This window comes from Erpetoichthys calabaricus, chromosome 2 (genome assembly GCF_900747795.2).
Source record: "Erpetoichthys calabaricus chromosome 2, fErpCal1.3, whole genome shotgun sequence".
NCBI lineage: Eukaryota > Metazoa > Chordata > Cladistia > Polypteriformes > Polypteridae > Erpetoichthys > Erpetoichthys calabaricus.
Window position 1 is genome coordinate 185,982,463 of NC_041395.2, and position 282,117 is coordinate 186,264,579.

General features: G+C 38.6%; 3 protein-coding genes and 1 pseudogene across 6 annotated transcripts in view; 2 read left to right on the top strand and 2 right to left on the bottom strand.

Moving 5' to 3' along the window:
• The first annotated feature begins 13,058 nt into the window (after nucleotides 1–13,058).
• LOC114646618 (pro-adrenomedullin-like) lies at nucleotides 13,059–15,271 on the top strand. The gene is made up of 4 exons (XM_028794892.2): nucleotides 13,059–13,192; nucleotides 13,693–13,812; nucleotides 13,933–14,064; nucleotides 14,175–15,271. The coding sequence occupies exons 2-4, from the start codon at nucleotides 13,706–13,708 to the stop codon at nucleotides 14,476–14,478; spliced, it is 543 nt and encodes a 180-aa protein (XP_028650725.1). The 5' UTR covers nucleotides 13,059–13,192; nucleotides 13,693–13,705; the 3' UTR covers nucleotides 14,479–15,271.
• Nucleotides 15,272–55,409: 40,138 nt separating this feature from the next.
• On the bottom strand, nucleotides 55,410–101,894 carry LOC114645492 (uncharacterized; annotated as a pseudogene).
• Nucleotides 101,895–112,360: 10,466 nt separating this feature from the next.
• LOC114646619 (AMP deaminase 3-like) lies at nucleotides 112,361–243,573 on the top strand. Of its 4 annotated transcripts, XM_051922037.1 has the most exons (18): nucleotides 112,406–112,463; nucleotides 119,090–119,133; nucleotides 128,692–128,782; nucleotides 144,127–144,221; nucleotides 175,100–175,322; nucleotides 178,914–179,091; nucleotides 191,052–191,217; nucleotides 199,159–199,381; nucleotides 208,398–208,527; nucleotides 223,524–223,718; nucleotides 223,829–223,960; nucleotides 233,772–233,935; nucleotides 234,297–234,423; nucleotides 235,380–235,543; nucleotides 236,157–236,277; nucleotides 236,777–236,950; nucleotides 238,165–238,275; nucleotides 243,186–243,573. In XM_051922037.1, the coding sequence occupies exons 4-18, from the start codon at nucleotides 144,134–144,136 to the stop codon at nucleotides 243,357–243,359; spliced, it is 2,370 nt and encodes a 789-aa protein (XP_051777997.1). In that variant the 5' UTR covers nucleotides 112,406–112,463; nucleotides 119,090–119,133; nucleotides 128,692–128,782; nucleotides 144,127–144,133; the 3' UTR covers nucleotides 243,360–243,573. The 4 variants fall into 4 exon arrangements, with proteins under 4 accessions (XP_028650727.1, XP_028650726.1, XP_051777997.1 ...); XM_028794894.2 differs by lacking the exon at nucleotides 119,090–119,133 and having other exon boundaries at nucleotides 112,361–112,463; XM_028794893.2 differs by lacking the exons at nucleotides 119,090–119,133; nucleotides 128,692–128,782 and having other exon boundaries at nucleotides 112,381–112,463.
• A 17,038-nt stretch (nucleotides 243,574–260,611) lies between these two features.
• Nucleotides 260,612–282,117, bottom strand: part of rnf141 (ring finger protein 141) — a 69,899-nt gene continuing 48,393 nt past the window's right edge. Inside the window, exons 4-6 of the mRNA XM_051922064.1 lie at nucleotides 277,774–277,955; nucleotides 265,368–265,475; nucleotides 260,612–262,874 (exon numbers count right to left, since the gene is read on the bottom strand). Coding sequence (XP_051778024.1) covers nucleotides 262,724–262,874; nucleotides 265,368–265,475; nucleotides 277,774–277,955 — 441 coding nt within the window. The 3' untranslated portion in view covers nucleotides 260,612–262,723. The remainder of the gene's footprint in view (nucleotides 262,875–265,367; nucleotides 265,476–277,773; nucleotides 277,956–282,117) is intronic.

Below are 282,117 nucleotides of genomic sequence, written 5' to 3' on the forward strand. Positions count from 1 at the left end.
TCTTAGTCTTTTCAGACTACTTGCATACAGCTTTGGCTTGGCAGATTGGATCTCAGCTTTCTGGCTCACAAAGAGAAAAAGATTATCAGTTTTGGTTTCCCAAACAGTGAAAGAGTGGCTCATCATCTTTTAAATATAGAGAGATAAACTGTTTCAGAGATTTTCAGATTTTTTAGAGAGTGTGTTCTGGATTGGCCCTGGGCAGAGTGCCCAGGAATCTTCTGAATGTTTCCTCAGAGTTCCCTTGAGAGAGGCAGAAAGTGTCTTCGGGATGGTACAGCAAATTTTAAGTAAAACTTCTCTTGATTGGATTAAGGTTTCTTCCAGTTACAAAATCACTATCTCCTCAAAAGTGAGCTTTTCTGACTTTCAGAGTTGTCATTCATTGATTTACAGCTCTTTGCTCTACATTAATGTTAAATCTGCTTTCTTAATAGGTCTTGTGTGCCACTAAAGCCTAGGAGAATGGGCAATGCCCACTTTGTCCTACATAGCGCAGTGCAATTTTATATAGGCAGCAAGAAATGACATAATATGTCACAAGACATTCATATGAAGTGACTGTCAATGGGCATAATAACCATAAACAATATGGCCACAGATATATAAAATACATGCCTGTAATAAAAAAATGCAATTAATAATACTGACTAAGAGATATAAAAAGTGAAATCATAAAAAAATATTAACGAGGTGACAATTAGCTAATGCTCACAAATATGGGCAGAAACTAAAATCTGCACGTGAAAAAGACCTGCAGGCACAGTTCATATATTGCCCACTACTGTAAAAGGTCTCCTCATCTAGATCATCACCATTCTCTGGCTAGAAGACAGTTTCTTTTTTTTTCTACTACAGCAAGTGCAATCAGCATCACCAGTAGTGTGGACCCCAATGCTTAAGTTTATTCTAGTGTTTCTCAGCCTTTTTTCTATTGTAGAAAACTGTTTTACTAACCGCAACCGCAGTATATCTCAGACACATGCTCAACTGTCTGAAGGGGCTGGGCTACCAGAAAAGCCAGTAAAAAAGCAGTTCCAAGATCAGCGTTCGCAGACAAGGCATGTACTGAGCACTTTGGTGGCATCTCCCATCTGCTTTGTCCCATTGCCCACCCTTCTTTGTCTCAGAGGCAACTCATATCCCCACTATCCACCAGCCTTGTGAAGCTCACTGGCGACCACACACCTAGGCAGATGGGCTCTACCAGCCATGGTTAAACATCCAAAGTCCTCTAGGTGTTGTGTCTGCAACATTGTAATTGTGGAACTGCTTTTATAGCAGCTTCTCCAGGTAGTTCTGTCTTCCTCAGATGGGTCTGGACTTCCTGTGGAGCTTGTCCCTCTCAAGTTCAGAACCAGGTGTGCTACACTATTATTTCCATGGCACTTGTGGGTAGATCTCACGGAACAACACTGTGCTGCAGCACACTGGCTGAAACATACTGATTTATTCTGTTTTGTTTAAAAGCAGTTTAGTCAGAAGGATACAATGTTCATTCCTGCAGAAACAGCAAGCACTGTAAAAAGCACTGCATCACTTAGTGGAACAGGTGCAAGAACAACATATACAGTTTGGTAACTAGCAGACCATCTTCATGGAGTCTGTCAATAAAACAGTGGCTGAAGAGGCTATAGCACTATCTCAAAGTTCTTCAAACAGGCAAGACAAGTTCCACAAAAGCAGACGGGCATGTTGTGTTTCACCTCATGGTGATCAAGTAAACAATCAGTTATTACCAGTTATTAAAGTGAGACTATGTGCAAATTCAGGTACCATTAATTTTTGGGTTCCAAGATAGCCAACTACAACCTAGACAAGATTCTCCTACCTACTGATAAAATCTTGAAAAAACCATTGGCTTGTTTCAGACTAAATACAGGTTTACATACCCAAAAATGACAGAATCCACAGAACTAACTTAAATCTTTTAATAATAAGGCAGCATTTGTGACTTACTACAACAGGTCAGAGGTGACAGTAGAGCTTCATGGTTAGATTCCAAAAAGACCACGTATCTATCAGCCAAATGTTACTGAATTATTAGATGATAATAAAAACACAAAGCAGATGCTTGCCAAATTTTGGAATGGTAGTTATATAATCTGTACAGAAGCAAATAGCAAATGTATCACCTAATTCTCTCATTTGAAGAGGCTAATTTTTGAATTAAATATATGCATTCATTATATTAAGTAAACTTGATTATACAGTAGTTTTAGCATTGTAAACTTAGACAAGCCCCAAAATGTTTATTTTATGTTTTGAATGAGATGCTAACAATAAGCTCCTGTCAAAGACTTTAAACAAAATAAATTCTCCTATATATAAAAACATTCATATTTCCTTTAAAAGAAAGGCTAAACACACAAGTACACTTCTGTGAATGTAAAAACATCACCTTTAAAATCTTCCACTTTGTAACTAGAAACCACAATTGAACCCATCTAATTAGGTTTATTAAATACTGTGCCTGTACAGTGCTCAGTGGATGCTTTTGAGATATGGGACAAAAATTATAAGACCTAGAGAAAATGTAGTGTGCTGGTGACGCAGACTCATAGAGCTATGAAGTAGCAACATTTCACTTAAAATAAAATACTGCAGCAAACATCACACTTAAAACTGGAAAGTGTAATTTCTGCTCTTTTACCTCCAGATTGGCATCTAGTAAAGTTTAGATTTTAAAATCTAAAATTTTACCATATAAAGCTGCATATGACTTGGACTCTTCTTAATCTTACTGAAAAAAAAATGCTCAAAAGACTGGATCATTAGTCACATTATCTGTATGGAGCTTGCATATTTTTCCCTTTGTCTACAGGAATTTACCCCCTGGGTCTTATGCTTTCTGTCTCATATCCTAGACATGTGAAGATGGTAACTCAGAGAAGATGGGAAACATTTACATCAACAGTGAGGCAATCAGCTTCAGACCTTCACTTGCATTCCATTAATACCATGAAGAATAACCACTTGTTTGTACAATCACAATATTAGGAGCAGTTTTATATGTTTTGCATAGAGTTTTGTATTTTAATGCTATTTATATTACAGTACTATCTAATTGTATTTTAACCACATAAGATGAAAGTTCAATCTAAAGTGCAAAAGTGCAAAATAAAGCGCAATCAAACAGCTTTGAACTTAAGATGTTATAAAAGCTGATATCATTCTTGAAAGTCCAGCTTTATCAGGTCCAGTCATTAGCCATGCCAGATTCCTCTGTGTCTGAAGTGAAAAAGATTTTTCTTTAGGAAAATTTTATTTATCATGAACCTAGAACTGCAATGGCCAATTTGCTTACATATCTTGTGACTCTATGTGACTTTACTGCAAATTAAAATTTCAGACTCCTGTTGTCTCCTACTTTGGTGAAATGGTATAATTTAAAATTTCAATGATATATGGAATACAATTGTAACTCCTCACACACCTTATGAGCAGAAAGTGTGGGATACCTGCTTAACATATCAGACTCAGTATGGCCCCTAGTTTAGGTTTTTGAAACAGTTAGTCAAACAATGAGGGTCTACTGCTATGTTTCAGGATCAGCATTGCACAATGAACATTCAAAAAAGTCCTTTATTCAAAAATTTGAAAGAACAATATTGAAATCTCACTGCAATGCTCACTGCAAAATGATTCACTTTTTTGACTCCAGTTGTCTATACCTGGAAATTCAAAAAATTCAGAGGTATGCTCCGTGAACAATCTGCAGGATAGAAAACTCAGCTTGTAGTGAATAGAAAAAATAGCAAACCACTTGGACTGAAAAATATGACATGAGACTTGCACAAGTCTACAGGCTTATCAGTAACCAACTAAAAGTGTGCTTTCTTTGTAGTTCAATGAGCTCTAAAGGGCAAAGAACAGTCTGATCACAGCTACCTCACCAAAGTGTAAAGCTAAAAATGCAAATCAACTATTACTCATAACTTTAGCAAAGAATCATGAGACTATCATATTTATGGCATATAAGCTGATAAGACACATGCTGTTGTACATGCAGCTATTACATTTGCAGTTTTACCACACAGTATCTGAGGCACAGCCAAAAACATAATCAATGTGAACCACACATTATTTTCACCATAAGTGTGAAAATATTTAAGAAAAGAGACCAAAAAATGACAAGAAAAAGGCAACAAGATTGAAAATATGCACGAGGAACTTTAATAAATCAGTTCTGTTTAATCCTTACCATTGGGGGAAAAATAACAAATAAATAAAATTTAAAAACAAAACTTATGCACATCTTTTACAATTTATTCTCTAAAAAAACTATAGAAGAATAATTATTTAATTAAAATAAAGCTTCAGTATAATGAGAGGCAAAGGACCATCTGCAAAATATTGGTTTGGTGACCTGACCACTGTCTTTTTGGAATTGCCAAATTTTCCATCCATTTGCATGGCTTTGCTAGAATTTCTAGGAATATTCTGAATTCCCTCTTAGATTCCAAAAGTGTGTGTTATGTTAATTGGACATTCTAAATTAGTCCCATATGAGTAAGTGTGTATGCATAAGTGTGACTTGCAAGAGAAATGGCACTTGGTTCAAACTTGGTGCCAGTTTTTTTTTTTTTTTTTGCCTGATGCTTTAGTGATAAGCAAGTTGGGTGGTGTTCAATATAAATGTAAATTCCTAAAAAGACACCAAAAAGAAAACACAGAAGAGCTAGCAACAATGTCTCACACAGGTAAACGCTGTTACAATCTGCACAACATCATGTAAAATTAAAAACACAGTAGTTTGCTTTTCACGTACAACCAATCAAACTGATCTCCCAGTATCTGGTCTGCGACATAAGGTGTTGTCACAGCATTAACACCTCTTTTATTCTAAGGCAGTTAAGCCTGATAATTGGAGTAAAGTAGTAAGCAATAAGAAGAGATATGCCTACATTACTGAGGCCAGGGACCTTTGGACTTTTTGTACATATGAATTGGCGTGAGAATAATACATTTTTAATGAGTTTCAGACCATACTTTCTGTAAGAATGACTGAATAGATAAGAACTTGCACTGTAAACAATAAACAAGTTCTGTAACTGGGGAAATGATAGCAGTTTGGTGTTAGCTATCAGTCACTAGAGAACATTAAGCCTAGTGCCAGCTATAAGTCACTAGAGAATATTAATGTAACAACATTTAGTAAATAGATTGCTATTCACTAAAAAAGTCCAAACTTTGTACAAATTACATATGAAGGTGGAAGAAATTATACACTGAATTTTATTTTGAATATGCTGTCAAATGTATAAGTGACAACAAAATCTGCAAGTGTAAATTGTATTTATTGTTTTTTAAATTGATTTTATTTGCAAGAGGACAGCTCTCATTAAATGTCAATGTCAATGTCAATTTATTTATATAGCACATTTAAACAAACATTGTAATGCTGTGGCCAAAGTGCTTTACAAAAATAGAACAAATTAACATAAAACATAAATAGAAATAAAATATATGAACATAAAATAAAATACATAATAAATAGAAGTAATGTTATATACATAAAAAATAGAAGTAATGTAATATAATCACAAAGAGGAAGCCATCAGTATTACTGAAGGTAACTGAATGCAAGTGACTAGAAATGAGTCTTTAATCTTGTTTTAAACAGTTCAATTGTAGACGACTCCTTTATATGATGAGGTAAAGAGTTCCACAGGCGAGGTGCGACAGCTGCAAAAGACCTGTCCCCCTTGGTTTTACACTTAGTATGAGGGACAACCAGAGACAGCTGACCAGAAGATCTAAGCACTCTAGATGGCTGATGTAAAACACACAGTTCAGATAAATAGGCAGGAGCAAGCCCATGTAAAGATTTAAAAACTAGCAGCAGGATTTTAAAATCAATTCGAAAACTGATAGGCAGCCAGTGTAAAGAAGCTAAAATAGGAGAGACAGAGTCATACTTTCTTGCCCCAACCAGAAAGCGAGCGGCAGCATTTTGTACCAACTGTAACCTGTGTATCGAGGATTTGTTAATCCCAGAATACAGCGAGTTGCAGTAATCGAGGCGAGAAAAAATAAACGCATGAGTAGCTTTCTCAAGATCCCTAAAAGTTAAAAAATGCTTTATCTTACCTAATAGAAGAAGTTGGAAAAAGCAACTCTTGACTACAGAATTTATTTGTTTCTCAAAAGAGAGGTTACTGTCAAAGGTAACCCCAAGATTGCGGACTTGAGGTTTGGAAAAGACAGAGAAAGAGCCGAGAAGACCAAGACCAATTTGGGCTTTAGCTGATGGACCCACTATAAGCACCTCCGTTTTATTTTGATTTAGATCAAGAAAATTATTAGCCATCCAGGATCTTAATTCAGACAGACAGTTGTGGACCAATCAGTATTGTTATCACTGTGTTTCTGACACATAAAAACGGACACAGTACCTTATAAAAAGCATTTTCCCCTTGCTAGTGCCAAGCCCAATTATATTTATTATGATTCAATGTTGCATTGTAATAAAGTGTGAAAAATATCAAGAGGGCAATTACTTTTTAAAGGCACTCCATAATTAAAGAAAAGTTTTACCTCCAATAACACTTGACTAATGCAACAAATCAATATCTGAGATAAAATAGACATTCAGAGATGTTTGGCTTCAATGATGCTTATTCATATTAACAACAACCCTGCAAGCCAACTGTGTGGATGGCATATGTGTCCATTCAGGGTAAGACTATGCATGTGAGTGATGGAATTTGATCCCAGCTCTAATATAGAATTTTCTCAATTAATAATCATTCTAGACAAATGTCCCTGTATTATTTCAAAGTCTGAAACAATTTTTCTCTTTTAATATTTAGGAAAATCCACTTATGATACTAAATAAGAAATGGCTTAATTAATAGATTTGTGAAGTAGAAAAGGTCATCCTTGAACTATAACATGCATAAAAAAAGTCAAATGTTTTGTACAGTTTCTTTAAAATTGACATTTTTTTTTACTGTGTAATACTTTATTCTGTGATTTTTGTACCAAAGGTATTATATTTACAGTATACTCATAGTAGACACTTGTTCAATTCAAGTTTTGCCATGCTACATATATTTGTGTTGTTTTTCTAGGCATCACTAATGTTTTGGAAATGCATATTAAATAACCAGAAAAGATTCTCATTTTTATACTTTAAAGAATAAATGCTGAATTAAGAAAATTTCTTTTGATATTTTTTACTATCTTTGCTTAGGATATAGAACATAGAGTAGTTTAGAGAGATTTGACAGCAACTGATTTTCATATCAGGTGAGGTGTTGTAGCGCAGTAGTAGTAGTAGGAGGAGGAGGAGGAGAAGGAGGAAGACGAAGAGGAGGAAAAGTAAGAGGAGTGTCACATGTACTGAGTACAGTAAAATTCTTATTTGCATATCCAACCAACAAGTAACATTATGCCACTTTTCAAAACTATGATAAACAAAAATTTATTAAAATACTGTATGTTATCTTAATTTAATTTTATAGAAAACAGTTACCTGATGTACTCCTTAAAATGGTTTGTGTATCAGTTGCTCAGGTATTATTCCAGTTCCTAAAGCCTTTTGGTAATGACCCTAAGAAAAACTTAATTGTAGAATTAAAGTGAAAAGTTACAAAATCATAAATTCAACATATATAATTTAATCATCTAAATTCTACTTACCCCTTCTTTATAGATAACGATGATAGGTCTGACCTTATATATTTATCAGATCTAAATAGTACAATTCAGTATACCTGAAAGTTATTAGTTAATATGTAATCATCAAAAGAAAAACAATATTGCATTTCCATAATAGGTTTTTAGGACATCAGAAAATGTTTGACAAGAATAAGCCATTCAGCCCATCAAAGCTTGCCAATCCTATCACCTAATTTCTCCTAAATCACATCACCTAATTCTGACAAGGTTCCTCAAACGGTAATCCTTTGCTCTCTATGTTTTAGCCAATTTTGCACTCATTTACACACTATGTCCTGAGCTCCCATTTCCTTTAGTTTTATGGCTAGCCTCTCATATGGGACTTATCTGAAAATCAAGATAAACAACATCATATGCACCAACATTGATAGTATCCTTTTGTTGCTTCCCCATTATATTCCAAAATATTAATAACAGGTGATCTCCCCTATCTGAACCCATGGCGATTGTTCAATAAAACTACTGAGGGGTATTCCCCATATGTGGATTACTAGTTTAGTAGGATTAAATTGTTAACGATTTAGCATTATCATGTTGAATGTATCGTCATAGCACAAAAATCGTAAACCCTAAAACATTCTGGGGAGCAGGTTTGTTCTATGTAAACAAGAATTAGCACCACACTTAACTAGTCAGAATGGAAATCCATTCAGCTTTGGTCTCGCCATTCATAGATGAACGACTGATTGAAATCTGTGCAGAGAATTTCAAGTCGAGAGAGTTTTGCGTGATTGTCAACATGTCCAAATGATCATTGTTTTGAGAGATAGTGCTTTAGCCGAGAGGGAATTTTATGCATCAGAAATTTATTATCTCTTTATATTAGCAGCCAAACTCAGAGAAGTCATTACTGTGAGGTTTTTGCAAGCATCACTTTTTTATATACGGTTGGTGATGCAGAAAATTTGTCAAAGAGCACTGTTTGTCAGGGAATTCGCCAAGTCTACTTGGCCCTGAAACGCTTCCTCAGAGTTTTTATTGTTTGTCCTGGACACCTGTGTGTGCAGACAACTAAAGAGGCCTTTTATGCCATTGCAGGTAATATATAGGCAAAAGCTTATGTTTCTTTAAAGAACTCATATTCTCATTTCCCAGTATTCCCTAATGTGATTGGAGCATTGGACTGTACTCAGATCCAAATCAACATCCCATCAAATGCAAATGAAAGGGATTACATGAATAGAAAAGGCTCCTTTAGTATTAATGTACAGGTAGTATAACCTATAACATTACAGCTGAAAATAGCCAATCGGCCTGTTGACATAGTGAATAAATTTGTCTAACATGCATGCTATGAATACATTCTCAGATGATCTGTGCTGTATCTTGCATCTTTCAGATCTGGAGGCTAGATGGCCAGGGTCATGACTCCAGAATTTTTAGGGAGTCACACCTGTATTGGACACTTGATCAAGATAATACCCATACATATTTATAAATCATGGTGAAGCATTTATGTTACTCAAAATTGTTACATTTTACACATGTCATCATGATGGGATCCTGGTTGGAGACAGGGGCTACACCTGCAGATTGTGTTTAATGACCCCATTCCCCAACCCCAACCCTGGCCAAAAAACCCGATATAGTAGAGCTCAGTCTAGGAGAAGGGCTATTGAAATTACGTTTGGCCACCTAAAGGAGAGATTTCAATGTCTAAAAAGGCTGAGGGTTTCACCCAACAGAACATGTGACATAATTGTTGCATGCTCTATCTTACACAACATAGCCACCATCAGAAAAGAAGGGCCCCTGAGGTGGTGGTGCAGCCTGATTATGACATGAGGCCACTGCACCTTGACACAATTGTTCAACACAAATGTTATGTTTATTACCCAAGACTGTTTACTTCCTTTCAGACTGCAAAGTGTGTGTGTGTGTGTGGGGGGGGGGGGGTATCTTTGATCTTCACCTTTTGTTTAATATGCCAATTTTACATGTTTAATAAGCCACTTTTTGCCAGCCCTATTTTCAAGTTTTGGCCGCTTTTGCTGTGTTTCTTTTTTACACATTAATTCCTTGAATTCATCATACCCCTCCAATAAAACTCAGACTGGGAAAAAATTGAGCTCTTTCTTTTGCCATCTCTATCCACCAATAAGCGACTTAGCAATCATGTTTTCTAGTCTCGATATATATGAGTTTTTCAAGCAGCACAAGAGTGCACAATCATCTTAAATGATTGAATCCAGCTATGCTAATCTAATCCTCAGGTGCATTTGGAGAACTAACATAACTGGATGAGTTTAAATGTCATTAGCTGATCCAAGATGATGCTTCTGATCTTGGATGATTTAAGTGACATCCAGAGAATACCCCCTGTTCTTGCCATTTGCTGCTAAATTTTTTTCTTCATAATTCTTTACTTTAATTTACCTTGGAATGAGTCTGCCTCAGTTGGACTCAAATGGACTCAAATCCACAACTTAATGCAAACAACTTCATCTGCTGAGCTAATGGAACCTTCCTGACAATGTACTTTTTCTTCACTGTGAATGTGTGATGTCACAGCAGCAATCTGTTCAGTAGAAACTCTGTCATTTTTCCTCTACTTAAAATGTTCTGATACTGACACCTATCTATTATGTAGACAGAAATGACATTACATCGATTGACCAAGTACACTTTTTAACACTGATATAGATAGATAGATAGATAGATAGATAGATAGATAGATAGATAGATAGATAGATAGATAGATAGATAGATAGATAGATAGATAGATAGATATTAGTCTGTCAGATAAATATGTATGATTAAAGAAAGTGTGTTTTGAAATAGTCAGCCTAGGATGTCTGCTCTTGTAGCACCCCTGGGAACACACTCCTCAGGTGGCTGAGACTTGTCAAATGGGGCAGAGAAGCCAACATAAATGAAGCTTGGTGAACAGCACTGAGGTGGGGGGGTTTGGGGTGGGTGGAGAAGGTTTGCAGAAACAGCACTGAGACCAATTCAGGTATGTCTCCTGACTGCTAGCATCCTGATGTAGACCTTGGCTTTGTATTGATTCTAAGAGCTGAGGGAATGAACAAAATGACCCCACAGGAGTTGAGTGAGGGAGAGCCATGTGGCACATAGGAGAGGGAAAAGGATCGAAACAGCTATTCCTCCATCTGTTGCACACCCTGAGATATTACAATATAGATGAATAGAGAAAACAATCATAACTTTTGCTGGTGGACTGAAATTATAACCTTGATTATGGAAATGGCAATGCACAAATGAGAACAATAGGAAAACAAAACAGTATACTGACAAAAACAACAAGAAACACTAGTGAGCATTAATAACAGTCATCTTAAACTCCTTTGGTATCTTATGTGACTTCCTCTTGCTTGACACCTCTACTGCACAAAGCCACTGTGTCTCTGAATCTGCATTTGTAGGAAATGGTCCTGTATTTGCAGTAGTGCCTGAATGAAGTTGCTGGCCAGTGGTAGGGAGAAAGTCGTGTCTCCTAGGAGGTGTAAGCAGAGGGTTTTTGACTGATTACCTTTCTCTAAGGCCAGTAGCATGGAGCTTGTCCCTCACAATCATGTCCTAATGTAAACATAGTATCTTCTGGCTATTTTAGCAGCAGTAAATGTGTCAAATCTGTAACAATCTCTCAGTTGGACAAGTCTGATATACATAGTCTCCGCACTCACTTGATGGGGACCAAATTTTGGGTTGCCATCTGAAACCTAGCTTGTAGTTGGGACACAGTGGAGAGGCATGTGATATGCTTGCAAGAACCATACTAATGACCCCTTTATTTTCTTCATGTGACATTTGAGCCATTATGGAACACACAGAAAACTGATTAAATGTGGTGTTTGTTTTGCTGTGGCTTAAGATTTGAATTAAGGCATTTTTAAAGCTGAACAGATCAGGTATCGATCCACTTGGACCTATAGTAGTTGGATAAAATAGCATTTGATGACGTTTCATGTGTTTGGCAAGATGAAATGCCTCTATTTTGAAGCTTTGTTGCTTTTCAGATAGATAAAACAAAATGTCAACTTTTGGAGAAATTACATGAGTTATAACTATTTTCTTATCGTAGATAATGTTTTGCTTCTTTTTTTTCATCAGTGTACATGGTGTATGGTAAATATAAATAGTTCAAATCCTGTTTTTTGCAAGCAATACTATTTCTAAGGCCTGTAAGTTATTAAAAAAAATTATATTCCTGTATCTTGTTAAAATGATAACTGCCAAAAATACAGTACAGATATATATATATATATATATATATATATATATATATATATATATATATATATATATATATAGTTACCTGCATGGGGTGCTCCAGCCAAACCCGACACAGACAGACACCAGACACAAGTTTAGCATACAACACACAAGTTTATTTATAAGGGTAGTGCTTTCCAAATGTTTCCTTTAGCAACACATTAAACAGCACCACAAGGCAAAAAGCAACACTGTACTTTCTCCTTCTCCTTTTCTTTCTCTCTTTTTCTCCCTTTCTGTATCCTCGCCTCCACTCCTTCTCCGGCAAGCTTCATCCACCTCCTCCCCTTCTCGTGCCCCAAGAGTGTTGTTTGGGAGCACTTCAGGGTAAGTCAGAAACCCGACAAAGTAGGGCGCCGCAGCACCTGGCAGTACCCCTGGAACCCAATATAGCTGTCATGAACTCCTGAACTCCAACTCCCATGAAGTCCTACCTTGCTGCCACCCAGTAATCTGTGGGAGATAATGCCCTGTGCACACTCTCTGCCCTGGTCCTTCCATTATAAGCGTATCCTAGCCAGGTAGAGATCCTGGCCGTCTGCGACAATATATATATTAAAGTATTATACTACTATATTACAGTACTATCCTATACTATAGTATTAGTACCATAAGTATACTGTGAGGAAGGATGTAAGTATTCTTAAATGCTACATGTAACATCCCTTAGAATTATTTCAGGAATTCTTTTGATTTTCATAAGGATGGTTACTTCAAAATGCAATGTGAAATATTTACATAAATTACAGATAGGGATAAACTTTTCTACTACAATTGTAGCTATTTCTGTTATTTTTGATATTTTTATTTATAAACAGTCATACAAGAGATGACAATAAAATTATTAAATGGAAGAAGCAGACACCAAAAGTATGAAGTAAAGATTATGATAAAAAAGCTACATCTGCTGCATAAAGTTAGTTGTTGTTTAAAATCTATGTTGCATTCTGCTAACACAACTTTGAAACAAACAAGTATTTAAAAGAAATCATTTAAATCTAAACAATCCTAGCCATGAGCTTTATGTTTAATATTTTTTTTCCTTTCTTGAAAGATCCTTTGGGATGTCCATGAGGATTTGCCAATCACACAGCCACTCCCACACATTTGCTCTTTATAAAGGCAAATGTTTCAGCCTGGCTGGTCAGTGCATTTTCAACAGGAGACAAACATTATTTAGACATTATTTATTTGGCACTTCTGATCTGGTGGAATAACTTCTCAAGGCATACTTACAGAAGACTTTATTTGTGGATTTCTTGTGTTTCAGGTATGTCTTTTTACATTACAAAACCTAAATTAATGTTCTGTTTTCTTATTAAAGTGATAAACTAGATTTCGAAGTTTAATATTCTTCTACAATACCTGCAGTAATTATTTTTGAGTTTGATCAGTTTTTCACTGTTTTCCTTTCCTACTGAAATACACTTTTAGGATTTTAAATTATTATTAATATTTACAGATTTACAATTGAATAGCTTAGAATGTGATTTGCAGCTGAACAACACACATAAATCCTGAGTGCCTTTTCCAGAGATAACTAAAGTGCACAGTTCTTCACTCTGATATTTAATCAGATAATTGATATTTTCTAAGTTGTCATGTGAATAACATGTAATCTAAGACTAACACTTCAAATAAATGTGTACTTTGTCTTCCCCACATATGTTTTATAGATAGGACAGACTGAAAGAAAATATTTTAGATATGTGACATGTCAGGGGAGTCAAATGACAAAACTGACCTATTGCATTTTTTGTGTTTTTACAGGTCTCCAGTTAAAATGAACATTTTTAAAGAAATTGTTCTTTTCTACTGGTGCCTATTAACCTTCACCTTTCTTAATGCTGAGACAACAAAGCTGGATTTAACCTCAAATGTAAGAAAAAAGTAAGTGTATTGTGCAACCAGATGACTTTTTTTTTTATTAAATTATAACATTTTACCTTCATCTAATGTTTGTTTTGGTGGATGATTTTCTTAGTATTTCGTCTTTAATGTTTATTCCAGATTTAGCATCTGGGCACTAAGCAAAGTGAAAAGGAGCCTGGACAATCTACCTGAATCCAAGACATTAGGGATGAACAAAGAGCAGTTTATCAGACCAGAAGATGTCATAGATTCATTAAGTCCTCGTCACAGGTAAGAACTAGATAAGTAATATTAAGACACCGAAGAAATGTATTGTTTTCTAGAATATAGGTTTTTAGGCTGTGGTTAAGCTGTCTTACTAAGAAATGCGTTTCTTTCAGGAGTGATGTCAACATCCGCGTGAAGAGGTACAAGCACTCCCTCACCCACCAGTCGCTCAGGGTCGGATGTAACCTGGGCACGTGTACGGTGCACGAGTTAGCCAACCGTCTCTACAAGCTAACCAACACAGAGAAGGACAACAACGCCCCCATCGACAAAATCAATCAATACGGCAAAAGAAGGCGCAGGTCGCTGCCTGTAAGGAGAGTTGGCTTTTATTCCCTGGCAGGAAGGCTACAGCCAGTGTGGATAAGAACCAGCGACCAATCGGGTAAACTGAGAGGGGTCCTCAAGCACACATGAACGTCAAAATTTATTGTTTAGAGTTTTCAGTTCGCTGGGCGCACTTGCAGTAGTGTCGTCCCGTGTGATTGATAAAAAGTAACTACAGCATCACGTTTAATGTGGCAACTCCTGTTGAGACTATCCAGTAATGTAAACGGGACACGGAAGGCTCTGGACAGTGTACAATGCAAGCGAGGAAGTATCAGGTCTCACAAAAAAGTCACAGAACGAGAGTGCGCTACTCTCCCCGTGGATTGTGCCAAATCAAATTACCGTCACAGTTTAAAAAAGGAAATACCCTCTTAAAAATTAACTAGATGAAGCCAAGTTCAACCTGTTGGAAGAGGATGGCCTTAAAGGAATTTTCATTTGAAGAAAGTCTGGTTTCAAAGACAATTTTGGAACGTCGTTTATAATATATTGCTAAGCAAACCGTTGTTTTAAAATGACATTTTGGGTGAATGTGGACTATGTACGAGTGAACAACGTTGTCAAAATGTTTCTTTTAAACGAGGTTTGTTAGCCTTGTTGGCATTACTACTTGAACTTAATCTTCAGAAAAAAGTGCAATCCGTGCATTTTCTTGCCAATTGTATATAGTTATATTTTATACATTCTGAAGATAAGAAATATTTTTTATACGTGATATTGTATACGGGCATTCAGTGTATTCTTTTATAAAACGTTTTAAGATTGTATCAGTGAAACTGTTTTTGTACGTGTTAAGACATTACTAATTTATATGTATTTTTTATCGATTTTGCCGAACAACGTAGTTCGGATAAACAATAAACAACAGATCTGTACATAATGTCAATGTTTTTCTTTTCTAAAATTAATTATATGCGCAGACATTCCAGACATCCCTCCAAACGTCGCTTTCCTTTCTGCAGACAGAGCGTCTTAATCAGTGATATAAAGAGATTCTCAATTTAAAGTAAACTGTACAGTAGATTCATTGTGGAGGCGGGTATCAAGACTGGTTATGTCTAAACACAAAAAGTGACAGTTCAGCATCGCTTTATGGTCTGCTCCACTTGTTAAAGGTAATTTCTCTATATGACATCAGGCTTCGTTTGTAACAACTTACTTGTTAACAGTTAACAGTATAGGCGATTCAATTGGTTGTTGGTCGTCTACATTCTAAAATACAACGCTGTGCCATAAACTCTTTGCGTCTGCTTTAACGTATTATTTAACTTGAACGGGTAGTCTCGCGAAGTGCTACACAAACACTAAACAACAAAGTTTACTGAAATAATCGTTTATGTCCGAAGCTCGTTTATCAAATAATTATTTAACCTACGCTCATTGTGGTAGAAAACCACAACTAACACTGGAAAATGTGCCGGCTGATCGCAGGGCTTAATTGTATATGGGTCCTCAATACGGTCTGGAAGGGTCGCCAATGCCCGCAGGTTTTTGTTTCAACCTTGTTTCATCACTACAAGAAAGGCAATGGTGTTAAAGCAATTATTAAAGAACTACCGTATTTTCTTAGCTGTTTAAAAGTTCCAACCCCTATATGCTTCTTTTAGTCTTAAACAATTTAATTCACTCACATTTTATCTCCTTTATATTTTCTTAACCAGCTATTTCATTAATAAATAAAAATAAAAAAAGGATAAAGGAACCAGCATCTCAGCATTTCACCTGGTCGCATGTTTTCATCATGAAGCGTCTTACAATAAAATAATTGAAAAGAAATGAAGAAGAAAAAGTGAAGGAATAATCATTTCTTATCAGCTTCAGTCCACAAGTATTTCGGATGATATTCTTAGAAAACAAAAAGAATAACATGACAGACTTAATCAACAGAATTAAATAACAATCTGTTATCGGCAAGGACGAGCTTCTAATTAAGGAATTGGATTATAACAAAAGTCTACAGCCGTCCAGTGAATAGCCAATTAATCGAAAACGTTTTAATTCTGCACTTCATATTTAATAGAAACTCAGAAAGGAATCTAAATTAGGCTATAAGAAATAAAAAATAAGGTTTACGCCCTACTCCGAATAAGGAATTGAAAAGTGCTTTATTTCGTCATTAGACTGATGGAGGATAACAGCCCGCTCAAGCGGAAAGTAATTTTTTGTCGGAGTTCAATGTTGAGTGTAGAGCTTCACGATTCACTGTCCAAAACATTTTCTAATATACATAAACTATACATTTTCTAGTATATATAAACTATCAGGTGTCTCCAAACGTTCTTGACTGTTTTAGTCTTGTTTGGTGATGCAACGGCGCCACCTTACGGGCGTTTGTTAGATAGCCAGTGCTTTTAATAAACGGTGACAAACTCTTCAGTATCCCTCTACGTAATACAAGAACAGAAGTAAACAGGGTGGATAGGTAGACAAACGCGAACAAAACACGCATTTCAGTACTCTAAGGCTAAACTCGTTAAACACCGATAAATGGTACTCCAGATTTTATATCTTTCAAAAGATTACAAAGCAGAAACGTACGATGTACTAACTTGGATAAAACAAATCGCATATGACAAGCAAAACTGAAGCATTTTTTATGTGGTCAATGTCCTAAAGTTTCCGTTTACGTACTGAATAGAGCTGCTGATCTGTATACGTGCACGGGTCTTGCAGTTCATGCAAGTGGTCTGTATTACTGTTAATATTAATAAAATAATCGTTTTGCTTGTCACATCTTTCATCTTTTTTCATATAGCAAACAAAATAGGCGGCATGGTGTAGCCTCGCAGATCAGGAGACCAGATTCAAATCACGTCAAATGGTGTTTGTATGGCCCTCCCGTGTTTAAACGGTTTTTCTCCGTTTTCTGCCCACAGTTCCTAAAATACGCAGAATAGGTGAATATACTGTAAACCGGCCATTCATGAGTGAGTGTTGGGGTGTGAGCGACCGTGCTCTTCTTTTAAGACAGAATGAAGTCGGAATAGTCCCCGACACCCACGACCCTAAATTGAAAATGGTTGGATAAATTAAACAGCATAATTTCTACACAAAACAGCATAATTTCTACACAGGGCAGCACGGTGGCGCAGTGGTAGCGCTGCTGCCTCGCAGTAAGGAGACCTGGGTTCGCTTCCCGGGTCCTCCCTGTGTGGAGTTTGCATGTTCTCCCCGTGTCTGCGTGGGTTTCCTCCGGGTGCTCCAGTTTCCTCCCACAGTCCAAAGACATGCAGGTTAGGTGCACTGGTGATCCTAAATTGTCCCTAGTGTGTGCTTGGTGTGTATGTGCCCTGTGGTGGGCTGGTGCCCTGCCTGGGATGTGTTCCTGCCTTGCGCCCTGTGTTGGCTGGGATTGGCTCCAGCAGACCCCTGTGTTCGCATATAGCGGGTTGGACAATGACTGACTGACTGACTGAATTTCTACACAGCATGTGCATGGTGTGGATTTGGTTTCTGTTACCAAAGTCAAAGATGGCAAAATTACTCCCAATACATACTACTGTATACACTACTAAACCTAAATAAACAAGTGTAACGTTTACAAATTTCCAACAGTTTCAAGGTGTATTTAATTAACACAATATAAATATATACATCAACCTGTAAATAGGGGCAGCACGGTGGCACAGTGGGTAGCACTGCTGCCTCACAGTTGGGTGATCTGGGTTCGCTTCCCGGGTCCTCCCTGCGTGGAGTTTGCATGTTCTCCCCGTGTCTGCGTGGGTTTCCTCCGGGCGCTCCGGTTTCCTCCCACAGTCCAAAGACATGCAGGTTAGGTGGATTGGCGATTCTAAATTGGCATTAGTGTGTGCTTGGTGTGTGGGTGTGTTTGTGTGTGTCCTGTGGTGGGTTGGCACCCTGCCCGGGATTGGTTCCTGCCTTGTGCCCTGTGTTGGCTGGGATTGGCTCCAGCAGACCCCCGTGATCCTGTGTTCGGATTCAGCGGGTTGGAAAATGGATGGAACCTGTAAATAGATACAAATTTATTTGTCCCCAGGACAAATTTACTATACATGAGTAAGTAAATAAATAAATATACACACACACTTTGGTCTGAACACACACTGGAATGACTATAAAGCAAGAAAATTCAAAAGAAACAACTGTTGTGACTTGGCTGTTACAGTCACAGTGAGGAATTATGCAGACATTTTGCTGTTGGTATAAAGGAGCCCTGCAGTAGTGTTTCTTGACACAGTTTAAACTGAATAATTTGTTGGCTGGAAGTATTCAATGTTAGTGTGTCAAAGAGAGGAATGTGCAGCATTTTTCAAAATGGCACTCAGTTTTGGTTTAATTCTCTCCTTTGCTACTACCTCCAGGGGCTCCAGAGTGTGTCCTATAACAAAGGTTACTCTTTCAATTAGCTTGTTGATCCAATGGGCCTCCCTTGAAGTGAAGTTACCAGAGCCCAACACACCACACCATAGAAAATCTCAGTGGCCATCACAGAGTTGTAGAAGATGTGAAAGTTGTCTCTTCTCACATTAAAGGAACACAGTCTCCTAATGAAAAAGAGCTTGCTCTGCCCATTCTTAACATAACAAATTTGACAAATGAGAGGAGACCATTTAGTCCATGAAGCCCATTTGTTTAGCTAATACCTAAGCTGTCTGAATATCTTATCCAGAGTCCCAGCTCACATGTGCAGGTTGTTTCCCCATACACTAGGTGGCACTGTCCTCTGTGTTCCAAGACAGTCCAAACTGTCATTAATGTTGACCCCATAGTACTTTTAGGAGAAAAGTCAGTAACCATTTTGCTGATGTTAAGATGCAGACAATTCTCGTTACAGCAAGAAATAAACTTTTCCACCTGACTCCTATTCTCTCTCTCCCCCTTTATCAATACACCTCATAAGTGCAGAATTATCTAAGAATATCTGCAAGTGACATGACCTGGTGTTATATTTATAGTCTGAGGTGTACAGAGTAAAGAGAAAAGGAGACAGAACTGTTCCTTGTGGTGATCCAGTGTTGCTCACATCTGTATCAGAAACACAGTCATTGAGTCTCACAGTCCACCGAGGACACTATAGGCTCTCCAGCCCAACTCCACCCCGGCCTGCAGTACGCACCAGCCACTTTGCATCTCTGCCCCTTGCTTTGTGAAGAGGGGGGCTGAACGCACCCCAAGGAGATGCGGTTGCTCTTCCAAAGCCCCCTTTTAAACAGTGATACAATAGGAAACAGATAGTTTTTTTTTTTTACCTCCTCTTTGCTCGAACAGCTGCTGCTGCCATGCCACGTGATCTGCATCTCACGTGGCTCACTTCTGTAATATCAACTGTCCATATATTTAATCTCATTTCGCTTTTACCTTTTCATCAATATCACATTGGATTTTGATTCTGTGCTTGGAATGACATTGTGACAGCGCAACGTATAACTGCCTGTGAGTGAATATCATTTTTTTCTCTGTACAAGAAATGTGTCTGACAATAGCATTCACACAAATGAGAAATTATTTCTCTTGCGAGATTTCACTTTTACCAAACAACAAATCTTTTAATTCTCATAGATACGCCGCTTCATTGGGAAGAAACACTACTTTTTTTTCCCTTGATGCCAACATGAATTAGAGGATCTACAAGTCTCTGACTTAAAGTTTAAATCTGAACAATATATTCGATCCCTTTTCGCTGTTCCGTTATTTCACTGAGTAATAATTTCCGTTTGGTTGTGCTAAAGCGCTCTTTATTATCCTTTTTTTGAGACTTTCAAATTTTTGTACTTCCATTATCTATAACCTGCTCTGCATGTGTACTGCGGCAACGTTTTTCAATTCTTTACGACGTTCTACTTAGTCATCTACTCTTTGTTTTATTTCCGGCCCTGGGCATGGTTAAATCTTTTGGCTCAAAGACTCGTCTTGTGGGACATGAAAGTATCTCTCTGAGAAAATCACATCTTGTCTCCTTCCAACGTTCCAAGATTTTTTTTATATAATAGAGAGATAGAACTAAATAATCTACCAAAAATATTTAGGATCTTCCATGAAGTCATGATTTTAAGTTGCAGATTTGTGAAATTTTGAAATTGCAGCATTATAAATATCTGGCTAAATTCAATTTAATAGAAAAATAGAAATAACTTTTATATACTATAAATAGGGCGGCACGGTGGCGCAGTGGTAGCGCTGCTGCCTCGCAGTTAGGAGACCTGGGTTCGCTTCCCAGGTCCTCCCTGTGTGGAGTTTGCATGTTCTCCCCGTGTCCGCGTGGGTTTCCTCCGGGCGCTCCGGTTTCCTCCCACAGTCCAAAGACATGCAGGTTAGGTGGATTGGTGATTCTAAATTGGCCCTGGTGTGTGGGTGTGTTTGTGTGTGTCCTGCCTTGTGCCCTGTGTTGGCTGGGATTGGCTCCAGCAGACCCCCGTGACCCTGTGTTCGGATTCAGCGGGTTGGAAAATGGATGGATGGATATACTATAAATATTGACAGTATGGGATTGGCTCCAGCAGACCCCAGTGACCCTGTAGTTAGGATGTAGCGGGTTGGATAATGGATGGATGGATAGACAAGAGCTAGTTCACCACCTGTGCAATCTCAATGAGACTGGTTGATTCACAGCTAATTGGAGGATCGTGGACCCAGGATTACACAGGTGGTGAACCAGCAAATGGTGTGCAAATCTGTAGATATCTATGGTATCTGAGGTGAACTTCTCCAGGCTGTTGATTAGGCTGTCCTCCTGGCATTGCAAGCAATCTTTACTTCCATTTGGGAGACAGGCATCATCTCAAATGACTGGAAGACAGAACTTGTTGTCCCTATCTGAAGAGGGAAGGGTGCTGGATTGCAGCAACTACAGGGGGATAACACTGCTCTCGGTGTTGGTTAAGGTCCTTGCTAGGGTCATCCTCAATAGGATCTGTGATCACTTTCTCACCTACCAGCAACTGGAGCAGTCTAGTTTTACTCCTAAGAAATATATCATCGACTGCATCCTGGCATTGAGGTTTCTTGACAGAGTTTCTTTTCAGCCTTTGTCGATTTTTGTAAAGCATTTGACTCAGTTGATCGAACTGCTCTGTGAGACATCCTGAGACTTCACAGAATATCTCCAAAATTGCTGGATGTCATGGCTGGCCTGTACACTGGTACTGTAAGAGTTGTACAGAGAGGAGGAAGAAATTCTGCATTTTTCCAAGTTGATTCTGGGGTTCATCAGGGGTGTGTTCTTGCTCTTACCTGTTTGCATGGACTGGGTTTTGGGCAGGGTTGTAGGGTCCAGCGACTCTGGGGCATCTGTTAGTAAAGAAAGATTAAATTATCTTGACTTTGCTGACAATGCTGTGATCTTTGTGGAGTCAATGGAAGCTCTGATCAAAGCTGTTGAGAGCCTGAGCGAAGAGTCTAAGTGTCTGTGATTGTGAGTGCCCTGGATAAAAACCAAGATTCAGGACTTTAATAACCTCTTGGGCACTGCCATCGGCAGTGTGTTTGTCTGCAGAGAGAGTATCAACTGTGTCGAGAGGTTTACTTACCTTGGCAGAGACATTTATGTCTCTGGTGACTCTTTCTATGAAGTCAGTAGACAGATTGGGCGAGCGTAGAGGGTCATGAGGTCACAAAAGGTCGAAGGTCCAAGTCATTAGAGTCCTGATGATTCCTGTTTTTCTATATTGTTGCAAGACATGGATGTTATCCAGTGACCTGAGACAAAGACTGGACTCCTTTGGTAATGTGTTTCTTTGAGAGAATCTTAGGATACTGCTGGTTTGACCAAGGGGACACTCATGTAATACTTGACTGTGGCAGATAGATGGTCATTTCCGGAAGGTGGGACTAGACCATGTGTCTGCCCAGGGGGTTGCCAACTGAAATCCTGAGGTGTTTTGTTGTATGGCAGGTGCAGCAATACGCTGTACCAGTGCATGCCCCCTAACCTTAACCCTGATAGTCAAGAGCTTTGAAAGTTGTCATTGATTCAGTATGGCTTCATGTACCATCTGAATGTGCATTGTTGCTTGCCATTAAAGCTGCTGCCTAGATGTCACTAAATAAATCCTGTTTTCTTAGTGCTTCATCAACATATAGATAAAGATATTCTTACACCTTTTAAAGCTTTTTTGTTATACTTGCACTGGTGATTCCAATTGCCAGTTAGTTTGGAAACTGTGATTCTAGTCCTATCTAAAGTTAACCAATAGACTTATTTGTAAATAAATAAATTTACATTACCTTTACATTTATTTACTTGGCAGAAACTTTCATCCAAAGCGGCTTCAAAAGAGATAAACATAATCAAGTAACATTAGCCAGGACCTTTTTGTTCAGAAAGTGTAGTACTACAGATAACAAAAGTCGATTGACGCAAGTGAAAAGATACAATAACTACAATCATAGGTTAACACTAGAATTACAGAAACCTACAAAAAAACACATAATCCCGGCCCACCTTAAATCCCTTCACACCTCTCCATCAGCATCTTTTGTTTTGTAAATGTGTCAATCAGCACAAGTAGCAAGCAGCCTGCTGTCCCATCCCTCGCCTTAACAGAGCTCAACTCTCCCAGCTCAAGCCAAGGCTCTTTACCTGCATGTGATGTTCCTGGTGTTGTATAGGGTAAATAATACAGTGTATCATTATTTGGAATACATGCATTTCATGAGTGTTCTGTGTCTACAAAGATTTGGGTAAGTGTAGGATGAAAGGAAATGTGAGGCAAGAAATGCTGAACACAAACCTAAATGCTGTATGGTAGTCTGATAGCGGTCACAGGACATTGAATCTTTGATTGCCAGTACAACGGACAGTTCTGAGCATGCGTCAGCCGTAGCACCAACTGTGGTCATCGCTGCTCTTGTGAAAAGATGGAGATAAATGCCATCAACTCAGAGAGGGAGAGGCAAGTTTGTTGTACCACATGAATGTCACTGACAGAATAAAACTGAATAATAAAAAAACAAGTGCTAACATTTATAAGTAGCCAAAATTTACACCAGGTGTTACAGACTCAAATCAAATGTATGTTTTTATTATATTATAGTAGCAATAATAGCAGCAGCTCAATACACGGAGCGCCAAGACTCGAACCAAATACCTTTACGTTATAAAGGAGCAGTTCTTACCTCTGTACCTTTCAAGAACACATATCAACTTCCTGTCAATTGACATTTGAGCTTGGGTTTTTAACTCATTGACCACAGTATGTAAATTGAATGATTTTTTTTTTCTTTGGTTATGTTCTTGAATAAAAGCACACATGTTAATTTGATATTTGGAATAAAGCCTTTACACATTATACACTTCATGTTATTATGGAAAAAGTTTCTGCTTTAGGCATGTGTTCAGCATTTCTTGCCTCATATTTACCCAGATCTTTATAGACATAGAAGACACATGAAATACATGTATTCTAAATAACGATATACTGTATTATTTACCCTATACAACTGTAGGCACCTCACACACAGATAAGGAGCCTTGGCTTGAGCTGGGATAACTTCTTGCCTGAGCTGAGCTACATTAAGGAGGGGAAGGGATAGCAGACTGCTTGCTGCTTGTGCTGATTGATTTATTTACAAAACAAAAGACGCTGATGGAAAGGTGTGAAGGGATTTAAGGTGGGTCGGGATTACAAGTTTTTTCGTAGGCTTCAGTAATTCTAGTGTTAATCAATAAAACAATTAAACTTAATCTAACAACAAATTAACCAACATAAAATAGCACAGAGCAAAGCTTTTCTCCAATCAATTAGACGGATATTCACAGAACAGAATTGTTGTCAATTGCTTCTTGAATACAATGAGGGAGTCGGCAAAACAAATGGAGGTGGGTAGCACCAACTAGGGACTACACAGTAAAAGAGTTTAGATTGAGACTTGATAACACATAGAGGCAGCATCACCAGATAATGTTCACTGGCAGACCTAAATGGGCGAGGAGTATAAGACTTCACCAGTGTCTCCAAATACTCAGGTCTACTCTGAAGACAAGCATCAGGGATTTGAACTAAATGTATGCTGCTATAGGGAGTATTATTTATTCTGTGAGCCTGTAGCCTTGTTTTTATGTTTCTCCTATATGCATCTGAATTTCCCCATGGGATTAATAAAGTTTACCTAATCAATCTAATCTAATCACATGTGGTACGCCAACAACAACAAGTCATTTTTGTAAAACACACGCACACACAAAGAATGCCTCAATGAAATTCTACAAGCTCTACTTAATTGACAGCCCCCTAACCATGACTCTCTAAAAAGACAAGAAAAAACTCCCAAAAAAGCTTCTATGAAGAAAGGAAGAAATCTTGTTAAGAGAAACTGAAAGAGCTACCCTATTCTAGGTAGGATGGAAATGCAGTGCAAGATAAAAAACAGAAAGCAAGTAGTCATCTTCTCAGAGCTAGATGGCTGTTACAGTTGTCAGTCTTAAATTAAATGAGTACATCAAGAAACAGAGTCTATCACTTATACAACTGTGTTGAGATTAATCTGTAGATCTTTCAGAAGACTTTTACTAGTTTTGGAATCATACTGGATGGACCAAAAAAAACAACTGATCTCTCTCTCTCTCTCTTTCAGGCCATACCTCTTCGGAGCAGTAGTGAGTGGAAGCACAGAGCAGCAGCATCTCCCACAGGTAAGTAGGCCTTTGCAAACACCCAAGTAAGTTCAACTGGAGTAAAGCCAACATTCAATCAGGAGAAATAACAAGCAGTGAGAAATTGAAGTTGATCGTCCAGTGGGTGGTGGAAACTTAAAACAGACAGTCCCTTAGTGATTCAGCAGAATGCAGAAAGCGCCGAAAGCACCGAAGTTACTGCAGAAACAGGTATATCAGCGCTAAATGTAAGTTCCATCTGTTCTCAGCCCTTCGATACGTTTAAATGTTGTGTGTTCTGCAGAATGTACAGTTCAGGTTTTCCGGCCGACAATGTAGACAGCTTCACCTGCCAAAAGTGTTTAGTTAATTTAGAATTGGATGGGAAAATACACAAATTGGAGGACCGCATTAGGAACCTGATAGTGATTAAGCAAACTGAAAATTGGATTGACTCGGTTTGTTTTGACAATTCGGCTACTTCTCATTAGGCTTAGGTCCCTCCAGGTCCCACTGTAGTCAGTGCACGGCCGAAATCAGCAGCACCAGTTCAGCCACAGGGTGAGTGGATAACAGTAAGATGGGGGTCTAAGAAGCCAAAATTTAGTCCCTCTACACCCAGGTCATCAATTCGGACCCAAAACAGATTTTCCACACTCTGCACTGTATCTGTGGATACTGAGAACAACAAAGTGCTCATAATTGGTGATTCCATAGTGCGGAATGTTAGAATTCCAAAATACGTTAAACCAGCAGTTAATGTTAAATGTCTCGCAGGAGCAAAGATTTCATACATAGAGGCTGCATTGGACCGTTTTGCTGACAATGAAGTGTCTACCTTATTGCTGCATGTTGGCACTAAGGATATTTATTTACAGCAATCTGAGGTATTAAAGAGGAACTTCATTTCTCTATGCACCAAAGCTAAACAAAAATGTCGGAATTTAGTTGTATCTGGCCCCTTACCAAGATTATATAGAGGGGATGTGATTTATAGCAGATTGGCTAGAAACCTGGTGTGCAAATAAAATCAAAACCTTTGTGAACAATTGGGATTATTTTTGGGAAAGGCCTGGATTTTTCAAAAGAGATGATCTTCATCCTAATTGGAGGGGATCTTTTGCATTATCCCAAAATATGGCAGCACCATCCAGTCTGCAGTCATGGGATCTTAAATCACAGGCTGTTGTTTATTCCACCTGTTACTTTCCTGAAGCTATTATCCATAATCCCTGTCATGGGGCATCCAGTAAATTTAGTCGTGATGCAGACCTTAAATTACTTGATAACCATAAAATAAGGTGTATAATTAGACTAAGAGATAAAACCAGACAATCCACCAGGGGCACCTGTAATAGAAACAGTTCAAATTAAAACAAAAAATATATCACCAGGTCAGAAAGAAGTATGCAGATTTAAATGCTGCTTATTGAACATTTGCTCCCTTGGAAGTAAAGCCATTTTGGTAAATGATATTATATTAAGTACAAAATCTGTTCTGTGTCTTCTCACTGAAACCTGGCTTATTAAATCTGACACTGTTCCCCTAGGTGAGGCACCACCAGATAGATACACATTCCTTCATAAGTCTAGAGATTCTGGTCGAGGAGGAGGCCTTGGGATAATTCATTGTAACAAATTGCAAATCACTTCTAAAAATGTAGGCGACTTCACATCCTTTGAGGCATTAATTTTAAATATTAAAACAGATTCCAACACAATTGTAGTGCTAGTTTACATACCGCCAGGGCCATATTCATTGTTCATGACTGAATTTGGCAACCTTTTATCTGATTTGGCTATAAATTTTGATCATGTAGTATTGGTGGGGGATTTTAATGATGTGGAAACTGACACTTTTAGCAAATGTTTTACTTATTTGTTAAATTCAGTAGGATTTTTTCAGATTGTCAAAGGTCCAACTCATAATCATAACCACACATTAGATTTAATCATAATTTACAAAGTTGAAATTCAAAATTGAAATATTACTCCATTAAATGAAGTTATTTCCGATCACTACTTAATTACGTTTGATTTGGTTCTGCCCTTACCAATACACTCACAGATTAAAGCAAAGACAGTGCGACATCTAGACTGTAATTCTGCTTCAAAATTTATAGATACTTTGCGTAAGTCAAGTGTAATTGTGGAAAACCATTTAGATCAGTTAATATCGAATGTAAACATGGAAAAAAATTTAGATCAGCTAACATCACATTATAATATGACCTTGAGAGATGCTCTGGACGCAGTGGCCCCCCCTTAAAACAAAAGTGATCAAAGCACATAGAAACTCACCTTGGTTTAATAAAAACACTTAAGCTCTTAAATTTGAGAATAACAAAGCTGCATGTCCTACAAATTGCATGGACAGAGAGTGATAAAAAATATTTAAAAAGCTCTCTTTAAAGCTCTCTCAGATTACTATTCTAAAATAATAGATAACAATAATAAAAATCCTCAGGTACTGTTTAGAACAGTGGCTAAATTAACAAATGGGAATTCAGATCTATAGTGCAAAATACCAACAGATATTAGCAGTACAGATTTTATGAACTTGTAGCAAGGCTACATAACTCGTCAAGTGGGTTGGCTTTCTGGATTGGCCGTCACTGTATTATGTGGCTGGGAGGATGTCTAAGGAAGATCTCTTCCTGAACAACCAAATGCTGGGAGGACCCCGCCCGGTAAGGATTCCAGCTACCAGTTGCTGGTGTCACGTTGCTATGACATCTAAGCAGGCAAAGGATGTTTTGGCAGGAAAACTTTTCTTTTTAAGGGGAATGGTGGATCGAGGAGGGGGAGAAAAAAAGCAGAAGGCAAGGAACACAGCTATCAACGCTTAAAAGAATATTTCATGATCAGACTTCACACAGGGACGTCTGATATTTGTGTGTGGCCACCCCAAAGTTGAAACAATGTGGCGAATCCAAGAGAAGAGGCCAGGGGTTGTGGTATATTGACTTGAGGTTCTCTGGGTGCTCCCATTGAGATTACCAGCCAGGAAGCCATTTTCACCTGAGGACTGTTTTTTTCCCACTTCATCATACAGTAAGAACTGTATAACAGGATTCTTCGCTGTTTCTCAGACTACGTTAAATCTTTCTCATTTTGAGATCTTTTTTCTATATGTGTGTTTCAAACCGGGGATTAAGATTTGGCTGCTGCCGTGAGGGAGGCTGGGGAGGGTGTTTGGGGAAAAGGAATCACTAATGAGCAGTCAGTCACCGGGCATGTAAATGTATCAATATTGGTCTACAATATACTTAACCAGTCCAATTTCCATCTGATTTCTTTTAAGTATTGGGGGGCGCATATAGGGGAGAAGAGGGGCCGAGGACAGAATATTTTAATGCTATTATATCCTTGAAATATATTCCACTTCCCTCTCGGGTGATGAAGTGTAGTAATCTTGCCCTGTATCAGGTGGTTGTTACAAACTTCTTTAATGAGAAAATTGAAAATATAAGATTCCAGATGTCAGCATCACAGTGCAAACCAAATACTAGCTTGGCAGACACTGTCTCACATTGCATTCAACACTTTAGAATTTTAATCCTGTAACTGAGCAGGAAGTCTTGACTTGTTCTCTAGATCCGGTGCCAACAAAACTAGTAAAATGTGCAATGGATGTTCTTGCAGAGCCTATTCTTAACATTATCTATAGTTCATTATTGCATGGCACAGTACCTGATGTGATGCACTAAAAGTGTCAGTCATCAAACCATTACTTAAAAAGTCAGACCAAGATCCACATATACTAAATATTTATAGACCCATTTCAAATTTACCCTTTCTTTCTAAAAAACTTGAAAACATAGTCACCAATCAGCTTCATTCACACCTTACGCATCACAATTTACTTGAGAAATTCCAGTCTGGTTTCCGCACTGGTCATAGTACAGAAACGGCACTAACGTGGGTTGTAAATGATATTCTGATATCCTCCGATGACGGAAACTCCACTGTAATTATATTTTTAGACTTAAACGCAGCGTTTGACACCATTGACCATTCTGTTTTACTACACAGGCTGGAAAATGATGTTGGGCTTAAAGGCACTGTGCTCGCTTGGTTTAGTTCTTATTTATAAAATCAATTCCAATACATACAGAAATGTACCGACAGTACTCCATCATTATACACAGAAGTGAGCAGGGCTCAGTACTGGGACCTTTACATGCTTCCACTGGGATGTATCATTAGAAAACATAATGTTAATTTACACTTTTACGCAGATGACACCCAGTTATTCCTTTCTTTTAGACCAAATGAAGTTTTTCTGATGTTGTCTTTAATTAGTTGTGTTAGTGAATTAAAGGAGTGGATGGATGAAAACTACTTGTCTTTAAACACAGATAAAATAGAAATGTTAATGATTGGAGGGAATGACGCTGATTGCAACAATATTTTGTCCACATTTAACTCAGTTGGAATCACCATTAATTTTACTGAATCAGCCGGCAATCTAGAAGTTATCTTTGATGTCATTTAAAGCCCACATTACAAAGTTGTCTAAATCATGTTTCTTCCATCTTAAAAATGTTGGGAAATTAAGGCATTTTCTAAATAAGCAGTACTCTGAGAAGTTAGTTCATGCATTTATTTCTATTAGGATTGATTACTGCAATGTGGTGTTCAGTGGATGTTCAAACTGTTTTTTATACAGCTTTCAGTTAATCTAAAATTCTACTGTAAGAATTATTACAAGAACAAGAAAATAAGAACACATAACTGTAGTTCTTAAATCCTTACACTGGCTCCCGGTTAAGTTTAGGGCAGATTTCAAAATCCTCCTTTTAACATTTAAAGCCTTAAATGACCAAGGTCCGACTTACTTGTCTGAATTTATCATGACTTACAAACCAGAATGTACACTAAGATCTTAAGATGCCGGTCTGCTTATGATTCCAAGGATTAATAAAAAAAACAGTGGAAGGTCGAGCTTTTAGTTAGAGGGCCCCTAAACTATGGAATGGTCTGCCTGCTACTATAAGAGATGTCCCTTCAGTCTCAGCTTTCAAATCCCGGCTGAAGACTCACTACTTCAGTTTAGCATATCCTGACTAGAGCTGCTGATTAACTGTACAGATTGCATCTCTGTTGTTAGTCATTAATACTAAAACATAAGTAATATGATATTTAGTATTTGTTACTAACCCTTACCTATACTGTTTCTCTTCTCTGTACTCAAATGTGGCACTTGGTCCCACTGCCCACCTGCCAAGTTATTTTGCCCCGAATCATTGGGTAGAGGGGTCCTTTCATCGGATTGGCTGGCCCAGCACTGGCTGAGCTGTGGAATGGCCAGTAGGGGGAGGCAGCTTGATGGCCGAGGTCTCCAGTACTCTGAACAAATCCAAATCGTATTATGTTATATCATCTACTGTTGAATTCTACTCTGTACTTGTAATATTTCTATTGCATTATTATACTGTATTGATGATTACTTGTGTTCTGTTCTGTGTCTTGTATTGTATTAAACCCCTTTTTTGACACCCACTGCATGCCCAATCTACCTGGAAAGGGGTCTCTCTTTGAACTGCCATTGCCCAGGTTTTTTTCATTTTTTTTTCCTACAAGGTTTTTGTTTGGGAGTTTTTCCTTGTCTTCTAATAGAGTCAAGACTGGGGGGCTGTCAAAAGACAGGGCCTGTTAAAGCCCATTGTGGCACTTCTTGTGTGATTTTGTGCTATACAAAAACATCCATCCATCCATTCATTTTCCAACCCGCTGAATCCGAACACAGGGTCACGGGGGTCTGCTGGAGCCAATCCCAGCTAACACAGGGCACAAGGCAGGAAACAATCCTGGGCAGGGTGCCAACCCACCGCAGGACACACACAAACACACCCACACACCAAGCACACACTAGGGCCAATTTAGAATCGCCAATCCACCTAACCTGCATGTCTTTGGACTGTGGGAGGAAACCGGAGCGCCCGGAGGAAACCCACGCAGACACGGGGAGAACATGCAAACTCCACGCAGGGAGGACCCGGGAAGCGAACCCAGGTCCCCAGATAACCCAACTGTGAGGCAGCAGCGCTACCCACTGCGCCACCGTGCCGCCCTATACAAAAACATATTGTATTGTATACTGGTTTTCAGCACATACTGCCAGGAGGACAAGTTGACATGCTCTTAAAAGACCTCAGGGTGTAGAATTTTGCTGGATGGCTTGTGTGAATAAAGACAGTGTGTTAGAAGCATTTGAGCTTACCATTCATTCCATAATGTTATTTTATTTTGAGTACAATAGTCAGCTCCATTATCACTGGCTAGGATAGCCTAATTAAAGGAGAGAAGAAAGTTTGCAAGGCCAGAGGGCTTTCTGAGACATTAGCACCTGTCCACCACAGTGAGAAAGGCTGCAGCACTAATCTCCCAGTCGACCAACTTTCTGTATGGCCTAGTTCCTAAATTTCCTCCCACCTGATGTGTTAGTAGGGGCTGACAACTGTTTTTATGCAGTTACATCAGGGGAAGTGATATGGAATAATTAACTATACACATGACTAAAAAATGTGTTTTTAACCTAGACTTAAATATTGACAGAGTATCTGTGCCCCGAACATTTGCAGGAAGGTTATTCCAGAGCTGGAGGGTATATAATGGAAGACTCTGTCTCCTGCTGTGGTTTTACTTATTCTTGGTACTACTAGGAGACCAGAACCTTGAGAGCAAAGGTGTTGTGGTTGGCAGTAGTAGTAGGTTGCATACATATTCTGTGCCAAGTCCTTTTACCAGCTACACTACCTGGCCAAAAAAAAAGTCGCCACCTGGATTTAACTAAGCAAATAGGTACGAGCCTCCTATTGGATAATTACTGCATGGGCTATTATCTTTCAGCTGCCAACAAGCCAACTGGTGCAATGAGTTGCTTCTCATTTCTTAAACAACCATGTCGAAAGACACATCTCGTGGTCGTGGAAAAGATGTTAGTCTGTTTGAGAAGGGTCAAATCATTGGCATGCATCAAGCAGAGAAAACATCTAAGGAGATTGCAGAAACTACTAAAATTGGGTTAAGAACTGTCCAACGCATTATTAAAAACTGGAAGGACAGTGGGGACCCATCGTCTTCGAGGAAGAAATGTGGCCGTAAAAAAATCCTGAATGATCGTGATTGGCGATCACTTAAATGTTTGGTGAAATCAAATCGAAGTAAAACAACAGTAGAACTCAGGTCTATGTTTAATAGTGAAAGTAAGAGCATTTCCATATGCATAATGCGAAGGGAACTCAAGGGATTGGGACTGAACAGCTGTGTAGCCATAAGAAAACCACTAATCAGTGAGGCAAACCGGAAAAAAAGGCTTCAATTTGCTAGGGAGCATAAAGATTGGACTCTGGAGCAATGGAAGAAGTTCATGGATTGGCCACCACAGAGTCCAGACCTTAACCCCATTGAGAATCTTTGGGATGTGCTGGAGAAGGCTTACCGCAGCGGTCAGACTCTGCCATCATCAATGCAAGATCTTGGTGAAAAATTAATGCAACACTGGATGAAACTAAATCTTGTGACATTGCAGAAGCTTATCGAAACAATGCCACAGCAAATGCGTGCCGTAATCAAAGCTAAAGGCGGTCCAACGAAATATTAGAGTGTGTGACCTTTTTTTTTGGTGGCGACTTTTTTTTTGGCCAGGCAGTGTATATAGATTCAATGAAGATTCTTAGAACATTAGAACCTTAAAATTATCTAGACAAGAACAGGCCATCCAGCCTAACAAAGCTCGCCATTCCTATCCACTTAATTCTTCTAAAATAACATCAGGTCTAGTTTTGAAACTCTATCTGAAGTCCTGCTGTCTACCACACTGCTTGGTAACTTATTACATGTGTCTATGGTTATCTGTGTAAAGAAAAACTTCCTATGTTTGTGCAACATTTATCCTGAAGAAGTTTCCAACTGTGTTCCCATGTTCTTGTTGAACTCATATATATATATATATATGAGTTGCACCCCAAAACACAAGGTTGAGTCTCAGTACTTTAGCAAAACCAACTTTACTCAGCTTGAAACAGGAAGAGCATGGTTATTTATTGTATCGGGATCTGCCACTCTCCTATACACAGACACAGCAGCCAGGCAGGGTTGTGGCTATAGGTTAGTGGTCAAGTAATACTGTTACCTGCATTTACAATGTTCCTTGCATCACCCATCGAGATCTTTTCTGTTTGCTTCGGTGAAGAGCCGCAGCAGAGCTGTGAGCCTGCTGTTGCCCCAGCAACGGATAAACAGTCTTCCACAGACACGGTGATCACACTTCGGGACGCTCTTCGGTGTGTTTTTCAGTTGGGGGAGCTCCCAAGCAATTTTAGAAACTTCACATTTTCTTGAATGAGTGTCGAATTAATAGGAATGTTTCTTGAATGAGCATCACTTAACCACATAAGAACTGCTTTTTCGACGTCTTCAGATGCAGCAGTTTGCATATGTTTGCAACCCGAGATTTTTCTTCTTTCAAGAAAGTTGACAGTGTCAATGGCAAAATTCCAAATTCACTGGCAATGTCTTTTTTCTTTTTGCCAGAATCGAGAGTCACAAAAATTTAAAGTTTTTTTTCTAATATGAACTGTTATTGTTTTTTTCGTGTCTGCTGTTTCTATAGGAGGGTGACAATGAGTTAAATTCCAATGGATGTTTTTCAAAAGTTGACGAGCAATAAGCAAAAGGTATCACTGAAAACCACCAAAACAAAAACAGCAAAAAAACAGTAAGAGGAAAATTCGAAGAACGAGAAAAAATACAATGTTTCTGTTTGGGGATTGTTGTGCACAACTGAGCTGCAACCACAGAACTTACTGCTCTGTGGATGATTCATTCAGACATTTCAAGGTCTTTTTGGCACTTCGTTGTAATGAAAGTATCTGCTGAATGTATTTCATAGTAACGCGATTTCTATAGACTCGTGTCATATGGGGAAACTGTCGGGACCATAAAAATACTTTGTTGTAATGAAAATTTGTAAAGATATTCGTTGTAATGGAATTTTACTTGTGTGTATATATATATATATATATATATATATATATATATATATATTGTCACGCACGCGCGATTAGGGAGCCGCGGAACGACCTAAACTGTTGCGCGAAGACATATACCAGACGGGAATGGCGGAGTACTAACCTTTCTCTATTTATTTCCAAACAGAAAGAAAGACACAACACCGCCATGAACGTCTGAACATGGACTCTCAACACGCCACTTCCGCCTTCCCTCTGTCGCAGCCCAATGACGTCAGCAGTCCCATCATCCATCTCGGTTCCTTCCCAGCAGCGCTTCATCCATTTCCGGTCCCTCCCTCATAAATGTTCCCCCCGTCCGCCATGATGGCGAACGGTGTTATGATAATTGTAACCAAAGTATTATCAACTTGCACTTTTCCCACAGTATACGGGGCCGGAAAACCCCAAACCTTTATCGATTATTTGTGTCTTTTTTACAGTGGCGTAGTCGGCAGGATAGAAAGCTTGTCCGAACATGACAGAAGGACAGGACCTGAACGAAGTGTTGACCGGGATGGCTGCCCAAATTCAGAATCTTCGGATCGCACACGCAGAAACAACGAGGGAGCTTGAAGCAACTAAGGCAAGGCTGACAACGGCAGAAGCGGTAAGACCGGAGCCCTCCAGACCTCCGCCTCCTCCGATGGTACCGTTGTCAGATGCCGACGATATAGAGTCGTACCTCGGCATATTTGAGAGGACCGCCTCTCGCAACCAGTGGCCGCGGGCGGAGTGGGCGTCCATTTTGGCTCCGTACCTGAAGGGTGCTGCGCAGCGGGCCTATTATGATCTCCCTGAGGAGGAGGCCGCAGATTACGACCTCCTAAAACCAGAGATCCTTAGTCGCTACGGCATCACTACGGACCAGCAGGCGAGTGAGTGGCGAACCTGGCAGTTCAACCCCGACCACCCTGCCCGAGCCCAGGCTTTCGAGTTCTGGAGCAAGATGGGGCGTTGGTTAAGACCAGAAGGTCCCCAGGCGCGTAAAGTCGTAGAGCAGGTGGCTTGTGAGGGCTTAGTAAACGCTATGCCAGGATATCTCGCCCAGCAGGTCCGTAGACATCCTTATAAAGACATGAAAGGACTCTTGGAGGTCCTGGAGCGTCAACTTGCGGTTCACCGAGCCGGGGGATCGGAAAAGCCGGCTCGTGGCGCCCGACAGGGACGGTCCAGTCACTCCGAGCCCACACGTCGCGTGGCGGAAGCACCGCTGAAAACCAAGGACAGACCCGGGCCACCGCGCTGTTTCAAGTGCGGGGACCTCGGTCACCTGTTGTCTGCCTGCCCGTTATATCAGCCACTCCAGGAGCCAATGGACTGCACTTGGGCCACCACCGAAAGGTACTGTGCTCTGTCAAACCCTCTGGCTATTCCGAATACGGGAGTGGTTTTAGTAAATGGTCATTCTGTGCTTGCATTGTTTGATTCCGGCAGTAACATTACCATTGTTGCTCGCCGTTATGTTTTACCGCAACAATGGCGATACCAGTACGTTAGTGTAACTTGTGTACATGGGGAGACCAAGTCTTATAAGTCCGCAAAGTGTTTTCTGGCATGGAATGGTGGCTTGTCTCGATTAACAGTCGCAGTGTTACCCGAGCCACCTTTTCCTGTCATTTTGGGACACGACTGGTCCAATAGCAACAGCGGGAAACAATTAACCACTCCTAGGGCTAAGTTGGGTCTTGTTATGGGTACGCGAAGCACCACCCCCGCGGCTCCCAGGCCGTGCACACGGGCAACCGCCGTAAATAACAGTGACCGGGGGGAAGAGTCTCTAGCGTCGGACCCCGACCCGGAAGATGATCCGGGCGAGGGCACGAGTCAAAGAGTCTGCAGAGCTCCCGTATATGCGGACCCAATAGACTCTATGATCAATCAGTTCCGGTCTACCCCCGCGTCATTTAAAAGGGAGCAATGGAATGATGATTCCCTAAAAAACGCCCGGAATGCAATCGTTTCAATAAATGACCATTTGTCTGATGGTTCCTTACCACCGGAGCCCTACTTTGTATTAGAACATGATCTGTTGTATCGAGTTGCGAGTCACGAAGGTGGAGCGCGGAAGTTATTGTTAGTGCCGCGAACCTTCCGGCGGGAGGTTTGCGAACTGGCACACTCCCACCTCCTGGGCGCCCATTTGGGAGCCGAAAAAACGCTGGAAAGAATTAAACAGCGGTTTTATTGGCCAGGAATAAATGAGGAGGTCCGACGTTTCTGTCAATCCTGCCCGGAGTGTCAGATCCGTCAGATTCCTAGGAGGGACCGCGCTCCTTTAGTTCCTATTCCCCTTATTGATGTTCCCTTCGAGAGGATCGGTATTGATCTTGTAGGTCCCCTGGAACCTTCGACCCGTGGCCAAAAATACATATTGGTCATGGTAGATTACGCCACTCGATACCCAGAAGCGGTACCCTTACGGTCCGCTACTTCCAAGAATATCGCACGGGAATTAGTCAGGCTCTTTGCCCGAGTGGGAATACCTAAAGAAGTCCTCACGGACCAAGGTACTCCCTTTACTTCGGATACGTTCAGGGAGGTTGCTAAGTTACTGAAAATCAAACATCTGAGGACGTCGGTTTATCACCCGCAAACCGATGGCTTAGTGGAGCGGTTTAACCAGACACTTAAGCAGATGTTACGTAAGGTAGTCAGCGCGGACGGTCGGAACTGGGACGAGCTTTTGCCCTTCGTGCTCTTTGCTTACCGGGAAGTCCCACAGGCCTCCACGGGTTTCTCCCCCTTTGAACTCTTATATGGACGTCAGCCCCGGGGGCTTTTAGATATATTAAAAGAAGGCTGGGAGGAGGAGGCTCTGCCTGGCTGTAATGTTTTGGAGTACATCGCGCAAATGCGTGATAGAATGAACAAAATCCGACCCATCCTAAAAGATCACATGACCCGTGCTCAAGCAACGCAAGCCCGGTCCTATAATAAAAATGCTGTTCTCCGGGAATTTCACCCCGGAGACCGCGTAATGGTGCTCGTACCCACATCCCATTCCAAATTGCTGGCCCATTGGCAGGGTCCCTATGAGGTTAAGGAGCGGAAAGGGCTGGTGGATTATTTGGTGAAACAACCGAATCGTAGACCGGCCGAGAGAGTGTACCACGTGAACGTGTTAAAGCCGTGGAGAGATAGGGACGAGGCTCCACCCTCCGGTACTGCCCTCTCCCTTTGCGCACGTAAACTCACACTTAACCTCGGACCAGACTTAACCCCATTACAACGGCTGGAGCTGGAACATGCTATCCATGCCGTCCCCGAAGTGGTTAGCGAGGTACCTGGCCGTACTTCCTTGATTGAGCACGATATTGTTACAGACCCGGGGGTGATAGTCAGGGAGAGACCCTATCGCCTCCCGGAAGCAAAGAGGACGGAAGTAGAATTGGAAATCCAAAGGATGCTGGACATGAATATTATTGAGGAAAGCTATAGTCCCTGGTCCAGTCCTATCGTCCTCGTATCTAAGCCAGACGGGTCCTGGAGGTTCTGCAATGACTTCAGGCGTCTGAACCAAGTCTCTAAGTTCGATGCCTACCCTATGCCCCGAGTGGACGAGCTCTTGGAGCGCCTAGGGAGGGCACAATACTTGACTACCTTAGACATGACAAAAGGGTACTGGCAAATTCCCCTAACGGCATCCGCCAGAGAAAAAACAGCATTCAGTACCCCTAGTGGACATTGGCAGTATAAGGTCCTCCCATTCGGGTTGCACGGGGCACCTGCTACGTTCCAGCGTCTGGTGGACAGAGTGCTACGACCCCATCAATCCTATTGTGCCGCCTACTTGGATGACGTAGTCATTTATTCTGGCACCTGGGAGGAACATATACTGCAGGTGTATGCTGTTCTTGCCACACTAGCGAAAGCCGGCCTCCGCATTAACCCCCGTAAGTGTTACTTTGGCTTAAGGGAGGCCAAATATTTAGGCTACCTAGTTGGGCGGGGACAGGTGAAACCCCAATGCTCCAAAATAAAAGACATCTTAGAATGGCCCCGTCCGATGACCAAGAAACAGGTGCAGGCTTTCTTAGGGTTAGCGGGGTATTACCGCCGGTTTGTTCCCCGTTTCTCTGAAAAGGCAGCACCCTTGACTGACCTGACAAAGAAAGGGTCTCCTGTCTATGTGGTATGGAACCAGAAAGCGGAACGGGCATTCAGTGACTTGAAAACGGCCCTGACGTCGGCACCTATATTACACACCCCTAACTTCTCTTTACCTTTTCTTCTCCAGACCGACGCTTCGGACACAGGCCTGGGTGCAGTGTTGAGCCAGAGTGTCGACGGTGCCGAACACCCCGTGTTTTACCTGAGCCGGAAACTGTTGGACCGAGAGACCCGGTACGCGGCGGTTGAGAGGGAAGCCTTGGCCATTAAGTGGGCGGTGACTCATCTGCGGTACTACCTGCTGGGTCGTGAGTTCACTCTGGTAACGGACCATGCCGCCCTGCAGTGGATGGCCCTGCACAAGGAGTCGAACCCTCGTGTCACCAGGTGGTTTTTGGACCTGCAGCCATACAAGTTCACCGTTACTTATCGCCGGGGTCCCCTTCAGGCCAATGCTGATGCCCTCTCCCGGGTTCACGACCTCTCGGTTCGGTCCGCCCGACCCGATGGGTCTGGGCTGAGGGGGGGGTCATGTCACGCACGCGCGATTAGGGAGCCGCGGAACGACCTAAACTGTTGCGCGAAGACATATACCAGACGGGAATGGCGGAGTACTAACCTTTCTCTATTTATTTCCAAACAGAAAGAAAGACACAACACCGCCATGAACGTCTGAACATGGACTCTCAACACGCCACTTCCGCCTTCCCTCTGTCGCAGCCCAATGACGTCAGCAGTCCCATCATCCATCTCGGTTCCTTCCCAGCAGCGCTTCATCCATTTCCGGTCCCTCCCTCATAAATGTTCCCCCCGTCCGCCATGATGGCGAACGGTGTTATGATAATTGTAACCAAAGTATTATCAACTTGCACTTTTCCCACAGTATACGGGGCCGGAAAACCCCAAACCTTTATCGATTATTTGTGTCTTTTTTACAATATATATATATATATATAGGACGATTCGATTACTACGTCCTTCTGGTTGTCATTTCTATAAATACTCACCTCCAGCTTCTGTTGAACATCAAATGTTATGATTTTGATCACCTTTTTTTGCTTATTTTTGTGCAAGATTGCTGAACATTAAAAGGGGGCAATTCCTCAACTCTTTTTTGGGTCTCTTGCGGAAGTGCTGCAGACCACGGCTCCGGAACTGACCAGGCGCACGGGCCCCCACAGGGTTGAGCTTCTAAGCTCCAGTCCCGTGGTCCAGATGTAAACCAGGGGCGCTGCCCTCTCGTGTCCCAAGGGAGGTATTGTTGGTGATATTACTCCCCCGGTCCTCTTCTGAAGACAGCGTCCTGACGGGAAAGATCCCTGGCCGTCTATCATTATATATATTGTCACACACGTGCGAGTAGGGGGACATTGTGTGGACCAAGTAAAGGAAATTCCACGCCAGGCCAGGGGAGGGTGGGGTGCACTAAACCTTCTCCTATTGTCTCTGCAGACCAGCCGCAGGAAAACCTGTCTGAATCAAGAACGTCACTTCCAGTTCCGGCGCCTAGAAGAACGTCACTTCCAGTTCCGGCGCCCAGGCTGATGCCAGAAAAACATCACTTCCAGTCACCCTACATTACTTTCGGTTACCCTACATCACTTCCTGTCTGACCATTTAAAACCGCCATCTTTTCCAACCTTCATCAGTTCTGTCTTGGACTCTGTACTGTCAACAACTCTGTTGAAAGCAAAAGAAAACCTTTGCAGCTAGGAATATTATACAGGTGGCTGCCCCAAACCTTTTTTACGTGTGTCGAGTCTATTCCTTTTTACAGTGGCATAGCTGGCAGGATGATGGCCTCCTGGAGAGATTGGAAGGCAAACCTAAACCTAGGCTCGACACATGCTTATAATCCAACAAAATATCAGATGGGTAAGTACCGCTGCCATGTTGCTGAGTGGGTGTCAGTCGGGGTGTGTTGGGGAAAGCTTGAGTATGCTTTGACCCATCATCCTGCTAAATGTCTGGGGAAAAATAGCCCGGGACCCACAGGCTAGAGCCAAGTGCGTCAGGGAATGCATTGGGTGCTTATTATGGCCTCCAGGGTGTGGGGACTGCCCCTACAAATCCCACAAAGGGCAAGCCCTTTAATAAAGGTGGGAGAAACCCAGGCTGGCAGGTGAGAAACATAATGGCCTGGACATTTAACCCTGCTAAGGCAACTAAGAAACAGGCTGTGGCTTTATGGTTTAAGGTGGTTGGTTGGCTACAACCCCATAAAAAGTCCAGCCACTAAATAGCGGAGCAGGTGGCCTGCACATTATTCCTCAGAAGCCTACCCGGAAAAATCGCCCAGCCGACCTGGGAGTATACAGATATTGTCTCGCTAGCTGAGACAATAGATCACCTCAGGGCAGAAACTGGCTTGGGAGTGTCAGAATGGGACTTATGTGAACCCAGGCGTGCTTGCATCCCTAATATCGAGTCCCGCAGCTATAATGCGAAGCATATTCGAGTGGACCTTGGGACGCGCCGGCAGGCCCTGCGACGCAACAAGGGGGTCTGCGGGGTGATGTGGGAGGAGGCACCGTGTGCTCTCGCTAATCCACTGGACTGTGCACATACGGGAGAAGTGCTAGTCAATGGAATTCAAGTAATTGCTTTATTTGACTCTGGCAGTAACATTTCCATTGTTGCTTGCCATTTAATATTACCGCGACAATGGTGTAAGAATAAGACCCGCATCACCTGTATTCATGGGGATGTCCGGTACTATCGATCCGCCAACTGCTTTATATGTCAGGACGGCGTAATAAAAAGGTTGACGGTGGCAGTGATGAATAATACTAGAAAGAGATTGGGTCAACATAAATAGCGGTATTACAGTCACTTCTTCCCCTCGATCACTGGGTCTAGTCACGGACACAAATTCAGCGCCCTCAACTTCCTCCACGCTGTGTATACAGCCGGCTAAGGAGAGGACTTTGGCCTCTAGTGATGACGAAGAAACGCCCGGGACGTCACAAGCGCTCAGATGGCTCAGGACGAAACCCCGCCCCTTGAGGTTGAATCCGATCCTCTCTCACGCCTGCAGTTTCAATTCAGGCAGACGCCAGCTTCATTTAAAAGGGAGCAATGGAATGACGACTCCCTTAAATTTGCAAAGAATGCAGTCATTCTGATAGATGGCCAACGCACCTCACATCCGATGCCACAGGGTCCTCACTTTGTACACTCTCCTATACACAGACAGAGGTAGTATAACAGATCAATAATGATCTGTTATACCGGGTGGCAGAGCATGAGAGACATATGAGGTCACTCTTGTAAGTACCACGGACTTACCGGCGACAGTTCTGTGAACTAGCACATACCCATCTGCTGGGAGCCCTTTTAGGCCCCGAAAAAACACTCAAGAGAATTAAGCTCTGATTTTTTTGACCCGGGATTAACGAGGAGGTTTGCCGCTTTTGCACAACCTGTCCAGAATGTCAATTGAGGCAAATTCCTAAGAGAGGGACCGTGCTCCTCTAGTCCCCTTACCCTTAATAGATATCCCTTTTGAACATATTGGGGTCAACCTGGTGGGACCCCTAGAGCCCTCAGCCAGAGGTCATAAATATATAATGGTAGATTATGCTACCCGGTTTCCAGAGGCTGTTCCGCTGCGCTCAGCTACTTCAAAAGCTATCACACGAGAATTAGTAGGGGTATTTGCGAGTGTCGGAATCCCTAAAGAAATCCTGACGGATCAAGGGACTCCTTTCACCTCGCAGACGTTCAGGGAGACTGCCAAGCTACTTCAAATAAAGCATTTAAAGACCTCTGTATATTATCCTCAAACCGATGGTCTTGTAGAGAGGTTTAATCAAACTCTCAAACAGATGTTGCGTAAGGTAGTCAATGAGGACGGAAGGAACTGGGATCAGCTCCTCCCCCTCATCCTTTTTGCATATCGGGAAGTCCCACAAGCCTCCACGGGGTTCTCACCTTTTGAATTGCTATATGGACAACAACCCCGGGGCATATTAGACGTTTTAAAGTAAGGATTGGAGGAAGAGGCCCTCCCGTCAACAAATATATTAGAGCAGCATTTCCCAAACTATGGGTCGTGACCCACTGGTGGGTCGCGAGCGAATATTGAGTGGGCCCTGAAACATAAGACGATATTCCGACCGATCGGGCTAACAGCCGGACGTCTTTTGTTTTTGTGACATTCTTTATCGCCTTGTGTTGTGTTCGTTAGCGTACGCCCTTATAATCTTTTTAAAAACAATTATCAACGTTTGAATATAATAATGGAAAAGTGGTTGAAACGGATAGCAAAAACTACATCGCCGCCGCCGGTTGATTGTGATGAAAAGACAGAAGATGTTCTTATAAATGACAAAAGTGGCACTGAGGCTGACTTCCAAGCTCCCTCAACGAGTTTGCATGAATCGAAACGACGGAAAGTTGTAAGAAAATATGACCCTGAATATCTAAAACTAGGATTCACTTGGAATCATGATACGATAGATCCGCGTCCTCAATGCGTGATTTGCTACGAAATATTAGCGAACGAAAGTATGCGCCCAAGTAAGTTGACGCGTCATATAGAAACGAAGCATTCCCATTTTACGAATAAGCCAGTAGATTTTTTTCAAAGAAAATTGTTGGATATGAAATCTTCAAAAAATATTGTTTCACATTTCATTAATATTAATGAAAATGCTGTATATGCCTCGTACCTCATTAGCTTAAGGATCGCCAGAGCAGGAAAGCCTCATACCATTGGCAAAGATTTAGTGTTACCATCGATTAAAGATGCTGTTGGAGCGATGTTTGGAGAAAAAGAAGTAAAGGAAATCGAGCGCATACCACTGTCCAATAATACTGTTGCACGACGAATCGACGAAATGGCTGAATGGGCAGAGGACGAATTAATCCGGAGGGTAGTTTGTAGTAAATATTATACGCTACAACTAGATGAGTCTACTGACGTGCAAGGCCTATCTCAACTACTTGTTTTTGTGCGTTATATATGGCAAAACGACGCGCATGAAGATATCTTGTTCTGCAAGCCAATTAGTCGTGGAACGGCCGAGGAAATTTTCAATGTAATTGATTCCTATATAAAAGAGAAAGGTTTACAGTGGAAGAACTGTTTCGGTATATGCACTGACGGTGCGCGGGCTATGTGCGGGAAAAATAGCAGTGTCGTTACAAGAGTTCTTAAACAAAGCCCCTGTGCTTTGTGGACACACTGTAGCCTTCACAGAGAAGCACTGGTTTCAAAAGCATTACCTAATGATTTCAAAACAGTACTAAATACAGCTGTGAAAATTGTAAATTATATTAAAACAAAACCCTTACAAGCACGTTTATTTCAAAAGCTGTGTGAAGAAATGGGTAGTCTTCATACATCTCTTCTTCTGCATACGGAGGTACGTTGGTTATCCAGGGGGAAAGTACTGACACGATTAGTGGAATTACGCAATGAAGTTACAATTTACTTGGAAGGAAAAACTGAATATATTGAATCTCTACTGGACAAAGAATTCATTCTCAAGCTCACATACTTGGCGGATATTTTTTCGAAATTAAACGAACTCAATTTGTATTTGCAAGGTTCAAACGAATCAGACATTTTTGCAGTCCACGATAGAATTCGGGCGTTTATGAAAAAGCTTATGTTGTGGAGAAGTTGTATTGAGGATGGCAAGTATGATTGTTTTGAAACTCTTGAAACTTTTATTATAGAAAACCAAGTGCAGCCAAAGACGAACGTACTGTCTGCAATTTCCACTCATTTATCATTGTTAAAAAATAACTTTGATGCCTATTTCGGGGAAGAGATGAAAAAGCTTGACTCGTTGAATTGGATTTGTAACCCATTTCAAGACCGCCTACCAAGTAGTATGTCAACAAAAGCAAGTGAAGAACTCATTGATTTATCAGAAGATACGTCACTGAGAAACAGTTTCAATCGCAAGCAGTTAACGAAATTCTGGCTCTCAGTTGCTGGGAACTATCCTTGCCTGTTTGATGAAGCTATACAAGTCCTCCTCCCCTTCAGTACCTCATATCTATGTGAGGCCGGATTTTCGGCTATGATCAGCATTAAAACTAAATACCGAAATAAATTGGACGTATCAAACTCACTGCGATTAAAAGTAACTAAAATTGAAGTTGATGCTAAAGCTGTAATGACAAAAAATAGGAAACAAATACACCCTTCTCATTGAAATAACAGTCCTTGTAGGTATTTAAGTAATAAAAAATTGTAACTTAAAGTTGTTTTTTTTTCTTATTTGAAAAGTCCTTCATTCATATTGGTGACGCTTAAATTTCCATAGTGACTGTTTGTGAGCTAAAGTACAATATATGTTGTCTGTGATGATAACAAATTAATGTCAAATGAAAAAAATACTTTAAACAAAATAAACAGCCCGAACAAATAAGACACCATTAAGTAGTTCCGCGACTCGCTACTAGGGAATCTGAGCATTACCAATATTTTATGCCCCCTTTTTAAGACGGCTAAGAGGTGGGTCCCGAATTTGGCAGTTTTTGTTAGGTGGGTCGGAGCCCAGTCAACTTTGGGAACCACTGTATTAGAGTATATTGCGCAGTTACGCAATAGATTTGAGAAAATTAGACCCATATTGAAAACACACTTGGAAAAGGCGCAAGCAGCTCAGGCCTGATGCTATAACCATGGTACGTCTCTGCGGGAGTTCCGCCCAGGAGATCGTGTCATGGTTTTTGTTCCTACCTCTCATTCCAAATTACTGGCTCATTGGCAAGGCCCTTATGAAATTAAGGAGAGGAAGGGGCTGGTGGATTATTTGGTGAAACAACCGAATCGTCGACCCAGCGAGCAGATTTATCATATCAATCTGCTGAAACCTCCTCCGGACAGCTCCGCTCTCTCTTCACTCATCAATTACACCTTAATTTCAGAGACAATATGACTCGCCCGCAACGTCAGGAGCTCAAAGCAGTTATCCTGTCTGTCCCTGAGGTAGTCAGTGAAAATCCAGGTTGGACCTCCCTGGTTGCGCATGACATTGTGACGAAACCTGGGGTTATAGTCCGAGAATGCCCATACAGAATTCCCAAAGCAAAAAAGGCTGAAGTGGAGTTGGAGATCAGACAAATGCTGGAACTAGGTGTGACTGAGGAAAGTTATAGTCCCTGGTCCAGACCTATCGTTATGGTCAGTAAGCCCAATGGAAGTTGAAGGTTCTGCAATGACTTCCTTCGGCTTAACCAAGTCTCCCAATTTGACGCCTATCTGATGCCGCAAGTGGACGACCTCCTTGAGCGGCTAGGACATGCCAAATTTTTGACTACTTTGGATATGACTAAGGGGTACTGGCAGGTTCCCTTAAAGTACTCCGCTAAGGAAAAGACAGCGTTCAGCACCCCTAGCGGTCACTGGCAGTATCGTGCCCTCCCATTTGGATTACATGGGGCACCTGCGACCTTCCAATGCCTGGTGGATAAAGTGCTCTGTCCTCATAATTCATATAGTGCTGTCTACTTGGATGACGTGGTCATCTATTTCAACACCTGGGAGGCACACATACAGCAGGTTGGAGCTGTATTGCGGACACTGGCAGAAGCTGGGCTTCATATCAACCCGAAAAACTGTTACTTTGGGTTGGTTGAAGCCAAATATTTGGGCTATCTAGTGGGCTGGGTTATGGTGAGACCACAGTATTCTAAAATAGATGCCATTGTGAATTGGCCCCGTCCAATAAACAAGAGGCAAGTTCAAGCCTTCCTCGGCTTAGTGGGTTACTTTCGCCAGTTTGTACCCTGGTTTTCCGAGAGAGCTACACCCTTGACAAACCTTACAAAGAAGGGTCGACCTAATCACATGGTATGGGATGATATATCAGAAGCTGCATTCAGTGACTTGAAAATGGCCCTTATGTCAGCTCCTATATTAAAAGCACCGGACTTTTCCTTACCTTTTATTCTCCAGACGGACGCTTCAGACACAGGTCTTGGAGCCGTGCTGAGCCAAAGCGTCGATGGAGTTGAACACCCCATATGTACCTGAGCCAGAAACTGTTGGATCGGGAAACTAGGTATGCGGCAGTGGAGCGGGAGGCTATTACTCAGATATACTTCCAGGACCGTCGTGAGCTGAAACGGGAGGGTTGGTCCTGACCCTCTCTCCCAATTACACTTTCAATTTAGAGAAACACTGGCTTCCTTTAACACTAGAATTACCAGAGCCTACGAAAAAACTCGTAGATCCGGCCCACCTTAAATCGCTTCTTAAATCCGTTCACACCTCTCCGCCAGCATCCTTTGTCCTCTAAATGTGCTGATAAAAGACAAGCTGCCAGCAGCCGGCTATTCCATCCCCCAAACCCCCCCCGCCCCCCCCCCCCCCCCGACTTACAACGTGAGCGAACTTTTCCCAGCTCATGCCTTGATTGATTATCTGGGAGTGAAGTGGAGTGTTACAGTGGAAATAATAGATCGTTATTTGGAACACACGCATTTCATGCGTGTTCCGTTTCTAAAGTAATCTGTGTAAACACATTGTTAAAACAGAAACTTTTTCATATTTTAGTAATAAATGTTACAAAATGTATTCAGGGAAACAGCCAGATTACTTCAAATTAAGCATCTAAAAACTGTGGCGCATCATCCTCAAACTGACTGACTCGAAGAGCGCTTTAATCATACTTCCAAACAGATGCTTTGCAAGGTGGTCAGAGAGGATGGGAGGAACTGGGACCAGCTCCTCTCCTCATTCTTTTTGCATATTGGGAAGTACCACAAGCCTCCATGGGGTTTTCACGTTTTGAATTACAACAACCCAGAGGCATATTAGATATTTTAAAAGAAGGGTGGAAAGAAGAGGCAGTATTCCAAAATAGATGCCATTTTGAAGTGGCCCCGTCCGCAAACCAAGAAGCAGATCCAAGCCTTTCTTGGATTACTACCGCCGGTTTTGTGCCCTGATTCTCTGAGAGCAGCGCCCTTGACAGACTTACCAAAGAAGAGAGCCCTGAACCATTCAGTATGGTCTGATAAGACAGAAGCTGCATTTAGTGACTTAAAACAGGCCCTTACGTCAGCACCTGTTTTAAGGGCACCTAACTTTTCTCTGCCTTTTATTCTCCAGACGGACACTTCGGACACAGGCCTGGGAGTTGTGCTGAGCCAGAACATCAATGGTGTTGAACACCCCGTTATGTTCCTGAGTCAGAATCTGTTGAAACAAGAAACCAGGGGCCTCATGAATAACGCCATGCGTAGAAGTCACCCTAAAACATGGCATACGGACAAAACCAGAAATGTTTGTACGCACAAAAAAAATCCAGATGCATAAATCTGTGCGTACGCCATCTTCCACGTTCTTCCGCTACATAAATCCCGGTCAGCATGAAAAGTAACGCACATGCACACGCCTGCTGCCCCACCCCAAACTCTTCCCAGAATTATGCCTCTTTGAATATGCAAATCAATATAAATAGCCCTTAAGCGCAGTGTTCTCTGAAAAGACAATGGTAAAAGCACAGGGGAAAATAGAAGAATTTCAGTGTATACCAAGTGGAGGCAAGGAAAAACTTACTATTTCTTGGTTTAGACAGTGGTAAAAACAACAAAAGGAAGTTGATTGAGTGATATAGTGTGTCAGAGATACTCGAAAGTTCAAGTTCACAAAGTTGCACAGTGCCCGAAATAAAAAAGAAGTTGTCAGATATCAAAGTCTCTGTGAAAAGGCGAGTCGTAGCCCACCATATGAGTGTCATAGGAAGCTTATTAGGGTACAGAGAAAAGAAAAAAAAATAGGCACACAGTGGGAAAAAAAAAGCACGGAACTTTAATCTTAAAATTTCCACTTTAATCATGTAGTTTGTTTTGTCATTAAAGTTCCTCTTGAAATTAAAATTAAGAATAATAAAATTTAAAAATAATAAAAATAATTTTAATAAAATTAAAATTCCTCTTCTACGCGGTGGTGTGCTGGGGAGGCAGCATTAGGAAGAGGGACGCCTCACGCCTGGACAAACTGGTGAGGAAGGCAGGCTCTATTGTAGGCATGGAGCTGGACAGTTTGACATCTGTGGCAGAGCGACGGGCGCTCAGTAGGCTCCTATCAATTATGGAGAATCCACTGCATCCACTAAACAGTATCATCTCCAGACAGAGGAGCAGCTTCAGCGACAGACTGCTGTCACTGTCCTGCTCCACTGACAGACTGAGGAGATCATTCCTCCCACAAACTATGCGACTCTTCAGTTCCACCCGGGGGGGTAAACGTTAACATTTAACATTATACACAGTAATTGTCTGTTTTTACCTACATTTTTATTACTCTTTAATTTAATATTGTTTTTTTGTATCAGTATGCTGCTGCCGGAGTATGTGAATTTCCCCTTGGGATTAATAAAGTATCTATCTATCTATCTATCTATCTATCTATCTATCTATCTATCTATCTATCTATCTATCTATCTATCTATCTATCTATCTATCTATCTATCTATCTATCTAAAGTAGAACATCATAAACTTCATCTTAAAATGTTTAATTTACTAGTTAATTAATTTACTAGTACTCTCAAATACCATCGTGACTAAAGTAGCACATTAAATGCTTTGTATTGTATTTGTTCTTCTATGTGCTCTATGTGTGTGAATCACTACGTGATTCTTAAACGGGCTTTCTCTTCCTCTGACAGGACACAGATTCCATTACATTTGTGATATTAGAGCTCTCTGAATAATTTAAATACTGAGATGCATTCTTGTTATCATTTTCATGATGATAGGAATTTAAATCATGTTATTAAACATGAGAACACGGTGACACAGTGATAGTGACAAGCTGGCGCCTCGTTCAGGGGTTGGAGCTAGCGTGAAAATGTGCGTGGCTTTACGCCAAGTTTAGGTTTTATACATCGCGATTTGAGTGTGGAAACAGGAGTACGCAACATTTTTGTGCATACGCACTGTTTATACATGAGGCCCCAGGTATGCGGCGGTGGAATGGGAGGCCTTGGCATTCAAATGGGCGATTACACAGCTGAGGTACTACCTCTTGGGTTGGGAGTTCACCCTTGTCACGGATCATACACCATTACAGTGGATGGCCTTACAGAAGTGAGTCGAACCCATGGGTCACCAGGTGGTTTCTTGACTTACTGCCTTACAAGTCTTTGCTCGTTCATCATCAAGGTTCTCTTCACGGCAAAACCCTGATGCTCTTTCTCATGTTCACGATGGGTCTGGGCTGAGGGGGAGCCTTGTCACACAAGTGTGCATGGGAGGCAGTTAAAGGGTCTAAATGAGAATAATTCCACACCAGACACCTGACCTTTTTTCTCACTTTCCTGCAGACTGTTCACTGGAAATTTTACCTGGCCCTGATGGCGTCACTTCTGGTTCCGGCCCTTCTGATGATGTCACTTCCACCATAGAACCCATGGACGAAGAGCCTTCCGGTTCTGGCCCCTTTGATGATGTGACGTCCGGGCCCAAGCCTATGGAAGAGGACCCTTCCACTTCTGCCTTTGATCACTTCACTTCCCTTTCTGGCCTTTAAAGCTGCCATATTCTAAAAATATAATCAGTTCTGTTTTGGACTCCATTCTGAGCACATCAGTGCTAAACAATTAACCTTTCGCAGCCAGGGAATACTATACGGGTGGCTACCCCAAACCTTTTTATGACTCTTGCATCTGATTTTTGCGGATATATATATATATTTGTAGCAAGAGATCCACAAAGGGATATTTGTAGCCTGAGATCCACAAAGGGATGAAACGAGTCATGTATCTTAAAATAGTTTTTTATTCCTAATCTTTTGACAACCTACTAGGTGTCATCATCAGAGGAAAATGATTAGACATACAGGAATCAAAGGCAAAATATATCAGATGAATTAAGTTATGGGGAGGGGGGTTAATAAGGTGGGGTTCAGAAGGTGTTGGTCATAAAGTCTCTTTTTATTATTTGGATGTTCTTTTTTTAAGCCTGCATTTGCTTGGTTCAAGTCCAAGTATCTGTTAATGGAATTTTCATTAGAGAACCACAAATCTGCCAGCTTTCTGGCATTCTTAGTATTGGCCCTGAATTTCACTTTCACAGTGTCCCAGTTAAACGTGCAGAAATAATGTAACTCCAAGATGCCTGCGATTTAGGTTTCTCACAACATGCGGACAGACTGTTACACAAGAATGGGCCAAACACATCCATGATATAGCCTCCAAGAGCCATAAATCTAAGTGTGACATACACAACAGAAGATGGAGTACACTCACTGGGAATATGCATACTAATGAACTACAATCAGGAATCCGAAAGACAGCTTTCCACCACAGAACAAAATGTTCTTGCAGGGGTTGAATTTTAATCACAAAGATGCCTCCAATATGAACTTCCTAGGCTCCTTGGAACACATCACGCAAACCGAAAAGATACTGGTAGACAATGCACAGGAAATAGGGTGTGCCGCGGCCAGTCGTTTACACACAAAACATCCGACTGTCCATATTTCTAAAAAAGAATAGAAGGGTTTAAGATAGCTATGGAATGACATCAGCATTGTTATTACAGCATTCAACAAAGGAGGCATGACATTCTTAGTGGACAAAGAGCAATATGTCGCTGCAGTAGAGGAAATGCTCTCTGACACCACTACCTACGAGCAATTAACCAACGACCCTACAAAAATCACCCTGAATAAAATCAAACCCACCCTGGGTAAACTCCAAAATAACAACCGTTTAAGCTGACAAGATTACTATAAAATAAAATTGAATGAAGAGATCTGCCCGGAATTCTATGGCCTCCCAAATATCCACAAGGCATTTTTTAAAATTTAGACCTGTGGTCAGCCTAACAGGTGGACCAGCTTACAGTTTATTTAAGAGACATTTTCATGTGTTAAGACATTTAACATTTGATTCAGATTATTCTGTTAACAGTGCTGAGATGGCATTGCAACGCCTAAAGAATATATCCATTGCTGATGATGAGATTGTGGTCTCTTTTGATGTTTTGTCGTCATATACTAAAATCCCAATTCCCAAATCTGGCCACAGAGACTTTTCTGAAAAAACTAAACAACAATCCCACCATAATGACACATACAAAGCTGATCACTAAGGACATAATGTATGTGATAGATGGCCGTGGACCTTGCCCGGTTGGGATGCCCTTTTGAGGACAGGACCGAAAAGAGGGCATATCACCAGCAGTACCCTGAGGACAGCCCCCGTGGTTTACATTGGGGCCATGGGACTGGAGCTTAGAAGCTCAACCCTGCTGGGGCCCGTGGCCACCGACAGGGGGCGCCTGGACAGCTCTGGAGCCATGGCATGAAGTACTTCCGCCACACCCAGAAGTGCTGCTGGAAGTTGATTGAGGAGCGCCTGGAGCACTTCCAGGTGCAGTATAAAAAAGGCTGCCTCACTCCATTCGAGGAGCCGTAGTCAGGAGGCAGTGGATGGAGCTTGTGGGAGAGAAGTGGAGGTGGCCAGAAAAAAAGAAGAAAAGGACAGGACTGAGCATTGTGGCTGGTTGGTGCACTGTGTTGTGTGCTGTAGAGAAGAAACAAAATAAAAGTGTGTGCTTTTGGAAATTGTTGTGTCTCAGTGTTTGTCTGTAGCCGGGCTGATTTTCTATAGCATCTTATATCACTTTGTCAAAAAATCCCACTTCCATTTCAATTGAAAATACTATAAACAGAAAAAAAGGCATGCCAATGGGATCTCCGTTATCAGGACTCTTAGCTGAACTGGTTATGCAGTGATTTGAAAGTGCAGCTCTAAACTTAAACTCTGGATACGCTACATCAATGACACATTTGTCATATTAAAAAATAACCGGCTGAATGAATTTTAAAGCCACATCAACTCAGTATTCCCTACAATCCAATTCACAATGGAAAAAGAAATGAATAAACAGATATTTCCATTAAAAGAGGTAACCAAATGACAAGTGTTTATTGCTGGGAATGTTATGCAGACAAAATGCTACACTTTCCTAGCAACCATCCTTCATTGCATAAACAGAGTTGTGCTAGGACTTTGTGCAAAAGGGTTAACGCCCATTTTAAAACAATGGACACAAAAAAGAATGAAAGACATTATCTTTTTTGTCTATTCACATCAAACAGCTACTCTAAGACATTTATTAAACAATGTCTATATAGGAGGCACCCCAGACATCAGCAAACAGTTGACTCCACACTTACCACACCCTCCCTTATCATTGTGGCATGTCAGAAAGTACAGAATGCGTCTTGTCCAGATCTGGGATCAAGATAGCACACAAACTGGCAAGCACTTTATGGAATATCCTTTTCATTGCCAAAAGTAAAAAAATTAACCACAGAGACAAGAAACACAGTTTACAGTATTCCATGCAATTCATACCCAGTGGTATATGTGGGATAAACATCTTAAACACTTGCAACATTTATACAGTATAAGAAAATTGCAATGCCATAAGAAGGAAGGACCCACATTCTTTGATATTCACACATACTGTATCCATCAGTTCCATCAGTTACACGTTTAACTGGGACACTGTGAAAGTAAAATTCAGGGCCAATGCTAAGAGTGCCGGAGAGCTGGCTGAATCTTGGCTCTCTAATGAAAATGCCATTAACAGACACCTGAACTTGGACACAGCATATGCAGGCTTAAAAAGAAGAACATCCAAATAATAAAAAAAGACTTCATGACCAACACCTTCCGAACCCTACATTATTAATCCCCCCTCCATAACCTAAATCATTTGATATATATTGCCTTTGATTCCTGTGTGTCTAATCATTTTCCACTGATGATGACACCTGTTAGGTTGTCGAAAGCTTAAGAATATAAAACTATTTTATGATATGTGACTTATTTTCTCTGTTTGTGGATCTCTAGCTACAAATATGCAAACTGTATCACAGACCTTTGCTTCCATATATATATATTGTAAAATAAACACAGGGACACTGTCAAAGGTTTGGGGAAATTCCCCATATGCTGCTGCACACAGAGAAATTGACTTCTTTACAGACTGAGTTCAAAAAGGAACTGTCCCAAAAGAAAATGAGGGTGGTATATATAGGTGGATCTAGAGGAAGTGACGTGTAGGAAGAGGCATGATCTGTAGGCTTGAAACCCGGAAGTGACATGTGGGAGGAGGCATGATCTTGAGGGTTGGAACAGGAAGTGATGTTATTGGGTGGTTTCTTCATTTCTGCCAAGAGAAAGGAAAGAAGAGTTAGAAGGCAGTGCCAGCCCCCTGTTTGGCAGGTAACTACATCTATTTGAGCCCGTAAACTGTCTACCAAGCGCACGTGTGTGACACAGCTCCCCCCTCAGCCCAGACCCATCGGGTCGGGTGGCCCTAACTGAGAGGTCATGAACCCGAGAAGAGCATTGGCTTTGGCTTGGAGAGAGCCTTGGTGATAAATGACCGAAAACCTATAAGGCTGAAGATCCAAAAACCACCATGTGACCCATGGGTTTGACTCCTTATGCAACGCCATCCACTGTAGAGCAGCATGGTCAGTAACACAGGTAAACTCATGGCCCAACAGGTTGTATCTCAGCTGTGTAATGGCCAATTTAATCGACAAGGCCTACCGTTCCACTGCCACATACCTGGTTTCCCGATCCAGCAGTTTCCGGCTCAGGAACATCACAGGGTGCTCGACACCATTGATGCTTTGGCTCAGCACGGCGCCAAGACCTGTGTCTGAAGCATCAGCCTGGAGGATGAAAGGTAAAGAAAAGTCAGGAGAAATTAATACAGGTGCTGAGGTCAGAGCCTGCTTTAGGTCACGAAATGCAGAGTCTGCTTCTCATCCCATACTAATATATTGGGAGCCTTCTTCTTTGTCAAATTTGTCAAGGGCACCACTCCCTCAGAAAAACGGGGCATGAACCGACGGTAGTATGCTGTCAAACCAAGAAAGGCTTGGACCTGCCGTTTGGTTTTCGGACAGGGCCAACCAAGGATGGCATCAACTTTGGAACACTGTGGTTGCACTGTACCCCTGCCCACTTGGTACCCTAAATATTTGGCCTCGTTAATCCCGAAAAAACATTTCTTGGGATTGATTCGGTGACCGGCTTTATCAAGTGCGAGAAGCACAGCTTGAACCTGCTCTAGATAGATAGATAGATAGATAGATAGATAGATAGATAGATAGATAGATAGATAGATAGATAGATAGATAGATAGATAGATAGATAGATAGATAGATAGATAGATAGATAGATAGATACTTTATTAATCCCAAGGGGAAATTCACAAATGGTGGCACTATAAGAATTGTGGGGCTATAGGACTTTATCTACCAGATTTTGGAAGGTTGCCGGGGCCCCATGCAATTCAAATGGAAGCACCCGATATTGCCAGTGTCCACTAGGAATACTAAATGCAGTTTTGAGCCTTGCGGATTCCATTAACACTAGAATTACCAGAGTCTACGAAAAAAACTCATAGATCCGGCCCACCTTAAAACCGTTCTCACCTCTCTTTTGTCTTCTAAATGTGCAGATTAAGACGAGCAGCAAGCAGCTGGCTATTCCATCCCCCACCATCGCAAAACGTTCACTAAGTTTTCCCAGCTCATGCCTTGTTTGATTATCTGGGAGTGACTGAACTACTGGAGTTTTAGAGTGGAAATAATAGATCGTTATTTGAAACATACACATTTCATGTGTGTTCCGTTTCTACAGTAGTAGTTTCTGCAGTTATATTTTTAAATGAAAGCGCACTTGTTCTGTTATATTTGTACCTTTCGTGAAAGTGTTTCTTTGATATTTGGACTTCAGGCTTCATACATTATATAGTTTATGCCTACAATTTGTCACTTACTACTAGAATATGAAAAACGTTTCTGTTTTAAAAATGTGTTTACACAGATTACTGTAGAAACGGAACACACATGAAATGCATGTGTTCCAAATAACGATCTATTACTTGTACCCTAAACTCCAATTCACTCCCACATAATCAATCAAGGCATGAGCTGGGAGAAGTTCGTGCACGTTCTAAGACGGTGGGGGGATGGAATAGCCGGCTGTTTTCAGCTTGTCTTTATCTGCACATTTAGAAGACAAAAGACTATGGCGGAGAGGTGCGAACGGATTTAAGAAGCGATTTAAGGTGGGACGGATCTACAAGTTTTTTCGTAGGCTCTGGTAATTCTAGTGTTAAAGGACTTTGCTAATACCCTTTGGTCATGTCAAGTGTAGTCAGATATTTCACACTACCTATCCTCTCGAGAAGGTCGTCCACACGGTGCATAGGGTAAGCGTCGAATTGGGATACTTAATTAAGCCAAAGAAAGTCATTGCAGAACCTTCAGCTCCCATCTGGCTTACTAACCAAGACTATCAGGCTGGACCAGGGACTATTGTTTTCCTAAATCACACCTAGTTCCAACATTCTCTTGATCTCAAGTTCCATTTCTGCTTTTTTTGCTTCCGGGAGGTGATAGGGGCATTCCCTGACTATCATTCCGGGTTCAGTGATAATATCGTGCGCAATCAGCGAGTTCCGGCCAGGTCGTTCACTGACCACCTCCGGGACTGACAGGATGACTGCTTCCAAATCCTGCTTCTGAGCATGCATCAGATTAGGACCGAAGTTAAGAGACAATTTGCGAGCATAATATGAGTGGGGCTGAGAGGAAACAGGGGCAATCTCCCTATCCTTCCAAGGTTTCAGCAAATTAACATGGTAAACCCGCTCGGCTGAACGTCGATTAGGTTGTTTAACCACATAGTCAACCAAGCCCTTACACTCCTTAACTTCGTAAGGGCCTTGCCAATGAGCCAGTATCAGCACAAGCAGCGAGCATCCTGTTGTCCCATCCCCTGTCTTGACGGAGATTAGCTCGTGGGCAAAAGGTTCTCCCAGCTCAAGCCAAGGCTCCTTATTTGCATGTGAAGTTACTGGAGTTCTATAGGTAAATAATACAGTATATTGTTATTTGGAATACATGTATTTCATGTGTGTTCCATGTCTACAAAGATCTGGAAAAGTGTAGGATAAAAGGAAATGCAAGGCAAGTAATGATGAACACATGCCTAAAGCAGAAACTTTTTCCATGTTATATTCCATGATGTGAAGTGTATAATGTGTGAAGACATTAGTCCAAATATCAAATAAACACATGCACTTTTATTCAAGAATATAACCAAAGGAAAAAAAAAACCATTTGATTTCCATGTTGCTGTCAATGAGTTAAAAACTCAAGCTCAAATGTCAATTGACAGGGAGTTTATATGTGTTCTTAATTAAATGGTGCATAGGTAAGAACTGCTGCCTTATAACCCAAAGGTCCTTGGTTGAGACTGGGCACTCCGTGTTTTGAGTAGTGAGCTGCTATTATTATTACTATTATATAATAAAAACATACATTTGATTTGAGTCTGTAACACCTGGTGTAAATTTTGGCTACTTGTAAAAGTTAGCGCTTGTTTTTTTATTATTCAGTTTTATTCTGTCAGTGACGTTCACGTGGTACAACGAACTTGCTTCTCCCTCTCTGAGTTAAGTGCATTTTTCTCCATTCTTTTCACAAGAACAGTGATGACCACAGTGGGTGCTGTGGCTGACACCTGCTCAGAACTATTTGTTGTACCGACAATCAAAGATACAATGTCCCGTGACTGCTATCAGACTGGACAAAGGCAGGACCGTAACAACAGACAGCTTCTTCACAGCACAGTGTGGATGGGAGGAGAAATGGGGTAGGGGCCATTCTGAAGGAACACTATGTCAAGAGTGTTTTGGAGGTGAAAAGAGTGTCAGACAGAGTGATGATTATGAAGCTGGAAATTGAAGGTGTGATGATGAATGTTGTTAGCTCATATGCCCTGCAAGTTGGGTGTGCGATGAATGAGAAAGACGATTTCTGGAATGAGTTGGATGAAATGATTGACAGTGTACCCAAGGGGCAAAACTGGTGATTTGGTACAGATTTCAACAGACATGTTGGTTGAAGGGAACAGACGGAATGAAGAGGTGATGGGTAGGTATGATGTCAAGGAGAAGAACAAAGAAGGTCAGATGATAGTGGATTTTGTGAAAAGGAAGGATATGGCGGTGCTAAATACTTATTTTCAGAAGACGGAGGAACATAAGGTGGAGGAAGATGCACATAGGTAGATTATATCCTAGGCAGGAGGGTCAAACTGAAGGAGATTGAAGACTGTAAAGTGGTGGCAAGGGAGTTAGGCAACATAGGATGGTGGTCTGTAGGATGACAATGGAGATCGAGAAGAGGAGGAGAGTGAGGGCGGAGCCAAGGATCAAATGGTGGAAGTTGAAAAAAGAAGACTACAAGGTTGAGTTCAGGGAGTAGGTAAGATAGGCACTGGGTGGCAGTGAAGAGTTGCCAGATAGCTGGGCAACTATAGCAGAAGTAGTATGGGTGCCAGCAAGAAGGGTGCTTGGTGTGACATCTGGACAGAGGAACAAGGAAAAGGAAACCTGGTGGTGGAATAGGGAAGTACAGGAGAGTATACATAGGAAGAGGTTAGCGAAGAAGAAATGGGATAGTCAGAGAGATGCAGAAAGTAGACAAGAGTACAAGGAGGTAAGGAGTAAGGTAAATAGAGAGGTGTTGAAGGCTAAAGAAAAAGCATATGATGAGTTGTTTTAGAGATTGGACACTAAGGAGGGAGAAAAGGACCTATACCGTTTGGCTAGACAGAGGGACCGGGCTGAGAAAGATGTGCAGGAGGTTAGGGTGACAAAGAATAAAGATAGAAACGTACTCACAAGCGAGGAGAGTGTGTTGAGCAGATGGAAATAGTACTTTGAGAGACTGATGAATGAAGAGAATGAGAGAGAAAGAGAAGGTTCAATGATGTGGAGATAGTAAATCAGGAAGTGCAACGGATTAGCAAGGAGGAAGTAAGGACAGCTATGAAGAGGATAAAGAATGGAAAGGCCATTAATCCAGATGACATACCTGTGGAAGCATAGAGGTGCTTAGCAGTTTTTAACCAGAGGAGATGGCAGTGGAGTTTTTAACCAAATTGTTTAATGGACTCTTGGAAAGTGAAAAGATGCCTGATGAGAGGAGAAGAAGTGTACTGGTACTGATTTTTAAGAATAAGGAGGATGTGCAGAGCTGCAGTAACTACAGGGGAATAAAATTTATGAGCCACAGCATGAAGTCATGGGAAAGAGTAGTGGCAGCTAGGTTAAGAAGGGAGGTGATTAATAGTGAGCAGCAGTATGGTTTCATGCCAGGAAAGAGCACCACAAATGCAATGTTTGCTCTGAGGGTGTTGACAGAGAAGTATAGAGAAGGCCAGCAGAAGTTGCATTGTGTCTTTGCGGACATGGAGAAAGCATATGACAGGGTGCCTCGAGAAGAGTTGTGGTATTGTATGAGGAAGTTGGGAGTGGCAGAGAAGTATGTAAGAGTTGTACAGGATATGTATGAGGGAAGTGTGACAATGGTGAGGTCTGAGGTAGGAGTGATGGATGCATTCAACATGGAGGTGGGATTACATCAGGGGTCGACCCTAAACCTTTTCTTATTTGCAATGGTGGTGGACAGGTTGACTGACGAGATTAGACAGGAATTCCCGTGGACTATGATGTTTGCTGATGACATTGTGATCCGTAGCAAGAGCATGGAGAAGGTTGAGGAGACTCTGGAGAAGGGGATATTTGCTCTAGAGAGGAGAGGAATGAAGGTCAATAGAAAAAAGACAGAATACATGTGCATAAATGAGAGGGAGGTCAGTGGAATGGTGAGGATGCAGAGTTGGCGAAGGTAGATGAGTTTAAATACCTGGGATCAACAGTACAGAGTAACAGGGATTGTGGAAGAGAGGTGAAAAAATAGTGTAGGCAAGGTGGAAATGGTGGAGAAGAGTGTCAGCAGTAATTTGCAACAGATGGGTATCAGGAAGAGTGAAAGGGAAGGTATACAAGACGGTAGTGAGACCAGCTATGTTATATGGGTTGGAGACTGTGGCACTGACCAGAAAGCAGGAGACAGAGTTAAAGATATTAAGATATGCATTGGGTGTGACAAGGATGGACAGGATTAGAAATGAGTACATTAGAGGAACAGCTCAGGTTGGATGGTTTGGAGACAAAGTCAGAGAGGCGAGATTGCGTTGGTTTGGACATGTGCAGAGGAGAGATGCTGGGTATATTGGGAAAAGGATGCTAAGGATAAAGCTGACAAGCAAGAGGAAAAGAGGAAGTCCTAAGAGAAGGTTTATGGATGTGGTGAGAGAGGACATGCAGGCGATGGGTGTAACAGAGCGATCTGCTGTGGCAACCCCTAATGAGAGCAGCCAAAAAAAGAAGAAGAAGATATTTATCTTTGTATTATGTGTTGTCCTTGCATGTTGCACCAATACTATCAATATAAATTCCTAGTACACATTAGTGTACCTAGCCAATAAAGTGAATTCTAATCCTGATTCTGATATCTGTACACCTTAGACTATAAATTTAACAGCAGGTTATGTCACTTGCAAAAATTCTCAGATAATTATGCAATTATGGGGTGTATTAATAAAGGGGATGAGAAAGAGTATGGGAGTCAGGTGCAGAAATTTGTTTCTGGGTGCAAAGAGAATTGTCTGCATCTTAACATCAGCAAAGTCAAGGAAATGATTAATAGACTTTCATAACACCAAAGAGCCTCTATGTTTGGTCACTATTCAAGGAGTGAATGTAGAGGTGGTGTACTCCTACAATTACTTTGGTTGTCTACATAAATGACAGGTTGGACTAATCTTGGAAAAGAGAGGAACTATGTAAGAAAGGACAGAGCAGGCACTTCTTCCTTTTTTCCATTTTTTAAATTATTTTTGATGTATTGTGATGGGTGGCCATAGCCATTACCCTGCTGGGACGCCAGCTGGATGGAAAGACCAGGGGAGTTAGTATCTGCAAGGCACTACCTCCCCTGGGATGTTAGAGGGCAGCCCTCCTGGGCAGCTGTGGCACCACAGATTCCCACAGGGCACGATGGGAGTTGGAGTTTGGCACAGCCCTGTTGAGTTCCATGAGGATTGCCACGGGGAGTTGCAGAGCCCTATTTTGGGCTTTGACCACACTTGGGAGTGATTTCAGTTCTGATTAATAAGCCACCTGGAAAACTCCCAGGACCTGCTTAAAAGGAGCAGCCTCACTCCATTCAGGGGAGCCAGAACTGGGAGGAAGAGGGACGAAGTTTGACTGCAGAGGAGTGGAGGAGGAAAGAAGAGAAGAAGAAGAAGAGGAAGACAACGATGATGATGATGACAGCAGGAACTGTATATTTTGTGTTTGGCATACTGTTTTGTTGAGGGGAGTGAGGGAGATACACTTCCCGTGTGGAAATAAATGTGTGCTGTGCTGAACTCGTGTCTCTGCCTGTCTGTGTCAGGGTTGTGGCAGCTAGAGCACCCCTGGTTTCCACGATATTTATGTACTGTATCTATATATGTATTTGTGAATTTATGAAAGCTGTACATAACTTTGGTCAACTTTTATTGTTTTTAATGTGCTCTATAAATAAAATCTACTTGACTTGACCTAGAAGACTGTTTTCCTTCAATGTATGTTCATTGGCAGTGACCTCCTTCACAGCTTCTAAAATTCTGATTGCCAGTGTAATTTTCTATTCAGTAGTGATGGTAAAATCACTCCAAGAGAGTCCCACTGAATCAACAAACTAATTAAAAGGACAGGCTCAGTTATGGGATGCACCCTGAAGGAAGTAGCAAAGGAGAGAATTAAAACAAAACTGAGTGTCATTATAAACATTGGAGTACATCGTCTCTCTGACACATTGACACCAAGTACGTTCAGCCAACAAATTATTCAGCAAAAGTGTGTCAAGAAATGGTATTGGGACTCTTTTATTTACCAACAGTAATATGCCTGTATAATCCCTCACTGTGACTGAATATTTATTTGAATATTTTTTAAAATATTCCACCTTTTTAGTCATTGTGGTGTATGTTCATCAGTGTGAAAGTTAAAAGCAAGAAATCCACACAAGAATAAAAGAAAAAATAGTTACACATGTAGAATAAAAAGCAAAAAAAAGGGAAAATGTATCTTCTCTAAATTTAGCTTTTCTTGAGAAACTTTAGTTGTTTCTGTACTTAAAAGTTATTTACTTCTTCTTCTATACTTAAAGGTTCTTAACTTCTTATATACTTAAAGATTCTTAGCTTCTTCTTCTGTACACTATAAGTGTACGGTTCTGCACTTAAATAAGTGTTGTTTTATGAATTACTTTACACACTCAAAAAGCCCGTAGGCCCATAAGCACATAGGCATGTGCACAGGCACGGTCACGGTTTAAAACCGTATGCCTCTATACCTTACACAAGACAAGGCTGTCACTAACTGAAGAATAATGTTTACTCAAAGCTGTTAGAAATGGCAAGAATATACCAATACAATTGTACTTATGGGGGTTTTAGGAACCTCCCAGAGATTATGCATTGTCATCTAGTAAAATATTTATGAATCTTATATAACTAGGGAAATGGCTTTTACACTGTGTATGTTGCCATTTATTTTAAATTCATTAAAAATGTGCTTAATTGCATGAAGACAAATTTTGCTTTTAAATGCCACAACAAAAACATCCTGACAGATAAAAAATGTCAACTTTTGTAGCGTAGCATTAGGGAGGGACTGTGTACCTCCAGCTTTTGTGAACTTCATGAAAGATCTTTTCAGGAAGCACTGCTTTAGCCTACTGGAATGATATTTCCCAATGTTCAAGTACTGTGTATTAATGTCTTGAAAGATTTAAAAGAGGATGCTGTGAATGGGTATTAGAGTCATAGTTCAAAGTGGAAATAGAAAGCAGGAAATACATACTGAGGTAGAGAAAGTGAGAGAGAGCTAAGTGCAAGTGCAATTGCCAGTTGAACAGAAGTAAAACTGACTAAAATAAGTTGCAAAGTTTAACAGAGTGCTTGCGTGTGATGTTTTATAAATGTTTGCATAGGCATTCAGTTAGATAGATAGATAGATAGATAGATAGATAGATAGATAGATAGATAGATAGATAGATAGATAGATAGATAGATAGATAGATAGATAGATAGATAGATAGATAGATAGATAGATAGATAGATAGATAGATAGATAGATAGATACTTTATTAATCCCAATGGGAAATTCACAAGTTAATTAGTTAGTAAAGTAGCAGCCTGATTTTAACACACAAAAAAATCCCACTAAAATAAGCGTGGGTTCAATTGCCAGTTTTGTTTCATGCCACTGTTTTTAATCTCTGTGACTGTTACAGTGTACATCTAGCAAAGTGCATTTCCTGTACGAATGCTGTGAGAACAACTTTAAAATAGCACTCTTTTTAACACTATGCAGTGTAATAACCCACAGACTGTGCATTGTAAAGTATACATTCAATGCTCTATGAACTGAGGAAACTTCTGAAAACTCTGAAGCATAAGTTGAAATTCATGAAATAAGTCATCATTATGCAGTACTAGATGAAAATTGTTAGGTACACTTTATTTTTTTTTCTTGTTTTTTAGTGGAAATGGTCCTCCATACTTTGCATATGAGAGCATGTAGAGATATGTGTTGATTTCCATTTGAATTGCATGCTGTCAAAAGTGTTTTATAAAAATTATTAGTAATATTTTGAAAACTTAAGTAGTAGAAAATTAAAAATTTAATAATGTACTTGAATGTTTTAAGTGTCTTATGAAAAATCAAGGTGACAGACAAACCATATTATGATTTAAAGGAGCCATGATCTTTTTCTTGATCATAACACGGACCCATCTTCCACAGGTCCTGCCATAATTTCTTTTTCCAAACTGTTTTGAATGAAAGAGTTGGAGCACTCAGTAATGCACCTTTCTATCCTGCCCACCACAATCTCTGCCTTCTAACAATATCATTTCTGTATTCTGTCTAACTGTACTGAAACTCTTGATTTCTGGCTTCTTCTGCCACATTCCCCTGCCACAACACTTTCCACTAACATCAATATGCCAGAATAAGTTTGCTGAGAAAACTAAGATATCCAGAGCTTATCTCTGCAGTACTGTGTACTAGATATAGCACTATTCAATAGCTGGGGTCATACATGCATATGCCCACACTCACATTGAACCTTATATTCATGTCTTTGAGATGTGGTAGGAAAATTGAAGTACCGGGGGAACACACAAGCAAGCACAGGGAAAACATGTAGATTCAACAAACATAATAAACAGGTGCAGGATTCAAGCCTAGGATGTTGGGTTTTTGAGGTGGCCATTTTAACCATTGTGCTATTATTTTTTTTATGTATTCTCCTCCAATCATAAAATGATGCATTTTAAAGTAATTCAGTACTATATATATTCTTTTTGCTCCGTATGAGCATTTATTTTGTACTTTTTTTAACTCATTCAAGTCCAATGATGCAAAGACCCAAGAGGTACTGGCAGCACAAAGCAAAAATTAAAACCAGTAACAAATTCAAGAAGGGATACCTATCAATTGCATAGCAAACTGAGGGATACACTTAGATTTGGTTGGAAGGCAATAGGAATAAAGGTGTTATTTTAAGAATGTGTTATAGACCTCCAAATGCAGGCAATAATTTCATTAAGCATCCTTTTATGAAAAAGTCAGTTTAGACAGAGATATTATAGTCATAGGGAACTTTAATTTTTAGAATATTAACTGAATTAAACTTCTAAACAATGGATTACAAGACCTGGAACTTTTAAATGTAATCATTGACCATTTTTTAAAATAGTATGTTAAAGCCCAAAACAAGGGGAAGCCTGCCTAGATTTAGTATTTTGCAATTACCAGGAAGTCAGAGTTGTTTGTGACGCAGAAGTGATACCACTGGTGCTTAGCTGGTTGTCATATCTGTTAGGGAGAAAGGAGGAAAATCAAAAGGCAACAATGTCAACCCATGACTAGGTGGAATTACTGCTTCATAAGCCTTCAAGTTGTCTCCCAAGCACACATGTATGACAATATATAATAATAGACTAAAAAACACATTTTACTTAATTTCTGACACTATATGAAATAAATAAATAAATATGATTTTAAGAGTGGTAGATGCACACAAAAAAACTAGCAGTTAATTAGACTAGTTACTGTATATCTGCAGTATTCTATTCATATTTAGAGCACCAACTGCAGTTCTAGACACCACCATACAAAAACACACATAGGAGACCTACTTTACAAGGTGTGCAGAGAAAAGCAGCCAAAAGCTTGCCATAAAGTGCATGTATTCTGTAACATATTCAGTAAAAATTTTACATTTTAACAAACATCACAGAGATGATCAAGGAGGCTAATAGGATGTTAGATTATATAGCAGTGTGCAGAGTACAAGTCAAGGCAAATTATGATTAAGCTATATTGCGTAATGCACTAGTGAGGCCTCATCTGGAGTACTGCGAACAATTTTGCTTGAAAAGCACCAAATGTTCCAAGAAGAAAGACTAGGATGATTCTACTTACTTAGAAGTTTGAGCTATGAAGAAATATTAAAGGAGTTGTTCCTTCTAAGTTTAAGTAAATGGAGATACGAAGGTGACATGAATGAAGTCTTTAAAATTATAAAGAAAGTAAAAAAAACAAGTAGCACAGTGAATCCCAGCTGTTACTTTAAAATGAATTCTTCAACAAAAACATATGGACACAGTTGGACATTTGTTAAGGGCTTGTTTCACACAAATGTTACACAATTTTTCTTCACACAAAGAGCCACAGACAAATTGAATAAATTGCCAATATGGTAGAGAGCAGGGGCCTCATGCATAAACGGTGTGTATGCACAAAAATGCTGCATACACCCATTTCCTCACACACTTTGAAATGTATAAAAACTAAACTTGGTGTAAAGCCGCGCACTTTTCACAGAAGCCCCCTACCTTGTGTATGCATGTTTCTGGTCAGTTTTGCAAACTGGTGGCACCCAGCATCTAAACAGTGCTACTGTTTCTGTGTCACATCGTTTACAAATTTAATAATTTTGTAACAATATAATGGTGCATGGAATGGCCAAACTCTTCCAACTACTATAGTTGCTTTAGCATTGTTAGAAGACATTGCAAATGAAAGAATTAAAAGAGAGCATGAATTTATAGATGATGATGACTAGCTATTAAGTCAATTTCAATTTCCAAGAGATATCCTCTTGGAGCTGTGTGCTGAACAGGTGTCAGGTTTTCCAAAGGTAGACTTTGAGGAATTGTGCTCTCCGGTTTTTAGCCACAGGAGCTTTTCAGCAGGAACTTGCTGACCAATTAGGTATTTCACAAATATCACAGAGTCGTGCCATGCCAGCTGTATAGGATGGTATTATCTGCTTGTCATCTAGATATATAAGATTTCCTTACACTGTGGTTGAACTGAGAAACATTAAAGCACAATTCGTAGCAACATCCAGTTTTTCAAATGTAATCGGAGCAGTCAGGTGCACACACATTGCTATTCCAGTGGAGCTGGACAAGTTACATCAGCCAGGGATGAATCGCCAAAAGAATGAGCTGGCAATACATCAAATATAGCTGGAAAACCTATAATAACGGCAGCTCCGTACAGTTGCAGGTGCTTTTTCCAACTAGTACAGCAAAAGGCAAGCAATTCCTTTAAAGATAGTGAGTCACCTCAAATAGCCATGTAAAGAGAAGAGAATTGATCCGTTGTGTCGCTCAACGCCAATGCTACACTATAAAGGTGCCTTCAGAGAATGAATTTGCTTATGTAAATATAATGCATTTTCATTCTATTAATGTGCTGCTCTATTGTCCACAGAAGGTGTGTTGCATTGTGCAGGAATGTAGCATCCTGCATAATGTGCCACACAATCATGGTATGCCTGTACCTGAAGAGATGTGGTATGATGAACCTAACCCTGACCCACCAAATTATCAGCCAAATTGGACAGTGTTGCAGCTTTGTTTGAATGTAATTAGCAGAATGTAAAATGCAGCATTTATTTTTTAACCAATTTATTTAAATTGTGGTCAATATCACATAGTACAGTCCTTATATTCCTTAGTCAACTGGCCACATCTTTTACAGCATCCAATATTGCATTTTGTGACTCCAGAACAGCGTCCGTCAGCACACAGCTAGATGGCCGCTCAATAATTTCTTAAGCAGAAGTATGTGAGTACAGCCAGCATTTGAAGATGTGCTGGACACAGCAGCACCATCTCCACATGAAGTCACGTCATTGGCATGGGGGTCAGCGTTTGTAATATTATCTGAAACAGAATAAACAGATGGTGGACTGTGACTTGCCTTTTCACATCGACTTTGATATCTAACCTCTTATTTTTTATTTCGTGAACTGTGTGACTTTCTGAACTTGAACTTTCAAGGGTCTCTGCCACACTGTATCACTTCCTTTTCTTGCTTATACCCCTGCTTAAGGAAACAAATAGTGCATTTTTCCTTGCCTCCACTTCACATTCTCTGAAATTCTTCTTTCTTCCGTGTGATTTTGCCATTGTCTTTTAACAAAACACCGAACGGAAGGTATATTTATATTGATTTGCATATTAAAATATGCAAAATTCTGGGAGGAGTCAGGGTGGAACTGTAAGTGCGTGTACGTTAATAAAGGGGAAGTGCATGGAACTTGGTGTACCCACAATTTTATGCATCTGGATTTTTTTGTCCATACGCACATTTCTGTTTTTGTCCATACGCCATGGTTTAGTGTGAATTTTACACACTGTGTTTTACAAAAGGCCCCAGGACTTTAGGGACCTTCAGATCTCAATTTAACTGTATTTTTGGTCAATTAGAAAAATGATTGGTGAGTTTTTTGGACTGAATAGCCTGTTCTCAATAAAGTTATTATTTTTTAATATTCTAATGCCTCACACTCACAAGCTAAGGCAATTCTTCTTCTTTCGGCTGCTCCTGTTAGGGGTTCCCACAGCGGTTCATCTTCTTCCATATCTTTCTGTCCTCTGCATCTCATCACCTGCATGTCCTCTCTCACCACATCCATAAACCTTTGCTTAGGCCTTCCTCTTTTCCTCTTCCCTGGCAGCTCCATCCTTTGCATCCTAATATACCCAGAATCTCTCGTCTGCACATGTCCAAACCAATGCAATCTTGCCTCTCTGACTTTGTCTGGCAACCATCCAACTTGAGCTGACCCTCTAATGTACTCATTTCTAATCCTGTCCATCCTCGTCACACCCAGTGCAAATCTTAACATATTTAACTCTGCTATCTCCAGCTCTGTCTCCTGCTTTCTGGTCAGTGCCACCGTCTCCAACCCATATAACATAGCTGGTCTCACTACCATTCCTGTAGACCTTCCCTTTCACTCTTGCTGATACCCGTCTGTCACAAATTACTCCTGACACTCTTCTCCACCCATTCCACCCTGCCTGCACTCTCTTTTTCACCTCTCATCCATCATCCCCATTACTCTGTACTGTTGATCCCAAGTATTTAAACTCATCCACCTTCGTCAACTCTACTCCCTGCATCTTCACCATTCCACTGACCTCCCTCTCATTTACACACATGTATTCTGTCTTGTTCCTACTGACCTTCATTCCTCACATCTCTAGAGCATATCTCCACCTCTCCAGGGTCTCCTCAACCTGCTCCTTACTATCGCTACAGATCACAATGTCATCAGCAAACATCATAGTCCATGGGGACTCGTGTTTAATCTCGTCTGTCAACCAAAGATGGCTAAATCCAGAGATGTATTTTCCCTGAACTCTGTGGAGGTTGAAGTATTATTTTGATCATGGGTACACCCTCATATGCTGCACATTTGGGGAATAGATGTGCCAAAACACATATATATTTTCATAATAAGCAATTTCTTGTATATACATGAGGAATAGATAATTCAACAAACAGAAAACAGTAAGAAAACCCTGACTGCCTCACAAGGCATAGCTACTTGGTTTACCAGCCCCTTCCCAGGTGGTGGGTGACTCATCCACCAAGATACCAAATAAGCGATCAATGTCACAGTTATCTTCATCTCCCACACATTCTTCTGCTACTTCTCTAATACAATGGCCTTTCTACTTCCTTGTCAATGTGAGACATTATCAGATTTCTATGTGACTCTGACCACACAAATCTCTTTGCCAATGCATTACCACCTCTTATTATGTGCAGCTGTAGGTTAATCAAAAGGAGTATAGACAATTGTCCTGGTCTAGTCTCCAGAAGTCAAAGCTCAAATAATGACAACAGTGCACCAACTAAGAACAATAAATGAAATGCTTTACCTGTCACAGAGGGTCAGTCAGATGTCCAAAGATGTTGTTGCAGCACAGGTGCAGGTATTTGGTCATCAAAGGTATCTTTATCAATTAAAAACTAAAGAACTGTATGTTTTGTTTTATCTTGTTTTTGTTCATCATTTTGATTGGTATTTGCTAGTTTAAGAATAAGTATCCTTATTCTAATGATGGATTTACAATAACAAAAACATTATTATTACAGATGCAGCAATTCTTTTTTTTAAAGAGTATACAATATTCTTTTATTTTTGAGATAGAAGTATAGTAACCACCAAAAACATTTTGATTTTATCTTTTCTTGAAAGATTAATAAAACTTAATTCAGAGTAAAGAATATGTGTCAGTTATAATCACTGAAACAATAAAAGTTTGTTTCTTGCTAATTGGCATGCACAACATTCTACAGAGTAAAATATGCAAGAATAAATTGGAGATACTTGTTGTAATGTGTCACTTTTCAATGGTTGCATAATGTGTGTGTATGTATACAGTATGTTTATATTGTTAGGAATGCAGTTTTTATATATTTATATGCCAAGAGAAAATGTTGACACTTTATATTTGTCATATTATTTGAATAAATAAAGATTATTTTAAAAATTATAGCATAATAATTGTTTCCCATTACTGGCACTAAGTGGCACAAGAGACTCAGGCAATTTTACTACAGGTAGGTGTGTCAGTTTGATATTTTAAACAATGCACTTCACCCTGTTATTCTCAGACCTATGGAACTTGATAGGCTGTATATTCTTTAAAAATATGGCATCTGAGCACAATGTGGATTGATTTTAGGAATAATTTCAAAACATGGAGCAACAAGGGTGGAAAATGTACTTAGCTCACAGAGATGTTTAGTGAAATATTGGTGAACCAAATTAATAAATGATTTCTGTTGTGCATGTTTAATGTTTACTTGTTTTTTCTGCTTTCTTGAGAAACTAATCTGTAAAGATGATATGCCTCTCGCAGTGAATTGTCAATCAGTCATTTTCTAACCCACTTAGGCCTGAACAGGGTCACAGTCTATCCCAAGTAGCACAGGGCACAATGCAAGGCTCCGGTCCATCATAGGGCAAACAATCATATACATACACATACACACCCCAACCTCACACTAGGGCCAATTTAGGACTGACAATTTCTGGATCATAAAATCTAATTCTTCTTCATACTTTACCTTTATAGTTAAAATTGAAAAGGAGTTTGCTTGTCTTTCTCAGTTTAATGACAAAATCCAAAGACAAAAATGGGTGGATGGATTTTTAAGACATATATGGTACAAGCACTTGATTATAAAAAAGGATCTTTTATTAAGAAAATAAACTATGGAGAATACATGTACAAAAACTGTAGTAACTACAGAGGATGTGTGTGATGAAAAAACTCTTGACTCCAGCTTTACTATGTGGCATGTTTCAAACCCTACCGCTTAGAGGAGTCAATACTGTTTTTATTTCTCAGTAATTATTCATTCATAATAACGTAAATCATAGCATACATCTTGCCACATAGTGAATGAGAGTGTTAATGAATGAGTTTGTGTATTGGGGGACTACATCAGGACTGGGATTCTTCAGGACTTGACATGAAAATATGGGAACTTCTCACACTTAAGAAGGTCAGAAATGCCTATAATTTGCAATAATACTATAATAAAAATGGTACAGCTTTGACTATGAATGAAAACCACTACTTTATAAAAGTCATGGTTATGTATTAGAAATTCAGATCATAAGGCTATTATATTAATAATGTTAATTCTGAGCTCCAGATATTCAAAACATATTGAGAAAATGGAACAAACAGATGTGCAAAGGCAAATCATAATCAACAAGGGGTCTCCGCCCCCTGCTCGCTTCGCTCGCCTACCCCCGGTGTTGGGTAACCCGAAATACATTGATGAATGTATGAGATATGTACCTGCTTTGCTTGCGGCATTTCAGACGCGCGCTGTAGGCGCCTGCGTTCATTGATTATATCCAGGCCGGCTCGTGTCTGTATCTCCGTCAGTTGTGGTCTTTCATTTTGAACCCGTGGCTGCTTTGCTTCCGCAGTTTCTGACGCGCGTTGTAGGCGTCTGTGTAAATTGGATTTGTCCATGCGGAGCTGTTTGGTTTTGGAGCCGAGACAGTTTTGCCTCCGCGGTTTCAGACGCGCGTTGTAGGCGCCTACGTCTATTGTTTTTATCCATGCGGGCTCGCTTTTGTAACTCCGTTAGTTGAGCTGGATCGTTTTGGAGCCGTGACTGTGACTCCATTAGTTATCCGTTGTCTACCGTTAGTAATATTGATAATTGCACTTACTGTTAATACGGAGCGTTTTCTGTGGTTGTACCATTAATAATGCATCACTGTAATGTGATTCACATATGTTATATGGTTTGGACGTGTGAGGATGCCATACGTTTAATACGGAGAGTTTGTTTATTCTCATTACCCGGACCATGCTGTGTAGTGTGGACGTTTAGTTCAGAAGCGCGTTGTAGGCGCCTGGGCCTTTCGTACTTTCTCGCGCCTTACGTACTATCTTTGTGGACCTTTGCGGACGCCGTAGTGTCTTACGTGTGACTCTGGGGTGCAGTGCAGAATCCTCTTTTCTGTGTAGCTGTGTCGCTAGTCGTTCGCTATGGGCGCATTGTTGCTTCATGTCCTATTCAGAAGCGCGTTGTAGGCGCCTGTGCCTTTCGTACTTTCCCGCACCTTCCGTACTATCTTTGTGGACCTGTGGGGCCTCCGTAGCCTCTTCCGTTTGACTCTGGGGTGCAGCGCAGAATCCTCTTTTTTGTGTGGCTGTGTCGTTAGTCATTAGCTATGGGCGCGTTGTTGCTTCATGTCTTAGTTACATTAGTTGAGCTCTTTCGGTTTTGGGCTGTGACTCCTTCATTCGCGGTGGATCAGATTTCACTTGCGGTTTGCGCCTGCGCACTATGTCTCATGGTCCCATCGCTGTGTACCTGCGTCCATGCCTTCGATTCTCGGTTAGTAATATGGATGAGTATCACCCAGTAAAAAAAGACAAGGAAATCAGACTTTTGGAGTAGATTTTTCCTGCTTTTTGTTTCAAAAAGAAAGCAACTGAACTATCTGAGCTGTGTTTAATGATCCCCAGAAAAACCAAACTATGCTTCAGAGAAACACAATATGTACTCCCACCTAGCATTAGACAATGAATAAATTGTGTTTGTCCTAATAGTTTTGTAGCAGTGAAAGGTAAGTGTTGCTTACTCAATACTTAATTTTAACAGCTGTGAAATACAGTGGATTTGATATTCACATATGAATAATGCTTCTAAATATAATGTACACCAAAGTATTTAAGAGGAAGATTTTGTTTTTTCTCATTTAATTACCAACAGCTCTGAAATATAGATGTTATCCTATTAGGAACACTTTGATACATTTTGACATATTGTGTTCATGAAGAACAAGGTCTTGCTGTATGGGACACAGTTTCCATATCAACCCAAAGTAAACTTGGTGTCCGTTTTTAAATGAAATGCAGCAGACACGAGTAGTTAGAGCATCTGTGAGAACAGGATTAAAAAGCAGTTGGTGGACAGCTGTAATGTGTGTATAAGCTGCAGCTGCATTGCCACTCTCTCACTAACTTCATCTGCACATCTTGTGTGTACTGTATAACTTAAATAACATCTTATCCCATTCAAAGGTTATTGTATATTACATTTGCTGTTGGCATACTCGTATCAGTGTGTGCTTTATATAATGTATTGACCATTAAAAACCTGACAGGTATCAAATTGGAGTTCTATTCCTGCATATTAAAGAACATACACCCTTACATTCTGAAGTTAGAAGAGAGATTTACCAGCAGCAAATATTTGTCACTGTCCTCTTTTTTCCTCTGTTGTTTATCTCCACTGTCTCCACTTTCCACTCCCACACACCTATGCCATGTCATTGCATTCCAGGGCGGGCATGGCTTTGATGTCATTTTTACAAAATAACATATAAAAATGGTAGAAATGCTTATATTAAAATTGGAAGTTAGTAGGGTAGATGCCAACTGTTAATTTGAAATGTGTTCTTCATCTAAAACATGGAGGCTCACATGAAAGTTCCTTAAAAGTTAATTTCAAATAAAAAATAAGAGATTTCTGTTAACAAGCTGATCAATAAGTAAGATAGCAGTACTTTGATGACCTCCAAATTTTGACTTACTTTCAAAATCTATTAATGCCTGTTTGATTTGTCTCACAGTTATCCCATAAGTTATTATAGCACCATATCATAAAATTTTATGTCTCCATGTCAAAACATTCCTGGGATTACATTTTATATTTATAAAACCCCAACAGTGCATTATCATCAAGATTTTTGAGCTCAACACTTACATGTTTAAAAAATTGTACAACTCTTGGGAAAGAATACAGCCTTGTGGGTCTCCTGTGTTATTAGATTTTAATAGTGACACAGTACAGTCCAATCTTTCTTCCTGGCTTCAATTTACAAGCAAATTGCACAATCACAACATAAACATGTGTCCTATCAATCAGCCATTGCAGTTGGATAGTGCTGAATCTTTATTAGATTTTTAGCTGACTCTAAATGTTAAAAAGAGGTTGTTTATCATGGTTTACAGGAAATCTCAGGACCCCTTGATGCATGGTAAGCATGTTTATATGCCTATAAGAGGGTTGCAAATCTCAGAAAAATGCATTTCAACATGAAATTCTTAAAACACTTCATGGATCTACAGATCTGGACATAATATAAATCATTCATTAACATTTGTTTGATTTTTCTTCATTGCCAATTTTTTCCAAAGGTTAGAGACAACCCTTCTATCAACTGTCTATAAAAAATGTTTCTGAAAAAAGTATTCTAATTGATATGCATACACTTGAAAAGTTTTAAAACTGACTGACCTGGGGCCTCATGTATAATGCCGTGCGTAGAACTCACACTATAACATGGCGTAAGCACAAAAGCGGGATTGTGCGTACGCACAGAAAAATCCAGATGCAGGAATCTGTGCGCACGCAAAATTTCACGTTCCTCCACTACATAAATCCCGATCAGCGTGAAAAGTAACGCACGTGCACGCGCCTTCTGTCCCGCCCCAACTCCTCCCAGAATTACGCCTCTTTGAATATGCAAATCAATATAAATAGCCTTCTGTGAAAAGACAATGGGAAAAGCACAGGGGAAAATATAAGAATTTCAGCGAATACCAAGTGGAGGCAAAGGAAAAACGTACTATTTGTTGGTTTAAACAGTGGTATAAGCAACAAAAGAAAGTTGATCGAGTGACAGAGTGTCGGAAAAACTCGAAAGATCAAATTCACAAAGTCGCACAGTGCCCGAAATAAAAAAGAAATCACATATCAAAGTCGCCGTGAAAAGGCAAGTCGTAGCCCACCGTCTGAGTGTCATATGAAAGCGTATTAGGGTACAAACAAAAAACATAGGCACACAGTGGGAAAAAAGCACGAAATGTCAACTTTAATCTCGAAATTTCCACTTTAATCACGTAGTTTATTTTGCCATTAAAGTAGAACATCATAAACTTCATCTTAAAATCGTTTATTTGACTAGTTTCTCGAGTAGCATGTTGAATGCTTTGTTCTGTGTTTGATCCTCTATGTGCTCTGTGTGTGAATCACTACGTGCTTCCGTTCTTTCTCTTTCTCCGACAGGACACAGAATGCATTACATTCGAGATATTACAGCTCTCTGAATAATTAAAATACTGAGATGTATACGTGATATCATTTTCATGATGATAGGAATGAAAGCATGTTATTAAACATGGGAACACGGTGGCGCAGTTATTGTTCATATCTCACGCAAGAGGCTTGCTGCGCCATGTGCGACCTTCGATGAAATAATTTATTACAGAAGTACTGTCTCTTTCAAACGTACTAACCTCCAATTCCTGTCCATACTTTTCTTTCTCCAATCGCCACACAATCAGCTCTGTAATAGACGTTAAGCCATTTGTAAGCTTAGAACGCCGATTCTTCAAAACTTTTAAGGAACATTGAAATATCTTCGTAGTACATGTTTAATTATTCTATTCGTCTATCCTTCCAGTGTCGCATCAGCACCAGCAAGAATACAGCGCAAGGCAGGAGCTATCCTTGAACTAGCTATACGCTGCGGCACCGTGTCCTCACATGTTTAATTATTAACAATACAGATTATTTAAATGAAGTTAAAGTTTTATCTGTATACTATAAGCAACATATTTTGCTGCATTTCATCTTAAAAATGATATTGTCATCATACGCGCTTTATAAAGTAGTGCAGGTTGTGCAATATTATAACTGTAGTGTAAGTTTACAGTGAGGTGATTGTACTTATAAGTACAAACAGTTCTACAAGGAGCACTTGATGGACTGATTGAGTGCGTTTATAGTTCTTGGGATGAAACTGTTTCTGAAACGCGAGGTCCGTACAGGAAAGGCTTTGACGCTTTTTGCCGTGGTTGAGGTAGTGTGTACTTGAAACTGTATACCGATAATTCTCTTTCCGATCATCTGCTGCTGTGATTCACACTCAGATACAGTGATATAAATACTCCGAGTGGTGCAGTGAGAGTAATATGGAAAAAGATGATCCGCAGTGGCAACCCTTAATGGGAGCAGCAAAAAGAAGAACAAGATGCAGTGAGCGTAACAACGCTAAAGCAGTTATGGTATTTGGAATACTATGGCTATTCCCTGGCCCATTATATTGCTACAGGTTAATTACGATCAGATGCATTACACTAATAAACAATATGCAGTTAATTTCAGTGTATTTATAAAGCCGCGTCAGGAATGTGGAGCTAAGAAAGAAAGGATGAGCACACAGGAACAGTAGTTTGACCATTCTGTGGACCATTATATTGTTTCAGGTTAATTACAATCAGATGCATTAAATTTATGAACGATATGCGGTTAATTTCAGTGTATTTGATAAAGCCGCCGCCGTGGATGTGGATCTAAGAAAGGGTGATCACACAGGAACAGTAGCACTGCTTTGACGCTGGGTGCCGCCAGTCTGCAAAACCGAGCGGAAAAATTGCGTACGCCAAGGTATGAGTTACCGTGGAAATGTGCGTGGCTTTACGCCAAGTTTAGGTTTTATACATCGCGATTTGAGCGTGGAAAGGTTCGTACGCAACATTTCTGTGCGTACGCACCGTTTATACATGAGGCCCCTGGCCACAAGCTTTGCCTGATTTTACATACTTAAAATGAATTCTAAGAGATTCAAGTTATTTTCATATTTATAATAGTTGTTAAGTACGTAGACACTTTTTTCTAAAAAAAAAATAATAATTTGCTACATATATCTTATATATAAACATCTACGCGTGTATGTGTGTTTGTCTGTCCAGCCCAGAAGTCAGAGGTGGAGTCGGGGTAAGGGCTCCACCTCTGAGGAAACAGAAAACTAAACGTCTACGTGTGGTCTGTCTGTCCGGCCCGGATGTGCGAGACTACTACAGCATGAAGCTCAGAGAGCCGGTAAGGCGGCCCCAAGTTATCAAGTCGGAAGAAGAAAGCGATTCTGTTGCCAAAGTAAAACCGCTGAGAAAAGAGAGAAACTCTTAATCAAGCGAGATGATGACATCAGCAAAACGGTATCCCTTTTACTTTTCCTCCCGCCGCTAATACACAAGCGAGGCGAGTATGTCAGCAAAACGAAACTTATCTGACATCTCTAAATTTTAGTTTTTTTTCTACTAGCTGTGTTTAAGCCCGCGCTGTAAAAAACCCGGGGTCCTAGAGACTATTGAAATCGTCAGAAAAAAAATTGAAATGTAGAGATGTCAGGTAATTGCAAGGAACTACTCTGGACATCTCTCTCCTAGGAGGATTCGTTTTATCGACGTGTTCACATCCCTCATGCATTAGGGGCAGGAGGAAAAGTAAATGGGATACCATTTTGCCAATGTTAGCAGCTAAGCGACTTTGTCTTTCTTCTGAGGTTTGTTTTGCTGACATGCTGGCCCTGCTTGTGTTATTAGTGGCTAAGCGAGTTTTCTGTTTCTTCGGAGGTGGAGCTATTAACCCGACTCCACTTCTCATTTCCGGGCTGGACAGAAACATACACTTCCAAGCATTTATATATAAGATATAAATATGCAATCAAAATATATATACCACAGTATAACTTTTTTACGTCATTAAATCATCATTGAATAATCTTTGTATCATTTTAAAATATTCTGTCGGTTTTCATGCATTCTCTTGTCTTATTCTTAAGGGAAAGCTTTTTTTAAAGGACTACAGCTACAATTTTTAGAGTTATTGTCATGAATTCTGTTTTATAGGAACTCAGAATTGGGCATGATGACTGCCTTTAGGAAATAATAAAATTAATCAAAAAGAGTAAAAATAGGTTATAAAAAAGAAAGTAAATTGAGAATTTGCACAGGTCAGGAAAATGTAGAAATAATCAGCAGGTACTGACACTGGTTTGAAACAGGGTTGGTTATTGTTAGTAAAATGAGCAGTTAATGAAAAAATTCCTGCATAACATTTCATTTATACTCAGTGAATTGTCCAAGACAAAAGCAGAATTCGATTGATGGTAAAACAGGAAGATACAATCAAAACAGTGTAATAGTGATTCACTAGCCAGTCAGTCAGTCATTCTCCAACCCGCTATACCCTAACACAGGGTCATGGGGGTCTGCTGGAGCCAATCCCAGCCAACACAGGGTGCAAGGGCACCAGCCCAAATCAGGGCACACAAACCCCAAGCACACCAGAGACAATTTAGGATCACCAATGCACAGGGAGAACATGCAAACTCCATGCAGGGAGGACACGGGAAGCAAACCCAGGTCTCCTTACTGCAAGGCAGTAGCGCTACCACTGCGCCACCCTGTGATTCACTAGCGAGACACTTAAAGTAAACAGATCTTAATGCTCGGCAAAGTCACAATCCCAACCAAGAGTTAAACAGACTGAGAGAACATTTGAAAAGAAAGAAATTTAAAAATGCTGCTAAAAGTTTTAAAAATGCTGCTGAAAGTTGTAAAAATGTCTTTTTAGTTGTTTTATAAGGTGGAAAGTTTGAGGAAAAATGCTGCAAGTAATTAAAGAATGCTGAGTGTGTCTGAAATTGTTGTAGATTCCATTTAAGTCATTAAAGCAATTGCTGAAAATAAATGGTTCATGAAACTTCAGAAATTCTGAATTAATTGGGGTTAAAATATTCTGAGTTTTGAATATGTATTGTGTTTGTATATGCAATGTTTGTTATAATGAAAATGCCTCCACTTTGCTTATAAAAATCCTTATAAATGTGCAAAAGGAAGTATTCTTTTGATAATTATAAAATATAAAGGAATCAATTTCAATTCAAGAACAAAAATGCTATTAATTGTGGTGTGTGTGAGGATGTACAAGTCAGATTGGGTGATTTTTGAAAGTATAGATGTTCTTACTTTATTTATGTGCATTTTCTATGAAAAGCAGCTACAAGAAAGCAGTTTAACTGAGTAATTTTTAGATAAAATACTTAAGAAAAAGATATTGGTTTAGATTATGCTTTATTTATCCCCAAGGTAAAATTAAAATTTTACAGAATCTCCCATTAAATAAAAAAAATAAATAATAACATCCCTCCCCCAAACACACATATAAAGTTCTACCTTGGATAACAGAGAGCTACTCTTGTCAATGACAGGCTTGTATGAGCAGTAAGATGTTTGGATTGTGCCATAATTTTATGTTTAAAGTCATTAGTGTCTAGGGGCCTCATGCATATCGCCGTGCGTAGAATTCACACTAAAACATGGCATACGGACAAAAGTGGAAATGTTCGTACACACAAAAAAATCCAAATGCATAAATCTGTGTGTTCACCAACTTCCATGTTCTTCCGCTCCATGAATCCCGGTCAGCATGAAAAGTAACGCACATACGCGCACCTGTTGCCACACCCCATACTCCTCTCAGAATTACGCCTCTTTGAATATGCAAATCAATATAAATAGCCCTTAAACTCAGCATTCTGTGAAAAGGCAATGGCAAAAGCACAGGGGAAATAGAAGAATTTCAGCAAATACCAAGTGGAGGCAAGGATAATGTACTATTTGTTGGTTTAAATAGTGGTATAAACAACAAAAGGAAGTCGATTGAGTGACATAGAGTGTCGGAGAAACTCGAAAGCTCAAGTTCACAAAGTCGCACAGTGCCCGAAATAAAAAAAGAAGTTGTCAGATATCAAAGTCGCCGTGAAAAGGCGAGTCGTAGCCCACCGTCTGAGTGTCATATGAAAACTTATTAGGGTACAGAGAAAAGAAAATAAAGTAGGGATACAGTGGGGAAAAAAGCTTGAAATGTCAACTTTAATCTCGAAATTTTCACTTTAATCACATAGTTTATTTTGTCAATAAAGTAGAACATCATAAACTTCATCTTAAAATTGTTTAATTTACTACTTTCTCAAGTCCCATCGTAACTAAAGTAGCACGTTACAGTAAATGCTTTGTTTTCTAAGTGTTTTTCTATGTGGTCTATGTGTGTGAATCACTACGTGCTTCTTAAACGGGCTTTCTCTTCCTCCGACAGGACACAGAATCCATTACATTCATGATATCACAGCTCTCTGAATAATTTAAACTAGCCATTATGTATTGATGGGTGAACACTTGCTGAACGACACAGTTGTCCAAATGGGGTGGGTTTGTGGATACCACTGTGAGTGAATGAAAAGATGGACCTCTGGAGAGAACAACATACAATTGTCCGTGACTGAAAGCGGGATCGTCTGTGACGATGGAGGCCACGCTGGTGAAAGTTACTTCGTCGGTAGGGATAAGTTTCAGCACTTGTTCATTAAGGTGTAGCGAGTCTTCGTTGTTGACGCTTAATATAGCTTGCGTACTGAGTTGTTCCGGAGTGACAGTTGAGAAACACTTTTTTAATGTCTTTTAAGCACAGGGAAAAAAATTAACATGTGAAACATCCGTAATGTAATAAGCCACCAAGAAAAGTAACATTGCAACAATGCACGCTACGATCCGATCGCTGTAAACAGAAGTGAAAACAAAATCGAGGCCGGTGCATTCTTTAACTGCCTTGTAGCGCAATGGTAGTGCGGCTGTTTTGCAGTAAGGAGTCTGTGGAAGATTTTGGGTTCGCTTCCCGGTTTCTCCCTGTGTGGATAGCGCTTTGAATACTGAAAACACCGGTATATCAATGTAATGAAGTATTATTATTCTTATGCGTCCAGCGCTCTCTCTCTCGCGCACCTGTATGCGTGTGTGTGTCGCTCGCTCTCGCTCGCTCGCTGCACGTGTTCCTGCAGGCATACCAGTAAGTGAATGAAAAGATGGAACTCTGGAGAGAGCAACATACAACTGTCCGTGACTGAAAACTGGTTTTGGCAGATACATTCACATCTTTTTGAAAGTTTGGCCCTGTGCCTTATTAATTGTCATTGCAAAGGCAAATCTAACAGGAAATTGTCTTTGCTCAGATGCACACGCAGGCTCTCTCTCAGCAGCACAGGAGCCTTCCCAGCTCCCCCCCCCCTCTCTCTCTCTCTCTCTCTCTCTCTCTCTCTCTCTCAGCAGCACGCGAGCTCCCTCCCCCTCTGTCTCTCAGAAGCACGCGAGCCCTCTCTCTCTCTAACATTGCAACAGTTGTATAAACACTTTTTTTTAAAATGAGATTTAAGCACAGGGGGAAAAAAACCCAGGCTCCCTGCATGCGCAGGCTCTCTCTCTCAGCAGCACGCGAGCCTCCCCAGCCCTCTCTCTCTCTCAGCAGCACGGGAGCCCCCTCCCCCTCTGTCTCTCAGAAGCAGGCGAGCCCTCTCTCTCTGTAACATTGCAGCAGTTGTATAAACACTTTTTTTTAAATGAGTTTTAAGCACAGGGGGGAAAAAAAGGAACATTTGAACAAATCCAAACTTTATGTAAAAGCCAACCAAGATAGTAACATTGCAGGAGTTCACCACTTTTAATCAGGCGACTGACAGTAGTGGAGTCAGGCACAGAGAAGGTCAGCTGCTGAGAAAGCGTCTCGACTGTTGCAGGGCGGTGAAGCAGGTGAGACGCTAATGAAAAATAGGCACAGGGCTTATTGGTTTTTAAAGACTGCTTCCTTCATTGTGTTTTAACTTCAGTTTTAAAGGATTGCGTGGCTCTCTCTTGCGCTGCCTGTGTGTGCCTCTGTCTCTCTGTGGCGCTGCCTCTGTGTGTGTGCGTGGCTCTCTCTCGCGTGCTGCCTGTGTGTGCGCTTGTCTCTCTCTGGCGTTGCCTCTGTGTGTGTGCGCGGCTCTCTCTCGCGCTGCCTGTGTATGCCTCTGTCTCTCTCTGGCGTTGTCTCTGTGTGTGTGTGTCTCTGTCTCTCCGGCGCTGCCTCTGTGTGTGCCTCTGTCGCTGCCTGTGTGTGCGCGTGGCTCTCTCTCTCGCGCTGCCTGTGTGTGCCTCTGTCTCTCTCTGGTGCTGCCTCTGTGTGAACCAAGATTCCACTGAGGTTGACTAATGAAAAGTCAACGTGGCTCAGAGCTGCAAGTGGACTGTGGCACAGACAAACAGAAATGATGGCATGTTTTTCGAGGCGTCGTGTCCGAGTTGGTGGGCGTGGCTGTGATTTTTTCGTCGTATCCAATGGTCTAAGAATTGGTGGGCGTGGCTCCTTCCTGTGTGCGCCATTGGCGTCTTACTTGTCGGCCGTTTAGTGAATCCACGCCCCTTCCGGCGTGCTTTCCATGGTTGGCTACTTGTCTTCTGGCTTAGTGAATTATATATATAGATACTGAGATGTATATTTGATATCATTTTCATGATGATAGGAATTAAAGCATGTATTAAACATGGGAACACGGTGGCGCAGTGAATAGTGACGAACTGGCGCCCTGTCCAGAGGTTGTTCCTGCCTTCCGCAAGATGCTTGCTGCGCCGTGAGTGACCTTCGATGAAATAATTTATTGCAAATGTACTAACCCCCAATTTCTGTCCTTCCTTTTCTTTCTCCAAATACCCAATCGCCACACAATCAGCTCTGTAATAGATGTAAAGCCATCTGTAAGCTGAGAATGCTGATTCTTCAAAACGTTTAAGGAACATTGAAATATCTTCGTAGTACATGTTTAATTATTCTATCCATCTATCCTTCCAGTGTCGCACCAGCCCCAGCAAGAGTACAGTGCGAGGCAGGAACAATCTCTGAACTAGCTAGCGCTGCAACACCGTGTCCTCACATGTTTAATTTTTAACAATATACATTGTTAACGTTTTAAAAAGTTAACGTTTTATCTGTGTAATATAATAAACATATTTTGCTGCATTTCATCTTAAAAATGGTATCGTCATCATATGTAAATACACCCTTTATAACGTGGCTCAGGTTGTGCAATATTATAACTGTATCGCAAGTTTACAGTGAGGTAATTGTATTTATAAGTACAAACAGTTCTACGAGGAGTACTTGATGGACTGATTGAGTGCCTTTATAGTTCTTGGGATGAAACTGTTTCTGAACCATGAGGTCCATACAGGAAAGGCTCTGAAGCGTTTGCCGTATGAGAGCAGTTCAATAGACAGCATGGCTAAGGCAGCGTGTGCTTGATGCTGTATACCGATAATTCTCTTTCTGATCAGCTGCTGTAGAGCTGTGATTCCACACTCAGATACAGTGATATAAATACTCTGAGTGGTGCAGTGAGAGTAATATGGAAAAAGATGATCCGCTGTGGCAACCCCTAATGGGAGCAGCTGAAAGAAGAAGAAGAAGAAGGTGCAGTGAGAGTAACAACACTAAAGCAGCTATGGTATTTGGAATAGTTTTGCTATTCCGTGGACCATTATATTTTTACAAATTAATTTCAATCAGATGCCTTAAACTAATAAACAATATGCAGTTAATTTCAGTGTATATGATAAAGCCACGTCAGGGATGTGGGTCTAAAAAAAGAAAGGGAAACCACGCTGGAACAAAACCACTGCTTTGATGCTGGGTGCGGACAGTTTCCAAAACCGAGCGGAGAACTTGCGTATGCCAGGGTTTTATGCTACCATGAAAATGTGTGTGGTTTTATGCCAAGTTTAGGTTTTATACATTGCAATTTGAGCGTGGAAACATTCGTATGCAACATTTTTGTGTGTGCGCACCGTTTATACATGAGGCCCCTGGAATGGAAAATGCGTAAGTCCTTGTTTGAAGTCACCAGCATTCAAGAAGATATTGGCACAGAGTGAATCATTTATCAAGATAATTTAAACTTATCCATAAAACCTATTCCATCACAGGGCAAACCCTAGACACACTGGAAGCTGTTGTGGAACAGAGGATTGTGGTAAAATGGATGCCATCATGAAAAATCCCCTGCACGTATTCCAGGCATTGGTTTTTAATTCCATCAGAATTCCTTTAGAAAGGAACACGATTGTCAATCTGTTCTTTTGAAGAATGTGGTCAATTGGATTGCACCAATCCCTCAGAAGATTTCTTGGTCCTCAATAACCCTCTGTTATATCTCCTACAAGCAAATTGTGTTGTTTACTATAACTATATTGATCATCACCATTTCTTGCTCTTCAGAGAATAGGGTTCTTCTGCCCCAACCAGGTGGTCCTCTTTCAGTTCTGGAAAAAAGTACTAATTGTAAAACCATACATTTTACAATAGGAACATACAGTAACTATGTGAAATAGACCACTAATTCAGTGCATTTCAGACAGCATACAGTTCAAGAGAGCAAGCAAATACAGTACAAGCAGGTCTTGTATGTAACAATGTACAGTACTCCAAAGTTATAGTAGAGAACAGTATATAAATGACATACAGTGCCTATTTTCCTCTCTGAAGGTTCATATTATTGAAGCTACTATGAAGCTGTCAGGTTTGGTTGCACTCTTTGACCTCCTTCATTTGCCATGAACATCCCAAGAACAAGGACATGATCAACAAGAGTTTTAAAATCTCCTTACTCTTGCTCTTATTTTTCCTCGCCCTCTTCCACCTCCCCTTCTGTGTCTTGTTCCTCTTTCTTTCTGTGGTGGTTGATCCATTTTTCCAAAATAAGTGAACTGACCCATGGCCCTGTTATCTATCTATTCTAAGGCTATGACCAACAATTTTGACTCGTAGTGTTTGCACCTTGGGAATTGTGTGCTAAATGTATTAGAGTTGTACTGACTTGAGTTAATGATATTGAAGCCAGTGCTTTGCAAATTAGCACATAATGAAGCCAATGATACATGAAGGGATTTGTGAGTAGAGTTTTCCAGAAAAAGTGAAACAACTCTTAATCATGTGTCAAAATAGGGGAATAGTGTTTATAATTGTGGGAAATGAGTTTGTATTTTGGTAGGTAGTGGCATAGTTTGGGATTTTTAGTTAATAAATTTGATAATGGTGTGGAAGTGAGAAAAATTGCAATATTAAGTAGAGATATGATTATTTACATAAATAAGTTGTTGGGTAATTTAGCAAATGGCCTAACATGTTTGAAACATTTGAAAGGAAAGGTGGTACGTATATGTGCAGTGAATAGCACTGCTGCCTTGCATTAAGAAAATTAAAGTTTAAGTTTGAATATTTTCTGTGTTGACCTTGCATGTTTTCCCTGTGCCTGTGTGTGTTCTCCAGGTGCTTGTTTGGTCTTTAGTGTGTGTGCTCAATCTGTAATGGACTGGCGTCCTGTCCTGGCATTGTTCCTTACTGAGAAGTACTCCAGCAATAAGAGTAGTGTATAAATAATGCAAGCCAATTTTCTTTCTTTGTTTTTTCAACATAATCAATATTCTGAAAAAATGCAAAGAAAACCTCAAGATATCAATGACACGGCATGCATAAAAAAGCTATTAATGGATGTTATGGGTAAAGAAATCAACGTTGTTAAGCATAGATGAAATATATACTTATACACTAGACTTTTATTATAATAAGTTTAATTAAAAAAAAAAGGAGCAGAACCTCCATTCTTAAAATGCAATAGTGTGATACATTAACTACCCTAAAGGCATTTTAAGTACAAATAGACTGAATCATAAGATATTTGTGTTGCATATATTGATTTTTCCCTGTCCACTCATTCTGTTATAAGTAATTTATATATTTTGAATGTGAAATAGAATAGAATGTTTGCATGACTACATAGATGATGGAAGGTTTATTTTATTCGTATAATTTGACATTCTAATGAAACATTCTGAACACTTTGTTAAAGTTCCAAAGTCTAGTTTAAAAATGTATATTTTAATGTAATTAGTAGCAAAAATAATATTTTAACAAAAACATAACAGGGATATGTATGAAGAAACTTTTTTCACTTTAAAATAACGTGATGAAGAAATACGCTTAACAGATATATTTCAAAATAATTTCTGCTGATCAATATAGCTTTTAAAATAATTAAATGACTTTATGTAGAAAAAATATATACATATTTGTATGATTTACTTGTTAGCCTTAGACATAGTAAAATATCTGTCACTTTTACAAATGATTTAAAAAATGTGAGACTGAAATATAAACAAAAATGTGCACATACCTGAACAATATTTTGTAATTAGAATAATAAAATGGGAATGTGGAGACTCTCTGTTTTTGATTATTTGGATCTCTTTTCTAAAAGTAATTAAGAACTTTTCAATTCAAATGTGTATTTCTTCCTTGACTTTTGCTTATTGTGCTGACTGAGAGATAGATGTTCTCTGGAGGTCACTGGTAATACATTTGCACTCTTTTCCTTAAGATCCCTACAGGCCCCTGGGTAAATTGATGAACAGAACTTGTTAACAGACAGTCGTTCACACTTTAAAGAATGCAGCTTGTGGACACCAACACAATTAATGCAGCATGGAAATTCCCACTATACCCTCAATAGTTTTACTGAGCAGTCCTCCTTGCTAATTTCAGCCTACAGACACTCAATTGTTCCATCAAACAACAAAGGTCCCCGTTGGTGATTTTAGCCCAAAGAACTGCACAAAAATTTTATAGACAGTGATTTGGGTGACAACAGCCTGCACTGCCCCCATGTGATTCCACTGCCAGGCACATACTAAAGAATTTCTCCCCTTTTGTCAAACTATAGGAGATGAAATTTACTTTGATTTAAGAAGGAACAGATCCCAAATTAACAGGCTGCTGGGCATAACATGACTTTAGGGCACCACTCCCTGAACCCCAGAAGCCAACCAGAACCAAAATATAGACACATCTAAGCAAAATGAGTTTAGAGTTGCCTCGAAAGCTTGCCTATTGTAATCTTTATGTTATGTGTCTAACAGTTCATGTTATGTATTTCCTGTATATGATTCTTTTCTATCTTTTATGTTCAATTTAAAAGTATTTTTAATATTTATTTACTTTATGTTTATAGCATTTTAGTTTTTTGTAATTTTGTTCCTGTGTGGAAGTACTATATTTATTCTGTTGCGTTCTTTGTGTTTTGTGGGTGATTCCCCAAAAGACAGGACCACCTGTCCATCTATAAATTTAGGAATTGCCCCCAGCCCTTTAAAGTCTGTGGGGACAGGTTCTTCAATGGGAGTCATTTGTGACTTTCTGAATTTTTGCTCTGCCTTTGTGTTCTGTTATTGGATTTGCTTATAGGGTCTTTTTTACCTTTGAATTGCTTTTAGGCAACCCCTTAATACCACCTTTAGCTCTGTAGTGCTTTTGTTGTAAATTCTTCGAATGATTTGCAAGGAAATAATTTTTTATAAAGATTCTTTCATTTGCACAAGTTAAGGTTTATGGTTGCCTTCCTCTTGTGGGGTTTTTGTGATATTTTGAGACATTCAAGGTTATTTTGGGACCAAAATCCTTTTAAGGCCTTCAAAGCTTGAGGCAGGCTCAACAGGGGGAGGTTTATTCCAAACAGGTAGTGAAGGCCTGGCCTGCCCAGTGAGGCCTTTGTTGAGCATTATTGAGGCCTCACACCCTTTTAGCATTCATGGAGGCTCTAATTCATAACATTCTGAAGACTCCGCACTTGCCACCAAGACCTATGTCTCCCAGTGATGCTGAGTAGTCAAACCACCGATTGTAAAATTCTTGCTCTACTTTCCCAATAAGAATACATTTCACCTTGTCACTTTGTCAGTATGTCACTTTGTCACTATATCTTCAAAATGCTGGATCAGTTGTGTTCTCACACCAAGAACTGTCATTATCCTACTCTCCCTGTAACTTTGTGGCTGGTGGTGAAGATGCTTGAGGTTGACTTTGGTCCTGTTGCTCATCATCAGTGTTTGCAAATAAAGGTTTTGCATTGATGCTAACATTAGCTTGTTTTTTGACTAACTTTAACTGTTCTCACTAACACATTAAAAAATGAAGAGACTGATGATACATTCTGCAGAACCTCTTTGTCTTTTAGAAGTTTTTTCTTTCTTAACTTGTGTTTTGCTTGCACTTTATGGTGGCTCAATGATATATTGTTGCTTATATCTGCAGCCCAGAATACTAATGCTTGTTAATTTTTTATTTTTTATTTTTAGCTTTTTGATTTCTCTCCTTCAATTGCTGAAGCCTTCAGAAAGAACTGGTGCTCGATATTTAAGGAGGGTCTGGATATTGCAAGAAAAAATCAAAAATTATTTCCATTGGCCTTTCCTTCACCGCTTTATAATTAGAAGATGTTTAAAACTGTATTATATGTAAAAGCAGGTGGCTTGTCATAATTTTGTCACTGTCAAATAATCAGTTTGAAGGTTTACAGGTTTATACGGTCATTATTGTCACGTATACAGAATCTAAAGAAATTCTTACTTACATGTGCTAATCAACATGTTGCTACTCTGTTTTAGTGATTTTCAAAACTTCTGCCTTCTTTACTTGGATGATCTAGGAACATATTTGCCATAAATGCATACAAATAAATTACCAGTAAATGAAGAGTAGAAAAGATATTATTAATGAAGTTTTACATTTTTGACTGGCATCCACGTATTACATTTCTCTTGAGTTTTCTCTCTTGAAGATTTTAAAGCCCAATAGTCACAGAAGGAGAACTGAATATCTATCTCATGTCTACTGTTCTTTATCTGATGGTGGCAGTGACAGTGTCTGCTTCCTAGCCACAGTCCATTTCTCAATCTTCAACAGCAGTTTATCTATTTTTGTGAATTTTCTTAAGGAAAATGTATGTATAGACCCTGATATGTAAAAACAGGCACTGTGAGACCTCATGCATTTGAGGGAAATCCTCTGAAAGTAAGGAGATGAAAATATGTCCCTAAAAGTATGTGTTATGACCACTCTAAAACATATTTGATCAAATCAGTGCTAAACATGAGACCAAATAAAATACACATTTCACCACCTAAGCATAACTTATTAAGGCAATGCTTAATACCACTAGGTGTGTAATAATGTAGTACTACAATATTTTATGATGCATCATGTTTTGTCAGTTTTGTGCTTTTCTCTTATACACTGAGACCAGGAGGAGAAAACAGCAATTAGGTGAGGGGGCATATAAAAGATAAAGGGCAAATCAAAGACATCTGTACATTTACAAAGAGGGAAATGCACTGTGTGGTTCAGGGTGTTTATGTTTCTCAGTGGCCCTAAGAGGCCCCTGGAATTGAAATATTATCCAGGATGTCCAAAATCTTTTAAACAGCATATGTGTTCATCTTCTGAAGCTCAGGTGGTTTAATTTTTTGAGCCCCTCCTGGCTTTTGGACCCCTGGGCCTGAAAGACCCATTCAAAGGTGCATTCCTGTATTTAAGGGGATGTACAGTGATCCCTCGCTATATCGCGCTTCGCCTTTCGCGGCTTCACTCCATCGCGGATTTTATATGTAAGCATATTTAAATATATATCGCGGATTTTTCGCTGCTTCGCGGGTTTCTGCGGACAATAGGTCTTTTAATTTCTGGTACATGCTTCCTCAGTTGGTTTGCCCAGTTGATTTCATACAAGGGACGCTATTGGCAGATGGCTGAGAAGCTATCCAGCTTACTTTCTCTCTCTCTCTCTCTCTCTCGCGCTGACGTAGGGGGGTGTGAGCAGGGGGGCTGTGTGCAGCTGCTTCCTGAAGGACATGCTGCACGGAGCTTCACATACTTAAAAGCTCAAAGGGCACGTATTGATTTTTTTTATCTGTCTCTCTCTATCTCTCTTCCTGCTCCTGACAGAGGGGGTGTGAGCTGCCGCCTTCAACAGCTTTGTACCGGCGGTGCTTCGCATACTTAAAAGCCAAAAAGCCCTATTGATTTTTTTTTTGACTGCTTGCTTTGCACTCCTTTGAAAAGGAAGATATGTTTGCATTCTTTTAATTGTGAGACAGAACTGTCATCTCTGTCTTGTCATGGAGCACAGTTTAAACTTTTGAAAAAGAGACAAATGTTTGTTTGCAGTGTTTGAATAACGTTCCTGTCTCTCTACAACCTCCTGTGTTTCTGCGCAAATCTGTGACCCAAGCATGACATTCTAAAAATAACCATATAAACATATGGTTTCTACTTCGCGGATTTTCCTATTTCGCGGGTGGCTCTGGAACGCAACCCCCGCGATGGAGGAGGGATTACTGTATTACAGATAAAAACATCCATCAAAATTCTTCTTGAAGAGAAGTTGTTTCTTCCTGTTTATTCTTTCCATGAAAGCTATTCTTATTTATTTTTTATTCATTTTTTCTTGACATTGGACTCACATATTATTGGGTTACCATAGCAAAAAAGAAAAACTGTTACTAGAGACTTCAAATACCATTATATCATGTTATCTTGCAAATGAATCACTTTGTATTAGCTTTGTTACCGTGGAATGATAGACTTCATGTTGTTTGAAAATAATTTTCTGACCTTTCCAAGACTATAAACAGCAAGTATTTCCTAAGACTGTTGCAAATTTTTTAAGAGCAACCTCAGAAAGTTTCTAATTTTATATACATATGGAATCACTTTGTGAGGATCGGCTAATTATTTGCACATGTTTTGGCGTATCTTATCTAATCTCATCTCATTTTATTTATAGCTTTTCCTGGTAAGTGCTGCAGCTTTAACAAGCTGGGCAGGGCAGACCTAACTTCCATATCTTCAGGAACAGTTTTCACCTCCTCCTAATGTATTCCCAGGTGTGCAGGCCAACTGAGAGATTCAATATGTCCAACATGTGCTGGGTCTCATCCTGTGCATCCTTCCAATAGCCTATAGTCTTTACATCTCTAGAGGGAAACTTCACAAAATACCTAAACCACTTTAAGTAGCTCTACTTGTCTTCCTGGATTATCAAGATCATCCTTCATTCATGATTTCTACATCCCTGTAAAGGAACCTCATTTCAGTAACCTATGCCGATAATGTCATTCTTCTAGTTAATTCCAAGTTTTCATCATAGCCCTTTATATTGGGCTTCTGATATGTTCAGAGTATCCTAAAGATCAGTCAAATTATAACAAAAGCAAGACAACATCATAACAGAGAACACCACAGTAGATGCAAAAAATCTAAGAGAACGTCTAGGAAAACTGTAATACTTGGACCAATGCAGCTCTGTTTGTAGCCTCCATGTGGGTTCACTGCTCACAAATTGAATGTGAGAGTCAGGTGCTATATCACTTGGATGACAGGAAAGTAAAATGCTTGGAAGGTGTGGGGATTCTTATAATAACATGGTTACGTGCCATACAGTTGAAGTTCTTTCTGATGTATAATGGGGTTTTCTGAATTTGACTTAAAGTTACAGAGAGGAAAACAATAACTGCTGATAGCATTTGTACAAGCATTTAACAACTAATCAGAATATTAAGGTTTTCTTAGAAACATTAGTTTCATTACTCAAAAGAATACTACCTACTGACGTTGTAGTTGTCTTGCAAGACTTCATCACTCATGTGCAGAATGACTGAGATAATCGGAGGAGCATAATTGAGAGGAATGGCTTGTATGATCTGAATGGCAAATTGTTATTGTACTTGTGTGCTGATCATGGATTGTCAATACCAAATATCATGTTTGAACACAAGGTTGCTAATATATGCAACTTGTATCAGAGAACCCTGAGCCAAAAATCAGAGATCATCTTTATAGTCATACTATATATTCTAAAAAGAGGCTGTTTATGTTATAAACACTCAGGTAAAGAGAGATGCTGAAATGTCAATTGTTGGACTCAAACAGACAATAAAGGTGAGCTATGTGTCATGATGTTAGGGGCGTTTGCCACAAATACTTTGAAACCTTTAATTTTTTGACATCATTTTATGCTTTGCAAATATAATTAAGATATTATTTATTTCAGTTTTGGTTTATGGGACCCCTAGTCTGATGGTTGCTATGTAGTTGCTAACAGCAATTTCCAAGGTTTTTACTTTTTTTTTTTAATGCCCAGTAAGTGGGATACACAGACTGATTTTTCTCTTTTAAATATAGATTGCCACTTCAGTCTGAAAATCCAAGAGTACTTTACTCATCTTCCTTCTTACAACCCTTTATATAATATTCTAACTTTTCAGCAGTCAAAATCATTTTAAGGTGCTTTCAAAGAGAAAGTCAGAAGTAGAATTGACCCAGCCAGCTTGTATTTTAACACCATTGCCAAAGCAACTAAGCTCCAGTTCTAGCAACATTGACTACTTACTTACTTATGCCCTCCACCCCTTCTGGGGTATAGGCCGCCAAAGGTAGATCTCCACAGGTTTCTGTCCTGAGCCATTCTTTCTAGTTGACTCCAGGTGTAGCCCATCCTTGTGATGTCTGCCTCGAGGTCGCATCACCAGGTGTTTCTTGGACGGCCTCTCTTCCGCTTTCCTTGGGGGTTCCATCTGAGAGCCTGTCTGGTGATGCTGGTTTGCGGTTTGTGTAGGGTGTGCCCTATCCTTCCCCATCTTCTCTTCCGGATTTGTGCTTCTACTGAATGTTGGCAGGTCCTTTCCCATAGATTAGTGTTACTGATGGTGTCTGGCCTGCGAATGTGGAGGATCTTTCTGAGACAGGTGTTGATGAAAGTCTGGATTCTTCGGGTGGTGTTATTGGTTGTCCTCCAGGTTTCGGCCCTGTACAACAGTACTGACTTCACATTTGTGTTGAACAGATGGATCTTGGTGGTCAAGGTCAGTTCTCTGGAAGCCCAGATGTTCTTGAGCTGTATAAAGGCGGCTCTTGCTTTGCTGATCCTTGCCTTGACGTCTGTATCTGTTCCACCCTGCTGGTCGATGATGCTGCCCAGGTAGGTGAAGGACTGTATCTCCTCCAGGGAACTTCCATTTAAGGTGACTGGGTTGTTGCTGCTGGAGTTGATCTTAATAATCTTTGTCTTCTCCATGTGTATGTTGAGTCCAACCTGTGATGATGTGGCTGCCAACACATTTGTCTTTTCTTGTATCTGCTGCTGACTGTGGGAAAGAAGTGCAAGATCGTCGGCAAACTCTAAGTCTTCCAATAGGCTCCACAAGGTCCACTGGATTTCATTCCTGCGTTCACTAGTGGATGTCTTCATGATCCCATCCCTGTCGGACTCCCGTCTTCACTTGGAAACTGTTGGTGAGCTGCCCTCCATGGATCACTCTGCAGGTTATTCCCTCGTATGAGCTCTTGATCAGGTTGACCACCTTGGCTGGGATGCCATAGTGCCGGAGGAGCTTCCACAGGGTCCCTCAATCCACACTGTCAAACGCCTTCTCGTAGTCGACAAAGTTGATGTACAATGGTCTATTCCACTCCAAGGACTGCTCGACTATGATACGTAGCATTGCAGTCTGGTCTGTGCATTATCGATTCTGCCTGAAACCTGCTTGCTCATCTCGTAATTGTGGATCGACGACGTCCTTCATCCGCTCTAGGAGGATCCGGTTGAAGACCTTGCCTGGCACTGACAGGAGTATGATGCCTCTGTAGTTGTTACAATTACTTAGGTCCCCTTTTTTTGGAAGCTTGACTAGGTAACCATCCTTCCAGTCTGTATCTCTTCCTCCTCCCAGATCTTCTCGAAAAGGGGGTACAGCATCTCCACCGATGCTTCCAGGTCTGCTTTTAGGGCTTTTGCTGGTATGTCATCAGGTCCAGCTGCCTTCCCGTTCTTCATCAGGGCGATGGCCTTCCTGATCTCTTCTCTGGTCGGCTTACTGCAGTTAATGGGGAGATCTTCGTTGGCTGGGTTGATGTTTGGAGGGTTTGGTAGTACTGGTCTATTCAGAAGTTCCTCAAAATGTTCAGACCATCTATTCATCTGCTGTTCTAGTCCTGTGATGGCCTTTCCCTCCTTGTCTTTGACGGATCGCTCTGGCCTGTTGTATTTCCCAGATAGTTTCTTAGTTGTGTCATACAACTGTTTCATGTTGCCGTTGTACACTGCCTGTTCTGCTTCAGCTGCCAGTCCATCTATGTAGTCTTTCTTGTCCTTCCTAATGCTCTTCTTCACTGTTCTATGGGCTTCTGCGTATTCCTCTTGGGCCTTGGCTTTTGATGCCCTAGTCCTGCTGTTATTGACTGCCACTTTCTTCTGTTTCCTCTCTTCTATCCTTCCCAAGGTCACAGCTGTGATCCACTCTTTGTGATGTTGTTTCTTCGTTCTGACCACTTCTTGACAGGCTATTCTCAGTGTCTCTTTTACTGCCTCCCAGCTGATCTGCACCCTACTTCCTTCCTCTTCCTTGTGCCATTCTTATAGAACCTCAAACTTATTCTTCAACTGAAGTCGAAACTCTTCCCTGATGCTAGAGATTTTTAGACGGCTGACATCGTACTTCACTCTACACTGTGTTGTTTCCTTCCAGTTCTTTTTCAACTTCAGCTGCATGCTGGCTACTACTAGGTGGTGGTCGGAAGCCACATCTGCTCCTCTTCTAACTCTAACGTCCTTAAGGGATCTTCTGAACTTCTTGCTAATGCAGATGTAGTCAATCTGGTTCTCTGTCAAGCTATCTGGTGATATCCAGGTGTTTTTGTGGATCCTCTTGTGAGGGAAGATGCTGTCTCCGATGACCAGGTTATTGAGCGCACACAGTTCTGTAAATCTCTCTCCATTATCGTTCATCACTCCCAGCCCGTGGATCCCCATGATTTGTTCATATCCTGTATTGTCGGGTCCAATCTTGGCGTTGAAGTCTCCCATAAGGATGACAATGTCTCTGGCTCGAAATGGCTGTACGATTTTCTGCAGTCTGTTGTAGAACTGGTCCTTTTCTTTTCCATCAGAGTCATTAGTTGGAGCATAACTCTGGATGACGTTGAGTTTTATCTTCTTGTGTTTGGTTCTGAAGGATGCTGTGACGATTCTGGGGCCGTGTGCCTCCCATCCAATCAATGCCTTCTGTGCTTGTTTGGACAACATGAGGCCTACTCCCTGCGTATGGGTTGCATTACTCTCTTCATGCTCAGAGTACAGCAACAGTTCTCCTGTCTTCAGTTTTCTCTGTCCAACTTGTGTCCATCTGGTTTCACTGATGCCCAACATGATCAGGTTGTTCTTTTTCATCTCGGCAGCTACCTGTGCCATCTTTCCTGTCTCGTACATGGTCCTGACATTCCATGTGCCGATAAAGGTTTTCCTGGTTGAAAGAAGGTTGCTTCCTTCCGGCTTTCTCCCTCTAGCGTCATGTGTCTCAGAGTTGTCGGAGATCCTTCATTTGCCAGGAAGTTAGTCTCTGTTTCTCTTTTTGGCGTTTCTATAGCAGTTAGAGTTTTATGGGGTAGAGTCGCTAGCCCAATGCCCAACCCTCCTCCTTTTTCATCCGGGCTTGGGACTGGCAATGGTGGAGTTTAGCAACATTGAAGAGAACATAAAAGTACTGCGAGGTTGTATCTCAGTTCTCTGAATGTTGCAATTCTCTTAGTTTTTCTTGCAGTATTGTACTTTTGAAGTTTTGATTTTATTTATTTATTTGTTTTTAATTGCACCATCTTTTCCTTTTTCTGAAGGTGTCATTATCTTGTATATTTTGATTCCTTATGCATTAGTCATTCTAATTTTGTTGTCTCGTATAGATTAGAAGGAGGACAAGGAGATTGGGAGCTGCAGAAGACAGAAACCAAATGTTGACACCTTATGCAGGTAATTCAAATTAGGTGATTTGAATGTAGCACCTTAGACTGCCATTCCTTCAGAAGAACATATGGGTTTTCTTAATGTGAGTCTAGTTGTTGATTTGTTTGACAAAATATAGTCCAACCCTAATGCTACAAAAAGTTCTGAAGGGGTTAGGGTTGTTCCTAATTCCTTTTGTCACAAAGTCTTGAAATAGGCTAATAATTCTCCGATTTCAGATCATGTTGAAATAAAAATTATAAAGAAGCTCATCAAAAAGCATTTCTAGGGGCAATCATTAACAAGGGATGTTAGATATTATGAATAACCCTGCAAGACCTCTTTCTGTAATAAAGTACACAGTGCTATGCCCATTGGGTTATTGCAGCATTTACCATCTCTTGATTTTATTGCAGACTAGTATTGCCAAGGTCTATTTGTATAATTGGCTAAGGTAAGACATCAAATATTTATGTGTTTTTTAAAATGTTTGTCAATGCAATGTTTCTTTGTCAATGCTGGCTGAAAGGCAAGTGTCCCATTCATCATCTACACTATCTCTATATTAATTATCAACTTTTCTGCTGTCATTAGTGAAGAGTTTGTTCTTTTTGTGTATGATTGGATTCCATAATTGCTGCAACTCATTTCTGGGTGACAATCATGAATACTACTTCTTCTTACCTGGTTTAGTGTGGTTTCACAAATAGATGTTTAATCATGCATTGATAAATCATTTTGCTTATAGAATAATTTATTCTACGGACCATGAAAAGCCTCTACAGTAGGGGGAATTGATGTTCACAGATATCATTGCAGGTCTCCGTATTATTACAGAAGAGAGGTGGGTATTTGAAAATGTTGTAAGGATGACTGAAAGTTAATTTGTTAAAAAATTATTTAAAATTTCTGAAAATCATGATGCTGTATTGGCATCAAAGCCTAAAATTATTAGTGTCTCATCAAAAATGGACTTCAATAAATGTCTACCATCAAGAAAAAGTTGCTAATTCTGTCCTCAGTCATTCTCTTTCTATGATTTTCTAAACAGCAACTTGGCATGCACAAAAAAAAATCATGTTTCATTCTGTTTCATTGTGCCCTAATCTCTGTTGCACTTAGTAGAGATATGCAGGTATTATTGTCATATGTACACAGTGCAATGAAATTCCTATCAGCATGTTTGACCAACATGGAGTAGGCTACCACTGTCTTTGTCCAATTGCCGAAATTGTGCTCTCTTGGCTATGAACACTGCAACATCAAAAAATAATAGGTAATGATGAGTGAAACAACAGCTATTCCTTTTGCAATGTGTTTTGCAAAGTTGATGCTAAAGTTTGTTTCACATGCAAATTTGCAAACAAGAAATTCATTAAAAGGGTGTTTGAAAATGTTTAGGATGCTGAAAGAAAGGAACAAGATTCCTTAAGGGAATGTCAACATCATACAACCCTTTTGACCCATATATTTTTTAGAAAAGAGTCTAGATGAAAATAAACAGGGAAAACTGTCTTTTGTAAATTCAACAATCTTAAAACAACCCATGATTAGAAAAAACTGACACACTGCTAGACAAAAAGTGTAACTCAGCTATTTAGTTTTTGTTTTGTTTTCACAGAATAATGTTGTTGACGAGTATTTTTCGTAATAGTTTTTATCAACAAAATTAACACTGACTCCAACTAATGCCTATGAGTCAAAATAGACTTTTACCAAAATTTAAGATGCAGGCTTATGGCCTAGACGGGACCAAGAAAAAAAAGGCAAGGCTTTTGTATTCTGTTCAAAATTCTGATTAGGAAATAGGGGAACTTCCAAACAACTAACCTAATGACAATGAATTCTTTTTATGTTTTAAAATATTATTTAAAAAAATATTCAAAATTAGAACAAAAATTGAGGATGGAATAAAAGGTATTTCAGAAAACCAAATGGAAGCAACAAAAGCAGTCCACAGCCCAGGAATTAAATAAAGAACAACAAGCGAAGATTCTAGTATCAGAAAAGCAGAAAAATATTTACAAATATTCACACATCACAAAACCAAGAAAGAACTGAGAAAAGAGCATACACTGATCAATTTGCCAGCGAGGGATTGGACTCCACAGCTCATATACAGTAATGTATAAAGGCTGAGGCCAGTCCCTCAGTTGCAATGTAAAGTACACACAAAACACAAAAATTGATATTGATATATACAAAAAGAGAATAATCTAATTAATAAACAAAACATTCACTAAAAATATACAAAATTATATTTGAAAAGCAACAGAATGGTTAAACGTTAAAAAGGCCATATTGTAATACTATTGTTTCTGACAGGGACCATAATTTTGTAACCCAATTTTAGAAATACTATTCTGCCAAATCATGTTTGCATTCAAATCTAACCTCTAGATATATAACAGAAATGAACATGAATGAACTGGACTGAAGGAGAGTGCATTGATTTTGACATAATGGACTTTGCTCATACTTTATTTTAGCTGCTATTCTATACTGCTATTCTGAAAATTTATTTGTACATGTTTTAAGGAAAGGTGAGTCCAAGAACATTTGACACTGTGAGCTGGGATGATTTTATGATTTTGGGGATCAGGGTTATTGATTTTAGGGGTATCCTTGAGCTGGGTTATTTGATTTTGGGATGTGTTAAGTTTAGTGAATGCAGAATGTCTGAGGGGAAGATGGAAAGAAAAAGAGCCCAATAGCATCTCAGTGGCATTAATAATTCAAGAATTGGAGAAGGCAGACACTGAACCTATTTTATACCCCACAACAGAAAATGTCAAAAAAGCAGTGCAGAAACTGAGATCAAAATTAGAAATTGGACTTTTCCAGCTATCAGCTGGATATTAATATTTTAATGACAATACAGAAGAAATGCAGGATAAATGAGATGATATTGCTGACCACATTATGTGACCAGAAATGTATAAAGGGTAAGTAAAAGAAAATGGGGACTTTCAAAGGAGATGCTAATAATCTGGCAAATTAAGAAAAAGTTAGCACTTGATAACTTTTATACATAATGAAGATCTGAACACAGCAGCATTCATGTGGCAGTTAGATGAACTGGGTACTATCTTACCAGAAAAACAGGTAAAAATAATAACACCACAAGAAAATTAGAAAACGGAAGTGTTTTGTCAACACTGCTTTTTTTTTTTTTTGGAGCTTCTAAAAATTCAAATAAGGAAAAGAAAAAGGAAGAAAAAAATAAAATGTCCTCATAACAGTAAAGTTTTTAGTAAGCATATTAAAATCATTCATTAACAGAATAGAAAAAAATAGAAATTGTTTAAGTTAGCCCTTTCAGCTGTAGTAAAATTGTATAGTAAAAATGTCGGTACTTTTTAAAATTTTGAAGAATTTGCTGAAAACAACGAAAAAGATATTTTCTGCACAAAATACGAGATACAGTATCAGTTGAATTCATTAAAAGAGCTATGAAAACATATTCTGAATAACCAATATTTATTTCAATCAGAATGTCTCCAAATTTGTTTTTTTAGGTTGTGATGGACGGCTGGCAGCTCAACCCAGCCGACACATCCAGGATGCTAGATGGAGTTTTCCCTGCAGCTTAGAGGTGCTCCGGATTCCCGCAGGGCATCATGGGAGATGGAGTTTGGCTTCACAGCCCTGCTGGGTACCGTGGGTGCCACCATGTGACGCTGCAGGGAGACGCAGGGATTTTTGTTTCCTATATAGCCTATAGTACTCCCGAGTCACAGGGACGAAAGAACAGAAGTACTTCCTGGCTGAAAGAAAATGTAATTCTCCATTTGACCCGGAAGTGCTGACAAGTCATGTGAACAGAACAGGAGAAGCACTTCCGGGTCAAGGACTATATAAAGGACTGGTGGAGACCCAGCAAGCAAGCCGGAGTTGGGAGGGAGTGTGACAGAGCTGCTGGGAGGAGAGGAGAATTGTATTGTGATTATTGATAATTGTATGATTATTATAGTTACTGCCTGTTTATTGTGGTGGAGGTGTTTTGGGGCACTTTGAAGAAGAAAATTAAATTATTTCTTAGTGCTTTTAAACCTGTGTTGGCTTCTGTCTGTTGGGTTTCATGGGGCAACAGCGCAAAAAGCACCTACTTTCCATAACCATGGCTGTCTATCAGTCTGTGGGTCTGTGCACATGAAACAACTCTGCTCCCAGTGGATTTATTTCTTTGAAATTTTGGCATACTTATTCTTCAAGGAAATTTTTTATGACAATTCAGTTTTCATTGAGATTTGTGAAATACACTGTGTATTTTGATAGAACAGATTTTGTTCTTTTGCTTTATTCGACTGCCACTCCAGAGAGCAAAAACAGTGAATCACTGAGATGAGTAAAATTCTGTTGGGAGGAACACCTGCAGGTGTATACAGATTAATGGATGAGACAGGGTCTAATGTAGACAGGGTTGGATGGCCAAGTGTTACCATCTTGTGAATGTATGATGTTAGATGTGTATTTATTTATTTACTTTGCTAATAATGATATTGTTCTGGCTTGGCAGGAAGCGGAAAACTAATTTTCAGAGACAAACTGGGAGATGCTTGCAAAAAGCAAAACAAAACAAATAAAACATAAATGAAGTGACTGAAACCCAGGCGAGAGACAAGAATTAAAGTCAAAGACAAAAATCAGGCAATAAAAATGGAAACCAGGCAAGAAACAAAGATCAATAGCAAAGAGAGTGTTTTTTTTTTTAATAAGTTATCTGCAGATCAGATAAAGCTTGGTTCAATCGCTGACCTTTTATCCCGTCATGCCAATGAACTTGAGGTCACAACGCTGGAGATCACGCCCCCAGAGACCATGCCCCTAGCAGGAAAAAGGGGTCCAATACAGAAAAGCAATAACACCCTAAAAGTTAGCCCTAATCATGACGGATAATATTTATTCAATACAGAATTAATGATATTTTTTATCCAATACAATATTAATGATATTATTTACTTATCCATCACCATCTCTTAATATTGTATACCAGAATGCAGCAATAAGTTTCGTTACATGCTAACAGTTTGGCTCCTGCCTCTGTTCCATCTGGTACTCATCTCCACAGCTGTGTGTTCTCTTGTATAAACCTCAGTCAGAGCAGATCTCTTCTTCTGCTCCTTGAAATCTAAGCAGGTGAGTAGCATGGTTTTCATGTCTGTAATAGCAACAAATAAAAGCAACTTGACTTTTGTAGAATAGTATAAAAGATTGCTCTGTGACACTTTATATTATAGTCACTTAAAGTGTGTGGCTACATTATCTAAAGATTATAAAGATGCAATATTTCATTGACACTATCATTTATCAACAGAACACCACAATGATCCACTGCCTATCATGTTCATATTCAGCCAACAATTTTAATTTGAGACTTTAGCGCAGATTTTAAATCTCCATTAGGTAGTTTCTTGAAAAAATATACATTTAAGAAACTTGAACTAAAATTAGCTTTACAGTCCCCACATTCAACAACTAACAATTACACATCTTTTTTTCATTTGACTTTAGATTTAATGTCTATGAAAGCAATTTCAGCCACATAATATTGTAAAATGGCATTTAAATACATGTTTTATGTACACTACTAATACATGTAATTTTAGTTGTAAAAATATGCAAGCCAGATAACCAAATCTCTGAATGCACCCGGATTTTACACCATGCATACATTTTTTAACGTGTTCTCATTTTTTTATACACTGTATATGTTTAGCCTTCATTTGAAGTACTGGTCACTCTTTTGGGGAAGGTGTCTATTTGAAACTTTACAGTGTATACAAAAGACATTCTCGCAAAAAAGAAAAGTCTTATGAATAATATGTGTCAGTTGACTAATTAATAATTTTAAGCAGATCCTAATGTAGGGAACACTCCACATCTAAAAATTAAGATATAACATCTGCAGACACATGATAATAACATTGTTACATTTTTAAGTAGCTCAATTTTCATTATGGCAGTCCTTTCTGAACATAAGTCATTGGGTAGGTTTAACATTTCTCTTCCACCCACAAAGATCAAGAAATAAAATGAAATTGCATGGTCCCTTTGGAAATTTTTAAAGGTAAAAGCAAGGTCCGCCACAATGTACAGTATACAACTAAAAGTATGTGGACAACACTCCAAATTTTTGAGTTCAGGTGTTTAAGCTGCACTCATTGTTAACAGTTGTATAAAGTAAAGCACATCTCCAAATCCAGCAGTTTCCAGGCACAACCCTCTTGGGAAACCAGTGTACAATCCTTCAGTAGTACCCTGCAAGACCTAGGAAAGCTTGCACATCACGTTTAGTCTGTGACTGGTGTTGGTCTCAAATGCAAGAAACTTTGGAACACTGTATTTTGACTTGTCCTCCTCCCACCACATACCCTAAACTTTTTGCCTCGGTCAACCTGAGATACCATTTTTTTGGAATGATCTGTGGGCCAGTGTTGCAGATGGTGAATAGAACGGCCAAGACATGATGTAGGTGTTCCTCCCAGGTGTTAAGACATATGATTATGCTGTCTAAATAGGCAACACTATAGGCACTATGGGGCCACAGCAGTCTGTCCACAAGACACTGAGGTTGTCCACCCTCAGCATGGGATTAACGTTTAAATGGGAGATGTGGTTAAGCCGATGGAAGTTATTGTTCAAGCACCACCTGCCTATTTGGCTTAAGGACCAAAATTATAGGACTGGACCAGGAGTTGTGGCTCTCCTCAATAACTCTGAAGTCCAGCATGCACTGCATTCCCAGCTCAACCTCTGCCTTCTTGGCTTCCCAGAGCTGATACAGATGTTCTCTGACTATGACTCCTAGTTAAGTAACAATGTCATGTGTGATCAGTGTCATTTGGTCCAACTTGGGGTCAACAACCCCTGCAATGAAGGCGATTGTGGCTCTATATCCCCTCTTCTGTTGGGGGCTAAGGCTGTCCCTAACATTAAGTTGTTCAGTGTACATATCCAGGAGCTTCCACCCTCCTACAAATTCTTTATATGATATAGCGGTGTTGCTGCTGGAGACATGTAAGACAAGGACTGTTCAACCGAGCTTTGCATGAAAAAAGAACAGTAAGAGAGCTTTGCATAGCCACACAACAGTATATGCTCCAATGTGCCTATGCGTTGTCACAAGAATGGATGCCACCCCCTGGTCAGACATGGAATTGTCACTATTTGAGTCCTTTAGCTGCCTCCCATGCGCACGTGTGTGACACCATATTCCATGCAACACTTCACCGCAATGGTAACAGCAGAGGGGTGCCAGGGAGCAATCCCTTCTCTGGGGCAGTGGCTCCACATCATTTGGGTTGGATTTTGGCCTCTGTGCTCTGACAGTCTGGGCACACTGTCATACTTGAAACTTCTCTATCTGAATGATGATGTAGTGATATTCTATGTTCTCCACCAATCTCTCCATGTCCAGCCAGGTCCGTGTGTGAATTAGACAGAATAGGTGTTCTGGGAGAGAGTGGACCGAGAAGTCTGCTGCAACCATTTCCACAACCTTCTCAGCGGTGTTCTACCCCAGGCACAACCAGTGGCTAAGCTTACTCCACAGATTAAAGACCTCATGCTGGGCACTTGGGTCAAATCACCATTCCTGACAGCACTGGGTATGACAGACTGGCTAAGATCTCCCTCTTCAGAGTGGGATGCTCCTCCTTGTTGTAATACTCACTGGGCCTTTCATTTTCTATGGCCAAGCTGTACCTAAGATCACTACCAGGCATCAGTTGGAATGGTGTAAAGCAGTGTTTCCCAAACTCGGTCCTGGTGAACCCCTGTGGCTGCGGGTTTTTGTTCCAACCAGCTTCTGTTTTTAATTGAACTCCTGGGCTAATTAAGTGAACTGATATTTCCCAAGTTCTGTGTTTAGGGAACAATATAGAAATTAGAAAATTAAGTTTGCTAAAAAAAAAAATAATAATTAAAATGTACCAAGCAGTTATATAGGAATAATGTATTTTTTTTCTTTTTAACAATATTTTCATCTTGATTTTCATTCTACTTTTCTAGGTCTTCTTATTGTTTAATTAATCCATTATTTACTCATTAGTGGGTCAGTTGCTAAAGTACTTGCAGCCTTTGATTATTTAGTGTTGTTTGCCTGCGTGTCTGCTCTGCTCTTAAATTGTCATTATTAAGGTACAACAAAGGGGGAAAAACTGCACAGAGAAAGAGCAAAGTATAATGAAATCAACAAAAGAGAGTTAAGCATTTAAATCTATAGCAAAAGCAGAAATATTTCTAAATGTCTTATAAATGTAAAAATCATGCTGCTATGCTTTTCTGAATGTTGAATAAAAGAAAAAAAAAATACCAGCTAATTAAATGAGATCAGTGCTATCAGGTATTGTCATTGATTAGGAATCCGGTTGGAACAAAAACCTGCAGCCACAGGGGTTCACCAGGACCGAGTTTGGGAAACACTGGTGTAAAGTATGATGTCATTGGACTCTGGAGAAGTAGAAACATGTTATCTGGAGTAATGATTTATGTTTCACTAACTGGTAGTTTGATGGCAAATCTGGGTTTGATGGATACCAGGAAAACGTTTTCAATCTGCACAGTGTCTAATTTAAAGTTTAGTGGAGGAAGAATAATGGTATTGACATTCTAGCCATTAGCTAAACAAATAGGGCTGATGTGGTTTCCTCACATTTGTCAAATTTGTTATGACAGACATCTTTTGCGATTAAAATTATCTGTAATATGTAACAGTTTGGACCCTAACTGGAAACAATTTCATCTACCTACCAAATAATCCAAAGCAATAAAAAAATGTTCCTCTATGTTTTGGATGAATATTGTGCTACAGTACAAATTAATATCTTAAAATATACAGTTGTTACTATTCAAAACATGTATATATGCAGGCATTTCTTACCTAGATAAACTAATATGACCTTTGCCCCTGGATCCTTTCACCAAACATCTTTTAATGAGGCATATAGTTGGATACAGCCAGCCTAACACAGTCTTTTAAATGTCTTTTTATCAGACATGTGCAGTACTACGATTTAATTATGGTGATTTAATTATTCTCATTTACAAAAATGTAATGTCACAAAGGTATGCTGAACCAAAGTAGGATTTCCACCTTCAGAGTGCTTGATACAACAAGATGATATTTCTCTTTACTCACAATTCCCCAAATGTCTACATGTCTAGATCTTATTTTAAGTTCAAAGGCATTCTGCAATTTACTGCATTTGGCAATACAAAAATCTCCTCCAACTTTGTAGACACCATTTCAATGTCAGTATTGAAGGAAAGGGTTTGAAATAAATATAATGAATTCTTTCATGTCACTTAAATCTTGCAACTATAAGCTGAACTACAGTTTCAGTGTCTCCAGTTGTTCACAAAAATTCTTACAGATCAAGAGTAGCTGAAAGCTGGAAAGAGAGGTAAGGTAAGTAATTAGGTAGGTGGGATTCTCAATACATTTTTCATTTAAAATTTTATGGAAGATCACAAACTACTTTTTAGGGTTTATTCTATTTCTTACATTTCACATTTCATAAAAAGTGAATTATTAAAATTGTTATTTCAATAGACCTAATCCCAAGATTGGTATTAACAAAATGTAAAAAAAAACTACAAGACACTAAATCTATACAACTAAAGAGATGTATAAAATCACTGTTAAGCACTGTTAGTGCTAAAATTACTGTTAATCATGCTGTTAGCTGTGTTATCATTTTTCATTTATTTCACATGTAGCATTTGTACACTTTAATAAAATAAATGAAAAAGGACTCCCATTCTTACTTGATTCTTATATAACAGTTGAAACTACAAAAACACCACAAAATGAGATCATACATAGCCTAACACATAAACACTAATATTATGCTTAAGTGTCACACCCAAATTTTTAAAGTGTGACATACAGTGCCCTCAATGCCAGTCAAACCTGTTTTGCCAGCTTGACTAAGAACACAATTAGAACACAATCTATTCAACAGAACTTTCCGAAAAAGTTAATACTGTGAGTGGAACCATCAAAACATTTAAACAAAGCAGATTGGCTAAAATAAAAAATGAGTATTTCTAGGTAATTATATATATGTAAAGTATGTACTGTATATATTGGAAGAATGAATTATTTTTCATGCAAGTAAATTTAACAAGCCACTCCCCAGAATTCCCTCAGAAATCATCAGCTGATCAACTTCAAATAAAAGTATGTCCAGGCAAGCCCTGACCTTAGCCAAATTATCCAGAGAAATCCTAGTTCTACTAGTTTAGCTACTGTCCTCAAAAAGTCTGATGAAGAGTGTGCTGGTTGCCAATTCTTTGTTGCTATCTATCTGTGTTAATTGTTTTACAGTTTGACACATAACTAGTTCATTGGGTAATTCTTTGAGGAAATCTAGGAAAAACATTTGGTCTTTTAATACCTATTGTTCAAATTTGATCACCCATGCCTGTTGCATATAAGATTTTATGATATAGTTGATTAACTGCACTCCATTGTAAACAAAGATTTAGAAGATAAAGGTAGAATTAGTTTTAAAGGGTTTCATGGTGCTGCACATCGTATCTATCTATCTATCTATCTATCTATCTATCTATCTATCTATCTATCTATCTATCTATCTATCTATCTATCTATCTATCTATCTATCTATCTATCTATCTATCTATCTATCTATCTATCTATCTATCTAAGGCTGTACCAATGAGGTGTGACATAATGTGTCTGTATTGAGCAAAAACAGAATGCAAAAAAAGTACACCATGCAAATTATGTTGAACTACACAGAGACTTAGCTGGTACTATAATGACTTCTATGTGGAAATATCCATCCATCCATCCTCTTCCGCTTATCTGAGATCGGGTCGCGGGACAGCAGCTTGAGCAGAGATGCCCAGACTTCCCTCTCCATGGCCACTTCTTCTAGTTCTTCCGGGAGAATCCCAAGGCGTTCCCAGGCCAGCCGGGAGACATAGTCCCTCCAGCATGTCCTGGGTCTTCCCCAGAGCCTCCTCCTGGTTAGACATGCCCGGAACACCTCACCAGGGAGGCATCTAGGAGGCATCCCGATCAGATGCCCGAGCCACCTCATCTGACTCCTCTCGATGCGGAGGAGCAGCGGCTCTACTCTGAGGCCCTCCTGGATGACTGAGCTTCTCACCCTATCTTTAAGGGAAAGCCCAGACACCCTGCGGAGGAAACTCATTTCAGCCGCTTGTATTCGTGATCTCGTTCTTTCGGTCACTACCCATAGCTCATGACCTTGCAGCTCAGCTCCTTTTTCACCACAACAGACCAATGCAGAGCGTGAACAAGATCCTGAGATGCTTGAACTCCTCCACTTGGGGCAGGATCTCGCTCCCAACCCTGAGAGTGCATTCCACCCTTTTTCGGCTGAGGACCATGTTCTTGGATTTGGAGGTGCTGATTCCCATCCCAGCCGCTTCACACTCAGCTGTGAACCGATCCAGAGAGAGCTGAAGATCACGGCCTGATGAAGCAAACAGGACAACATCATCTGCAAAAAGCAGTGACCCAATCCTGAGTCCACCAAACCGGACCCCCTCAATGCCCTGGCTGCGCCTAGAAATTCAAAGGGCAGCCCAGGCGGAGTCCAACTCTCACTGGAAATGGGTTCAACTTACTGCCGGCAATGCGGACCAAGCTCTGACACCGATCGTACGGGGACCGAACAGCCCTTATCAGGGGGTCCGGTACCCCATACTCTCGGAGTACCCCCGTCAGGATTCCCAGAGGGACACAGTCGAATGCCTTTTCCAAGTCCACAAAACACATGTAGACTGGTTGGGCAAACTCCCATGCACCCTCCAGGACCCTGCTAAGGGTGTAGAGCTGGTCCACTGTTCCACGACCAGGACGAAAACCACACTGTTCCTCCTGAATCCAAGGTTCGACTATCCGACGGACCCTCCTTTCCAGGACCCCCGAATAGACTTTTCCAGGGAGACTGAGGAGTGTGATCCCTCTGTAGTTGGAACACACCCTCTGGTCCCCCTTCTTAAAGAGGGGGACCACCACCCCGGTCTGCCAATCCAGAGGCACTGTCCGTGATGTCCATGCAATGTTGCAGAGGCGTGTCAATCAAGACAGTCCTACAACATCCAGAGCTTTGAGGAACTCTGGGCGTATCTCATCTACCTCCGGGGCCCTGCCACCTCAGTTCCAGAGATGGGGGAGCCCACCTCTGAGTCCCCAGGCTCTGCTTCCTCATTGGAAGGCAAGTTAGTGGGATTGAGGAGGTCTTCGAAGTACTCCCCCCACAGACCCACAACGTCCCGAGTCGAGGTCGGCAGCACACCATCCCCACCATATACAGTGTTAACACTGCACTGCTTCCCCGTCCTGAGATGGTGGACCAGAATCTCCTCGAGCCGTCCGAAATCATTCTCCATGGCCTCCTCAAACTCCTTCCACGCCCGAGTTTTTGCCTCAGCAACCACCAAAGCCGCATTCCGCTTGGCCTGCCAGTACCTATCAGCTGCCTCCAGACTCCCACAGGACAAAAAGGTACACAATATTTTCTCAGTTTTGCTCTTTATTTTCCCCAGCTTGATGTCAAAATTCATTCAAAGTTGTGGTGAAGTCATTGCCACATCAACATCAGCACATAGTCAGCTGTCTGAGATGTGCCTAAAACATGTACTTGTGGACAATAAAAAGCATAAAAACTGTCCTGTCTCATGGATCACTCTACAATGCATACCCATTGGCATAGAATTTACTGTGTATTTTTGTGAGGTCAGAAGATATCATCTTATGCCTGAAAAGTGCTGAAATTGCTGAGTCAAAAAGCTGTGAGTGAGAATTTGCAGAAGAAAAAAGTTGCATTGCACTAGAACCCCCCTCCTTTAACCGCCACCTTATCGTGGTGGAGGGGTTTGCGTGTCCCAATGATCCTAGGAGCTCTGTTGTCCGGGGCTTTATGCCCCTGGTAGGGTCACCCAAGGCAAACTGGTCCTAGGTGAGGGATGAGACAAAGAGCGGTTCAAACCTCCTATGATGAATGAAAACTTTGGACGGCGTTTTCCCTTGCCCGGACGCGGGTCACCGGTGCCCCCCTCTGGAGCCAGGCCTGGAGGTGGGGCTCGATGGCGAGCGCCTGGTGGCCGGGCCTGCACCCATGGGGCTCGGCCGGGCACAGCCCGAAGAGGCAACGTGGGTCCCCCTTCCTATGGGCTCACCACCTATGAGAGGGGCCAAGGAGGTCGGGTGCAGTGTGAGTTGGGTGGTGGCCGAAGGCGGGGCCCTTGGCGGTCCAATCCTCGGCTACAGAAACTGGCTCCTGGGACGTGGAATGTCACCTCTCTGAAGGGGAAGGAGCCTGAGCTAGTGCGCGAGGTTGAGAGGTTCCGGCTAGATATAGTCGGACTCACCTCGATGCACAGATTGGACTCTGGAACCAATCTCCTTGAGAGGGGCTAGACTCTCTACCACTCTGGAGTTGCCCCCGGTGAGAGGCGCCAAGCGGGTGTGGGTATACTTATTGCCCCCCGACTTGGAGCCTGTTCATTGGGGTTTACCCCGGTAGACGAGAGGGTAGCCTCCCTCCGCCTTCAGGTTGGGGGACAGGTCATAACTGTTGTTTGTGCGTATGCACCGAACAGCAGTTCGGAATACCCACCCTTTTTGGAGTCCCTGGAGGGGGTGCTAGATGGCATACCTTCTGGGGACTCCCTCGTTCTGCTGGGAAACTTCAATGCTCACGTGGGCAATGACAGTGAGACCTGGAAGGGCGTGATTGGGAAGAATGGCCCCCCTGATCTGAACCTGATCGGTGTTTTGTTATTGGACTTCTGTGCTCGTCACGGATTGTCCATAACGAACACCATGTTCAAGCATAGGGGTGTTCATATGTGCACTTGGCACCAGGACACCCTAGGCCTCAGTTCGATGATCGACTTTGTGGTCGTGTCATCGGACTTGCAGCCACATGTCTTGGACACCCGGGTGAAGAGAGGGGCGGAGCTGTCAACTGATCACCACCTGGTGGTGAGTTGGCTTCGATGGTGGGGGAGGATGTCAGTCAGGCCTGATAGGCCCAAATGTCTTGTGAGGGTCTGCTGGGAACATCTGGCAGAGCCCCCTGTCAGAAGTAGCTTCAACTCCCACCTCCGGCAGAACTTCGACCACATCCCGAGGGAGGTGGGGGACATTGAGTCCAAATGGGCCATGTTCCGTGCCTCTATTGTTGAGGCAGCTGACAGGAGCTGTGGCCGTAAAGTGGTCGGTGCCTGTTGTGGCGGCAATCCCCGAACCCGTTGGTGGACACCGGCAGTGAGGGATGCCGTCAAGCTGAAGAAGGAGTCCTACAGGACCCTTTTGTCCTGTGGGACTCTGGAGGCAGCTGATAGGTACAGGCAGGCCAAGCGGAATGTGGCTTTGGTGATTGCTGAGGCAAAAACTAGGGCGTGGGAGGAGTTTGGGGAGACCATGGAGAACGACTTTCGGACGGCTTCGAGGAGATTCTGGTCCACCCTCCAGCATCTCAGGAGGGGGAAGCAGCGCAGTGTCAACACTGTATACAGGGTATGGTGGTGATGGTGCACTGCTGACCTCGACTCGGGACGTTGTGGGTCGGTGGGGGGAGTACTTCGAAGACCTCCTCAATCCCACTAACATGCCTTCCAATGTGGAAGCAGAGCCTGGGGACTCAGAGGTGGGCTCCCCCATCTCTGGGACTGAGGTCACCGAGGTGGTCAAAAAACTCCTTGGTGGCAGGGCCCCGGGGGTGGATGAGATACGCCCGGAGTTCCTCAAGGCTCTGGATGTTGCAGGACTGTCTTGGTTGACACGCCTCTGCAACATCGCATGAACATCAGGGACAGTGCCTCTGGATTGGCTGACCGGGGTGGTGGTCCCCCTCTTTATGAAAGGGGACCGGAGGGTGTGTTCCAACTACAGAGGAATCACACTCCTCGGCCTCCCTGGAAAAGTCTATTTGGGGGTCCTGGAGAGGAGGGTCCGTCAGATAGTCGAGCCTCGGATTCAGGAGGAACAGTGTGGTTTTCGTCCTGGTCGCGGAACAGTGGACCAGCTCTACACCCTTAGCAGGGTCCTGGAGGGTGCATGGGAGTTTGTCCAACCAGTCTATATGTGTTTTGTGGACTTGGAAAAGGCATTCGACCGTGTCTCTCGGGGAATCCTGTGGGGGGTACTCCGAGAGTATGGGGTACTGGACCCCCTGATAAGGGCTGTTTGGTCCCTGTACGATCGGTGCCAGAGCTTGGTCCGCATTGCCGGCAGTAAGTCGAACCCGTTTCCAGTGAGAGTTGGACTCCGCCAGGGCTGCCCTTTGTCACCGATTCCGTTCATAACTTTTATGGACAGAATTTCTAGGCGCAGCCAGGGCGTTGAAGGGGTCTGGTTTGGTGGACTCAGGATTGGGTCACTGCTTTTTGCAGATGATGTTGTCCTGTTTGCTTCATCAGGCCGTGATCTTCAGCTCTCTCTGGATCGGTTCGCAGCCGAGTGTGAAGCGGCTGAGATGGGAATCAGCACCTCCAAATCCGAGACCATGGTCCTCAGCCGGAAAAGGGTGGAGTGCCTTCTCAGGGTTGGTAGCGAGATCCTGCCCCAAGTGGAGGAGTTCAAGTATCTTGGGGTCTTGTTCACGAGTGAGGGAAGAATGGAGCATGAGATTGACAGGCGGATCGGTGCGGATTCCGCAGTAATGCGGGCTCTGCATCGGTCTGTTGTGGTGAAAAAGGAACTGAGCCGCAAGGCGAAGCTCTCAATTTACCAGTCGATCTATGTTCCTACCCTCACCTATGGTCATGAGCTATGGGTAGTGACCGAAAGAACGAGATCGCGAATACAAGCGGCTGAAACGAGTTTCCTCCGCGGGGTGTTTGGGCTTTCCCTTAAAGATAGGGTGAGAAGCTCAGTCACCTGGGAGGGGCTCAGAGTAGAGCCGCTGCTCCTCCGCATTGAGAGGAGTCAGATGAGGTGGCTTGGGCATCTGATCAGGATGCCTCCTGGACACCTCTCTGGTGAGGTGTTCCAGACACGTCTAACCGGGAGGAGGCCCTGGGGAAGACCCAGGAAACACTGGAGGGACTATGTCTCTCGGCTGGCCTGGGAATGCCTTGGGATTCTCCCGGAAGAGCTAGAAGAAGTGGCCGGGGAGAGGGAAGTCTGGGTATCTCTGCTCAAGCTGCTGCCCCCGCGACCCGACCTCGGATAAGCGGAAGAGGATGGATGGATGGCACTAGAACCAGAAAATGCAAACAGAATTATATTGTTAAAGCTGACAATACAGTATATCTTTTACATTGTTTAAAAACATTTAAAAGTCCACTCTTTCTTCTAGGTAAAAATAGCAAATAATTATATAAATAAATAATTAATGCTGTGATAAACAGTTTTGTGGTTCTTTTGATTGGTGTTCTGGATTATAATATAATTTTCTATTTTTCATGTATTAAAGATACCACATTGGTCACAGACACACCACGTGTGGTATCCTTATCTCAGCTAGAGATAGCAGGCACTGTCACTATCTTACTTCTGTTAAAAAAACTGTCAAGATCAGTCAGAAAAAATCTATATTTTTAGTAAAAAATTGTCTCTAAAAGCTACAAACATGCAAGGTGGGAACATTGTGTACTGGGAATTGTGAGCCATTCTGCAAAGTGAATCTTGTAACCGCAACTTTCATGCCTTCAATTCTCTCCATCCCTTAGAAGTAACATCTCCTGCTCTTCACTTTAAAACTGGCCTTACTTCCACATTAATTTAACCTGTCACTCAGCATGGAAGAAATATTACATTTATACAAGTACAAAGTTTTAATCTAGTGGTGAAAGAAATTGTCAAAACTATTATAAACGTGCATTTCTGACAAAATTTTCTTTTTGTTTTTTTGGTACCCTTCAAACAATACTGTCATATCACCTCTACGGTCACCTCTGAGCTGGAAGATTGCAACTCTGTATTCAAAAGTTTGCGTGACAAAGCAAGTGGTATTTATACATTTACAATTTGACTTCCTGCAGTTATTGTGGTAGGAATTCTGCTTAAAAAAGCAAACATACCTCTTGTAGCATTTTGAAATAGTTACTTTCAGAATTATTATTAAAATGAAATACATTTAAATGCAACTCTAAACAAATTGTTTCTTATTTCATCAGCACTAAGTTTTTGTTTTGGATACAATTGCTGCCAGTCAACAAGTGTAAATCTCCAAAATTACTCAATTCTTGTGATTTTTTTTCCTAACCTTCTACAACTTTAACCACCTGGAATATTTAGCAGCCTGGATTAGCCACGTCCCTGCTAAATCTTTCATCATTTGGAATAAGTGGTGTGCACCAAAATCATTAACTCTGCATTTACTAGAAATCATAACATCTTTTTTTCTATATTTTCCACAATGATTGATAGAGAGAATGCTGATTGGCTGTCTGTGTTTCTGTTGTTCCGATGCTCCTTTTAAGAGTTGTATTTGAGATGGAGTGTGTTAGTTTGTTTTGTTTTATTTATTTTTTGTTTTCTCATCCTCCATGGTCAACTGGCCATAGCTTCATAGGTCAACAACTAATTAATGGATGGATGTTGCAGGGCTTTATTTATGGAAACAAGTTTCAAGCCACTCTGTTTTCTGTCTATTTAAAGAAATCTGTGTCTTTATCTGAACTTTTTATGTAATTATCGAGGCATTCAGTTTGTTTTTGTATCTTCTGTGAACTTTTCATAGCACTCTGTGCATGCACTCAGTGAAGAATGCTATGTAAAAATAAACTAAATTGAACTGAATTGAAGTTTTATCATATTGTTTGTTCTCTGCCCCCCCCCCCCTTTATACTACATTTATTTTACTACATTTATTTGTTTCATAGTTTTTACTATTCTGTTTATTTTGAATTTGTCTTGTCAGTAATTTTTTTTAATACATATGGTAGAACATTTGGAAACCAGGAGGGCTGAGAAGTTTTCATAATAGTCCTTAGAACTTTTATAGTCAATATGGGTTTTTATTTTTTGTTTGTTTGTTTGTTTGTTTTTTATTTATTATTTCCCATTGTAATGTATTAATAAGAATCTAAAAGGTTTATGACCATTAGTTTCATTAAACATATTTATATGTAAGAATGAAGGCAAAGCACAAACACAATTTGAGTCAGTAAGTGGTTAAGTTTCCAGCCCTTACAGGAACTATGCTAATGCTTATCTTGCTCCACCACAGGCTTGCATATAAAATGAAACTTTTTTTTTTTTTGGCTCTTGTCTCTACACGCTGCATATCCTGTTATAAACAAGAGAAAGCATTCTTGCTATGCAAGCAGGCCTCTGAATGGTAAGTGGATTGAAAACGCTGCTCTCAATGTATGTGCAATCTCATTGCATTTTCTTGTATTTACAGTATATTTCTCAATTGACTCAACAATTAAATGAAACATTTCTGGTAGCATTTATAGCTGAAATAAGTCAAATGTCTGATATTTTTTCATTACTGTTATCTATATCCTCTTTTACTTCCTACATGTTTTGTTTTCATAGATTAAAATGTGTTGAACACATTTAAGCATGCTTCTTTAATGTAAATGTTACTTTCTTACTGCAGTTTTACTTTTTGTTATCTGTGAGTTAAAAGTGAATGCCTGAAAGTGGGATAACTTTGTCTGATTCTAGATATGGATCCTCTTAGCGTTGAACAAAACAGGTAAAGTATTTGAAGAAGCCCATGGTTAAATTAAGACTGTATATGTGTGTCCATGTAAGGTTTGAGGACAACCGAGTATGAAAACATTGTGTGTTCTTTGAGGAAATGAAGCCACATCTCACATGTAGATTTTAATGTATGATCAATGCTGTTTGTTATTTCAATAGCCAAGGGAGCATTATTAATGTAATATGCAGTGATTAAGACATCTGCTAACTGCACTAGGTTCTGGGAGTATACACAAGCATATTGTGTTATATAATAAACTGCTGCTTTATGCCAAATTAAGGAAAGTGAAATATGTAAAATCAAAGTGTTTATTTTATTTAATAATTGTGTTTCTGAGAATCTTTACTATACCTTATTAACAGTCCAATTTTTTCATGTTCATTTGACATTTACTCCAGTAAGTATTGAATTGATTTTAGGAGTAGTTCATGCCCTCCTTTTCAGTTCCATTCAGAATAAAGGTTTTTCTAATAAAATACACTTGCATTTGCAAACCAAAAAATTCTGTACACATTTTCAAAAATTACATATTTAATTCTAAACAAAAAAAGTGTGCTGCAGCTTACAAATACATACTGTATCTCTGAACATAAAACACCATGCAGTTTACATTTAGAAATGAATCTGTATCTGTTTTTAATTATTTAATTGCCTAAATATCAATAAACATATTTTTTAAATCCCATCTAGACATATAATACTTTTGTTGTACTAGTAATATTCACTTTATTAGTCTTCACATTAATAAATTCAACCAGTGGATTGATTTAGAGAGCAAAACACATACACAGACATGTTTATCTTATATGGAAGCTGAAAAATGTTGTGTATTTTCAATGTTCATGTTAAAAATTGTCTGTTACTGTATTTGTTTTTAAAGTATTTCTTTTTCTTTTCTAAATTCTAAAATTTGTGAAAGGCTGCATGTAATAATCCTAATTACCCATAGGTAATCTCCAAGAAATAGATACATAAATTAAGGTACCTTTAATTGTCTTTTAATTTAAGTCATGATATTATTCATTGAATGCAGTTCTGAATAGTAAGAATTAAAGGGGAAATTAGTTCAGTTATTGGAATGACAGAGCCTATAATATGTGGCTGGAATACAAACTTGCAGTCAACATGGCCCTGTCAAATAATGTTTTAAGATAACATTCTCACATCTCAGCTTAAAGCAATTCATACTCATGGAGAGCTGGACCCTATTTTGGCAGGATCAAGCACAAGTTCGACTCCAGCCTTGGACAGGACAGTCTATTTCAATGGCTTTCCATGAATACATCTACATCCAGTGAACTATCAGTTAACCTAACATGCAAATTTGGGATGGCCAGAGAACAACAACCCACTTTATCATAGGGTGAACATGCAAACTTTACTGTAATTGGAATATGTGTTCAAAGAAGTAAAGTGTAGGACTGCATCCAAGATTCCATACTTTAAATTACACATGTTAAATTAATCACCATATTTCGCTGCAAAAGTTCAGGCTCCACAACTGTTAAAACTTCGGACACTTCAAGGGAATGGTGAGTTTCTAATTGTCATATTGCTTGCAATATTCGCCTCCAGCAACATAAAGAAAAATGAAACACAGATGCCACCAATAGTCAAAAAAGACATACATCATTGTCCTAAAAAATGTCATGCTTAAAGATCATCATCATCATCATCATCATCATCATCATCATCATCACCACCACTACCACTCTACCCATCTCCACAAAACAAAGTATGTCAAAATCAAATTAAGGCAAAAAATTTAAGTGATGCTTGTTGGGAGTGTCATTCTTTTCTAACTCAGCAAATTATAAATATGGCATTCAGATCATGTAAAGGTTGAATACACAGCAGTATCTGGTTTACTGGGAGAATAAATTGGTGCAGGGAGAGTGAGACATAAGGCAAAAAGTTATTTTTCACAAATTCTTATTGCACCAGAGTTTAAATAAATAAAATATCCATCCATCCATTATCCAACCTGCTATATCCTAACTACAGGGTCACAGGGGTCTGCTGGAGCCAATCCCAGCCAACATAGGGAACAAGGCAGGAAAGAAACCCCAGGCAGGGCGCCAGCCCACCGCAGGGCATGTACACACACACCAAGCACACACTAGGGACAATTTAGAATCATCAATGCACCTAACCTGCATGTCTTTGGACTGTGAGAGGAAACCCACGCAGACACGGGGAGAACATGCAAACTCCACACAGGGAAGACCCGGGAAGTGAACCCGGGTGTCCTAACTGCAAGGCATCAGCACTACCCACTGCGCCACTGTGCTGCTATAAATAAAATATAATCAAATAAAATATGAACAAAAAGAATGGCTGGTGACCAATAAGTGTTTTACTTTTCTCAGACACTGAAAATCATTCTGTTGAAGTTGCTTGCTTTGCCAATTAAACAAATTACACCTTAAAGGAAAAAGGGATAAATTCTATGGCTGAGAGAATCTTTATAAGCATTTAAACAAGACTGTGTAGGGAAGAAAAAAGACGATATGCAAGCAGGATGAACCCTACTTCATTGAAGACAACATGACACAGCCAAAAATATAATTTTCTTTTCTAAACTGGAAAAGTAATAGAAAAGCTTGCTAATCAGCTAGAAGCAACAATAGTAACAAACAAAAACTACTGCATATACACATCTGTAGATACTTGTTCAAACATGCATATTTGTGGAAGAAATCATTGCTTACTTGACAGAAAAAAAATCCAGATGAAACATCGACAAAATATGTAGTAATTAAGGGGCTGGTCTCCATGCCAGTAATACTGGGCAGAAAGGCAGAAACCAACCCAGGAGAGGACAACAGTAGCACAGAAAAGAATAAGCTAAAGAAAAAGTAGGAGCTGTAAAGTACTATTTCTCTCTGTGATCAGATTTTTAAAATGTACACCTCGTGAAGCATAGTTCTAGGAAATATAGCACTAACTGCATGGAATAAGCAAAAAATTTGCATCTAAAGGAAGGCTGTAAATTTTATTTTATGGAAATCCTTTAAAATTCATACAAGTAGTTCAAATTTTTGCACTTTTTTCTTAACTGTGTGAGAAGAGTTTATAACACATTACAGATCTGATGATTTTCTTTTCCTGTTCACTTTGCCAGCCTACTATTTTAACGAAAGCACTGTGTCTTCAAACTCCCCTTCATTACTAAAGTGCACGCATTCAGCAGTGTATATCTCTACAGCAGAATTTCATCACTGCATCCAGTTTTGAAAATATAAGGAATACACTGAATAAGTGTTAGAATTTAGTTATGATAAACCTATTAATGCTGTTAATTTGCCTATTTAATGTTAGCCTGATTATGAGTCCAACACGAGAGATTCAGCTAAACAGTCTCCAGAAGAAAAACAAAATTAAGCTTGAATTATAACTTTAAATTATAGTGTAAATATAATGCCTAAGTATTTAAGCTGTTATGAGAAAATGGTATGGATAGTTTTCCTCAGATAAACCTTAAACCCAGAGACCGTGTGGGTCTCATAAGTCTAGGTCAGTTATACAAAACAACATAACAACAGCCTAAAGGGATACTTTTGTTCAAGTCAACCTTTTACAATTCCTAAAACTCCAGTTGATTTTGCAAGTAAATGTGAAGTGGCTGTTTTCAAAATTAAAGAAGAATCGGGATTAGAAGACATGCTTATTGGTAGTTACTTTTTAAAGCAAAGAAATATGCATAATCCATGCCAATAAGAGTAAACTCAAATTTTGTTTAAATTACAAACAAATAATCAAATTTAATTCCATCACATCCTTGTATGTATATAGAAGCGAAGGTCTATGATACGGTTTGCATATTTGTAGCTGGAAATCCACAAAGGTAGACAATGAATCATGTATTTTAAAATATTTTTTTATTCCTTAGCTTTCGACTCCTACCCGGAATCATCATCAGAAGAAAATGATTAGACTTACAGGAATCAAAGGGAATATATATATATATACAGTGCATCCGGAAAGTATTCACAGCGCATCACTTTTTCCACATTTTGTTATGTTACAGCCTTATTCCAAAATGGATTAAATTCATTTTTTTCCTCAGAATTCTACACACAACACCCCATAATGACAACATGAAAAAAGTTTACTTGAGGTTTTTGCAAACCACGGAAAACTATTTCAACCATTCTATGATCTGCTTCTCGCCACTGAAAGAGGGCACTGTGGTGGATGTTAGCCGACTTGCTGACCAACCACAAGCGTTACCTGGAAGGTAACCACCCATACAATCAGATTGTGATTCAGACTATGAATGCCATGAATATATATATATATATATATATATATATATATATATATACATCCATCCATCCATTATCCAACCCGCTGAATCTGAACACAGGGTCACGGGGGTCTGCTGGAGCCAATCCCTGCCAACACAGGGCACAAGGCAGGAACCAATCCCAGGCAGGGTGCCAACCAACCACAGGACACATACAAACACACCCACACACCAAGCACACACTAGGGCTAATTTAGAATCACCAATCCACCTAACCTGCATGTCTTTGGACTGTGGGAGGAAACCAGAGCGCCCGGAGGGTATGTGGATGTGGGGTGGGGGATTGATGAGGTTGGGTTCTGAGGGTGTTGGTCATAAAGTCTTATTTATTATGTGCATGTTCTTCTTTTCAAGCCTGCATTTGCTGGATTCATGTCCAAATGTCTGTTAATGGCATTTTCATTGGACAGCAACATTTCAGCCAGGTTTTTGGCACTTTTAGTATATACTAGGGAGTTCCCCCCTGCTCTCTTCACTTGCCAGCCACTTCACATCTCTGCTGCTCGCGTTGTGAAGAGCGGTCTGAACGCACCCCAAGGAGACACAGTTGCTCCTCCGAAACCCCCTCTTAAATGGTGATACAATGGGAAACAAATGCAGTTTTTTTTAACCTCCTTTTTGCTTGATCAGCTGCTGGCTTGCGGCTCCTGCTGTACCGTGTGATCTGCATCTTGTACAGCATTTCGAACAAAAGCCTGTACAACAGCTGTCCTACTCTTTGTGTTTTATTTCTGGTCCCGGGTGTGGTTAAATCTTTTTTTATTTTTTAAATCTATTTTTTAGTTTATAATTTAAAAACAAAATAATCTGAAAATCTAACAACATCATATTAATGTTCGATAAATTGACAGCAGTCTGTCGCTGAAGTTGCTCCTCTGTCTGGAGATGATACTGTTTAGTGGATGCAGTGGATACTCCATTATTGACACGAGCCTGCTCAGTGCCTGTCACTCTGCCACAGATGTCAAACTGTCCAGCTCCGTGCCTACAATAGAGCCTGCCTTCCACACCAGTTTGTCCAGGCGTGAGGCGTCCCTCTTCTTTATGCTGCTTCCCCAGCACACCACCGCGTAGAAAAGGGCGCTCGCCACAACCGTCTGATAGAACATCTGCAGCATCTTATTGCAGATGTTGAAGGACGCCAGCCTTCTAAGGAAGTATAGTTGGCTCTGTCCTTTCTTACAGTGAGCATCAGTATTGGCAGTCCAGTCCAATTTATCATCCAGCTGCACTCCCAGGTATTTATAGGTTTGCACCCTCTGCACACAGTCACCTCAGATGATCATGGGGTCCATGAGGGGCCTGGTCCTCCTAAAATCCACCAGCAGCTCCTTGGTTTTGCTGGTGTTCAGTTGTAGGTGGTTTGAGTCGCACCATTTAACAAAGTCCTTGATGAGGTTCCTATACTCCTCTTTCTGCCCACTCCTGATGCAGCCCACGATAGCAGTGTCGTCAGTGAACTTTTGCACATGGCAGGACTCCGAGTTGTATTGGAAGTCCGATGTATATAGGCTGAACAGGACTGCGGCGCTCCTATGTTGCTGACCACAATGTCAGACCTGCAGTTCCCAAGACGCACATACTGAGGTCTGTCTGTAGGATAGTCCACGGTCCATGCTACTAGGTATGAATCTACTCCCATCTCTGTCAGCTTGTCCCTAAGGAGCATAGGTTGGATGGTGTTGAAGGCACTAGAGAAGTCTATAAATATAATTCTTACAGCACCACTGCCTCTGTCCAAGTGGGAGAGGGTTTGGTGTAGCATATAGATGATGGCATCCTCCACTCTCACCTTCTCCTGGTATACGAACTGCAGAGGGTCGAGGGCGTGGCAGACCTGTGGTCTTAGGTGGTGAAGCAGCAGGTTTAAGTCTTTTCCATTTTTTTTCCTCCTGCTTACAAATGTTCACCTGATCACTTTGACTTCTGACTGCTTTCTCAGCAGCATTAGGAGCAAGGTGGGGAAATAGAACTAACTCATACATGGTAAGTTTAGGATTGCAGGTCAGCCTGATAATAACATTTTTTTTTGGATGTAGGAATAAAATTTATGCATATATGGTGAGAATGTACAAACTCCTTATAGAAACAGGCAGGAGAACTTCAATTTCAATTAATTTTTATAGCATTGTTCACCAAGTACAGGCTCAGAGCCTTGCATGAGGCAACAAACCAGTTCTCCACCTTCTTCTTCTTCATTATCATCATCTTCTTCTTTTTGCTGCCACTAAACCTTTACAGAGTGAAATGTTTACCTACCTGCCACATCTTCCTGCCTCAAGACCTTCTCCTTTATATCTCGCTCTACACAGTCACCCCATCTGAATCTCTGGCTGATCTTGACGTTCTTCTTCTTGTGGTAGATCTTCTACAGATTTTTTTAGTCATTTCCCCTTCGTTTCTCCTTACCACATGCCCATGTCATCTCAATCTAGGTTCTCTAATTTTCACATTGATCTTTTTTATCTTTTATTTATCTTCCCAAGCCCACCTCATTTAAATTCTTTCAAATTTATCTTCCTCTCTTTTGCATTATGTTCATGTTTCTGCCTTGTAGTTATACACTGCCTATTACTGTTAAATTGATATTTACATTAATTTTGCCTTGAATTCTTTTATCACATACCACTGACATCTACCACCATTTTTAATTCTCTTATATATTTCCATTTTGGAGCCTGTTCTTGGGTTCCAACTGACCCCAATTATTTAAAGTTATGTTTCTTCTTAAATCCAAGTCTGCTCTATCTAGTATTAGCAGTATTACCTTTCTCATCAAACTATATAACCATGACTTTCAATTTTCCTGCATTTATTTTCAGTCCTCCCTCTTCTAACAAAAACCCTCCCACCATTTGTTCAGATGTTAAAAAGTGAACTGTTTCCTTAATTTCTACTTTCCGAGAAAAGGCAGAAGTTTCTGCTTATTATAGTGATGTTTAGAACAAGTCATTTCCTCTCTATCCTGAGCAGAGCCACGGTTCTCACTAAAGAGAAGCATCCCCATAGCCTGGTGCTGCTATCAGCAAGCTTGTAGGTGCTTTTTCCTTTGGGTAATGAGTTATGTTGACTTTTTACCAAACATATCTTTTGTAATTACAGACAGAAAGATTAGACTCAGCCTCATCAGGCCACAAGACACTCTTGCACATGTTTTGTAAGATTGAATGTATTTTTTTTTTGCAAAGTTTGTTGAGTTTCGGTGTTTCTTTTTCTTTCAAGCTACCCCTTGGACCTGTTAAGAATAAGGTAAATTACTGAGATATGTAATGAGTGGCCAGTTACTGTAATACATTCCTGCAGCTTCTCTAAGGTTGTTGTTGACTACTTTGTAGCCTTTCTGGTGTTCTGATCTTGTCCTGTTATCACTTTTGGAAGGTCATCTTTGCAATATCCGGATGTGCCATGACTGTCTGTGTAGTCAGAAATAGTGATGACTTACAAGTGGTTCATTTTATAAACAGAAGAGGTGTTTAGAGGTTACTTCTTGTGGGCTTCCAGAGGAACTTGTGGTAGATGGCATTTTATTTTCAGAGAGTCTTTTTATAACATTTTGGCAGAGTGTAGATAATGTGTGTAATATGTTAGATTTTTAGTCTTCTGCACAATTAATGTAAACATCTCCATACAGCACTCCAGTTTGTTGCTTGCATATTTCTATAACAGAGATACTTATGTGTGAGCAATATATAAGATAACATTCTAAAACTTTCTGAACCCAAACAATGTACTGTATATAATTATTCCTAATTGTACTAACTTTTAATTGTGCAATAAAAGTGTGGTACTCAGTGTGAATTCAAACTGATAAACAGTGAAAGGTTACATTTTACCAACACAACCAAAACGGGCTGTTTCACAAAGGGAAGGAACACATGCAAAATTGTTACTTGTATGAACTTGGTTTAGTTACACATTTTGTTTGATAAATATAAATAAAATGTATGCAAAAGACATGCAAATGTCTAAATTATGCATAAACCCACAATGTAATGTAACATCCTGATAGTTTACTTTTATTTTTCAGGAAGAGCTTTATTTTGTCTATCTCTGTTTAGATTAGTTTAAATACATGCCTAATGAGTATTTTCTAACTGTATCTATGTGAAATGTGCATTTTCCAAGTTAGTTATAAGCTTGTCCTCATTAAAGGAAATCATGCTCTTTTATTAGATATCTCTTCCTAATGTCTTTCATCTGAATGCCTTTTTTTGCTTTAAAAGACGTCTGTGTATAAAAGTGTACAGAATTTGCAGGTTACAGGCAATTGTATGATTTTTATTTTAGGTTCAGGAAATAGAAAATAAGCAGGAAACTATCCAAGGTCATTACCAGAAAATCAGACATCTTTTCTAAACAAAGAAAAGTATGTGAAACAAAAAATGAAGTAATACGGAGCAGAGCAAGAGAGTCGAAACATACAGAAAATGTCCATAGCCAAGCCAAAATGAATGATGGAAGTCAGTGAGAGACAGAATTAATTCAAAGTGAAGTAGTCTTGAATTGAAAACAACAAACCACATATTAAGAGAATTAGAACCTGGCAACTCAGACAACCCAGAAATGTACTACGCTGACCATTATACTGTTGTGGTAATGACATCACACATTGTACACTCCCAGCCATTCTGCTTAGCAGCAGCCTCGCATCAAAGGTACAAAATAGCACAGAGGAAGAATGTACTCTGTTAAAACACATCTAAATAAAAAATAAATATGACCACCTTGGCCTCTAAAATGATAATTATTTTTAAAGCAAAGAAATAACTGTAAAAAATGCAATCCGTTCAGAACCTGAAAACTGCATACTAATGTTTACACTGAAGAACAAGATGAAACTAATAATTGATATTTCATAATGTGAGCATCTTTTGATGTTTCTTCACACCTAGACTAATTCCATAAGACTATAAAAATATATAAAAGTGATGCATTTATTCAATACATCATACATAGTGGATAAAGAAAAAAGGGAGAACATAGAGTCTCAAAATAAAAAGACCACAAGTACTTTCTGAGATTCTGGACCTAATTATAAAGGTTGCTCAATGTGACGATTTCCTCTCTTTCGCACTTCTCTACACACTACACACAAGTACTCCATTGTCCCTTCTGTCTGTCATTCTTGCCTTTCTTCCTCACTGACATTAAACCTTCCCCCAACTCACCTCCTGTAAAATCAGTGCTTTTATTTGTAAGGGGTTTCCTTTAAACCCCACATTCCTATTAAATCCAGGAGAGATAGTGGAGTCATTTCAAGAATGGATCTAGAAATCGAGGCCACAAAGCCAGAAACCTGCATACCTGAACCTTGCTCTGCCTTAAAAATGTAAATGCAATAAATTAGATTTTTTAAAAGGGCAACACTCCAGGGACCATGAACTGTTCCACAGTAACATGGTTGTTGCACCTACCTCCTGTCAGCTTGCTAGTAGCTCTTCTCTCCATTTAAATCTTTGCATCCTTGCTAGTGCACAATTGTTAAAAAAATTGTAGAACTGCCCCATGTGTCCACTTTTTATTGAAATGTAAGCTGTTTCAGCCTAGTGAATATCCTGACAATTATCATAGTATGCCAAATGATGGTAATGCACATTTTCTTCATCTTTAGTGCTTGTTGTTTCCATTGGCAAATGTCACATGAGAACATAGTACGAAAATGTCAGATCAGTTTAAAAAACAGAAATATTAAATATCTCTCATTAGCTTGGTCACTGATCTCCTTCTCCACCTACCTCTCCTTAGTCCAACAGTTATTCTGAACTGCCCTTAAAAAAGACAACTGATATCTGCCACTGTCCTTATCACTTGTTCTGTATGGATGTCTTCAACAAATGTGACATTGAGTAAGAGGAGAGAAACCAGAACAACTGTTTCCGCATTGCAGCTTTACAGGGCTGAATCTATCCCTGTACATGTTAGACTATTTTTAGTGCTGCCAGTATATAGCCTTCATTTATGTGCACTTTGATTGAGGTTAAACATTATTATTGCAGTTTTGTCTGTTATTACACACTGTAATTAGTATTTGTATTTTAATATAAACAGCACAGTGCATGCCTTTGCAACACTAGTGTTACCAAGGTAACACTACACAACAAAGTTTTTGCTTCTTGAACACTGTTGGGTGTTTCTTATAGGTTTTTGGGTGCTGATCAAGAATATCACATCAAAATTTACCCATTACGTACCATTTTAGTTTTGACATGATTTTTTCTTATATTTCTATCCAAACATTTTCGCTCCCATAAGTGACTTATCAACAACGGCTTGTGCAGCCTGGGCATGTCCAGGCATGGAATCAGGCCAGGTTGGAAGTTGACATCCTGGGCAGGTCTGAACGAGCTTGACGCTGTCTCATCATGCTACAAAGGTGGCATGTATACACCGAGTCTGCTCATTTGGTTAATATAGATAGTCAGTGTGTATGTATAGTATCGGTATAGTAAAGTATAGTATCTGTAGCAATATAACAGTAAGTAAGCTTGATGTTATAGATGTTCTGGTGTCGGGCAATATGTCAACAGCCACGATACATTCTGATATATCTGTGGTGAATATACACTTGCGCCTCAGAGACGTTGGATGACTGCTCTTGTGAAGAAAGCTTATCATCTGTATTTCAGCTGCAAAATTGGTGATCAAGACAAGGAATGGGTGCCTCACATTTGCTGTGTGACATGTGCTGTCAGTCTGAGAGCCTGGCTCAGAGGCACTCGAAAGACGATGCCATTTACTGTTCTAATGATATGGCAAGAACAGAAAGACCATGTGATGGACTGTTACTTCTGTTTGACTAATGTGTCTGGTTTCTCTGCCAAAAACAAGAAGTCAATTGAATATCCTAATCTGCCTTCAGCAATGAGACCCATGCCACATGACGACAGTCTTCCAATTACGAAACCACCAGAGGATTGGACCTTAGACGAACCAGATGAAGAAACTGCATTGCAGGGTACTGACAGTGACACTGACCCGAATTTTGAACCATGCTCATCAGATGATCCACATCTGATAACACAGTCCGAATTGAACGATTTGGTCAGAGATTTGGGTCTGTCAAAAGTAAAAGCCAAGCTGCTGGGTTCAAGACTGCAGGAATGGTGTTTGCTGTCACCAGGTACAAAAATTTCTGTGTTTCGAGGCCGACATCATGATATAACCAAATGTTTTGCACAAGTCGACAGTCTCGGCTATGCAGCATACATGAAAGAAACGTATAAGAATATGGAACTGTTGCTGAAGCACGTCCAGTGGACGTGGTACAACTGAAATATCTGTGGAGATCTTAAAGTCATTGCTCTGTTACTAGGACTGCAGCTCGGCTATACAAAGTACTGTTGTTTCATCTGTGAATGGGACAGCCGTGCCAAAGAGTCGCACTATTCTCAAGAGAACTGGCCACTCCGTAAAAAGTTAGTTCCAGGACAGAAAAATGTGGCACATGAATCGCTTGTCGACCTGGCAAAGATATTTTTGCCTCCTCTTCACATAAAACAGGGACTCATGAAGAATTTCGTGAAAGCACTGAACAAGGAAGGCGAAGGTTTTCGTTATGTAACACAGATGTTCCCAAGAATAACTGACGCCAAGATCAAAGAGGACATTTTTGTTGGCCCCCAGATCAGACATGTTATGAGTGACAAGCGGTTTGAAGATCTGTTAGTTGGGCCTGAAAAAATTGCCTGGAAAGCCTTCAAAGACATTGTTGACAATTTTCTGGCCAATTACAGAGCCCCAAACTACATTCAGCTGGTAGACAAACTTCTCAAAGCATACAAGACAATGAAGTGCAACATGTCACTCAAGATTCATTTCCTCCACTCACACTTGGACTTCTTTCCCGCAAATCTCGGTGTTGTCAATGATGAACACAGTGAAAGGTTTCACCAGGACATTGCTACGATGGAGAAACGATACCAGGGCAACTGGAATCCGTCAATGCTTGCTGACTACTGTTGGACACTGCAATGTGATGCACCAGACATTGAATACAAAAGAAAATCAGGAGCAAAACACTTTTAATTCTGTTGAATTTAATAGTTTACGTCAAACATAAACGTGACTAAATATGTTATTGTCAGTAAACATATAAATGTCTGTTTCTCAGAGTTCTTACATGATGCAGTAAAACCAAAACTATATTTATGCATACCCAGTAGGTACCTGTCACAACCAGCAAGCACTTTTCAGGAACCAAAAAAACTTTTGTGCACTGTTATGCAAAAATCTGGTAGTGCAGAATGTAATATTTCATCCATCCATTTTCCAACCCGCTGAATCTGAACACAGGGTCATGGGGGTCTACTGGAGCCAATTCCAGCCAACACAGGGCACAAGGCAGGAACCAATCCTGGGCAGGGTGCCAACTCACTGCAGGACACAGAATGTAATATTTGTGCCACAAAATAAAATAGAACTATGATCTGCACAATAATTCAGAATAAAAATGGATTTTAGCTGTTCACCACTGCTAGTAGATAAATTTGTAATGTTAAGGAGATGCATAAAATGCACAACCAGATGACATGCAAAGAATATGTATTTTTATTTTCTCGCAACTGAAAGAGGGCACCGTGGTGGATGTTAGCCGACTTGCTGACCAACCACAAGCGTTACCTGGAAGGTAACCACCCATACAATCAGATTGTGATTCAGACTACGAATGCCATCCATTATGCAACCCGCTGAATCCGAACACAGGGAGGTTTTTGCAAATTTATTAAAAATAAAAAAATTGAGAAAGCACATGTACATAAGTATTCACAGCCTTTGCTGTACTTTGTCGATGCACCTTTGGCAGCAATTACAGCCTCACGTCTTTTTGAATATGATGCCACAAGCTTGGCACACATATCCTTGGCCAGTTTCACCCATTCCTCTTTGCAGCACCTCTCAAGCTCCATCAGGTTGGATGGGAAGCGTCGGTGCACAGCCATTTTAAGATCTCTCCAGAGATGTTCAATCGGATTCAAGTCTGGGCTCTTGCTGGGCCACTCAAGGACATTCACAGAGCTGTCCTGAAGCCACTCCTTTGATATCTTGGCTGTGTGCTTAGGGTCGTTGTCCTGCTGAAAGATGAACCGTCGCCCCTAGTCTGAGGTCAAGAGTGCTCTGGAGCAGGTTTTCATCCGGAATGTCTCTGTACATTGCTGCAGTCATCTTTCCCTTTATCCTGACTAGTCTCCAAGTTCCTGCCGCTGAAAAACATCCCCACAGCATAATGCTGCCACCACCATGCTTCACTGTAGGGATGGTGCCAGGTTTCCTCCAAACGTGACGCCTGGCATTCACACCAAAGAGTTCAATCTTTGTCTCATCAGACCAGAGAATTTTCTTTCGCATGGTCTGAGAGTCCTTCAGGTGCCTTTTGGCAAACTCCAGGTGGGATGCCATGTGCCTTTTACTAAGGAGTGGCTTCCGTCTGGCCACTCTACCATACAGGCCTGATTGGTGGATTGCTGCAGAGATGGTTGTCCTTCTGGAAGAGTTCTCCTCTCTCCACAGAGGACCTTTGGAGCTCTGACAGAGTGACCATCTGGTTCTTGGTCACCTCCCTGACTAAGGCCCTTCTCCCCCGATCGCTCAGTTTAGATGGCTGGCCAGCTCTAGGAAGAGTCCTGGTGGTTTCGAACTTCTTCCACTTACGGATGATGGAGGCCACTGTGCTCATTGGGACCTTCAAAGCAGCAGACATTTTTCTGTAACCTTCCCCAGATTTGTGCCTCGAGACAATCCTGTCTTGGAGGTCTACAGACAATTCCTTTGACTTCATGCTTGGTTTGTGCTCTGACATGAACTGTTAACTGTGGGACCTTATATAGACAGGCGTGTGCCTTTCCAAATCATGTCCAACCAACTGAATTTACCACAGGTGGACTCCAATTAAGCTGCAGAAACATCTCAAAGATGATCAGGGGAAACAGGATGCACCTGAGCTCAATTTCGAGCTTCATGGCAAAGGCTGTGAATACTTATGTACATGTGCTTTCTCAATTTTTTTGCTTTTAATAAATTTGCAAAAATCTCAAGTAAACTTTTTTCACATTGTCATTATGAGGTGTTGTGTGTAGAATTCTGAGGAAAAAAATGAATTTAATCCATTTTGGAATAAGGCTGTAACATAACAAAATGTGGAAAAAGTGATACACTGTGAATACTTTCCGGATGCACTGTAGATAGATTCTTTATTAATCCCAAGGGGAAATTCACAAAATAGATAAAAAGGTAGAAAGATAAAGTCGTGCACGGAGCTGCTGGAAAGGCTGCCACTCGCGGCGGCACCTGAGTCATCATAATGATTTTCTAACCTACTTAATCTAGGCCAGGGTTGTGGGGTTGGAGCTAAAGACAAGCCCAGCTTGCATAAAACAAGGCAGTCCATTGTAGGGTGAACACACACACACCAAACACACACTAGGGCCAATTTCACATTGCCAGTTCACCAAACCTGAATCTGTTGGGGCAGTGGAAGGAAACCACGGCACACGGTGAAAACCCTCACAAACATGGGGAGAACATGCCAGCTCTATGCAGGGAGGAACAGGGACACAAACCTGCGTCTCCTTACTGTGTGGCATCAGTACTACCACGGCCTTACCATGCCACCCATGCAAGGAATAGGAAGTATAGCAATTTTATGCACCGTGAATAGCTTAAAAAAAAAACAAGCAGCTATCACAAATCTTCCACCTGGGATCAAACCCTGGATCTTTTATTATGAGCTAAAAGATGGCCTAGAAAGCTGAACTATTGTAGCTAGCGTTGGATATTATTGTTTTTATATTCAAAAAAGAAACCAACATTTTACTGTTAACATTTAACTAGCAGAATGTAAAACAATATACAGCATGCATGTTCAAGAAAACATTGTATACAACGAAATTATACAGTATATACACAGTATACTGCATATCCATAGTCCTGTGATGCAGTATTGGCCCAGATATTGCCTGTGTTTGGAGTTTGCATGTCTTCCCCATTTAGGCATAGAGGCTCCTGCAGATATTCTGCTTTTTTTCTCTCCCACCTCCCAAAGACATCTATATTAGGCAGTTTGGCTTCTCTGAAATGGCCTTGTGTTGGTGAGCAAGTCTGTGCATAAGAATACGCTGTTACAGTTTAGTGCCTGATTCAAGATTGGTTCTCATCTTGCTCCTGTGCAAAAAATAAGTTTCAGTCTCTGTTTAGTTTAGTAACTAAATCAGGAAGCACTTTTATTGTTACATGCAGACTGGAGAGCTATACAGTACTGATACCTAAATTTACTGGGCACTGCATGTGCATTTATAAATACATCATATAACCAGATTAGTCATTCCTAAACTGTAACCAATCAAAGGCTTTAATAATTACAGGTACATAATGACTATAATTGACAGCTCTTACTTAATCTACTTAGACATATATGTGAAACAAATTATGTGGCAGATATATCAATAAAAGTTAGAACACCACTTTATTAAAACAATGACCTTTGTCATAAAAAACTATGACATTACCTAAAAATTGCTAAACAAGCTGTAATATATTTTATATTTGCAGAGTGTTTGAAATACAGTTAAAGTTCAGGTCAAGCCAAAGACTACAAAGGCTACAGAAAAGTACAAGTAAGAAGAGAAAAAAGTTACTCCAGGTAAGCAATTGGATCAGTCTCACATAGTTTAACTAATCAAGTTGCATTGCTTTTTATATACAGTTGGGTCCATAAATATTTGGACAGAGACAACTTTTTTCTAATTTTGGTTCTGTACATTACCACAATGAATTTTAAATGAAACAACTCAGATGCAGTTGAAGTGCAGACTTTCAGCTTTAATTCAGTGGGGTGAACAAAACGATTGCATAAAAATGTGAGGCAACTAAAGCATTTTTTAACACAATCCCTTCATTTCAGGGGCCCAAAAGTAATTGGATAAATTAAATAACTGGAAATAAAATGTTCATTTCTAGTACTTGGTTGAAAACCCTTTGCTGGCAATGACAGCCTGAAGTCTTGAACTCATGGACATCACCAGATGCTGGGTTTCCTCCTTTTTAATGCTCTGCTAGGCCTTTACTGCAGCGGCTTTCAGTTGCCGTTTGTTTGTGGGCCTTTCTGTCTGAAGTTTAGTCTTCAACAAGTTAAATGCATGCTCAATTGGGTTAAGATCAGGTGACTGACTTGGCCATTCAAGAATTTTCCACTTCTTTGCTTTAATAAACTCCTGGGTTGCTTTGGCTGTATGTTTTGGGTCATTGTCCATTTATATCGTGAAATGCCGCCCTATCAGTTTGACTGCATTTAGCTGGATTTGAGCAGACAGTATGTCTCTGAACACCTCAGAATTCATTCGGCTGCTTCTGTCCTGTGTCACATCATCAATAAACACTAGTGTCCCAGTGCCACTGGCAGCCATGCACGCCCAAGCCATCACACTGCCTCCACCGTGTTTTACAGATGATGTGGTATGCTTTGGATAATGAGCTGTTCCACACCTTCTCCATACTTTTTTCTTGCCATCATTCTGGTAGAGGTTGATCTTGGTTTCATCTGTCCAAAGAATGTTTTTCCAGAACTGTGCTGGCTTTTTTAGATGTTGTTTAGCAAAGTCCAATCTAGCCTTTCTATTCTTGAGGCTTATGAGTGGCTTGCACCTTGCAGTGCGCCCTCTGTATTTACTTTCATGCAGTCTTCTCTTTATGGTAGACTTGGATACACTCAACAAAAAATGGGGTAAACTCACTGGAAATCAACATATGAACAACCCCCAATCTGGAGTACACAACCTATCCAAAAGACGGCTCTCCACCACAGAACACAATATTCTCTCCAGAGGATTAAAATTCAATTATAGGGACGCATCTAACATGAACTTCCTCGGTTCGTTAGAACATATCTTAGCAACTGAAAAAATACCAACAGAACAGGCACAAGAAATAAGATGCAACGTCGCCAGCCAGCTACACACAAGACAACCAACCACACGTATTCTGGCAAGTGAACAGAAAGCTCTAAGATCTTTACGGAATGACAACAGCATTATTATTACACCAGCTGACAAAGTAGGCGCAACTGTTATCCTAGACAGAGAACAATACTCCACAGCTATGGAAGAAATGCTTTTGGACACTAATACTTATCAACAGCTAAATAACGACCCAACAAAAACCACACAGAATAAAATAAACTATACTCTGACCAAACTCCGAAATGGTAACCGCCTGGATGTACAGAACTTTCACAAAATGAAATCCAATGATGCTAACTGCCCGGAATTTTATGGATTCCCAAAAATACACAAAACACCACTAAAATACAGACCAGTGGTTAGCCTAATAGGCGGACCATCATACAACTTGTCAAAAAGACTTTTCCAACTACTTAAACATTTAACGGACGACTCAGATTATTCCGTCAACAGCGCGGAGTCGGCATTACAGCGCTTGAATGACGTATCCATCGCCGAGGACGAGATCATGGTCTCGTTTGATGTTATATCGCTATACACCATGATCCCGATCCAACTGGCCACAGAAACATTACTAATGAAACTGGATAGTGACCCCACCATAGAGACAAGAACCAAACTGTCCATCAAAGACATAATGCACCTAATATCACTTTGCCAAAAAACGCACTTTCATTTCAACGGCAAGTATTACACACAGAAAGAAGGCATGCCGATGGGATCACCATTATCTGGACTCCTAGCTGAACTGGTAATGCAACGATTTGAAAACATAGCTTTATCCCAGATTACACCCAAAATTTGGATACGCTATGTAGACGACACATTCGTCATATTAAGAAAGAACCAGCTGAATGAGTTCTTCAATCATATTAACACAATATTCCCTGCAATCCAGTTCACAATGGAAAAAGAAAACAATCGACACATCAACTTCCTGGACATTTACATCAAAATAAATAGTGACGCCACCCTGACCACAAGTGTTTAACGCAAACAATGCTACGCAGACAAGATCCTACACTACGCCAGCAACCACCCGGTATCTCATAAACGGAGCTGCGTGAAAACCCTATTTAAACGAGTCCACACGCATTGTAATACCAAGGAAACAAAAATTAATGAGAGACGCTGTTTCAACTGTTCACTTCGAACGGATACTCAAAATCATTCATTAATCGGAGTCTACACAGCAGACGCCAAAGGAATCAGCATACAATCGACGTAAATCAGAACCCCCACCCCACCTGGCATTCACTCCCATATCACCATAATGTGTCAGAAGGCACGGCACGTACCCTGACCAAGTGGGGCATCAGAATAGCACATAAACCCACCAACAATCTGCGCATGGTCCTGTTTAATGCTAAAAACAAGAAATCGACAGCCGAAACACGAAACGCAGTTTATAGTATTCCATGCAATTTTTGCTCAGCTGTATACATAGGACAAACGTCAAGAAAATCTCAACACGTGTACAGGAATATCGCAACGCCATAGCCATAAATGTTAGTGCCACCTAATATTGCTTGGATGTTTCAGCTAAAGCATAAGATGAGGATAACACCTTTGAGCTGGATAGCAGTGGAAACGGTTTTTACTTTTTAAAAAGGAGGACAAGTTGGAGTGTTCCAGTTAGTATCACATTCAGCTGCTCTAGGAAAATATCTACCTGCAAAGAACAGTCATATCAGTAGTTTAGCATAAATTATTTTTATAGAGCATTTACAAGTTCAAGTTCTTTACACATAAATAACTACAGTACAGTTAAAATAAAACATACAATATTACATAAAACCCATCCATCCATCCATTTTCCAACCCGCTGAATCCAAACACAGGGTCACGGGGGTCTGCTGGAGCCAATCCCAGCCAACACAGGGCACAAGGCAGGAACCAATCCCGGGCAGGGTGCCAACCCACCGCAGGACACACACAAACACACCCACACACCAAGCACACACGGGCCAATTTAGAATCGCCAATCCACCTAACCTGCATGTCTTTGGACTGTGGGAGGAAACCGGAGCGCCCGGAGGAAACCCACGCAGACACGGGGAGAACATGCAAACTCCACGCAGGGAGGACCCGGGAAGCGAACCCAGGTCCCCAGATCTCCCAACTGCGAGGCAGCAGCGCTACCCACTGCGCCACCGTGCCGCCCCTACATAAAACCATTTAACAAAATAATACAAAAACACAGTGCACTAAGGACAAACATAAACGTTTATAAGTCTTTATAGGCTTTTTTTAAATTTTGGTTCCTTCATAACAGGACAATCTCAAACTGGCTAAATCCAGTTGAGGATCCTAGAGGAAATGGCACCTGTCCCAACAGCATCAGGTGCAAGGCAGGAGCCACTCCAGGACAGGATACTAATTTGTTAAAGGAAACATACATATGCATGGTCCTAAGCAGGGTTAATTAAACTAATGTGTATACCTCAAGCAGGTAAAAATGTTTAAAATCTATACAGACCTGGCCTCTGATTTAAACACAGGACAATTCCTAATGTGATTAAATATTAATAAGTAAAAGTTTGTGTGTGTGGAGAATGTTATGCTGCCTGTAACATCGTTCAGCGTGACCGGTTTGGTGGTGAGTCAGTGATGGTCTGGGGAGGCATATCCATAGAAGGACGCACAGACATCTACAGGCTAGACAGTGGCACCTTGATTGCCATTAGGTATCGGGATGAAATTCTTGGACCCATTGTCAGACCCTGTGCTGGTGTAGTGGGTTCTGGGTTCTTCCTGGTGCACGACAATGCCCGGCCTCATGTGGCAAGAGTATGCAGGCAGTTCCTGGAGGATGAAGGAATTGATACCATTGACTGGCCCCCATGCTCGCCTGACCTAAATCCAATAAAACACCTCTGGGACATTATGTTTATATATACACACACACACACACACACATATACATATTATATATATATATACACACTGTATATATATATACTAGCCATGTGCGCCCAACTACATTGCGCATGTTAAAGTTGTCTGTGAAGGGCTCCCTGTTTAAACAGGGAAAAAAAGCTGGGCCCTTAGTCGCACAGCATTATGATTTTTTATAAGGGAAACAAAAGTAGAAAACAAAACCCTTGGACATTGATTCAATAGGAATGGCCTACTCTGAATCACTGTCCGAATAGTAATTATGTGGTGGTGGAGGAGCATTTCTGCTTCTCTCCGTTCACAGTCCGTCTCGTTTTCATGACGCTGTCGTTTCCTGTCACGATCTCTTCTCAACCTTTCTCCAATCTCGCAGGTTGCTTTGTGGCAATCCAAAGAGTAAGGAAGAACCAATGCTTCTTTCTTGAACTCCAAACGCTGACTGATGGAAAATCACAGAAGTGTGCCCGACTTATATACTCTGACTGCCGACTCCAAGAAGTGGGTGAACATTCAATTTGGACGAAGTGCTGCCAACGACGGTTGATAGAAACACAAAAAACGAAGCAGGTGTCGATGCCAGATCTAAACACAAAGAGTGCTATCGACAGTGTTTGTAAACAAAAGTAACAACCAAGGTGTTGTGTATTCAGCCAGTACAAACAGCACGTAGTCTCCTTTAGTTCAATCCTCTTTAATCACCACACTCCAACCTCATCCAACGATCCTTCCCCTCACTTCCTCTCCTCCTCCATCACTACTGCCCTCTACTGAACACAGCAGGAACACTACACAAGGCAGTGAATTCGCGGACAAACAATGATCAAGATCCAAATGAAGATTATATATATATACCCAAAAAAAATACTGTATATATACTGTACTGTATATATATATATGGCATATATATATATATACAGTATTTTTTATATATATATATATAAACAGTCATGAAAAAGTTTAGGAACCCCTCTCAGTCTGCATAATAATTTTCTTTCAACAAAAAAGATAACAGTGGTATGTCTTCAATTTCCTAGGAACATCTGAGTACTGGGGTGTTTTCCGAGCAAAGATTTTTAGTGAAGCAGTATTTAGTTGCATGAAATTAAATCAAATGTGAAGAACTGGCTGTGCAAAAATTTGGGTCCCCTTGAAATTTTGCTGATTTTAATACATAATAACTGCTCAATACTGATTACTTGAAACACAAAATTGGTTGGATTAGCTTGTTAAGCCTTGAACTTCATAGACAGGTGTGTCCAATCATGAGAAAAGGTATTTAAGGTGGTCAATTGCAAATTATGTGTCCCTTTGACTCTCCTCTGAAGAGTGACAGCATGGGATCCTCAAAGTAACTCTCAAAAGATCTGAAAACAAAGATTGTTCAGTATCATGGTTTAGGGGAATGCTACAAAAATCTATCTTGTGCTTGTGCCATTGTATTTTAACAAAATACTGAATGGAAGGGTCTATTTATATTAATTTTTATATTCAAATAAGAAAATTTCTGGAAGGACGTGGGACGGGGCTGTAGACGCATGCACGTGCGTTAAATTTCATATTCATTTGGAGGCATAAAGGGAAATTGGCATACACAGTTTTATGCATCTGAATTTTTTTGTGCATACACACATTTCCAATTATAGTGTGAATTGTACGCACAGCATTACACATTGTGCCCAGTATCTAAATGTATGTGCAACATTGCAGTAAAACATGATTTTACATGCAGTAGTTTTTTGCACATGGCAAAGGAAATGTAAAAAAGCAAATAGAAAAAACTAAATCGTGTTTTGTAAGCTGACTACCCAAAGGCACTGGATTAAAAAATCAAGATCTACATTTTTATCAGCCTTTATTTTGAATTCCTTTAAAATCAGTAACACAGTTCACAGTGACAGCCTCCAAATGCAAATTCCACACTTGTAATCAATTCCAGACCTTTGACCTGCTTAATAGTCAATGACATAATGAGGGAACTGCTTCCACCTAGCTATTTAACAGCTGGTCAGTCAAATGTCCATATACTTTTAATCCCCTAGAAATGGGGTATTATGCAGAAGAATGTCTGTCATTCCTAAATGGTGCATAAGATATTTTTGGCAAACCCTTTAAATTAAAGCTGAAAGTCTACACTTCAATCACATAATGATTGCTTAATTTCAAAATCCATTGTGGTGGCGTACATAGCCAAAATTATGAAAATTGCACCACTATACAAATACGAGCGTTAATATGAACACAATAATCTAACCTTTAAAATCTACCGCCCTAAAGCTCCTAAATGTACGCGGGCTAGGTTAATAGGCACTTTTGAATTAGTCCCATATGAATGTGTTCGGCTATGAGTTAATGCCCAGAGATACCCATAGTTAGTTCCCGACTTGACTCTAGAGGCTACCGTGATGGGCACCAGATCCCTCCAGTTAATATTCAAGTAAGAGTGATAGAGCACTCAGCAATCGCAAGTTGCATTTACTTACTATAACATAATATCGTGTGAAAATAGTTTATTAAACGTCCAGATTTAATGTACAGTAGTTGTTAAAAGTACAAATAATATCACACATCGATTATTAAAAAGAAGTATTTTTACACTTTAAATTTAATATCTGGACCGTGACGTGCAAAGCAGTTAGGATAAACATCAAGTTGGAAGTGCTTTTCTTTAACACTGAGACTTCAGAATGCGGGCGGAGCACCCAGCTTCTAGAAAACAATTTATCTCTGGGAGGCTTAGCAGAAGGAAACGTCGGCTGCAAGAGTGAACTATCAGCTGGTTACAGGGAACCAATCGTTTTCATTAATGTATACTTGCTTCCGCATTAGGAAGCGGGCATTAATTACAGGGTGTGTTTCAGAAATTTTCACATGAACTAGTGGTAAATATCTTCATCCAAGTGTTTTGAAATAACTTGCATTCTCCATTTTTATCGTTTAAAGTCCTCTAATATTTAAAGAATATGTTAAGCAATTGTCTCGTCGAAACTTCTCAATACAGCATTTTGTAGATATCTAGATGAGCTGTCATATAGTGCCTTTCATGGTTCGTATAATCGCAAACCTTTTAACTAAAGAATTCTTTTCTAACCGCAGTAAGCGCAACCTTTGTTGAATGTACGTTACACAAATGTTTAAAATGCGCAAGGCAAGAAAACAACAAGAGGCTAACATTAGGGTAACCTGCTTAAAAATCAGATTCAAATCAGTAATACTAAAAAGCATCACCTCCGCGCAATACTGAATTTAGCTCTTGTTAGAAAAAATGGGTTTTGTTCACCCACTTGTTTTCTTGTGAGTTTATTTCCGCTGATTTAGACACTGTTGTCTTGACTTCAAAATCTTGCTGTTATAGATTAAACATGTCACGAATTCTGATAAAGCTTGAACGACTGTGAACAATAACGCACTTAAATGAGATCAAAAAACAACTTGTTTTAAGCACACGGTTACATACCCATCCATTTTTGGAAGTGCTTTAACCAATTTGGGTAGAAAGGTAATCAGTCTATATTAATAAAACAAATGTAAAACAGAAGCCAATCCAGTTTAAGACAACCATTTACAGGATCTTTTTCTGAGCCCAGCCTAACATTCAGACTTTATTTCATAGGCATAACATTATAAATCCAACCTTTATTATTCAAGTGGTTATAGGCACTATTGCTATGTTTAGTGGAAAAATAACTCTTAACAGCAACATTCTATTAATAAATTGTTGGTGGAATTGGAACTTTATTTTTATCCAGGTTTATTTATTTTCAGTAATATCTAATTATGGAAAAAAATAACAAAAATTATATATATATTACAATTTAAACTAAATCAAGATTTTTAATAACCAGTTAAAATTTTAATAGCCAGTTAAAATATAATGCCATTGTTCAATAATAATGGCATATACAAAACATACAAGCGGGGCACATTCTTTATGTGCAGTATTTGTAATGTTCCTTTTTGAGCTCAGCTTATCAGCAAGACTTTTATTTTGTTGCTTCTTAACAGACAACGCCTTTATTTGAACACTAGTTCTTTCAGTCATGTGTACATATTTAGCTGTAAATCTTATTTGGACACTTGGATTCATTCCAGTGTTTGTTGCCTTTTTAAACAGAATAGATTAACTGGCTCTCTTCTATTCCCATGGCTTTTGGCATCTCTCCCCACAGAACAGCACAAAGTTTTACCTTATATTTTACCTTTTCCTTTTTATTTGTTGACAGTGGGCATGTCTCTGATAATTCTCCTTCAAATGCAATATCTGCTGTAGACAAAATAGGTTTAGTAATTAACAAAGCAAAAGATTACATTGGTAATACATTTTAATGACTTTTATGAAGACTCTTTTCCTTATAGTAGATACCCATCAGATTTATTTATTTCATTAAGGGTTATACAGTGGTGTGAAAAACTATTTGCCCCCTTCCTGATTTCTTATTCTTTTGCATGTTTGTCACACAAAATGTTTCTGATCATCAAACACATTTAACCATTAGTCAAATATAACACAAGTAAACACAAAATGCAGTTTTTAAATGATGGTGTTTATTATTTAGGGAGAAAAAAAATCCAAACCTACATGGCCCTGTGTGAAAAAGTATTTGCCCCCTTGTTAAAAAATAACCTAACTGTGGTGTATCACACCTGAGTTCAATTTCCGTAGCCACCCCCAGGCCTGATTACTGCCACACCTGTTTCAATCAAGAAATCACTTAAATAGGAGCTGCCTAACACAGAGAAGTAGACCAAAAGCACCTCAAAAGCTAGACATCATGCCAAGATCCAAAGAAATTCAGCAACAAATGAGAACAGATGTAATTGAGATCTATCAGTCTGGTAAAGGTTATAAAGCCATTTCTAAAGCTTTGGGACTCCAGCGAACCACAGTGAGAGCCATTATCCACAAATGGCAAAAACATGGAACAGTGGTGAACCTTCCCAGGAGTGGCCGGCCGACCAAAATTACCCCAAGAGCGCAGAGACGACTCATCCGAGAGGTCACAAAAGACCCCAGGACAACGTCTAAAGAACTGCAGGCCTCACTTGCCTCAATTAAGGTCAGTGTTCACGACTCCACCATAAGAAAGAGACTGGGCAAAAACGGCCTGCATGGCAGATTTCCAAGACGCAAACCACTGTTAAGCAAAAAGAACATTAGGGCTCATCTCAATTTTGCTAAGAAACATCTCAATGATTGCCAAGACTTTTGGGAAAATACCTTGTGGACTGATGAGTCAAAAGTTGAACTTTTTGGAAGGCAAATGTCCCGTTACATCTGGCGTAAAAGGAACACAGCATTTCAGAAAAGGAACATCATACCAAAAGTAAAATATGGTGGTGGTAGTGTGATGGTCTGGGGTTGTTTTGCTGCTTCAGGACCTGGAAGGCTTGCTGTGATAGATGGAACCATGAATTCTACTGTCTACCAAAAAATCCTGAAGGAGAATGTCCGGCCATCTGTTCGTCAACTCAAGCTGAAGCGATCTTGGGTGCTGCAACAGGACAATGACCCAAAACACACCAGCAAATCCACCTCTGAATGGCTGAAGAAAAACAAAATGAAGACTTTGGAGTGGCCTAGTCAAAGTCCTGACCTGAATCCAATTGAGATGCTATGGCATGACCTTAAAAAGGCGGTTCATGCTAGAAAACCCTCAAATAAAGCTGAATTACAACAATTTTGCAAAGATGAGTGGGCCAAAATTCCTCCAGAGCGCTGTCAAAGACTCATTGCAAGTTATCGCAAACGCTTGATTGCAGTTATTGCTGCTAAGGGTGGCCCAACCAGTTATTAGGTTCAGGGGGCAATTACTTTTTCACACAGGGCCATGTAGGTTTGGATTTTTTTTTCTCCCTAAATAATAAAAACCACCATTTACAAACTGCATTTTGTGTTTACTTGTGTTATATTTGACTAATAGTTAAATGTGTTAGATGATCAGAAACATTTTGTGTGACAAACATGCAAAAGAATTATGAAATCAGGAAGGGGGCAAATAGTTTTTCACACCACTGTATATAGTTAGAGCAGGATTATGGGTAGCATCAGACACAAGGTGGAAAATAAAATTGTTCAGACAGCAGTCCTTCTTTACATTCACATTCTGCTAACACTCATAACAGGCCAATTTAATGCAACCAGACAGTGCAAGATATGGGAGAAAACTGGAGAATCTGGAAATATCCAATTTGGACACAGGAAGAATGTGCAAGCACCATACAGATAATGAATAAACTTGGATTTGTAGACAGGAGTCTGGAAATCTATCTATCTATCTATCTATCTATCTATCTATCTATCTATCTATCTATCTATCTATCTATCTATCTATCGATTCATCTTTTGTCACCTGTTTGTGCTTTAGGTTCATACTTCCCTGCTTATCAATTTGTTTAACATTTAAGGAACATGGTTATAATATATTGTGGGAAATGGAAACATAGGCAGCTTTAACACTGATCTATCTGTGTTAATTATTTTCCAGTTTGACACATAGTTCATTGGGTAACTCTGAGGAAATCCAGGGAAAAAGTTGGTCTTTTAAACTCTATTGTTCAAATTTGATCATCCATACCTGTTGCATATAAGATTTTATGGTATAGCCGAGGAACCCCACCCCATTGTAAAGAAATATTTAGAAGATAAAGGCAGAATTAGTTTTATAGGGTTTCATGGTGCAGCATATCATATGTTCAATTCCCTTTTGTGTGAAATGTGAGTGCACTCCCTTTGTGAACATGAATTTCTCCTGGGGATTCAGGTTTTCCCCAGTAATTTAATAATATAGTTACTTAACAAATCTAAATGTGTCCATTGATACTGAGGGTTGATATGTGTATGGCTGTGTCGTCTGACACACTGTGTCCAGGGCTGGTTCTTATTGCTAGGGTAATATTTGGCTCTTTATTATTCTGTACTTAAGAAGTAGGTTCAAAAAAGAATTTAAGAATATTAATTGAAAATGATCAAATATTTATCACTTTTTCATGTAACAAATATTATTTTACAAAATACTTGGTAAATTTGTATTTGACTGCCACTAAAATGTGATAATAGCATATCATAAAATTCTTAAAACTGTTTAGCATACTTTATAGTTGGGGGTGGGGGTTAGGAGAGCCTATCATGGCAACAGTAGAAACAAAACATCAATAGCACCAAATTCCTGGGTATCCAACTGGCAGAGAACCTCACCTGGTCCCACAACACCAGCTCTTTAGCCAAGAAAGCCCAGCAGCGGCTCTACTTCCTGCTTAGGCTGAGGAAAGCCCATCTTCTACCAGATACTCTAACAACATTCTACAGAGGAACCATAGAGGGCATCCTAAGAAACTGCATCACTGTCTGGTTTGGAAATTGCATGGTCAGGGATCGCAAAGCCCTACAACAGATAGAGAAGACAGCTGAGAAGATCATCGGTGCCTCTCTTCCCTCCATCATGGACATTTACACCACACACTGCATCCGCAAAGCCACCAGCTTTGTGAATGATCCAACACACCCCTCACATTCACTGCTTACACTCCTTCTATTGGGAAAAAGGTACCGAAGCATTCGGGCCCTCGCCACCAGAATGTGTAACAGTTGCTTCCCCCAAGCAGTCAGACTCCTGAACACTCATGGACCGGACTGATATCTGATATACTGTATGTGTTCTGTTCTGCAGTGTTGCACATGTTTGCACATTTGACTCACATGCACCTTGTTATATATTATGTCTTTATGTTATGTGTTGTGGATTCTTCGTTGTCCTGTGTTTTATGTAGCACCATGGTCCTGTAGGAACGTTGTTTCGTTTCACTGTATGCTGTACTACTGTATATGGATGAAATAACAATAAATACTCTTAACTTGACTTGACTTGAAAAAACCCTAAGACTGGGAGTCAGTGTATAACATATAACACTGTTATGACAATTTGGAATTTCCAAATAACATAACGTGCTTCAGGCATGTCAAAGTAAACCTGTTTTTCCAGAGAAAATCTATATGTATTGGGAAACCATACAGACTCCACACCTCCAGAGACTTGGTGCATGCAGGATTTGAACCCAAAATGCTACAGTATACACAGCAGATAGCTTTGATAACCACTCTGACACCATGATGTCCTGAGATTATATCATGAATACAAATTGTCAGCAAGCTAAATTATGTCACATGGGTAGTGAAGATCTAATTTTATTTAAATGCCATATTTTAGCAAATGCCAAACTTAAAAAGAAAACATGGAAAAGTGCCTCAAGTTAAATGTGCAAGTTTTCTTATGCCAATTAAACTCAACTAAAGACCAAGTAAAGAGACAACAGATGAAGCTACACGCAGGATAAGCTGCAGGACCAGATGGAGTCAGTCTTTGAGTTCTTAAAGCCCATGCTGACCAACTTTGTAGTGTCCTCTGTTACCTGTTCAGTCTGGCTTCATGAAGTGCCACTGCTTGCTCCTGCTTTGTTCCTGTTAAAAAAAAAACAAATGACTGCAGACCAGTGGCACTTATGTCTCACATCATGAAGACCTTTGAGAGGCTGGTTCTGAAGTATTTGTGTCTTCTTGTGGTAGACCACCTGTACCCACTGCAGTTTACCTCATGGACAAAGATTGGAGTGGAGGATGTAATTATGCAATTAAAATGTTTCTCTGTATTAATGTTGAAGAAGGGATCTGCCACGTGCATAATGGTTGCTGTCTTCTCTTGTCCCTCCACCTGAACAGAGTAGCGCTGCTCTTAGTAGAGATTTAAAAATATTGACAAAATGTAACTACGTTCTATTTGTTAGTCTTAGTAGGGGAGTCACATGATTTGTTCTTGATCAATTGGATATTTAATGATTGATGACAAAATACAAAGGATTTTGCACAAATACAGCTACTATCAAGATTATAAACTACTAGATTAGATTTAATATTATTAAGCTTAAATAAATATTATTATGCTTATAAGGCTGGCTGGAAGTTAAACTTACCAGGAAGAATGGTTAAAAAAACACTCAAAATCAAATCTGGCATGTCTCATATAGTATAAGACAATAATGCTCTCCAAGCCTGAACTTCACCTTCCCTAACTTCTTACAACTTTATATAACATTTGATTGAACATGTAATTTGTAAAGCTATTGATCATGCATAATGATGACCATATTTACAAAACAATAGTTACTGATGTGATATTGTTTGTTAGGCTTGAAGCACTCCTCAAGCATTTGAACTCTGGCAAACGTTTATATGCACATATTTGATAAATATAGTAAAACATATGATTTTATTCTATAGATTATATGTTCAGCCTTTAGCCTCCTAAGTGTCTGCATGGTATCAAAAAGTGACAATAACAAAAATTCAGCCTCTTAAATAAAAGCCTTTGCTTCTTCTCCTAGGCTAAGGATAATAAATACTATTTTTTTCTATTCAATAAGTTAGCTAATACCATACCCAAGTTATATGAGTAAACATTAATAATGTGATTCTTAGATATGACTGTCCTGCTAAATAGAAATTTACTAGAAGTCAGACATTGCAAAACAGCATGCACTCAATACAAGCTACCTTCTTAAAGCAAACAAATTACACAGGGATATTAGAATAGTTATTTTTGCTGCAAGATAACAAACTATTATCACTGCACTTTGGTGTGGACTGCAATTCAACTTTTTCAAGCCTATTATTTATTTAGTTTGCTGTTTCGTATTGTGCTGTATTTAATAAAAACAGACTTATTCGCGTGATTAAAAAATATGATCAAACTATGCAAAATTATATATCAGATGAGAGAAAGTTTACAAGATGTACTTCATATACCCATTTGATGCTTCTCTTGCATTATGCCAGGGAGGTGTTTTTTCCATGTCATATTTTTGGAAGTGGTTTGCTTGTCCTGAAGCAGTTAGTACTGACTGCACAGGCTAACAAAGATGTCTAAATCCGAAGAGAGCTTTTTGTATGAATACTACATCCTCATTGGCTGCATAACATCCTGGTATGGCAACTGTTCATTTCAGGACTGGAAACACTACAGGTGGTGGTGAAGATAGCACAGAATATTAGTGGCAAACTGCTGCCTTCTATTCAAGACATATATAATACACACTAATTTAGAAAAGTATACAGCCTTAATAAAGACCACAGTCATGCCACACAGCAGTTTGTTATCCCTCTTTAATTCTGGCACATGGTATAGGACAATTAGCACTTGCACTAATAGATTTGGAACAACTTTTATGTTGAGGGCATAAAGCTTCTCATAGCTGCTTGTACTGAAAACTGTTGCTGTACTGGATGTGTGCTCTTATATATGTTATCTGGTGTTCTGTTTGTTGTCTTTGTTGTAATTATTGTCTGTACTATATATATATATATATGATTTTAATTAGAAAACAATATGAACACGTTTCTGATAAGAGTTAAAGTTTGTTTTGCACTTTAGTGTTTAAATTTTGTTTAACAATGCCTAGGTTGTCTTTCTATTTAGGGCACTTAACATCTATTAGAAATTGTTGTGATATTAATTAATGATAATAGCCAAATATTAACTATGGTATATTTTTATTGTTTTTGGTGATTAATCTGTGGAAAGCAGCTTGAGTTGCTTGTAAATGTATGATAAGGTGCTATATAGATAAAGTTATTATTTTATTATACTACTGTCCCTAATCTGTGATAGGAATGACAGTAAGAATGTAATTGTACTGTTCACAAATTCTAATGACTTTGAAATTGAAATCAAAATAGTCTGGAACACACCTTATAGATAAAGATTTTTCAGAATGAATATTTATATTTTATCACATCTTCAAATGATGTTCCCCTCCTGTATGCTTTCAGTAGTTAACTTTTAATAATTTGGAAAACAGACTATAAATGTGGAAGACACTCTATTAAACATGTCTGTGGTCTTACTCTGCATAACACTTGATCTCCTCTAAATGTGCTCACATTTCCTTTCATTTTTTACAACCTGTGTTAGTTCCTGGAAAGGCTTTTTTTCAGCATATGTGGAGTTAAAACTCCAGGCTTGGAAATGTAGGTTACACTAGGGTGAATTAACCATAATTTTGAAAGAAATTGTGAACAATATTTGTTGAAGAACACACAAAAAATTTGCTCCTATAGATAATTCCATTTTATTTTTTGCTACAGTAAGAAAATGGATCAGGATCTTCAGAAAAAGAGGAATTTGATGAAGGACATGAAAATACTCCCAAAACAGTTGACTGCTTCTGTCCTTGGAAAAGGTAGGATACATGGCAAGTGCCTCAGCAGTATCTTTTACACCTACTCAGCAATACAACATTATGGTACCTGATAACTCATTTTCTAAATAATTGCATGCCTGTACCTTTAATTGAATGATTCCTGAACAAGGGGTAGGTGTGAAAATGTTAAGATAACACAGTTCATGAAATTTCTGTTGTCTAGTTACGGTGATTCATTATTTACACTCAAGGCAATTAAGTAAGACCAGGTGAAATGCAATGATATTTTCACTCAAATCTGTCCAAATGTACAAAAACATTGTAATGAAATCAACATGGCCCAGACCGCAGTTCATAGCTCACATGGTATTATTCATTTAAACAACCCCTTAAATAGTGACTCAGCATTTTCTCAAATCGCCCTACAAAATACATAATACACATATTCTTTAAGTATTTTTGACATGTTTGAATGTTTCAGGGTTTATTTTCAAAGTAAATGCAGGAAGCTATTATTCTTACCTGAAGTTTATGTTACAGAAATGTGACATTCCATATTGCTTTTGACTACTCAGCCACTCACCATTCCTTTTGTTCAGCTACTTTATTTTTAGCACTTATTATTGGTACATCCAGGATAAATCAGCTATTGATGCCAAGACTTAAAACAGAGACAGATCCATCACTGACTTCAGATTTGGATCACTTTACTGTTGCACAGTGCTGGCATTATTGCACACTATCCTGTAATTCTATTGAACACAATCTGCTTCTCTCTGCCTGGTCAGTGTAAGGATCTTTCCTAATGAATGGTTTTTTTTTAATGTTTTATAGTGTATATGCAGACAAAAGGAGTATTATTTAAAAAGACAAGATATGTAAAGCTGAACTATGTACAAAAGCAATATCTGAAAAAGATTTAGCAGTTTACGTTGACATAAATTTACTATATTTAAAAGCTAAAAAAATATTAGGCAATTAGGTAAAAACTGCTGAATATGAATTAAAAAACATAAAGCTCAGGTTGTGTAATGGATTAGTGAGTCCATACCTGGTATATTCTGATAACCAAACTATAGAACTGAAATAGCAGTTCTAGAAGTTTTGCAGATAAGAGAAACCACATGCATCCCAGGTCTAAATGCCTTTTCCTTTTAAATCTGATGGACCAAGATGATTAAAATGTAATCCTCTTAATGTATTAAGTGCATAGTCAAATGAATGGGAACCTAATCCAGGTCTTCAAAATTCTCAGATTTGTTTAATTTAAAATGAAAGCCAAGAAAAGCTTCTTCACATGAAAGGTTTGGTTGTGGGAATTTAGTACAAACTACCAAGTACAGTATTAGAAGCAGAAACTTTGACAACTTTTTAAAATATCTGAATGAAATACTGGGAGAATTTTAGCTAAATTTAGCCAAACAAGGTGGAAGGACTGAATGGTCATTTTTTCTTCTTAAGTTCTTATGTGAAGAAATTTGGAAGGGGAAAATACAGTGATATAGTTAAAATTAATATCCTCCAATCCTCCTTGAAAGTAAATATAACAAGTCCTGTCATTGTTTAGAGTTTAGTTTGTTTAGAGTACATGCTCAAGAATGTATAACTACCGCAAAAATTGGTAGGCATATCATTCCCCAAACAAAACACCTAATGTCATGTGCTTACATGTGCAAAATAATTTAGGTATTATATATTTTTGCAGGCAATTACTGAAGTGGGAATTTATTAGGAACTTGAATCTCTTGGGTTGATACCAAATGGCAGCATTTATCTCTAATTTCTTGTCACATTGCAAAGCTAGCACAAGGTTAAAGGAGAAGTTAAAACATACTGGTAATTACAGAAGAAAGCAGTGGCTGTCCAAGACAATATAAGTTTTTTTTAAGCTGCATATGATCCATCATTCTAACTTATTCTTATTAAAATCTATTACCTTGGCACTTATTGTTTCAAACTGTAAATACTACAGACTAAAACAATCAGCATTAAGACACACTGTTTTCTTGAATTAGCCCTCCATTTAATTTCATCCAGTTCACTATATAATTTAAAGTTATAATAGGGTCATAATTTCTCCAGAACAATAAGTGACTAAAAGTGTTTGACATTAGGAAGGGCAACTTGTCTTAAATTGTCTGGTATAATAATACACTTGAAATGAGAGGCATGAAGCAAGGGTTAGGGAGTAGCCTGCAGTAGCCATTAGGCTCTTTTACCTAAGGGAGTCTAGTCTAACACTGTTCTCCACCTGATGAACTAGTGTTAAGAGAGAAGAGGATGCTGTGGATAAGATTAAATTTGTAGAACAGAGAGTAATGATTGGCAAGTAATCAGTGTTATTTTAGCATAAGAAGAAATTGTGTGATATCATAGTGAGGGTTCTAAGAAGAAGAAGACCACGTGCACGATCAATCCATCCATTCATATTCTGCACCTACCTGACAAAATGTAAGCATCGCAGGAGACCACAGCTTACACCCAGCAGCATTAGGTACAATACAATAACCAACCATGGATAGGGCCTAAATCCAGCATATCAAGCTATCAAAAATTACTTGGATGTAAGGTCATTGCACTTGCAGGAAGTTCTTTCAAAATATGTTTTCTGTTTTGTAACTTCTAGCAGAGATATTGCAAGTAGCAATAAATGAGGTCTAGCATTCATTAGGAAAATGATACTTTAAAATAAATTGAAAATGAGAAGTTAAAAGTTTGCTCATTACAGTGTCACCTTCGACTAGTAAGTATTGGGGATTCATAAAAAGGGGGCAAAGCTTGCATGGTCTCTTCTTGACTAGCATACTGTTAGCACTTTTAAATGTACAACATTTTATTTTATTGTCCCAAAGAGTTAAAAGTCTTCTTTGTAATATGTTATTATATTATATATTATATAATATTATACAAAGTTATTGTCTGTTTTTATCTGCATTGTTATCAATCTTTAATTTAATATTGTTTTTTGTATCAGTATGCTGCTGCTAGAGTATGTGAATTTCCCCTTGGAATTAATAAAGTATCTATCTATCTATCTATCTATCTATCTATCTATCTATCTATCTATCTATCTATCTATCTATCTATCTATCTATCTATCTATCTATCTATCTATCTATCTATCTATCTATCTATCTATCTATCTATCTATCTATCTATCTATGTATTATTTCATTAATTACTGTTATATCTGTAATTATATTTGGCAGTTATTACACCAAAACAATTAAAGAATATCCTAATATATTATACTTGAACATTCATTTGCTTGCGGTAATTCAGCACAAGGAAAAATACATTAGGCCTTTCTGCAAATCCATTATGAGGCTCTAAAAAGCATTAGACATTTGATCATTTGGTATTCATACAGTCAAGATCAATACTCACAGCAATTTCCGGATATGATAGTATGTTTATTCTAAAACATATGCTTTTAAGGGGAAATTAAAAATGAAAAAGTACTACTAATAATACACTGCACTAAAGATTCTGTTTCTGTGAAGCTGTGTAAGTCATTTCAAAAACTGAACATGACAAAGCAGTTTTTCCAGTTGTATCTGAGATGCCCAATGAAAACTGCCAACTTTGCATAACTACACCTATTCAGAATGTGTGTTATCGTTTGGAACCTGGTTTTGATGACGACAGGATTGCAGCCAGTAAAACATACTTTGCTGAATCTGAAGCCCGGTACACAAGGCTTTATCTTGCTGAGCCAAGGAGCTCAAGTGACAAAATGGCTTTTAGAGGAGGAGCAATTCAGTCTGTTGCAATGAAGAAGCGAGAAGGTAGGCGGGATTTCTAAATTTTACAAAACTAGTCTTATACGAACAAGGTAACATAATTTCTTCCTTTTACATATGTAAATAACTTGAGACTACTGCAGACAAGTATGAGATCCTGTTAATGACAAAGGGTTAATTTCTTGAGGGGCCTCAAATTACAGGCATTCTAGAGCTGGACCAGATTACACTGTATTTGCTTTTTAGTAAAAGGGTGGGGTGTGTGAAAGGCTTTATAATACTTCCAAAGCTCAAACAAATTTGTTTAGTACTTTTGGCAATGAGTCAGATCTATCTATAGAATATACCTGCCTTGAATGAATTATTTCTGCATTTTTTTTTATCTGTGTGAAGGTGCTTTAACACATATTAACCCTCCAGTGCAGAGCACTTACCTACACAGTTTTATATCTTATGTAATAATATGCACAGGAATGTAGATTTTCACTCTATGTAATTTTTTCTAATATAGGATTTGTATTTCGTATTTGAATATGGTTAGTATGTAATCCTCCTTGGTAATGTATTAAGTGTCTCTTATTTATTAATTTTGAATTTGAATAAATTTCAGTGTAATGTTTTTTGCGTTCATCTGTACTACACTCTGATCCAGTGCTCTGAAAACATATATATATATATTTATATATATATATATATATATATATATATATATATATATATATATATATATATATATATATATATATATATATACACATATGTTTTGATGATTACATATATTAGCTAATTGTTATCAAGAATGGTTTGCTTGCTTAATTACACGAATTACAGAGAGAAGTATTTCTTGTTGCTGATAACACTGCTGCCTCACAAAGCCAGTTTCCTAGAATTGAATCCCTTGCCTTGTCAAAACTATGAATTGGATTAACAGATTTTCAGAATGTACTGTATGTTATGAAAACACATTTCAGCAAATCGTGAAAAAACATTATTCTTATATAAGTATCATTTTATTTTACTTTTTAAGTTAAAGTTAAAGTTTCATATTACCTTGTCATTTTTATATCCAAATTTCCTGTTCCCATTTGAGTAGTAGAGAATGGCATCAGGCATAAAAAAATTGAGCATCTTCATTGGTTATATATAGTCATTTAATACAATATATACTCAAACATGTAGATAGGATAACGTTATAGAGAACACTCAATCACTGAATAACGTGCAGAAAATTAATAGCTAATTGAGTTGCCAAGACCTTCTGCTGTGTTTCTGCGATGTTTAGAATAACATTCTCCATCTGCAAAACTTTGTTTCCTTTTCTCCATTCAATGGCTGTAGTAGAAAACTGGACTTTATATCCCACTGAAGTAATTGTGTCACAAGGATGTGTCTCCAGGCTTTCATTCAGGCACATGACACCTACAGAATATCTGTTCACTGAAGGGTTGTAAGGGTTGAACCTGCAATTCAGAAAGTTTAAAGGATATTTTATGTTAATTGAAACTGGAAAAAAATATTTTCCAAAATATAGCTGGGTCCAGTTCAACTATTTTTAACATTTTAACATGTATTGTTTGTATTTTCTATGGTCTAAATCTGCCTTACAGTACTGTATGTTAAGATGATTGTGCCATTGTGATACCAACACAGCATTTGTTGTGCTCATGTACATAATGTGGCAAACTTGTGTATGTACTTAGGCGATTCATAACATGTGTGCACTTGAGTTTATAGTCAAGGCAGAAACTGTGTTCACTCTTTAACAAGGAAAATTAATATTGTCACAAGAATGGGCCAGAGACATAAAAAAGGTTTGGGGCAGCCACCTATATATTGTTTCCTGGCTGCAAAAATAGGAATAATTGCTTTACAGATGTGTACAGATCAGAGTCCAGAACAGAACTAATTTTGTGGCCAAAAAATGGCGGCTTTAAAGGCCAGCAGCGGAAATGCCATCATCAGGCCCGGAACCGGAAGTGACATCATCAGTGGGGCCGGAACTAGAAGTGATGTCATCAGTTGGGGCCGGAAACGGAAGTGACATCACCAGGGTCAGGCAGAATTTCACGTAACAGGCCTGCAGAGAAGTGAGTTAAAGAGTTAGTGCTCTCCGTCACCCCCTGGTCTGGTGTGGAATTACTCTCATTCAGGCCATTTAGCTGCCTCCAATGTGCACTTGCGTGACAGTATACAAACCTGAAACCAAACTATTTTTTTGTTTAAACATGTTCAATATTTCCTTTTGCAAAATATTACTATATTTTTAAATGAAAGGTTCTTTTACTGTAGTTATATAACCTGAAAACACAAAAAGCTCCCAAAGGCAAATTTTGCAGTTGGTTTGTTTTTTGTCTAATAAGCTGATTTGACAAAATGCCACACAGAATAAACCCAAAAGTTTAATAATGACAAATGCTACCAGCACATTAGAACATGTTGTTCAAGTTTTAAGTTCCTTAAAACATCCACATATTCAAAGAGCGACCCTACAAAAACCTAAGGCAGAAGGTGGCATGGCTTTAACCAACTTTCAGTTTTATTATTGGGCAGCAAGCATACAAGCTATACAAACCTGGACACAAATAGATGAACATACACAGGCTTGGTGCGCAATAGAAATAAAATCCTGCAGTACTTCTTTATATTCCCTGCTTTGTGCCCCTATTAATGAAAGTTATTGCTGATATACTAATAACCCAATTGTGCTTCACTCACTCAGAATATGGAATCAATGTAGAAAGCATTTTAAGATGGAGAATCTTTTATCTGTGGTACCTCTGCATGAGAACCACCTTTTTCAACCTTCGCAAACATATGCAGTTTTTAATATCTGGAAAACATTTGGGATTAAATTACTTAGAGATCTTTATATAGACAACATCTTTGCATCCTATGAACAATTACATTCCAAATGTAACTTTCCAGCAACACATTTCTTTCACTATCTTCAAATTAGAAACTTTGTCAAATAGAACCTGCCCAATTTTCCTCATTTCCCACCTTCCTCTGTTCTGGAAAAAATATTGCTCAGTTCCGAGGACTCAGACAGCATTTCTGCAATATATAAAATTATTTTACAGTCCCTCCCTTTCAAAGATCCAAGAGGACAATGGGAAAAGGGTCTCTCTCTCAACATATCAGAAAAGGAGAGGAAGATAGCAATGCAGAGAATTCACTCAAGCTCCATATGTGCAAAGCATACAATTATTCAACTAAAACTTATATATCGAGCACATCTGTCTCGCTTAAAACTGTCCAAAATGTTTCCAGGGCAAGATCCAATCTGCGAATGCTGCAATCAAGTTCCAGCTTCACTGGGTCACATGTTTTGGGCCTGCACCAAATTAACATCATTCTGGACAAAGATTTGTAAGTGCCTTTCAGACAGCCTTGGTGTCACAATCCCTTCTAACCCATTAACAGCTGTGTTTGGTGTTCTTCCAGATAGGCTTAAAGTGGAGAAGGACAAACAAACTGTGATTGCCTTTACTACACTATTGGCACACAGACTTATTTTGCTAAACTGGAAGAATCCTAACTCTCCTCTTTTAAGTTAGTGGGTAACTGATGTTTTGTATTATTTGAAATTGGAAAAAAATCTAATTCTCACTTAGAGGATCTGTGCAGAACTTTTTCAAAACCTGGCAGGATCTAATCAATAATATTTTAAAATAAGTTCTTAAAGCACTGAGGAAGCAGAGTCTCTTACCATTTCTTTTTCTTCTCCATTTGTCTTTATCCACCTATTAAACTTATCAATTTATTTATTTTTACTAGCTTTAAGTTTTATTCCATTGGCCATGCTCTCTCAGGGGTGAGGGTTGATTTGTTTTCAATCCTATTTTTTGTAAAAAATTATGTATTTGTATGGAATGATTGCAATAAAATCAATTAGAAAAAAAAGAACATGTTGTTCAGAGCTATTGTAGCTCTTCTAAATAATTTTAACAATAATCGTAGATCATAACTGCATTAATTAATGGGTTTTGTCATGCATCAGGTTTACGATATTTGAAGAGCACACCCAAGTCCGTAACTGGAGTGTCTTGATATTAAAATATAATAGCATTTGAATGTATAAGTTCAGTTTAAGTTTATTTTCATGTGTACAGAGACTAATGACACATTGCCAACAACCTATGAGTGCTAACATAGAATACACATATTGTATTCACATGAATACAATACAGTAATCCCTCCTCCATCGCAGGGGTTGCGTTCCAGAGCCACCCGCGAAATAAGAAAATCCGCGAAGTAGAAACCATATGTTTATATGGTTATTTTTATATTGTCATGCTTGGGTCACAGATTTGCGCAGAAACACAGGAGGTTGTAGAGAGACAGGAACGTTATTCAAACACTGCAAACAAACATTTGTCTCTTTTTCAAAAGTTTAAACTGTGCTCCATGACAAGACAGAGATGACAGTTCTGTCTCACAATTAAAAGAATGCAAACATATCTTCCTCTTCAAAGGAGTGCGTGTCAGGAGCAGAGCATGTCAGAAACAGAGAGGAAAGCAAACAAATCAATAGGGCTGTTTGGCTTTTAAGTATGCGAAGCACCGCCGGTACAAAGCTGTTGAAGGCGGCAGCTCACAACCCCTCCGTCAGGAGCAGGGAGAGAGAGAGAGAGAGAGAGAGAGAGAGAGAGAGAGACAGAGAAAAACAAACAGTGAAAAATCAATACGTGCCCTTTGAGCTTTTAAGTATGCGAAGCACCATGCAGCATGTCGCTTCACGAAGCAGCTGCACACAGAAGGTAGCAACGTGAAGATAATCTTTCAGCATTTTTAGACGAGCGTCCGTATCATCTAGGTGTGCGAACAGCCCCCCTGCTCACACCCCCTACGTCAGGATCACAGATAGTAAGCGCAAGAGAGAGAAAGAAAGGTAAGTTGGGTAGCTTCTCAGCCATCTGCCAATAGCGTCCCTTGTATGAAATCAACTACGCAAACCAACTGAGGAAGCATGTACCAGAAATTAAAAGACCCATTGTCCTCAGAAATCCGCGAACCAGCAAAAAATCCGCGATATGTATTTAAATATGCTTACATATAAAATCCGCGATAGAGTGAAGCCGCGAAAGGCGAAGCGCGATATAGCGAGGGATCACTGCATTGTACATTAAATGCAACATCAGACAATACATACAAAAATGTCCTATATTTTGAGTGCTTATTCTGCAAAAATCATGGGTAACTCCCATACACAGTCTTGTTTTATTTAAGTTACTATAAATACAATGTTTGAAACATCTGTTTTAAACAGGCTTGTGTACAGAGTTCATGTGTAAGATGGTGTCAGTAACATCTCTTAAAAACATTGATTCTGTTTGTATAAGGTATTACTGTTCCCCCTTGTGTCATTTTTATCAATGAGATGTGTATTCTATGATTAAGCTTCTTTATATAAAAGACATATGATGCTCTCCTACAGTATTTTCAGTATGCTTCATCTATTTCATTTGAGATTTTAGTGGTATTTTCCCTGCATTCCAGTCATTATTTATTTACTTTGGTGTTCTGATTCTCTGTGCAAGATTATTATTGCAAAAAATATGTTCCTCAAGTCAGCTTTTATTACCCCATGTAGCTAGTATATGGGAATTCATTTATACTTTTTGAAGTAAAATAAAATGGGTAATATATAAAAAGTAAAAATAAACATCAGTAAAAAAGGAATATTGCTTGCAGCAATGGGCAAAATGTGCAGTATATAATGCACTGTTAAATTCTGCTCCCGTCTCTGCATAATGGGTAGAAGCCATGAAGTACAAGTAGATTGCCCCTGTTATTCACAACAAATACTTCTTGGAAATCAAAGGTGTGCCTAATTCTGCTGGCATGTGTTTTAATGTTATGGAACTATGTGCCAGGCCTTAAGAGTGAGAACAACTTCTACTCCAGTTTTTAAACATTCTGTACTTTAATGCTATGGAACTACAGTATGTGCCAGACTTTAAGGGTGAGAACAATTTTTGCTCACATTGATTGACATCCTGCTTTATTTTGGCAGCATTTGTGGTAATGTATGGGTGGATGGAATGTATCTCATCAAGTGGCTGAAAGTCAGATCCCATTATATTTTAGCAGTATTCACAACCCTTAGAACATACCATAATTGTGCTCCCATATCAGAGGTTGAGGTCACCATTCAGGACAAATCTTGAGGTGCAGAGATAAAAGTTTATTTGGTTAGAAAGAGATTGGATTGGCCAAATGTCCCACTCCAGCAATACAAAGAAAACTAGAGATACGGGAATTCTTGTATATAGAACAATTTTATTTGTAGAATCAGATGTAGTATCTGATTCTGTAGGGTGAATAACTGTAAAGTGATTTTAATAAATATCTATGGACCCAATGTGGATGATAGAGAATTCATTCAAAATGTATCTGCATCCATTCCTAATGTGAACACACATAAAATTATAATGGCAGGAGCTTTTAATTGTGTTTTAAATCCAGACCTGGATAGGTCTCCTGCCACAGGGGCAATAACATCTAACACTGCAAAAACAATTACACAGTTTGTAATTGATCAAAATTTATCAGACACTTGGAGATTTCTAAATCCAAATTCAAGATTGTATTCCTTCTTCTCACCAGTGCATCACTGTTACTCAAGAACTGATTATTTGTTTATAGATAACATTTTTTTGCCCACAATCAAATCTTGCAAGTACAACACTATTGTTATCTCTGACCACGCCCCTTTCATCATGGAGCACAAATCATTATGTCCCACATAATTTTCCCGCAGCCAGCATCTTAACCCACATTTATTTGGTGATGAGAACTGTACAGAGTTTATATCCAAGCAAATAGATTTTTTTAGAGACAAATACATCCTCAGAGGTCTCTGCAGGAATACTCTTGGAAACTCTGAAGGCATTTTTAAGAGGGCAGATTATTTCATATCTCTCCCACAAAAATAAATCGGAAACCAAGAAGGCATCAGAGTTAATCAGTGCCATTACCAGAATAGATCAAGAACATGCCAGGTTTACAAATGAGGCACTTTATAGAAAAAGACAGGCTTTGCATTCAGAATTCAACCTCTTGAAAACAAAAGAAATGGAGCAACTCATTTTTAAATCACAACATCATTAGTTTGAACACGGAGAGAAGGCTAATAAGATCTTAGCTCAACAAATCTACAAGGAGGAAATTCACAATCCAATATAAGTAATTACCAACACAGATGGAGACAAAATCATTGACCATAAAAATATAATGCCAACATTTAGAGATAACTCTATAATATAAGTCCTTATATTCTACTAAGTTTAAAGAAGACAAGACACAATCTAATGCATTTTTCAATGCATCACAGATATCACACCTAGATACTCTCAATGCAGAGGAACTGGATAAACCTCTGACTCGCTGAGAATTACTTGATGCTATAAACTCACTTCAGAGTGGGAAAGCAGCAGGCCCTGATGGCTACCCTGCCGAATTTTATAAAATATTTTCAATTAAGTTAGCTCCCTTTTTATTAGCACAATTTACAGAAGCCAGAGACAATAAAATTCTACCTCAAACTTTTTGCTAAACACTAATTACTGTCTTTCCTAAGAAAAATAAGGACTTATTACAATGTGCATCATACAGACCAATCTCATTTCTGAAAAATGACATTAAGATACTCTCCAATGTCCTAGATAGAAGGATTGAGAAAGTGTTTCTTTTGGTAATATCACAAGACCAAACCAGATTTATTAAAGGCAGACACTTAGCTTTCAATTTTCAATGCCAGTTTAATGTAATAAATTTGCCCACAAAATCTAACACCCCAGAGATCTTATTATTGTTGGATTTGAAAAAACATTTGATTTGGTTGAATGAGACTGCCTATTCGCGACATTGCACATATTGGGGTTTGGCCGAAGTCTACAGTATGTGCATAGATCAAACTACTGTATACCAGTCCAGATGCTTCAGTTTGTATTAACAACATTGTTTCAGACTACTTCAAATTAGAACGTGGTACTAGACAAGGATGCTCCCTGTCACCACTGCTATTTGCAATTGCCTTTGAGCCATTGGTAGTTCACTTTCGAAATGCTTCTGAGATGACGGGGATTATCACAGAAAATATCACCACATGAGGGCGGCACGGTGGCGCAGTGGTAGCGCTGCTGCCTCACAGTTAGGAAACCCGGGTTTGCTTCCCGGGTCCTCCCTGTGTGGAGTTTGCATGTTCTCCCCGTGTCTGCGTGGGTTTCCTCCGGGCGCTCCGGTTTCCTCCCTCAGTCCAAAGACATGCAGGTTAGGTGGATTGGCGATTCTAAATTGTCCCTAGTGTGTGCTTGGTGTGTGGGTGTGTGTGTCCTGCGGTGGCCTGGCACCCTGCCCGGGATTGGTTCCTGCCTTGTGCCCTGTGTTGGCTGGGATTGGCTCCAGCAGACCCCCGTGACCCTGTGTTTGGATTCAGTGGGTTGGAAAATGGATCGCTGGATGGATATCACCACATGCAGATGATATGGTACTATATATATCACATCCACAAAATACTGTGCCAGCAGTCCAAACAGCACTAGCAGAATTTCAAAAGATATCTGGACTCAAAAGTAATTTAAATAACAGTGTGCTTTTTACAGTGAACTCTCTAGCACAAAGTATTAGATTGAATGCCTTCCCTTTTATCATCGCAGATCAGTTTAAATGCCATGGGGTAAACATCACAAGTAAACATAGAGCTCTTTTTCCACACAATTTTGCTGTCTGCATGGAAAAACTTAAGCAAGAATTGCATAGATGGTCTATCCTTCATCTTACTTTAGCAGGAAGAATTAACACTGTCAAGATGAATATCCTTCCTAAGCTTCTTTTTCTATTTCAAAGCATCCTCATATACATTAACAAATCATTTTTTAAGAAATCATAACCTAATTTATTTGAAATTCAAAACATTTACGCAACAAAGGGTGACCCTGCAAAGACCTAAGGTAGAAGGTAGCATGGTTCTACCTAATTTTATTACTGGGTGGCAAATATACAAGCTATAAAAACATGGACATTGACATGAATAGATGAACATACACAGGCTTGGTCCACAATATAAATAAAATCCTGCAGTACTTCTTTATATTCCTTGCTTTTTACTCCAGTAAACACAAGTTTTCGTCAATATACTAACAACCCAATTGTGCTTCATTCAGTCAGAATATGGAACCAATGTAGGAAGTACTTCGAGATAGAAAACCTTTTATCTGTGGCACCTCTGCACGGTAACCACCTTTTTCCACTCTGTTTAACTTTCACAGTTTTTAATGTTTGGAAAATATGTAGGATTAAATCACTTAAAGATTTGTACATAGATAATGTCTTTGCATCCTATGAACAATTACACTCCAAGTTTAGTTTCCCATCAACACAGCTTTTGCACTACTTCCAAATTAGAAACTTTGCTAAACAAAATCTGCTCAATTTTCCTCACCTCCCACCTACTTATATTCCAGAAGAAACATTGATCAGTCTTGAGGACACAGACAACATTTTTATAATATGTTAAAACTTTTTAAACTTGATTTTAATAAATATAATGAAACAGAAAAAAAAGTTTAAAAATATCATTTAGTTCATCTCACATTTCCCCAGCTATCTTAACAAGGGAAGGCTTTTTTGTTATGTAAAGCTTACCTAGGTAATAAAAATTGTGATTTGTAGTGAGAGTAGACAGCAAGTTGAGGAGAACCTGGAGAGATGGAAGTACACATTGGAGAGAAAGAGACTGAGAGTTATTAGGAGTAAGACAGAGTACATGTGCGTAAATGAGAGGGAAGGTGGTGGAAGGGTGCGACTGCAAGGAGCACAGGTGGAAAAGGTAGGCGAATTTAAATATTTGGGTTCAACATTATAAAGCAATAAAGAGTGCGGCAGAGAGGTAAAGAAGAGAATGCAGGCAAGCTGGATTGGGTGGAAAAGTATGGTAGGAGTAATTTGTGATAGAAGAGAAAGTCCAAGGGTGAAAATGAACGTTTATAAAACAGTAATGAGTCCAACTATGATGTATTGTTTGGAGATGGTGGTACTGATGAAAAGATAATAGGCAAAGTTAGATGTGGCAGAGCTGAAAATGTTATGATTAAACAACATGAGTAAACAAGGGTAGAGAGGATTAAAAATGAGTATATTAGAGGGTCAGCACAAGTATGACAGTTTGGTGATCAATTGAGAGTGGCTAGATTGAGATGGTTTGGGCACATGCAAAGCAGTGTTGAGGAGTACATTGGGAAAAGAATGCTGAGGATGGAACTTCCAAGCAAGTGGAAAATAGAATGTCCGAAGTGGAGGTTTATGGATGTGGTAAGGGGGGACATGAAAGCAATCAGTGTGGCAGAAATGATGTAAAAGATAGGGATAGATGGAGACAAATGATCCACTGTGCCCACCCCTAAATGGGAGCAGGTGAAAGAAGAAGAAGAGGTAATAAAAATTATAAAATGAATGCTCTTTTATTTCAAATGTACATTAAATGGCAAATATAAAAAAACAGCCACATATATATTACATTTAATATCGTATCCATCCATCCATTTTCTTAAATCTCCTATCCAGGGCAGGGTCATGGGACACTTGGAGACGATCCCAGCAAACACTGAGCAGTGACAAGACCTGGGGCCTCATGCATAACGCCGTGCGTAGAACTCACACTATAACATGGCATAAGCACAAAAGCAGGAATGTGCGTACGTACAGAAAAATCTAGATGCAGGAATCTGTACATACGCAAACTTCCTCATTCTTCCGCTACATAAATTCCGATCAGCGTGAAAAGTAACGCACATGCACGCACCTTCTGTCCCGCCCCAACTCCTCTCAGAATTACGCCTCTTTGAATATGCAAATCAATGTAAATAGCCCTTAAGCTCAGCCTTCTGTGAAAAGACAATGGGAAAAGCACGGTGGAAAATATAAGAATTTCAGCGAATACCAAATGGAGGCAAAGGAAAAATGTACTATTTATTGGTTTAAACAGTGGTATAATCAACAATATGAAGTTGATCAAGTGACAGAGTGTCGGAGAAACTCGAAAGCTCAAGTTCACAAAGTCGCACAGTCCCTGAAATAAAAAAGAAATCACATATCAAAGTCGCTGTGAAAAGGCAAGTCGTAGCCCACCGTCTGAGTGTCATATGAAAGCTTATTAGGGTACAGACAAAAAAAATAGGCACACAGTGGGAAAAAAGCACGAAATGTCAACTTTAATCTCGAAATTTCCACTTTAATCACGTAGTTATTTTGCCATTAAAGTAGAACATCATAAACTTCATCTTAAAATCATTTAATTTACTAGTTTCTCAAATCCCATTGTAACTAAAGTAGCACATTAAATGCTTTGTTCTGTATTTGATCTTCTATATGCTCTGTGTGTGAATCACTACCTGCTTCTTAAACGGGCTTTCTTTTTCTCCAACAGGACACAGAATCCATTTCATTCGTGATATTACAGCTCTCTGAATAATTAAAATGCTGAGATGTATACGTGATATCTTTTTCATGATGATAGGAGTTAAAGCATGTTATTAAACATGGGAACACGGTGGCACAGTGATTGTTCATGTCTCACGCAAGAGGCTTGCTGGGCCATGCGTGACCTTCGATGAAATAATTTATTGCAGCAGTACTGTCTCTTTCAAACGTACTAACCTCCAATTCCTGTGCTTACTTTTCTTTCTCCAAATACCCAATCGCCACACAATCAGCTCTGTAATAGACGTGAAGCCATCTGTAAGCTTAGAACGACGATTCTTCAAAACTTTTAAGGAACATTGAAATATCTTCGTAGTACATGTTTAATTATTATATCCGTCTATCCATCCAGTGTCACGTCAGCACCAGAAAGAATACAACGCAATGCAGGAACAATCCCTGAACTAGCTAGCGCTGTGGCACCGTGTCCTCACATGTTTAATTATTAACAATACAGATTATTTAAATGAAGTTAAAGTTTTATCTGTATAATATAATCAACATATTTTGCTGCATTTCATCTTAAAAATGATATTGTCATCATATGTAAATACGCGCTTTATAAAGTGGCGCAGGTTGTGCAATATTATAACTGTAGTGCAAGTTTACAGTGAGGTGATTGTACTTATAAGTCCAAACAGTTCTACAAGGAGCACTTGAGGGACTGATTGAATGCGTTTATAGTTCTTGGGATGAAACTTTTTCTAAACCGCGAAGTCCATACAAGAAAGTCTCTGAAACGTTTTGCCGTGGCTCAGGCAGCGTCTGCTTCATGCTCTATACCGATAATTCTCTTTCCAATCAGCTGCTGCTGTCATTCCCCACTCAGATACAGTGATATAAATACTACGAGTGGTGCAGTGAGAGTAATATGGAAAAAAATGATCTGCTGTGGCAACCCTTAACGAGAGCAGCTGAAAGAGGAAGAAGATGCATTGAGAGTAACAACGCTAAAGCAGTTATGGTATTTGGAATACTATGGCTATTCCCTGGGCCACTATATTGCTGCAGGCTAATTACAATCAGATGCATTACACTGATAAACAATATGCAGTTAGTTTCAGCGTATTTATAAAGCCGCGTCAGGAATGTGGATCTAAGAAAGAAAGGTTGACCACACAGGAACAGTAGCACTGCTTTGACGCTGGGTGCTGCCAGTCTGCAAAACCAAGCGGAGAAATTGCGTACGCCAGGGCATGAGGTACCATGGAAAAGTGTGTGGCTTTATGCCAAGTTTAGGTTTTATACATCACGATTTGAGCGTGGAAATGTTCGTACGCAACATTTCTGTGCATACGCACCGTTTATACATGAGGCCCCTGGTCCGTCACAGATTTAACACATGCACACACTCACAAACACACTATGGCCAATTTAGCAATGTCAGTTCACCTAACCTGCAAAATTTTGGACTGTGGGAGAAAACTGCACCACCCAGATGAAACTCATGTTTAATTTCATATATTACAATTATTCATTTTTTAAATGTATACTGTTGAAAGATTCAGAATTATAAGCATGAATATACATGCATGCTTCTATCACATAACCCCAGAAGATGAGATTCTAATTATAGTATAGTCTCTATCAATGTGGAACTTGCATGTTCTCCCTGTGACTCTAAAACTGGATTAAGTTGGAGGGATTTATTCTGGGTGCATGATTTTCCAAATGCTCCCAAATTTTATTTTGTTTGTCAAAATAATGTTTATAGATGTCTCTCTTAATGTACATTTGAATACATATGTACCTATGAATGTAAATACTGCATAGTTTGTGATTACCTGTTAAATTTTTCATTTATGAGAGCACTATACAGTACAAGAATAAAAATGTTGCTGAATTTTGTTATTCGAAAAGAAATGGAAATAAAAAGGACAAATTTAGGAACACATATATTCCTAATCGTTTGCAATAAGTTGTAAAAGTTAAACTTATTTGTTAATTTTGAGGCTTGTCCATTTATCCATTAAAAACATTTTCACCTCCACTAACTCTCTCTTTCTATAACACCCTAATTACAGTGAATGTTTGTAAAAATGTGCAGGCTTTAGGTTTACTTTGGAGCTAACATGTTTAATCATATCATGAATTATGCAAATAATCTACCTCAGTTATGACTGGAACATTTATTTCCTGATTCCTCTACATCTCAAACTAATCCCATTCCTCTTACAGTCTTGCTTAGGTAATAAACAAAAAAAAAAAAAAAAAAAAAACTTTCTTTCTCTATTTCAGGATCATTGTAAATTAGAGCTTTGATTTGTACCCTGAGACAGATGGGGCATTTTATTTTGATAGATATGTGATACATTTTATTTTCTGCTCTTTGCTTAAATAAATTTCTCTTTATTTAGTTCCCAGTGGTATGTGAATCCTGTGCAACTGCTTAGAATTACTATGAATGTAATCCTAGTTGTTAAAACCAAACTCTGTCTGTCTGCCTGTTGTAACCATTTGTTGCCATTAATGTTGTTCACTGAAGGTATTCAAAAGATAGCAAGATTAAATAAAAGTTGCATGGTCTGCTGACTCCCACAAGTGCCAGATGTTTCAGAATTGCTATTGCAGCACAACTTCTTATTTATGTGAGTAAGACAATTACAAATGAGGCAATGACACTCCTGTTGGAATGAAGCCAAGATTGGTATTGTGCCAGGTACTTGCCTTTAACTGTCTTTTGCTTCTGCATTGTATACATTTTACTCTTTTTGCAAGCTACCACTGTTTTTAATATTTGTATTGCTGGGTGAATTCCAGAGAAAGTGCTGCATTACCCCTGTGCCATTTGACCAAGCTGTAAATGAGATTAATTTCCCAAAAACTTTCTAAATTATGTACATAACCTTGCATTCTTCAACTGTTCCATAAAATGGATAACCGAATGCATTAACTAATGTGTAATCACTGTAGCAGAACAGGGGCACTTTCATAAACATAAACATCCTTCAGTTAACTTAACATGCAAGATTCTGATATGTGGGAAGTAAACAGGAATACTCAAAGGTATAACCAGAAATGGGGACATGCAAACAACACACAGGGATCACCCACTTAAAAAAAAAAAATCAGTCGGAATACATTTCAACCCAAAGGTGGGCCCAGTATGGATAAATCACAATTAAAATGCATCACAAGCCATCCATAACTGGGAAGTGGATTATATGCATGCCATTTTTCAAGGAATCAAAACACCTGGACAGGTCACCAGTCCATCACAGGGAAAACATGCACTTCCATACACTCTAAGGCCAATTTAGCAGTCCCAACTCACCTTATCTGCACATCTTTGCAAAGAAACTGGAGAACCCTGAGGAAACCCACATGGGGAGAATACACAAATGCCATTTAGGAAACACTCAGGATGCAGACCCTGGTCTCCTTATTTCAAAGCAGCAGTGCACCACCTGTTGTGGCAGCAGTGCTACTATTGTGCCTCCAGCCTTTAATTTTAGTTAAATTCTGCAACATAGTGTCAGGGACTCAGGGCACTTTCTTGGACTGAAGGGAAAGTTGTAAGGTATTTTTTTAAAAGGAAAAACTTTATTCCTGTCATTCATAATCATATAGAAAGGAGTAAACCTACAAATATCTTACAGAAAAGGCTGGCTTTTACAAAAGATATCATGGTCTTGCTGATAATTTATTTGTGGACATTTGTTTGAAATCCAGTATAAAAGCCTCCTGTTTATAAGAAAAAATGTAAAACTCATATTCTTGAGGATTGCAATGGCATATAGTTTTTCAATCCAACTACTTTCCTGATTAGTAATCAGCAAGCAGCAGCAGCTGGCCTTGTCTGGATAAGTAATTTTAAGGCAGAACTAACTAACTTCTTCAAATAGTGTTTCTTAAAGTGTATCTTCCCAGAGACACAGTCAACTAATTTAATTTATTTTATAACTGAAAATCCAGGAAAAGGCACTTTCCTTAAAACTCTCTGTAGTAACCCCCTTCCACACCCCAAAAAGAAAGGCACCCCCAAGGTTTAAATTTTGGGTTCCAAAATAGCCTATTGTATCCTCTTGACAAAGTGGGAGATGTGCACAAAATTTTGTTGAGAATGGACTAAAGTTATGAAATTATATAAAGACCAAACATACACATACACATTGAGCTTTATATATTAGAAGATTACTGATACTACTGGGAAATAATTTGGCTGGCTTAAATTTAATTGAATTGATTTTTAAGATTTATAAATTTCTTCTTGACCAGCATCTAATAATGAAGTGCAAAAGCAAGCCAACACGTGGCTAGCTAATGTGATCCCATTTGCACCTGTCCTTCATACAATATTTGTTTCAGAAAAATATCTGAAAAGACAAACATGAAGGTATGGTAACTACTTCATACTGATCTTTACTATTCCACAAAACATGTTGATGGTTCTCTCAGGAAAAGTAAATTAACAGTTCTGGAAGATTGCTATGTCAGAATGAAGGCTATTGAATAAAATTACATGCTTCATTACCATCTAAATTTGACTTATAATTAAGAAAGTGGTTAGAATGAAAATGGTGAATCTCCAGGAACAGAGTTTGAGAACCCTGAGACAGCTGGTCCCCTGTTCACTTTCTTTGTTTCTAATTTTTGGCTGTTGGTAAAAGTCTTATGCAATTCTGGTACATTTTGACATTTTGATATAAAGTAATGATTTTATTTACTAAATAACTATTAATACACTAAAAAATAATGTACTTGAATGTGCTTGATTTTGCATGCAGATGGTGCCCCCAAGCTTTTCATGTCTTTTCATAAATACTTTACACTTATTCTGTATTTTTTAAAAGGAATGTCATCTTTGTAATCAATTTTACAAGTCTCATTTTGTTTTGAAATCTGTGGAAATTGTTACACTGACTTCCAAGCCCTTGCACACATTAATCATAAAATACACCCTTTTGATACTGTTACTGAGAGGACAGCATGAGACAACGGTCCTTGCTTAATCAACTTCAGCACAAGTTATTATTACTCCATTTCATGCTTTGAATGTGGGTAATGCTTGTGTAATATTGTAAACCAGATGTATGTTTGCAATGATCTCACCAGTTAGAAATGTCTTAAGTATGTATAATAAAAGTAAGTTATTTCCCTGTGCTGTGCTTCATTTTATGATAAGAAAAAATAGTTTGTTTGATTTTGTATAATTTGGAGGCTGTAACTACATGTGTTGTACTTTTAAAAGTTTCCAAATTACATATAAATACAGGTAGAAGTTGTCTGGCCTTTAAACAATTCCAATTAGAGTAATTCAATGCTTTATTTATTTATTTATTTTTAAATTTTTGTTCAAATTACAAAACACGATAAAATAAAAACAGTAAATTCAATATAATATTCTGAAAGGAATTAATCAAATTCAATACCCAATTCTCTGCATGTTATAATATGATGCAATTCTATTATAAATAAACAATTATAAGGATGAATATATGTGTAGCTACTGGAAGGTAAGGCAGGATAAAGCAAGGGTCAAACACATGCTGAAAGAAACTTCTCAGTGCAAAAATTCATTTTAAAAGGTTTAGTGAAAATTCAAGCAAACAATCCATACAAGAATAGAGATGAGTTGTTACACACGTAAAATAAAAAGCAAAAAAAAAGGGAAATGTTTCTTCTTGTTAAACTTCAATTATTTCTATACTTAAGTATTAATTGCTTCTCTATGCTTTACTTCACATTCAGTATGTTCTAAAACTACCGCTCCGTACATACAACTGAGCATGTTAAGGCACGGTTTGAAACCATGTGCCTTCCATGCCTTACCTATGACAAGGCAGGTCGCTAACATTAATCTATGGTCAGAGGGACAACAAATAGAATACACCAATTCAATTCAGCTTGTGGGGGTTATAAGAACCTCCCACAAACTATGCACTAATATATAGGCAAACATTTAATATAACTTAAATGCAAATATTGCATACATGCACAAAAGGAAATAATAGACAAAATCTAAATATATGCAAATTGCAGTTGATTAATATCTTGACAGTGAATAGTGCTCGTCAATGAATGCAGGCTAAGAGGGTATATATATTTGCAACAATAATGCACAAAGAGCAAATTATTAACCTATACAACATATACATGTATAAATTAAGTTAAACACAGTAAAACAGAATGAATCTCTATGCCAGGCTCTTAGCTTTTTTATGCCATGTTTCAACAAACATTTTAGAGATTCCAACCTTGAGGTCACGTTCCCCAAGTGGAGTCACCTGATATGCTAATAAAGTCACAAGAAAATATTTAAAAATAGAAAAAAAAATACATATATACATTGAAATTTAATTAAGATTACTTCATTATTAACTTTAATATACAAATTAAACAAATTTAATATACTTTAAAAGTTTTAAAACGTTAAAAACCTGGGTGCTTGTAATATGTCACACGAATACAGTATTGTAAGAGCCGTCTTACCTATTCAAGCAAAATTTCTTAGCTTTACCCAGATTTTTAAATAAGTAAGCAAAATGGAGGATTTCTTGACTGAGGTGCTCCGTTCACATCACATGTTGGGTTGCCAAATCCTGAAAATCAGACTTCAAAATGATTACGAAAATACAATGAATCGTTTATTCAATGTGGAATTATTAACATTATTGAAAAGAAGGAGGAAAGGCCTAAATACCTCTTGTGCAGTAACGTGCTGTATATGGAGAATAAGAAGCCAAATCTTAAAAGGCATTTTAAAACTACACACAAAGTACACATGGGATAGGCAAAATCATATTTTGAAAGAAAATGCGAAGATCTCAACAGTCAGTGGATGCTATTCAGAAAAGAGATGACTACAGGTGAGCTACAGTATAACATAGTAAAGGCTATAAAACCTTACAGTTCCGCTGAAACATTCATTTATCAGCAGCAATTGATAAGGTGATAACAGTATGTGGTGAGAATCATGCACAAAAACTAAAGTTTATACCCCTGTCCAATAATACAGTGAAACGAAGGATTAAGGCAATAAAGAAGAATCAAACTTCTCCAGCCTACGCGTTTACAAATTGACATTGGCACGGAGGGTAAAACCACTCATGTTTTGACTTTTGTTCATTACATGCACAACAATGCATTTTATGAGGGTATTTTGTACTGTAAATAGACAGGATTCTTTTGCTATCTTAAAAAAGTTTATGGAGAATAAAGGAATTCCATGGGATAGGATGGTGGGATTCTGCACAGACAGAGCACCATCCATGGCTGGTCAGTAGGCTGGCATACGTACACTAATCATGGATGTGGCCCCTTCTGCAGTATATATGGATGCACTGCATGATCTACCGTGCGGAACTCGCAGCAAAAAAACTAAGCGGGGCGCCCTCGTGAATGTATTACACCAGGTAACTGCAATGGTCAATTATATCAAACCACAGCCACTGTTTGTGCGCTTATTTGCAAAGCTTTGTAGTGACATGGGCTCTGAGCATGTCAATTTGGTCTTTTACACAGAATCACAGTGGTTGTCAAGGGGAAGAAAGCTACAAAGATTTTTTTAACTCAGACATGAACTATTGGCATTTTTATGGATGTAATAAAACATGAATTTGTTCAGTTTTTGTGTAAGCAATACAAAATGTCCCTTCTTGCCTATGTAATGGGCATATTTGAAAAACTTGATGAACTTAACATAAGCATGCAGGCATGAAAGAAACATATCATGTGGATGAGTGATCTATTAATTGATTTGAAGGAAAACTAGTGTTCTGGAGACAGAATCTTTGCAGAGAAAATTATGCCTCTTTTCCACAACTGTACAAGTTTTTGACAGACAACAGTCTGCCTGATCAATGCCACACTCTGACAATGACCGATCATCTACAATACCTTTCACAATTTACTTTCAAGGATTGGATATGTCAAAGTTTGACTGGGTGACTGACCCATTCACTGCAATCCAGACTCTGTGGATCTTCCACACAGTATCATCGAAGAGCTGATTGAGTTGTTTTGCGATTGAACACTGCAAGTACTTCATGTGTCCGTGGAGGAATTCTGGTTTGGAACCAAAGCAGATTACCCTTAAGTTTCACTGCGTGCTTTAAAACTTCTGGTTCCCCTTTCAAGCACTTATTTGTATGAAGCTAGATTTAGTGGTCTAGTTTGACTGAAATCAAAGTATAGGTTCAGGCTAGATGTGACTGATGAGTTGAGGTGTGCTCTCTCAAGTCTACCTCCTGACTTTGACAAGCTGCTGGTTGACATGTATGCACAACCATCTCATGTAACAATGTAAATACTTTACATGGTTATCTGTGTCATCATATTATGTTTTGATGTAAGTTAAATATCCTGTAATATAATACTGTACCTCACCATTAAACAATGTACTGAATATGAAGTGAATGTTAAGCAGCTGGGGCCATGAAAAAGCTCAGATTTCAAAATGGGGTCACAAACCAAAAGAGCATAGCAACCTCTGTTTTTAGGGTATATTGGTTTATTTATTACATATTCACTATCCCTTTGGTGCTCAATTTAATTGATCTGTTCCTACTAACAAAGTTTGTCATCAACAATTATTTTGCCCCAAGTATCTAGTCTGTCCAATTTTACAAGCAAACTAACCCTTAAACTGACCCTTTGATGTCAAAATATGACAGAGGTTCTAGTTAATTTAAGAACTCATTCCTTACTTGATTTGACACTAAATTGAATTTTAAGCTTTATAATTCATGGTTCTAATAAGTATTGTTTTCCTAATTTACCAAGGGGTTTAAAAAAATCAAATATTGACATACCTTAGCCTGACATTCTTACCAAATTCTCCCTAACATTGTTGCTAATGATCATCCTAAAAGTGTCATAAATCCCTTGAATTATGTCTAGGGAATACAAGGTTGTTCTCTGTATGGTAATTGTCAACAAAAAGAGAAGACTGAAATAAATGGCTTACATACAAAATACTTTGGAAGAATTCCTTCTGCTAAAGTTTCACTTGCTAGACAGTATTTGACAGAAACATAAGATTTTTGGAAAGATGTACACAAGATAGGTAAATGAACACTTTAAAGACAAAGTGAAAGAATATCTCTAGATGTGGTAAGTCATACAATTTGAGGGGTATATTTTCTTCTTTACCATATATTGACTAATTTGGCTTTTTTATGATTTTACTGCTTATGTCTCCTAGGAAAACCTGTTTAAGAATACTGTATTTGAACACTGTAGAGCCATAATCTGAGCAGTGTGTTTTGCAGTGGTTTATACATTATTTTCCTGATTTTTATATAGACACTGTCATACACATCTATCTGTATTAGTAAAGATTTTGGCCTTTGGTTATGAATAATTGAAGATTTTCTCCTGCATCTGTCTTTGCAGTTTATAACTAAACACATTACACATTAATTAACCCAGCTTGCTAAAATCTGTCTTCTTGATAAATACAGCTTAGTGAAATGAGCATTTAAATTAATCTTAATAGGCTTCCTAATGGTATATTGTACTATAAAGTTTGTTTTGAGATTTTTCTGGTAAGGAAGAAAGAAGTCATAGTTTTGTTCATGTGGGTACATGTGCAGCCTTAACTGTTCATTTACTTCTTGGCACTTGAAACATAGAGCCCTTTTTAAGCAACCCATTGATTAATTATTTTTTTGTGTAAAATATGTGTGAAAGTTTACATTTCAGTGTCATCAAACACATTGATAATTATTAATGTACAATATGATTTAGCATTCTTTCATTTGATCAAAATGGAAATTTATGACTATTCATTTACATTTCTGTTTTTGGTATCAAATGTATCATAATATGGTGATAATCGTTTTGTGTGATTTTTTTATGGCATTACTTGGCTAACACTTTATCATCACTGATGCTGGTAGTGTAATGCACTGTGAAACGTCATGTCTCTCCCTCACCCACTGATCTGACTTATCTTTCTTTGGTCCTTCCATGTGGCTCCAATGATCCTGTTTTTATATTTTATTGATTTTAATTAGAAACAGATAACATTCCATACAGTTAAGTCAAAATTTAACAAATCAAAACAAAATAAAATTCAACCCCCACCCAAGTGAAAGAGAGAGGAACCAGTAACAGAAACTACTCTATAAAAGAAGCAAGAAAAGAAGGTTATCCTTTTTTCCAAAATTTAAGCTTATTCTAAAATGCTATTGAATAGATCCTACCATATTTTAAACTGCCATATTTGAAAGTTTTGAACAGATCCTATAAGTGAGGATTTGATTTTTTCAAATTTCAAATCGGTTACCCACTGACTTAAGAGTGGTGAGGTGGGATTCTTCCAGTTGAGCAAGATAAGTCTACGTGCTAGTAGTGTAGTAAAGGCAATTACAGTTTGTCTGTCCTTCTCCACTTTAAGCCCATTTGGGAGTACACCAAGCACAGCTGTTAATGGGTTAGGAGGTATTGTGATACCAAAGCTGTCTGACAGGAATGCAAAAATTTTTGTCCAAAATGTTAATTTGGTGCACGCCCAGAACATGTAGCCCAGTGAGGCTGGAGCTAGATTGCAATGGTCACAGGTTGAATCTTGCCCTGGAAACCTTTTGGACAATTTTAAACAAGATAAATGTGCTTGATAAAAGATTTTAAATTGAATGTTTTGCACATATGAAGCTCGAGTGTATTCTGTGCATGGCTCCCTTCCACTCCTTTTATGAAATATTGAGTGACTGATCCTTTCCCCAATATACTCTGGGGTCTTTGAAAGGAAGAAACTTTAAAATATTTCTATAAATTCTAGAAATGTTATCTGAGTTTAAGACTGATCAATAATTCTTCTGGAACAGAACACTGTGGAAGGTGAGGAAAACTAGGCAGGTTCTGTTTAGCAAAGCATCTAGCTTGAAAGTTGTATTTAAAGTGTAACTGTTCGTAGGATGGAAAGACATTATCTATGTTCAAGTCTCTGAGTGTTTTAATCCTAGACATTTTCCAGACATTAACTAGTGTATATGTTTGAGGGGGTGGAAAAAGTTTGTTGCTATGTAGAGGTGACAACAGATAAGAGCTTTTCCGTCTTAAAGTTCTTCCTACATTGGTTCCATATTCTGCTTTAGATTGTTATAGAGTTGCCCTTTGCATGGATGTTTTGAATTCCAAATAAATTAAGTTGATGACTGAGTCTACTTTCTTAAAAAAATTATTTGTTAAGGCATATGGGGATGCTTTATAATAGGAAGAGCAACTTATGAAGGATGGCCTTCTTAACAATGTTGATTCTCCCTGCTAATGTAAGATGGAGGGTAGACCATCTAGTCACGCCTTGTTTAATTTTTTAAATGCAGGCAGCAAAATTTTGTTGAGAAAGAGATTTATATTTACTTGTAATACTTACCCCTAGGTATTTAAACTGATCTGGTAAGATAGGTGGGAAGGAATCTAGTCAGATATTATGGGCTACAGAATTCACTGGTAAAAGCATGCTTTTATTCAAATTGATTTTAAGTCCAGATATCTTTGGAAAACCTGCTAATGCTTTTAGGACTGCTGGCATATAAATTTGTGGGTCCAATATATACAGTACCATATCATCTGCATATAGTGATATTTTCTGTTCAAGTCCTTCTCTGAAAATTCCCTTTATCTCTGATGTGTTTTGAAAGTATACAGCCAGTGGTTCAATGGTGATTGCAAAGAGCAAAGGTGATACGGGGCATCCTTATCGAGTACCACGTTCTAGTTTGAAGTTATCTGAAATAATGTTAATACGAACTGAGGCTTCTGGACTAGTATAAAGTAGTTTGATCCATGCACATGTGTTTGGGCCAAACCCAAATTTGTGCAATGTGGTGAATAGATAGTCCCATTCAATCATATCAAATGTATTTTCTGCATCTGATATGATTCTATGATAATAGAATCTCTGGGGCATTAGATATAATGGGTGAATATATTATATTATTATATTAAAAAATGTGAAGGTTAGAAGTTTAGCGTTTGCCTTTATTAAATCCTGTTTGGTCTTGTGATATTAAAGAAGGAGATATTTTCTCAGTCCTTCTTGCTAGAACTTTGGAGAGTATCTTAACATCGTTATTCAGAAGAGAGATTGGTCAGTATGATGCATATTGTAGTAGGTCCTTGTTCTTCTTAGGAAAAATGGTCATTAATACTTGTGGATTTTTTTTGTCTTTATTTCTATAAACATTTGTTGTGGGATACAAAATCTGTAAATTTTGGTCCATATTTTCATTATTTTTTGTTCAAGACAAAACAACAGATGAACTTATAATACAGGTCACTTAGCATGGACAGTTAACATCAAATGAAATCTGTTTTCCTGAATTGTACCAATATCAGTACCATCAGTTTGAACTGAGCAGGAATTGAGGAGACACCTCAAGGGGTATTGATGATTTTATCACCTGTGAAGGAAAAGGCACCAGGACTAAATTGGTTTACATCTTGGAAAAGGAAGACATGCTATGGTTCAAGCTGTACCTGATTACTTTACAATCTGTGACCAGAAAGAGATGCCATGGGACTGGAAATTACAGCTTGTGACAGGATATTATTAAAATATTAGAAATTGTATTGCTTGGAAATTCATTCATCATATTGACAGTAATAAGGAAGATTTCTTTGAACACCTGGTGCAGCCAGAGGTTTGCCATATGCTCTGTGCTGCGAGGTTTATTAAGGTGAGAGCTCCACCCAATAGTAGGGAACAGTATGTAAAGTAAGGCATTCTTGGTTGATAAATGGCCTATAGCCAAGGATTTTGAGCCTTTGTATGTTTAAATGTATTTCTAGAGTCCAAAGTAATATTTAGGTCTGAGACATATTTTAAACATTGTATGTTGTTTGTGCCGACAATAAGTAAGTTTCTTGAAGTGCCAGAAGAGTGACTGGCTGTGTTATATCTAAGGCACTTGTGTGGTTTAAAGTTCTAGAGATTAACCAGCTGTGTGTGTGTGTCATTTATGGGGCATTGCTGTGGTTAGGGTCTGTGCGTATGTAAGTCTCTTGAATTGCTGAGGGAGTGACAAGTTGTGTTATTCATAAGGCATTTGTTTGGTTTAGAGTGCTAGAGATTAACTAGCTGTGTGTGTGTCATTCATAGGACACTGTTGAGTTTCTATGTGTATGCGTATATCTATGTATGCGTGTGTTAATCTTAACTCTTTCAGGGCTGATTTTGACTTTTGTCAAAAGGAGGAGTTGACAATGGTAATCAACTGTAAAGTGTGACAAGTACCAACCGTTATGTTTTAGTTGGACACTCGTTGTTAGAAGGAAAGTTAGCTTCATTGGTTTGATCGAGGTTTCCTGCACTCGTGTGAGTAGTAAGGTGCAAACAAGAGCAAAAATGGCACTGACATAATGGCGAGATATCAAAGCGAATGCTAATCGTGGTGCTGAAACACCTATGGCAGTGTTTGCAAGGAGGACTGCCACTTAACAATGATAACAGGTAGAACCCAGATCACAATGCACTGTGACCGTGACCGCTGCTGCTGCCGCCCCAGCCTCATGAAGACAGCCTGGCAGCAAGCCTGCCACCCATTCTTGTGAAACTGGCAGCTGCAGCATGCAGCAACAGACGTTTTATGTTGATTTCTGTGTGAAAGCATTGCTTTTCAGAAACCGTTTTTTGGAAACAATATTCAGCCCTGAAAGAGTTAAGGTGCGACAGTAGACCAACCTGGTAACGAACCTGATGAGTACACTTACCCCTAGGTAAAGGGTGAGTAGAGGGAAATTTCACAATAATACATTATTAATAATAGTGGAGCTAATTTATTTGAGAATTTTTTATAAAATTCTACTGGGTAGCCATTAGGGCCGGATGCTTTCCCACTTTGAAATGAGTTTATAGCATCTAGTAATTCTGAAAGTATCAGAGGTTTATCCAGGCATATGAGTATCTAGCTGTGGTATCTCTAATGAATCAAGAAACCGATTAGATTGTGACTTATCTTCGTGCAAGTAAGAACTTCACTTTACTCTGTACAAATGCCAATAATGAACCTGTAAGCCTTTAAAGAATAATAATACTAAAATGGGACACCACTGACATTATGCACTACTGAACATACACTTGACTGTTACTATGTAGTGGTTTTGGCATTCTGTTCATTTTATGAAAACACAGATAACTACAATGTGTGGCAAAAGATTTACAGTAACTGAGGTTTAAGTGGTGCTGTGTGTAATTGGTCAGATGTTTGAAATAAACAGCAAATCACAAACCATTTAACATATTTATGCCTTGTATAATATTTGGGCAGCATGCAGACCTGACCAAGGATCTCTTGATTAGCACTGCTTCTCCTAATGGCTCATCATGGACATTTAAAAATATAGTCTGACTTGTGAGAGGGTGCAATCCATCAAGGGATCATATTCCTTTTAGGCTCATATATTAATTTCTACCATAGTTTTAAACTGCTTTGTATGTCTTTCTTAATTAATATAAGGTCTGTGAGTTTTCTTAAGGTTTGGTAAAAAGTAAAATGTATGAGCAGCCCAGAGAGGTACTGATATTTGCTGCTGCATAATCTTGTTTCTGCATTCAAAGTAGCTTAGTGTCACAAGGCATCAAGAACACTCTTCCCGGTTTGGCTCTATGACACAGCCCTTACATCAGCCGGCATACTGTTGAATGCTGAAGTTTTCCTTTTAAGGGCTGACATGTTGGTATGCCTGTCAGCCTTGTTATTGCATGTTGTCAGGGCTCTGAGAATTTGAGTGACTTTTAATTCTCAATAGATCATAATACCTATAACTGGAGTGTCATTAATAAGAAAGGGTTTTATTGTTTATTGCTTTTCCTAGATCATCTAGCTAAGAGACAGGTGAGTTTTGAAAATTTCTGAAAATGTAATACTTTTATCTGATGTTGCTGTCTCCGTAAAGATGATTTGCCATAACTTAAGCAAATAAAAACAATGGAATAAAAAGTGGTTTAGGAATAAAAAATAAACTACCTATCAATTACAAGTAAAATTTACACAGAAAGATAATATTCAGCTACAATGTAAACATGTTAAACTCCATTGAGAGGCAGTCATCTACTTTGCATGACCTTAAAAGGTCTTAGCAGGACTGAAACAGCAACAGTGAAGAGCAGAAAGATTTTTTGTGCTCGTACCCCAACAGTGGCGGTTTGAATGAGGTAGAACAGGAGCTAACTGAGAGGTCATAATCAAACCTTTCTTAAAGGTTAAAGATCAAATATTTTTACAATCTGAAAAAAAAAATTAAAAATCACGCAGAAGATAAAAAACAAGCAAAAGTATCCAGAATGTCAAAAAATGTCAGGCAATAGATCAACAAACTAAATGTGAAGTTAAGCACTTGACTAAATTAAAGAAGAGAATTCAAAAATATCTAAATGTGCTTATATATTCATCTAAAACTCCCCATGAATTGATGAAGCTGCACAGAATATCCCGTATACAGTAATTGTAGAAACTGTACATATTTTAGACATGCTGTTTTATATGCAGTTCTGTTTTGACATGGCTATTTTAATTTTGACAGAGTCTGTAGGTTTTTAAGCAGTAAAGGATAAATACATACAGAGGTCTCGGCTTCATTGTAAGGGATGGAATTGTGTTTTTCACAAATTTGTCTAATTGGCCTAGGACTAAACAAACAACTGTATGATGAGGTTTTGAAAATGCCCATATAATGAGGTATGTATTTTTTCAGTTTTACCCATAAGTAAGCTAAGAATGCTTTTTTGATGTATTTGTCCTACAGACATGCCTAGGCAATTTCCTAAGATCTCTCTAGTTGAGGTGGATGAAAATGTGCGGCTTCTGGCAGAAAAAGTATTTGCGACAGCTTTGCGAGAAGAGGACACCAAGAATGTTATGTCCTTATACTCGGTGGCAGAAGACTGTCCCATTGGACAAATTGAAGCCAAGCAGAGGGAGCTACAGAAAGAATTAGCAGAGCAGAAGTCTGAAGAATCTTCAAAAAGGTGAGTTCTGCTAAAATTCTTAGATTGTTATCTTAATATTAAATTGAATACTTTGTTATTGATTCACACAATAAAGTTCACAATTAAATGGGAAACTATATTGTATAATGAAAAGTATTAACACATTTATTAAATGATAGAAGAAATGAGCTTCACCCCTTAGAAGTGGAAGAAAAAATTATAGACCCACACAAAAATTGCAGCTCAGACCCTCCACACTGGAACTCTCACTGGGAATACCAAACAAATCGTTTATTACAAAATGTGTAGAACTTTTGAAAATAAAGCACTTTTTCAGATTTTTTAGATTTAGAACTGCATTACACCACATTTTGGCATATACTATCAAAGATCACACACCTGGTAAATTAGTGAGATGGGTGCACTTGTTTCGGACCACATGGTTTCTCAATTCTGAGAGTGAACAGTGATAGCCCTCCTCTGATATTATCCTCCTCAAGTAAACATGCGCTGTACTTTGTCTTGATAGCAGCCGTTGCTGAGAATGAGGACTCACAAAGCTGAACTAATCGTCATATTTTCCTTTTTGAGATGAAGCAGGCTTATTTTCACTTGATGATATAAACACTTGACCCAAGAATATATCTGCAACTTGAAAAGTTTTCTTTTTTTCCCAAACTAGCTAACTAGCAGTGCAACTCACTAAAGCAGAGTAATGAGTGATTGAGACTCATGTGTTTGACAGTAGTACATACAAAATAAGTGAAGCGAGAGTTCCTCATGATTTTTATTGTCCCAGAACATTACATGAGTGACTGGCACAAATGTAAGCCTGTGTGCTGATGCTCATGCTTGGTGCAAGAGGTCTCAGCATGTGTTAAAAAGGTCAGTCTTCTAGATTACTGTATTCCCCTTTAAAAGCTGACACACAGAGTCTGGTATCTCAGCAGCCCAGAGCCTCAACCATGGAGCTCCCAGTAGGAGGAGGTAACTTACTTAATAGTACTTGGCATTATTTAAGTCAGATAACTATTCCACAACCCTAATCTTAACCACAGTGTTAAAGGGCAGACTCTTTTGGAGCCCATTGGAGTCAGCTCCATCAACTTGTAGCTGTAGGATGGAGACTCCGGGCTGCAGGGCAGAGCGGCCCAGGGTGACAGCTAGTCCAGTTTTGATTGGCTGTTAGAAAATGGTATTTGAGGGTGATGATGATGCCGCTACATGCACATGTGGCCGCACTGTCTGGAATGTTTGTATGTTGTTTAGCGTTTCTTTGGTTTGTTTAGTAAAGAACGTTATTTTTTAGATTCTAATTGGATGTCTTGTGATGATTGTTTATAATAATTGAATCAGCGAATAAAGAAGAAGAGAATGACCAGACTGTTGGTACACTAAGTATATGTGATATTTATGAATTTCTTACCAAATTTTATAAGTTATTTTGTGGCTACTCCATTTGTCATGTATCACAGTCCACACTTTGAGAAACATCATTTTAGAGAGCTAAGACCACTAGTAAAGATCACATATTTGTGAGCAAGAACACTGAAATAGCATAAAATGATACTTTACATGCCTGTAATACCAATCTTCATTTTTTTTTTTTAAGCTTTGTGAAAAGGATTTTGTGAATAATATTTCTTGCTGCTATTCTGTTCAATGCTCTTGACCTCAATCTTGACTTTGCTGACGATGCTGTGATCTTCGCGGAGTTGATGGAAGCTCTGATTGGAGCACTTGAGAGACTGAGTGAGGAGACTGAGTGTCTGGGCTTACGAGTGTCCTGGATAAAAACCAAGATCCAGGCCTTTAATGACCTCTTGGGCACAGCCATCAGCAGTGTGTCTGTTTAAGGACAGAGTGTTGATCTTGTTGAGAGGTTTACTTACCTTGGCAGTGACATTCATGTCTCTGGTGACTCTTCCTATGAAGTCAGTAGACGGATTGGGAGAGCATGGGGGGGTCATGAGGTTGTTGGAAAGGGGAGTGTTGCGCTCCAAATCTGCATATCTATGCAAAAGGACGAAGGTCCGAGTCTTTAGGATCCTGGTGCTTCCTGTCTTGCTATATGTTTGTGAGACATGGACGCTATCCAGTGACCTGAGATGAAGACTGGACTCCTTTGGTACTGTGTCTCTCCAGAAAAGCCTAGAGTACCGTTGGTTTGACTTTGTGCTGAATGAGCGGTTGCTCATGGAGTCCCGAATGAGGCACATTACCTGCATTGTGAGGAAGCGTCAGTTACGGCAGTACGGCCATGTGACGCATTTCCCTGAGGGTGATCCAGCTCATAAGATCCTCATTGTTGGGGATACGAGTGGCTGGACCAGGGGTCACCCATGTAACACCTGGCTGCGGCAGATAGAGGGTCATTTCCGGAGGGTGGGACTGGACTGCATGTCTGCCTGGGGGGTTGCCAACCAGGATCCCGAGTTGTTTCATCGTGTAGTAGGTGAGGCAACACACTGTACCAAAGTATGCTCCCCAACTTGACTTGGTCTTGTGAAAAGGAGTAACTTTGACCTTTCTTACCCCATTATGTGGTGGACCCTGGGGTTGATGTGGCATGTTACAATGTTTTATTTTTTCAAAGTTAAGTTTGATGGCTGGGTTTTTGTTTGCCATTTTTTTTGTAATGTGATGTCTTGGTCTCTGTAGAAATCCTGCTGAAAAAACAAAATTTCCCTCCTGAGACAATAAACTTGAATTGCAATGTAAATAATAACAGCACTTTGTCAACAGTAATAACAAAACTAAAACCTAAATTAACATAACACTTAAACCACTGTAGAGAGTGAAGATGGGAAACATTGTGATATGAAATTTAGTGTTTCTGTCTCATAGAATCATTTTGAATCATTGCCCAATCACTATGTTTTACATGATTTCCCCAGAGCATCATATTGTTTTTCTCAGGATACTCTGGATTGTTTCACATCTAAAAATGTACAAGTTAATTACTAATTATAAATAGACTGGGAATTTCTGATTCCTGGAACTTATACTAGTTCAGGGTTGCAGGGCCAGATCCTGTAGTTACCAGATCATACAGGTAACAATCAAAAGATAATGCAGTACCACATTCACACTTTCTTGTATGAAGCCAATTTAGATCTACCAATAAAACTAACCTGCACATCTATGTAATGTGTGATGAAAACCAGAGCACCTGGAGAAATCCCAACACAGGGAGAGCATGCAAACTCTACAATGATAGTGCCCAGGCCCAGATTCAAACTTACAACTATGTATGGAACCACTGTGCCTCCCATTTGTCTAAAGCCCCATTCAGTTTTGCTTTGTCTGTCTTCTATTCAGTCCTGTAGAGATAAGCTCTGCTTCCCTGCAACCCTTGGATGGAAAAACATTTTCAGAAAATGAACAAAGACACAGATATTTAACTGTATATATTGTTATATTTGGACCATTACATACAGAAAATTTAAAGATTTGTTGTATTACATGAACGCAAAACATTGTTGTCTGTATTATGTTCATAATTTGTAGCTTTCATTGATGATTTATCTTTAAATTATCCAACTACGTATGGTGTATAAAATTTTGACTTCTCTATAGTTATAGTCTGCACTTTGGGTACTTATTCTGTACAATTTTATTCTCTTTCAGAAAAAAGAGTTTCAAGCTCATTCGTTCCCAGTCTATGTCCTTGCAGACTCCAATTAACCAGGATTGGGTGAATTCTGTGATCTCTCCTATTATTTCTCCTGAGTCGCCTACCTTGTCCCTTAAAGACAGTGTTCCAGAATTTCAGAGAGTCGCGATCAGTGGTGATTACTGTGCTGGTGTAAGCAAATTATTTTTTATTTGTTTAAGTTGTGATGCAAACTGTAAAAGTTTATGCAGTATTTATGATTCATGGGTCTTCTTCTATGTAACATCTCCATAATACACAGATTCACAGTAAAAAAGAGCCAATCCAAATGTCCAGTTTCAGTGTGAACCTCTTGCAGTCTTTTCAGTTAACCAGTATCTGAAAATTTACTTCAGTGCTGGAACTCAAAGCACTCCAAAATTCATACTCAAAGCTAATATCTATGAGTATAGGCTGAGATCAGCATTTTGATTTTAACTTAATCAACTAAAGCAAACATGAATATAAATATGCTGAACACCATTTTAGAAGATGACATATTTTTTTCAAAAGTGTTTTTCCACATTGTAGAAATTTAATTGTTTTATCATACTTTTTAGGAGTGCCTGTGTCACTTTGCATTTTGTACATACCTGCCTTAAATTTCTTCTTTTTATTCAATACCAGAAGACTGATGAGTTTTTTGCTCCTTTTTCTCCTAAAATTGAAAAATATGGGGAGAAATTAATTAAGTCATAAAATCACTACTAAACTTTTTGACCAGTTCTTTTATTAATGTCATACTTTTTTCAAGAAAATCAGCATACAGGTCAAATCTTATCATATGCAAATTCAATTTGAACTTAAATTCAGAAACCAGCTCTTTGTAGTATAGTGGGTGTCCGGTTTAACATTTTAGTAGCCTGTTTTAAATAAATAAATAAGTAATTGCCTGGCTTGACTTCTCTGTGGGTGTGTGTGCTCACGCAGCTGCAGGAGGTTGGTGAAACACTGGGGCGAGACACACCTGCATGTCAAGATGTGGTCTGTCTCAATTGCTTGATTGGCTTTCTGCAGTATGCGATTGAGATACTACGACCACGGAAGCATGTAAGGGAGAGCCGGCACTGAAAAGTGTTTGCCTCGGAGTAAGAGCAGCCTGATACGCGGTGTTCCAGCAGATGCTGAGGGACTGGTGGCAGCAGATGTATGCGGAGCAGTGTGGCGCTCCAGGATTGTCGAAGGCCAGGCAAATGGGACCTGAGCTGGGATATGAAGATTGATTGCACCTGTCGATGGGCATTTCCTCCTTCTGCAAGGTCCAGACAAGGGGAGGAGACGCCAGATTTGAGAAAGAAGCATTGGGGCTCATTTTTTTCATGGACTGTCTCTGGTTTTAATCTTTGATTTTAATCAATATTTATCGGATTTTAACCTTCACCCTATTTTATGGATTATTTATTTATTGACTGTTGCAGCACTGCACTGTTTTTGGACACTGTTTGCTTTGACTGCTTTAATAAAAGCACCAAGACACTTTTACACCTACCCCTTGCTATGTTTGTGTGTTGTGTCCTCATCTCCTGGCTCATTCTTTGGGTTCCCGAGCCACACCATCACACTCTGCCTGATCTCTCATTACATTTTCACCTCCTTTTAGTTTTTGATTTAACGTGCTCAGATAAAACACAATATTTTCGAAAAAGTTTTATGTCATGTTACCAGTCATCAGTTTCAATTGCATGGAATTTTTTTGATGTATATTCTCTAAATGAAAAGTCATATATCTGTGAGTACAATGTCATAAAGTTTGCAATACCTGACTCAAGTGGCATACATTGGCAAAGGAGAAAAAAATGTTAGAAAATGTATGCACGCTGTAACATTCAGTTGCATTTGACAGCTGTACAGGCACTGTAGACCTCAATAGACTGAATTTAGTAGACAGATTCTGAAATCTTCAGCCCATTTCAGAGTTATGAGAGACAGAGGGACTGGGACAAAGGCTGAAAACAGGCCTGGGCAGAACTGTAGTCCATTACAGACACCACTGTCACTCACACATGAACATTAACACACACAAACACACTCCTTATTCATATACAGTGACAATTTACAAGTGTAAATTAACATAACCTAAATAATTAAATAAAAACTTTTCTAATTATTTCATCCCCTGCTTGAGCTGTCAAGCTGTAATAATTTTCATGAGATGGGACTTGCAATTATGAGAAATGTTAGGGAATAACAGAAGTGAAAGAGAGAGTTTATTACAGTGAGTGACCATTATGGATATCAGGTGAATGTGGCACTCTGATGGTAAATAATAGTGTGACCAGATTTTTAAAGTCCCAGACCAGGACCCTTGTGTAATATGTGTGTCTATGTATAAAGCCAATCCTCGTTTGCTTAATGTCTGCTTTAGTTCATCATCATTAGTGGGGATCTGGGAATGAGAAAAAAAAACACTTTTCACAAATGAACAAATATTATTCCACACAGTGCTTGTAGTATAAATAAATAAATGACAGTGCTTTGTTTTTGTCTGCTTCTTGATCCTCACTGTGATTCTGTTTAAATGTAACACAAACTGTTAATCAAGGGCAGTTCCATCTTGGAGTTTCGTGCTCACTGTTGTAAATATATTGTCACAATGTTTGTTTCAGCAAAGCAATGCTTGCAGCTCTGAAAGACTTCATTAGATGGACAGTCCGTTAAAACCAGGGTATTTTGATATTTTCCATTTATTTATTGGGATGCATAGCCTGAAATTGGGACTCTCTCTGTCACCGGGACATATAGTCACCCTAGTAAATTATAGGGTAAAATGAAATATTCATGCATCAGGGACTTCATTCGCATCTAGATATCCTTTTGTTTTCCTTGCTTGAGTTTTGTAATTTTAACATCATTTAAGTTATAATGGTTTTCTACCTTATTGACAAGCGGATCATTTTTAGAATCTCTTTGTAGACCAGAGGGTTCTCTGTAGAGTTTTGAGTGGTACACTTGATTAACTTTGGATCAAAGAGTAAGGGTTCTCTGTGGAGATTTGAGCAGCTTGATCAATTAATAATAGATAGAAGAATGGGTTATTTCCTGGTTTACTAGGGATGGCTCTCCGTAGACTGTTGACAATTCATGGTCAGCTTTCCACAGAAAAGTAGCAGATAATAATAGGGTTAATATAGATAGATATACACACACACTGTTGTCTGAACACACACCAGAAAGATTAAACTGGAAGAAAATTAAAAAGTTACAGTCGGAGTGAGACATTATACTAGTCATTACTGTTGGTAAAAAGGAGCCTCAGTAGCATTTTTTGACACACTTCTGTTGAATAATTTGTTGGCTGAAAGTACTCAGAGAGAGGATGTGCAGAATTGTTCATAATGTCTCTCAATTTTATTTTAATTCTCTCCTTCACGGGGTCCAGAGTGCAGCCCTTAACTGAGCCTGCCATTTTAATTATCTTGTTGATTTGGTGGGCCTCTCTTGAAGTGATGTTACCAGCTCAGCACAACAACAACATAGAAAATCACACAGAGTTGTAGAAAATATGAAGGATGTCAATGCCCACATTAAAGGAACACAGTCTCCCATGAAAAAAGAGCCAGCTCTGCCCTTTCTTAAATAGTTCCTCTGTGTTATGAAACCACCCCAACCTGTCATTGATGTAAACTCCAAGTACTTGTAGGAGTGCACCTTCTCTGCATCCACTCCCAGAATATTTTTTATTTTTCTTATTTCTTATTTTGTGTAAATATATTTGGTCTTCTGTTTGTAATTTTCCAGTAAGAATTACCTCATTTTATACATAAAAAGTTTCCCTTCTGTCACTTATTTTTTTAAACTCCCGTGCTTGTGTGAATTGAAACATCCCCATTGATATACGCAACTTATAGCATATATATACTTACACGATATAGTTTTTCCTCAACCACTGCGCAAATATTCCATTGATTTTTTTTTTGTAATTTGCCATTTTCTTTTTTGCCTTTGCCTTCTTTTTCGTCAATGTATAATTACAGATAATTCAGTCAGCCAGTTAGTCTTTTTCTAACCCGCTTTGTCCTGAACAGGTGCTGGAGCCAACACAGGACACAAGGCAGGAACAAACTCTGGACAGGGCGTCAGTCCATCACAAGATACACACACACATACACACACACGCACACACACGCACACACACACACACACACTATGGCCAATTTAGTATTGTCGATCCACCAAACCTGCATGTATTTGGACTGTGGGAGGAGCCCATACAGTCATGAGGGGACCATGCAAATTCCACACAGGGAGGACCCAGGACACAAACCCTGGTCTCCTTTCTGCAAGGCAGCAGTGCAGCAATCCTTTGTTGCACTCATCCATACATCTATTAAAAATTATATAATTCTGACAACTTAATAATAAATCTACATGTTAATAATTTTTTCAGGAAATTTAGTTAATATTTAACATGCACAAATGTATATATGCAGGGATTATAAGTCTGTGGAAATAATGCTAATGTCATTCTTTTGGACTGAATGATGAAATGAGAGTTGTGTGTTTCTATGTAATTTCTTCAGAATTAAAGAAATTATGACATCTGTTCCTAAATCTAAATCCTAAAGCTAAGGGGTTGTGAAGTATGTTTTACAGCTTTAGAAGGTTTTTTTTGCCATTTTTTCATCTGCATATTTTCAAATTTGCCAAGATGGGGACTGAGGAGGGGCTGGTGTAGCACAGGACGGGAAAAGTCCAAGCTGAATTAAGCAGAAGCAATGGCATTTGGATTGTAAGTAAATATTTAACTGTGTCATTGCCGTTAACACTAAATACAGTAAGTAAGTGAGCTGTCCTAAGGGAAGGAATTAAACGGTTGAAAATTAATCCTTCTTTAAGTCTATTACACGAAACACTAGCTGGCCAGCATTCATGCTAGTAATAAAGCAAGGATAAAGAGCACATTAAAGAGGGAGTGTTAAATAGGATAATAATGGGCTACAATCAAGGAAAAAAGTCACCTGGAGAACCAGACAGGAATAAGTGGAAGTTTAGTACTATATAAAGACACAAGTAGTAGTAGGCTCAAAGTGAAAGAAGGGCAGCAGAAATAAAGCATGTGAAGGTATCTGTTTGAGTCCTGTTTGATGTTGGACTCTTTGGAGGCTTGCCTCAATGAGGCCCGCTTCTAGTATGTGTTCAGTATGCCACATATAAGGGAGATGCCAGATATCCCAACACCTTGAACTCTCAGGGTTGCTGAACTTGTCAAGGAGGTAGCTAGCCTGTGTTATAGTACAGAACTGACATATCTTGCCCAGGTGTCCTATAGAGTAACTGTGCATCAATAAAATGGTGTAGAATGAGACTCCAGAACAGGGAGGTATAGATAGGAAAGTCAAGGTTGGAATTAAGTTAAAGTTAGAAGGTGCACACTGTACAGGGACATCATCCCTAAAGTTGGAATTATCGATACAGTTTCAGGACCATGCAGAACAGAACTGAGGAGATACAGAATATGTGACTGGGTATATTAGCACCTGTATTGACAACATTGTGCCCACAACACCAGTCAGGAAGTTCCCCAACCAGAACCCCTGGATAAACAGTCAGGTACGCCACATGCTGCGTGCCCGCTCTCTTGCATTTAGATCAGGCACTGAGATGGAGTACAAAGCTGCGAAGTACGGACTAAGAAAAGCCATCACAGCAGCCAAGAGGCAGTACAGAGAGAAGCTGGAGGGCTTCTATTCTGCTGCTCACACTGGAAGTATGTGGCAGGGCCTACAGCACATTACAGACTACAGGACCACCACCAGCACAATCAGCTCCACAGACAGTCTGCCGGATGATCTTAACGCTTTCTACACCCGCTTTGAGACATCCAGTAACAGCACAGAGGCACACACACACCTGTACCACCCAACCCCCCCCCCCCCTCCCCTCCCCTAATAATCTCCTCAGGTCAGGTACACAGAGCATTAAGAAAGATCAACCCCCGTAAGGCAGCTGGACCAGACAACATCCGTTGGGGGGCTCTCAGAGCATGTGCCAACGAACTGGCTGATGTTCTCTCCTCCATCTTCAACCTTTCCCTCAGTCAGAGCATCGTTCCATCCTGCTTTAAGACTATCATCATCCCACTTGCTAAAAAAAAAGCCCACCCACAAGCCTGAATGATTACAGGCCGGTATCACTCACTCCAATCATCATGAAGTGTTTTGAGAGAGTGGTGCTGGCCCATATCCAGAGTAGCATACCAGACACTTTGGACCCCCTGCAGTATGCCTACCAGCCCAACAGGTCCACCTCAGATGCCATCGTGGCCACACTACATTATTCCCTCTCCCATCTGGAGAACAAAGACTCCTACATCAGGATGCTCTTTGTTGACTACAGCTCCGCCTTTAACACGGTTATCCCCCATAAACTCACCCATAAACTATCTGCACTTGGCCTGCACCCCACCCTCTGTAACTGGCTCCTAGACTTTCTGACTGGCAGGCCCCAGTCTGTCAGGATTAGTAATAGGATTTCAGCCACCATTATCACAAACACAGGCACCCCAGAGGGATGCATCCTCACCCCCATCCTCTACACCCTGTTCCCCCATGACTGTGTCGCCTCCCACAAAGATAACATCATCCTAAAGTTCGCAGACGACACCACAATGATAGGGCGCATCACTGGTGGGGATGAGGCGGCCTACAGGAGGGAGGTGGAGAGTCTGGCGTCATGGCGTGAGGACAGCAACCTCACCCTCAACACTGACAAGATGAAGGAGATGATAGTGGACATGAGGAAGGAGAGGAGACCTCACCAGCCACTGTTCATCCGAGGGCTTGAAGTGGAGAGGGTGAGCAGCATTAAATACCTCAGGAGGACCTGTGAGGACCTCAACTGGACACTTAACACCACACAGCTGGTCAAGAGGGCTCAACAGCGGCTGTACTTTCTGAGGAGGCTGAGGAAGTTTGGTATGTCGACTAAGATCCTCTGCAACTTTTACAGCTGCATTGTTGAGAGCATCTTGACCAGCTGCATTACCGTGTGGTACGGCAATACTACTGCTATGGACCGCAAACGCCTGCAGAGAGTGGTAAAGACTGCTGAGAAGTTCACCAGGACCCCACTGCCCTCTCTGCAGAGCATCTACAACTGCAGAGTCCAAAGGAGAACTTGCCTCGATCCTCAGGGACCCCACCCACCCCAAACACGAACTGTTCACACTTCTACCCTGAGGCAGGATGTATAGAAGTATGAAATGCAAGACTTCCAGGCTAAAGAACTCTTTCTTTCCCAAGGCCATTAGACTCCTAAATAACTGACTGGAGTTTATAACCATGGTTCACCTCATTCTATCTACCTCACACAACTATATTTGACTTGTCCATTCCACACCTACCTGCAGAATTACACTTTATACTTCTATTCTGTTTTTATACTTTATTTTGCCTCTGTTACTTATTATCTATTTGCTACTTATTATTTATGTTTATTTTTATACGTTGGTTTTGGCATTTGGTGTGGACAGAAAATAAAGAATTTCATTGTACAGGGAAACATGTTTCTTTACTGTGCACATGACAATAAACTTTGAACCTGAACTTGTAGATGACGTTTTAACATACTGTATGGCTTAGATTTTGGTATAGGATAGAGGGGCATAGGTTTATAGGATTGGTATAGGATATTGGGGCCCCTCTGTAATGGATGGCACCTGTAACACAGTGACAATCTGCATTTGAGCTGAATGGGCACAAATGTATTGTGGAGGGGTATATAAGTAGGTTAGTCAAGGATTACGGAATGATGAGGTGGATAGTTTGGAACAGGCCTGGTTTATAACTTTACATAAAGGAAAGGATAGAAAACAATGAAAAGTGCAACTCATAGTTAAAAAAATAAAATAAGTATTAAATTTCATATTATTGTTTTGATGCTAGGAATATCAAGAACAGATGAAGTGAGCTGAAGTTATGTGTAGCTCACATAATTACAATGTTATACAAATGCACGTGAAGTTACTATAATAGCTGAAACCAGACTAAATCATGAAGACAGAGATGAGTATAATATACATAGGTATGCATTATTTAAGAAAGATGTTCAAAATCAAATTATTTACATTCATTTAAAAATGAATTTCAGTGTATGTCTGCCCCAGCTGAATGATAAGCCACATCTTAGTGAGGATCTCTGGATTTGACTAAAAGTATCAGGGATAGAGGTCTGATATTGTAATTGTATTCTAGATCCCCAAAAATGGTTTCAATGTGAATCTTTTAAATAATATTGAAAAAGCAAGATATGTAGGGGAAATAGTATAGTCAAGGAGGTCTTGTCTGGATGAATTCTCCAACAGTATTTTTTCCTTCAATGTAAAAGGAAATTTGGTGATTCGATCAAAAAATTCACTATTGAAGTAATTTCAGATTATGATTCCATGATGTTCAAATCATTGAGAAAAGTTCATTTTGGCATGGTATCTGTATATGTGTCTGTGGGAAATTAAAACATGTATTTTCACATCTTAAAATTACAATTTTTTATTGGAAAATTATGTGTTTTTCACTTAGTGTAGAGCTTGTGGATGACTACATTTCAGAGCAAGCGGTTTCCAAGATACCCACCCTGAATGCTGAGATTCATGTACAATGGTTACTTCTGAAAAAATTGAACTATCTTCTTCAAATAAGTTACATCATGTTTTTCTTGTTACAGGTTCCAGGCTGGTTATTTCTGGTCCAGTTTTGTCCAGTATTTATACCTATAACCTTTAAAAATACTTTTTAGTACATTTTAGCATAGACCTAACCCAAAAAATGCCAGGCTGCACAACACAAAATGTTTGAACAACAGAGAAAAGTAGCTTATAACATGTATTTAAATGCTTTTTTAACTTACAAGCAGCAATGGAGACAGAGGGAGTATCATAATAATCATCGGAATAAATGGTATATTAGGAGTATGAACAAGTTTCTTCCTGTTGCTGTTTTTTTTTTAGCTCTTCAGCTGTGCCAGAGTATATTTGATTTAAGGTACATCTATGTGTAAATATTTAAAAATAGAATATATACCTGTATAACCTTTCATAGCATTACTCATAGTTATGTCCTGATTATTAATTATATTGGCTGCACACAACAGTCAGGTTCATCTTTAAACACAGTCTTGGACTCTGACTAGAGTGCTTCCCTGGGTCTTCTTATTAAAAATATTTTTTTTTATATCTAAATACATGCATTAAAATAAAAGTATTATTATACAACAATCAAACACACATTTCTGTATAAAAGATTAACAAACATAAGTATAATCGATCCAGTAAATTACAGAAAAAGTATAGACTTATCTTAAACACACTTGGAGCCCCACTCAACACCAATACAGAGAACCATTTAATAATAAGAGTCCCATCGTGTTATACTTTCTCATACTGATTAGACCAACAGGAGCTAGAAATGTTGGCAGGATGAGTTTTAATTCAGAATAATGTAACTTAACGCTTGGTACTTTCTAAAGAAGCACTGCATAGTTCCAGACAAAAAAGATTTTTTTTTGTTTTTCCAGCTTTAGGTAATATAAAATATCTCTGTCTCATTGAGTTATGAAGAATGCATTAGAGTCCCAATCAAGCAAAATTGGAACATGCTAACAGTGTAGTATAGGAAATCACATTAGAGTTTGTCAGATAGTCTAATCTGGTCTGATATTACTCTATAAACACTGCAGTAAAAGGATTAGGAATGATTGTATATCCAATACAATTTGATAGATAAGTAAATATCTTTTCTCAAAAATGATCTTAATTAAAGACAATCTTAAAACATTTGATATAGTGAGACAGGAGCCACATGGCAGTGTGCTTAATTAGCATCCAATCCTTGATATGTACAGTATTAGATCATTTTAACCTAAAAAATATATGTCACAGTATCAACATGAATTACGGGGCATTTAGCACACATGGATTAAGAATATATGGTATGATTAGATGAATTCCTCTCCTTTCCCGAGACAGTTATAGAGTTCTTATTCCCAGCACTGCCTAAAATCGTCTAGCAGTGTATACCGTTAACATTAATTAAGTCTTGAAATGCTACTGATATTGTCCTCATTATTAGCTAAATATTTTCAAGTTGGGACATTGATGAAGAATAAAAAAAGTTAGGTAGCTTCCATTTATTAAAGTGTCTGACTTGTAAATAGAAAAATCCACATTTATAACAGAGTTGATCAAATAATGCAAACACATTGACAAGATCTTTGAAGAATACAGAAGTATTCTGTAATTGAACTGCAGAGAACAAATTCTCTGTCATAAAGTGTTTTTTATATTTTAAGTGGTTGGGATTTCTCAAGATGTGTGATGCTTCCATAATTTCAGCATACTGCAACAAAGGGCCTACCTTCATTTCTGTCTCCACTGCATTTGCAGCAGCATATCTGAAACCAAGAACTCTCATTCACTTTAACTTTGATTGCTAAATTACTTCTTTTCTCATCAGAACTTTTTGAGAGCATATTATACCCTGAGTTGCCAGGATGCTTCAATTAGTGTTAAACACAACAAAATCAGAAATAAAATGAAATAATGTAATTAATTCACTTCCATTAGGAAAATGTTGTCTCAAACATCCATGCCTGACAGTGGACAAGATCAATATGACCTGTGTTTTTGATTGCCAAAGATCTTATTGTGCTGGTTTTATTTACATTTTACCACATTGATTGTAACACACAGAACTGTGAAACGATCCTGAAAGGAACTGAACTAAGAGGTCCACAGTCATCATTTCCACAATGCTTTTTGCTGCCCTTTGGCTCTATTTTAACCATTTGAAAAATCATTCTTAATAGCACAGGTTCAGCTGTTGCACTTTTAAGCTCTAATTGGTGGTGTCATTTCCCTAAAATCCCATAAAATACATTTGTCTTGTTATCATAATGAGAAGAGGTGAGTCTGTCCTGTTTTGTCCATGCTATTTATACAGTTGCACAGAAGATTCAATGTTTTCTTGCTTGTCCAGAGCTTAAAATGTACTATATCACAGGTTTACTGCTCAAAGGACAGTATTTTAAATCAAAACATAACACCAATATGATGGAACTTTAGTCTGTATGAAATTGTATTTGTATCAGAAACAATAGTCTGTCATTTGAGTTCATGCCTCTGTATCTTGGTGATAAAAAAGACAATAAAGTTGTAAATGTTATCATTAATGTACATGCACTGATGATGTACATGCTTTCACACTTCCATCAATAGTGGTCATCATCTTCACTATAAATCCATAAATAAATACATTTATTTTTGATAAATATAAGTGAAAGATCGAACATAGAAACACAGAATACTTATAATCCTCTTAGAAAATCAATGTCAATCCATAAATTTTCTTTTATGATATGTAGTACTAGGGTGTTGTACCGTATTAGCCATTATGAATGTAGTGAAAAATCAAGCAAAATGACACCTTTTATTGGCTAACTAAAAAGATTACAATATGCAAGCTTTCGAGGCAACTCAGGCCCCTTCTTCAATAAAAGGTGTCATTTTGCTTAACTTTTCACTACTTCCATGATATGGAAATAAAGCAGATTCAGGATGTAAATGGACAGAGGCATCTTTATGGGGAACAGAAATGTGTGGGTTTTATTTATTCAACTGTAAATCATAAGCTAAGATGTATTGTTTATATGTAAACATTTTTTTACTATCGCTTGACTATTATTATTTTTCAATTTCCAGATTACTAGCATATTGTCTATATTTTAAAACATTTTTAAGCAAACCGGTAATCTTGCATTCTTTTTTGAAGTGCTTTCTGATGTTCAGGTCTATAAATATTATCATATTAAATAAAATTATTTTTAAAATGAAACTTGAAAATGATTTCAAGTACTGTAATTTGAATTCTTGACTAATAATCTGAAACAGTTAACTGCATGTTTAGAGTAGTAGGGAGAGTACTTTATCTAACGTGTGTGATGTGAAGCTTAAATGGGAGAAGGAAATTTAGGCATGTGACAGTAGTCTTGTAGTAAACAGGATTTATACAGTTGTTATTCACATTTCTAATTTATCTTGTACATACTCTGCACATTGATATAAACTGTTTAAATTCTACACAGTTGTCTAATAGCTTTTGATTATTTCTTTTTCCTTTTAGATTACAGTAGAGGATTATGAGCATGCTGCACAGGGTCTTCTGAAATCCTTACTTATTCGTGAGAAGTACACAAAATTTGCCTATCACCGATTTCCAAGGACTACTGCTCAGTTCCTACGAAGTGCTGAAAATGAAATATGGAATGTTGAAGATGAAGTTATTCCAGGTATTGCAGCATATTCAGTAAGGCAAGGGGGTTTATTGTTACATCTTCGGTATATAATGATAAAGAAAGTGTAGCATCAAATTTTTAATTTTGGAGATTGTGTATTGAAAGTGCAGACACATAGTTGTTTTTGTAATGTTGTTTTCTACAGTATCTCATTTATCTCTGTCTCTCTCATTTTAACTTTCATTTTCTTTAAAATATAACTCTGCCTATTTTGCTCAAATGACCACTTACACTTAATTAGTCAGTAGAAGTCTACTGTTTTCTTAATATTGTCAGATACATTTCCTATTTTAGTAAATCACACGGCCTCTGGGTTAGAGGGGATTTCAAAGCTAATAAATGCAGTTACTAATATTGTCACCTGAAATCATCATATTACACGAATAGAAACAGCAGAGGATGACAAATTACACAACTCCTTGATGACTTTCAAGCACAGTTTCCAAAGTATCACGAGCTTGCCACATTCTGACTGCCAATAATATGCTGTCTGACTATACTGGTGCTATACTTAGAATTCAGCTGCAATCTCTACCCTTTTTTCTTCCTTTTCTCATTCTGTTGTGGTGTGACAAACAAAAGACATCAGAAAGATGAGTCTGTCTTTTGTCTGTCTGTTTCCTTATCCCTTGTTCCTGCAAGTGTAGGTATTGTAAGCACTCATAGTGCCTGCCTCTATGACTTAAGACAAAGATAAAAATGTTTGGCAAATTGCCGACTGGCTGGACTGAGTGGCTGGGGATGTCAGAGTAGACGCTACATGACTGACATTCACAAGACTGTCCCCTGCTTGCAAAATGTATCTAAATGACGTCTACAATTGAAAATCACTGGAAGACTCATTAAGTGTGATTAAGCATTAAGAGAGAGCAAGCTGTAAGAGTAAAAGCAGAAATGGGAGAAACTCAGGTAAACCCATTTGTTTACCTTACTCTCTCACCAACAGGAAAATATAAAAACAGAGTAATAGTGAGTTATTGAGTACTGGAATATAAATGCATATTCATTTCTTCCTACATGTAATTTTTTCAAATATTTAACCAAAAGATTTTTTTTAAATAGTTAATCAAAAGAAGTTTTTTTCAAATATTTGATTAAAACTTTTTTTACATGCAATATTTGTTTTTCTTCTGCCAGATTGGAAATAGTTGGGAAAATGAGAACAAATAATCATAAGACCATTGAGCAACTCATGTTCAAAATACAGAAAAGTGATGTTTTTCTGCCAAATGAAAAACCAAAACACAAGACTTATAGTTGAAAAAAACAAAAAGTCCTGACTCCCTAAATAGATTTTTGCTGCAAACCAACAAGGTTTTTTATACTAATTCCAGAATGTCAGATGCTACATACAGCATGTTGCTATCTTAGACAAAACATAATGATCTCATACATTATGTGACTTTTATATCATGTAACTGCCAACCTTAACGGTTATTGTAAACAATACAGGCAATTTAAAGTAATAAAAAATCCTAAAATTGTGGCAGATGTGACCCAAAACAAAGAAGAAAAGTTTGTGCAATGATGTCACCAAAAATAATAATACAATGATAACCATCCCAAAATGAAATAAAAAGCATTGTGCAGAAATTAGTTCCGTACCTCTCAAAAACCCTAAATCATAAAGGTTTTCATATGGATTACTTGTCTATATCGTATGTAGTTTGTTAAACAGAATAATGTATTTCTTCTGCAACTTTGTGATTTGTACTCACAGTTCTCTAATTAATGTGGCTTTCATTGTTAATTCAAGGTAGTTAAGAAATGTACTTTATAAAAGCAGAAAGTATTCCTTGCTTATCAAAGAATATCATAAGAGTATCATAAGGTAACTTGGTAAATCTCCAAGAAGATGAAGAAGAAATAGCAGTGCCCCTTGGTCACTGCATTACTTTATGGATCTGCAACCCAGATTCAGGTGATGTATTGCTGGGCTAGGCAGTGGGTGGATTAAATGCCCACAGATGTTTAATTTTGAGTTATTTGGTTCTGTGTAATTTTTTGGTAGGAAAATAGCCCTCTGCTATATTTATTTACCTATACAAGTCAAGTCAAGTCAAGCTGGGGAGCATGCACTGGTACAGTGCGTTGCCGCACCCACTATATGGCGAAACAGCTTGGGATCCCAGTTTGCAGCCCCCCAGGCAAACACGCGGTCCAGTCCCGCCTTCCGGAAATGACCCTCTATCTGCCGCAGCGCAGTGTTACGTGGGCGACCCCTTGGCCTGGTTCAGCCACTCAGGTCCCCAACAAGGAGGATCTTACAAGCCGGATCACCCTCGGGGAAACACGCCTCATTCGGGACTCCATGAGCAACCGCTCAATCGACACAAAGTCAAACCAACAATACCCAAGGATTTTCCGGAGAGACACAATACCAAAGGAGCCCAGTATTCGTGTCAGGTCACTGGATAGCGTCCATGTCTCGCAACCATATAGCAAGACAGGAATCACCAGGACTCTAAAGACTTGGACCTTCTTCCTTTTGCATATATATTGGGAGCGCCACACACCCCTTTCCAGAGACCTCATGACCCCTCATGCTCTCCCAATCTGTCTACTGACTTCACAGGAAGAGTCACCAGAGACAATGCAAATGGTAGCTACCACAGTACATTAGAAAGAAAAAAGTTTGTATTGTAACAGTCACATGGTGTCATTTGCCTCAGACACCTGCTTTGTTGATTGATTCTCTATTTTGTAGTTATATACAGCAATGAGAGGTATAGCAGTCATTATCATGGTACAAAAATAAAAATTAAAACAAAAGTTCAAGCCCTTTTATGAGTCTTACCTTTTGTGCACCGGAATTCACTAATGAAGACTTGCCACTGCCACCATTGGGAAACTGACAAATGACTGGCAACAAGACCAGTTTGTCTGGTGACACCAAAATTTTCCTAGAGATGGGAGAACCACAATTTTTCTTACTGATGGAAACAACTTTACAGCAATCATTAAGCATCATTAGGCTCTAGAGAAACGTTTCTTTTTAGAAATCATTTAGTGATTTAGGACAATGTACTATTTAGTAATTCGTTTTATCTATACTTGTATTTTAACTGGGAATTGTTTACAGCTCACTGCGTCAGCACTCACTGAAGAGCACTATACACAACTAAGTTATAGTATTTGTTGAATATAAAATATAAGAAGCATGTCAAGCCAGAAAGTTTAAATGCAAAGCTTTGATTAAAGTAGTTTTGATTTCTGATATTTTTGGCTACAGCATGATTACCAGGCTAAATACTTTTTAAAATGTGACTTGAAAGATGTGCAGTCTCACTACTGTGATAAGACATATAATCAACTACTCTGCCATCACAATACATTTTATTAATTTGCTCAGTCTAGATATAAGTTTAGCCTACTGAAGGGATTATTGAAGGAAAAACATTGGAATGTGCAATGTTGTTTATATGAAAACACCACCTACATTAGTTGTTGTGAATGGAGAAAAAACTCCAAACTATGTGATAAAGTTATTTTCAAATTAATTTTGCTCTCATAAACATCTATTTAAGATACAGAAATAGAAACTCCTGTCTTCATTGATTTAAATATAAATACATTAGCTTTAAAATAATGTCAGTCTATCAAGAGCAGGTTCATGCTGTACATCTGCAGCACTAGTCACCATGAAATATGGCAGTTTCATATTAATCTTAACGTTTTCCAGCCAGACATCTGTAGGAATTATATTTGATTGCTTTCGTACAATAAAATCTTGTATTAGTCTCACTTCCAAAGTTCTGGTATTGACTTGTGATTCTATTACTATTTTAACAAAAAAAAATGACAACCATAACATTTGTTTCTGTAGCACATTTTCATATAAAATATGTAGCTCAAAGTGCTTTACAAGACATTAAGGAAAAAATTAAATAGGATAAATAGTTAAATAAAATTAAATACAAAAATAATAAAGTAATTAAATCTAAACTTACACAATGCAGAAAAAAGTAAAAGAAGCGGCAGAGTCCTTAAATATGGATTAAACTGTTAACTTATTTTTTTTAGGTCTTTAATGATTATGATGGTAAGTCCAATGCTATGGCCAGAGAAAACTAAAAGCCCAGCTGTCGGAAAGCAGGAAAAAAAATAAACCTACAAGGATTCCAAGGCAAAAAAAAACAACCCAGCCCCCATTGGGCATTCTGTGAAACATAAATGTGCGAAAGTAATTCATTACTATCATGATGCACTGCCCTAGAAGACTGAAACGTCCATATCCCCCTCCACCTTGATTGTATGGAATGTTAACTTCTTTAAATATAATAGCACTGATTACAAATCTATAAAGTATATAATATTGCAATACATTTTATAATCTGTTAGAACTGTTACAAAAGCAAAGAAAAAAAACTATGAAAAAGCCCACTTAAAAAAGTGGGTTTATAGGAGTTTTTTTTAAATATCATGTCCCATAGCCTGATATATCTCTATTGGTAACACATTCTAGATTTTTTTTGCATAGCAGCAAAAGGCCATCTCGCCACTTCTTTTATGCTTACTTAGTTTTTGGAATAATGAGTAAACTACTGTCTGAGGATCTAAGATTACAATTGACAATATAAAGGGACAGACTCTCTAAAATATAGAGGAAAGATTATGCAGGGCTTTATATACAATTAAAAGTACTGTAAAATTAATTCTAAAAGACACTGGTAACCAATGTGAGATATACTTAGATTTTCTTTTACTAGTTAAGATTCTTGCTGCTGCATTTTGAACAAGTTGCAGTCTGTTTATGTGTTTCTTATGTAGTCATTTTAGGACTGCATTACAGTAATCTAGTCAGCTAAAAACAAAAGTGTGATTTAAGTTAATAGTTAATATGTCACTAGAAATTTGGATTCAAGTCCATAACATCACCTAAGTTCTTTATTTCTTGCTTGATTTGAAAAGGCAAATGATCCAGTTTATTTCTAAAATTGTCAGTCATTTAATTTCTTAAAGCAAATAAAGTTTCCATTTTTTCCTTGTTTAACTTAGAAGAATCATTACTCATCCATTCTGTAATGCTAGTAAGGCATTTGATTAAAGGGCATATAGCCTCAAGGTGCTATAGATTAGTAAAGCTATGTGGCATCTGCTTATCCATGATAGTTTATTTTGTAATTCAAAATAATCTGGCCAAATGGGAGCATGAATATTGAAAATAACAGTTGGAACAGAATATATTCTAGATACCTTATTATAGACCTCTGGCATACAATCACCACATCTTACAAATAATTTTCTGTTATATATAATTAAAACCAGTTTAAGGCAATACACTACAGACCCAGTGGCTTAGGCAATTAATAAGAATACTATGGTCTATGGTGTCAAATGGCTTTCGTCCACACTACTGATGGCATTTTAAACCCACAAAAATTAATATTTTGGAAAACGTTTTAAGCAAATGGGCGAATGGGCGAAAATACAGTTCTTTGAAAACCCAGAATCTAATCACACTCTGATTTTAGTCCTTACTAGGGAATTAATTCCCGGGAATTCGGGAATCCCGCATTTCATTCCCGGGAATCCCAGGCTCCCGGGGATGACATGACACAATGCACGGGCATCTCACATGTGAACGGTTTTAGAACGACCGACACTTATTTTTAATAAAACTACTGCAATATGTTGACACAAATAAAAGACTAACCTTATCTACAAGCAGTTCATGCTCTCATATAAGTACATATATCTTTAGTTGTGGTAATAAGAGCGTAGAAAGCACAATGTCCTCACAGGTGGCGCAGCAGGTGGCTGCTTTGCAGTAAGGAGACTGTGGAAGATTGTGGGTTCTCTTCCCGGTTCCTCCCTGTGTGGATAGCGCTTTGAGTACTGAGAAAAGCGCTATATAAATGTAATGAATTATTATTATTATTATTATTATTATTAACATGTCCAGCGTGCGGTAGTCCAGGCAAGAACGCACCTTCGTGCTGAAGTACGCCAGCCGCTGAGAAAGCATGCTCTGCCGCCACTGAAGTAGGCGGCACAATCATCAAATACTGATACACTTGTTCTAAACAACGCCCGCACTTGCCGTTGCTCTGAAACACCGCCATTTCAGCTTTTACTGATGCATCCAGTTTCTTGTCATCATTCTGTGATGGCAAGTTTCTTGGCACAGAAAATGCAGATGCAACAGACTGACGCATTGCAATTTCAAGTTGCTGTTCAAAGCTGTTGTCTGATGAAGTGCAAACTGCAGCAATGGCACCACCTTAATTATTTTCAACTATAACTCTGTTATTTCTTGATCGATTTTTACATTTTTACAAGCTATATATGCAAGCTTGGCCGTTCCCGTTTTCCCAGAAATTACAGCAGTTTCATTCCCGGGAATTCCGGGAGCCCGGGAATGGATTCCCTAGTCCTTACCTGATTGGATTCTGCTCATTACACCCTCCCCTTATCCTGATTGGTCACTGTTCATGGATCTAAACTATATTCCAACCTAGCGGACATGGAGGAGTTGTTTTCCGTGGTGTGTATTATGTTGCTAAGCTGTATGTATCAAAATAATATTTTGTACAGTTTCAATGCAAATACATGCACAAAAGGCAAATATTTACCATTTGCCACAGTATTGCAAAAATTCATTTTAAGTACTTTTTTGCTGATGTGAGCATGTGCAGTGCAGATGAACATCCATGTCATATGCTTTTTCGGTTAACTTAGTGTGGACAGAGATGCTTTTATAAACAATGTGAAAACATTAATTTAGACATTGATTGTTTTTGTTGAAAATGTATTAGTGTGGACATAGTTTAAGAGAATAAGTGCAGGTATGTTATTACTGTCAGCAAATCATAAACTATATTGCACAGTTTCTGTGCTTTTGATTTAAAACTTCACTGAAACTCATAAAGGAGAGAGTTTTTATTCAAGTAAACATTTAGCTTCTGAAAACTTACATTTTGAAGTATTTTACAGGCAAGTTATAGTTTGGTCTAGAGTTATCTAAGACTAGGGTCAAGATTATTTTACAGAATCTGAGAAAACATTACTATCTAATGAACATTTAACTACTTCTACTACACCATCAATTAGTACATCAGAAACCTCTTTGAAAAATCCTACTGGTACTGGGAAATGGACACAAGTTTTAGTTGAGTAGTTATTCAATGTACTTCAGGTAACCCTATTTTAATATATTTAATTCACTGCAATGAGCACAAAGAGGTTCAACATCTAATATTGTTTACTTTATCTTTAAAAATGCAGCAAAAGCCTAACTTTTTGTGTTGTATTTTAGAGATGCCAGTCCACCAATAGAGCTGGGTTTAAGAGACGATCAATAGTTGAAAATAATTGTCTCAGTTTTCCAACATTATCATTTATGTGTTTAAAAAAGTGGAACTGCCTCTCAAGTTGGACTGCTGTGTTGTATTTACCAGTAGTTATATAAATCTTCATTATTTCATAATGGACTTCTAATTTAGTTTTGCTTTATTTTCTCTCAGCCTTCTGACAGTCTGTTTTAAGTTTAGACACTTTATGAGTATTTTCATGTTATTTTAATAGTGCAAGGTTTCTTAACAAATTTTTCAGGGGCTACTAAGTTTTCTGTGGTCCTCACCTTAGCATAAAAATTTCAAAACTTACTGTTTACATTGCTGACTATTCAGAATATTAGAAAACACAGAAGCAATAGCAGTCAAAATAATATCTTTTGACAACATGTAACACCATAAATCAGGTTTTTTCTATGCCATCATCTTACAGAATGCCATTTCCCGTCTATAAATTATTTACTTACAGGCGACTGCATCAGCATCTCTGAACAATTTTAATTGGAACTCTATTAGACTGCTAGCGCAGCAGAACAACCACTTGCATATGTGTTAATATTTGATGTATATTGTTTTGAATTGTTCCACTTCCTCGATTTAATATTTATTGTGTACATGAATTTTTATTTAACTTCCCTAGATTTCCATCCCAGTCCTAAAGCTGGTGAAGATCCATATTCTATGAGCAGTATCCCAGAAGATCTAAATTATATATTGAAGATGAAAGATGGCATTGTCCATGTTTATGACAAAGAGTGTGATGCAAAAACTGCATCAGAGCCTCGGAGCCTCCCCTATCCAGACCTGGAGACATTTGCTATTGACTTTAGTCAAATTCTCGCTCTTATAGCAGATGGCCCTACGTAAGTTGGTTACTTGTACAAAATTTTTAAAGTTCTTTTAAATTGTACTATGTTTGTATTGTTCTCTGAAAAAAAAACACATTTTATATGTCAATACTTCACCAGGGGAATTGCTAATATATTATTTTATTACTCAAAGGAAATTTTGTGTTAATCTTTCAAAACATACAAGCATTTTCACATTAATTTATTTCATACATGATAAGTCATATCTTACATATGACCACTTGTTCATATGGTTTAATATTACATGTTAGTTGTAAATATGTGCTGACATCCATGAGCTTATTTGCTCCATTTTTGGAAATTTACACATTAATTTTAGGGAATGTAAATACTATATTGTTATTCTAACAATAACATATGTTTTCTTTTTTGTGTGGTCATCAGAATTTTGTATCTATTTTTGCATAGCTGTTGGTTTCTATGCCCATTGCTGAAGACTTGATCTAGAGACCACCTGGTGTGTCATGTCATCATGCTCCTCCTATTTAAGATGACAGTATCCAGCAGCTTGTATAGATTTTTTGCATTCTATTCAAAATAGCATCTTTCTTCAGAGGTAGTTAGGGGTAATTAAAACAAGGTAGTAATATGTCTTTCAGCAATGTTTTGACTACAAATTTGGTTTAGCATCTCTTGTTTTGAAGATTTATTTTCCTTACCTTCTCTATAGATGCTTATACTATAGTATAATATAAGACGTTTTTCCAGTGGTTTCCAAGTTCAGTCACTCTGCAGGTTTTGATTCCAACCAGTTTCACAATCAGTGAGTCATTTTTACATCTAATTATCCTTTGATTTTTAATTAGCTGGTATTATTTTTCTATTCTGCATTTAGAAAAGAGCAATGGTATGATATTTAAATTTCTAATAAATTAATAAATATTTGTTTGTTGCAGTAGTTTTAATTTCTAACTGTCTTTGGTCATTTTTGAATTAATTACCTTTTCTGTGGACTTTACTACCTTTTTGAATTCTAATCATAACAATTAACAATTAACTAGGTAGATACTGTACAAGGGTTAAATGACACAGAATAATGAGAAGCTTGACACCTGAAAATTTCAAAACTGGATTGCTAAATTGTATTTGAATGTAGCAAACATTTAAATATTTTACATGGAGATACATTTATGTATTTTATCCTCTTTTTTAACATTATTTAGAATTACTTACTACAGTTGTAACAATGCTAATCAGTATGACACTGAAGTAATTGAAACCTTTCAACATTCAGTGTCATTTGCCCTGACGTCTACTTGTTAATTGTCATTATCAGGATACAATTAATAAAGCAAACTCCTCCAAAACTGAATTAATAGGAACAGAAACAGAAGTGAGGTAAGAGCTTAAAAGTATGACAAAATACAAACATTTTTCAGTTTTGTATGAATGTACAATGCAGAATTTGAAAATAAAAATGACCAGTTAATTATGTTTTTATATATTCATTTTTTATTTTAATTAGAAACAGATAAAATTCCATACAGTGAAGACAAATTTAACATATCAAAGCAAAATTCGAACCCCACCTAAGACAAAGAGAGAGGAGTCAGCAACCGCAACAACTCTATAAAAGGAGCAAGAAAAGAAGGGTATCCTTTGCCTGGAAATGGAAGCTTATTCTAAAATGTTATAGATTAGATCCTGCCAAAAAGTTTTGAATAGATCCTCTAAGTGAGAATTAGATTTTTATCAGTACAATCCCAATTCCAATGAAGTTGGGATGTTGTGTAAAACGTAAATAAAAACAGAATACAAAGATTTGCAAATCCTTTTCAACCTATATTCAATTGAATACACTACAAAGACAAGATATCGAATGTTCAAACTGATAAACCTGCGGTGGACTGGCGCCCTGCCCGGGGTTTGTTTCCTGCCTTGTGCCCTGTGTTGGCTGGGATTGGCTCCAGCAGACCCCCGTGACCCTGTAGTTAGGATATAGCGGGTTGGATAATAGATGGATGGAAACTGATAAACTTTATTGTTGTTTTGCAAATCTTCACTCATTTTGAACTTGATGCCAGCAACATGTTCCAAAAAAGCTGGGACAGGGGAATGTTTACCACTGTGTTATATCACCTTTCCTTTTAACAACACTCAATAAGCATTTGGGAACTGAGGACACTAATTGTTGAAGCTGTGTAGGTGGAATTCTTTCCCATTCTTGCTTGATGTACAGCTTCAGTTGCTCAACAGTCCGGGGTCTCTGTTGTTGTATTTTGTGCTTCATAATGCACCACACATTTTCAATGGGAGACAGGTCTGGACTGCAGGCAGGCCAGTCTAGTACCCGAAGTCTTTTACTATGTAGCCACGCTGTTGTAACACATGTAGAATGTGGCTTTGCATTGTCCTGCTGAAATAAGCAGGGACGTCCCTGAAAAAGATGTCGCTTGGATGGCAGCATATGTTGCTCCAAAACCTGCATGTACCTTTCAGCATTAATGGTGCCTTCTCAGATGTGCAAGTTACCCATGCCATGGGCACTAACACACCCCCATACCATCACAGATGCTGGCTTTTGAACTTTGCGCTGATAATAATCCGGATGGTCCTTTTCCTCTTTGGCCCGGAGGACATGATGTCCATGATTTCCAAAAAAAATTTGAAATGTGGACTCGTCAGACCACAGCACACTTTTCCACTTTGTGTCAGTCAATCTCAGAAGAGCTTGGGCCCAGAGAAGCTGGCTGCGTTTCTGGGTGTTGTTGATGTATGGCTTTCGCTTTGCATGGTAGAGTTTTAACTTGCACTTGTAGATGTAACGACGAACTGTGTTAACTGACAATGGTTTTCTGAAGTATTCCTGAGCCCACGTGGTAATATCCTTTACAGAATGATGTCGGTTTTTAATGCAGTGCCGCCTGAGGGATCGAAGGTCACAGGCATCCAGTGTTGGTATTTGGCCTTGCCGCTTATGTGCAGAGATTTCTCCAGATTCTCTGAATCTTTTGATGATATTATGGACAGTAGATGATGAAATCCCTAGATTTCTTGCAATTGTACGTTGAGAAACGTTGTTGTTAAACTGCTGGACTATTTGCCCACGCAGTTGTTCACAAAGTGGTGAACCTCACCCCATCCTTGCTTGTGAACGACTGAGCCTTTTGGGGATTCTTCTTTTATACCCAATCATGACAAACACCTGTTTCCAATTAACCTGTCCACCTGTGGAATGTTCAAAACAGGTGTTTTTTTAACATTCCTCAACTTTCCCAGTCTTTTGCTGCCCCTGTCCCATCTTTTTTGGAACGTGTTGCAGGCGTCAAATTCAAAATGAGTGAAGATTTGCAAAACAACAATAAAGTTTATCAGTTTGAACATTCGATATCTTGTCTTCGGAGTGTATTCAATTAAATATAGGTTGAAAAGAATTTGCAAAACATTGCATTCTGTTTTTATTTACATTTTACACAACGTCCCAACTTCATTGGAATTGGGGTTGTAGTATACAGTAGAACATCAGTTACCCACTGACTTAAGAGTGGTGGGGTGGGATCTTCCAGTTGAGCAAGATAAGTCTATGTGCTAGTAGTGTAAAAAAGGATATTACAGTTAGTTTTTCCTTCTCCACTTTAAGGCCATCTGGGAGTACACCACACACAGCTGTTAATGAGTGAGGAGTGATTGTGACAACAAGGCTGGTTGATAGGTATGCAAAGATTTTTGTTGAAAATGTTGTTAATTTGGTGCATGACCAGAACATGTGGCCCAGTGAGGTTGGAGCTAGATTGCAACATTCACAGTTTGAATATTGCCCTGGAAAAATTTTGGACAGTTTTAAATGAGATAAATTCACTCAATGAAATATTTTAAGTTGAATGACTAAATGCTTTACACATATAGAGCTCAAGTAAATTCTGTGCATGGCTCCCTTCCATTCCTTTTGTGAAATATTGAGTCACAGATCTTTTCCCAAATGCAATGTGTCTTTGAAAGGAAGAGACTTTAAAATATTTTTATTAAAGAATTGTAGAGATGCTATCTGAGTCTTCAAGACTGATGAATAATTCTTCTGGAATAGAAAAGGGTGGAAGATGAGGAAAATTGGGCAGGTTCTGTTTAGCAAAGCTTCTACCTTGAAAGTAGTGGAGGAATTGTGTTGATGAGAAGTTGTATTTGAAGCGTAATTGTTCATAGGATGCTAAGACATTATCTATGTACAAGTCTGTAAGTGTTTTAATCCCAGACATTTTCCAGACATTGAATAGTGTATATGTTTGAGAGGGTGGAAAAAGGTGGTTGCTATGTAGAGGTGCAACAGATAAAAGCTTTTCTGTTTTAAAGTGCTTCATATATTGGTTCCATATTCTGAGAGAATGAAAGGCAATTGGATTCTTAGTGTAATAACGGTAGTTTGTATTAACTGGAGCACAGAGACAGGAATATAAAGAAGTACTGCGAGATTTTATTTCTATTGCAGACCAGGTTTGTGGAAATTCAATGATTTGTGTCGAGGTCCACAGTCCTCATGTATAACACCATGCGTAGAATTCACACTAAAACATGGCGTATGGGAAAAAGTGGAAATGTGTGTATGCACAAAAAAATTCAGATGCACAAAATCGTGCATAAGCCGACTTCCACACACTTCCGCTCCATAAATCCCAGTCAGTGTGAAATGTAACGCACCTGCTTCTCCACCCCGACTCCTCCCAAAATTTTGCATATTTTAATATGCAAATCAATATGAATATCACCTTCCATTCAGATAGATAGATAGATACTTTATTAAACCCAAGGGGAAATTCACAAACATTCAGTGTTTGGTTAAAGGACAACTGCAAAAGCACTCTCACTTCTGCCTCAGAAACCAATGGGAGTCCATCTGGCTGTGTGTAGACGGACACTGTTCTGAGTAACAAAATGCAGTAGTGGATGCTGTAAGAAATATGGCCAGTGATCTAAGGTACTGTATATAAGGGCTGGACTATCAGATGTTGACCACAAATTAAATGAATTGATTAAAAAATAAACACTGCATCAGATTACCTGTTTTTACATTCTGCTAATTGTATTCTTTCTGATTTGGCTGATCATTTTGGTAGGTCAGGGTCAGATTCATCATACAGCATCTCTTAAGGTACGGGCAAGCCATGTTTGTGTGCCACGTTATATATGCAGCACTTTACATGCTTGCACAATGTGACATATGTTCTGTGCACTAAAGAGCAGCACATTAATGCAGACAAATAATGCACCATAAGGCAAAAGTGACAACTGAGTGGCTCGGGGAACAACAAGGCCAGGAAACTCCCCAGACCTTTATTCCATTGAGAACTTGTGGTCAATCCTCAAAGAGGTGGGTGAACAAACAAAAACCCACAAATTCTGTCAAACTCCAAGCATTGATTATGCAAGATTGAGCAGTCATCAGTCAAGATTTGACCCAGAAGTTGATTGACAGCATGCCAGGGTGAATTGTCGAGGTCTTGAAAAAGAAGGACCAACACTGCAAATATTGACTCTTTGCATAAACTTAATGTAATTGTCAATAAAAGCCTTTGAAATTTATGAAATTATACTTCAGTATATCATAGAAACATCTGACAACAAGATCTAAAAACACTGAAGCATCAAACTTTGTGAACACCAATACTTGTGTCATTCTCAAAACTTATGGCCACAACTGTATTGTTACAAAATGATTACAATCAAGTGAACTAAATTTGGAAACAATATGTAATTAATTTTGGTGTATTTGATAAAACCTGCATAATAGATGTGAATCTAAAAAAGAAAAGCAGATCACAGAAACAGTAGCACTGCTTTGACGCTCAGTGCCACCAGTTAGCAGAACTAAGCAGAAACTTACATACACAAGGAGGGACCCTGCCGTTAAAATGTGTGTAGTTTTACACCAAGTTTAGTTTTTATACATTTAGAAGTGAGCATGGAAACGGGCGTACACAACATTCTTGTTTGTACACACCATTTATACATGAGGCCCCAAGCCTTTATAGCTTGTATATTTGCTGCCCAGTAATAAAATTGAAAGTTGGGTAGTGCCATGTCCCCTTCTGCTTTAGGTCATTGTAGAGCCGCCCTTTGGATGTGTGGATGTTATGAATTCCAAATAAATGAAGTTATGATTAAATCTAATTTCTTAAAAAAATTATTTGTTAATGTATATGGGATGCTTTGAAATAGGAAGAGTAGCTTGGGAAGGATGGTCACCTTAACAATGTTGATTCTCCCTGCTAATGTAAAGTGGAGGGTAGACCATCTAGACAAGTCTTGTTCAATTTTTTTTCCATGCAAACAGAAAAATTTGTTGACCGAGAGCTTTATGTATTTATTGTAATATTAAATAATAAAACCCACATATTGTAATATTTACCCCTAAACTGAGCTGCTAAGATAAATGGGAAGGTGTCCAGTCCAATACTACGTGCTAGAGAATTAACTGGAAAGAACACGCTTTTATTCAAATTGATTTTAAGTCCAGATATCTTTGGAAAATCTGCTAATGCTTTTAGGACTGCTGGCTCAGAATTTTGTGGGTCCAATATATATACAGTACCATATCATTTGCATATCAGGTCCTTCTCTGAAAATCCCCTTTATCTCTGATGTGTTTCGAAAGTATACGGCCAATGGTTCAATGGCGATTGCAAAGAGCAAAAGTGATAAGAGGCCTACTTCTCGAGTACCACATTCTAGTTTGAAGTTATCTGAAATAATGTTGTTAATACGAACTGAGGCTTCTGGACTAGTATAAAGTAATTTGATCCATGCACATATGTTTGGGCCAAACCCAAATTTGTGCAATTTTGGTGAATATATAGTCCCATTCAACAATATCAAATGCTTTTTATGCATCTAAAGATAATAAGATCTCTTGGGTGTTAGATATAATGAGTGAATACTGTATATGACATTAAACAAATTAAAAGGTTAGAAGTTAAGGGTCTGCCTTTAATAAATCCTGTTTGGTCTTGTGATATTACAGAAGGAAGCGCTTTCTTAATCCTTCTGGCTAGAACTTTGGAGAGTATCCTAACATTGTTATACAGAACAGAGATTGGTCTGTATGATGTACATTGTGGTAGGTCCTTGTTCTTCTTAGGAAGGTTGATAATTAATGCTTGGAAAAAAGTTTGAGGTAGAATTTTTTTGTCTTTAGCTTCTATAAACGTTGTTAATAATAGTGGAGCTAACTTATTTGTGAATTTTTTTTATAAAATTCCACTGGGTAGCCATCAGAGCCAGCTGCTTTCCCACTTAGAAGTTGGTTTATAGCATCTAATAATTCTGAAAATGTCAGAGGTTTATCCAGTTCTGCAGCACTAACAGCATCTAGCCGTGTTATCTCTAATGAATCAAGAAACTCATTAGATGGTGTCTTATCTTCTTTAAACTGAGTAGAATGGTCAATAATTTTGTCTCCGTCTGTGTTGTTAATTGTGGTTATTGCATTACAGTCTTCCTGCTTGTGGAATTATTGGGCTAAAATCTTATTGGCCTTTTCTCTACATTCATAATAATGATGTCACAATTTAAAGATAAGCTGTTCCTTTTCTTTATTAGTCCAGAGGTTAAATTGGTATTGCAAATCCTGTCTTTTCCTATAGAGTGCCTCATTTGGAGACCTGGCTTATTCTAGATCTTATCTGGTAATATTGCCTAATTAACATTCAGGTAATTAAACAATGAGATCAGTTAAAGGTAAAACAACTCATTGATTGTAAAGCTGGTTTGGAACAAAAAACTGCAGTCACAGGAGTCCCCTAGGACCGAACTTGGTAACCACTTCAATAGCATGCTCCCTGTAATAACAATATTACCTTTTTCCTTTTGGTACTTTAGTCTCCTGATCACACATCATCTGCTTAGCCTTTGAATTATTTTTTTGAGATATTACTGAGTATCGTCCACATAAAACATAATACAATACCATTGGAGCATACAGAAATCAAATGATTTATTAAATTTACCATTATTTTTTGGTTAGGGTCATTAGGGTCCAGAACATACCCTGGCAGCTGTGGCTTTATCAAAGCTTTTTAGAAACATTTCTTGATATAGTTCACTTCTGTTTTTCATTTTAAACTTGCATTGGCCTTGTAACGCCTCAGTGAGGTCTTGAAGATGTCACAGTTTTTTTATTAGTTACAACCCATGTTATCATAAGTCGGTACCTGAATTATTTTAGTGCACACCATTTTCAAAGAATCAGTGTAGTTGTTTGCATTTCACATACTTTGTGTTATATCTGTGTTTTATGCATAGTGTTCATGAAATATGAGGCACAAGCCATGAACTTTTCCATGACCCTGTTCTGTATAAGATGGGTGCATGGATGAATGAGTGCATAGTGTAATAAAAGTAACAGTATACTGGTGTACAAATGAAGTGCCAAGTAATTATTAATTGTAAATTTCAATATCTAATATAATGCTCTGTGTATAAGTATGCTGTGCAGCATAAAAAAAGGGCAAAAAACAGCACAAGCAAAAATTTTTAAGAACAATTAGCATCACCGTAATTTCCCTTCTTTCTGCTTGCTGGTAAGAATGCAACACCTCCTAAGGGGTTCTTTTTTGAAATGGACAAATAACCTGAAAACATGCTCTTTTCCTCATTCTGATTTCTGGTACTAGTGGAAAAAAGGCATTAGAAATAATCTTTAGATTCCAATATAGCACAATGTACTGAATGACCTACTCCAAGATTTAAAAAGAAATTGCTGCATATCATTATTTTACTTTACTTCTTTGAAGTGCTTCATCTGTGACTGTCAATAAAAATGTGCAAGAGGCAATAAAACATTTTATTTTTATATAGTCATTTTATAACTTGCTGATATATACCCAAGTGAAATGCACTTTTGCAACTTTTTATCATTAAGTCATTAAGACATTCATCTGCATAAGTAACCATCTTTTTCATCACAGCTTTAAAAAATATGTAAAATATATTGATTACTCCATCATAAGATTAATGTGAGTTTAATAAATGGTCTAATAGTAGAATAATTTATAATTTGAACTTTTTATTTTTCCCACAGAAAGACATACTGCCATCGAAGACTTAATTTTTTGGAATCTAAGTTCTATTTGCATGAAATGTTAAATGAAATGGCTGAACTGAAGGAACTGAAAAGTGTTCCCCATAGAGACTTTTATAATGTTAGAAAGGCAAGTAAATTGAACAAAATTATATTCTGGTTTAATAATAAAGACTTTTTTATTGGCAAGGTTTATTAGGAGTCTTGCAGAAAAAGATAACATTGTTCTGTAGGGGAGTAATATACAGTATGTTTATTACACTTGAGCAGTAACACTCTGTTGGATATTATTATTGGAGGAATAGTTATTACTGTGGACCCAAGACTGTGGGCCGGTTTCTCAATAATGAACAGTGAGAGTTTCATTCATTCTTGTCTTACTAGTCTCTTACCAAGCTCTTTTTCCCATTATTTAAAGGCTTGAGAGATGATTGATGAGAATTGAGAACCTTTCACCGGTGAAATGAAAACAAGTCACAAACAAAACTTCCTTTTATGATACTACTTTGGGATCTGATGAGAAACAATGAAAATTAAAGTATAAACTAATGAGGGCACTTAAATATGAATTTAGAGAAACTGCAGTAAATTAAGTAAGCATTAGAACATTAGAAAAATTGTGATAAGAATAGGCCATTCAGCTTAACCAACTTGTGCATCCTATTCACCTAGACCCAGGGGTGGGCAATGTCAGTCCTGGAGAGCTGCAGTGGCTGCAGGTTTTTGTTCCAACCCAGTTTCTTAATGAGAAGTCAATTATTGCTGATGAAGCTCTTACTGCTCAAGTGACATTTTTGATGCTTCATTTTAGTGGTCTCGCTTGTTAAGATTCCCCACCCTTAATTGCTTATTTCAATCTTAAACCACTGAATTAAGTTTTTTAATGGCTCCTTATTAGCAATAAGATGTAAATAACAAAGCAGCTAGCAGTTCTCCTTTCTTTTTTTTCCATTTACATCCATGTGTGTTCATCATGCACTGTTTGATTTAATAAAATACTTAAAAGAAAAATGTAACAGACTGAAGATTATCCGTTTTAGGCTTCAAATCATTTGGAGGATATCCTTGGAAAGGAAAAAAATCTTCAATATAAGAACCTAACATTGCAGACTAACAAGCCATAAAATTAAATAAGGTCTGAGATTGGTAATGATTGGATTCTAATTAAGCAATTGGGTTGGAATGAAAACCTGCAGCCACTGCGACCCTCCAGGACTAACATTGCCCACCCCTGACCTAGACTGTCCAAAATATCATCAAGTTGAGATTTGAAGGCTTCTGAAGTCCTACTCTCCACCACGCTACTTGTAATTTTTTCCATGTGTCTATTGTTCTTTACATGAAGAAAAACATTCTAACATTTGTGACAAATCTGCCCTTAACAATAGTTCAACCATGTCCCTGTGTTCTTGTTGCAGAATTTATTTTTAAAACAACAACTAAAATCTACTTTATTAATTAATTTCATAATTTTATACCTTCAATTAAGTCCTCTTTTAATCTCTGTTTGCTTAAACTGAAAATGTTCAACTCCTTCAATCTCTCCTCAAAGTTGAAACCTCTTAGTTAAAGAATTATCTTAGTCGCTCTTTGCTGGACTTTCTCTAGCACTGCTATGTCTTTTTGGTAATATGGAGACCCAAAACTGAACATAGCACTCAGAGAGAGGCCTCACTACTGCATTATATAACTTAAGCATAAATTCCCTTGACTTGTACTTCATACATCATGATATATAACTTAATATCTTTACTTCTATACACTGTCTGGAGGTAGATAATGATTAGTTCACTGTGACTCCTAAGACATTCTCTTAAGGTAAAACTTTCAACTTTCAAAGTTCTAATTGTGTATTAAATTCTAACATTTTTACTTCCTATATGTATTACTTTACTTTTATATTAAATATTATCTGGTACAAATATGCCCAAGCCTGCATGCTATCCATATTCATTTGTAAAGAGTTAACTGATTGTAGATTTTCTGCCCATCCAGCTAGTTTGATGTCATCTGCAAACTTAATCAGCATATTAATTATATTCTTGTCCAGATCATGTATGCACTCAGCAGCACTTGTGATCCCTGAGGGACTTCACCTAATTCTGAAAGGTTCCCTTCACCTCACCATTACTGATCATAACCCTCCTTGTATGAGCCTATATTGCGTATTTGCTAATACTGCGGTTGTAGACATGTGCTGCTCAATCTTTAATAATTGCTTCTGTTAATTTACCTGTGATGCATGTTAAGCTTACTGACCAATATTTAACTTGGACCAGTTTGATCACCCATTTTATACATTGGTATACTATTTGCTTGCCAACAGTTGTTAGGAATTTGCCTAGTGTTTGGAGATTTAAAGAATGCATGTGCCAAGGGTTTATATATATATATATATACCTGTATATATACAGTATGTACAGAGGTGCAAAATAACAAAGTACAACCACTTTGTTATTTTACTGAAGTACATTTTTCAGCCCTTTATACTTTACTTGAGTAATTTTCATTTAGGGCCACTTTTACCTTTTTAGGTCAAATAGCATACTTTTTATTTTATTACATTTTCCAATAAGTCCTTGTTACTTCTTACACAGATCAAACTATTATAAATTAATAAAAGAAAACTACTGTATAAGGTATGCTGTCAACTCAGGTTATACTGTCATATATCATTCACAAATAAAAGTGCCATAGCATACCTTCCACTGCTCATTTGGTAAGTCATTCCTATACTACCTGCTTACTTTTGAAACATGAATACTGAATGTGCATTTTCCCCATGGTTGTATTTGAAAACAGCAGCTAATGAAACCTCTGCATTCAAGAATTCACCTACAAATTTTAAGAAGCTTAATGAATAAGTGTTTTTTTCTCTTCTTAAACTGTCTTATATGGAGCCCCTGAAGTCCCAAAAAGCAGTGTCTTTTTAATCTTGTGCAAACAAGATTTTATGGGCACAAGTAAAATCTTGAGACCACAATTTATATATTGTGTGAACAATATTCATAAGTTGTATGCACAGGATATTGCAGCTAATTCTTATGAGCCCAATAACTGAAAAGCAAGCTTGAACTCATGAGCCCAATTACTGAAACGCAAGATTGAGCTTGGCCATGAAAGTTATTGATTAACTGGAAAAAGATCAACAAGATCTTCCTTCTAGGGGTGAGGGAAGTAATACCAAGGTCTAGCTGTCCTTTGTTATGTGAGAGCTTATAAAAGGGCTGTTAGCTTTCCTTAAAGTAGAGATAATAATTTTTGTTGAGACCTTATGGTATATGAGATCAAGGAAAGTTAATAGAAACCTGCCCTCCCAGCCAGAATCTACTAGAGTCACAATATATAAGGAGAAATATAGCTGGCTTATTATGTGAATATTCTAGTTTTGTGTGCAAGGGTGAAATCTGAGTAGTGGTATATTTTGTCTTGCAGAATTATTAGGTAATTGCACTGTGATTTTTATTTTGTCTGAGCTGTCCTTTTATTAGTCCTTTAAGAGATTCAGGAGAAAGTGTTTAAATTTCACAGAATTAATTCCTGCCTAGGGCATTCTTCAGGGGAATATTGACTCTCGGATTTGTAGTTGCCATTTTGTTAAGTTGAATTGAAGTTGAATTATTGTAGTGTAACATTAATGCAAGTTAGTTTAATGCTTATATATGGAGGAATATTTTGGACAAAATAAAATAAATAATTGTGCAAATAAATAAAAGTACTGTGAAATCTGAGCATAAACAAATAAATGTGTCAAGAAATGTAAGCATAAATAAATAAATGTGTCACAAATTTTTTTTTTGTTGCTTATTTATTTATTTAATTTTCTCCATAACATTCCTCCAAATGCATCATGAAATTCAACTTGAAATAAAACTGTCACTTTCACTCTTCAAAGTTGAGAGGGTGGGCTCTCACGCATACCATGTTTTAATTGATGAATCATCTTCTGTAGATTGCTCATGCCTAATTCAATATGTCAGTACGGGAGATGGAGGTAAATGAGATAGCACAAGAATTAATTAGAAAAATGCTTATTGTTGCTGATGAAATGGATTATGCCAAAGTTATTACATTTTTCAGAGAGAAAATTGAAAATATATCAGAAAAAATTCTAATGTTGGTGGCCCTTTTAGACTACAATATCAATGAAACTATTTTTAAAAACATTGAGGAACTGGTGCAGCGGACTGGGCTACATGCCAGTTCATGTGACGAGGTTACCTGACCTGACATTCCAGCTGAGTTAATAGAACACTTTTTTATGTAGTTTAAAAGTACAGTACAATATATTTCAGATCTATATGGTGTATCAGAGATGAAGATCACAAGGCAAATGAGCCAGTGGGAGATTACGGTGAGCTGCACCTGTATCAGTTTAGACACTTTGACACAGAAAGCCCAAAGCAGTACCAACTAATATTTTAAACTGAATATTTCTCCCTTATTTTACAAGTCTAAAGTCAGGTGTATATTTAGGTGCTTTTTCAAGCAACTTTACAGCTCTGATCAGCGACAGACATGAGACTTTCTTATCTGTATCTTACCAGTTCTTTGAGTTTTTCAAAAATAGCTAAAACGATATCACAGTTTAACATGGCTGCCAACATTGTAATTTCTTCTGATAAATCTTCAATTTTCTCTCTAAAATATTTGATAACTTTGGCAGAATACATTTCATTCGTAGTTACCATTTTTCTAATAAATTTTGTCTATTTCATTAACCTTTATCTTCCACACTGATATACTGAGTTAGGCATTGTGACAGATGGCCGGGGCTATTTCCCTGCTGGCAGGCTGTCGTAAAGGAAGGACTAGAGGAGCAGATGTGCACAGGGCACTGCCTACCCCGGAGTGCTAGTTGGCAGCCCTTGTGGGTTGTAGTGTCGCCTCGATTTCCTGCAGGGCTCCATGGGAGTTGGAGTTTGGCACAGCCATGTGTGGGTCCACGGGGACCACAGCAGGAGCTGCAGAGCCCCACTTTGGGCTTCCACCACACCTTGGAGTACTTACAGATAATGCTAATGGGACACCTGAAATGCTACCAGGTGCAGCATAAACGGGACAGCCTCACTTCACTGGAGGAGCCAGAGTCTGGAGGAAGAGAGTTGAAGCTTGCTAGAGGAGAAGTGGAGGTGGAAGAGAGAGACAGAGAGAGAGAGAGAAAAAGAAAGAAAAAAGGTATTACTGTGTGCTGTTTATTGTGCTTTATTGTACTGTGCTGAGCAGATGGGAACGATTGAAAAGTGTTCCCGCCATGGAAATAAAGCCCATGTGTTGCTAGACTTGTGCCCACGTCTGACTGAGTCATGTTTGGGGAGTTGGTGTGCCGCTTGGTTGCTACAGCCTGAACAATCTACAGAAAATGACTCACCAATCAATACACAGTGTGTGCTGGAGCCCACCCTTTCTAGAGTCCACCCAATCAACTTTGATGAGTGAAAAGTAACAGTTTTATTTTAAGCCATATTTCATGATGCGTTTGGTGGAATATTACAGACAAAATTAAATAAAAAAGCAACAAAAAAACATATTTTGTGACACATTTATTTATTTATGCTCACATTTCACTGTACATTTTTGTTGGAGAGTTAATAACATACCTTGTGTTTAATTGTGATTAAATCTATAGTTTAAATGAGTGTGTGAGTGGGTAGTTTAAAGATATCAAATTGAGCAAAGTAAACCACAGCTTTCTTAAGTGAATACTTGCTACAGTAAGACTTTAGCAACTTTCAAAACTAGACTTGATTTTTTTAGAAGAATTAAGTGGACAGAACTGGCAAACTTTGTCTGGCTAAATGGCCTGTTCTTGGCTAGATTGTTCTAAAGTTCTAATAGAAAAATAAAAAACATTTCTGAAATTGTTGGATTTCCATTTCATATAATGTTTGCCCTTCTAAAATACATCTTTACTTAAGTGTAATAATGAAATATAATAAATCCATTCTGTGTTGATTTTACACTCAGTTTTACTCAATTGATATAGTTATGAGATGTTCACTTTGTTTTTTATTCTTATTTGTGTATTTTATTATTCCCCTCTCTGGACTAAGGGTGACTCATTTACTGCTGCCAGATGTCCCAATAGGGAAGGCACAGTGTAATTCATATCTACAGTTCAGGGGCCTCATGTATAACGCCGTGCGTAGAACTCACACTATAACATGGCGTAAGCACAAAAGCGGGATTGTGCGTACGCACAGAAAAATCCAGATGCAGGAATCTGTGCGCACGCATACTTTCACGTTCTTCCACTACATAAATCCCGATCAGCGTTAAAAGTAACGCACGTGCACGCGCCTTCTGTCCCGCCCCAACTCCTCCCAGAATTACGCCTCTTTGAATATGCAAATCAATATAAATAGCCTTCTGTGAAAAGACAATGGGAAAAGCACAGGGGAAAATATAAGAATTTCAGCGAATACCAAGTGGAGGCAAAGGAAAAACGTACTATTTGTTGGTTTAAACAGTGGTATAATCAACAAAAGAAAGTTGATCGAGTGACAGAGTGTCGGAAAAACTCGAAAGATCAAATTCACAAAGTCGCACAGTGCCCGAAATAAAAAAGAAATCACATATCAAAGTCGCCGTGAAAAGGCAAGTCGTAGCCCACCGTCTGAGTGTCATATGAAAGCGTATTAGGGTACAAACAAAAAACATAGGCACACAGTGGGAAAAAAGCACGAAATGTCAACTTTAATCTCGAAATTTCCACTTTAATCACGTAGTTTATTTTGCCATTAAAGTAGAACATCATAAACTTCATCTTAAAATCATTTATTTTACTAGTTTCTCAAGTAGCACGTTAAATGCTTTGTTCTGTGTTTTATCTTCTATGTGCTCTATGTGTGTGAATCACTACATGCTTCCGTTCGTTCTCTTTCTCCGACAGGACACAGAATGCATTACATTTGAGATATTACAGCTCTCTGAATAATTAAAATACTGAGATGTATACGTGATATCATTTTCATGATGATAGGAATGAAAGCATGTTATTAAACATGGTAACACGGTGGCGCAGTGATTGTTCATATCTCACGCAAGAGGCTTGCTGCACCATGTGCGACCTTCGATGAAATAATTTATTACAAAAGTACTGTCTCTTTCAAACGTACTAACCTCCAATTCCTGTCCATACTTTTCTTTCTCCAATCGCCACACAATCAGCTCTGTAATAGACGTTAAGCCATTTGTAAGCTTAGAACGCCGATTCTTCAAAACTTTTAAGGAACATTGAAATATCTTCATAGTACATGTTTAATTATTCTATTCGTCTATCCTTCCAGTGTCGCGTCAGCACCAGCAAGAATACAGCGCAAGGCAGGAGCTATCCTTGAACTAGCTATACGCTGCGGCACCGTGTCCTCACATGTTTAATTATTAACAATACAGATTATTTAAATGAAGTTAAAGTTTTATCTGTATACTATAAGCAACATATTTTGCTGCATTTCATCTTAAAAATGATATTGTCATCATACGCGCTTTATAAATTAGCGCAGGTTGTGCAATATTATAACTGTAGTGTAAGTTTACAGTGAGGTGATTGTACTTATAAGTACAAACAGTTCTACAAGGAGCACTTGATGGACTGATTGAGTGCGTTTATAGTTCTTGGGATGAAACTGTTTCTGAAACGCGAGGTCCGTACAGGAAAGGCTTTGACTCTTTTTGCCGTGGTTGAGGTAGTGTGTACTTGAAACTGTATACCGATAATTCTCTTTCCGATCATCTGCTGCTGTGATTCACACTCAGATACAGTGATATAAATACTCCAAGTGGTGCAGTGAGAGTAATATGGAAAAAGATGATCCGCAGTGGCAACCCTTAACGGGAGCAGCAAAAAGAAGAACAAGATGCAGTGAGCGTAACAACGCTAAAGCAGTTATGGTATTTGGAATACTATGGCTATTCCCTGGCCCATTATATTGCTACAGGTTAATTACAATCAGATGCATTACACTAATAAACAATATGCAGTTAATTTCAGTGTATTTATAAAGCCGCGTCACGTCAGGAATGTGGAGCTAAGAAAGAAAGGATGAGCACACAGGAACAGTAGTTTGACCATTCTGTGGACCATTATATTGTTACAGGTTAATTACAATCAGATGCATTAAATTTATGAACGATATGCGGTTAATTTCAGTGTATTTGATAAAGCCGCCGCCGTGGATGTGGATCTAAAGAAAGGGTAACCACACAGGAACAGTAGCACTGCTTTGACGCTGGGTGCCGCCAGTCTGCAAAACCGAGCGGAGAAATTGCGTACGCCAAGGTATGAGTTACCGTGGAAATGTGCGTGGCTTTACGCCAAGTTTAGGTTTTATACATCGCGATTTGAGCATGGAAAGGTTCGTACGCAACATTTCTGTGCGTACGCACCGTTTATACATGAGGCCCCAGGTCATCACTGTGCCACTGACTACAGTTACAGTATGTACTGATCAAGTGCATTGTTACATTTGCATGATTCATTATTCTGTAGCAAAAATATTGTTTGTGTGTTGTTTAAGAATAAAATAAATGTATTGTGTTCTCTTGACAAAGCCTTGAATTATAACTTTTCGTACTTAAGTATTTCAACTTTTACTTGAGGATCATTTGACTTCCTTAAGCACTTGTGGATAAATGTAATCTGGTCCTAGTGATTTTAGCCTATTTAATCCAAGACATACTTCTCTCCCTGTACAATATCAAAATCACTAATCACCTCCTTAGTAGGTTAATGACTTCTTCACCAAAATAAACTTCAACAACATGCAAGTTCAAACCATTTGCTATTTCACTGTCTTTATATTCTAGTTCACCTTTATGGTCCCATCTCATGCTCTTATATGCCCTGTGGTTAGTGCAGGATGTACTAGTCTTACGGTATATGCTTTATACAGCTGTTTTTTCTTCCTTTGTAACTTCTTTTTAAGCTCTTTTTCTTTAAATTCTTTCTGCTTCTGAATTTTGGGATGAACTTAATGTCCTGTATTATACATAAAATACGTTAAAATCTGGCCTACATTTCCCCAGCTTTCTCCATACTTCAAAGCTTATCCTGATTTATCTTCATTAGGCTTTGCAGCATGTACTCAAAGTTTGTCCTACTAAAGTTAAGTTTAACTGGTTTTGCATTAGAATATGCACTCTGCCAAAACACTGTAAATCTAATATATTATGGTCACTAGATCCTAATGTTTAGAACACCTTTACTCCACCTTCAGCTAGCTCTGTCCTGATTATTGCAGAATACTAAATCTAGGCAGGCCTACCCCCTCATTGCTGCCTTCATTCCTCTCCTCTCTCCAGGGTCTCCTCAATCTACTCTCTACTCTCATTACAGATCACAATGTCATTGGAAAACACCATAGTCCAAGGGGACTCCTGTCTAATCTCATCTGTCAACCTGTCCATCACCATTATAAATAAGAAAGGGCTCAAAAACAATAACTGATGTAATCCCACCCCCACCTTGTATCCATCACTCCTATAGCAGACCTCACCACTGTCACACTTCCCTCATACATATCCTGTACATTCTTACATACTTCTCTGCCACTTCCAACTTCCTCATACAATACCACAACTCTTCTCTAGGCACTCTGTCATATGCTTTCTACAGGCCCACGAAGACATAATGTAACTCCTTCTGGCCTTCTCTATACTTCTCCATCAACATCCTCAGAGCAAACATTGCATCTGTGGTGCTGTTTCCTGGCATGAAACCATACTGCTGCTAATCATGCTGTGGTTTCTCAATTTTATCCCTCTGTAGTTACTACAGCTCTGCACATCCCATTAATTCTTAAAAATCGGTATGAGTACACTTCTTCTCCACTTCTCAGACATCCTCTCACTTTCCAAGATTGCATTAAACAATCTGGTTAAAAATTCCACTGCCATCTCTCCTAAACACCTCCATGCTTCCACAAGTATGTCATTTGGACCAACGGCCTTTCCATTTTTCATCGTCTTCATAGCTATCCTTACTTCCTCCTTGCTAATCTGATGCACTTCCTGATTCACTATCTCCACATTATCCAAGCTTCTCTCTCTCTCTCTTGTTCTCTTCATTCATCAGCCTCTCAAAGTACTCTTTTCATCTGCTCAACACACTCTCCTCGCTTGTGAGTATGTTGCCATCTTTATCCTTTATCACCCTGACCTGCTGCACATCTTTCCCAGCTTGGTTCCTCTGTTTAGCCAATCGGTACAGGAAAATGGGATAGTGGCATTGGGTAAAATTGGCAGGAAAATTAGTATCAGTGGAAAAAAAAACTGTGCAACTGCAGATGCGACATCACATTTGTTAAAAGAAATCGACATACCACCCTGACTGATGCAAACTTTTTATGAATACTGTGTCACTTCTGACTACTTTATGCAGGAAAGGAAATTCTTCTCTGCAAACATAGAATCAATGTTATTCAATGAGAGACATATTCCCAATATGTGTGTCATCAACCAGACTAATCATACTTTATTTGAAAACCCACAAACTGCACACAATAAGATTGCAAGTGTTAAAATAATTCTTACAGTATGAAAGTAACAATGTAACAGTTAAACTATATTTAAATTTTATTTAACACTATTTCACTCTGTATGAAAACCTCCTTTGATGGAGGGCCATGCTATGCAATACTATAAAAAGATTCATTTGATTGATGCAGGTTAGAGGCACAGAAAACAGGCACAGGCAGAAAGTCCTCTCAGCAGCTTATTACTGCAGCCTTGTATTCACCTTATAGCCCCAAAAACCTCTCTTATTTATTTCCTGTCTCCTCTATTCTCCGGCACCTCTCACACAACTAATCAAAATATAGAAAGTGCAGCTAAACTATAACAACCTTAAAACACAAAAAATATTGAAATATTAATTTTGCAAATGTATATTCACTGCTTAAACTAATTAAATTAACAGCTTATCATTAAAATATGATTCTATACTATGGTGCTTTGGCTGTCAGGGCACTGCAACCACTGGTAACTGAGTAGAATACTGAGGAAATACTTATAAAATCTAATGTCTGTCTGTCTGCTTTTCACGAGAGAACGAAACGGATTTAGATCGTTTTTTTTCTAGAATATACTTGAACATTCCGGTTGATTTTGTGACTTCTCTCGTTGCGCTAAGAATCATAGTTCGTTTGCAGGAGCAATATTTTCAAGCTAATCCGAGACAGAGGCTGCGGGACCAGGGGAGAGGGAAGCGTGGGGAGCCTGTCTACCTCTGTGTTTTGGAGTGTACCTTGCTTCCGCTTAGCTATCGATACCTTTTTGTTTATTGATTTTGAAAGTTTGTCCTGTTTCACTACTACACGGGCGGAGACGTGGAGGCGGCTAGTAATATTATAAAAAAGAATGGGACAGGGCACACTTCCGTCTTCTTCTTTTGGCTGCTGCCGTCTTTTAGTTGAAGGTTTTAGTGTAAATATCCTTTTTTCAATTAAAATTTTACTCTTTCCTCCTTACTTAATTTGTAAATTTATTCTAAACGGTTTATTACCTTTCATTTGCTTCTGTTTCATCTTAAGCAGACAGCGAGTACTAAGGTAGAAATTTTCTGTCTGCCAACATGATGTGAACCTTATATTTTCAGCCACCTGATGGTGAGTGCTTACACTGCTTCTCACACACACCCACAAGTGTCACTCATTTCAACAAAGCCACTGAGAGTCTCACAAGCTGTTCTCACCGGTGTAATTTTCTCTCCATTGTTAAAAGGTTTTTGAGAAACGAGCCCTGTATAAAAAATAAGCAAAGATTTTATTTCAATATTGTCTAACAAGGGGACATTTCCTAAAACATGAAAGTGGGTACCTGAAGACAACTATCATAAGTAATGTTTTGACCCAAGGAGCTTTTGGAGAATCTGAATTGAGAGAATTGTGGGCCGTGTACAATACAATCTGGAGTTGGGTTAGACCATGATTTACACATGCTAAAGAAGAATGTTATCAAGCATTAATATAACTGAAACATCTTGCTCCCAATGTTGTCTTATATTATATAAGGAAAAACTACTCATTGTCAAAACTAGAAACTATAATTTCTGTACAAGAGGAAAAACAGTAAAGTTACATTTCTGTTTTCTTTTTCCATATTTTCCTCCTTGCATGTAGTAGAAAAATGCCTTGATGAAAATTTATAAGAATTTTTTTTTCTAAAGATCCAAATATATTTTCAATATACACTATGTCTAAAGGTACTATTACCAGTTGTATTTAATATTGTTTACTTGAAGAATGGAGGAAATATACAGCATAATTGTCTTGTATCTCCTTCACTGCTATCTAAAGTGAGTGCTGAACTACCATTTGTTAGTGGAAATGAACGGAAATTGCTGTATAGTAAAAGGAGGATTAGCACAGGATTAGCTCATTATCTCCATGGATAACAAGAACAAGGTATTTTCATAGTGATTTCTTCTATACTTTCATTGTACATATATTTGTAAACCAGGAGTAGAGTTGAAAGTTAGGCAACAGCTAACAGACTGAACCTATTCCTATTGGTCGATCATCTGTCATCAATAATCTGGATCGGAAAATGAATCTATTAGAGACATTCCAAAATAAATAGTGCTAGTATTAAAAGAGCCATTCAGAAATTAATGATTTATTAAATAAAAATTGTCTTTAAAAAGGGAAATTTTGAAATAAATCTGAGCATTATTCAAAGTACAGTATTACTAGATGTGATAATATTGCATAGTGAAAAATCTGTTGTGATGTTTTATGGTACATTGCTCATTTGATGTATGATCATATTTCAATGGAAAACTATAATCTATTCAAGGCCCTACACAAAATTTGTTTATGATTTTGGTAGGAATTTATTAATGTTCTCCTTAAATAGCTGTACTGGGACTTTTAGATTAATCAATATCTTTGATAGGTCGATACAGTTTTATAGCTCTGTAAATGGTTGGACATGCTGTTAAAAATAATTTTATATATAAATGTGTATATATTGTAAAACAAGACAGACACGCATAAAGATTTGGGCTTTTTAGCCCTGTATACTGAAACACAAAAATCAGGTCAATTGTTTCCAAAAAACTGAAGGATAGGGAGATGGACAGTTTATAGGATTGGACTGGAAATTAGAACGTGGGATGCTGGGTAAAACGTGGTGGTGGATGGGAGGCTGACGTCATCAGTTGGGGACCAGAGGGAAGAAAGGAACTCGGAAGTGTTGGCGGCTCTTTGAGTTGTCTGGGCGGTATTACGCCGGCGATGCCTCGTTCTTCCTGAGGAAATAAAAAGAGAGAGGTTAGTACGGTGCCGTTGTCCCCTGGAATGACTTGTCGCGGTGCGAATCAGGTCCTTAAGCTGCTCCCCATGTGCTTGTGCGTGACATGATATATATATATATATATAAAACAGCTCAAAAAAAATTAAAGGAACACTTTGAAAACATATCAGATCTCAATGGGAAAACAATTCAAGCTGGATATCTATACTGATATGGACTGGTAATGTATTAGGAATGAACGGATGCTGTATGGTTTGATGGAAATTAAAATTATCAACCTACAAAGGGCTGAATTCAAAGACAACCCGAAAATCAAAGTGAAAAAATGATGCAGCAGGCTAGTCCATTTTGCCAAAATTTCATTGCAGCAACTCAAAATCATACTCAGTAGTTTGTATGGCCCCCACATGCTTGTATGCATGCCTGACAACGTTGGGGCATGCTCCTAATGAGATGTTGGATGGTGTCCTGAGGGATCTCCTTCCAGATCTGGACCAGGGCATCACTGAGCTCCTGGATAGTCTGAGGTGCAACCTGGCAGCATCGGATTGACCGAAACATAATGTCCCAGAGGTGTTTTATTGGATTTAGGTCAGGCAAGCATGGGGGCCTGTCAATGGTATCAATTCCTTCATCCTCCACGAACTGCCTGCAAACTCTCGCCACTCAAGGCCGGCATTGTCATGCGCCAGGAGGAACCCAAGACCCACTGCACCACCATAGGGTCTGACAATGGGTGAGCACAAGGCACACTATAGGACATCGGGCCCTCAGGCCACCCTCATGAAGTCTGTTTCTGATTGTTTGGTCAGAGACATTCACAAAAGTGGCCTGCAGAAGTCATTTTGTAGGACTCTGGCAGTGCTCATCCTATTCCTCCTTGCACAAAGGGGCAGATACCGGTCCTGCTGATGGGTTAAGGACCTTCTACAGCCCTGTTCAGCTCTCCTAGAGTAATTGCCCATCTCCTGGAATCTCCTCAATGCCACTGAGACTGTGCTGGGAGACACAGCAAACCTTCTGGCAATGGCACATATTGATGTGCCATCCTGGAGAAGTTGGACTACCTGTACAACCTCTGTAGGGTCCAGGTATCACCTCATGCTACCAGTACTGACACTGATCATAGCCAAATGAAAAACTAGTGAAAAACAGTCAGAAAAGATGAGGAGGGAAAAATGTCAGTGGCTTCCACCTGTTAAACTATTCCTGTTTTGGGGGTCATCTCATTGTTGCCCCTCTAGTGCACCTGCTGTTAATTTCACTAACATCAAAGCAGTTGAAACTGATTAACAACCCCCTCTGCTACTTAACTGACCAGATCAATATCCCAGACGTTTCATTAACTTGATGCTATACTCTGCTTAAAAATTGTTCCTTTAATTTTTTGAGCAGTTTTTATTATATATATAATATGTTATTTTATAAAACTAAGATTTCAAAAATGCATACAGTATAAAAAAATCTCTTATAAAGAACTGTCAAATGCTATAGAATCACCAATTTAATTTATTTGTATAAAGGTCACTTAAAATAATTGTGTCCAAAAAGTATTCGGCCTATCCTTTGACATGTGCCTAATGTTGGTCATTTATAAGGCGTACTTTTACTGAGGTGTATGGTATTTTATTTTGTCATTGGTTTATCAACCTCTCTTGTGCAGAATTATTCTAGTATCTTACATTATCTCAGAACAGAAATTACAGGTAAAGTACTGAACAATTAAAGTAAATACTACATGGTTCCTGTATGTCTTATTTCTGCCTCTGCACAAAAATATGCAAATATATTCTTATCTCAAGTGAAATTCATCAAAAGCTTTCAATTCTACACAGTATATAATATACACATTTTTTTGTTTTTTTATTCCAGGTGGATACACACATTCATGCAGCAGCTTGTATGAACCAAAAACATCTGCTGATGTTCATTCAGAATACCTACAAAGAAGAAGCAGACAGGCCTGTCTTATTAAAAAATGGAAAGCTGATGACACTGAAGCAGGTGTTTGAAAGCCTTCACATGGACCCCTATGATCTTACAGTTGACTCACTAGATGTTCATGCTGTAAGAGTTATTTTTACAGGATTTCTTAATAAAATGTAAAATGGTAGCATGTACATTTGGTATACTTGTTAAACATAGCTGATGCTGAGTTCTATTATCATGCATTTTAGGGGAGACAAACTTTCCACCGCTTTGATAAATTCAATGCCAAATATAATCCTGTTGGAGCCAGTGAACTAAGGGATTTGTATTTAAAAACTGATAACTATATGGACGGAGAATATTTTGCACGACTAATAAAGGTAGGTGAGATGCACTAATTTTGATATATAATTAAATTACAAAGTTAATTTAAAGGTAATTTCTGTTTGTTCTATTGTATATTTTGACAAAATATTTTTAGAATTAATGTTTTTCTCTTTTACATACATATTTTTAAGATGTTTTACAGTAAAATAATGACTTGTTACAATAAATGATGAAAACTAGCTTCTACTGCATAAAATAACATTTTTAATGCTTAGTCCAGTTAAATGTTGAAGAGAACTCAAGGCTATCCAGCAGCTTTGAGCACAAAGCTGGAATCAGCACTGGGAAGGGTACCAGTCTCTTACAGGGCTCATTCACATTCACATTCACAACAACAAGGGTAAATTAGTTACCAATTAACCTAACCAGCAAATCTTTGAGAATGTGGAGGAGAAATCATTAAACACAACAAAAAAACACACACAGACAGAGGTAAAGGATGTATATTCCTCACATACAGTGAAGGATGCTGGATCCATGAGACAGCATTTGCAAACACTGAGCCATATGCTTATGTTGCACAAATATTTTTAATCACATATTATTGTATAAACTCAGTTTTTCTAAAAGTGGGTTGTTTGCCCCTGGAAAATTCTAGGGGGCACACAAAATGGCACAACATTTATGTAAGAGCGTATGGCTTGTCAGGATATTGTGCATTAGTAACACTTTATTTTGCAAGCTTGTAGATAAACTGAAGGTGAGCCTTATGCACTCTTTGTAGTTCTTGTAGTGTTTCACACATGGCAGCCTATCCAACTTAAGAGACATTTAGAAACCAGGCATAGCGTGTTTTTTTTTTTGTAAGGAGACCAAGTTAAACAGTTAGCAGGAAACCATACCTAAAGAAAGGAGTATTTGTGAACAATCACAAATAGTGTACATAAGAACATAAGAAATTTGACAAACGAGAGGAGGCCATTCAGTCCATCAGACCTGTTTATTTAGTTTTAAGCTGTCTCAAGTGCAAAAAGCTTTACACAACTGCTAGGAACCTCTTTCATTCAGCTGCCATTGTAATAAGTAGTCATGCATGGTGATAAGTGTGCTTACCAGCATGTAATATGGTTGCATGATGCATTGATGACCTGACAAAGATCAGTTGATTTAACAAGTCCTGCAGAGTGAGAAAGCTATTTGCATCTGTGAATTGATGTTTTGATATATTTTTAGTTTAAATTATATATGATTTGGTGGGGGGGGGGGGGGGGGGGGGGGGTGTCTTATTACAACCTTCATCATACAAGAGGTTGCACAACAGAAAAGGTGTAAGAACTGATGGGCAAGATGAAAAGTTATACAGTACATTCCAGAGACATGGGTTCAAATCTCAACCTGGTCACTGTCTGGGTGCTCTTTGAACATTTTACACATGTTATTCCAGTTCTGGGCGGCTACGTGGGTTTCCTCCAGGTGCTCAGGTTTCCTCCCACAGTCCAAAGACTTGCAGGTTAGGTGCACTGGCAATCCTAAATTGTCCCTAGTGTGTGCTTGGTGTGTGTGTGTGTGTGTGTGTGTGTGTGTGTGTGTGCCCTGCAGTGGGTTGGTGCCCTGCCCAGGGATTTTTTCCTGCCTTGCGCCCTGTGTTGGTTGGGATTGGCTCCAGCAGACCCCCATGACCCTGTGTTAGGATATAGCGGGTTGGATAATGACTGCCTGACTGACTGACTATTCCAGTTCTCTCTCACAATTAAAAGATATGAATGTTAGGTCAAGTATGTCTAAAGTTGCCTTATTAAGTGTGAGTTGTGTACATGTATGTGCTTTGCAATAGATTAACTACACAATCAAGTGCTAGCCCCTTTCTTTTTAGCCTTGATGTTGGAATGGGTCCCAGCTCTCTCAAACCTGTAGTGGATGGATGAATATTAACTTTGTGTTTACACATACTTCATAAATATAATCCTTACTTTATCAAATTAGTTCTAACCTTGTTAACTTGAAATGTTTGGCCAGACAGAGGTACCGAGCAGGAAAGAACGTGCTGCAGGTCAGGGTGATAAAGGATGTAGTTAGAAATTTGCTGACAAGCGGTGAGAGTGTGTTGAAAAGGTGGAAGGAGCACTTTGAAGAATTTATGAATATACTGTAGAAAATGAGAGAGAGTGTAGGTTGGATGAAGTGGAGATAGTAAATCTCAAAGTACCGGGGATCAGCAAAGTTGAAGTGAGGAAAGCTATGAAAAGGATGAAAATTGGAAAAGCAGTAGGCCCAGATGATATACCAGTGGAGGGATGGAAATGTTTAGATGAGATGACAACAGAGTTTCTAACTAGATTGCTTAACAGAAGTGAGAAGATGCCTGAGGAGTGGAGATATATTTGTACCAATTTTCAAGAATAAGGGAGATGTGCAGAGCTGCGTAACTACAGGGGTATAAAGTTGATCAGTCACACCATGAAGATATGAGAAAGAGTGATGGATGCTAGGCTGAGAGGAGAAGTAGTGATCTACTGTATAAGCAGCAATATGGTTTCATGCCAGCAAAGAGTACTACAGATGCGATGTTTGCTTTAAGAGTGTTGATGGAGAAGTACAGAGAAGATCCAAAGAAATTGCATTGCGTGTTTATGGACTTAGAGAAAGTTTATGACAGGGTGCCAAGAGAGGAGTTATGGTACTATATGAGGTAGTTGGGAGTCGCAGAAACGTATTTGAGGGTGGTATAGGATATGTATGAGGACAGTGTGATTGTAGTTAGGTGTGAGGTTGGAATGATAGCCTGGTTCAAGATGAGAGTGAGATTACATCAAGGATTGTCTCTGAGCTTTTTCCTGTTTGCAATGGTGATAAACAGGTTGACAGATGAGGTCAGACAGGAGTCTCCATGGACTATGATTTCATGGATGACATTGTGATCTGTAGTGAGAGTGAACAGCAGGTTGAGGTGAACCTGGAGAGGTGGTGGTACACACTGGAGGGAAGGGAATGAGAGTCAGTAGGAGTAAGATAGAGTACATGTACATAAATGAGAGGGAAGGTGGTGAAAAGTTGTGAATGCAAGGAGCAGTGGTGGTGAAGATAGAGAAATTTAAATGCTTGAGTTCAACAGTCCAAAGTAATGGAGAGTGCAGCAGAGAGGTGACGAAGAGTGTAGGCAGAGTGGACTGGGTGGAGAACAGTGGCAGCAGTGATTTGTAGTAGAAGAGTAACTGCAAGAATGAAAAGGAAGGTATATAAAATAGTAGTGAGACCAGCTTTGTTTTGTGGTTAGTAGATGGTGGCACTGACAAAAAGAGAGGAGGTGGTGCTGGGAGTGGCAGAGTTGAAGATGCTACGATTTTCACTCAGAGAAATGAGAGTAGACAAGACTAAATGAGCATATTAGACAATCAACACAGGTATGACAGTTTGGTGACCAAATAAGAGAGGCTAGATTGTCATGGTTTGGACACATGCAGAGGAGAGATAGGGGAACATCGGGAAAAGAATGTTGAGGATAGAATCACCAGGCAAGAGGAAAAGGGAATGACGAAAGAGGAGGTTTATGGATGTTGTGAGGAAGGACATGAAGGCAATCAGTGTGGCAAAAAATGATGTAAAAGACAAGGATAGATAGAGACGGATTATTCACTTTGGTGACCCCTAAATGGGAGCAGCCGAAAGAAGAAGAAGTTCAAACTTTGCTAAAAGAAAGAGTTAATAAACACAGCAACTATGAGGTATTCAGAGGACATATATGCTAGGTAGTAGTTGCAAAGAATTGATAGAAGAATATATTCAATATTGGTATATAAGCAAATAAACCTTAGTTCTTGTATAGAAGTAAGTGAACACTGTTTTGTCATTTCTTAGGCTAAGTATAATATACTTCAAGAGCAACAAACCAGATGCAAATTATTTGAAAATCATTAGAGAGCAGCTTGAAGGCCTGACTTTATATAAAGATGAGAAAGCTGGATTAGTGTTAAGTCAACCATGCAGACAAGTTCCAACACATCATGCTAAGATTAACAGAATATCTAGAAGCCAAAGATTTATTGTTGTACCTGATACTGTCTGCATAGGATTCTCTGTTGGAATAAGGAAATATGAACATCAGACACACTCTCCCAGGCCACCCAACTGTGTTTGATCAAGCTCTGACTTGCAGTATCAAACCTGTTCATCCACAGTCATCTAGAACCTCTCCAGGCAGACTTTGTCACTGATCTATTGGCTGATCTTTTCACAGGCCCCTTTATGTCAAGCAGTGTGTAAACTTTGCAGAGAGATCAGCAAGCAAAGCCTCTGCAGCCCAAATCAACCAGGTGGCAGTGAGCTTGCCACCACTATTTCCTTAATTCCCTCATACTAAGATTTCTTCCCTTCAACTGCCTACTCCACCTGATCTTCCAAGGGCATTTTCAGTTCCTTCCTGTTTTGAAACTTCTGAAAAAAATGACTATATACAGTACAGTCGCAAAGATGTTACTGCGATGAGACAATATTGCATTAACATAATGCTGGACACAGGTCAAATGGTGACAAATCATATTATAACATAATCTGCAGCCATCCTCAGGAAGTCTAATGGCTTTGCATACATATTTTTGCACATTTACTAAAACACAATAAACCCTTGATTTAATCTAATGAAGGTGAAACTGGGTGTCCAATATAACCCAATTCAAAATTACAGAAGTGGGTGCCTTTCTTGGCATCACTGGGAGCTACTTTCCTTGGAAATAGGCTTGGACAGGGCACCAGTCTATCACATGTTTAAAGAAGTTTTCAAAAGAAAAAATCTAAAGGATCTACCATGGATTGGGCACCAGTCTAATACAAGGCATGCTTATGCACTCACTCACACATATTAGGCAAATTTAAGGTTGCCAAATAATGTAACTTTCATAAATGTGGGATGCCAGAGGAGTACAAGCCACAGAGAAGATATACAGCCATGGCTGTCCTAGATTTCAAACCCAGCCCCCAGAAGCTGTGTGGGTCAGCAGTCCTAATCACTGTACCATCGTGCTATTTAATAGCTAAAACGTAGAACAACAGAATGCTGTTGCTGTGTTCAGATCTCAGTGTCTCCACCAATTAAGGTACACATTATATAACTTTTTTTTTACTTAGTTCCAGAAAGGAAGTGATAAAATGAGTGTAAGTTGATTGAGTCCAATGACATGCTGACAGATATATTTATGTTTTGGAATCTAATTCAGTATTAAAAATTGTTTCCATAATGTGTTTTTTTTAATAGAATGTATCAGTTAAGAATTTCAGTCACAGAATGATGGGGTCGTGCTGGCTATGATACACTTAAGGAGCCCTAACATTTTGCACTCTAAATTACTGATACTTATGTAATGTGCCCCGTAGATGTTAAATGATAGCATAGGCTGATAGCTTTCTAGGGTAATTTCTTTAAAAAAAAAAAAAAAAAAAACAGAACAAAACTCACTCAAACAATCAAACAAATGGAACATCACATGGCAAGTACAATAGTATGCTTCAAAAACAATCTACAGGCTCCAGTCCTAACTTCAAAGTTGGTCCCAGCACAGATTAAGGGTTCTCAAAGCCGACATTTCGGAGATGAATGAGTAAAAAGATTTCTTAAAAGGGAATAGGATAGCCACACATTTTTAAATAATAGAGAATAAGTCTGTGTGTGCTAGCCATAGGCATATCATTTCATTAATAGGTGAAGAACACAGCAGATGAGATAACATAACAGAACATGCAAAAAACAATACATGTTTTAAACTTCCAGAATGCCGAAATTAACAATAAAGTTGGTTATTGAGTCTTTCCAAAAATACAGGTTAAATTATGTTGTTGTGATCATTGGCATGATATGTTCAAATATTTTAAAGTGCTAGAAACTAAAGCAGATAAAAGGATAAAACCCATCTTACAGAGATTAAAGTGCTTTGTAAAAACACAAATTGATGAAATAAAAACAAAGACACCATGAACAGTTAAGAAAATAGAGACTATTTTAAAATAAAAAAAAAAATTACCTGTACAAAATGAATGTATTTTGACCAAATCTCATTTGATATTACATCTGGTATGAAAAGTTCAAATCTGAACTTTGCAATAATGTACTTATTTATTTGATTGTATTATCTAGAAAAGAGTTTTCTCTAACAATGTGAACCCTATTTGAGTCAATTAGAAATCAATTTCCTAATGCCACCAATGATTTATATTCTAAAATACTTATAAACAATGAATTGGCATTACATTGGCATTGGGTGGTTTTGGTAAAATTAGAATAAGGGCCTTTCAACAAACCTTCAATGATGAAACAAAAGTTTGGACGACGTTTTCCCTTGCCTGGACGCGGGTCACCGGGGCTCCCCTCTGGAGCCAGGCCTGGAGGTGGGGCTCGATGGCGAGCGCCTGGTGGCCAGGCCTGCACCCATGGGGCTCGGCCAGGCACAGCCCGAAGAGGCAACATCGGTCCCCCTTCCCATGGGCTCACCACCTATGGGAGGGGCCAAGGAGGTCGGGTGCAGTGTGAGTTGGGTGGTAGCCGAAGGCGGGGACCTTGGCGGTCTGATCCTCGGCTACAGAAGCTGACTCTTGGGACGTGGAATGTCACCTCTCTGAAGGGGAAGGAGCCTGAGCTAGTGCGTGAGGTCGAGAGGTTCCGGCTAGATATATTTGGACTCACCTCGACGCACAGCTTGGGCTCTGGAACCAATCTCCTTGAGAGGGGCTGGACTCTCTACCACTCTGGAGTTGCCCCCGGTGAGAGGCGCCGAGCGGGTGTGGGCATACTTATTGCCCCCCGACTTGGAGCCTGTTCATTGGGGTTTACCCCGGTGGACGAGAGGGTAGCCTCCCTCTGCCTTCAGGTGGGGGGACGGGTCCTAACTGTTGTTTGCACTTATGTGCCGAACAGCAGTTTGGAGTACCCACCCTTTTTGGTGTCCCTGGAGGGGGGTGCTAGAGGGCATACCTTCTGGGGACTCCCTCATTCTGCTGGGAGACTTTAATGCTGACGTGGGCAATGACAGTCAGACATGGAAGGGCGTGATTGGGAGGAATGGCCCCCCCGATCTGCACCTGAGCTGTGTTTTGTTATTGGACTTCTGTGCTCGTCACGGATTGTCCATAACGAACACCATGTTCAAGCATAGGGGTGTTCATATGTGCACTTGGCACCAGGACACCCTAGGCCTCAGTTCGATGATCGACTTTGTGGACGTGTCGTTGGACCTGCGGCCACATGTCTTGGATACTCAGGTGAAGAGGGGGGCGGAGCTGTCAACTGATCACCACCTGGTGGTGAGTAGGCTTCGATGGTGGGGGAGGATGCCGGTCAGGCCTGGTAGGCCCAAACGTGTTGTTAGGGTCTGCTGGGAACATCTGGCAGAGTCCCCTGTCAGAAGTAGCTTCGACTCACACCTCCGGCAGAACTTTGACTACATCCCAAGGGAGGTGGGGGACATTGAGTCCGAATGGACCATGTTCCGTGCCTCTATTGTTGAGGCAGCTGACCGGAGCTGTGGCCATAAGGTGGTCGGTGCCTGTCATGGCGGCAATCCCTGAACCTGTTGGTGGACACCGGCGATGAGGGATGCTGTCAAGCTGAAGAAGGAGTCCTACAGGACCCTTTTGTCCTGTGGAACTCTGGAGGCTGCTGATAGGTACCGGCAGGCCAAGCGGAATGCGGCTTTGGTGGTTGTTGAAGCAAAAACTCGGGCGTGGGAGGAGTTTGGGGAGGCCATGGAGAACGACTTTTGGACGGCTTCAAGGAGATTCTGGTTCACCATCCGGCGTCTCAGGAGGGGGAAGCAGTGCAGTGTCAACACTGTATATGGTGGGGATGGTGCACTGCTGACCTTGACTCTGGACATTGTGGGTCGGTGGGGGGAGTACTTCGAAGACCTCCTCAATCCCACTAACATGCTTTCCAATGAGGAAGCAGAGCCTGGGGACTTGGAGGTGGGCTCCCCCATCTCTGGGACTGAGGTCACCAAGGTGGTCAAAAAAACTCCTTGGTGGCAGGGCTCCGGGGGTGGATGTTGTAGGACTGTCTTGGTTGACATGCCTCTGCAACATCGCATGGACATCAGGGACAGTGCCTCTGGATTGGCAGACCGGGGTGGTGGTCCCCCTCTATAAAAAGGGGGACCAGAGGGTGTGTTCCAACTACAGAGGGATCACACTCCTCAGCCTCCCTGGAAAAGTCTATTTGGGGGTCCTGGAGAGGAGGGTCCATCGGACAGTCGAACATCGGATTCAGGAGGAACAGTGTGGTGTTCGTCCTGGTCGTGGAACAGAGGACCAGCTCTACACCCTTAGCAAGGTCCTGGAGGGTGCATGGGAGTTTGCCCAACCAGTCTACATGTGTTTTGTGGACTTGGAAAAGGCGTTTGACCGTGTCCCTCGGGGAATCCTGTGGGGGGTATTCCGAGAGTATGGGGTACCAGACCCCCTGATAAGGGCTGTTCGGTCCCTGTACGATTGGTGTCACAGCTTGGTCCGCACTGCCGGCAGTAAGTCGAACCCATTTTCAGTTGGACTCCGCCAGGGATGCCCTTTGTCACAGATTCTGTTCATAACTTTTATGGACAGAATTTCTAGGCGCAGCCAGGGCGTTGAGGGGGTCCGGTTTGGTGGCCTCAGGATTGGGTCACTGCTTTTTGCAGATGATGTTGTCCTGTTTGCTTCATCAGGCCGTGATCTTCAGCTCTCTCTGGATCGATTTGCAGCTGAGTGTGAAGAAGCTGGGATGAGAATCAGCACCTCCAAATCCGAGACCACGGTCCTCAGCCGAAAAAGGGTGGAATGCCCTCTCAGGGTTGGGAGCGAGATCCTGCCCCAAGTGGAGGAGTTCAAGTATCTCGTGATCTTGTTCACGAGTGAGGGAAGAATGGAGCGTGAGATCAACAGGCAGATCGGTGCGGCATCCGCAGTGATGCGGGCTCTGCATCGGTCTGTCGTGGTGAAAAATGAGCTGAGCCGCAAGGCAAAGCTCTCAATTTACCAGTCGATCTATGTTCCTACCCTCATCTATGGTCATGAGCTATGGATAGTGACCGAAAGAACAAGATCGTGAATACAAGCGGCTGAAATGAGTTTCCTCCGCAGGGTGTCTGGGCTTTTCCTTAAAGATAGGGTGAGAAGCTCAGTCATCCGGGAGGGACTCAGAGTAGAGCTGCTGCTCCTCCACATTGAGAGGAGTCAGATGAGGTGGCTCAGGCATCTGATCAGGATGCCTCCTGGACGCCTCCCTGGTGAGGTGTATCCGGGCACGTCTAACCGGGAGGAGGCCCCGGGGAAGACTCAGGACACGCTGGAGGGACTATGTCTCTCGGCTGGCCTGGGAATGCCTTGGGATTCTCCTGGAAGAGTTAGAAGAAGTGGCAGGGGAGAGGGAAGTCTGAGCATCTCTGCTCAAGCTGCTGCCCCCGTGACCCGATCTCAAATAAGCGGAAGAGGATGGATGGATGGATGGATGGATAGAATAAGGGCAGGTTGTATGATTATAGTAACACATATGAAGAAATGGATAGGTTAAATATGGAACACAGTAAATCACAATGTATTAGTAATAAACAGTAAATAATAAACTCATGAAGAAACAAACAATATATTGATGTTTAAAGATATTGTGTTAGAATAACTTGAGAGGATGTTAAAAATGGAGAAAACATTCAGTTATAAATTTTTAGAATTGAAGAGATCACCAGAGGTGGGCAATTTTAGGAATTATTTGCAGCATGAGTGAGTTCAAGGCAAATCTATACTAGGCTTATAACTGAAAATTCCCCAGTGGTTGCATGGACTGATCATGAAAGATACAAAAAAATTTAATTTTAGTATTTAAATTGTATTTGAAATTATATTTGTTTGTAGGAAGTAGCTCATGAACTGGAAGAAAGCAGGTTTCAATATGCAGAACCACGTTTGTCAATCTATGGGAGATCTCCAGATGAATGGAATCATTTGGCAAAATGGTTCATTAAGCACAAAGTATATTCACCACACATGAACTGGATCATTCAGATTCCAAGAATCTAGTAAGAATTTATATTTTAGTATTTTGACAGTAATGACAAGTCTACCTAAATAATTTATGATATTGACATGATGTATAGATGATTTTTGTTAAATATAAATGTGGATCCAAATATTTCCTTTATATTACATGCATTTGTCATTACACTCTACAACAAAACAGTCATTTCCCCATTTATTTTCTGCATTAATTTATCCTTTATAATATATACTATGTACAGTAGTAATAAGGTCAGTTTTATTGAAATATTGTTCCTGTAATTGTGCCACAATTAAATGTTTGTCTTAATTTGACACTGAAGTGCCACTTGTAATTACAATGTTTTGGAAATAAACTAAAACATTATCTTCTTTATTTTTCAGTGATATTTTCAAGTCAAAGAAGCTTTTCCCCAACTTTGAAAAAATGCTGGAAAATATTTTTCTTCCTCTGTTTGAAGTGACAGTAAATCCACAAAAAAACAAGGAGCTTTATGTTTTCTTACAATATGTGAGTTTGGATGGGTATAAGAGCAGGACACAGTTTTGACTTAATATTGGTAAACCTAATTTTCAGTTGACCAATGAACAGTATAAAAGTTCAGTGGGTAATGGAAAGGACTTTAAATCACTGAGCCTCTCATTTAACAAAACTGTGCTCTGGGTATAAGAAAATGAACAATATTATTGTAAGTAACATTAAATACAGGTGTCAGTCAAATATAAAGAGATAATAATTATATTAAATTATTAAACTATTAATAATTATGTTCTACAAATATTATAAGTGCATTTTCTGAAACATAATTGTAAAACATCTTGTGGTAGAAGAGGAAGAAAAGGGTTATTAATGAAACTTAAATTGAACAGATCATTTCTTTTTATTTTTTCTTAATAGTGAATGAAAATATTCTTACTGTTTTAAGTTTCTAATTAAATGTTTGACTATCTCATAAATTATGGATGTGCAGAGACTTTTCCAGTCAAGTAAGATTTCCTTGGAAATATCAGCATAGGAAATGACCCTGAAGTCAGTAGCACAGTATACAATTACTAATATATTGCAGTAGTGACAAGGTGACTAAACATTTTAAAGGTAAAAAAGTCTGCTAGCCATAACTGCAAGTTATGATATAACCCTGTAATGAGTGTCGTATCTTTCAGTTGATTTGCAGTTTTTTCAGCATCACCCACTGGCACACCATCCTTAACCAAATCATCTACATCAACCACAATAATTTTAATCTTTGCCTCCATGCAGCTTCTTCATAGTGTTCTCATAATGACTAACAAAATCAACCTACAAATCAGGTGTATTTGTGAATGAAAAATATGAATCCATTGGTATATAAATTTGTAATAAAATTGTTTAAATATAGTCAGTAAAATAAATGCATTTATTTACTATTTAGCTGATATTTTGCTGAATTAATTTTATACTTTAACTTCATCTTATATGATATTCAGGTGACTGGTTTTGACAGTGTGGATGATGAATCCAAACACAGTGATCACATCTTCTCCTACAACAGTCCAAAGCCCTCAGAATGGAATATTGATCAAAACCCACCATACAGTTATTATCTGTTTTACATGTATGGAAATATAATGGTACTCAACAACCTCAGAAAGTAAGTCCTACAGTGAACCTGCTTTGTCAGAAATAGTTTAATAATGCTACTTCTGTAATGTGTCACTTGGTTTATATTATGTTATTGCCTTTTTTATATCGGTCTCATTTTTTTAACCCACCTATCAAGTTTAGAGTCATAAGGAGGCAGAACTAATTCATCACAGTCCACACTCGTCTAAACAGCTAGAATCACTCAAGCTGACTCATTCTAGAACACCTGCCTTTTGAATGTAGGAGGAAAAACATGCAGGGAAAGTTTATGCAAACACAGGGACAATATGCAGACGTCATACAGATAGTGGAATTTGAACCTATACACCTGGTACTGTGTGCAGCACCAACAGAGAGTATGAAATTAGCTGTAGTGTGACATTTTGTGTTTAACTAAAGACAATACATCACTTGTTATTTTTAGTGACTTAAGCTGTTGTGTTACTGAAACTAAGTAAAATGAAAGTGTAAAGGGAGTCTTAGACAATGAAACACAGTGCTCACAACTTTGAACTTTGTGACCTAGATATTCTGAAAATGAAACTACACTATAATAGAGAGAATGAAATGCAGAACAAATTGTAATTAAATGTCTCCTTATATAAATGCTTCTTTTTAAGGGAACGAGGTCTCAGCACTTTCTTGTTTCGCCCACACTGTGGAGAAGCTGGTTCAATTACTCATCTGGCATCTGCTTTCCTAACTGCAGACAACATCTCACATGGGCTGAATCTTAAAAAGGTAGTGTATTTTAGCACTATTGTAGCATTACTTCAGACTCCAGATGCTCTGAAGTCCTGGTTTCAAATCCTGACCAAGGCTGAATTATTATGGAATTTGCACATGTGTTTTCTCCAGGTGCTTCAGTGTCCTTACATATTTCAAAGACATAAAGATAGGGTTGATTGGTGAACTGTAAGTTAGCCCCAATTCAATAAATTGATAAAGGAATATCTAGTTCATGGTCATTATCCTACCTTGTGCCCAGTGTTGCCAGAAAAGGCTCCAAAATGCACCGAAGAGAATCAGTTTAGAAAATGTCCAGAACTTTTTTTTAAATTAAATCCACTAAAATCAAAATATTTAAGAAAAGTAAAAAAACAAAAAGTTATAATGTATTGCAAGCCCAATTTTGCCAGAAAAAAATGAGATTTGAATATGTAGTTTAATAATTAATTTGAATGTGTAATAAAGCTAATCTAAAACTATTTATTAATCTGTTCCTATTTCCTTTATGCAGAGTCCAGTACTTCAGTATCTTTACTACCTCACTCAAATTCCCATTGCCATGTCACCCCTTAGTAACAACAGCCTCTTTCTGGAGTATTCCAAAAACCCACTGCGTGAATTTCTACACAAAGGCCTCTGTATTTCACTTTCAACTGATGACCCAATGCAATTTCATTACACTAAGGTAAGGTGACTGTTCATCCCAGATATAGTGTACTAAAAATACCTTCTTCATAGATGTTCTCAAATACTAATAATACATTTTAAAAACAGAAACTATTATACGACCAATATACAGAAAAGACACTGTATTATGTATGTTAATCTACCATAATTTTCAGGTACATCTCTATTGCCATTTCTATATTTTGAATTATGCCTAAATAATGTTCTATGGTTAGTGAATTTTTAAATTTACAAGATGAAATATTTCCCTACAACTTTTTTGTTTTTTAAATTCATGCATATTACCAAACTAATAAGGTAAAATATATTACAGTAAAAAGCAGTGTGTATCCTGCACATTTGGGACCAGACAGGTGCTGGATATCAAACTTAGAGATATATTAGAATATAGAACATGTCATGTATCATAGTGAGCATAACAAACTTATTATTAATCCTTTCATTAAAGCAAAGGCAACTACAATATAATAAAACCATTACTTTACTTATCAGTATAAAGAGAACCACTATTTAAATGATGTAGACTGATTTGATTGGAAATGTCTCATTAGATTTTAATAGACTGATTTTATTTAAAAAAAAAAATCTGAGTCCTGTGTATGTGTTAGGCTGGTGGCACTGCAGTGCCTGATCAATGAAAATCAGCAGCTGTCAAGTGAACAAAGTGGATGAAACTCTGAATAAGAAAATCACAGCTGTCTCTCCCATTACTTCCTGTATGAGGTGGTATCTCTAAAAGAAAATGTCTGCATTTTCAATGTCAGGGCTTATCATTTTTGACTTTGTCTGGTTATGCAGCCCAAGATTAAAAGATGTGTCACCCTTGCATATAGCACACTGTTAATATCCCCCAAAATTTTTTTTTAAAACCAATCACAAATAACATAGATAAATTTGTTGTAACCATTGTAGAAGGTGTACAAATGGCAATCACAAAGGAAGCTTCTCGATGTACTCTTTGAGAAGACAGTGCACTGCAGTTTTTTTATATGAACTGTAAACTGCTGGAACAATTTTTCAGCAATATCAGATAAACCAGTACTGCTTTATAAAGATAAATCTTTCCACATCAGATATTGCATTTTTACAAATTGTACTAATTAGCTGATTTAATTAACTATGCCTTAAAAGAATTAGTATCTCAACAGACATGTATGCTGCTTGAAAAACATGTCCTTGATAATAAGTTTGTCATGTAAATCTCCACTATAGGAAGCGCTCATGGAAGAATATGCCATCGCAGCTCAACTGTGGAAGCTCACAACCTGTGATGTTTGTGAAATTGCCAGAAACAGTGTTCTGCAAAGTGGACTTCCTCATGAGGTAAATCATTTTATCAGTAATATGTAATGTAAGTGGAAGAAGTTTGCAAACAGGTTTACATTTACATAATGGCCTTCATCAAACATTAGTTTAATTGTAGTCCTGAAGGTCCCTAGATTTTCATAATAAAGCAAGTTGGTACAAGTATTAATGAAGAGTAACTTATACTGTACCAGAAACGTTTGCAACCCAGGCTACTGTATAGATAAGACAACATTTTGACAGGAAAATCTCAACAAGTGCTTTAAAGTGAAAATAAAATAAAAATAAAACTTTCAAATACAGTTTATATTTGTTAGAAATGAAACAACTCAGATGCAGTTGAAGTGCAGACTTTCAGCTTTAATTCAGTGGGGTGAACAAAACGATTGCATAAAAATGTGAGGCAACTAAAGCATTTTTTAACACAATCCCTTCATTTCAGGGGCTCAAAAGTAATTGGACAATTGACTCAAAGGCTATTTCATGGGCAGGTGTGGGCAAGTCCGTCGTTATGTCATTATCAGTTAAGCAGATAAAAGGCATGGAGTTGATTTGAGGTGTGGTGCTTGCATGTGGAAGATTTTGCTGTGAACAGACAACATGCAGTCAAAGGAGCTCTCCATGCAGGTGAAAGAAGCCATCCTTAAGCTGCGAAAACAGAAAAAACCCATCCGAGAAATTGCTACAATATTACGAGTGGCAAAATCTACAGTTTGGTACATCCTGAGAAAGAAAGCAAGCACTGGTGAACTCAGCAACGCAAAAAGACCTGGACGTCCATGGAAGACAACATTTGTGGATGATCGCAGAATCATTTCCATGGTGAAGAGAAACCCCTTCACAACAGCCAACCAAGTGAACAACACTCTCCAGGGGGTAGGCGTATCGATATCCAAGTCTACCATAAAGAGAAGACTGCATGAAAGTAAATACAGAGGGTGCACTGCAAGGTGCAAGCCACTCATAAACCTCAAGAATAGAAAGGCTAGATTGGACTTTGCTAAAGAACATCTAAAAATGCCAGCACAGTTCTGGAAAAGCATTCTTTGGACAGATGAAACCAAGATCAACCTCTACCAGAATGATGGCAAAAAAAAAGTATGGAGAAGGTATGGAACAGCTCATTATCCAAAGCATACCACATCATCTGTAAAACACGGTGGAGGCAGTGTAATGGCTTGGGCGTGCATGGCTGCCAGTGGCACTGGGACACTAGTGTTTATTGATGATGTGACACAGGACAGAAGCAGCCGAATGAATTCTGAGGTGTTCAGAGACACACTGTCTGCTCAAATCCAGCTAAATGCAGTCAAATTGATTGGGCGGCGTTCCATGATACAGATGGACAATGACCCAAAACATACAGCCAAAGCAACCCAGGAGTTTATTAAAGCAAAGATGTGGAAAAATTCTTGAATGGCCAAGTCAGTCACCTGATCTTAACCCAATTGAGCATGCATTTCACTTGTTGAAGACTAAACTTCAGACAGAAAGGCCCACAAACAAACAGCAACTGAAAGCCGCTGCAGTAAAGGCCTGGCAGAGCATTAAAAAGGAGGAAACCCAGCATCTGGTGATGTCCATGAGTTCAAGACTTCAGGCTGTCATTGCCAGCAAAGGGTTTTCAACCAAGTATTAGAAATGAACATTTTATTTCCAGTTATTTAATTTGTCCAATTACTTTTGAGCCCCTGAAATGAAGGGATTGTGTTAAAAAAATGCTTTAGTTGCCTCACATTTTTATGCAATTGTTTTGTTCACCCCACTGAATTAAAGCTGAAAGTCTGCACTTCAACTGCATCTGAGTTGTTTCGTTTAAAATTAGAAAAAAGTTGTCTCTGTCCAAATATTTATGGACCTAACTGTATATATATGTATATATATATGTACAGAAACACAGAGAGATAGACTTTATAGTTTAAAATTTTCCTTGGGTACACCAGGTTTTGTCCTGTGCCACCAAGTAGTGCATCTTAAATGAATTAGTGGCTCTAAATTCTGAGCTGACTCATATAAGTGAGTATGACCGCACCCCTTCCTGGGTTGTTTCCTACCTTGCTTATAGAACTACAAGGATAAGTTTGCCCTCTATGACCTCAAATTTTAGTGGATTTGTCAATTAATAAACTAATGGATAATTTTTAAACTTCCCAACAGTAGTAAGTAAATGGCTAGTGCTGCTAGGTCTAACAATAAAATGTCCCGTACAAACAAGTTGTGTTCCTAGATCAGCATACATAACTTGGTCAAGGAGGAAGCAAAACTAAATACTAATGGAAAACACCAATAAAAAAAAGATTTAGTAATAGCCCATCAGAAAGTTGCTTGAGTGTTTTTTAAAGCAATGTTAGCTACCTCAGCAATAGCTTTACTAGGAGAAAAGTAATCTATGCATAATTGGTCTTCACCCTTCATTTAATAGCTGTGTGACACGTTTTATCACTAGCTACATCATTGTAGAGTATGGGGACTCTATAGACAATAGCTCTATTGCTTGCAGTAATTTTGATCCTTAAAATTTAAACGTGTGTATTTTGTGATCACAGTATATGCTCTAAAATAGGAATACATAACTTCTGTTAGCAAAAGTGGTAAAGGTTTTCATTGCTTTATATCAAAAGGTAGATTTTAAAATTTTAACCTCTCATGTGGTGATTTGTAAATAGTAAAACACAGTAAAATTGTAAACACACTGCTTTCCTTTCAGTTTCTGCTACAGCACACAGTTTCTCCTCAGTTGGTCATGCCCTCCAGCCTCTTAACGCCTGACCAACCCTGTTAACTCCTCACCAATTCTCTACTTAATTAGAGATCAGTATTTTAAAGGCTGACTCTGACTGTTCTGGATTTTAACAATAATTTTATATAGTCTGGCCAGAAAACTCTTTTGAAATAAAGGAAGTATTATCTATATGTGACCACATAGGTGCACTCAGACCACTGGACAAAGAAACACTGCTGCAGCCAAGACATTTAAAAGACATATTTCTATTAATCAGTTCTATTAATTCTGTGAAGGACAAAATGCAGCACATTCAGCCTATTGGATTTCATCACCAGTTTATCTTTGTGTTCCAAATGATGTGTAAATCCTAAAGTTATTGTTTAGCAGGCCTTTGCTGGACCTCTGTATTTTTATGAGCTTTGCCTAAGAAAAAGTAAATATTGAATGCATTAAGGGGTAGATTTCCTAGTCTGTCAGTGGGCATCCAAGAGTTGATTCACCCTGTTCCTGTGCATCCTTTTGTGCAGCCATCATAGATCACATTAATGAAAGAAGTATTTCTGCCTACTTCTCCTGGGGATCTCATTGAAGTTGTGGGGGACTTAATTGCACTTTATGGACATGGTTTCCTTAAGGCCCTCACCTGAGAAAAAAAAGATAACACACCTTTGAGGTATCTGGAGCACCTCTACCTGAACCTCAGGTTTTCACTCCACAACTATGTAGGACATTTCACAGAGGTCGAGTGAACTGAGACAGCTATTAAATCTGTAACACATAAAATGTGGAAGCAATATGACTTCATTGTTTTTGTTTGCATGCTTTATCCAGCAGGGGGCATATGCTCCCTGAGAACATATGTCATGTTATTTTCTAACCTGCTTAAATCCAGACCAGGGTTGCGGGAAAGACTAATGCCTATCCCAGCTAGCATAGGGTGGCAGTCCATCATAGGGGCAACACACACACCCAAAGACCAAACACACATTAGGGTCAGTCTAGTATTGCTGATTCATCTAAGCTGCATGCAGTGGAAGGAAACTGGAGTACCCAGAGGAAATGCGAACAGACAGAGGGGGAACATGCAAACTCTACACAGGGAGGACCTGGGGCAAAACCCTGATCTCCTTACTGTGAGACAGAAGGGCTACCAGTGTGCTACCATACCTGAGAATATATATTCTTTTACAAATTGTAGCTTTACTAAATCAAAAAACAATATTTATATTATTATAAGATGAAATATATCCTTTTCCAGTTGTACAGCAAAATATTCAAAGATGAAGAAAGAAAAAAAATAACTCTAAATAAAGGATACATTTAGCTTCTTTCAATATCAGTGTGCACTCCAAATCAGATGAAGGAAGCTCCTGGCAAAGCACAATGCAATAGTGGGGTTCCTGGCAATTGTCTTTGACCATTGTGAGAATGCTTGTGGCATTATTCTAGGCATGGGCTGCAGAGATGTCTTCCATTCATCCATACGGTGAGCTTTTCAGCAGCATTTTCCAGTGCTTTCATTCTGTTTTTAACATTCTTTAGTTGCAAAATAGGAACATTCAATTGCCAAATATGGAAACCCATTCTTTGCTAACACAGTTAAACTTTAATTAGCACACAGTAGTTATTGACCATATATTGACCACCACCATCACCAGCTAAGTACACCATTTTAATAGCCTTTTTGAGCTGGTCCTTTTGTCTTTCCTTCTCTCTATTTCTACATCTTTCTGTTACTTTGCTTACATTGCTTAAATTGTGTCAGCTGTGTTTGTTTATGGCCACAGTAACTAGTCTAACAGTAAAATAATGTAATGTAGAATTTAAACTCACAGGTCACAGTGGCACATTTAAAATCATTGGCTTCACGTGCCTCCAAAATGAACGTCTTGAAAACAAATACTTCCTCTCCGAGTCTTTCAAACAACTCACTGCTTTCATGGCAGATATTCAAAAAGCACATGAAAACCTGTATCCTTAGGCCATTAACTACATGTATAAATAAACATTTAAGCAAAATAAGCAAAAAAAAGTGGAAAAAGATCCTATGCCTAGAGTACAACATAGGTGGAAGTCCTAGAGGGTTACATTACTAGATTAAGAGGTTGTCCTTTTTCATTTTATTGGGTGGGTGAAAGATTGGGAATATTAAAAAAAGATTGCATGAATGGTTGAAATATTCATTTATGCCTTTAATTAACAGGAAAAGCTACACTTCTTGGGTGAGAATTACTTAAAGGATGGCCCAGAAGGCAATGATATTCGGAGGACAAATGTTGCACAGATACGAATGGCCTACCGATATGAGAATCTGTGCAATGAGCTGAGTTTCTTAGTGGATGCAATGAAGTCACAGGTTATGTCTGCACAATCATAGTAACATATATTTATCAAAAATGTATTGCTATAGCTTAAGTTTAACTTTGTGTACTGTTCTATATATGATGCTCAGTACCTGTGGCTGAAAACCTTTAGATATGTAAATGTGAACTGCATGTTATCAATAAAATATCAAATGGAGCTGTTCATGTAAACCTGTTGAAAACTGCATGGTTGTGGATACTAGCAATAAAGATTTATGTTTTACTTTGTATTATCAGGTTCACTTTAATTTTCACGTAATGCACAACATAACATTTTAATAAACCTAAAAGGTAAATCTGTGGCATGAAACGTTAAAACTGTTGTCTCATTGCTCCAAACTTATGGAGGACTGGTGCTTTCTACATTGTTGTTCCATATCTGCACTGGATTACTTCCCACATCCTAAAGACATGCATGTTACGTCAATTCATCCCTGGATTTGACCCAGCCAGATGCTGCCAAGATTAAGTGGATTTGATTATATTTTAATGTATAGTAGCTACAGAATCATTACTTGATATGGTTGCTGTTTTCTTTCTTTCTTTCCATATTGTTCAAGATGACATGGCAGACATGCCTCACATATAGATTTAGCAAAAAATTACTTTTCAAAAAAATCAATCATTGTTCAGCACATATTGAACCCAAGTTTGATCTTGATAATGATTTCACTACTGTGGAAGACCTCCTGCTGGGTTGCAGTGGCAAAGAATTGTAACCAATTGAATTGAATAATTAATGACCTATGCTCATGATATCTCACATCATGAAGACTTTGAAAACTATATCAGACCCCCATCTCTTCTCTGCCACCCCCATCTGAATTGGGTAAGCCACTAGGAGAGTGTCATGTCTTGTTAAGTTTTGTTTTTTTTTTTTCTCCTTAGTCTCACATTTCCTATGGAGCCTCACATTCTTTGCTGTGGGTTGAATGTTTCTGCATTTGTTCTATCATTCCGTGGTTTCTAATTTGCTTTTTTACTCAGTGGTATGTTGGTACTGTTGCATGACAACAGAAGATGCAAACAGATTTAGCAAGTTAATTAAGAAGGCTAATCACTTCAATGTATAGTAATTTGAGTTTATACTTCTACCATAATAAAGTGATTGACAAAGGGGAAATTTAAAGATACTGTTTTTAACATTTTTATTTTAAGTTCAAACAACAATACCAATAATAAGAGCACATAATAATGCTATTTCACTTGTTTAAAAACAATTAATAAGCAGCAGATACTATTATACCAGAAAGAAACACACTGAGTCGATGACAACACATCAGTCAGTGAGATGCTTGTTCTTTCTTTTCAATTATGATTTTGGGTTTTCTTAACAGTTGTTGAAAGAGCAAGCTTCATGTCGTATTTGGGAACTAATCAAGTACTTTGCGACTTTAGCTTTTTTAAGCAAATTTACTCCTGGTTAGAAACCCCAGCAGTCCTGGTGTGCCAGATCTGCATTTTTTAAAATAATAATTGCCTATATTTTCAATACATTTTGTTCAGACAAACAAGGTGAACTTGTACCAGTAATCTATCATCTCAAAACATCTGTTTCAATGGTTTGCCTCAGACTGCATTGATTATCTTATCACTTGGAAACAGAACTTGAGGCATAACCATAAGAGATGCGCTTTTAATTGTGTCATAATGACACCCGTATGTTCATCAGTGTTGGTAGTAGTAAGTTCTTAAGTAAAGAGTTCTATAGAATATTGTGAGATATATTAAGGCTCCATTGTCTTTTTATGGATATTCATGTAAGTAAAGACTTCTATAGAATATTGTAAGATATATTAAGGCTCCATTGTCTATTTATGGATATTCATGTAAGTAAAGACTTCTATAGAATATTGTGGGATATATTCTCTATTGTCTATGTAAGTATATTTGTGTGTGTGACAATTACGCTTTCACCTGGGACTTTGTCTATGTGTATGTGTATCTGTATTCTTGTTAATCATAAAGTGTGAGATTAGACCAGCCTATTAACGGACTGGAGTACCCAGAGGAAACGCAGAGGAAATCTCACAGAACACACGATAATACACCTTCACTAGATGGTAGAAAAAACTATAATATAAACTGAATTTTGCTCATTTAGAGTACAGTATCATATACTGATGACGGTTCCTACTGTGCGCTGATAAAAAAACAGTGTCAGCAGTGCAACACATATTGAAATATGGTTTAGCACTGCATGCATCTGGTTATTTTGAACATTATTGAAATTATTATGTATACATTGCTCATACATTTCATTATATTTATATGTTTTCAACAATTTGAGTAATAAAACGAAGTTTTGATTTTTTCACAAAAAGTGAGGTTTTATGAAAAAAAATCCATCTACAGCAATGATGGGGGAAAGCAAATCAGCCTCAAAAGAGTTCAATAAATGCATAGGGTTTCAGTTAGTGATAAGTACTGACTTGCATATTTTCAATTAAGATGGCTAGATAATGCTGCAATATGACTTAAATGTATAGGAACTGGCTGAAACTATCAGAGAAACACAAGGTGTTGTTAGAACAACGTAAGGCTCCCAAAGATATGTTTGTCGAATTCTTTCAATAGCTCTCTGAATAGGTATATACTGGGAAGCTGTTGGGTCCTACTACAGGAAAGGAATGATGCTTATTCTCAGTAGTACCACCCATAGAACATACAAATGTTTATTTAATTGGAAATCTTTATTTAATTGGCATAATACTTTAGATTTCTAATTCATTTTCCCAGTTCAAAGTTGTACAGCTCTGAGGCAGACCAGCAGTAATGGGAACTAGGCAGATGCCATCTCTAGATAAGAAACAGTCAACTGCAGGGCAATCTCACATAGTTTAACTGGCATCTCTAAAACGACCCTATCATTTACATTGTTGCATGAAAACCTTGAAATACTTGTATTATGACTGTAAGCTTCTCAGTTGACATTCTAGAACATGTACAATATTCAGTACAAATGGTTAAGAATTTTTGAATACATGCAAGTATTTAATTGTAATTTTGTTAGTCAGACTGGTGGCAGTATGCTAATCTTTACTAGCACAACAGCTTAGCCTGGCTTTGTATTTTGTTTAAGAGATAAATCAGGGATTGTGTTTGGTCAGCTCTGCTGTTGAAGCCCCCAACAAGAGTTCAGTCATAATTTGACCAGCATTTCACTCTCACATTTACTGTTTTTATTCTCGTTTATTAATTGGAGCAACACCATTGGTTCATGATGTACAACTATAGGGTGGTCCAGATCTAATTATGCAATTTTCATTACGCTACAACTTAAGTTTATTAAATAGAGAATTTCACTTCACCTGCCCTGTACATAGAGATTTCACTTAAAATTCTTTTTGTTGCTGATAGATGGCAGCACCTGCCCTGCATTCCAAAATGGCGGGGAGATGGTTGTCAGTCGAACAGTTGCATAATTAGATCTGGACCACCCTGTATAACACTTACTTAATTGCTCTAAAAGCAAGTAACAATCACTTACACAATTTGTGCCAAAGTGAAAGTCTGTTAAATAGTGTCTATACACTAGGAAGCATATCTAACAAGACAAGAAAAAAGCAACAGGGCTAAACGTCTGTGTATGTATGGGCCAAGTACAATGTTGGGAATCACACTGTAAACAGGTTACTCCACTTACAGTGCTGCTTCAATGAGACAAAATAACCACACAATCACCACAAATAAATCACAACACAAAAAGTAGATTTATATGTGGCTCATAATAAAGAATCTTTCAGCACACAAATCTACAATCAGGCCCAGCCAGGACAGCCATGATGAAAGTTGACATAGATAAACACAGCACTTTGCTGAAGTGCCTCCAGTGCTTCAGCTGTTTTCTTCTCCAGTTGCTGTCAGAGTGTGCAGAGTTTTGGAAGGTGGAAGCTTACAGAGAGCATCACTTCGAAAGTCCCAGAGTTGAAGAGGTCTGAAGGTGTGGTGATCCAGCATGTCCGATGTTAAGTAGTTTTGGCGTCTCATTATCAGGGTGTGGTGGCACTTTTTATAACTTAATACTATGTTAGTACACAAACAGCCATATTCAACAGGCTCACAGGATTTACTGTTCACATAGGAAGAATTTAATTTTAAATAATTTCAGGTAATTGTACACTAAAAATTAGTTTACCATTTAGTAATTGTAACTAGCTGTGCTACCTGTCTAAGATGGGTTGAAATCTATGTAATCAACATACACCTCAGCGTTAATTTTTGAAGTGCACCGTGCAAAGTTATATGCTATTCGGTTTTGGATTCATAAATGCCCAAACAACATGTATTAACGTGAATGTTTGAGTGTAATGAGTGTTAATATTTGTGATGCAGCACCACCTTTTGGAATGACAGACACATAGCAACCGGACGGACACAGAAACACCCTTTTATTAAGGTGGATGATGAATACTGAAGGCTCTGGGCTATCCAGAAAGCTGTAAACTACTGTATTTACTGAAAGAAATGCAGAAAAATAAAAGGTTAAGGCACAAAGGCTACTGCTAGGCCATCGGTAAACAAAACAGGCGCATAAGCTTGTTTTCCAGTGATGTAATGCTTGTGATTGATTCTGCTTAACATTCTCTCTTTAGTTTCCATTGTTTTAGGTATAGAAAACTAACATTAATCAGTCAGGATATAAAATGTTTTAAGCAGGATTCTTAAATAGGACTGGCAAGATTCCTTATGAGGGGCAATCAAAATGTTATCAGTCTAAAATTGTACTTTTGGTCGGGGACATTGGAAAACTATTGGGTGAAAATGTTGTAGAAATTGCCAAGATCAGCCACTGCAGACTGCAACTTGCATGGAAATCTCGGGAGTTGGTGGCCGGATTGGCACTCCAGCCACTGTAAAAAAAAAAAAAAAAAAAAAAAAAAAAACTCACACTGTTCAGTGTGGTGCTGAGGTGTCACCTGTTGCACGGCTGCAGTCAGATCCCAACCCAGGTGGTGGGTGCGGCAATGAGCAGTAATCAGTGTATGCTCCCAATCTCTCTCTCGGGCACATTCTTTCAGCTTCCAAACACACTTTTTTCTTCCATTAAGGAGACAGAAGCTAAAGACTAGTAAAAATCTTTTATTTTTATTTCCCAGTGTCTCTCATGTTTTTTGACTCTTGGAAGGCCCTTTAAACTTTGCTCTGATTGGTGCTGCTCCATGTGGCCGATTTTTATGCATTTAGCCTGTGCTTCCTTCCCTTACACAGACCCAGAGTGCGTGGAGACTCAAATGTTAGCATGAGCTGCTCTGTACTGGCAGCTAAAGTATGTGTACATGTGACCCACAACACATCAATTGCAATGGTCTGTACACTTCTTAGACCTACATATCGCCAAATGGCCAGTCCCAAATGATGCCGTTGACACATAAATGTATTTGAATTATAAGTTGGAAGCATTTGTGGTTTATTGTGCTCATGTCATTTCAGAACTTAGTTAAATTTATGAAAGGCTGAAAAACTTGTATTATGGAATTACTGAAGTTTTAGCACAAGTGAACAATACACCTTGAATGATTTATTTTTGAGTACTGGGACCACTTTCCTTAATATGCCACAGTCAAGGAATGCACTGCTGAGTTTCATTGTGGTGAAGATGTCTCATTGGCTAACCAGCTTTTAACATTGATTATAGAGAAGAAAATGGTGCCACCATGGAACAAATCGTACTGGAGAATCAGCATTCTGGTACACAAGATAGCAGACACTATGGGGATAAGTAGTTATGGATCAAATGAATCTATTCATTATTAATGACTAAAGATGAGAAAAGTCTGTGCATGTTGGATGCCCAGACTGTTGATTCCTTAAATGGGTTCCAAAGAAATTCAAGGTCCAAATCAGTGCTAGTAAGGTCATGTGCACGACTTATGATGTTCAAAGTGTGGTCAATACTGATTACATGCCTCAGAAGGCCCACATAAGCAGTCAGTATTCTGCTGACTTCGTCATTTTTGGAACAGTGTCAAGGAAAACCTGTCAACCACTTACTTTGGCTTCAAGATAATACCTGAAATCACACTGTACAGGTCACAAAGGATGCTCTGCAAAACCATACATTAAAAGAGATGTCATATTCACCCTATTCTCCAGAACTGACTTTGTGTGACATGCTATACCAGCAATTGAGAAAAGTGGATGCTGAAGCACAACAAAACACTTTGTGCACCAGAGCAACGCTTTGTGAATGTTAAAACAATTGTTTCAATGGGATTCTCTAAGTAAGTAAGGTGCAAAGCATTTTCATCAGCCTTGTATTTACCAGAAATGATGGGGACTATAAAGACCTTATAGCATGGGTGGTGAAGTAACTCACAAACAAATGGATACAAAGGGCAAGGGAAGTATTTAGACACAAGTTCATTATCTTCCCTTAAACTTGTTGACTCAACTAATTGGGAGATCAAAGATGTCTGACAAACCAATCTAAACTCAGTTTGTTTTTCTTCAACCATTAACTTAGTTTTGTTGAAAGAAAATCTTTCAGAATTGATATATTTATTATTGCTTGTGATAATGTTACAGTCAAGTCCAGAAGTATTTGGACAGTGACATAATTTTCATAATTCTGGCTCTGTACGCCACCACAATGGATTTGAAATAAAGCTATCATTATGTGATTGAAGTGTAGACTTTCAGCTTTAATTTAAAGGGTTTACCAAAAATATCCTATATGAGTCTTGTTTTTACTGACCTTCATTCCTCTCCTCTCTAGAGCATATCTCCACCTCTCCAGGGTCTCCTCAACCTGCTCCCTACTCTCTCTACAGATCACAATGTCATCAGCAAACATCAAAATCCAAGGGGACTCCTGTCTAATCTCATCTGTCAACATGTCCATCACCATTTCAAATAAGAATGGGCTCAGAGCCAATCCCTGATGTAATCCCACCTCCACATTGTATGCATCCATCACTCCTACCGCAGACATCACCACTGTTACACTTCCCTCATACATATCCTGTACAACTCTTACATACTTCTCTGACACTCCTGACTTCCTCATACAATACCACAACTCCTCTTGAGGCACCCTGTCATATGCTTTCTCCAGGTCCACAAAAACACAATGCAATTCCTTCTGGCCTTCTCTATACTTCTCCATCAACAACCTCAGAGCAAACATTGCATCTGTGGTGCTTTTTCTTGGAATAAAAACCATACTCACTAATCACTACCTCCCTAATCATCACATTACTAATCATTACGTCCCTTCTTAACCTAGCTTCCACTACTCTTTTCCATAACTTCATGCTGTGGCTCATCAATTTTATCCCCTTGTAGTTACTACAGTTCTGCACATTCCCCTTATTCTTAAAAATCGGTACCAGTACACTTCTTCGCTCCTCAAGCATCCTCTTACTTTCCAAGATTCTATTAAACAATATAGTTAAAAACTCCACTGCCACCTCTCCTAAACACCTCCATGCTTCCACAGGGATGTCATCGCACTTTCCATTCTTCATCCTCTTCATAGCTGTCCTTACTTCCTCCTTGCTAATCTGTTGCACTTCCTGATTCACTATCTCCACATCATCCAACCTTCTCTCCCTCTCATTCCCTTCATTAATTAGCCTCTTGAAGTACCCTTTTCATCTTCTCAACACACCCTCCTTGCTTGTGAGTATGGTTCCATCTTTAACCTTTATCATCCTATCCTGCTGCACATCTTTCCCAGCTTGGTCCCTCTGTCTAGCCCATCGGTATAGGTCCTTTTCTACCTCCATAGTGTCTAACACCTCTCAAGCAACTCACCATACGCCTTTTCTTTAGCCTTCACAACCTCTCTCTTTACCTTGTGCTTTATCTTTTTGTACTCGTGTCTACTTTCGAGAAGGGTCTGGCTGCAGACCGTGCACTCTCAGCCACATGCACGCTCAGCCACTGACGTCAGATGCACGCTCAGCCACAATAGGAAGTGCAACAGGGGAGTCGTTTCCTGATTGCTAAGTTGGTACGTTTGCTAGTTATAGTCTTACCATTTATGAACGATATGGAATATTCTTAATCATGTTAACTTGTGCATATTCACGTTGTTTGGCTGGCCTGTGTTGGTTTATTAACATGTTTACCATTTTAACAGATCAAGTTAACCAAGGTAAATGCTTGCCTGTTATTGTGATTACTAGCAGCATGGCCGTGGTAGCGTAGCGAGAGCACTGATGTTTAGAGCGTGCTAGTTTAGTGTTCCCGCTGTTATCCCAAGGAAAAAACAATTATGCAACCATCATAACTTGCTAACATCATTTAAATTTAATGTATACAGTATTTACGTGTGAATAAAGAGTAAAATGGAAATAAAACAAATAGAACAATTCTGCGTTGTTAATAATCTTATATATCAGAACTGTAATACGTACTATACTTTACATGTCATGAGGTACCAAACTGTGATTAATAATTGGTGGAGGGAAAAGGACATTGGACACATCAGTAATCAAATGTTTATATATTTATTTATACATAAGACCCCCCCCCCCCCTCAAAAAAAAAACCCCAACAACAAAACACAAACCAATAAAAAACATTAATTTAGTTAAGGAGGCAGCAGTACATAGTGAACTTCCTGCAATTCACCATTTCATCTAAAAATCTGTGCATGTCTTGCACATGGCTAAACCCAAAACAAAATGGAGCCAGAACATCATCTCTATTAACTAGTGAATCTTCCTCTGCATTCATTGCTTCGTACTCCTGCAGAGCCTTCCCAGCATCTTCCTCTGTCATAGTCAGTATCTGGGGTAACTGGATCAGACCAATGAATTGGTGTTGGCTGTCACTGCACCACTGACTGGCTGTTTTTGCGTGTGCAAGGACAGATACCTTAGACAGGAATAAAAATTTGGTGTATGTATGTGTTTTATGCAATTATTATTGATATATAAAAAACTGATAAAAAAATTTACTTGTACTGATGCATCCTCACATTCATCCTGTGCCTGCAAAACATAACACTTAGTTACAGTTATCTGGCTATGTGGTGGTTTCAGGACAGTACTACCTCTCTGGGAAAAAAATAACTGGACCACCTTGGATTACGTGCAGACATCCCACATTTTCTGTACTTCCAGATGTCCACTGCATTCTGATATAAGCGTCATGACTCCCTCAGACAACACAGAATATCGCAAATAGGTGGTTTTTGTGGGCAAGAGTCTGTATGAGACTGAGGGGGCATTCTGATTGGCCTCTCTTTGTGCTAAGTAAACCTACATGATTTTTCTGTACATGGGGCAAACACACCTTAGGGTCCAATTTGGATTCATATAATTTGTGGCTACATCTCATAACTTTTATTTATGCTACCGTCCATTACGATCTTTTTATCACAAAGGAGTTTTCAATTTTCTAATGTGTTATACAAGTACCATAGTGGTTATCTCCCTGAATTGAGTTTTGCTGGGTTGGATATCTGCATTTTTGCCAGCTTTCAAAAAGATATGAATTAGGCACATAAGTTGACAATGTTGGGCACATAAATACCCACTTGCATTGTTTGTGCATCTGCTGATTTAGATGGTCCAGTCTTGAAAAAGTCTCTATGAATTTGAAACAAGTGCCATTTACCAATGTTTTTGTGAGTACAGGATGTGCCATCAGTCGAATTATAGCAGACCATGACTCTACCGAGACGGCTATAATAATGTATTGTAGGCTCATGTATGGATAGCGTAATCTGCTTATTGGAGCCACCAAATTCCACCAGAACAGAAAATGGGACACAAGCTGCCCGTGCTGCTTTTTGCCGTTTTAGGCAAACTGCCTTCTTTTCATTCCCAAAAAATTTAAGGGCCACCATTTCATCTAGAACAATGGGATTTAAGATATCTTCAAAAGCAGTGTCCTGGCAATAATCAAGTGAGCCGAGATGTTCACACTGACTAAAAGGCAATCCACTTCTCTGAGCCAAAAGGTGGAATTGGCAGCATTCCTCCAGTTCTCATTTAACATGTTGAATGTTGCCTGTTGTCTTCCTTTGTACATGGACCGGAACAGAAAAACCATGGCCAGTTCGTTGAACTACTGACACTCCATTAGATACATCAACACAAATGCTGGAAAGATGAGACATGAGTGTTACATCCTGGGATATGTCTGTATGTTTTCTTAAGATGTGTGTGTCCAAATTCTTTTTGAGCAAATCTAATGAGCAATGAGGGCACTTTCTTGTATTTCTTGTTTTAGAACTGTTTTCTGGACCCAGCTCATTAGCTTGGGAGGGCTCTTGTACTGGTAGCGGTATGGTATGGGAAGGTTTTTGTGCCGGAACAGGTAGGTTGTGGGAAGATTCTTGTGCTGGAAAAAGTAGGCTGTGGGAAGGCTCAGATGCAGATTTTGAGCATATTTTTAGATGACACTCCATACTGTTTCTTCTAAGTATTGTCTTCATGCAAAACGGACAATGGTAGTGACCCTCAGACCTACATGGCAGATGGCAACGACATATTCTCTTATGTGTTAGAAATAAGAACAAGTAAAAGGTAACAAGTCAGTAAATAAATTAATCTTGAAACAAAGCATTCAGATGCTAAACAATGGGACTATTGTGGCTATTATGTGGGCTATATCATGGTCTGTGTCCAGTAAATTTACAAGCACCTTAAGTGATTTTTTTCCATGTCTGTACAATGCCTTAAAGTAGGCTGAAAACAGACTCTGTTAAATGGGGGACTCTTACCAAATTTTTAAAATAATATTTTTCTCATGTCTTGCTAAAGTTTCCAGGTTTTTTGTACTTTAACATGCAAGAGTTCAGTGTATTTTTGCACATTAATTATTCATTCACCCTAGTTATATTGTAATAATCCACCTTGCATTACCTTCAAAAATGATTGCATTTTTTAAATGTCCATCTAAATGCTGTTGGATTCTTGCCAACCTCATAGACTGTAGGGCAGGGCATAGTGAACAATGATACAAAGTGCAACAATTCGTGCACTGTTGTGGCACAATAGCCTCACATCTTATGGAGGGGTGCATCTGTAAAAGCACAAAGAAACGACACATCTTTGTTTTATTAATAAGCTTAATAAACATTTTTAAATCACTTTAATTCACACGAATTTAAATACGCTTCTGATATCTTAAGGTCGTAGACATGTGTCTATTTAACGGTAAGATAACGTGAGCTAACTGGCTAGTAGTCACCGTAACTGAAAACAAACTCACTCCAGTCATTAACACTAGAATTACCAGAGCCTACGAAAAAACTCGTATATCCGGCCCACCTTAAATCGCTTCTTAAATCCGTTCACACCTCTCCGCCAGCATCCTTTGTCCTCTAAATGTGCTGATAAAAGACAAGCTGCCAGCAGCCGGCTATTCCATCCCCCCACCGACTTAGAACGTGAGCGCACTTTTCCCAGCTCTTGCCTTCATTGATTATGTGGGAGTGAAGTGGAGTTTTACAGTGGAAATAATAGATCGTCATTCTAAAGTAATCTGTGTAAACACATTGTTAAAACAGAAACTTTGTCATATTTTAGTAATAAATGTTACAAAATGTAGTAGGCATAAACTATAAACTATAGAATGTGTAAAGCCCGAGTTCCAAAGATCAAATAAACACTTTCACAAAAGCTTCAAGGGCAATACAATAGCTTCTGTGGCGTAGCGCGTTAAGATTTACCTCTTAGAGCAAAACAACTCTGCCGCCTCTCAGACCTGAGTTCGAATCCCCACTAGGGATAAAAAGTTGCTTTTTTTTTTTTTTTTTTTTTTTTTTAACCTGAAACGGACATAAAATGTATAAATTGGTATGCACTGTCAGTTAATGAGATCGTTATATTTTCATGTGGGATGCTCCTTTTAAAATATTTTTTTAACAATTGAGACTGCAATTAACAGGAACAACTGTCCTTATAACTGTTATTTTTAAGATCCATAACACACAGACAGACGAGCACTGTGTAATAGGGAGACAGACAGGCAGAGATATATAAATAAACAGGGAAGGCACATGTACTGAAAGAAGAAAAAAGATCAACGTGCGTTGTTCCTGTAGCACTGAATGAGCTCACGTGCTCTAACATCACCCCTCCCCCCATCTGACTCTCTAAGTAACAACAACGCACGTTGATCTTTTTTTTCTTTCAGAAAGAAGTTACTTAACGCACTTGACCAAAACATTTACACTGCAATAATGTGTGTACGGCATGAAATAAAATAAAACGTAACTATATAATTCGGTAAAAGAAATAATAAAATGTAACTATATAATTCGGTAAAAGAAAAAATAAAACGAAACTTAACGTTTGCGTTGGCCTCGAAAACTAAGTTGGTGCTTGAGCGTCGGTTGCACTTCCTATTGTGGCTGAGCGTGCATCTGACGTCAGTGGCTGAGCGTGCACGGTCTGCAGCCAGACCCTTTTGCTACTTTCTGCATCTCTCTACTATCCCACTTCTTCACCATCCTCTTCCTCTGTATACTCTCCTGTACCTCCCCATTCCATTACCAGGTTTCCTTTTCCTCCTTCCACTGTCCAGATGTCACGCAAAGCACCCTACTTGCTGTCACCCTTACTACTTCTGCTGCTGTTGACCAGCTGTCTGGTAACTCTTCATTCACTATCATCTGACCTTCTTCAATCCTCTACTTGACACCATACCTACCCATCACCTCCTCATCTCCTCTGTTCCCTTTACCAACATGTCCACTGAAATCCGGCCCAATCACCACTTTCTGTCCCTTGAGTACACTGTTCATCACTTCAGCCAACTCACTCCAGAAATCTTCTTTCTCATCCATCGCACACCCAACTTGGGGGGCATATGCACTAACAACATTCATCAGCACACCTCCAATTTGCAGCTTGATAATCATTACTCTGTCTGACACTCTTTTCACTTCCAAAACACTCTTGACATACTGTTCCTTCAGAATAACCCCTACCCCATTTCTCCTCCCATTCACACCATGATAGAACAATTTGAATCCACCTCCGATCCACCTGGCCTTACTCCCCTTCCATTTAGTCTCTTGCATGCACAATATATCAACCTTCCTTCTGTCCATTTTATCAGCTAACTCTCTCCCCTTACCAGTCATACTGCCCAACATTCAAAGTTCCTACCCTCAGTTCCACTCTCTTTACCTTCCTTCTCTCTTCTTTCCTCCGGACACGTCTACCCCCTCTTTGGAGGCTGTCACTGTGAACTCTCAACATGAGGTCCACAGAACTGTCCATGCAAGTAAAAACAGTCCCTCATTAGGCTGAGAAAACAGTGCAGAAACATGAGGAGTGGTCAAATCAACCATCTGGTACATCCTTAGAAAGAAGAAACACACTAGTGAACTTACCAACACCAGAAGGTCTGGAAAACCACAGATGACAACTGTGCTGGATGATTGAAGAATTCTGTCCTTGGTTAAGAGGTACTTCTTTACAACATTTAGCCAAACCAAGAACACTCTTTGGGAGGTATACCTGTCATTACCAAAATCTACAATCAAGAGAAGACTTCATGAAAGTAAAGACAGAAAATTTACCACAACATCCAAACCAATGGTAAACATTAAGCTTTGTTAGGACAGATTAAACTTTGCCAGAAAACATTTTTAAAAGTCTGTCTGGTTATGGAATAATTTTCATTGAACAAAGAAAACTAAGATCAATATATACCAGAATGTTGGAAAGAGTATGGAGAAGAGAAGTAATACCTCATGATATGATGAATACCACATCATCTGTGAAACATGGTAGAGGCAAATTTATGGCATGATCATACATGGCTGTGAATGGAAGTCAGCAACTAGTGTTTATAACTGCTAGCAGAGGTAACAGGATGAATTCTGAAGTGCATAGGACTATACTATCTGCTCAGATTCAGCCAAATTCTACAAAAATTACAAGACAACTCTTCCCAGTACAGATGGACAATGAGTCCAAACATACTGTAGAAACAAACCAAGTGCTTTTCAAACAAAATGGTATAAGCTTGCACTGGGATCTAGCATTTGAAAACATAATGTTAACTTTCACTCGTTTGCACGACACCCAGTTATACCTTTCCTTTAGACCAAATGAAGATTCTCTGATGCTGTCTTTAATTAGTTGTCTTAGTAAATTAGATAGATAGAGAGATAGAGAGATAGAGAGATAGATAGATAGATAGATAGATAGATAGATAGATAGATAGATAGATAGATAGATAGATAATCAATACCAAGGGGAAATTCACATACTCCAGCAGCACCTTACTGATACAAAAAAACAATATTAAAGAATTGATAATAATGCAGGTAAAAACAGACAATAACTTTATATAATGTTAACGTATTGAAGAGTCGCATAGTTTGGCGGTGGAACGATCTTCTCAGTCCGTATATACTAGTGTTTAAGTTCTCCCGCGGATAAGTCCGGTCTTGCTATTACAGTATAATTTCCGGTATTTTATAATGTCAGTTGTATAAGTCGAATGTGGAAAACTCACGCTATTGATCCAAGAGATAATGATTTGCTAACGCCCACCTGAGACAGTAACCACAGAGCACACTATCTTTTTTTCTATGTATTGTGCCTACATGACCACACGGTAATACCCAAACTATTTCGAAGCGACGTTTGCACTGTTTTGTGTTTTTCGTATCTCACACCCTCATACACCTTTATCGTAAAAGCATCCCTTATTTACGATGGAGTGTTCGATCAGAAGAAAACATGAAGCTGGTTTTAAAGTAAAAGTTGGATTAGTGGTGAAAGAAATTGGAAACTGTGCTGCTGCAACAAAATTCAATGTGTCTGAGAAACTGGTGCGAGATTGGAGGAAGCAAGAAGATGTTAAAAAAAAAAAAAAAAAAAAAAAAAAAAATAGAAAATGAAGTGTCATATTTTTTTTTTTTAACATAAATTGGGGGCTGATTTTATGATCGATTCTTTTGGGTTTCAAGACCCGACTTGTATGCGAGTATATACAGTATTGTCTTTAAACACTGATAAAACAGAGATGTTAATGATTGGAGGGAATGATGCTGATCGCAACAATATTTTGTCATCATTTGACTCAGTTGGAATCACCATTAATTTTACTGAATCAGCCCGCAATCTAGGAGTTATCTTTGATTCTAGCATGTCGTTTAAAGCGCACATTACAAAGTTGTCTAGATCTATTTTCTAAATAAGCAGGATTCTGAGAAATTAATTCATGCATTTATTTCTAGTGGGATTGATTACTGCAATGCAATGTTCACTGGATGTTCAAACTGTTCTTTATACAGCTTCCAGTTAATGTAAAATGTTTCTGCAAGAATTATTACAAGCACAAGAAAATACAAACATACAACTCCAGTTCTTGAATCCTTACATTGGCTCCTGGTTAAATTTAGGGCAGATTTCAAAATCCTCCTTTTAACATATAAAGCATTAAATGGCTAAGGTCCAGCACATTTGTCTTCCTTATCATGACTTACAAACCAGAACATACATTAAGATCTCAAGATGCCGGTCTGCTTATGATTCCAAGGATTAATAAAATAACAGTGGGAGGTCGAGCTTTTAGTTACAGGGCCTCTAAACTGTGGAATGGTCTGCCTGCTACTATAAGAGATGCCCCTTCTCTCAGCTTTCAAATCCTGGCTGAAGACTCACTACTTCAGTTTAGCATATCCTGACAAGAGCTGCTGATTAACTGTACAGATTGCATATCTGTTGTTAGTCATTAGCACTAAAACATAAGTAATATGATAGTTAGAATTTGTTACTAACCCTTACTCAAATGTGGCACTTGGTGCCACTGCCAACCTGCCTATGGTAAAGTCATCTCCGATGGAGGATCGCAGGAATCATCGGATAGAGGGGTCCTCTCATCGGATTGGCTGGCCCAGAACTGACTCAGCTGTAGAATGGCCAGTAGGGGGAGGCAGCTTGATGGCTGAGGTCTACAGAGCTCTGAACAAATTAAATTGTATTATTTAATATCATTTACTGTTGAATTCTGCTCTGTAATTGTACATATTTCTATTGCACTATTATATTGTATTGGGGATTACTTGTGTTCTGTTCTGTGTATTGTATTTACCCCCTTTTTTGACACCCACTGCACGCCCATCCTACCTGGAAAGGGGTTTCTCTTTGAACTGCCTTTCCTAAGGTTTCTTCCATTTTTTTCCCCCTACAAGGGTTTTTGTTTGGGAGTTTTTCCATGTCTTCTTGGAGATTCAAAGCAGGGCCCGTTATAGCCCATTGCGGTACTTCTTGTGTGATTTTGGGCTATATACAAATAAATTGTATTGTCAATCAACTAACCTCAGTACAACTGCATATGTATTTCACTTGCTAAAGACAAAACTGGTGGCAGAAAGTCCAACGAACAAGCAGAAACTGAAAACAGCTGCAGTAAAGGCATGGCAAAGCATCACTAAAGTGGAAACCCAGAACTTGGGGACGGCCATAGGTTCCAGACTTCAGGCAGTCATTGACTGTAAAGGATTTTACAAATATTGAAAATTATTATTATATTTATGATTATGCTGTCCAAATACTTTTGAGCTGCTGGAAGTTCAGGGACAATATATAGTGGGGAAAATAAGTATTGAACGCATCAACATTTTTCTCAGTAAATATATTTCTAATGGGGCTATTGACATGAAATTTTCACCAGATGTCACTAACAATCCAAGTATCCATACATATAAAGAAATCAAAACAAATAGTCCATAAATTAAGTTATGTGTAATAAAGTAGAATGACACAGGGAATGAGTATTGAACATGCTTACTGTAATGTATTTAATTGTTTAGAAAAACAATGACGCGTTCAATACTGATTTTACCCGCTGTATAAAAATGTTTGACATTTTTAAGCAGCTCATACAATATTTTTGTTAACTCCATACTTCAATCACATTTTGATTTCTATGTTTCAAATCCATTGTAGTGATATACAGAGCCAAAATTATGTAAACTGTGTCACTGTCCAAATACTTATGGACCTGACTGTATATTCTACTTTAAATTTCTGGGACAGAAAGCTCCATTATCTACATGCTAGAGAGGTGAAAGTGACAACTGCTTTATTCCACGGCTAATATATGTAAAATGCCACTAGACAAGTGTGCTCAAGTGTGTGTGGAGCAAACAGCAAACATGCAACATATTTGGCAAATCTTGCAATGACGGAACAAGACAAAAAAAAAGTTAATACACAAGTAATATATTACTGGGAGCAATCGAGAGAAGTATAGTCTCAAATACAAGCAAAAAAATCAACATCACCTACTCCCTAGCCTGACACTGATTTTAAAACAATGACTCAACTGGAAAAAGTTTTAATTCAGCAAATAAAGTGTTTATTACTCTCCACTGATAGGCATTTGTCACTGTGAAAGATGCTATTGTTTGCAGGCATGTGGAACATTTTGAGTTAACACAATATGCAGCCCCCTATTTCATACTGTACCTTCACATGAACTGTACAAATGCAGCCTTAATGCATACACAACATAAAAGGGCCATCATTAAATTGTGTTTATTCTTACACAGTGCAATTCTATAAAAACTGGCTTAGATCAGTAAAGCAAACATAGAAACAATAAACAGTAACACAAAACTGCAAAACATACATAAAAGAGCACAGATATTTATATAAACAAATAAACTGTAGTGACAGTTCCCAAATGTAGAAATTCAGAAACATTAATATCATTAATGTAAGTTGAAAAATCAAAAATTCCCAAAGAGAATGTACATGCAAGTAGTCAATTATAATACATAAAACATCTTCAATGCAGTAGACAAATACCACTTTCTTCAATGTAAAAATGTTGCTAAAACAGAAGCAGGAGAGGTGATTTTTCATTTGCCTATGACTCAACACAAATCAATGGATTATAGAATGATAACACTGCTCTCGAAAATACAAGTGTCACACAGAAAAAAAGATACATGTAGTTGGTTCAATTTCCTCAGTTTAGAGAATTTAAATATTAATTATGCAAAAACATCTGAATGAAGAAATAAATCAATAAAAACATGATCTCTGTAGCTGTGAGAAAACATATCAGGAGAATAAAATGTCACTGCAGGTATGTGTTATAGGAAGTACAAAGGTGACCTACATCAGATGAGGCCAGTTGGGACGGCAGCAGTCTCCTACCACTACAAGGTAGTTTGTATGAAATACACCACATGGGAGCCCACTTTGGCTCTGGTTAATTCAAAAATGAATAGTAATGAATGAACAGTAAAATAATGAAAGAATCCCAATTTACTCTGTAAAACTCACATTACAAACTGCATTTATTGTTTCATAAACAATATTAAGTTGAAAATGTTCACAATATTAAATGCTACTATTTAATTGTTGTGAGGGGTCTATGATACTTGACATAAATGCCAATCTCTTCAAATGGAAGTACATTAGATTACTGGGGAAAAAATCCAGAACTAGTGGAACTGATCATTATTTTTCAATGCTACATCCGAGTGACAAAACAGGAAGAAATGTGCCTGGTAGATGATTACTTTACTAAGAAAACCTACCCCTTCAAGCTGAATTAGTAGCTTGCGTGTCAGAAATTCTTCACTGGTAATGATCATAGTACTTTCAGGCAAACATACTATCATATGAATACTTTGATATTGTTTGTGATTTTAGTTTTGCACACTTATTACTACGATGATTAAATGTATGCTACTTTAGTTTGATTTGCTACCCAAACTAAACTGCATGACAAAGGTGAAACCATGTTTAGGAAAGAGAATAATAATCATTTGTAGTATGTTTTCTTCTAAAAGTATGATAAATACAAAAACCTGTTTGCTGTTTAACAATAAACAAATGGTGAAAAAATAACAAGAATTGTAGTCAGTTGATGTAAGGCATAGTATATACTATTTGTTGACATAAAGCAATACTAGTGCATTACAATTCAAATATGTATTGTTAACTTGTATTATGCCAAGTTTACTTATGATGGCAAAGTATACTTGATTATGGTTTAAAACAGCTTCAATAACCTACAGTAAAATGCATCTAATAGTAACTTTAAATTCATTACCAGAGTTTTAAAAGTTGAACATTAGTCTTGCACATACAACAAAACAGAATAAATGCTAAATATTCAGATATTTATATAGCAAAAAGTTTTTTAAAAAATTAAATAATTCATATTTACATACATGAATATTGCCAAAGTACAGTGAAAAAGTAGCTCAGTGCTCATTAAGTGATCAAAATATTTTATGTTTTTGTATTTTATAACCAGACATAGTAGTGCTATTGGGTTTATAAATCTTTACAGCTTTCTTTACCATGATAAATATGAATCACCAGCAAAATAAAATATTCTGTTATAAATCCCTACATTAACCAAAAAAATAATAATTTTGTTAATTTTTCTGAACATGGTTAATTTTTTTATTCAAGATTTTTTTGGTTTAGGGTTGGTGAGGATTTCCAGTTTGATCAGTGAGGTTTAGAACATAGGTTGCTATATCCTCTTCAGTAGGTGCATTAGACATTACCCATGATTCATTTGCTGAAGTAACCTGCAATCGACAGATAGGGCAACTTCTATGCCGGTCACTCCTATAGAGATAAAAAAAGGTGGGTTTATATGTAATATTTCCTTTTAAATGAAATAATGAACTCTAACTGCACAGGATTTTTTTGTATTTGTGTGCTAATGACTATACAGTGGTGTGAAAAACTATTTGCCCCCTTCCTGATTTCTTATTCTTTTGCATGTTTGTCACACAAAATGTTTCTGATCATCAAACACATTTAACCATTAGTCAAATATAACACAAGTAAACACAAAATGCAGTTTTTAAATGATGGTTTTTATTATTTAGGGAGAAAAAAAATCCAAACCTACATGGCCCTGTGTGAAAAAGTATTTGCCCCCTTGTTAAAAAATAACCTAACTGTGGTGTATCACACCTGAGTTCAATTTCCGTAGCCACCCCCAGGCCTGATTACTGCCACACCTGTTTCAATCAAGAAATCACTTAAATAGGAGCTGCCTGACACAGAGAAGTAGACCAAAAGCACCTCAAAAGCTAGACATCATGCCAAGATCCAAAGAAATTCAGGAACAAATGAGAACAGAAGTAATTGAGATCTATCAGTCTGGTAAAGGTTATAAAGCCACTTCTAAAGCTTTGGGACTCCAGCGAACCACAGTGAGAGCCATTACCCACAAATGGCAAAAACATGGAACAGTGGTGAACCTTCCCAGGAGTGGCCGGCCGACCAAAATTACCCCAAGAACGCAGAGACGACTCATCCGAGAGGTCACAAAAGACCCCAGGACAACGTCTAAAGAACTGCAGGCCTCACTTGCCTCAATTAAGGTCAGTGTTCACGACTCCACCATAAGAAAGAGACTGGGCAAAAACGGCCTGCATGGCAGATTTCCAAGACGCAAACCACTGTTAAGCAAAAAGAACATTAGGGCTCGTCTCAATTTTGCTAAGAAACATCTCAATGATTGCCAAGACTTTTGGGAAAATACCTTGTGGACTGATGAGACAAAAGTTGAACTTTTTGGAAGGCAAATGTCCCGTTACATCTGGCGTAAAAGGAACACAGCATTTCAGAAAAAGAACATCATACCAACAGTAAAATATGGTGGTGGTAGTGTGATGGTCTGGGGTTGTTTTGCTGCTTCAGGACCTGGAAGGCTGGCTGTGATAGATGGAACCATGAATTCTACTGTCTACCAAAAAATCCTGAAGGAGAATGTCCGGCCATCTGTTCGTCAACTCAAGCTGAAGCAATCTTGGGTGCTGCAACAGGACAATGACCCAAAACACACCAGCAAATCCACCTCTGAATGGCTGAAGAAAAACAAAATGAAGACTTTGGAGTGGCCTAGTCAAAGTCCTGACCTGAATCCAATTGAGATGCTATGGCATGACCTTAAAAAGGCGGTTCATGCTAGAAAACCCTCAAATAAAGCTGAATTACAACAATTTTGCAAAGATGAATGGGCCAAAATTCCTCCAGAGCGCTGTCAAAGACTCATTGCAAGTTATCGCAAACGCTTGATTGCAGTTATTGCTGCTAAGGGTGGCCCAACCAGTTATTAGGTTCAGGGGGGCAATTACTTTTTCACACAGGGCCATGTAGGTTTGGATTTTTTTTTCTCCCTAAAATAATAAAAACCACCATTTACAAACTGCATTTTGTGTTTACTTGTGTTTATATTTGACTAATGGTTAAATGTGTTTGATGATCAGAAACATTTTGTGTGACAAACATGCAAAAGAATAAGAAATCAGGAAGGGGGCAAATAGTTTTTCACACCACTGTATATGCAGTACATGGGGAAAAATATCCCACTCAGGAATAAGTACTTTTCATAACCAGACTTTTCAGTTTAGTATTCTACTTTTCATTTATATAATTTATTATGGTCCATCAAAATATAAACTATGCTTTGACAACAAAAAAGTCAAATTGTTATAATAGTTCCTTGTAACACTGTATCTGATCTCCTCCATTACTGCAGAGTATTCACACCCATCTGTATTCAATATGTTCTGTTAGATAGATAGATAGATAGATAGATAGATAGATAGATAGATAGATAGATAGATAGATAGATAGATAGATAGATAGATAGATAGATAGATAGATAGATAGATAGATAGATAGATAGATAGATAGATAGATACTTAACAGCAGAAATGTCCAACTTTCCTCAAAAGAATTCCACTGTCACAACTGTATATAGTATTAGTTAAAATACAAGCATCTAACATGTCTCCCACAAACTTTATATGTTTGCCATATTCAGATCACTTAACATCACTTAATGATTTATTAAACCACATCCTACAGACGATGGGCTAAAACGTTCCTACCAACACCATAACTGTAAACATCACCTGCACTGCAAGCACCTATACCATACCTGACCCTTCCTGCCTAAACATCATCTTTATTTTCTGTGTAATCTCCTACAGCACTTTTCATTCAATACTAGCTTCATACCTCAGTACTTTCAAATCTCAAACTATACATTTGAACATTTTTTTTCTTTTTGAAAAATACTAAAAGAATAAAAACACTAACCATTTATCAATGCACATCTGACAAAAACTGTGAGCACATGGCAAGATCAGGTCAGCCCTTCCATCCATACAAATGCAGCACTCCTCTTCATCTGTCATTTGCTTCACCCTAAAGAAGAAGTTTAAAGATTCAGTTTTTATATAAAGTCCTTTTAACAAGTTTTATTTGAAGGCAAAAACTGACATTCAAGTATATAAAAATATATATTTCTTGGTTTACCTCAAAGCTTATGAACTATTCAGCACAGGATCAGCTGCATAGCTGCCTGTGCTACCTTGGACAGTTCAAAATATAAAGATAGTGCTGAACATTTAAATGTAGTATTGTTGTTGACACATTCACTGAAATCCTAATAGACTCTTCGTAAGAAAATGTGATACGAAATACTTTATTATACAATATTTCTGTATTTACAGATCTGTGTTCTTAATTAGCTAACTCTGAAAAAGAAAAGTGAGGAAGCAATTAACTAAGCAAAAGTTATATTGGAAAAACTTAGTCATTTTCATTCCACTTTTCCAGGTGAGAGTTACAGAAGCTGAACAGGTCTCCCTATGCCTCACAACTTCCTCCAGTCATTCTGGGGGATTACACCCAGATGTTCCAAGTGGAGTCGAAAGATATAAACCTTCCAGCTTTTCCAGTGTTGACCCACAAGTCTCTGCCCAGTGAGCTGTGACTTGAATAAGTTCTAGGCAAAGCATACCTAACTACATCCCCAAACAACCTGAACTACTGCTACTTTATATACAGAGAATCAGTGGTATTACGCTGAGGCCCTCCTGGCATTACTGAGCACCCCACCCTTACACAGAAAGAGAACACAGAAACCTAGCACAGAAAGAAAATTTCATCCACTTGTTAATTGTGATCTCATGATCATCTAAAGGAAATGTAACCAGAGATAAGGATGGAAATGAAGACTGATCAAAACGCATCATTCTCAAATAATACACTAGTATTTCACGTGTGTTTTCACCACTGCACTTTTGGCTACCACACTACAAAAAAGAAAAAGCAGTTCTTGAAGATGTTCCAAAAATAACAACTCACAGTCATGTGAAAAAGTAAATTTAAGATTTTTATTTTAAATTGAACATGATAAGAATTTATTTTTATTTACTGTATTATCCTGAATATACCCTTGTCTCTTTCAGTAAAGAAGAAAAAAACCTGTATAAATCGCAGGTTTGAACATTTTTATTAAAAAGAATATAAATAACCAGAACACCTGAACAAATTAACCTGTGACTGACCATAGCCTGGATGTGTAAATTATCTATCCACTTGTAACTGCTGCATTGCTCACCATAAAAGTTATTCATTACTGAATGAAAGTGTTGCCTCATGGTAATGGTATTTTGTCTATCTAAGTGATATTTTGTCCCTGCTGACAAACCTAGCCCTGTCAAAAAATGGCAAACTTCATATTACTAATCAGCTGCCTTACCCACATTCTTAAATGGCTCCTAACTTATAGGTGCTGCAATTCTATGTACAACTTAATTCTCCTAGCCTTCTTCTTCTGCACATTTTTTGACTGCTGCAATATTGTTACATGAAGACATGCCAGTTACCTGAATTGGCAATTGTAAATTGTCCCTAGTGCATACTCGCCCTGCGATGGACTTGTGCCCTGTCCAGGGTTTGTTCCTGCCTTGTGCCTTTTGCTAGCTGGAATAGGTTCCAGCAGATCCCCACAACCCTGTTCAGGATTAAGCAGGTTAGAAAATGACTGACTACACTTGTAACCACTAAGTTTCAGTCCATCTTGAGTTCTGTTATGCGCAAAGATGCCAAGTGGAGTATGACATGCATTGTTTGAACTTTGGTAGGTCTTCATTCAGCCAGCTAAAACAACCACTAGGCTCTCAAAAGGAGCCACTGATTTTTTCAAACTGCACTAAGCACTTCTCACTGAAGCTGACACATAGGGTTTGTCCCCCTCATAAAAGTTATTTATACTTAGCCATTAACAGTCTATCTGAACTGTTATGCTACAAAAAGTCTTATGTCCTTTGTGCTTTGCGATGAAAAAAAGTCATACAAAAACTATATCAAAAATGTAAAAATACAATGCAAACATACTATATATTTATATAGTGCCTGGAATATTTTTACTATATCACAACACTCTAAAATAACCTGTGAAAAGAAAGATTGCCTTCCAAAATGTCATTTTTATTCAAAAGCTTCGTTGCAGTAATATATTTGAATTTTTCTGTCAATGTCATGTCTGTTTGCAAGAAATAACTCGGCTCCCACTGGATCACTTTTATGAGATGTATTTTGCTTTTTATTATTCAATGATGAGAGCAGATACAAGCAGCATACATACTGCTGTCAACTGCTACTGTGGATATGAAAGCTGGAACGCTGAGTCATACTGTGTTGTCTTCAAGGGATTGAACAATGCCTTTGCAATGGAGAAAAGACTCCGACCAACAGAAGAGAAGTTACAGAATCACACTAAACGCGAGTGAAGAATAAAATGCCTTTTATTATTAAGTTACATGAATCATCAACGTTGAACTCACTCTTATAGTGTTGATTTAAAAATTAGATAGTATAAGGGACTTGTTTTAATTTCTATCTGTAACTGTTAATTTAACATTGGTGTTTTGTTCTGTGCCCAAAATCACAAAGCACTCCATAAACCTATCCGATGCATAAGCAGATATTCATATTTGAACGTATGCATCCACTTCACGGAGATTGCTTCCTGCATTATAAGCCTACTAAACACAATCTTAGGAAGAAAAAAGTTATTGTGATATCTTTAAAAATCTTTAAACTTTTTTCATTTTCAAGGTTTAGGGGGATCACAAACAAAACAGTAGCAATATTCCGATGAATGCTTTGATGGTTTTACTGTTACTAATTATTAGAAACACTTCCTGATCGTTGATGTGCCAAACAGCATTGATGTAAAGATTAGAGAAAAAGTAAAAGATAAAAAACCTTTGGTTTTCAAAGTTTTTTTGATTCAGATTTGATTTCAGATTGTGGATCTGTACAGCATAAAATGTAGTCTTGTATACATCATTGGTAATCATTTCTTGCAAAGAGAATGAGGGCTGTGTTTAAAAATGTTTAGAAAACCAGATAACCCACATCCTTGTATAACCCACGTGGCTCCTCCCATTTTCTGTAAATAAATAAATAAATAACCCTCAGGTTAAATTCGGGGAAAAACAGTAAATGTTATCATTAAATAAAAGTGATGTTATTGAAAGAAAATAATGAAAATTTTACTCTGTAATAATTTCTGAAATAAAAAATGAACAGAATACCATTACCGTTTGTGGAAAAAATAAGTACACTCTTGGCTCTAATTGCTGGTATTGACCCCTTTGGAAAACACAACATCAAATAGCCATTCCCTTTAATGACCTCCCAGTTTCTGTCATTGACTGGGGAAAGTTTTCCCACTCCTCTATGCAGAATTTGTTCAGCAGGACAATGTTTAAGGGGTGTCTTGGATGCACAGCCTGTTTCAAATCTCAACACAGCATCTGGATGGGATTCAAATCTGGGCTTTGACTTCTAAATTCTAAAACTCTCATTGTCTTTCTTTTCAGACATTCTTTGGTGGATTTACTGGTATGTTTAAGGTTACTGTCATGTTGCAAAGGCCACTTTGGGTACAGCTTCAATGTTCTGACAGATGGTCTCATATTATCCTTGAGTAACCTCTGGTACATTTAAGAATTTATAGTTGATTCCATAATGGTGAGCTGCCCAGGCCCTGACACAGCAAAGCAACCTCAAAAAATAACATTTCCAGCACCATGATTTACAGTACAGTTAACATCAAGTGTTTCTGATCAAATGCTGTCTTTGGTTTTTGCCAAACTTGCCTTTTGGTAATGTGGTGAAATAACTTGCCTCATTTATCCAAAGCTCCTGGTCTTTGCCTAGGTGTTCATGGACAAACTTTATTCTTGCCCTGATTTTCTTTCTAGACAGCAAATGTTTCTTCCTCTAATTTGTGCAACCTTTTTCTAATAGTAGACTTATGCACTTTGATATAAACAGTGGTTAGAGCTATCTGTAGGTTCCATGATGAAATTCTGGCATTCTTGGAGACTTCTCACAGGCATCTACAGTGCATCCGGAAAGTATTCACAGCGCATCACCATTTCCACATTTTATGTTACAGCCTTATTCCAAAGTGGATTAAATTCATTTTTTTCCTCAGAATTCTACACACAATACTCCATAGTGACAACATGAAAAAAGTTTACTTGAGGTTTTTACAAATTTATTAAAAATAAAAAAAACTAAGAAATCACATGTACATAAGTATTCACAGCCTTTGCTCAATACTTTGTCGATGCACCTTTGGCAGCAATTACAGCCTCAAGTCTTTTTGAACATGATGCCACAAGCGTGGCACACCTATCCTTGGCCAGTTTCGCCCATTCCTCTTTGCAGCACCTCTCAAGCTCCATCAGGTTGGATGGGAAGTGTCGGTGCACAGCCATTTTAAGATCTCTCCGGAGATGTTCAATCAGATTCAAGTCTGGGCTCTGGCTGGGCCACTCAAGGACATTCACAGAGTTGTCCTGAAGCCACTCCTTTGATATCTTGGCTGTGTGCTTAGGGTCGCTGTCCTGCTGAAAGATGAACCGTCACCCCAGTCGGAGGTCAAGAGCGCTCTGGAGCAGGTTTTCATCCAGGATGTCTCTGTACATTGCTGCAGTCATCTTTCCCTTTATCCTGACTAGTCTCCCTGTCCCTGCCGCTGAAAAACATGCCCACAGCATGATGCTGACACCACCATGCTTCACTGTAGGGATGGTATTGGCCTGGTGATGAGCAGTGCCTGGTTTCCTCCAAACGTGACGCCTGGCATTCACACCAAAGAGTTCAATCTTTGTCTCATCAGACCAGAGAATTTTCTTTCTCATGGTCTGAGAGTCCTTCAGGTGCCTTTTGGCAAACTCCAGGCGGGCTGCCATGTGCCTTTTACTAAGGAGTGGCTTCTGTCTGGCCACTCTACCATATAGGCCTGATTGGTGGATTGCTGCAGAGATGGTTGTCCTTCTGGAAGGCTTTCCTCTCTCCACAGAGGACCTCTGGAGCTCTGACAGAGTGACCAACAGGTTCTTGGTCACCTCCCTGACTAAGGCCCTTCTCCTCCGATCGCTCAGTTTAGATGGCAGGCCAGCTGTAGGAAGAGTCCTGGTGGTTTCGAACTTCTTCCACTTACGGATGATGGAGGCCACTGTGCTCATTAGGACCTTCAAAGCAGCAGAAACTTTTCTGTAACCTTCCCCAGATTTGTGCCTCAAGACAATCCTGTCTCGGAGGTCTACAGACAATTCCTTTGACTTCATGCTTGGTTTGTGTTCTGACATGAACGGTCAACTGTGGGACCTTATATAGACAGGTGTGTGCCTTTCCAAATCATGTCCAATCAACTGAATTTACCACAGGTGGACTCCAATTAAGCTGCAGAAACATCTCAAGGATGATCAGGGGAAACAGGATGCACCTGAGCTCAATTTTGAGCTTCATGGCAAAGGCTGTGAATACTTATGTACATGTGCTTTCTCAATTTTTTTATTTTTAATAAATTTGCAAAAATCTCAAGTAAACTTTTTTTACGCTGTCATTATGGGGTGTTGTGTGATAGAATTCTGAGGAAAAAAATGAATTTAATCCATTTTGGAATAAGGCTGTAACATAACAAAATGTGGAAAAAGTGATGCGCTGTGAATACTTTCCGGATGGACTGTATAATCATCTAAATGCCTCAGCCTTCAGCTCATTCGAGCTAGGAAAGGTGAGAACACACACTTTACAAGAGCAAACCAAACTAAATGTCTGAGGTTTAAATAAGACAGGTTCCAAAATATTAGGTAAATTGTCAAGACATTTTCATGCAATGCTCATTTTTCTTCAAAACTGTATGTCACATATCTATATATAATTTTTTCATCTTCATTAGGAGAAAACAATGATGATATTCTCATGTCAATACAACCAATTTAATTTGCATATGTAAAAAAAAAAAATTTTAGGCATCTGCTCGGCTAAGAACAGTAGTGTTTCAGTTGTGTGTGTTAGCAATCAACAAGTAATACAGGCTGAGCAATAGTAGCCATGCCGTCTTGCAATAAGGAGATCATGAGTTCACATCCAAGTCGTCCCTGTGTGAATTTGTTTTTTCTTCAAGTAACCAAAAATTCGAATGTGTACTGATAGCAAGCAAAGCAAGCTGTATGGGTTGGGCCGCCAGGGGGGCACACATCCCTAGTATGTTAATAAAGAAAAAACATTTCATTGGGTCTACTTACTTTTTCACATAACTGTATTTGATGGTGATTGTCTGATAAACTAAAGGAATTAAACTATTTCAGTCTTCAACTAACATAGTGCGGGCAAATAACCATATACCTAAGCAGTTTTCCCATTGAAAAAGATGTGAAACAGTAACTGCTGATGATATCTGGTCCTTTTTAGGGCAAATAACAATACACCTAAGCAATTTTCCTGTTCAAAAATATGCGAACCAGTAACTGCCGATAATATCTGGGCCTTTTTAGGCTTACTGATATTGCATGGACTTGTAGTAAAACCTGAGCAGTGATGGTACTGGTCTAAGAACAAGTGAACCAGTAACTGCTGATGATATCTGGTCCTTTTTAGGGCAAATAACAATACACCTAAGCAATTTTCCTGTTCAAAAAGATGGAAACCAGTAACTACTGATAATATCTGGGCCTTTTTAGGCTTATTGATATTGCATGGACTTGTAGTAAAACCTGAGCAGCGATGGTACTGGTCTAAGAACAAAATTTTGGCAATGCCATTCTTTGAAGAAATTATGTCTGAGTATAGGTTTTTAAAATCTTTGGTGAGAATAACCATCCAGCACCCAAACTGAAGAAAATTTGGGAGATATATCAGGCCATTGTAGCAAAATGTTAGAGCATTTTCATTCTGGACTGTGATGTAAGCATCGATGAAAGTCTCATTGCTTATACAGTAAGGGCAGATTGTCATGGATACAGTACATTGCGCCCAAAAGAGCAAGATTTGGCATAAAGTTTTATGAGCTTTGTGAATCTAAAACAGTATACATTTGGAATTTGGTTCTGTACACAAGGAAATGGACAATATTTTATCTGAAATACAATCAATATGGCATTACTATGTCATTGGTGCTGACTTTGATAGATGCTCTGCTGTGTCAAAGTTACTATTTAATCATGGACAACTTTTATTATTCGCCAGAACTATGTGACATCTTCCTGCAAAGAAAGACTGATGCATATGGAACAGGGCGTCCCAATTGTCGTGGCATGCATGAAGACTCTGGAAGAGCTAAATTACAGCAAGGTTTGCTAGTAGCTTGGCAGAAGGGTAAAGTACTTGCGCTGAAATGGAAAGACAAAAAAGATGTTTGTCTTTTTAGCACTGTACATAATGCAGCTACAGTCACTGTACAAGCAAAAGGCAACAAGCAGGTTATGAAGCCTTGTGCTATGGTCGACTACAATAGCATGATGGGCGGCCTATATCATGTGTAACAAAAATTGACTTTCTATCCCGTTATGCAGAGGCAACAAAAGAAATACTACAAAAAGATATTTTGTCATCTGGTGGAAAAGTTAATTTGGAATTCTTTCGCCTTATAGAAACAAGAATCTGGCAAAACTGTATCTCATGCGAAATTTACATGCCAGCTTGTAAAACAAATCATTGCTGCACATCCACCATCCACACTACCACTAAAGAGATGCAGTCGACCAAACACATTGCAGATCAATCCAGAGTGTCTCATTGGTAGACATTTTATTGATTATATACCTCCAACAGAAAAAAAAAAACGAATCCAACTAGTACCTGTGCAATGTGCTGTTCAAAAACTGATAAATCTGGAAAGAGAATCTGAAAAAAAACACGCTATTATTGTCCCGACTGTGACGTTGAATTGTGTCTTTCACTGTGTTTTAAGACTTACACACAAAGGACTCATCTTGAGATTATATACTGTTTTGGCATCATTAATAGTATTATTATTCCTGTTATTATTATTATTCCTTTCATATTTTTATTCATCATTACTATTATTTGTATCATTATACTTTTGAGAATTAATAAAAATGTAATTTTTTATGCAAAAAAAAACAAAAAAACACTACAAATAAAATACAACGCTAGGGAGGTTAATAGCTACATCAATATCCCATAATGTAAAAATTTGCTCTAGTCACTAGCCTTTATTTTTATCCAGTTTTTTGCCACCTTTAAAGTACCTCACATCAACCTGTGATGTTGGAAGGAATGTGGATACCCCATCTACTTTTTGGACCAGTGCATCAAATCTTCTAAGACAGTGCAACACAACAATAATGAATCACTTTAAAACATTTCTGTTTCGTAGAATGCCCAGTAGGGAGACTGGTGCTCTTTTGACCTTGGAGGTTTATTTTCTCCAGCATCATGACAGTTGAAGTTTTTATCTTCTTCTCCTCCCTGACTATCTTACCACAGCATCAGACTCTGTCTTTTATCATTAAAGACTAAAAAATTACATTAGCTAATAGTAATTTAAGTTATGCTTAGGGACCGGTTTCTCAACTTATTTATTTGTAGTTTATACTTATTTTATATCTATTTTTTGTAATTGTAATTCTTTCTTTTACTTTTTATAAATCACTTTGAGCTATAGTTTCTGTACAAAAAGGTACTATATAATTTTTTTTTCAAACAAAGGATACTAAATGTACCTACTTCATTCTTCACAATTATGAAAGACATTGATAAAGTTTACCTAAACAGTGAGTAATTTACTTGAGGTTTTAAGTGAAAATTAAGAAATAATGTACAGGTATTCCGGATGGAAACCAGAAAGCATACCTTTACAAAAAGTTTGTGGCAATGTGAAACAAACTACATAACCAAGTTGTTAAAGCAGTAAACTTTTAGAAATATCTGGATGACATACTGGTACAGCTTAGCTATCACCTTATCACTTGAGTTTAATTGTCTAAATAGTCTTTCTCTTTCTAGTCAGTCTTATGTTTTTATGCTCATTACAAAGTTTAATTAAATTTGAAATGGCAACCTTTCAACTTAAAAAAGTCTGTTTATACAATACTTATTTGAGGAATAAAAATATTTTCCCCAAAAGCTTTTCCAACATCCTTTGTGGCATGAAAATTTTTGATTATTAATCTTCTGTGGTTCTCAACCCGTGGGCCATGACAGGGAATATGGTGGGCCAAGATAAAGTCTTAAATCAGTACCAAAATTAGACAAAAAGTCAGAGGAAACAAGAAAATAATCCGCATTTTTTACGCATTGTTAGCGGCAGACCGTACGTACGGATGCAAGCTGCAGGATTTTAGGGCTTAAAGATGCTTTGTTTAATTTAGTTATTTTAGTACTTTAGTAGGATCAAAATGCAGCTGTAGCTGTTAACACTGGCTGATGCAAGCGATGACGCAATAGATTTAAGCAATAATAATTTAAATTTGACTGTCACGCACTTTTTCGGTTAACCTTTTTATTGTTTAGAGTAGACTTAGATTACTTTAGGCTTGTAGAGAAGTTTAGACCCTAAAATGGATCGATTTTTGAAACGTAAGTCTTCGACTTCACACCAAGAAACAGATAGTAGTGGCAGCAAAAGCAGTTATGATCAAGACGACACTAAAGTTGTTACTTGTATGAAAACTAAATATGCTCGAAAATATGATGTGGAATATATTAAATATGGTTTCGCTCCATCAGCAAATGACCAAAATCTGCCAATGTGCATTATTTGTTTGCAAATCCTCTCGAACGAAGCTATGAAGCCGAAGAAATTGCGTCGTTATCTTACTACAAGACATCTAGATCTACAGAATAAAACCAAAGAATATATTGAGCGTAAAGCCACGGAATACACTAAACAGAAGACAGTGTTAAAAACAAGAGTTACTCTCAACGAAAAAACTGTTAAAGCATCCTACTTGATTGCTCAGAGAATCGCAAAAGCAAAGAAACCATAGACAACTGGAGAAGATCTTATCATGCTGGTTGCTCTTGAGATTTGTGATGTATTGTTTGGCTCAGAATATGCTACAAAACTAAAAAGCATTCCCATCTCGTTCAGATTCAGCGGGTTGGAAAATGGATGGATGGATGGATGGATGGATAGGTCAAATGGTTTGGGAGCTGCAAGTGACTGTAACAGCACACTGCACTCAACCGTGTAGTGAATACACTTGATTTGACTTTACTTGGTATTGACCTATGACGTCAGAGGTCAATCACCCCGAAAGTGGACAGTAGAGGTCACGTAGTATATGTGTACCAAATTTCACGTCAATAGGTCAAACGGTTTGCGAGCTACAGGCGATTTAAAATCCTGGACAGACAAACGGACAGTCACGGAACTGTATTATACAGTCCTGATCAAAAGTTTAAGACCACTTGAAAAAGCATGATGGGCCAAAAGAGTGATGTTATTCTCCTGGAAGAAGTCCCTTGTCCTGCGGGCATTGTGTACTGTAGCGTTGTCCTGTTGAAAAACCCAGTCGTTACCACACAGACGAGGGCCCTCAGTCATGAGGAATGCTCTCTGCAACATCTGGACATAGCCAGCGGCCGTTTGACGCCCCTGCACTTCCTGAAGCTCCATTGTTCCACTGAAGGAAAAAGCACCCCAGACCATTATGGCACCCCCTCCACTGTGGCGCGTAGAAAACATCTCAGGTGGGATCTGCTTGTCATGCCAGTAACGTTGGAAACCATCAGGGTTAAATTTTTTCTCATCAGAGAATAAAACTTTCTTCCAGCTTTGAATGTCCCATGTTTGGTGCTCTCTTGCAAAGTCCAAACGAGCAGTTCTGTGGCATTCAAAGAAACGAGGTCTTTGAAGACGTTTTTTGTTTTTGAAGCCCTTCAGTCTCAGATGCCGTCTGATGGTTATGGGGCTGCAGTCAGCACCAGTAACAGCCTTAATTTGGGTCGAGGATCGTCCAGTGTCTTGACGGACAGCCAATTGGATCCTCCGGCTCAGTGCTGGTGAAATTTTTTTGGGTCTTCCACTTGACTTTTTTGTTCCATAACCCTCAGGATCATTTAAGAAATTCCAAATGACTGTCTTACTGCGTCCCACCTCAGCAGCGATGGCGCGCTGTGAGAGACCCTGCTTATGCAGTTCAACAACCCGACCACGTTCAAAAAGGGAGAGTTTTTTTTTGCCTTTGCCATCAGAATGTGTGACTACCTGACAGAAAATGACAATGAATCCACATCTTTGCACAGATTTGGCCTTTTAAAGGCATGTGGTCCTAAAATTTTGATCAGCTGTAAAACAGCCTGTTTCAATTTAATCGTTATTTTCAATTAATTGAATGCTCAAAAACTGTTTCGTCTCACTCCCATTTCTTCTTGTTGCATGTTGAAGCTCTACTTGGAACCTTGTTAAGATCCAACCATGCAAAATATGATTTTTTGCCATTTTTCAAGTGGTCTTAAACTTTTGATCAGGACTGTATAAGAAGATTCTTTTGTAAATTGGTAATTTGTAAATTATCTTTTGAAAATGCTACATACCTTGTCTCATTGCTAGTGTCATTTACCTCATACAGGAACATAAATGTATCCAAATATGAAGTATCTGAATCTCAAATAACCATTCAAATGACAAACCTAGCTTGCTTATGAATGAAAAGCTTTTAATAACATCATCACCTTCATTATGCCAGGACTTCTTCAAAACCATCTGAAGAAATTACATCTACAGGGGCTTTTGATGTAGCCACTGCTATAGGTGGTGTCTTTTTGCTGTGCTAGTAACTCTCAGTCCAATCTGAAAAATTTCCTGCTAACATTACACAGAAGACGTATTTTTTTTTTTTTCAAATATGACAATTTCCTTTATCGCTGATATCTAGCAAGGGTTGCCCTTTGACAGGTACCAACAAACTTCTGGTCACAACTCCTTCCAGCTGCCTCCACTACTACATTTTTGAAAACAGTCCATTCAGAGTCAATGTACTTGAAGATCCTCTTGATGGAGCAGACACTAAACCAGAAAGTGAAACTCATTATGATCGGCAGGCACCCTTTTGTTAATCCCTGAAAATCCACAGTGCATGTTTTTCCCCTCATTTCAGAGAGAGTGCTTCATTGCAATGATATAACTTTTTTTCTTCTCCCCTTTAGTAAATGTGTTTAAGATCATAATTTTTTTTTTTTTATTTTGTATGAATGTCCACACGGCTCTTATATCTGCTACTGGTAAAACATTAAATACTGCTCTAGAACAATTCACCTTTTTTGTTACAACAACTGTAGTTCACGATTATGTGAACAGGAAATATTTCAACTTGTGATGAAACTATATTTTCAAGTATGAAATAAAGATAAAATTTATAAAGAAAACAATACAGCTTACCTTCCCATCAACATGCTAGCTTGACACGATGACTCAGAAGCCATTTCTGTAGATATCCCTTGATCTGCACTTCTTATGTTCAAAACTTCCGCAGCCTGACTTTTTATATCTTTATAAAGCTGGAGGAACTGGTACAAGTTCATTATTCTGCAGGCTTCAATAACTCCGGTTTCTTTGTTAATCTACAAAATATATCTTTCATTAATGAAAAATTCTCTCGATGCAATACGTTTACATTTAAAAATGTATTCCTTAAAATATATTCATATCATTTTACAACAATGAACCAAGAAAAAAAAATACAATTTTGTTAAATACATATAAAAAGTTATTTAAAGCATTCAATGATGCTAACAAAAAAGCAGTTTGGATCTATATTTATATTGCACAACAGGCCATAACTCTTGCATCTTAATGAATTGGTTTCTTTGTTCCTATTATTGGTTTATGTGTATAAATTGCATGCACAAATACACTACTGTCATACACATAATATTATGTGGTATATATTCATTATTAATTTAATACAAATTAAGTATTAATGGTATATTAGTACCATTATGGTGTTGCATGACAATTATACCTGACTGTTAGCATTTATACATTGTTCATATATGAAATATATTGGTTTGTTAGAATGCACAGAATAGTAGATGGCTATTAGACCTAGACAAGGGTGAGAAAGAAGTAGCTAAAAGGCAGAAATTAAGCAGTAAAACCAACCGTGACAGACTTCATAAAACTAATACAGCTAAAATAATTCAGGAAGCATCAACAACCCTGTTTTTCCTGTTTCCTTCGCTACTGCAGAAAGATTTGCTGGAAGGCCACTGTATTGACTTTCAGCTTAGCTATGGATAGGAATGAAAGGTATACTCAAAAATATATATCCCAATCGCATTAAAAATTTTGACAGTTTCAGCAGAAACTAGTATAGTATAATCATATATACATTTTAGACTGAGTTATATTTAAATTACTACAACTATATTAATGACTGAGCACAGAGACACACCTTTTATCTGTCAAAATACTTGTTAATGCTCTGCTTCTCAAAAAGGTAAGACATTAATAAACTGTCACAAGAATCACATTTCATTTTACATGAAGTATTTGCATGTTGGGTTTTATGTTTGAATGTAGTTTTCCACTACTTATTAGTATACCATTAAAATGTATATTGTTGAAATCCATACCATAAAAAGAATTTCATCCAATATACCTAATCAACTGCTATATTGCCCAGTACTATGTCCATTATATGGTTGAAGAATTACATTTATCACTAAGTGCACCTTATTTTTATACAGAGAAGTCAGAGATTCTTTAGCTAAACCATGTATATATACACATACTTATACACACACATATATATAGAAATGCGTACATATATATACATTGTCACGCATGTGCAATTAGAGGACAGTCAAAAGGCTTGATGGTGAGTGGAAAACCAAGAGAGGGGGAACTGGAACAGGGCACTAATGCTTTTCTCTCCTTCCATCCACAGAAAAATGTCTGAATAAAAAAGCATTTCTACCCAACACAACACTCCGATCCACCACCATCCCAACAATAATAAGAAGACTCGTCTTCTGACTCCAAGAAAATACCTCACTTGTGGTCCCCTTCTGATGTCCTCAGTTCCGTCCCTCTGCTACTGATGTCATCTCCGGCCACTACTACCTTCTATTACACCAGCTGCTGTTAATTATACTTCCTGTATAGCCTCCATATAAGTTGGAGCATTTTTTTTTTGTTTTCTGTCAAATGTTTGAGTTGGTTTATGATTGTTAGACTGTACTGAAACCAGTATACAGGGAAGTTCCCCAACACTTAACCTGAGTCTCTGTGCTTTTTACTTATCACAACATATATAGACATATACACATATGTATTGTGGTGGACGGCCGGGGCTTATGCCTGTGTGGGCGGTTCTTCCACCACACCCGAAAGTGCAGCCGGAAACAAGCAATCAAGCACCTGGACCACTTCCGGGAGCCTTAAAAAAGGAGCCAGCAGCCACTACTCCAGGAGTCAGGAGGAGGGAAACAAAGCTTGCTAGGAGAAGTGCTGGAGGAGAAAGAAAGAAAATAATTGTGTTTTGGTGTTTGGGACTGTGTCGTTGTGCTTGTAGGAACAGGAAAGACGTTTCCACAAGGGGGAAAAAGAAAATAAAAGACCTGTGTACTCTGAACCTGTGTCCTATATGTCTGTCTGTGTCAGGGCTGGCCTTTACAGTTTGTATTTTATATTATATATATATATATATATATATATATATATATATATATATATATATATATATATATATATATATATATATATATATATATTTATTACACACACACACACACACAGTTGTGCTTGAAAGTTTGTGAACTCTTTAGAATTTTCTATATTTCTGCATAAATATGACCTAAAACATCATCAGATTTTCACTCAAGTCCTAAAAGTAGATAGAGAAACCAGTTAATTGTAACCAATTGTGTCTGCCACAATATACATATATACATACACACATATACATACATACATACATACATATACAGGTAAAATTCTGTTACAACAAATATCTTTACAATGAAATTTTCATTACAACGAAGTATTTTTATGGCCTTCCCCATATGACACGAGTCTATGGGAATCTCGTTACTACGAAGTACATTTAGCAGATACTTTCATTATAACGAAGTGCACAAAAGACCTTGTTCTGTGGCCGCAGCTCAGTTGTGCACAATGATCCCCAAACAGAAACACCAATTTTTTTTCTTTCTTTGAACTCTCCTCGTACAGTGGAACCTCGGTTCACAACCATAATTCGTTCCAAAACTCTGGTCATAAACCGATTTGGTCATGAACTGAAGCAATTTCCCCCATAGGATTGTATGTAAATACAATTAATCCGTTCCAGACGATACGAACTGTATGTAAATATATATTTTTTTTAAGTTTTTAAGTACAAATATAGTTAATTAAACCATAGAATGCACAGCGTAATAAATGAGTTTTAAGCACAGGGGGAAAAAAGGAACATTTGAACAAATCCGAACTTTATTTAAAAATCAACCATAAACCACCAAGAAAGTAACATTGCAGGAGTTCACGCTAATAGCCTTACAACCCGATCGCTGTGTAAACTTTATTTTTAGTAATTTTTAAGCACAGGGGGAAAAAAAGGAACATTTGAACAAATCCGAACTTTATTTAAAAATCAACCATAAACCACCAAGAAAGTAACATTGCAGGAGTTCACGCTAATAGCCTTACAACCCGATCGCTGTGTAAACTTTTTTTTAACGAGTTTTAAGCACAGGGAAAAAAATGAACATTTGAAAAATCAGAAATTTAATAAACAACCAAGAAAAGTAACATTGCAACAATTCACGCTACGAACCGAAAAATGAACATTTCAAAAATCCGTAATACAAAAACTAACCATAAACCACTAAGAAAACTAACCTTGCATGAGTCGAGTTCTGGCATGAAGTGAGGAGTAACTGGGTGGAGAACAATCCGGTCTCGTCGCAGATGAAGACTTGTTGCGGGATGTAGCCTTCGTCCTCCACTAATTTTGTGAAATTTTTCACGAATTCTTTCGCAGCTTCAGCGTCGGAACTAGCAGCCTCTCCATGCCTTCCCACACTATGAATGCCACTTCTCTTGCGAAACTTTTCAAACCATCCTCTACTGGCTTTAAATTCCTCACTTTCATCACTCGTAGAAGGATAGTTTTGCAACAAATTCCCATGAATCTTCCTGGCTTTCTCGCATAACATCGCCTCGCTTACGCTATCCCCTGCAAATTGATTCTCGTTCAGCCACACTAGCAACAGTTTTTCCACCTCTTCCAGCACTTGAGGCCTCTGCCTGGTTAACGCTGTAACTCCTATTGCAACATTAGCTGCTTTAATAGATTCATTCTGCTTTAGAATAGTCGAAATCGTAGATTTTGACTTCTTGTACAGTATTCGGTGGCAAGATCAGTAACACGAACGCCACACTCATACTTTTCAATAATTTCTTTCTTTACTTCGATTTCAACTTTCGGCAAAACTTTCTTCTCACCACTCTTCACTTGCTTAGAAGCCATGGTTAACTGCAAAAGCACACGAAATACTGTAGAGCACAAAGAGTTCACAGGTAAAGCACACACGTCTGACTGAGAACAATGAACAGGGAGAGGCTGAACACGTGCTTAAATATAATAATCGGCGCGTACGAACCTGAAGGGAAATTAAATAGAGCACAAAGAGTTCCCTGCGAAAGCATGCACGTCTGACTGAGAACAATGCAACATGTGCGGAAATCATCGGTGCGCACAAACCGAAAGGGAAACTGGCT

Bases quoted from the DNA above. Each gene is read 5' to 3' on its own strand.
- LOC114646619 (XM_028794894.2), top strand. From the start codon at position 144,134: ATGGATCAGGATCTTCAGAAAAAGAGGAATTTGATGAAGGACATGAAA. The intron at 179,092-191,051 runs GTAAGCAAATTA...TTTTCCTTTTAG, and splicing joins GTGGTGATTACTGTGCTGGT to ATTACAGTAGAGGATTATGA. The intron at 234,424-235,379 runs GTGAGTTTGGAT...TATGATATTCAG, and splicing joins TTTATGTTTTCTTACAATAT to GTGACTGGTTTTGACAGTGT.
- LOC114646618 (XM_028794892.2), top strand. From the start codon at position 13,706: ATGAACATTTTTAAAGAAATTGTTCTTTTCTACTGGTGCCTATTAACC. The intron at 13,813-13,932 runs GTAAGTGTATTG...TGTTTATTCCAG, and splicing joins ACCTCAAATGTAAGAAAAAA to ATTTAGCATCTGGGCACTAA. The intron at 14,065-14,174 runs GTAAGAACTAGA...CGTTTCTTTCAG, and splicing joins TCATTAAGTCCTCGTCACAG to GAGTGATGTCAACATCCGCG.